The sequence below is a fragment of the Macrobrachium nipponense genome, chromosome 1 (assembly GCF_015104395.2).
Source record: "Macrobrachium nipponense isolate FS-2020 chromosome 1, ASM1510439v2, whole genome shotgun sequence".
NCBI lineage: Eukaryota > Metazoa > Arthropoda > Malacostraca > Decapoda > Palaemonidae > Macrobrachium > Macrobrachium nipponense.
This window is the reverse complement of record NC_087200.1, coordinates 189267886-189480385: the sequence shown is the minus strand read 5'-3', so window position 1 is coordinate 189480385 and position 212500 is coordinate 189267886. Positions and strand designations below refer to the sequence as shown.

Below are 212500 nucleotides of genomic sequence, written 5' to 3'. Positions count from 1 at the left end.
GTGTTTTTTTGTTATCATCAAATTAACGTGCAACAATATGAAGTTCCTCGAACCCAAGAGAAAATGAAAATGTACCCATTCTCGAAACTGTAACAAAATAAAATAATCTCATAAATTATGCTTTGACATACATACTTTTACACTGTGCGTGTATATATATATATAGTATATATATTATATATATATATATATATATATATATATATATATATACATACCTATATATATATATATATACTATATAATATATATATATATATTATATATATATATATATTATATGATATATATATAATATATATATACATATATATATATATTATATAATATATATATATCTCAATACACGCTACAAATGTCCTCTAATATCTAAATTCACTTTACCTCCCAAATGATATATTTTCATATATGTACCGAAGGGGAATTTTTTAATTGATAATAATTTCGTCCCCCCATGGGATCGAACCACCGTCCAAGTGGACGGGGACGAAATCAGGACAGTCAGTGACGCTATCCAATCAGCCAACAGAGACGCTATAAGTTCATATCGATTCTGACCTTACAAATCACCCTCGATCTGGATGCTTTCGTAATTAGAATCGATATGAAACCCCGTCTACCATGTTGGCCAATTCGAGCGTTTGACAGCACGTAGCCTTTTGTTATGAATAATTATCACATCGAACCGTGATCCATTTATATATCAATTCAAGCTACAAATGTCCTATCTAAATTCACTTTACCTCCCAAATGATATATTTTCATATATGTACTGAAGGGGAATTTTTTAATTGATAATAATTTCGTCCCCCCATGGGATCGAACCACCGTCCAAGTGGACGGGGACGAAATCAGGACAGTCAGTGACGCTATCCAATCAGCCAACAGAGACGCTATAAGTTCATATTGATTTCTGACCTTACAATCACCCCTCGATCTGGATGCTTCGTAATTAGAATCGATATGAAACCCCGTCTACCATGTTGGCCAATTCGAGCGTTTGACAGCACGTAGCCTTTTGTTATGAATAATTATCACATCGAACCCGTGATCCATTTTATTTATCAATTCAAGCTACAAATGTCCTTTAATATCTAAATTCACTTTACCTCCCAAATGATATATTTTCATATATGTACCGAAGGGGAATTTTTTAATTGATAATAATTTCGTCCCCCCATGGGATCGAACCACCATCCAAGTGGACGGGGACGAAATCAGGACAGTCAGTGACGCTATCCAATCAGCCAACAGAGACGCTATAAGTTCATATCGATTCTGACTTACAAATCACCCTCGATCTGGATGCTTTCGTAATTAGAATCGATATGAAACCCCGTCTACCATGTTGGCCAATTCGAGCGTTTGACAGCACGTAGCCTTTTGTTATGAATAATTATCACATCGAACCGTGATCCATTTTTATATATCAATTCAAGCTACAAATGTCCTTAATATCTAATTCACTTTACCTCCCAAATGATATATTTTCATATATGATACCGAAGGGGAATTTTTTAATTGATAATAATAATGGATCATGTTTCGAAAATGTGATAACCGAATGTTGATTAATTATTTTCATAACAAAAGGCTACGTGCTGTCAAACGCTCGAATTGGCCAACATGGTAGACGGGGTTTCATATCGATTCTAATTACGAAAGCATCCAGATCGAGGTGATTTGTAAGGTCAGAATCGATATGAACTTATAGCGTCTCTGTTGGCTGATTGGATAGCGTCACTGACTGTCCTGATTTCGTCCCCCCGTCCACTTGGACGGTGGTTCGATCCCATGGGGGGACGAAATTATTATCAATTAAAAAATTCCCCTCGGTACATATATGAAAAATATATCATTTGAGAGGTAAAGTGAATTTATTTGATATTAAAGGACATTTGTAGCTTGAATTGATATACAAAATGGATCACGGTTCAATGTGATAATTATTCATAACAAAAGGCTACGTGCTGTCAAACGCTCGAATTGGCCAACATAGTAGACGGGGTTTCATATCGATTCTAATTACGAAAGCATCCAGATCGAGGGTGATTTGCAAGGTCAGAATCGATATGAACTTATAGCGTCTCTGTTTGGCTGATTGGGATAGCGTCACTGACTGTCCTTGATTTCGTCCCCGGTCCCACTTGGACGGTGGTTTGTCTATCCCATGGGGGGACGGGAAATTATTTATCAATTAAAAAATTTCACCTTCGCGGTACATATATGAAAATATATCATTGGTTTTTATGTTAAAGTGAATTTAGATTTTAAAGACATTTGTAGCTTGAATTATATATAAAATGGATCACGGTTTCGATGTGATAATTATTCATAACAAAAGGCTACGTGCTGTCAAACGCTCGAATTGGCCAACAAAGCATCCAGATCGAGGGTGATTTGTAAGGTCAGAATCGATATGAACTTATAGCGTCATCTGTTGGCCTGGGCTGATTGGATAGCGTCACTGACTGTCCTGATTTCGTCCCCGTCCACTTGGACGGTGGTTTCGATCCCATGGGGAGCGAAATTATTATCAATTAAAAAATTCCCCTTCGGTACCATATATGAAAATATATCATTTGGGAGGTAAGTGAATTTAGATATTACAGGATTTGTAGCTTGAATTGATAAATAAAATGGATCACACGGTTCGATGTGATAATTATTCATAACAAAAGGCTACGTGCTGTCAAAACAGCTCGAATTGGCTAACATGGTAGACGGGGTTTCATATCGATTCTAATTACGAAAGCATCCAGATCGAGGGTGATTTGTAAGGTCAGAATCGATATGAACTTATAGCGTCTCTGTTGGCTGATTGGATAGCGTCACTGACTGTCCTGATTTCGTCCCGTCCACTTGGACGGTGGTTCGATCCCATGGGGGGACGAAATTATTATGAATTAAAAAATTCCCCTTCGGTACATATATGAAAATATATCATTTGGGAGGTAGTGAATTTAGATATTTAAAGGACATTTGTAGCTTGAATTGATATATAAAATGGATCACGGTTCGATGTGATAATTATTCATATATATATAATATATATATATATATATATATATATATATATATAATGAGAAACCTATCATGGTGAGGTGGCAATTGCATTGACAGCCAACTAACTACCGTATTCTACATAACAATTTACATAATGAAATTCTATGGAAGGTGCTTATATGTGTTCTGGCTTGTTTGGGAATGGAACACAGGACTTTCCCCGGTTCAAAAAAAAAAGCGAACGTCTTCAAGTACCCATATACCCGTATATATACATATAATGTACTATAGTAGATTCAGCATCAACCTTGCATCTGATGTCTAGGCCAGTCCCTTACGATGTTCGTGTTTGGCTGTTGAATAAGCCAATCACAGGGCTGAAAACTCTCAGTCTCTCTCTCGAGGTTCACATAGGCAGGATGTATGTTCGAATTTTCCTGAGGGATTATGTCAATCAGAGTGTCGTAAGTGACTGGCCTAGACATCAGATGCACAGATGATGTGAATCTACTATAGCCGGCGCACGACTGGCGTTGTCTGAACCGTTATATCATCTTTATTGTGAAAAGTTTCATCAGAATATTGCTCATACGGTTAAAACCATCCCCAATAAAAGATACCTATATGATATTCCGACTTTGGTTCAATTCGGACCGGTAGTTTCGCCATGTATACCGAACATACATCGCACATACATACACACTAACCTAGTCTGGCCGTCAGCTTTATATATATATATATATATATATATATATATATATATATATATATATATATATATATATATATCTTTTCCTTTGTTCAATGGTCAAAGTCATTTCTATCGTTATTTCTAAACCAGGTAAAGTATCGAATCCTGTTACTGGCGAAACACTTGATGTTTTTTTTTGTCCAGTGAATTAAACTTAAACTATTACTATATTTGTAGCTTAGCATCTGATGTTATATATTATATATATATATAATATATATATATATATATATATATATATATATATATATCACCTACATACACAAGTGTCTGTGCTGTGTGGTCCGCTCGCGTGTAGTGTTCCACTAATCGACTTGTTATGGATGGGTAATTCCTTAAAATTAAACATTTACGTATATAACGGGTATCTTGGCATTGTTATCGGCCGTACTTATTTGCATGAGCTAATCATTATAGTCAATATTTTCTAGTTCTTATCCCATTTCTCAATAGCTTAGTTATGCTGTGTAAGTAAAGTAGAGAGGAGTCCGGGTACTTATATTCCTTTGCGATTTATTAAAAGCGATAATGATAACAAACTGCACGATGAAAATCATTAGACAGGCAATACAAAACGAAAGAAATGCCTTAGTTCGTGCGAGCAAACACACGAGTTTTTCCTTATTCTAGAGTTTCTGCGCAGATTTTTCGAATAGTTTTCTCACCGTACCTTTCATTATTATAGTTTGCTAATAGTAAAAATAACATTATGATTGGGGCTGATTGATCACAGTTCTGGTGGTGTGCGTCAGTAGCGGACATCCATTTCCGTAGCGTCCGTGTCACTTCCTTTCCCGATACCACGTCATTATTAGGTAGTTCAATTTTATACAACCACAGGAAATTCTCAGTCTGGAGGTGGTCTCTTCCTGTGCTGGGGGATATTATGCTCAACACTACCCTCGGCTGCCAGTGCTAATTTCAGTTTGCGTACATTCCTTGCCTTTCTATTTGGTGAATATTTTATTTTTTATGTTAATTTTTGTTTTTCCCCTTTTTCCCCCGCCGTTTAGTTTTGGCATTTTTCTTCGAAGAGCACTAATGTGGCTATAATATTTGCGGGAATATTTGTCTCGAATTTAATTATTAACTCTGTGTTTAAAAGCGCGCCACATTGTGAATCATTTTAAAAGGACTTCATATAAATGACGAGGAACTAAAAGTGAACTTCATGAAATCATTCGATTTGCAATCACTATATCGAATCTTTCACTAAAGCCTATAATGGCAATAGTTTGCATTCCCACCTGCGCCATATTAAAGAGGGCCCATTCTTACCTAATTCCATAAAGAAGTTCCTTCTGCTTTTACGACTAAGAGTGCAGCTGTGCTGTTGTTCGCGATAATCAGTAATAAGATTCAGGAGCGGTGCCGCCGCACATACCACATGAGCCAAAACACAACTGCCACACAAGGACCGAGTCGCACTCGTCTCCCACCCAAGTCAATGTGTTGACTTTTCATTCGGTTTTCTCCCTCCCTCGTCAAACGTGCATTAGACCGTAACCTTTCTTTGCTCTTTTTTCATTTATGACATCACTTTGTCTTGTTAGGCATTATTTAGCTTGTTTAGTTGTAGCTGATCACTTCTTTATGTTTTTCGAGTTACATTTGTTGGTTATTTCGTATGGAAAAAATCGGAGGCAAAACGGTGACATCCGGACAGGTGAATAATTGCGAGGTGAGGGTTGGGTGTCACGCTGTTCGAGCAACCACGTGTTCGATTCGGTTTCCCGCGTTACTCTGCGCTCTCGCAATATTCCCTTCTCCATTCCTATTTTGCAGTGTGGTGCATCCTAAGTATAATTTCAGATTCCTTTTACTTTTGTAGAACAGTAGAAGCATCTAGGGTTATTCAAGGATACATATTATTATATACAATAAATGAGAGGAGGCGACTCTCCCTTTCTCTTTCCGCAATTTGAAGAAATTACTGTCTTACTGGCGACTTATCTCTCTCTCTCTCTCTCTCTCTCTCTGTCTCTCTCTCTCTCTCTCTCTCTCTCTCTCTCGTGTTGCGTACACACACACACACACACACACACACCTGTCCAATCCCACGGTTCCGCTGTGGAAAAAAAAAAAACCGTTATATAGCCAATTGTAGCCATCGGCGTTGCAAATGAAAATAAATAAAATTGAATAATCTTGCCTTTGCAATACATCCATGTATTATATGGTGTTCAGTAGTGTGTCGAATTGCCCATAAATATCAACCTGAAACAGGAATATCCTAATGATGTATGTAGTAGTGCCTACAAATCGCTATGAAGCAAGAGGCTCTGGAATTTTTTTAATATTATCGGTGATCAGAATGACATTTAACACAATGCTCGACAATGCTCAAAGTAAGTTCACTGTATTAACCAATATGAACCGCAGTAGTTTTCTGTCCATATTTTCCATGTTTTATGTAAAAACTTCACGTATACGAAATTATTGATAAGAAACGAGTCTTGCACCAAAACGTTTAAGTGTTTTGAAAGCCTGATGAAACCAGTGCTTATTGGCATAGAAAGTAATTTCTCAATCATTGTTGCTAAATTTACTTCAGTTGTTATGTAAATCTCATTGCAGTTAAACTTGAATATTGATGACGGTTAATGTCTTGGAACTTCGCATCATTGTCTTGGTCTGTTCGGCAATGCATAGAAAAGTTATAAAGTTACCTGGCACAAACTTTCTTGTAAGTGATACGTAATGCAAAAATCTGTCCCTTAAAAAATCAGTTTTTAGATTACCTGGGAATTCCGAATAATTTGTAATTCTGGACCCTTTTGGGTTCCGGTAACTCACCATCAAGTGTCAACGCTGGAGCACATTATTATTATTATTATTTATTAACAAACTATTACTCATGTTTTAATACCATATTTACATTTAGTTTGCACAAAACATTGGTTTTTAATCTATAACAATAACTCATTTTACCAATACGTTATAAAATATTTTGTCCATAAATAGGAAAATATTCTCATTCATAATATCTAGCTACTAATCAAATATACACAACATGCAAGCCCTCAAAAACACCTACTACACATCGGCGAATAAAGCCCGTGACCGTCGTAAAAGCCGAATTACGACCAAATCTTCACGTGCGCTCACACAGTCGCCGGGCTTTTGCACGCACGGTCTATACCTAGACCGTGGTTGCACGTAGATATCGCGGTCGAGCCACGACAACTGTCAAAAGTCTCCATGCCATGCCGACGTGCCCGAGAGCTCTTTCGATTAGTAGTACGTAATAGCTCTTTTGACTATGCGTAATGTCTTATACGGCAGACAGACGTAATTAGTAATTTCGACGTACTGTACGCTGTAACTGGCAACCTCTCAACCTGCGCGGAAGGGGTGCGCAGTAGCCACATTGTAACGCGTTTCCAGCTATAAAAAAAGTTCGTTCGGGGGCGAATTTAGTAGATAAACCTGCCTTTATTTACATGTTTTGAATAGCGTATTATTTGGGAGTCAAGATTTTCAGTATTTTTGTATACTCTTAGGGCCGAATCTCTCATATACATAACTATAAAACAACCTTAAATTGAAATATATATATTGTAACTATAAATATTTCCAACATTTATTCAGGACATTCACTGATTTATTATATATATATATATATATATATATATATATATATATATATATATATATATATATATATATATATATATATATATATCGAGCTACAATGTCCTTTAATATCTAATTCGCTCTACCTCGGAATTAATATATTTTCATATATGCTTAACCAAGAAGGGGAATTTTTTTCTCGATTATAGACTTGCCTGGACCAGGGCGCGAACCCATGGATCCTTTCAAATCCAGGAACGTCAGAGAAGCTTTAACCTACTACACCACCGCGAGAGGCTGGTGTAATAGGTTAAAGTTTCACTGACGTTCCTGGATTTGAAAGGATCCATGGGTTCGCTCCCTGGTCCAGGCAAGTCTATATCGAGCAAAAAAAATTCCCCTTCGGTTAAGCATATATGAAAATATTATCCCGAGGTAGAGCGAATTAGATATTAAAGGACATTGTAGCTCGATATATGTATATGAATCACGGAAATGTGATATGGCTTATATATATATATATATATATATATATATATATATATATATATATATATATATATATATATATATATAGTATATATATATATATATCAATTCAAGCTACAAATGTCCTTTAATATCTAAATTCACTTTACCTCCCAAATGATATATTTTTCATATATGTACCGAAGGGGAATTTTTTTAGTTGATAACAATTTCGTCCCCCCATGGGATCGAACCACCATCCAAGTGGACGGGGATGAAATCAGGACAGTCAGTTGCGCTATCCAATCAGCCAACAGAGACGCTATAAGTTCATATCGATTCTGACCTTACAAATCACCCTCGACCTCGTGCTTTCGTAATTAGAATCGATATGGAACCCCAGTCTACCATGTTAGCCAATTCGAGCGTTTGACAGCACGTAGCCTTTTGTTATGAATAATTATCACATCGAACCGTGATCCATTTATATATCAATTCAAGCTACAATGTCCTTTAATATCTAAATTCTTTACTTTACTCCCAAATGATATATTTTTCATATATGTACCGAATTTTGGGGAATTTTTTAGTTGATAACAATTTCGTCCCCCCATGGGATCGAACCACCAGCCAAGTGGACGGGGACGAAATAGGACAGTCAGTGACGCTATCCAAATCAGCCAACAGAGACGCTATAAGTTTCATATCGATTCTGACTTACAAATCACCCTCGACCTCGGTGCTTTCGTAATTAGAATCGATATGGAACCCCGTCTACCATGTTAGCCAATTCGAGCGTTTGACAGCACGTAGCCTTTGTTATGAATAATTATCACAGTCGAACCACGTGATCCATTTATATATCAATTCAAGCTACAAATGTCCTTTAATATCTAAATTCACTTTACCTCCCAAATGATATATTTTTCATATATGTACCGAAGGGGAAATTTTTTTAGTTGATAACAATTTCGTCCCCATCCAGGTGGATTTCGTCCCCGTCCACTTGGATGGTGGTTCGATCCCATGGGGGGACGAAATTGTTATCAACTAAAAAAATTCCCCTTCGGTTACTGGATCCTATATGAAAAAAAATATATCATTTGGGAGGTAAAGTGAATTTAGATATTAAAGGACATTTGTAGCTTGAATTGATATATAAAGGATCATGGTTCAATGTGATAATTATTCATAACAAAAGGCTACGTGCTGTCAAACGCTCGAATTGGCTAACATGGTAGACGGGGTTCCATATCGATTCTAATTACGAAAGCACCGAGGTCGAGGGTGATTTGTAAGGTCAGAATCGATATGAACTTATAGCGTCTCTGTTGGCTGATTGGATAGCGTCACTGACTGTCCTGATTTCGTCCCCGTCCACTTGGATGGGGTGGTTTCGATCCCATGGGGGGACGAAATTGTTATCAACTAAAAAAATTCCCCTTCGGTACATATATGAAAAATAATATATCATTTGGGAGGTTAAAGTGAATTTAGATATTAAAGGTACATTTGTAGCTTGAATTTCGTCCCCACGTCCACTTGGATGGTGGTTCGATCCCATGGGGGGACGAAATTGTTATCAACTAAAAAAAATTCCCCTTCGGTAACATATATGAAAAATATTATCATTTGGGAGGTAAAGTGAATTTAGATATTAAAGGACATTTGTAGCTTGAATTGATATATAAATGGATCACGGTTCGATGTGATAATTATTCATAACAAAAGGCTACGTGCTGTCAAACGCTCGAATTGGCTAACATGGTAGACGGGGTTCCATATCGATTCTAATTACGAAAGCACCGAGGTCGAGGGTGATTTGTAAGGTCAGAATCGATATGAACTTATAGTGTCTCTGTTGGCTGATTGGATAGCGTCACTGACTGTCCTGATTTCGTCCCCGTCCACTTGGATGGTGGTTCGATCCCATGGGGGGGACGAAATTGTTATCAACTAAAAAAATTCCCCTTCGGTACATATATGAAAAATATATCATTTGGGAGGTAAAGTGAATTTAGATATTAAAGGACATTTGTAGCTTGAATTGATATATAAATGGATCACGGTTCGATGTGATAATTATTCATAACAAAAGGCTACGTGTGTCAAACGCTCGAATTGGCCTAACATGGTAGACGGGGTTCCATACGATTCTAATTACGAAGCACCGAGGTCGAGGGTGATTTGTAAGGTCAGAATCGATATGAACTTATAGCGTCTCTGTTGGCTGATGTGGATAGCGTCATGACTGTCTGATTTCGTCCCCGTCCACGTTGGATGGTGGTTGGTTTCGATCCCATGGGGGACGAAATTGTTATCAACTAAAAAAATTCCCCTTCGGTACATATATGAAAATATATCATTTGGGAGGTAAAGTGAATTTAGATATTAAAGGACATTTGTAGCTTGAATTGATATATAAATGGATCACGGTTCGATGTGATAATTATTCATATATATATATATATATATATATATATATATATATATATATATATATATCATATATATATGTGTGTGTGTGTGTGTGTGTGTGTGTGTGTGTGTGTGTGTGGTGTGTGTGTGTTACTTAGCTGCAATCAATACAATTTATTAGAATGTTCTGAAGTATGATAAATAAAGTTTTTATCTTTTCTAAGTAAAACTTGCATTTTAGGTTTTCAGTGTTCTTGATTTACTTTGAGAATGTTATACATAGATGAATATGGATACAACTCGCAAACAAATATGCTGCCTCTCTCTCTTATGCTATATGCTCATAAAATATACCCTTGGGGTTATTGTTAGTTTTAGGGTTCTTATCTTTTATGATAATATGACGGTCATAATTGTAATTTTGCCAATAAAAGTGCATAGAAATTTTGGAATAGGCATCCATAGCTCCAAAAAAGCTACTGCATGCTCGATCTCAATAAATATACGTAAATATTTTACAACAAATATACTCAGAATTTGTTACTGATTTTAGTTCTTATCTGTTTTGATATTGTGTGAGCTGTAATTATAATTTTACAGAATAACATAAAATTATTTATTAGAAAAAAAAAAACACTTATAACTTGGTAAAATTTACGCAAGGGAATGTAAATAGTCATTTTCAACTTCTCGTGGAAGGTAGGGAGAAATCTTTGGAATTGTTTTTTTCTTACACCATAATGCAGTTTTATCTTCCTCTTTCCATTGATGTGTCCTTAATTGGCCGACCTCAAGGGTTGTTTTCATTATCAGATGTTATACGAAAGGTATTTCATGTTAAATACGTATTATTTCTGTAGAAAAGAAATGGTATACGAAAGGTGATTCATATTAATACGTTTTTAAACAAGCAGACTAAATAAAGACAGTTTAATCATCGTTAACATTAGATACCTGTTTGCTAGTATGACAAAGACTCTCCACTGTACGACTTGACCTACTCAGTCGGTAATTAAAGATGCGCTCATGTTCGTGCTGTCAGATTTCGTGCAGGGTACGGTTTCATTATAGGGCGAGACCCGCTCAACAATTTCATGGATAAACTCCTCTGTAATCCTGGTAGAGTTCCGGTACAGTCCTGGAGTTTAAATTGCCAATTCTTTCATCAAGTTGTCGTATTAACCTTTCTTCTTCGTATTAACCTTTCTTCTCTCTTCTTTGTAAGAAGCATCACATCCAGCGTCTCCTGCTTCGTTTCTTTTGTTTCTTGCGGTTTCGTTCCTGCCGTATTTTCATTACTCATAACATCAAGATGGAAAAATAATGATCTACCCTGGCCAGTGCAAGTTCAAGATCATCATTTAAAGTCTTATATCATGTCCAGATATTGCTCAGCCTTTACAACTTCCTGTTCGTCAATCTTGTGTCTCTGTCACTGGGCCAGCTTGTACCATGCCTCTGGCCCCCAGCTGCCTTGTGACTCCTGCCACTGCTGTTATTATTACCTAATCTCCATCCTGCAGAAGCCCTGTGGAGAAACATCATCCTCTACAGCCCTTCCCTTCTTTTTCTGAGGCTCAAGAAGGTCCCGGGAAACTGGATTACCCTTTGGCCAAAGAAGAGGAAGAGGAAGGCTGCCCCCCAATTCCTCCTGCAAGATTTCCAAGGGGCTGACTCCTCCTGAGGAGGCAATGGGATCTCTCGGCAGCTCTTCCCATTCTTCAGGCTCGGGGACCAATTTGCATGCCCATGGGTTTTGTGTTTTGGGAGCTGTGAGAGCCACAAACTTTGGTTTACATTCCCGTCACCAGTCTAGGAGTTTTGCCTCTAGATGGGTACTGTCAGGTGCTTGTTCATGAGTCGCTCTGAGTGCTCGTGTTTCTGAAGACCACTCTCGATGGTCATTTTCACCAGATTTAGGAGTCTCACCAAGTACTCGAATTCCTTGGAACTACAAGAGCTCACCGACGCTCGGATATTTTAGAATCATGAGCACTTGGCTGGTGTTATATCGACTACCTGAGATTTTACAGAATCTCAGGCATTTCTCAACCAGTACAGGGGAGTTTGCTCTCCAGTCCAGTTTATTTAGGAACACAGTGAGGAAGGGTTGAGACACTTAGGTGTTTTGACATTGCCTGCCACCACTTTTTAAGTGCTCAGTCAGGTTCCATCCTTTTGTCTTGGACCTTAGGATCCAAACACGTAGGATAGAAGAAACAATCACTCTTTGAACTTTCTTCTCGAGGGGCTTCAGCCTCAAAGGAGGCTAGTGCATATCGATGGAAGGTAATGGTTCTTACCAGATGAGTAACTGCTCATAGTTGCCTTATGTATGTGACCTACTCAGCTCATTCGGTTAAGCCGAATCGAGCACTCAGCCCTGGCCAGGAGAACTTTTGCTCTCCTTAGGTTGGTCCTTTGCTATGGCATTAACACCCTCCTTCTCCATGCTTCAGTCATCACAAGTTGATGATCGCCCACGATCTACCCTACCTACTGGTTCTTCTAACAGACAGGTAGGAATGCACTCTCTCCTTGCCCTGTCCTCTTGACCCCCTTGGTTGTTCCAAGAGGTGCAAGGCATACAGAGAGAATCCCAATGAGTTTGTCTCTTTTTCGAAATTTGGCTACAAAAGTTAGTATCTCGAGATTGATCCTCGGATCTTCCCATCATACACTCGAGTAGTCAAGGAAAGTTTCATTGGGCCCTATTGAATCTTCCTTAAAGAAAAGGAAATCTGGATTTTTGCACCTTGGGAACTTTCAAGGGTTTTCTTTAGATATAAACACCTTGATTTCATTCAGCAGAGATCTTTGCGCCAATCTCTGGTATAGGACAATGGACTTCCCGTGAATAATCTTTACTGCTCGAGGCCCTTGGCTTTTCCAGAGAGACAAGGTTTTTTTGTAGGGGCACCACATTCCTGCTTGTAGGGATGTTCTCGACTCTCAACTATTTGAACAAGTTTTCTTCAGACAAGAAGTTCATTCAGTTTCAGGATGCCCCAATCTAGCTCTCTTCCCTTATGCTACTGCGACAGGAGCGATTCTTCATTATCAATCTCGGGTCTCACCTTGTTTCTTGTTGTCACGAAGGGTATACCCTCTCTCAACAAGAGACCACAAGCCTTGAGGACATCACTGTGGTTTCCTTCCAGCAGTCCCCTATGAGATTTCATCCCTACCCAGCACCAGTCAGCAACATGTGGGTAATTCTGGTACTAAGAAAAGGGACATTGTCCTAATTCGGATCTCCAGGTTTGTAAGTCCCAAAGTCGTTTCGACCCTTAGGAGCCATTCTTCATTTGGTTCTTCCTCCTCTTATGGGAATGGAGGATACTGCAGCAGTTGAACATCCCATGGTGTCTGCCTTGTCATCCGGGCAAGGCCTAAAGCCTCAGGCTACAAAGGACAGTCATGAAACAGCCAGCCTTCTTTCTCGTCTGAGAGAGTGCACATACAGGCAGTCCCCGGTTATTGGTTGACTCTGTTACTGGCTATCCGGTTTTATGGCATTTGTGTAGCACCATATATTGCTGATTTTATGGCCCTAGAAAAACGCCATACCGGGCTGATTTTTCGGTTATCGGTGCCATAAGATGCCAATGAAAGAGTTACGGCGCCATAACATACCTAACAGAGGCACTATTAACCAAACTCATCACTGAGTTTTGGTTAATGGCGGTTTTTGCTTATCAGCACCCTGCGGAGAATGGAAACCCTGCTGAAATAACCATGGGAAGCCTTCTTCCTAATGGTGAAGAAGGCAGAAGGAAGGACATAGAAAGAACACTCATATGGGTATTCTTCTACTTCTGGTACTTGAAGAAAGAAAATTTGTCTGTCGAGTGCCTGGACTTAATACGACATAGCCAAGACCCTGTAGTAGGTATCCTTCACGAGAAGTACCTGGTTTATTCCGGATCTCGACCGTCTTCCATAGAACGCTGCCTCTCCTGTGTTCTCGTTTCAGGAACAACCAATGTGGCTAAGAGTTAAGTCCCCCATACACTGAACAATTGTCATTATCAACCCACACATACACACACACACACTATTCATACAGTATGAACAATCGCCATACCAATTTCAGTCTGAAAAAAGATTTTGTCTCAAGAAAACATGGCATCATCTCCAGAGGAGATGCGTGCGATAGTTATATCGGCAGACAAACCCATACATTGATCGATCTGTGTACAACAGACTTAAATTGCAAGCCAGCAACCTAGTGTGACAGATTTCCTTCGCTGAAATTGTTCAGATACAAAGCTCTGCCCACTTTGCCTTAAGACAAGCCCATACACAGTGTTTTTTGCAAACAAAACAGACAGTCGTTTCAGAAAATCGTTCAGTGTATGAGGGTCTTTAGTCATCTTCATTATCCTGTTTTTGCCATGGAAGCCTCCCTTTGGAACAGCTTCACCATCGCTCTCTTCACTAGAGAATGGAGGTCTGCTACCAGCCCTTATTCCATTTCCTCCTTAATCTTTTTTTCCCTCTCTCAATTAATGGGGAAGGAATCAGAGGATGGTGCTTGATCAACAGGAGCCTTTAAATATACTTGTGTATTCTCCCAACATGTGTGCCTTTTATCAGGTGCACCGACTGAGTAAAGGCATATACCCTGTAGGACCATTTTTTCTTCAAGTGTGTGACCAAGAAGATAAATACCTCCTGAACAATATGCTAAAACCAATTCAAGGCAGCCTTTTGGGCCTCCCAAGAGCTTCGGGATTTGATTTTGAGACACCCAGTGGTGTTTTTTTTTGAAGAGTGATACTGAAGAAGATCCATGCAAATTGTCTATCTTCTTTGCCAATGCTGGAGAGAGGTGATTATGTGGTCTTGAAAAACAAAACCATGTCTGATGATTCTCGCAAGGCCGTGTACACCCTAAATGAGAGTCAAATGCCGTCTAGAGACATAAGATCCTTGTGATAGCAAGACAGAGAAGTTTCTCAACAGCAGTTGAATCTCGACACAGGAGAAACAGTAACTACTTATGTGAAAGACTAGTGTGGAATGTGGACCTATGTCTTCATATCTGAATCAGTGAGAATTAATTCTTGCGATTCTGACCAGAAAAAAGTTGAGATAGGCTATGCTTGCAAGGAAAGCTGGATAGCCTTTCAGCCGTGAAGACACGGGGGATTGTACTGCCTAAGAAACCACTCTTGTGTCACTGGTACTGAAGGTTGGGTGGGTGGGAGAGAAACTCCTCTCACTGCCTTGGAGGCAGAGTTGGCAGGTCGGGTGACAGGAGATGTCTTCCATCATTTATTTCCAATTCGAGGTAAGCAATGTTGGTTGAACACATTACCAAATTAGAATAATGTAGACATAAGCCAGAAACTGTAGAGTTTGTCTGAAAAGGTTACTCCAAGTCATTGCTGTGGCCCATAGGTCCGGTGCGATGGAGCAAAAGACCTACAGACTTCTGTTGTACCGGGCAGTAAACAGAAAGATGATGAGGGGTCTACTGAGACATATCTCTGTCTGATGATTCTCGCAACTGTGTGTGTGAAGCACAAGACACAAACCATAAACAAGAGTCAGATGCCTCCCAGAGACCTAGGTCTCTATGATGACCAGACAGACAGGTTCCTCATTAGTAATTAACCTTTGACTGAGGAGAAACAATACTAAGACAGACAATTTCTCTGTGAGAAAAGCAGTACCCTGCCCCTCACTAGGCTCTGGAGGCCCGAGTTATTTGCTAGTACATTTCATCTTGAAATGTGTTTGGCTGATAGAGCTATCGAATGCACAACAGTAACCCTCAAGCACCTGCATGTTAACTGCAACAGGAGGGAAATGAAACACTCTTTGTCTGATGATAAATTGCCACTACTGTGGTGTTGTTGCTTAACGTTTAGTGGAAGACGTTTGAGTTTCTAATAAGTTTTTTTTTTTCTCCCATGTATACAAAGAATGTTTTTTTTATTTCATTCCCATTGTATTATGCTCATCGAGTTTGTATTTGATTTCTGAAAGTTGGTGATTTCTTTTGCCTCAGATGGATTCAATGTCGCCGCATATAATGCCAATTCTTTACTTTTTTTGACTGATACTTTCACATGACAGAATTGGAGAAAATAAGAGACAATTACGTGATTAATGTATCTTGGTGGGAGATGGTGTTTGCATTCGAGATACTTTTTTTGCTATGAGTGATTACACTTCATGTTTTGGGCTTTTCAATTTATTTTTTTTTTTCTTGTAAGTTTTTGGGGAAATAAAGGTTCTATTTTTATACCTTGGGATTTTGGTTTAGATTAAGTTAATGACTGAAAGATAACAGAGATGCCGGTTGCAGTTTTTTTTTTAAAGGTAATTGCCAGATATCTGTTTTGAGAGGGTTTCAGGGACGATACCAAGTTTTCTTTTTAGACAAGGCCATATATATATATATATATATATATATATATATATATATATATATATATATAGTATATATATATATATAGTATATATAAATATATTATATATATATACTATATATATATATATATATAATATAAATAAATAATATATGATATATATATACTATATATATATATATATATAATATATAATATATATATATATATATATATATATATATATATAATATGAAACTGGAACAAAATATCTTTTCCTGAAAGAAATTATATGAATAAAAAAACAAGATAAAACAGAGATTTGGTGAAATCTAAGACCAAATATAAAATTACATAATTTATATCACTCCTAATGTCAAATGAAACTCCTTACTACTAAAAAAAGAAAAAAACACCAATTACACACACACACACACACACACACACACACATATATATATATATATATATATATATATATATATATATATATATATATATATATATAATATATATATATATATATATATATATATATATATATATTATATATTGCTACTTTCAAAATGCATGTTTCCCCTCTTTGAAATGTCATGTAGATTGTGTAACATTTTTTCAGATTCCTAGATAGCTTAGAATAGGATGTTTTAAGATGTGTGTTCAGATTTCGCATTACGTGTTGTAAAAGAATATGTATATAACGTAAAAGAGAGAGATCTTTGTCTTTTGGAAGCTACGAATGTTTAACTTTTCTTTCAACGCGTGTGATAGCGAGCGAGCTCGAATCTGCGGTGTTATCAAAACATGCCAATCTTAATTGTCACTTAACCTCCGTTTCGATCGGGTACGTAACTGTTGAGCAGACTTGTCTTGTACGCGTATGTCTTTGTCAAGTCCCACGTGGGAATTGCACTTTTGTATGTGAGATTGCATCAGATTTCAGAACTTTCTGGAAGCTTTCGTACCAAGAACGTTTTTGACATCTGCCCTCTCCCGTTTCTGTAAAGGAAGAGATTTCATTCTATCTTAAGAACCTCGAGGCATTAACATCTTGCTCTTGCTCTCTCTCTCTCTCTCATTCGACATCATTGAGCTTATATTAACGTAACGTAAATTGGTCACTCGTAACTTAGAATTTCGTATTTGATATTTCTTAGAGTTTATTTAGTATTAAATAGTTGTCTTTTGTGGAATCTGAACAAACATTTTGTAACGGCGCCTGGTTTTTTTGTGAGTGTGAATCAAGACTGCAGCAAAAGAGAAAGAAAGGAATTGGTATACCAAGGTAAAGTGTTGTATATTTTATTAGTTGCAACTAATAACTAAAAGTTAATGGAAAAGTGTTTGGTTAGGTAACAACTAATAACTAATAATTGATAGGAACTGTGGTTAACTGATAACAGATGTTTACGAAGGTTTGTCAAAACTGTTGATTACAGTGTTTTTGAGTGAAAAAGATTTACACTTTTGCAACATTTGCTGATTTTTTTTTGTGTTTGTGATTGTTCCATTGTTTGTGTCTATTTCATTTTCTTATTGAAGTGTGTCTTTTATTTTATATTTTCATTTGCATTTACAATTTAATTGACTTAGTTATTTTCATTGCTTAAGTCATTGCACATTTAATTAAATTTAACACTTGTGAATTGATTTGCATTTACTTAGAATTCTTTTCAAGATTTATTTTTGTTTAGCACTTGTGAATTAATTTCAAATTTTCAATTATTGCCTAACACTTTTGAATTTTGATTGAATTAATTTTCTTGAATTTTGTGATAAATTAATTTTGATTTAATTTGACTTAATTTGATTCAAGAATTAATTAAACTTTACTTTGTTTTCAAGTAACAGTAATTTTCCCTGATATTGTGAATTTCACTTATAAATTTTGAATTTAATAATAAATTTTTGTGTATTTATTTTTATAAGTGTTTTTATTTTTGTTATCCCAGTATATTTATATATGATTATGATTATATTGATGATAGGTAGAAATATAGAGTGGTAATTGATTTGCTTTCCTTCAATTTTACTTGAAGTGAACTTAGAACCAGGGAAGTACTTAGACTTCTGAAAATCAGGGAAATACTTAGAGTTTGAAAGTTGTTGATGGAGTGATGCCCTTGATTAATTTAATTACTTACAAGATTACCTCACACCTGTTTTGATGTACTTAGTCCTGACTTTCTGCAATAACGGTAAGTTGTTAAGGGATCACTGTTGCCTTTAGAGTATTCAGGTCGTTTAAAACGTGTTATGAGGGTTCAGGTGTCTGGCTTTTTGTGAGGTAATGTTTGATGCATGGTAACCAGATACTTGGCACTTCGTAACAAAATATATATATATATATATATATATATATATATATATATATATATATATATATATATATTATATATATATATATATATATATATATACAATATACAATATATATATATATATATATATATATATATATATATATATATATATATAAAACACTGACTCAAGAAATATATACAAAAGCTGCGTCGTTTCAAAGGATGCCCATCCACATATTAAAAAAAATGAAGAGTTACTTGTTAGTGAATAACCACTGAGGTCAATAACCATCAAATGCCACGGGAAAACAAAACAAAAAATAAAGAACTGTCCTGTAGTAATTTTCCTTTTTCCCCCAAATAACGTCACATTCCACCAGCGAACCTCTTGGAGGGCGATTAATAAAACATATACTTACATATATAGATTCCCACTAACTACTCGTCATTTGATAGCTACGTGATAGGCGTAGTAATGTTAGCCACGCTACAAAAATTAAACACTGGCAGATGAGAGGTTAAATACGGAAACTCTTGCTATTAAATAAATAAACAGTATATAACTACGACAACAGAGCTTTACAGGTCGCTTGTCTGTAATGTCTCACAGTGAAGTCTGCATAAGACTCAGCTATTGAATTATATGAGTTGCCTTTCTTTCACGGTTAAAATGATTGAGCAAAGAGCCACTATTGAGCACGTAACAATCTGTTTTAGGAATATAGTTCATCACAGCCTCACTTGGTAAGTCCACAGCATGGTCTCGAATTGCCTGAGCAAGCTGAGGTTTGTCTGCTTTTCAAAGAATGTTCCTGGCCTTAAAGAGGGCTGGAGGGTAGGGACTTAGTTCATACGTCAAAACCTCTTCAAGGGAAAGATCTTCTGACGTTGACACCCACAAGAAACGCTTGAACAGAAGGGCAGGATCAATGGTACGATCAGAGCAATCTTCACAGCAGATATTCCCAAGGGTTTGGGTCTGTCTATCTGCTTGAATTTGCAAGTAAATGCCAACTTTCCGATTATATCTTCAATGATCTCGTTCCCAACCGATTCAAAGGCATGTACATCTGGCCCAGCCACTATCCCTTTGACAATGTTTCTCAGAGTAGAATCAGATGTGAAGGGTGAGCAGGCTGCAAGCTTTATCTGAATTTTCTTGAGATCAGATGCATCTCTTTTAATGCACGCCTCAGTTCAGTCTTTGTGTTGTGGACTTGTAGTATAGGTCAGGTCTGTGAAATCCTGCATCGCACTTGTACTCAGATGTTAGATGCAGATAAGGTCCAAAGGTTTCACACGTTCTCGGTCATCCCACTGCCATGAGTTAGACACAAGTGCTCCTTAGAGACCTCATCAACGTTTGTTCAATGACAGATCACTACTAAGCCCTGCCCAGCACTGATTGCTCCTACGAAAAAACGTGAAAAACCATCAAGGAACTTTCGATAAACGGTCTGAGCAGATCACAGGTAATTGAAGTGCCCAGCTGCAGCAAAGACAGTAGGCAATTGGACACTGCCTGCAAATGCATCAACCAAGACCCAGTATGATCTGCCTTGATCAACTTTCTGACATGCCAACTTTACGCTGATAATTCAGCCACAACTGCTGGTCTTTGAGGTCTGAGCAAGTTCAGATTTCTTCTTCTTCGTTACTGTCTCTAGTTGGATTAAAACTTCAGAACAAGCAGCATCTCCTAGCGTCATCTCTCCACTGAGAAGGGAGGAGTACAATTCCTTGGCTTGATCCAGTAGAGTCTGAATCTTGGGATCGTCTTTGCCATTTGTTGGAATATTCTAATTTTTTTACAGGATATTGGAGGATTTTTGTGTTACGTAATATATTTTTTATGATCTTAATGTGTTCTTTGCCCCTAAAAACCTTGGAATAGACACCAATATCCCCCAAATTTGAGTTGATAGTTGTTATAGTTATAATTATTAAGATTTGGTGGCCATCTGAAAAAGGAAAAAAAACACTTTTCTGGGGTCCTACTTTGGTAAACTTTTAGTATGTTATAAAGTACACTAAACCCTACCAAAATCAGTTGAGAAACCTTTTGTAGCAATTTTTTTGGGGGTTGAGGGGGTATTTTACCATATATCAACCTGACTAATATGTAAAACTGTAAAAGGCAATATTTTTAAGTGAACACATAAAGGGTAAAGGAAAGACATTCTTAGCACTCTTTTGAATCAACACAAGTGTTAACCCTGTCTAAACTGAAAACCTTAGATCTGTTTTCCTCCCCCCAAAATTATGGACAACCTTAAAAAATGTGATTTGGTGTATCCAAGAATAGAATCGCTTTTCATAATTTGAAGCAAATATAAAGCCATCAAGAAGGGCATTAGAAATTGCTGACAGTTTATATGATTTAATTACTTGATATTAGTGTATGGTGCTAATGTAAATTAATCCCATTGACTTTGGAGTAGTATTCACTAGGCAGCTTTGTATTCATCAGACTATATAAAAAATAGGTTACCAGTTAAGAAAATTATTAGACTTTATTTTATAGAAATATATCGTATAAGGAATGAACTTCAAGAACAGAATTAAATTTGCAGGAAGCCTTTACAATAAAAATTTTCATTAATAATAACTATTGATACAGTCACATCATATATACCATGAATAACTGGACGTAAGAAGCATAACATTAATTTTAAAATTCAAGTGTGATCCTGTCCTATTAAGGTTGGCAGTCCAGTCTTCAGTGCAAGAAAATATATGGAAATAAACATTAAAATTAATAGAACAATGACAGGACAAAACAGGTAAGACCAAAATCAACAAGCAAAATAATAGTAATAGTTTACAAAATTATTTTCTTTCTAACACTGGGATGTGTACCTTGACCAGAGTCATTTCTGCAGAAGACTTATAGACCAAAAATTGTTTCTTTTTCCTGATCAAGACAAACAACAACCGCTGGCAATATCCCAACCTCAGTCTCCCCCCCCCCCCCCCCCCCCCCTCCCCCCCCCCCCCCCAAAGGACTTAACATTATTATGGCGAGAATGCAACTCATGATTGCAATACGTAATCTGAGGATCATGATTAGGCTTACACATCAATGTACAAAAGAAAAAACAATGAAATTTTGAAATCCATACTTGACTACACTCATCTATACTACATAAAAACATCTGGTAGGTTCTCATTGCCTATTAGTTCAGTATTACTCCCTGTCATAGAATATATGAATCAGAATGTAGTATATATATATATATATATATATATATAATATATATATATATATATATATATATACATATATATATATATATATATATATATATATATATATATATATATATTTATATACTTATAAAATTTTAATGTATAAAGCACTGTATTCCTCTGTAATTGTATTATCACACAGATTACACTTAACAGCTATAGACATATATGTGTATACAGTATATGAATACACAAAGGTATACATACATATATATACACAGACTACAGATGAAGTGAATTATATATATAAACAATTAACCTCTACGTAATACTGCAGTGTAAAGATCTTCATAAGGGGAAAGGGACTGAAATAATGTAATATTTATTACAAATATTTGGGGGATTCCTCTTACAATTTCTTTATACAAATTTCTTGGCAGAGTACAAAAAAAATTGGTACAAACTGTATCCCTGACTGAGGCCTTTTTTAAAAAGAAAACAAAACTAGTTTAAGTAGGGTCTGGTTTTTTTCCATTTCAGAATGACCAGAAGAACTTTCATTTTAATGAACATAACAAACACAACGCATCCAGTGCTGTGTATTTTGTGTCTTAACATGGTGGCAAAGATAACGAAATATGTATATATAAATATATATTCATGATTTCCAGAAGAAATTTCAGAACGTCTGCATTGCTAAATCGTCATATATTGGCAAAATGAAATATATAAAAAGGAAATATTATCAGAAGGCAGCAATTGCATTGCAAAAAACAGTGCTGCTACGCTAAAATGTTTTTAGCAACATATGATCATGGTCACCCTAATTTGTATATATATATATATTATATATATATATATATATATATATATATATATATATATATATATATATATAAAGAAAAGCCAAGGTGGCCAGTATTGAAGACTGGCCGGCCAATTTAATCAAAATTGAGTATAGTCTATCTTACAATCTTAATACTTAGAATTTTTTCTTACATTCTATATTTACATATACAAAAATATTTATAAATACTGCTATTTTCACACTCTCCTTCAAGCACTTTAATATAGAAGTGTCCTTAGATATTTCTATAGATATATGTTTATAGTACGTACTATAATGTATATATTTTATTTTTTTACCAATATTCAAAAGGTTAATATAGAGCTTTGGTGTACAAAAATATTTTGTTTTCTCGTAGGGTACATAATTTCTTTTTCTATTCTAAATTGGAACCAGCTTTACATCAGTCACAAAAAGAAAGATTATGTAAAAACATTCTCGTGTGATATAAATATACAAATTGTATAAATATATCATTTAAAAAGATTATTTTCATTTTTCCAGTCAATCATCCAAAAAATTGTATAGGATTTTTTATAGTATTTATACACGTGAAACAAAAAAAATAATAAGAGAGTGACTGTCTACTCCAGAAAAATACTGAGGAATCTTAAATTACAGTCTATAACACTAAAGTAACAGTCAGTCAATCAATCAATCCCAGTCACACTGTCCATCGTCTCCACACTTTGTATAGACAGTGCAAAGAAGGGATTGGTTTTGTCAACTATGTGACCAGCCTAAAAATGTCACTGCCAAACAGAAGCATAAAACCACACTACTGGCTTTTTAATGTGCTGCGAAAAAATTCATATAATCAAAGTATCTTTTTATCTTGAGCTACTGAACACTTACTACCACGTGTACTATAACATACGACTTCTACTTAACACAGTTCTCCCTGTGATGAAACTTTTTCTCTTACTCTGAAACTTGATATTCTAAAAGACTGGGAAACCATCGAAAGAGTACATAATGAAACACAATAGTATAGTAATCCCTCTAACTCACAGGATGTGAAAGGTGAGTTTCATCTCCATGTAAGTTGGGCATTAAATATGGGGGGAGGGGGAAAAAAAAAAAAAAGGGTTGCTTTTAATGGATCCACAGTCAAATTAGTTCATATTAACAACAAAATATTGAATACATTGTACACACCATACAATCAAACGATGTTTTCCAAATGTGTTTTTTGTTTGATATAAGCTGACCGACTGAAGATGGTATCTGTCTTTCTAATTAATAACTTAATGAGTTCTGTAGCAAAGTACTGTCTCTTAATCCAAGTATTACAATTTTTGAAATGATGACCATCACAGACATTTTAAGGGAATCAGAACTGACTCGAGCCTACTAGTATTTTTACTTGCCATCATTAGGGCAATTATTTAATGGCAGGAAAAAGTTTATTTTCCCCCCACCCCCATCTTTATGTATCTTGCAGTTTCCTGGTTATTTTGTTAGTGAAATCTATTTTGTGATGGCTGTATAATCAAATTCATCATGACTTATCAGTTAATAATGTCTTCAGGAGAATATATTGCATCAGTTGCTCCTTTAAGATTTGCCCATCAAGTTTTTAAGAACTTACTAATTTATTTAGCCTTATATACTTTTAATTTATTTTGTATTAAAAACTACTAATTTGAACCTACAATATGAAGCCCCTGGTAGGGCAACTTGTCAAAAACCATATAACTTCATTCTATGCAGAAGCTCATAAAAATATGAGTATTTGCTGTAAGAAATTTCTCCAAATCAAACTTATCTACTTGACGTTTTCCAAAACCTAAGGTTCATACTTGAATATATTAAAGTAAACGTGAGGTTCTTAGCAATTGTAACATACAAAAAATATTGCACATTAAACTAACCTGTGTAAGAGATAGGTCGTCTTAGAGAAAATCTAGGTTTCCTGTTGAATATGAAGAGGGTTCTATTAATCTTCAGCGAGTATATACCTATTTATTTTATAAAAATAATAAAAATTTTTCCAAGTAATTTGTGTTTTTCCCAGGTACTATCAAACTGGTATTTATCATGTAGGAGTATTCTTCAGTGTGAGTTGGAAGCGTGTTGTTGAAACTTGATAAACAAGGTAGTTCACAGCTGGTAGGTGGCTGAGTAAGGGGGATATCCTCCATTAATATGCTGGCACCAACCACATTTTTCCTTCAGCATCAGGGATTAAGTGGGGCGGCAACTGAGGTGAGATCTAATGATAAAAGGCTCTGGTTTGTAATATCTACGTAATTGAAAACGAAAATGTAATACTTGTGATTTTGTTCCTACAGGAATACAAACCTTCACATTTTATGCAGGAGGGTCACTCCTGGGGTGTGAGAATGGTTTCGACTGAATGGCAAGTTGGATCTCTATCCTCAAATGCCCTTTGTCACAATCATGAGAGAGCAATTATATTAACAAAAACACACATATTTAGTCAGTCTTTTGATGTTTGAAGGTTACCACAATTCAGGACACTTACTAGGCTTTATGTAGCCCAACAATTGGTATCATGCATTTTGGGCTAGGCTAGTAAAACAAAGGGTTTTATCTAAGGTTTTTGAGAAGCTTATTTCCTAATAAGTAGTTTTGGTACTCTTTGTCAACATCTATTTTTCTTGCAGAGTGCTTTTGATGAGAATACAGAGCCTGCCGATGGTCAGTGTAGAATTTCTATGTAGCCTTTGACCATGTGAATCATGAACTACTTATCTACAAGCTAAGATTATTGGGAATTGGTGGCAATTTTTTTTTTAATACAATTGAGTTTTTTAATTAGGCAGACCCTGGTAGAACTTTTATTGTCTATATTGAATTTTTAATAGGTCAGAACCCATAGGATCTGTATCGATTGCCAGTATAGATGCTACAGCAATTGTCATTCAGGTGTTTCTTCAAGGTAGTGTTCTTAGGGTGTTCCTTGGGCCTTTGCTACCTATACTACGTACTGATATGTGGCAAGGTTGGGAGAACAAATTGCTTGCACCAGTAATGCTGTCTGTGGTTGCAGAAACCTTGACTAGAAAATGGCATGTATTCCTGTGAATGGATTAGGCATTTGGGCAGGGGGATGAGGCTTAACACTAAATGTCAGTGACTTCTAAGTGTAATAACTTTTGATAAAAAAATTTTACATTGACTTTGAGACTATATATGTAATATTGCTTCCTCTGCTTCTAAAACGTTTGCATGGTTACGGAAATGTTTTGGAAGATGTTTCTGGATGGAGCTTATTCTCTTTCTTATTTGGAGTACTGTTTTATTGTGTAATCTAATGGTGCTGACTGTCATCTGAAAACAGAGTTATGTTATCAGTCAAGTTTATTTTTGCCAACTCTTAAGGTGTGACTTGTGGCATAGACTCAAAGTGAGTCCGTAATGTTTGTTACATAAAATATAATATAATACAGGCAGGTCCCCGGGTTACAGTAAAAACGGGAAATAATTTCTGATAAATATGGTTGAAAAGCGTTTGCAACCTCGGAACGTCTTAAGGAAACAAACAAAACTTCCTCTGCACTCTTCTTTACCACCTGACCTAGCTGGTTTTGTTGCTTGCTTAAGGCATTGGCTGCTGCTGCAAACAGTTTCGGCTGCTGCAGTTTATGGAATAATCTTCTGATATCCAAATATAAATATTTATGCAAGGAGAGGAAAAGTTCCTTTTTTGATCTTCTGCTGACATCTGAATTTCAGGTAAGTATTGGGTTTATTTCTATCCTCTCATATTTATTTATATATCACAATTTATTTCCTATAATTTGTGTCTTTCTACTGGCTGATGTGCTTTTGGCACCCTCTTCGATTTATAGTCTGTAACCTCTGTCCAAGAGAGGGTTTTAGTGAAGATTTAAGGAATAAAGCTGGCTTCAGACTGACAGAAGGAAAGATAAAGATATCCAAAATGTCCTCAGGGCTGCTGAAAAGCATTATCCAAGCAAGCCCTTGGGTCTGAAATGGAAGAGCAAAGAAACACCAGGAGCTTCCTGTAATTGTGTGGTCAAACAGGTATTATTACTAGAGTTCACCAGAGCCTTGAAAAACCTTTCATTCACAAGAATGTTTGTTTGTAAGTCCTGTCCCAAATATGTGGCCTCTTAGTGCCAGAATGTACCTGGCTAACATCTCAGTGGTATGGCAAACTGCTCATTCGTGCATCTGCTTTCCGCCCAACTGACTGAGGCAAAAAAGAGAACTGTACAACCCTGTTTGTTTATGTATGCAATTGTAAGGCTAGCTAGCAGCATTGACTTGCATTTCCATGATGATGTGTACAAGTCCTTAGTCCACATAGCTGAGCCAGATGACCCATCAAGGGGTGTACCCTACCTATTTGATGTATCCAAGGGCAGATGAATTTCCAAAGGGGAAAGTTCAAGGGATTGTTTATGGATGGTTCTAGTCCATCCACCCACCCAGGGCAAAGTCGTCTCTCACTTCCCTGCTCAAGCCCTTGAGCTGGAAGGAAGGTTTGCTATTAGGCTAACCAAGTGCAGCTGAGGGAAGGCTGGAAGAATCTGGTGGACCAGGTCATAGTTTAATGATGGAATTGAGATCCCTCTTGACACAGGGCACAGAAGGGATGGCTGCAGTTCCTTTTATTGCTCCAGGGCACTTAAAATTCCTCTACCACCTTTTCTTCACTGCTGTTTTTTTTTCAGGAAGTATAAAAGAGGAACCCAAGGCTGATCTATTCACCAAGTGAGACTACTGTCCAGCTGAGCTAGTCAGAAGAGCACAGAAAATAAGTAGTCAATTGCTGCTTCTGTCATGGTAACAGTGGGAAAGGATCTTACTAAATCTTTTGTTCTGCAGATCAGACTGCTAACCTGAATCAAGACACCACAAGCAAGCAGCAACCACAGCAGTTGGAATTATTGCTTTTCTGTACTGAATTACCCCTAGTGTATGAAATGGGCTTTACAAAGCAGTAGTGATTGCTTGTGGCAAACCAAATTATCTCTGTTCTTACTCTACCTGAAGGGGTTCCTGAAATCAGAAACCACCTGGGCCAATAGGCAAAGTGGAGGAAGTGTTTACATCTGGGCAGGCAGCCCTAACTTGCCTGCAGATGGTAGTTACTGCAACTAACCACCTTGTTCAAGAATTTAACAGCCGATATTCAGCCTACGCTGAAAGGAATCCTTATGTAAAGGACCTCAGGTTTGTATAGTTAGGAAAAATGCATTTTACTTTCTTAAAAACTGATTTTTGATTTTTGACTTGGTTGAACAGATGAGCCACGCCAATAATTTCAAATTCCTTTTGAGTCGACAGAACATCCACTCAAATGATATCACCAATCACATCAAAGCAATCAGACGTTCACGATAAGATAAGTGGGTGAACTGCAGGGGCATGTGCAGTAGTGTGGAATGCAAATTAGGGGTTTTTTCCATTTTTTCGAACGTGATGTCCAATAGTAAAAAAAAGAAGCTATGTCCTATCAAAAGGTGTATGTCAAAATATCTGGTGCCTAAGTTAATATCTTGAGGTGCCCCAAAGATAATGAAGATTTTGAAACAGGCCAAAATATTGCTAATTTTTCTTTTTTTTATAATTAAGTTTTGTTGACCATTATGGAGAATACTTACAATTCTAATAAAGAAGTAGTAACTATATTCTTCCAATGACATGTTAAATGTATGTATAAAAAGTAAGAAATGAGAAATAGTTCTTCTTTTTTAAAATTTGTTTCAATGGTATATATCTTTTGTACAGCTCTTAAGTTTATTCTGGATTTAGGTAATGCTTAACAGAATAATCTAGAACCCACCATTAGGAGGTAGCTGTACTTCGAGTTCCACCCATGCCCAAACCCTACCACCCAACCATACAATTTTATTCAATGTCCAGTCTTTTAATTACTTAATTTCTAAAACCAAGTTTAGTTTTAAAGATATGCATCCATTTTCTAATTCAATTCTTGAACGAATAATGAATCCATCTCTTGATTGGGACCCACAAACTGACAATGAAGCTTCAGAAACTAACTTCACACGTCTTTCCACAGCCTGAGTATGACGAGGTAAATGTGCAAAGGCTATCATCTGCTTAGACTTTATCAAATCTTCTATGTTTTTTGTCTGTGAGCTTGTGGGTTAGTGGTGATTCTGTATCTTCCATATCTTACCAAGAAATCATTGTAGTATATTCAGTTGCTTCAAAATTTAAGGTAAGAATCTTGAAAATCCTTTGCGATTTTCCTTTGAATTGGTCTCTTGCCTTTTTAATGTGCCTCCAAGAAAGTTCCTGTATGTGGCTTTGTTCATCATTAATCATGCCCAATAAGACATTTTCAGGATGTGTATAAAAGGCATTGTGCTGAATAACAGGTTGAATAATCTTTTACCTTAGCATCAAATGATTTTGAAAGTTCAACGGTCTTAAACAGATTTTTGGGCTCCTTATTCTGATGAGGATTAACTTCAATTGTAAACACATTGGGGCATACACTTTCATTATATACTCAACAATTTACTTTTCATAGTCCCAGATGGATTTTTTGTGGCAACATACAAACTCAATACTATGCGATTTGCCACTGTAACAACAACGAGAATGGGATAACTTTCCTGGATTTCTTAGGGCTAATCTGTTGAACAGTTGTCTTTTAACACAGATTGGTGAATGTCATACAAATATTTTTTTTTTTATCTGTGTTTAACTCTTCTTTCCTCTGTTAACAAATGGTAAATCCGATGGAATTCTTTTCAATTCACTGATTCGTAGCTTTTCACATCCTTCAAGCCTTGTGCCCATTTCTCCAATAAAACCTCTTAGTCCTACTATTTTTTCATTAGAGTTTATCAATAGATGACGAAGAGAAGCTCATTGGCCTTGCAACCAACACGCAAACCAATGGCTTGTTTAGTTTCAGTTCTAAAAGTATTAACAGCGGTAGGTACCATCGTAACATAAAGCTATTATCATGTGTTTGAATTTGGTTAGTATTAAGAAAGAGTGTGATACCATCAGATATTGCTCTTGCAGAACTTGAGTGAACTGTTATATGCCCTAGGTATTTTGATCAGGTCGTTCTTTTAAGATATATGTTTTCTTGGTCCTCTTTCGGCAACTCTTAACCTCCTATCTTTTCTTGAGTTAAGGTGGTATCCTTTCTATCATCAAAAGAGATGCTGATCAATTACTTTTCCGAGCCAATTATCTTTGTAGAGAAACTCATTATCGTTGTCTTTACCTCCTATCTTTTCTTGAGTTAAAGTGGTATCCTTTCTATCATCAAAAGAGATGCTGATCAATTACTTTTCAGAGCCAAATTATCTTTGCAGAGAAACTCATTGTCTTTGTCTTACTCTTCAAACTATGGAGTGATCTATCTATTATAAAAAGAAGAACTTGCCTTGGAAGAACTTGCTATGCATGTAGCAGAACTAGAAATAATGGCAGCAGCACAGTCTGGTACGATCACAGGCTGAGCAGTGAAAGGCAGATGCTCTAGTTACTTTCCTTCTTTTTAGGGACTTAGGAGTAAAGAATTCGGGGTCTCTTTCATTTTTGTCTTACATTCTGGGGACGATGATGATTGTATGGTAAATTAGCTTAACTGTTTTCATTGCGTTCTGCTGTGCTGCATAAATGAGGTCTAGTCTGCTATTCTTCTCAGATGTGAGTGGTTTTGTTTTGAGACTACTTTATCAACTGCACTTATCACCATTCTCCTTTCAGTGTACTGGTCAGATAAAAATTTCAGTTCTCTTTGAGGCACCTTTTTTTTCTTTCACACGAGTCAAAAAAGGACTGGCATTTACAACAGGCAACATCAAACAAGGTGAAATGAATAGTAAAAAATGTAATAGCCCTTGGGGCTCCAGTATGACTTCTTCCAGTCACTCTATCACCAGTTAGGGTTGTTCGATACAACCCTAACTGGTGATAGTGACCTCTCTCTGTACCAGCGAGGGCATAGGGCAAGAGAAAGAGTCAAGACACGCAGGTACCTGTGCTCTCCCTGCCACTACCTCCACCAGTACTCACCGGGTGCCCAATCCAATGCCTGGTGTCTAACTGAACACCTGGAGAAGCAAAGAGGAGGTCCCCTTCTTAGCCTCCTTTAGCAGAGGCTTCGGCCTGAAAGAAGTCTGGGGGCACATCATGAGGAGAGTGCAAGTTTTTTGCCAGCCAGTCACTCACTTGACTCTGCCCAGCCCCCCACCATCGCATTCATGCAAGTGGTTAGATTTGACAGAGTTGAGTGCTCAGCTTGATACCTTGCCCAGCTTGTGTGAACCTCTCCACTCATCAGGACAACACTTCACTGAGGCGAAAAGCATTCTCTTAGACGTGTATTGCCATCATCATAGTGGGTTGGTGACCACACACGGCTCACCTCTCCTGTTGATTCTGCTGGCAGGACAGGTGAGAGTGTCTGATCCTCCTGGAGGCATGAGGCAGACAGGGGGAACTTCGATATGTGTTCTCCTACGTTCCTGACTCAGTTCTTGGTCCATCCCTGGTCATATGCCGGCAGTGCAGGAAGTGATCAGTAGGGGTCTGTCGAGGTTCTCCCTCCTGTAGGGAGAGTAGATCAGGAGGACTGAATCCTGGAAGGACTTGAGGGTCCTCTCCTCTAGGATGTGGACATTCCTGAGATACAAAGGACGTTTTCAGAAATCATTGCACTGGTTCGTCAGCACAATGATCTCGGGGAAGGGACCACTGCCTTGTCTGTGGATTGTCCATCGTGTCCTCAAATCCTTCTGGGGTCTGTGAAGAAGGAACCCAAGGTGTTGATAGGGTGTACTTGGCCAAGTGAAGGATCTTGTTTCAGGACAAGAGAATTCACTTTGATCAAACCACTTGGACAATATACTTCCTCCTCTGCCTCGTCAGAAGCGCTATTACATGCCTTGGAGAGGTCCTTGCTGACTAAACAGGTTGACCCGAACCTGATTCATTGAGCCTGGGTCTCTTGTTGGAGCAGCTTACTGTGTAAGGAGTCTACCTTTACATCCATGGCAGCTCTCCAAGCAGTCTCCTGGTTGGACCTGTGGTCATTCACATTACCCAAAGTGGCTGATTCCTCAAGGCTATCGTTCCTGAGGAGGATTCCACTTTCAAGAGACTGTGCCAGTCTGAGGTAGGGCTCTATCCTACCTGGCCCACCAAACAGCAAACCTCCGTGGACAAACCTGGTACTAAAGAGGAGGGATGCTGTCTTGAACTGACTAGGTTATTTGGTTCCAAATCAGCATTGACATTATGAAATAGACTGTCGCTGGGTTCCACCTCTCTCTTCCCTGGAGAATTGGTGGATGCTGCAGTGGAGACAAGGCCTGTTGTCGAGGATAATGACTGTCTTGTTCACCAGGCAGGGACCAAAACCTCTGGGTCTTTGCGTGGCACTGCGGCTTGACTTTCAGGTCAAGCTAGCTCTTTCTTGGCCCTTAAGAAGTGCCAGTCTTTGAGGGGTGCCTGTGGGAAAACCCAGGCTTCTTCCTCCTGCTCACACCCAGTCGCAACCCTCACAGTCCTCTTTCCTGTCAGGTAAAGGAGCCAAAGGAAGAAGAAGAAGAAGAGGATGCTTGGGTGGTGTTCCCCTTCCAGCTGCTGCCATTGGTGGGGATTGCCTGTCAAGCCATTGGGCAACGGGGCAGTGACATGGAGCTGAGGCCTAGGTAGTAACTGTCCTTCGGGTGGGGTGGTCTACTCCCTTCAAGTCTTAGCCACCCCCTCATCAACAACCCGGTCCATCTCCTAACTTCATTCCCTCCCGGTTCACCAAAAGACCTCGCTCAAAGAGAAAGTGCAAGCCATGCTGACGAAAGGCACTGTGGGAGTCGTGTCAGAACAATTCCCAGGTTTCTACAGCTGTGTCTTTTCTCGTAGAGAAAGCCTCAGGGTCTTTGGACACCAGGTCATAGACCTCTCTCCCTTGAAGCAATTTGTTTGCCAGACTCGGTTCACAATGGAGACTGCATGCTCGGTGCTTGCCTCCATCAGGGAGAATGACTTCATGCTTACTACAGTAGATCTGAAGGATGCATACTTTCAAATACCCATCCATCAGTCCTCCGGCAAGTACCTTCACTCTATCCTCAGGGAAACAGTACAGCCTTCCTCCGTATTGGTGGCGTTCTCAAAATTTGTGGCGGTCTCACCTAGTCACGATTTTTTTCTTTTGAGCCTATCCATAATTTATTTGTTAAATACTCAGCAATTCCCGGCCTTTTCCAACAATATATTCATTAATTAGTGTATTTTGATGTATTTTCTTAACTACATTTTTATGATACAAAAATGATGTGCTATACTAATCAAATATTAATACTATTGATCATTAATACTGTATTCAGTTTATAAGTTTAAATGATATTAAATAATAAAATAATATCCTAATTCTCTTCTCTCTCTCTCTCCCTGAGATTGAATGGTTTTTGTATGATGAATAAATGATTTAGTACCAATTTTTAAGTACGTATTAACATTAATGTAAACAGCAATATCAATTCATGAAAGAAAATACTGTATGAGTGAATTAGTAAGATTTTAGTTTATAAATAATAAATTATGTAGAAATAAGGGAAACCCCGATCTTTTTGCTAAGAAACTTGGAGAGAGGGGGGTGGGGGAAGATTGACCTGTAGCTTGGCAGTCAGAGAGTATACTGAAAAAACCTCTCTCTCTCTCTCTCTCTCTTTGTCAGCAAAAGATACGTACTGCTAATTGGAGTTTCTTTAACCAATTGGTATAACATAAATGCATACTGTGTGTGTGTGTGTGTGTGTTCATAGTGGTTTAGAAATGCTAGTAAAAGTAATACATCCTTGGAAGGCAAAAGACAAACATAAATTTTGTTGTTGTCAGTCGCTAGTGAAGAGAAATAGATTAACATTCCTGAGAGATTGAAGAGATAAACTCTCTCTCTCTCTCTCTCTCTCTCTCTCTCTCTCTCTCTCTCTCTCTGTTTTGGCTGGAAGGCTTAGAAGTATGTAGTATATATCTTTTAAGGGTACTAATGTTTAAGATGACTTTGAAATGATATCAATAATATATAATTTCAAAGATTAATATAGTAATAGGATAATAATTTAAGGTATATTTGATGAAGGATCTTATTTAAGGTATACATTTGGTATTTGAGCTTTCAAGATAGGCAGTTATAAGTATTTTTGAGAGGGGTTTCTAAGGATTCGGGGATTTTAACTATTTGCAGGGGAGTCAGTACACATCCCCTGCAAATATGGGAGGGGGTCCACTGTATATAAATTCAGGGCATTCTGTTTTGGGCTCTTGACTGCTCCTCAGTTGTTCACACGAGTGTTCACCTTTGTTTCAGCTTCATTCACAGGGATGTGTCTGTTAAGGTGTATCTCAACGATTGGCTAGTCCTGGCGAGCTGCCAAGAGCAGTTGCTTCAGGACAGGATTGACTCCTCGAGTTTTTGCCTTTTACACCCTCGGGATTGTGGTAAATTTCAAGAAGTCCGATCTTATCCCCAAGCAGAGAATGAAGTATCTGGGCATGCTAATAGATACTGTAGCAGCAAGAGTATTTCCCTCGTGCTCTCATATTGGCAAGTTCAGGAAAGTAGTGCAGTTTGTTGTCCTGTCTCGATGGGAGCAGCTGGCAGGGCAATGGCAAGTTGTCATTAGAGAAGCTAGTCTCTCACAGGCAGCTTCACCTTAATTTGCTCCAGTGGAGAATGAAGAAGTACTGGTCTCAGTTTCGAGATCCTTAATCCTTTCTCATTCCCCTGTCGAAGGAGGTGAGAGAGGATTTGGACTGGTGGTTGAATGACAGGAACCTCATAATAGGAATACTATCCCTGCAAACTCCCCCTCCCAACCTGCTTCTGTTCTCGGATGCATCAACCAAGGCACACACTTGGAGGAGTTGCTGACTTCAGGAGTGTGGAACTGACACAACAGGCACCTCCATATCAACATCTTGAAACTCAAGGTAGCCTTCTTGGCTCTCCAAGAGTATCAGGATTGAGTGATGGGGCACTCCGTGGTGTTGATGAGCAACATTGCATGGTAGTGGCACATGTCAGCAAGCAAGGGGGGTCTTGTATCTCCTGCGCTTCACCATTTGATAATGCAGGTTCACTGGAGCTTGTCGGCCAGATACATTCAGGCAAGAGGAACGTAGTGGTAGACAAGCTCAGCCGCCAAAATGAGGTGATAGGGTCAGAATGGTCCCCCCTTTACCCAGACTTCACAGTGAGGTTGTTCAACCTGTGGGTGCGTCCAGTCCCCCAGATCTGTTCGCCACCCGGCACAAAAAAGAAAACTTTAGGTCTTCTGTTCCATCGTGCCGGACCCATGGGCTGCTGCAGAAGACAAAATTCCAGCACCCATGGGACAACCTCAATATTTACACCTTCCCTCTCGGGATGATTCTGGTGGCTCCCATATCCTGACCATCTAACTCTGCTCTCCTAAGCACCGAGAGTGATTCCTCTCTGGCATAAACTTCTGTATCAACCACATGTAGAGCAGTACTATCAGGCAGTGCAGTCCCTGTCTTCTAGTCTGGAAGATTTCATCATTTCTTGCAAGCTAGAGGATTTTTGTGCTGCACAGCGACAGATGTCTGGATACCTCAGACAGTCCTCTGCAGTGGTATGCCAGGGAAAATGGGTCGCTTTCTGTAGTTGGTGTCGTAGAAATGGTATCTCTCCGGGCGGAGCTACTATTCAACAGGTAGCCAATTTCCTCATTTTCCTTCGCTGAGAGAAGCTTCTATCCGTTTCAGCAGTGAAGAGCTATTGAGCTGACGGCGGTTTAGTATCCTGGCTGAAAGGGTTAGATATCTCCTCCTCTCTGGAGATTTTTGCTTTAATGAGGAGCATCAAAGGTCTTGTCCACCCAGGGACCTCAGGCCCCCCTGTGTGGGACGTGACTCTCATTTTGAAAGGCCGGAGTTGTGCACCCTACGAGCCTATTTACCCTGGATAGGTTAGCAGAGTCGAGCACGACCCGAGGGGTGGTTTCAAAAACATGTTTTTTTCCCATAAATCATGTCTATCTCGAATCTGGGTGTGATTGATTTGCAAGAGGATAGCAGAACACACACTACATCTGTCAAAACTAGCATTTGCCTTGCCTTTGTCCTTCCCCCTCTTCTGAGTAATAGTTTGTTTTGAACATGTGTGGGATACAAAGGCAAAGTTATCATGTAGTGATTTCCTGTCTAACACTGTTTGACTCTGGGATAGTTTTTATATTGTTGGAAACTCTAGGTACATGGTGTACACATTATGCATGCCTTGGTCATGGCTGAAGAATTATATTGGCCAATTATTCCAATTTCTTTCGAATGCCAATTTCTCATTTTTTTTTTTTTTTTTTTTTTGCATTTCATTTTTCAACAACAATGGCCAGCAAGCAGTATTCTCTAGCAATGGATGTCATCAAATTACTTCTAATGGAATTATAAAGTGATTTTGATGATATATTTAGAGGTTGCTGACAACTTTATATAGCAAGAAGCCTAGTTTGTGGACCGAGAGTTCGACGCAAGGGGAATGAACTTAAGATATTACGACACAAGAGGGGAGAGAAGGGTGGGTCTCTGTCTTTTCTGGTGACAGATTACTGAGCTTTATGTCAATAAATCATGACACACTGGACGAGAGAGAGAGAGAGAGAGAGAGAGAGAGAGAGAGAGAGAGAGAGAGAGAGAGACAATAACATTTCTGTTATGAGAGTAAAGTACATCTAGTTGCAGATATTTTTACATAATTCCATTCTAGGATAATATGAGTTTATTCTATAAAACAATCAGCCTTTTCCTATTTAATTTGGTACCAAAATATTCGTGAAATTTTGACAATTATTTTGGCCAAAAAAAAAACATAACCTTTCTTTTATACTCTTTTTTTATTTTTGACCTCTATGGGTCCGACACCTTTTCTGGCAGTCACATATTATAAATAGTACTTTTAGGAAGGATTCCTCAATTTTTGTGTGTGGTATGGCGTATTTGTATTTTGTAAATATTTTCGTAAATTATTGTTTGAGACAGAGAGAGAGAGAGAGAGAGAGAGGAGAGAGAGAGAGAGAGAAATACATTTTTTTGCTATACAGTAAATTTACATCTTAGTGCAGATCTTTTTACATAATTCTGTTCTAGGATAATATGAGTTTATTCTATAAACAAACAAAAATTTGCCACTCCTATTTCATTTAGGTACCCAAAAAGTTTGGTTGAAATTTTGGCTTTTTTCGTTTGGCCAAAAAAAAAAAACACTTTTTTTTTTTCGTTTTAGATTTTGACCTCTATGCGTCCGACGGCCTTTTCTGGCAATCACATATTGTAAATAATAGTTATAGGAAGGATTCCCTCAGTTGTTTGTGTATATAGCGTGTTTTGTATATTTTGTAAATATTTTCGTAAATTATTTTTTATATACTTATTTTTTAAATATATTTGTAATAAATATTTAATTTGTAGATGGGTATGATTTTTCTTCTCAGTAGTGTTTGGCCAATGGTGAAAATTGATTTTAGAAATTAAAATGTGCAGCATAGCTGCAGTTTTTTGAATTTTCACAAATTTTTTAAATTTTTTCTGGGCACTTGGTCGAGCTCAACCCCACAAACATTTAAAGGGGCACCAAATAGCGATACCTGTCATGTTTCTCCCTCCCTACAGTGAGAATATAACACAATTTCTTACCTAGTAGCAAAATATTTTCTGTTAAGTATGATATTAAGCAAGTAGTGGTCGTAGGCAAACAAAAAAACTGTAGTTCTTTATTAAGGTACCAGCTTACAGACAATATTATTTTGTTTCCTTGCTGCCAATGGAGTTAAACAAAGGGTAAGTCAATGCTATTAGTGTTCCTTGTTTGTTTAATGTGTTTTTGGCACAATCAAATTAAAGACTGTTTTCAGCACTGTTAACCATACAAGGATGAAGGTGGCAATGAATAGTGTTAATCTTCATTTCCATTTCAGTGAAATAATTTAGATGGATTTTTATTATTCATTTTATATTCATCATTATTGAAGTCCTTTACTTTTACATTCTCTTTCAGCGTTGTTGCTATCATATTCCAACATTTCATTCTTGTGTCTTCTTAATAATTACCGTTACAATACAAACTATACTTTCATGCCCAGTGTACCCCCCTTTAATTATCAATCACATATACAAATATGAGAAAACAGAATGAAAAAAGGTTAAATTTATTAAGAGGCAGTTCAAAGAATTAAGTCGTCCGATGTACCCGAAACAAGGATATCAGGTATTAGTTGTAGTGTGCCAAGACTGGTCTCACTGGAACTGACGATCCACTGAGGCGAAGAACAAGAGAAGACAGTTGGCAGTGGAAATCCTAGCCTTCCTGAACCCGAGCAGAATGAACCTCAGGCGAACTTTCCCTGGATTTTTCATTTGAGCAATGATCTCTTCTATTTCATTCTAATAACTCCCTTTTCTTTCTTTGTCGTTTTCGTTTAACTTTCCTTTTTTTATTTACGGATGTGGGCTTCCATCCTAAATCACAACATAGTCGACTTTGGTGAGTAGCATCCACAGACTAAAAAGGGATGGTGTTTTGCAAACCCCATCCCAAAGGAATCTGCTGAAAAATCGGTTATGGCTAATGTCTGTCATCTGTAGCCATCCCTCCCGATAATTGAATTCACGTATGTAAGTATATGTATGTGTATATTACATATATTTATACATCTATTATATATAACTTAAAATCAACAGAAACTAAGTAAAGAATACGCGAAGTTCTTCGGCGCGATCAAGTTTTCTGTGCAGTGTATTAATGCTGTATGAAACTCTTAGCCACGGCCCATGAAACTATCAGCCACAGCCCAGAGGTAGCCTGTGTTGTTGGCACCAATAGTGGTTCCAGATGCACGATCATGGCTAACCATCACATTGAATAAAATACAAAACTACTGAGTCTAGAGGGTTGCAATTGGTATGCTTGATGATTGGAGGGTGGAAGATCAACGCACTAATTTGCAGCCCTCTAGTCTCAGTAGTTTTTATGATCTGAGGGCGGACAGAAAAAGCCATCGCATCGTTTGCGTTTACAGAAAACTAAAAAATAATGTCTTATTACTTTCGAAGCTCTCGCTAATAACTAATTTGTATATATCAATAAATTGTTAGCAAATGGTTATCAAGGGCTCGGTCAATTTTCATAGCGCATGCTGAACAGAATGTAGATGTTATCTTTAGCGCTGTCTCAATAACGACCAACGGTGTTAGATTTGAAGGAATGGTAAAAGGAGCTGCATTGTAATGGCGGTCTTCATCTTGTCACACCAATGGAATTTATCAGCTGTTTAAGAAGATGCCCCGCAAAAAAAAAAAAAAAAAAAGAAGGAAGTTTTACAAAGGCAACTGAAGTCTTTAACTCGATCTCGACTAATGGTGTTTTAAACATTTTTAGATTGGTTCACAATTATGAAACATACAAAGTGAGTGACATAAAATGAAGAAGCAGATAGGTTTGGCAAAGCAAGAAACAGCTGAATAAAATCCGAGAGAGCTTCTTGTTGAGAATAACCTTTACCTTGATATCAATCATCTGATTTGCAACGAGTGTCAGCAAGATGATGCCCTGTCGATTTTGTATAATGCATGCTCGTCTCACACTAGCACTTGATGACTGTGATACTGGCTATTGCGATGAATGTTTGGTCCTCCCTGACTGAGAGAGGCGCTTTCTGGGTGAATGTCCCGTCTTTGGGGATATTAGAAATCGATACCTCTCGAGGTTCGTGGTGACTGGGCAAGTACGTCCTCGTCAGGATTCTTGGAGAGGAAAACAGTTTGATGATACCAGATACCAGTGACATTTTTAGATTCGTTTCAGTAGCAGATGATCTGCAAAAGATTAATTTCACCTTATTTTTCAATTCATCGCTTTTATTATTATTATTATTATTCTAAATGGATAGTTATATTGATTTACTTCTCACAATAGATATTGGCGTCAGTGATCTTTGAAGTCGCGAATCCGAAGCGTTATGCTCTCGGGTTATTCGCGACTATAAATCAATCATTCACTAATAACTGCTTCCTTTTTATTCTTCAAGCCCGGACACTTGAGCTAACTATCTCAGGTAATAACCTTCATTCAAATGATATTAAAAAAACATTCCCCTTTTCAAAACCTATCATCTTCAGTTAATTTAATAATGCGGAAGCCTTTTCGCTATGTAGGTAGGTACCCACCAAAAAATCTTTTTTCGTGCGGTACCAAACTAACTCATTCGTTCCATTGCCCTAAAGCCGATGAAACTCCATTTTCCACTTCCAAGATTTGATATTTTTCTTACTGAGCTCGTCTCGTGGGCTTTTCCTTTATAGTGGTTGAGGTTTATTACGTTTTCTTGAAGTCTCCATTATTATTATTGTATTTTCAAAACAGCGATCTCCTATATCAAACATACTACTACATAACAGAATCTACTTCAATCTCTTGCTGTAGACTTCTTGTGTTTCCATGTGCAAAGCGGTTCAGTTTGCCATTTTACAGGTCTGTGGTGGTACGAGCGTTCCTATAATTATTATTTGAGTATGTGTATGATGACTTACTTGGCAAACGCCTTGATCTATTGAAGTACCCTCTGAGTAAGCAACTGTATATATCTATATATATCTATATATATATATATATATATATATATATATATATAGATATATATATTATAGTATGTATATATATATATTATATTTTTTTATATATATATATATATATATATATATATATATATAGATATATATAGAATAACTTGATCACGAAGTATATAAAACGTGATGCTATGTATAAACTAAAGGTTTTTTTTGCCACAAAGGAAAAATGAAAAGCGAGATAGCCAAGTAAAAGGTCCGAACAGGACCGAAAGTACTTGGCTATCTCGCTTTTTCATTTTTTCCTTAGTGGCAAAAAACCTTTATATATATAATATATATATATATATATATATATAGTATATATAATATTATATATCTAATATATAAAGTATTCATATATATAATATAAATATAATGTAAATAAAGGTTGTTGCCACGGAGAAAATATGAAAGGCGAGAGCCAAGAACTTTTCGGTCTAGCACGACCCTTTACTCATGCACAACTGATCATACAAGGAAAAACATAGTAAAAGTAGGCTTAATATCCAAATTGAACATTACAAGATTAGCAATAAGGTCGATTTCCCTCTACAGAAACGAGGAACGCCTGAGGGCAAGATTAGCGATTTTTAGGCAGCCACACCTTCGAGGAGCACACATGTGGTCAACAGATGATTCATCCAGAAAACAATGCATTTTGAAAAAACAAGAAGGCATATACGGCTTACTACCATGAAATTTACAAAAAATGTTCCCAAAAAATGAATGAAAAGACGAAAAATGGATATAAATATATCGAGCAAGAGTGAGAGAGAGAGAGAGAGAGAGAGAGAGAGAGAGAGAGAGAGAGAGAGAGAGAGAGAGAGAGAGGGAGATAATAACTACATACATGTGGGACTAATTAATTAGTAGTTCATTTATTTCAAGTCCTTCATAAACATTTACAAATATATGGGTCCAAATGGTACATTCCGACTAAGATTTAATTTGTTTTTATTAGTTATTTGTATAATTGCTTATTCCAGTAAATTTCTCGAAAAATAATCATCAGATCTCGCAATTACAGAGTTATCGCCCCAACTCAGATGGATAACCAGTGCATTTGAAGTCTGGGCTGTTCTAACTGAATACATATGCTGCTTAATACGTACACATAAATTTTACTTGACTGACCAACGTAAAAGATGGGCAATCCTTACAAGGAATTTTGTAAATGATGTTGTTATTTGTTACGTAACTATTCTTAATTAGCAAATCTTTAATGCTATTGTTATAAGAGAACACTACATTAACATTAAACGATTTAAATATTGATTTTATGGTTTCAAATACACGAAAGTAAGGCAAGCTAAGTACATTTTTATGGGTTTCTTTTTCATTACTAGAAACACTATAAAACTTTTTGTGAGCTTTATGATAACATAAATCAATTATATGAGGTGGGTAGCAGAGATCGTTTCCTATCTTTTTTATGTATTCTATTTCTTGGTCAAGATATTATGGCCTCATGATATGCAAAGCACGCAAGAACATAGAAGAAAAAATTGAGATTTTATATTAGGAATAATAAATGTACATATGTTAAATTATTAGTGGGTTTTCTATAAATGCTGAATTTTACATTGGAAAGATTCTTTATGTATTAATACATCTACGAAAGGGATGACATTGTTATTTTCAATTTCAACAGTGAATTTTATGGATGCACTAATTATCCAATTTAGACAGTAAATCATTTACATCGATACCAACAGGTAAGACTACTAAGATGTCATCTACATATCTGTACCATTTTAAGGGGACAAGTGTGATATTTGGGAGGTGTTGTCTTTCAAAAAATTCCATATATAAGTTTGAAAGGAAGGTGATAAGGGTTACCCATGGCCATACCAAATATTTGTTTGGTAATATTCTCCATTAAAAATAAATCTGTAATCACAATACACAACCTTAATCAATGAAATTATGTGACTAACGGACATAGGTAATTCATGCAATACAAGTTCATTACCTAAATATTCTAACACAGAGTCAATAAGGAATTTTGTAAACAAGGAACATACATCAAAACTGACAAAGATATCACTAGGGTTTAGTACAATGTTATTTAATTTTTTCACAATATATAGAGAATTCAGGATGTGTGAATTGGATACAGTTCCAAGTAGCGGGGATATCAATTTAGTAATATATTTAGATAGTTTATAAAGTAATTGATCCTACAGGATCAATTACTTACTCGATATATTTATATCCTTTTTTCGTCTTTTCACTCATTTTTGGGAAAATTTTTGTAATTTTTTTTTTATTGCACTGTTTCATTTATTTTCATCAGTGAGTCAGGGTTAGATATTGGGAGTTAGTATGATTTATTTAGGTGATTAGAAATAAATTATCTTCACCCTACCTTTTTATCAAAGCAGTTTACTAAATGATTTCAATTCTTCAGTATTTCAGTTAATTATACTTTTTCACGGTTAGATACCAGAACTTTGCATGGAAGGTGTGGCGGCGTGTTGCCACATCTACACAAGATCCAAACATAGGTCAAGGTTTTATGAATTAACTCTGGGAAAAGTGGCAGAGTCTAAAACGTACTACATGTCCATGGTCATTTTGGTTTGACTATGATAACGATACTGGCAAATACAGAAATTTGTGCGATAGCACCGTAGTTGATATTTAATGAATGATCGGCTGTTTTTTGTTTAATGCTCCCGTTACCTCCCACCCGCGATGAATTTGATGCGTTTTGGTATTAGGGTCTGGAATTATAATGAGTCCTTTTGCAAGATTCCAGTTCCTCTTTCCTTGATGATGCCAGTCGGAATTCCCTTGTCGACGTCAAATGTCAGGGGGAAAGTAAAATTCGTTTGCCTATACAAAAGGGAGATCAGTAAATCCGCCATTGCCCATGAAACAAGGAATTGGAATCAGTCAAAAGGACTATGGATAATCCGAGGCACCATTCTCGAACTAATTTTCTAGTGGTTCCACCCACCAAACTCGATGGCAGGTGGAGGAACGAAGAGATGACAACAAAAACAACAATGATCATTCCTTGGATATGACTCTCTCTCTCTCTCTCTCTTTATATATATATATACATATATCTATATATATATATATATATATATATATATATATATATACTATATATATATAATATATATATATAGTATATATATATATATCTTTATATATATATATGTATATATATGTAATATATATATATATATATATATATATATATATATATATATATATATATATGTATGTATGTATATATTATATATATATATATATATATATATATATATATATATATATAATATAACTATATATATATATATATATATATATATATCATACATATATATCCATATATATAACTGTATGTATACATATATACATACATATATATATATATTATATATATATATATAGATATATATATATATATATTATATATATATATATATATACTATCATATATATCTATATATATATCGTATATATATAATATATATATATCTATATTATATATATATATATCTATATATGTTGATATATATATATCTATATACATACTAAATATATATATACATACGTAAATATATATAGATAAATATAGATATATATGTATATGTATATATAATATATATATATATATATATATATATATACTATATATATATATATATATCACTAGAAATCTATCGGTAAGTTATTTATTTGTTTTTTCTATGCCCAAAATGGACATGCATCGTGGATGATGTAGAATTCATAACAAACCTAGCTTTAACATAAAGACTGGATGATACGGAACTACAAAATGCGAGATCTTTTCGAATCAACTTGTTATTACATACCATTATTATGGCTTGTCAAAGAAAAACCTGATGATTAGTATTAACAAAAATTCGAATGGCCAATTGTTGTATACTATCATTATAATTTCTAGAGCGTCAAAAGAAGAAAGGGTTTTATGTACAACGAATAAACTTCCTTAAGCTGGTATCACACTAGTCATTTCTTTGCTCGTGGTTTTGGCCAGCATCCAGCCAATGCTCGCGAGCAAAAGTGTTGCATCGTCACACTAGGACCTCATGGTTTCGAAGAGCAGTAGGAAAAAGTAAACAAAACAAAATGATCAACTGATATCATCATGGCACCCAGAAATTGTCGGACTGTTGCAAGATGTGCTGCAGTAATGTGTTTTCGGAATCTTACGTGAATGCAAGAGTAACAAAAACGTTTGTGGGTTCAAGAGTGGCTCAGGAGAAGAGAAGCCAAAGGTCTGAGACTACGTCCTATCACAGCAGCCATCTTGTTTGTTTACACTACGCAGTTGCTCGGTGGTTCGTGCTAGCTGCTTCTTGTCCAGTCGGGAAGCAAAAATCTCGAGCTGAAAGCTCCCGATTTTCCATTTTCGCAACGGGTTGCTGCTGAGAAGAAAAGGCCTAGTTTGAGGCCACTTTTACACAAACAACGCATGGTTGTCTGTCTAAGAGAAAGTTATTTTCCAATGGCGCCAAGCTGATAATCCTATAGCCAAGGATGATTATTATTATTATTTTTTTATTTTATTTTTTTTTTTTTTTTTTTTTGCTCTATCACAGTCCTCCAATTCGACTGGGTGGTATTTATAGTGTGGGGTTCCGGGTTGCATCCTGCCTCCTTAGGAGTCCATCACTTTTATTACTATGTGTGCCGTTTCTAGGATCACACTCTTCTGCATGAGTCCTGGAGCTACTTCAGCCTCTAGTTTTTCTAGATTTCCTTTTCAGGGATCTTGGGATCGTGCCTAGTGCTCCTATGATTATGGGTACAATTTCCACTGGCATATCCATATCCTTCTTATTTCTATTTTCAGATCTTGATACTTATCCATTATTATTATTATTATTATTATTATTATTATTATTATTATTATTATTATTATTATCATGGAGGCTGGAAAGAGCAGACATATAAATACGTGACAGTGGTTAAAGGGAACAGCCCTATGCATGTTACTGCACTTACATGAGTTAAAATATATGGAATAAGATACAGAAACTGAAAATAAGCTATGTAGCCCCCATGCACTCAAAGATAGCGCGCCCGGGAGGCAGTTGCCATGTTGTGTTTTTTACTTATTGCTGATAATAAGGGTAGCGTAAATTTTTGCTGCCCGCACTCTTAGCTGACAGCTGGGGGACCAAAGCTGCTTCCCATAGAAAACGGTTATTGGGTTAATACACATAAATGAGTCAGGACCACAGCATTTAAAATATTTATCATAAAAAATGCTATCGTTTGTAACTGGCAATACCTCGCAATTATAAAGAATATTATCTAGGATTTAAAACCTTCTGGGGAGAATTATATTCACATCAATTGTTATTATTATTCACATCAATAAGTGCAGTGAAGCCGTTTTTAGAAAATGTCCATTAAAAAAATTGAAAGACAAAATTAGAAAAAAATGCATCTTCAGAGTTTTAACATCAACCTTTGTCTAATCATTGGTGCTATAATAATAACATAAAGTATACATCATTATATATCATCAGAAAGGTAATTTAATCTACTTTAATTTCGTATATAATATTATTTTTGATAAAATGCATTTTAAGCATTTTTTTTTCTTATTCTTCTTTTTGGTAATACCAGGGAATTATGTGGTAAGAAATTTGATCCCGGTTCCGCTCTTTAATTTGGAACCCTTTTCGAACACCACCTTCATAAATTGAGTAAGATGTATGTTATTATACCCCATTATATAAAAAAAAATTTAATTCTATAGTGCAACGAAAATGTTTTTCAGATACCCATAAAAAAGCTAAAAGACAAAATTCGGAAAAAAACTTTATTTTCAAGGTTTTAACATCAACGTTTTTTTAATCATAGTACTATACATCATTATATATCATTAGAAATATAATTTACTCTACTTTAATTTCGTATATAATAATGTCCTCGATAAAATGCATAGTTTAGGAGTATAACGCGAGTCTAAAAACATCACGATTTCGGGGGTGTTTGCACCCTTAAAAATTTGCTAGTTCCCCAGTTTTTTTTTTCTTTCTTTTTTGCAAATAGTACTAAGGACCTATCAGAACCCTTGATGTAGGAATTATTTGGTTTATAAATTTTTTCCGGTGTTCGGCCAGTTTGATTTATATATGTAGTCTTAAAGTTCCTTGTTGATTTTAGATCATTTTGAAATGCTTTAATTTCTATTCTCGTTAATATATAGTAAACCCAAATGTTATTCTTCGCGTTCATTAAAATGAATTACATTGTAAAAAGCTTTAAAGACAAAGTAATCGATGGAAATACTCTCCCTAATTTTTGTCTTATCTTTTCTGCACTGAATAAAGGTATCAAATAGTTTTGTTCTAAACAAACACAAACATGGTTAGACGCATCACTCATGTTAAATATTCTTGAAGATGATAATACTCTAAACGTTTATAAATGAAAATTATAAATAATGATTGGATGTGAAAGCACTGCGTCGACATCTAAATGAAATTCGGCAACGAAAACTTAAACTTGGCCGCAGTTATTTAACAAGATTTTAATGCCATTTACACACAAAATCCAAGAAGTTAAATACATCAAATTGAAGCCGAGAATTTTACCTTTAAAAACGGTGCCTTGATATTAAAATTATCTTTAGAAATATGAAAGACATGAGGGTAATTCCGTGAGTTTCCGGGATCTCCGTGATAGAGTTCCGACTTCCAAGGGATGAACCTGGCAAAAAAAAAAAAAAAAAAAAAAAATGAGATGACATAGATAACAGAATCGCAGACATCCAAAGACCCAGCGTGATATTGCCACAACATTTCATCGAAAGGAAATCCCCAACCCCGACCCCATCAAAAATTCACACGCCCAAAGTAGCTGCTGTTTCAAATCTGAATCGGAATGTTTTGCATTTCTATGGAATAGTAGGCTACTCTCCTCTCAGTCTGCAAAATTTTCGATTTTCCTTCTTGGATCACACCGATGCAACAATGGATTTGAAGCCTAAAGAATCCATTTCTTCCATTTCGAATGAGAGAGAAAGGGAGGAAGGAATCTTCTCCATCCTCTTCCATTCTTCAGAATCCAGGAGGAATATTGAGAAAGTAACCATAAGACAACCGAAAGAGGGAGTTAGGTGGAGAGAGATTGAGTGCTTGTCTGTGTGTGTGTGTGTGTGAAAGAGAGAAAGAGTGAGCGCTCACTCGTTGTGAATGTAAGGGTAGATGGATGGAAGAGTATAAGGGAATGAATGTGCGAGTGCTAGAAGTCTCTCTCTCACCCTTTCAAATTAATCTTTTTCTTTTTCTTTGCAGATGCAGTAAACCGACCAAAGGAGATAAAGTCACAGGAAATAATACACTGACACAGAATAGGTACTACAATTGAGAACTAAAGACTAGACTCAGAAAATATGATCACTGGAGAACACTTGGAATGAGGATCCTAAAGAAGACAACGACAAGCATGTCTTGCATAACACTTAGCCCGATATACCATACGGACGCCAGGGGCCAACCAGTAGCCGGGGGACTACTGGCTGCTCCCTGCCCAGAAAGAACAACTCCGATAAAGACCTAAACAAGCCTGCCTTGAAGAACACTTGGAATAATGAACCAGACGGACGCCAAGGGGCAACCAGTAGCCGGGGGACTACTGGCTGCTCCCTGGCCCAGAAAACAACTCCGATAAGGACCTAAACAAAACTAAGCCTTGAGGAACACTTGGAATACTGGACTAGACGGACGCTGGTGGGCAACCAGTAGCCGGGGGACTACTGGTTGCTTGCTGGCCCTGAAAACAACTCCGATAAGAACCTAAACAAGCCTAAGCCTGGAAGAACACTTGGAATACTGGACTAGACGGTAACGCTGGTGGGCAACCAGTAGCCGGGGTGGACTACTGGTTGCTTGTTGCTGGCCCTGAAAACAACTCAAATAAGGACCTAAACAAGCCTAAGCCTGGAAGAACACTTGGAATACTGGACTAGACGGACGCTGGAGGGCAACCAGTAGCCGGGGGACTACTGGTTGCTTGCTGGCCCTTAAAACAACTCAAATAAGGACCTAAACAAGCCTAAGCCTGGGAAGAAACACTTGGAATACTGGACTAGACGGACGCTGGTGGCAACCATTAGCCGGGGGTACTACTGGTTGCTTGCTGGCCCTGAAAACACTCCGATAAGAACCTAAACAAGCCTAAGCCTGGAAGAACACTTGGAATATTGGACTAGACAGACGCTGGTGGGCAACAGTAGCCGGGGACTACTGGTTGCTTGCTGGCCCTGAAAACCACACCGATAAGGACCTAAACAAGCCTAGGCCTTGAAAAACACTTGGCCTAATTAACCAGACAGAATAGAACGCTGGTGGGCAACCAGTAGCCGGGGACTACTGGTTGTTTTGCTGGCCCTGAAAAACAACAATCAAATAAGACCTAAACAAGCCTAGGCCTTGATGAACACTTGGAATACTGGACTAGACGGACGCTGGTGGGCAACCATTGTAGCCGGGGGACTACTGGTTGCTTGCTGGCCCAGAAAAGAACTCCGATAGGACCTTAAAAAGCCTAGGCCTTGAAGAACACTTGGCCTAATAAACCAGACGGACCGCTGGTGGGCACCAGTAGCCGGGGGACTACTGGTTGCTTGCTGGCCCAGAAAAAAAAACTCTGATAAGGACCTAAAGAAGTCTAGGCCTTGAAAAACACTTGGTCTAATAAACCAGACAGATGCTGGTGGGCAACCAGTAGCCGGGGGACTACTGGTTGCTTGCTGGCCCAGAAAAGAACTCTGATAAGGACCTAAAGAAGTCTAGGCCTTGAAGAACACTTGGCCTAATAAACCAGACGGACGCTGGTGGGCAACCAGTAGCCGGGGGACTACTGGTTGCTTGCTGGCCCTGAAAAGAACTCCGATAAGGACCTAAAGAAGTCTAGGCCTTGAAGAACACTTGGCCTAATAAACCAGACGGACGCTGGTGGGCAACCAGTAGCCGGGGGACTACTGGTTGCTTGTGGCTTGCCCAGAAAAACTGATAAGGAACTAAAGAAGTCTAGGCCTTGAAGAACACTTGGCCTAATGAACCAGATGGACGCTGGTGGGCAACCAGTATGCCGGGGGACTACTGGTTGCTTGCTGGCCCAGAAAAGAACTCCGATAAGGACCTAAAGAAGTCTAGGCTTGAAGAACACTTGGCCTAATAAACCAGACGGACGCTGGTGGGCAACCAGTAACCGCCGGGGACCTACTGGTTGCTTGGTGGCCCTGAAAAGAACTCCGATAAGGACCTAAAGAAGTCTAGGCCTTGAAGAACACTTGGCCTAATAAACCAGACGGACGCTGGTGGGCAACCAGTAGCCGGGGACTACTGGTTGCTTGCTTGCCCACCGAAAAAAACTCTGATAAGGACCTAAAGAAGTCTAGGCCTTGAAGAACACTTGGCCTAATAAACCAGACGGACTGCTGGTGGGCAACCAGTAGCCGGGGGACTACTGGTTGCTTGCTGGCCCAGAAAAGAACTCTGATAAGGACCTAAAGAAGTCTAGGCCTTGAAGAACACTTGGCCTAATAAACCAGACGGACGCTGGTGGGCAACCAGTAGCCGGGGGACTACTGGTTGCTTGCTGGCCCTGAAAACAACTCCGATAAGGACCTAAACAAGTCTAGGCCTTGAAGAACACTTGGCCTAATAAACCAGACGGAACGCTGGTGGGCAATTTTCCAGATAGCCGGGGGTTTGGGACTACCTGGTTGCTTGCTGGCCCAGAAAAAAACTCTGAATAAGGACCTAAAGAAAGTCTAGGCCTTGAAGAACACTTGGCCTAATAAAAACCAGACGGACGCTGGTGGGCAACCAGTAGCCGTGGGACTACTGATTGCTTGCTGGCCCTGAAACAACTCCGATAAGGACCTAAACAAAGTCTAGGCCTTGAAGAACACTTGGCCTAATAAACCGACGGACGCTGGTGGGCAACCAGTAGCCGGGGGACTACTGGTTGCTTGCTGGCCCAGAAAAAACTCTGATAAGGACCTAAAGAAGTCTAGGCCTTGAAGAACACTTGGCCTAATAAACCAGACGGACGCTGGTGGGAAACCAGTAGCCGGGGGACTACTGGTTACTTGCTGGCCCAGAAAAGAACTCCGATAAGGACCTAAACAAGTCTAGGCCTTGAAGAACACTTGGCCTAATAAACCAGACAGACGCTGGTAGGCCAAGCAGTAGCCAGGGGCTACTGGTTGCTTGCTGGCCCTGAAAACAACTCCGATAAGGACCTAAAGAAGTCTAGGCCTTGAAGAACACTTGGCCTAATAAACCAGAACGGACGTTGGTGGGCACCAGTAGCCGTGGGACTACTGGTTGCTTGCTGGCCCAGAAAAAAACTCTGATAAGGACCTAAAGAAGTCTAGGCCTTGAAGAATACTTGGCCTAATAAACAGACGGACGCTGGTGGGCAACCAGTAGCCGGGGGTACCTACTGGTTTGCTTGCTGGCCCTGAAAAGAACTCCGATAAGGACCTAAACAAGTCTAGGCCTTGAAGAACACTTGGCCTAATAAACCAGACGGACGCTGGTGGGCAACCAGTAGCCGGGGGACTACTGGTTGCTTGCTGGCCCAGAAAAGAACTCGATAAGGAACCTAAAGAAGTTCTAGGCTTGAAGAACACTTGGCCTAATAAACCAGACGGATGCTGGTTGGGCAACCAGTAGCCGGGGGACTACTGGTTGCTTGCTGACCCAGAAAAGAAACCTCTGATAAGGACCTAAACAAGCCTAGGCGTTGAAGAACACTTGGCCTAATAAACCAGATGGACGCTGGTTGGGCAACCAGTAGCCGGGGTACTACTGGTTGCTTTTGCTGGCCCTGAAAACAACTCCGATAAGGACCTAAACAAGTCTAGGCCTTGAAGAAACACTTGGCCTAATAAAACCAGACGGACGCTGGTGGGCAACCAGAACCGCCGGGGGAACTACTGGTTGCTTGGTGGCCCTGAAAAGAACTCCGATAAGGACCTAAAGAAGTCTAGACCTTGAAGAACACTTGGCCTAATAAACCAGACGGACGCTGTGGGACACCAGTAGCCAGGGGACTACTGGTTACTTGCTGGCCCAGAAAAGAACTCTGATAAGGACATAAACAAGTCTAAGGCCTTTGAAGAACACTTGGCCTAATAAACCAGACAGACGCTGGTAGCACTAGTAGCCGGGGACTACTAGTTGCTTGCTGCCCAAAAAACAACCTCCGAGATAGGACCTAAAGAAGTCTAGGCCTTGAAGAACACTTGGCCTATAAACCAGATGGAACGCTGGTGGGCAACCGGTAGCCGGGGGACTACTGGTTGCTTGCTAGCCCAGAAAAGAACTCCGATAAGGACCTAAACAAGTCTAGGCCTTGAAGAACACTTGGCCTAATAAAACAGACGGGTGCTGGTAGGCAACCAGTAGCCGGGGGGACTACTGGTTGCTTCTTGCTGGCCCAGAAAAGAACTCCGATAAGGACCTAAAACAAGTTTAGGCCTTGAAGAACACTTGGCCTAATAACCATACGGACGGTGATGGGCAACCAGTAGCCGGGGGACTACTGGTGCTTGCTGGCCCAGAAAAGAACTCTGATAAGGACCTGAAACAAGTCTAGACCTTGAAGAACACTTGCCTAATAAACCAGACGGTCCGCTGGTGGGGCAACCAGTAGCCGGGGGACTACTGGTTGCTTGCTGGCCCAGAAATAACTCCGATAAGGACCTTAACAAGTCTAGGCCTTGAAGAACACTTGGCCTAATAAACCAGACGGACGCTGGTGGGCAACCAGTAGCCGGGGGACTACTGGTTGCTTGCTGGCCCTGAAAACAACTCCGATAAGGACCTAAACAAGTCTAGGCCTTGAAGAACACTTGGCCTAATAAACCAGACGGACGCTGGTGGGCAACCAGAAGCCGGGGGACTACTGGTTGCTTGGTGGCCCTGAAAAGAACTCCGATAAGGACCTAAAGAAGTCTAGACCTTGAAGAACACTTGGCCTAATAAACCGAGACGGACGCTGGTGGGACACCAGTAGCCAGGGACTACTGTTTACTTGCTGGCCCAGAAAAGAACTCCGATAAGGACCTAAACAAGTCTAGGCTTGAAGAACACTTGGCCTAATAAAACAGACAGGGTGCTGGTAGGCAACCAGTAGCCGGGGGACTACTGGTTGCTTGCTGGCCCAGAAAAAAACTCTGATAAGGACCTAAACAAGTTTAGGCCTTGAAGAATACTTGGCCTAATAAACCAGACGGACGGTGATGGGCAACCAGTAGCCGGGGGACTACTGGTTGCTTGCTGGCCCAGAAAAGAACTCCGATAAGGACCTAAACAAGTCTAGGCCTTGAAGAACACTTGGCCTAATAAACCAGACGGTCGCTGGTGGGCAACCAGTAGCCGGGGGACTACTGGTTGCTTGCTGGCCCAGAAATAACTCCGATAAGGACCTTAACAAGTCTAGGCCTTGAAGAACACTTGGCCTAATAAACCAGACGGACGCTGGTGGGCAACCAGTAGCCGGGGGACTACTGGTTGCTTGCTGGCCCTGAAAACAACTCCGATAAGGACCTAAACAAGTCTAGGCCTTGAAGAACACTTGGCCTAATAAACCAGACGGACGCTGGTGGGCAACCAGAAGCCGTGGGACTACTGGTTGCTTGCTGGCCCAGAAAAGAACTCCGATAAAAGACCTAAAGAAGTCTAGACCTTGAAGAACACTTGGCCTAATAAACCAGACGGGACGCTGGTGGGACACCAGTAGCCAGGGGACTACTGGTTACTGCTGGCCCAGAAAAGAACTCCGATAAGGACCTAAACAAGTCTAGGCCTTGAAGAACACTTGGCCTAATAAACCAGACAGACGCTGGTAGGCAACCAGTAGCCGGGGGACTACTAGTTGCTGCTGGCCTGAAAACAACTCCGATAAGGACCTAAAGAAGTCTAGGCCTGAAGAACACTTGGCCTAATAAACCAGATGGACGCTGTTGGCACCGGTAGCTGGGGGACTACTGGTTGCTTGCTGGCCAGAAAAGAACTCCGATAAGGACCTAAACAAGTCTAGGCCTTGAAGAACACTTGGCCTAATAAAACAGACGGGTGCTGGTAGGCAACCAGTAGCCGGGGGACTACTGGTTGCGTTCTGCTGGCCCAGAAAAGAACTCCGATAAGGACCTAAACAAGTTTATGGCCTTGAAGAAACACTTGGCCTAATAAACCAGACGGACGCTAGTGGGCAACCAGTAGCCGGGGGACTACTGGTTGCCCGCTGGCCCAGAAAATAACTCCGATAAGGACCTAAACAAGCCTAGGCCTTGAAGAACACTTGGCCTAAATAATACCAGACGGTCTCGCTGGTGGGCAACCAGTATCCAACGGGGGACTACTGGTGCTGCTGTGCCAGAAATAACTCTGATAAGGACCTAAACAAGTCTAGGCCTTGAAGAACACTTGCCTAATAAACCAGACGGACGCTGGTGGGCAACCAGTAGCCTGGGGGACTACTGGTTGCTCACTGACCCAAATAACAATTCTGATAAGGACCTAAAAACGCCTAGGCCTTGAAGAACACTGGGCCCACTATACCAGACGGACGCTGGTGGGCAACCAGTAGCCGGGGGACTACTGGTTGCTCGCTGGCCCAGAAAACAACTCCGATAAGGACCTAAACAAGCCTAGGCCTTGAAGAACACTAGGCCCACTATACCACACGGACGCTGGTAGGCAACCAGTAGCCGGGGGACTACTGGTTGCTCGCTGGCCCAAAAAATAACTGCGATAAGGACCTAAACAAGCCTAGGCCTTGAAGAACACTAGGCCCACTATACCAGACGGCCGCTGGTGGGCAACCAGTAGCCGGGGGACTACTGGTTGCTCGCTGGCCCAAAAAATAACTCCGATAAGGACCTAAAGAAGCCTAGGCCTTGAAGAATACTAGGCCCTCTATACCAGACTGACGCTGGTGGGCAACCAATAGCCGGGGGACTACTGGTTGCTCGCTGGCTCAAAAAAACAACTCCGATAAGGACCTAAACAAGCCTAGGCCTTGAAGAACACTAGGCCCACTATACCAGACGATCGCTGGTGGGCAACCAGTAGCCGGGGGACTACTGGTTTCCTGCTCGCTGGCCCAAAAACAACTCCGATAAGGACCTAAACAAGCCTAGGCCTTGAAGAACACTAGGCCCACTATACCAGATGGACGCTAGGGGGCAACCAGTAGCCGGGGGACTACTGGTTGCCCGCTGGCCCAGAAAACAACTCCAATAAGGACCTAAACAAGCCTAGGCCTTGAAGAACACTAGGCCCACTATACCAGATGGATGCTGGTGGGCAACTAGTAGTTTGGGGAATACTGGTTGCTCGCTGGCCCAAAAAATAACTCCGATAAGGACCTAAACAAGCCTAGGCCTTGAAGAACACTAGGCCCAATAGACCAGACGGACTTTGGTGGGCAACCAGCAGCCGGGGGACTACTGGTTGCTCACTGACCCAAAAAGCAATTCTGATAAGGACCTAAAAACGCCTAGGCCTTGAAGAATACTGGGCCCACTATACCAGACGGACGCTGGTGGGCAACTAGTAGCCGGGGGACTACTGGTTGCTCGCTGGCCCAAAAAATAACTCCGATAAGGATCTAAACAAGACTAGGCCTTGAAGAACACTATGCCCACTATACCACATGGACGCTGGTGGGCAACCAGTAGCCGGGGGAACTACTGGTTGCTCGCTGGCCCAAAAAATAACTCCGATAAGGACTTAAACAAGCCTAGACCTTGAAGAACACTAGGCCCACTATACCAGACAGCCGCTGGTGGGCAACCAGTAGCTGTGAGACTACTGGTTGCTCGCTGGCCCAAAAAATAACTGCGATAAGGACCTAAACAAGCCTAGGCCTTGAAGAACACTAGGCCCACTATACCAGACGGCCGCTGGTGGGCAACCAGTAGCCGGGGGACTACTGGTTGCTCGCTGGCCCAAAAAATAACTCTGATAAGGACCTAAAGAAGCCTTGGCCTTGAAGAATACTAGGCCCTCTATATCAGACGGACACTGGTGGGCAACCAATAGCCGGGGGACTACTGGTTGCTCGCTGGCTCAAAAAACAACTCCGATAAGGACCTAAACAAGCCTAGACCTTGAAGAACACTAGGCCCACTATACCAGACGGACGCTGGTGGGCAACCAGTAGCCGGGGGACTACTGGTTTCTCGTTGGCCCAAAAAACAACTCCGATAAGGACCTAAACAAGCCTAGACCTTGAAGAACACTAGGCCCACTATACCAGACGGACGCTGGTGGGCAACCAGTAGCCAGGGGACTACTGGTTGCTCGCTGGCCCAAAAAACAACTCTAACAAGGACCTAAAAAGGCTAGGCCTTGAAGAACACTATGGCCCACTATAAAAGGTGGACGCTGGTGGGCGAACTAGTAGTTTGGGGAATACTGGTTGCTCGCTGGCCCAAAAAATAACTCCGATAAGGACCTAAACAAGCCTAGGCCTTGATGAACACTAGGCCCACTATACCAGACGGACACTGGTGGGCAACCAGTAGCCGGGTACTACTGGTTACTCATGACGGTGGCCTAAAAAAACAACTCCGATAAGGACCTAAAACAAGCCTAGCCTATATGAACACTAGGCCCACTATACCAGACGGACGCTGGTGGGCAACCAGTAGCTGGGGGACTACTGGTTGCTCTCTGGCCCAAAAAACAACTCCAATAAGGACCTAAACAAGCCTAGGCCTTGAGGAACACTAGGCCCAATAGACCAGATGGATGCTGCTGGGCAACCAGTAGCCGGGGGACTACTGGTTGCTCGCTGGCCCAAAAAACAACTCCGATAAGGACCTAAACAAGCCTAGGCCTTGAAGAACACTAGGCCCACTATACCAGACAGACGCTGGTGGGCAACCAGTAGGCGGGGGACTACTGGTTGCTCGCTGGCCCAGAAAACAACTCTGATAAGGACCTAAACAAGCCTAGACCTTGAAGAACACTAGGCCCACTATACCAGATGGACGCTGTGATCAACCAGTAGCCGGGGGACTACTGGCTGCTCGCTGGCCCTCCAAAAAACAACTCCGATAGGACCTATAAACATCCTAGGCCTTGAAGAACAATCGGCCCACTATTCCAGACAGCCACTGGTGGGCAACCAGTAGAAAACTCTGAAAATGACCTAAACAAGCCTAGGCCATGACAAAAACTTGCCACTAGACCCAGACGGACATTGGGAAGGCAACCAGCAAACCTGGGGACTGCTGGTTGCTCTCTAGCCCAAAAATAGATCGAAAAATGACCTAAACAAGCCTAGGCCATGAAGAACACTTGACCACTAGACCAGACGTATGCTGGGGTGCAAGTAGCCGGGGGTCTGCTGGTTGCTTTCTGGCCCAGAAGAAGACTCTGAAAATGATCTAAACAAGCCTAGGCCATGAATAACACTTGGCCCACTAGACCGATGGACGTTGGGGTCAACCAGCAGCTGTGGGACTGCTGGTTGCTCTCTGACCCAAGAGAAGACTCTGAAAATGAAACTAAACAAGCCTGGGCCATGAAGAACAATTGGTCTACTAGACAGACAGATGCTGGGGTGCAACCAGCAGCTGGGGGACTGCTGGTTTCTCTCTGGCCCAAAAGAAGACTCCAAAAAGACCTAAAGAATCCTAGGCCATGAATGACACTTGGGCCCCACTGAACCTGACAGACATGACAGACAGGCTTTGGAGTTTAGAGGACAAACAGCAACATATCAACGTCTTGTAGGTGAAGGCAGCCTTTCTGGGTCTGAAGGAGTTTTGGGAGAAGGTAGAGAGTCATTCTGTTGTTCTCATGTCGGACAAAACCACGTTGGTTGCCTATGTGAACAAGCAGGGGTGCCTGATTTCTCCTCAACTTCACACCTTGACCGTCGAGGTTCACCAGTGGGCGGTCAGGTCAGCAATTTGCGGTAGAGCTCTCTTCCAGCCAGTATATCCCAGGAAAACGGAATGTGGTCGCAGACAAACTCGGGTCGTCGGGATAGAATCCTAGGCACAGAGTGGTCTCTTCATCAAGTTGGTACCAGACAAACTCTTCCAGGTTTGGGGTAGACCCATGCTGGACCTTTTTGCGACTCGGTTCAACAGGAAGCTGGAGATATTTCTGTTCATGGTTCCAGATCCTTTTAGCGCTAGCAGAGAATGCATTCCAACATCCCTGGGACAACCTGGAGGTGTATGCCTTCCCTCCGTTTCCTTTGATGTGTCAAGTTCTGAACAGGCTGATGAGTTCACAGGGTCTCAGGATGACTTTGGTAGCCCCTCTGTGCCCTCAGGCGGAATGGTTTCCAGACCTGCTCACGGGAAATTCCCCCTTGGCGGCATCTCCTGTGTCAGCCGCATGCGGAAAGGTTTCACCAGTCAGTAGAATCCCTTTCTCTTCATGGTTGGAGGCTATCAAGTATCTCCTCCAAGTGAGAGGCTTTCCTCTGAGAACAGCAGGGCATACATCCAGCAGTCTCAGAAAGTCAACCTCCGTGGTTTACTAAGGCAAATGGGCGATCTACTGTGATTGGTGTTGTAAACGGAGTTTCTCTCCACTTGCAACCTCTATTCAGCGAATAGCAGACTTTTTAACTTTCCTCAGAGACGAGAAACATTTGTCCGTTTCTGCCATTAGAGGATACAGGGCGGGCGGCCTTGATTTGGTGTTACGCCTTAAAGGTGTTGCATCTCCTCGTCCTGGGAACTTTCATTCGCTAGTTAAGAGGTTTGAGCAATTGAGTTCTCTTAGGGAGCTCAAATCTCTGACGTGGGATGTTTCTCTGGTTCTCAAGAGCTTCACTAAGGGGCCACATGAGCCTTTGTGTCGCTCATCTGACAGGAACGTGATGCTCAAGACAGTTTTCCTTCTGGCCTTGGCATCTTCGAAGAGGGTAGGAGAGCTCCACGGTCTGAGCTATGATGTGAAGCACACCAGGGGTTGGGTGTGGTCGGTGTCCTTCGAATTTGTCCTGGAATTCGGGAGCCATCACCAAGTTCCCTCTATGCACAATGATAGGTTTCACTTCGTTTTCCATTCCATCACTGAATGACTTTGTGGGTGGTGATACTTAAGAGCTTTTGTTGCGCCCTGTCCTGGGCCCCGTTGCTATCTTGGAAGGACTCGGCACCTTAGACCAGCCTGCCGCAGACTTTTTGTTAGCACAGGATGTAATAAGAAAGAGGTGTCTAAGAATACTATCTCTTTTTGGATAAGGGAAGCCATCAGACAGGCATACTTGGCTCTTGATGATTCCGCCACTACTTCTGTGCAGGCTAGAGCGCATGATGTAGGGGTAATTGGTCCCTCTCAGGCTTTCAAAAAGAACTTGGCTGTAAATAGAGTGCTGAGTGCTGATACCTGGTTACGCCAGTCCACGTTCACCTCTTTCTATCTTAAGGATGTTGCCCGCAGATCTACAGACATTTTTTCCCTGGGTCCTGTGGTGGCTGCCCAACAGGTTGTGTAACTCATAGTTGCCCTTAACAGGTCACTTTTGTATCTTACCTAAGATGATTGTGTGGATGAGAGAATGAGTGAGTTGGCTGGTATCCTTCTTTCTCTTGTACCTTTCCTTCTTCCTTCGGGCAGGTTAAGGAATAGATATGTCATTTGCTGGACTGGTCTGATACAGGTGAGTAAGGTAGTCATACTGATAGTATGGTTGCTTAATATATAAATATTAAACCCTCTATTCGGTAGCATATGCTCCACTCCTTAGCAAGGAGGAGTTGGGAGTGGTAACAAACCCTGGTGTATTGGTTTGCTATTGGACAGTCAAAGTTTCTCTTTGGTTCCCTTTACAATGATTCTCCCATATATCATTGTATGTCCTCAGGGTCTGAGTGGTTAGATATAAATTTATCTAGCTTCTCAACAGGTTTCAGTCCCTCTCCAGAAGTAATTTCTTCTGGAGGTAGACTGGTGGGTAGGCCCCCAGCCAGTTTAGGACGTCTTGTACCTCCCTCCAAGTATGAGTCTATCCTATTGTTAAGACCGAAGGTTTGTTCGCATAAGAACAAATGACAAATTTTCTAAAACAATTTGTATTTTTCATAACTACAAACCTGAGGTCTTAACATTATACAGTAGTGCCTCAGGATACAAAGTTAATCGTTCTGAAGCGGCCTTTGTAACCTGATTTTTTCGTATCTCGAACCACGTTTTACATGTAAATTGCCTAATTTGTTCCAAGACCTACAAAAACACCTACAATAAAGCTAAATTGACCAATAAACAATGAAATACAACAATTTGGACCATTCAATACCTAACATAACCTTTATTGTAGTACGTACCTGTAAATAAAGGGTATTAGTGTACATGGTACAAGGAATACTGTACGTACATGTACATACATATGTAGTAAAATGTGGAACCTTACCTTTCGAGTGAGGCGATCTCCGAAAGTGGCGACAGAGGAGGAGGACACTTGGCAGAAAACATGAACACTTAACTTTACAAAACACATTAAAAAAAATGCAGAAAACATTAACACTAAACTTTACGAAACACATTAACAAATGGCAGAAAACATTAACACTTAACTTTACAAAAAACTTAAAATTAAATTTCTGTTTTTTGTCTGTTTTTATTTTTACAATTTTTTAAAATATTTTTATACTTTACAAATTTTATTTATTTTTTTTTTTTACAAAATTTCAATTTCTTCACCACTTTCAACTTTCTATTTTTTCGTATCACTTGGATCTTCCTGTTTGCTTACTACTAAAGGCCTCTTTAAAAAATAACTATCCAAGGAAGATTGCTTCTGCGTGCTTTTCACAGTGTTCCTTAAACGACTTGGGCAAACGTATCGAACTGCACAATCATACAACCTGTGTAAGCCTTTTCAGGGTGTCTTTTCTACAAATGATTGCACTTTATGAAAGCAGCTAGAGCATCCCTTAATTTTTTGCCATTGTCATGGTCCTCCTCCTCCTCCTCGCCACTGCTAGAGAACTCTTTCTTGAACGACACTTATGTTGCATGGCCTCCAACTCCTTCAGGTCATCCATCGTAAGCTCCTCTTGGTGCTCCTTGAGAAAGTCATTGATGTCGTCCTCGTCGACGACCAGCCCCATGGACTTGCCGAGTGGAATGATCTCATAAGATCTGGTTGCGAAACAGTTTCTGGATCGTCAACTATTTATGAATCTGCATCAGCTCTGCCCACGTTGAATCCCTCGAAGTCTCTAGCGGTATACGCCATCAAGCCAGAGTTTCCTCCACGAAGAATTCAAGGTTCGCCTCAAAAACCTTCTGCCAAGCTTGATCGATGAGTCAGATGCATATCACGATATCAAAAAGCTCCTTCCAAAATTCACGCAAGGTGAGGTTTGTGGTATTGGTGATGTCGAGACATCTCTTGAAAAGATATTTCGTATACAGCTTCTTGAAGTTCGATATGATTTGCTGGTCCATTGGGTCTGGAGGAGACGGGTGGTTTTAGGCAGAAGATAAAGAACCTTGATAAAAGAATACTCAGCTAGGATATCTTCCTCGAGGCCAGGAGGGTGAGCAGGGACATTGTCCAACAACAGCAGACATTTCAGAGGGAGGCGCTTCTTTTCCAAGAATTTCTTCACTGTCGGGCCGTAACACTTTTAGACCCTTTACCCACTCGGTGAACAAAAGTCTCGTAACCCAGGCTTTTGCATTAGCTCTCCACATCACCGGAAGCTTCTCCTTTCGCACTTTCTGGGTCCTGAAGGCTCGAGGAGTCTCCAGATGTTACGCAAGTAGGGGCTTGACCTTACAATCCCCACTGGCTTTGGAACAAAGTGTGAGCGTAAGCCTGTCTTTCATAGGCTTATGCCCGGGTAGCTTCTTCTCTTCCTCCGTGATGTATGTCCGACAAGGCATTTTTTTCCAAAAAAGGGCACTCTCGACACAGGTGAAAACTTGCTGAGAACTGTAGCCTTTGTTGATCGTCATCTTGTCGAACGTCTTAATAAAGGCTTCGGCCACTTTTGTGTCCAAGCTGGCAGCCTCCCCGTGCTGCACCACCGAATGGATGCCATTCCATTTATGGAATTGATCAAACCACCCACGAGAAGCCTTGAAGTCTCGGGTTGGCATTGATGTCCCTTCTCCGTCGTCTTCGGCCTGGGCAATCAGATCACCTAAAATAGCGCTGGCCTTGTGGCAGATTGCCGTCTCAGTTATCGTATCGCTAGCGATTTCTTTGTCTTTAATCCATACAAGAAGCAGCCTCCCCATCTCATCATGCACGTGGCTCCTCTTGTTGGACAAAATAGTCATGCCCTTGGAAGGTGTAGCTGCTTTGATGGCTTCCTTCTGCTTAAGGATGGTGCCCATCGTCGACAGATTTCAGCCGTATTCCTTAGCGATCACACTCAACCACATGCCAGCTTCATACTTCTTAATTATCTCCATCTTAGTCTCCAAAGAAAGCATCCTCTTCTTTCCGTGAACTTCAGCAACATCCTTAGGACCCATGGCTAATTAAGTTAATTAAGTTCACACACAACACTATAAAGTATATGTACAAGTAGAAAGCGAAATCACTAACACTAATTTACGTTAACTAACGAAATACGTATATGTGAACGAACGAATTCTGCGTTGCGTCCGAGAACGCTGATTTGACAGTGGCTGAACGACGCCTTTACATAGAGGCATGATGGGATAGATGCTGACCAATAGGAGAGCAGGATCTTATGGTGGTGACTAGCATCAGGAACCAATGGGAGAGCAGGAGGATGGTGGCGAGTGTGCTGAGTTAGCGGCGTGCGAGTTTTAAGATTGTTCTCAGCGGTCCGGGCGAATCTCAAACTTTACAGTACACCCTTTCATAACCTGAATTATTTTTGTATGTAGAGGCAAAAAAATCTTCGTCTTTGCTTTCGTAACTGGATTTTTCGTAAGTACCCACGGACTTTCGTATGTCGAGGTTCCACTTACTGCCCACCTCTAGCCGCCCCTCTGTTTGTTAAGACATCCTGAGTTGGGAAAGACTGAAGCGGTGGCGTAGATGCATGGTCTTTGACCACTCTTCACCCGATATATGGACACATTGCCAGATCTCACAAGATTCCTTGCTTTCATCTGCATCCAGCTAAGTGCTAGAAATTATCCTATCACCAGAAAATGACAAATTTTCTAAGACAATTTGTATTTTTCATAGCTACAAACCTGAAGTCTTGACAATAGGATAATTTCTAGCACTTAGCTGGATGCAGATGAAAGCAAGGTAATCTTGTGAGATCTGGCTAACGTGTCCATATATCGGGGTGGAAGAGTGGTCAAAGACCATGCACTACGCCCACCGCTTCAGTCTTTCACTCTTGACGTGGTTAGGAAGTCATGTAAAGCTACTGGTCCTATTGCAGAATTAAACCACTGGTTCCAAGCAATGTAAAAAAACACTATACAAACAAACAAAACAAAACAATAAGGGAAATAATAGAATCTGGGGAAATAAAGGTGGAGTGGATAAAAGGAAAGGATCAAGTAGCTTATGTATTAACTAAGGCAGGAGTTTCAGGGGAAAATATTAAAAATTAAGTAGAGGGTAAAGAGTTGAGAGGGGACTAGGTTAGGAAGCAGTCGGAGGGGAGTGAGAAAGAGATAAGTGTGATTATATATCACTTTAGCCAGTTATTTCATTTTTATTGTTATTGTTATTTTCTGCAGTGTCAAATTGTGGTGGATGTTCAATGTATGGGAAATGTGGAGGATTTTACGAAATGTCTGGACGTATATATAAATTGTGTTGTGACGTCATAGAAGAGAAGTAGGAATTTGTGGGTTGTAAGTCTTATTGTGGTGTTGTTTCAAGTTTGAAGCTGAGTATATTGGGGACCGAAGAACGTGACAGATAGGAAGTTGCATATTTGAGTTAATACGGAAAAATTAGGCTCGGAAATTATATTCAAAATCAAACCCCCTAACATTTAAAGAAAAGTAACCATCAAGGTCAAGGTCGATACTGGATCCAACAGTAACATCTTACCTATAAGATGTCTCAGACAGATGTAGTACTCTAATGCCATTGGAAATGTCACAAGGATACTGAAGCCAACTTTGGGTAAACTAACAGCCGTGAATGATACAAAAACATTTGTGCATATGGAAGTATAGAAATACTATCAAGTTTGGATCAATCCCCAGTTGTTAATTTACTTCTTTGAAGCAGTGATACCAATGGACCAGCAATTCTGTCATGTGAAGCAAGAATATATCAAGCGTCAAGGAGGAGCATGAAACCTCAAGGCCTTTTCCTATACCCAATGTACAAGCAATGTGTAATTTGTATCCTAAATGTTTTGGAAAAATTGGCGAGATGAAAGGCAAATACCACATTGAGTTGAAACCCCAATCTTATCCTGTAGTCCTTCCACCTAGAAAGTACCCAGTTCAGTTAAGAGATGAGATAATTGCAAAAAATACAAGAGTTGGAAAATATGGGTACGTATTGTGAAGAAGTGCGCAGAAGATGATATGCATTAGCTTTTACGAGGAAGACTTATTGTGAATTGTGGGTATGTCTTTATCCCAACCACCTGAATGTTACACTGAAAAGGACTTATCATAAGATACCCACGTTAGATGAGTTAGCTCACAAAATGTCAGGAAGTGTCCTTTATTCAAAGCTTGATGAAGAGAGCAGTAAACTTTGCACTTTCCAGAGTCTAGCTGGGAAGTATCATTTCCTCCATCTGCCTTTTTGACTCACTATTTCATAAGATACTTTTTCAGTGTCAGATAGATAAGATTCCTGGAAAAGTAGGAGAGGGAGCAATTGGTATATAGCCGATGAAATCGTAGTTTATGGAAGAGACATATAGGAACATGATTATAATCTTCACAAACTGCTGAAGGTGGCCAGAGAAGAAGGCCTTGTTTTTCGGGCTGAGATATGCCATGTGCAACAACCAACCATAAATTTTTATGGTCTTGTATGGTCTAAGGATGGCATGCAACCAGACCCTTCGTGAGGGAACTACAAAGGTTCTTAGGACTAGTTCAGTACTATTCAAGTCCTTTTGTACCCCTAATGGCAGAGAAACTAAGGTTTAAAGGCAGTTTACTCAAGAAGGAAGTCCCATATGAGTGGACCATGACTATCAGAGAGTATTTGATGAACTCAAAAAAGCAGTTCATTCAGATATGACAACGTTATTTTGTAACAATAAGTCTTGTGGACTCTCGAAGTAAATGCCTCGCAGCATGGGCTGGGAGCTGCTCTGATGCAAGATAGGAGGCCAGTTGCTTTTGCCTCAAAGTCCCTTACACCACATTATGCTAATATTGAGAGAGAAATGCTTAGTGTTGTTTTTGCACTCGAATATTTTCATTGTTTTGTATGTATATGGTAAAGCTGTTTCTGTGATTAGTGACCACAAACCGATGGAAAGCATTCATCTCAAGCAACTTAGCCAGGCTCCCCCAAGGCTCCAAAGCATTTATTCCATTCCATTTAGTGATATGATGTCACCATATAGTACAAACCGGGAAAGTGCTTGATTTTTGCAGGTTATTTATCAAGAGTCCAGCCATCACTTGGAGCAGAAGTCCAGCTAGAACAAACTGTTCATCTCATACAGATCTTGCAAAGACAGTTAGAAAAAGTTAAAAAAGCTACAGACCAAGACTATGAGCTCTCCATACTCTGAGGGCAAGTGACAAGTGGTTGGCCTGAATCAGCCAAAAGTCTACCAAAGTGACTACTCATTATTTTTTCAGGGTATGATTTTCTTATCTGTTGAAGATGGTGTTATATTCTTTGGAGAACGTCTATTAGTCCCTCCGTCAATGAAGACTGAATATTAAAAGAGAATTCATGAAGGACATCTAGGAATCTGTAAAAGGCAGATCAGAGCAAAGGAATGCCTTTATTGGAATAGCATGTTTAAGAATATTGCTGAACACAGGTGATTGCTGGGAATGCCTGTTAAATGACAGAAAATACCAAAGTGAACCTATGCTGCCACATTCAACCCCCAGTCTCCCATGGTAGTTTATTTCCACAGATCTTTTTGAATGGGATAACCAGAATTTTATCATTGCAGCTGGCAATTTCAGTAAAATGCCTTTTATTAAGCAGCTAGGCCAAGATACCACATCATGAGCTGTCATAAATTTTCAGGAAGAACTTTTCAATATCCATGGCCCAAGCCACATCCTGTACTCTGACAATGAACCCCAAGATTCATCTACTGAATTCAAGAGATTTGTTGAAGGTATGCTCAATCGAATGGATTTATTGAGAGGATTGTAGGTGTAGTGAAAAATATATTGAGAAAAGCCAAAATGTCTGGCTGTAATACGTATCCACAAAGCCCTACTAGCATACAGCGCTGCCCTACTTTTTTGATGGAAATGTTTCTGCCAAACTCTTATTCAGGAGGAAGATATCGAATAGCTTCCTGTTAAAGTGGAGGCAATCCCTGATCTCATGGATCATCACTTCAAGCTACAGGAGACCAGCAACAATTCTATAAGCAATTATGATGTTCATACACATTCAGAGTTGAGTGAGTTATTACCTGGCATGAAGGTTCTTGTGTAAGATGGCAAGAATTGGTTTCTTGCTACAATAAAGTTGAAAACTCCTAAACCCAGGTCGCTTACCTTAATTACCCCAAATGATAGTGAAATAAGAAGAAACCAAAAGTTTTTGAGGGAACTTTCAAGGAATGCTGCCTAAAGCAATTTACATTCAGTGAGTTTCCAGCCAATGACGTTGAAAGTGATGCAACTGTGCAAGACAACAAAATTGCATGTCCTAAAGCTGTCAGTTTTGATGAGCATAAGAACATTATACATCACTTACCTGAAATAGAACAGGATGCCATCATCACCTGTTAGGTGTCCTATAGCCTCTGTCCCAAGTGAAAGACCCAAAAGAAACATAGTAAAGCCCATACATTACCAAAGAGACATTTGAGTTGAAATTGAAGTACTGTAATAAAAAGTTCCTGTATTACTATTTTCAGTGATGCAATATATTAAGTTGTGAATTATGTCATACAGTGTCAAGTTTGTTTCAGATTTTGAAACCCTGAGATGATGGTGTCTTCTTAGCATGTTTTCTCAAAATGAATCATTTGTGTTGCATAAGAAAAATGTACTGTAATTTCCTTTTTTATGAAAAGGGGAATGTTTCAGTATGATGACTTTTGTTTAGAAGTACGAATCCATTGTTTGGATTCCCAAGTGATATACATCACGGACTGACTCGTGCCTACCTCGTCAAGGGTGTTACTCAATAAAGCAATGGAATTTTATAGGGTGTATCATTAAGACACCCGTGCCTTATATCAATGCTGACACTTATGCCACCCCACCAATCCTGAAGGTCTCCCCCCACTTACTGGGACAGGTAGTTATGCCTAACCCCACCTTGTTCAAAAGATTTAACGGCAGTGTTTCCAGCTATGCTATAAGCCATATTCCTATTGTAAAGGACCTCAGTTTGTATAGTTAGGAAAAATACAATTTACCTTTAAAAATTGTGATTTTTATTTTACATATAGTACACATTGCCCTCGGCCATTTACCAATCTTTAAAGACTGCTGAGAAAATTGCTGTCAGTGCAGCATGATCATAATGTGTAGGCAGCTTTGTCTATCTGCAAAAATTTATGGCTTAATTGTAGAAGAAATATACCGGCAAAATTAAAATATTTTTATTTCTGCATGCATACAGAACATATTTTATTTAGTAAATGGTGCATAAATCATATGACAGTCTTGACAGACAGCCAAGAAAACGTGTTTTAAAGTGTAGTACAGTGGAACCTCAACATACGAAAGTCCCTATGTACGAAAAATCCAAGTTACGAAAGCAAAGACGAAGATTTTTTTGCTTCTGTATACGAAAATAATTCAGGTTGCGAAAGGGTATAGTCTGAGATTCACCCAGACCGCCGAGAACAATTTTAAAACTCGCACGCCGCCAACTCAGTAGACTCGCCACCATCCTCCCACTCTCCCATTGGTTCCTGATGCTAGTCCACTGCCGTAAGATCCTGCTCTCCTATTGGTCAGCATCTGTCCCATCATGCCTCTATGGTAAAGGCATTCCTCAACCATTTTTACGGTACCGTTATTGTAAACACTGAAATTCGTTTGTTCACATATATTTCATTTGTTAACGTAAATTCGTGTTTTGGTGATTTCGCTTTCGTTGCACTGTAAGTGACTTTATCATGTGTGTGAGCTTAATTACTTACGTTATTAGCCATGGGTCCCAAGAATGTTGCTGAAGGTTCACGAAAGAAGGGGATGCTTTCTATGGAGAACGAAGATGGAGAAAATCAAGAAGTGTTAATGTTTTCTGCCATTTATTAATGTGTTTCGTAAAGTTTAGTTTTAATGTTTTCTGCAATTTTTTAATGTGTTTCGTAAAGTTAAGTGTTCCTGTTTTCTGCCATTTGTCCTCCTCCTCTTTCGCCACTTTCAGAGATTGCCTCATTCGAAAGGTAAGGTTCCACATTTTACTACATATCTACATACATGTACGTACAGTATTCCTTGTACCATGTACACTAATACACTTTATTTACAGGTACGTACTACAATAAAGGTTATGTTAGGTATTGAATGGTAACCAATTGTTGTATTCATTGTTTATTGGTCAATATAGCTTTATTATTATAAAAATTTACTGTGGTGTTTTTGTAGGGCTTGAACAAATTAGGCAATTTACATGTAAAACGTAGTTCGAGATATGAAAAATGTGGTTACGGAAGGACCGCTTCAGAACGGATTAATTTCGTATCCTGAGGCACTACTGTACAGGGTTTCCCATTAGATTGTATGAGTTGCATCATTGTTTACACATACTACGTAATCAATACATGGCAGTAGCACCAGGCAGTGCATGTTTCACAAACTGTTTATGGCTATCGTAGGCTGTCCAATCTCTCCCTCAGTATCTATGGTTCCAACACCCATGGGACAGCCTCGACGTTTACATCCTTCCCTCCGTTTTGTCTGATTTGCACAGTGATCAACAGGGTATTGATCACCCTAAATTTCAGGACGATTCTGGTGGTTCCTCAGTGGCCACAAGCCGTTTGGTATCCCGACTTGCTAGCTCTACTTTCTGAGACACCAAGAGAGATTCCCCCTGGCTCAACCTTGTGTGTCAATCACATGCTGAATGGTTCCATCAAGCAGTGCAATCCCTATGTCTTCACAGCTGGAGAGTATTCAGCATATCTTGCAAGCGAAAGGCTTTTCTTGCCACGCAATGACAGAGATGGCAAGATACTTCAGACATTCCTCTACAGGGGCATGCCAGGGAAAATCAGGTGTCTTTTGTGGTTCATATCATAGATGTGGTCTCTTTGGTTAGAGCTACTACTCAGGAGTTTGCCTCATCTTTCTTTGCCAAGAGAAGCTTCTCTCCATTTCAGCTGTGAATAGATCTAGGGCCACTCTGGGCTTAGTCTTAGTCTTCAGGAGAGTAGGTACCTCCTTCTCACTGGAGATTTTGCTAATGATGAGAAGCTTCAAAAAGTCTTACCCTCCCAGGGGCCTCAGGCCCCCTCAGTGAAATGTGACTCATTTTAAGGGACCTGACTTGTGCACCATACGATCCTTTATGAGAGTTGTCAGACAGGGATCTGACCCCTAAAACCATCTTCCTGCTTGCCCTGGCATCAGTGAAGAGTTAAACACATGAGGGGATGGGGTTTTGTTACACTTTACTTCGTCTCAGAATTCGTAGCAAAGACTCAGAACCTGTCGGTCAGTCAGTGATGCCAGGTTGAGTCCTTCCCGATCCCCATTCCTAGAGGACTTTGTTGGTTGTGATCCACACGAAATGCTAATAGTATGTCCTGTTAGAGTGCTGTGGAACCATCTTAACTATCTTAAAGAGGACTCGACATCAGCCCAAGTATCGATGACTCTATTAGCACTGGCTCGTCCAAGAACACAGTCTCTTTCTGGCTTCATTAGACAATCAGGAGAGTGTACTCTGCAGCTGGTGAAGATGACACCACAACATTCTGCCCAACAGCTCACAAAGTCAGGGGCATTGGTCCATCCCTCACATTCCGGAAGAATTTGTTGGTTCCTCAGGTACTGAAGGCGAGGGAGTGGTCATATCAGACTACATTCACTTGTTTTATCTTTGGGACATTGCTCACAAGTCCTTGGACACCTATTAATTGGGACCTGTCGTGGCTGCTCAACGAGTTGTGTAACTTACCTGGCTCCTCTAAGATGACGACAACTAGCATCTCGCCTAAAGTGTGCACCTGTGGAAGTAAGGGAGCTTGTGTGACTGGTCTCTTCTCTTTCCTCCTTTCCATCCTTCATTCTCTTTCTTCGGGCACAGAGTAGGATTCGAGGCATCACGTGCTGGGTCTGCCGACCAGTGCACATCGAGCTCCCGTTCTGTTTTTCTTTTATTAGGCTTATAGAAGCAATCCCACCCTTCCTCTAGCAAGGGGAGGAAGGGGACCCTGACAATAAGAAAAACACAATGCTTGTATTTGCTTTATTGTCATCGACTCTTCGCTTTATCCTAGCCCCTTTTCGAATGTTATATTCTTCTCACTCATTCAAGAAAGCCCAGAAGTCTGACAGTGATCATGTAGTTCAGGAAGAGAAACCCAGGTGTGGCAACTCAAGTGAGTTCAGAGACTCGCTCAGATTCCTCCCTCCAATAAGTAAGTCTTTTTTTATGTAAAGGACCAATAGTTTGTATATATTGTGTAGGAAAAAATTTAAAATTTTAAAAATAATTTCTATTTTCATAACAATAAAAACATGAGATTCTTTTTAGTGTCCTGCCCACCTCATGCCACCCCTCAATCTGATAACATGGTCAAAAGGCAAATTGGAATGTTTACACCTAACCAGGTGGGACTCCTGCCTACCAGATGGTAGTTAACTGTCTAACCACCTTGTTCAAAAGTTCAATGGCTGTTCCAGCTTAGCTGAAAGTAATTCCTTATGTAAAGGACTTCAGGTTTGTATAGTTAGGAAAAATACTAATTACTTTAAAAATTTGTCATTTTTTAAAAATCAACTACATATAAGTATTTTGTCTTCTCTATGTATTCATTTGTTATCAACTTCCCCTCTGGTTTCTTAAAATTTTGTTAAGCAAATTTAATTCTTACCTCTTGCAGAATCTCAGTAATGCTTGTCCTTCCCATTCTCTGTGAAAAGTTATATCTTTACTCTTTCCCTCAGAGCCAACTGTTTGTTCTTACATGACCATTTAGGTCTCCTCCCATTATTATACCATCTGCTTGTGACACCTCTGACCCACCAGAACCTATGTTTCTCTACCTTTATATCTTTACTCTTTCCCTCAGAACCAACTGTTTGTTCTTACATAACCATTCAGACCTCCTTCCACTATATTATACCATCTCCTTGTGACAACCTCTGTCCCACCAGATCTATGTCTCTATACACCACCACCTTTTAGGTCTCTGATCTTTTGAATCTGATTCCGTTGGACACAATGTTCAATTGGTTTATGTTACATCTAAACAACATTGCCCCATTCTTTCTTAACACTGTTTTTCAAACATTTACTGTAGGGTACTCATTAATACGGAACTCGATTCATTTTTATTTTCATCCAGATTTTTTTCACCCAAGACCTACTTAAGGCCACTGGATACTAAGGCCATTTTGGTATGAAGGACTCCCTTACATTTCCCCCTCAAAAGGACTTTATAACACCCCCCCCCCCCCATTTTTTTTTTTACAAGCTACATAATCAAGCTCCTCTACCTACTCAGTCTGTATCTTGAATTCTTGCTTCATAATGCATACTTATTATCCCAAACATTTCCCATTGTTAACTTCCTCCACAGTTTATTACAATTTGTACTATTTTTTGGTGTAAAAACAAAAAGGTTCTTACTGATTTTGACCTCTGTTTTCCTTTCTCTTTGGAGGAGACAGCATAATAAAGTTCTTTACAAATTGGCAAATATACTCTTAATTAATTCTATTTCTTTTAATTAAGACAGCAAATAGAACAATTACCGAACTAATGAATGCACTGTGAATGTTTTAAAATGAGGCTTATTTTGACTTAGTCACATACCATATAAACTTGAACTGATATGAAAACCCTTAAGTTTACAGTCTGATGTTATATACTGAAATTTTGAGCAGGACTGGCTGTTATGTTCTTTCTTGGTGGATTTTCTTTTATTCTAGAGCTACCAGTTTTATCATTTAAATTATGTATACTGAAATATATCAAAATTTACATTTAAAAGTTATATGCCAGAGGTTATTGATAAATTCTCACTTATTGGTTGTACATCTTGTACAGAATGTACATACCTATGCATACCACAAAACTAGAATGTATAATTGACATGTGTTATTAAAAATGTGGGAAGATATCTTACAGAAGAAAAAACAAGAATAAAGCAGTGCTACATTTATTAGTCTTTATATTTATTATTGCCTCAAACAGTAACACAAGCAGAAAACAAAACAGCCAAAAGCATTGTGCATTTAATGCCGACCAAGGCTCATGTTTTACTTAGGAGGTTTTTACTGTTCACGTAAAAGACAGATACTAATACCCATGTAGATAAGACAGTATTCACATATATATACAATACATTAGCTTCTTCTTTTCCAGTGAAAGAGGAGCCATATATCAAAGGTACAAAAGACAGAAGTAAAAAGTGTAAAAGTGTAACACAATTCAAATAAATGTTATAAAATCTTTAATCAATAAGTCACTCTTCTACAGTTTTCATTATAGGCCTTGTTGAACTCAGGGCGTAAGAAAACACCTAATCTAAGCTACAAAATATATATAATGATCTCTGAGCTAGTCATATGATAGCCTAAACTTTAGTTTTAATATAAACTTATTTTCAATTGATTAATAACCTTCAAAAATTTAGTACAACAAATCATGTGATTTACAATTATCAGAATTTTCATGAAAAAACATTCACACATTTAGCTCAATACAGTGCTTTTTTTTTTTTTTTTTTTTCTTTTTTTTTTTTTTTTTTTTAGGGTACTACACTGTTCTTGCTATGAAATATCATGACTCATGAACAATGATAACATTTTCTATACTGTATATGTATGGATAAATGTACAGTATTTATTATGCACAGATGTTTGTACACAAGAATGACACAGTGCTTCATTTAAACAATCTCAAATCAGTACCAGCATAATCATACCTTTCTATCTTTATTTTTGGTTATATTTTCTATTTTAGCACAGAGTATAGAGTGCCAGTCTTCACCTTTCCTCATCCAGAGGAATTTTGTTGGAAGATCTTGCAAGTGCTCCACTCCATCCGTAATCGGAGGAATATCAGCCTTTTTTGTACTGCCTCTGGAATTTTGCTGGGATGCTGTTGCAATGAAACCCCTTATTGCATCTGAATTTCTGAAACATTACAAAATTTTTTGTAAAGTAATTTGCATTTTTCCTAACATACAAACCTGAAGGTCTTTACATGGGATTTAGCTTGTGGATGCAAGCTGGAGCTGGAACAGCTATTTAACTTTTAGGCAAGGCCTTTAACTACCGACGGTAGGGGGAAGCCCCACCCACCCATTCATCAATTTGAACTATGCATTGCCTTTTGGCCCAGGTATCAGAATGAAAGGGTGGCTGAGGTGGGCCGTAAATGTATGACCTTCAGGTTTGTATGAGGAAAAATACCAGTTACTTTTAAAAAATATGTATTTGTTCCTAGACAAATATAAACCTTTGGTCTTTACACAGGAGGCTTACCCATTTGAGGGAGAAGCCTGAGTAAATCTCTGAACTGACTGTTGGTTCTGACCACCCAGGAAATACCTTCCTCTTCTGGAAGAGCAGAGGAAGGAGTCCCACACCTCTAGCTTGTTGGACATAGGGATGTTGCAACTGCTAGACTTCTAGGCTTGAAGTAATGAGTTGTCATTATTTTTAAAAAAGGCTTGGAACAATCCAGTGTCAGAGACAACAAACTTAATAATAAGACTAATGGGTTTGTTTTTTTGTCTATCCCACTCTCCCCTTGTCTAGAGGGTGGAGGACATGTATCCAAACCATCTCCACAAGATGAAGGACACAATGCCCTCATCATGTAGTCACCTGCAAACACGTCCATCCGCATGTGACAGCTTGTTACCTTATTATTATCAAAATAGTTTAACCAGCTCTTTCAAAGGCTTAATGATAAGCGAAAATCGCCAATAACCGGAAATCGCTGATTTTTAGCGCTGATAACTGGTTAATGGCACCTCTGTTGGGTATGTATCAGCACCAATACTCTATTATCAGCCCCAATAACTAAAAATCTGCACATTTCAGCGCCAAATCGCCAAAACTAGACAAGCGCTATAAAACTGGAGTGCTGATATTGGGGACTGCATGTACCGTTCTAGGCTGTAGGCCAAGCACTGAGACCAATAGGTCATTCAGCATGGTGATGAACAAATAATATGAAATTTCAAAATTGCACAAAGGCATATGCTTTTACACGCGAATGCACATATGCAATAAATACATTTACATACACACAAAAAAGGAATACATATTAAAATTCAGAAAATGTTAAGATTTTTAAATGCTGTAAGTTTTGTATTTTCATTATTTACTTATCTTTATATTTTTATCTGTTAAATTACAGTTCTTCTTGAATATTAAAATTGGGATGACTGAAAATGTAGAAGATTCTGACAAAGTTTCCTTCGTCGATTTGTTTCCAGAAGTTGAATAGTATTTATCACTGCTGGTTATGTTTTGGACATTCACACAATATGTTTGACAGTTATCACAGCATTCTGTGCATACAGGAAGAGGGTTATGTGGACTGTATCACATGAGTATGGCCTATTCTGAGACATATCAGAATTACAGGATTTTAATATCTGCTTCAGTTTATTATGTATAGGTTCCTAATTCCTTATATTTTGCCATTTATTGGCAATAATTGTTTTTATTTATCTTGTCATAATCAGTAATAAGGTTGTTTATATTTGCTGTTGATATGTGGATGCTTCTTTAGCTGCTCTATCAGGCCTCTTCATTTATTGTGTAAGATATTTTCTTTATCATTTTTATGGCTAATGTGATTGCACACAGCTCTCCTGTGAATATTGAGGTATTGCTAGGTAGAGAATGAATACATTTTTTTTTGGGTTTTGGGATACTGCAGCACATCCCACTCTGTATTTTGATTTAGATCCTTCTGTGTATATTGTGTCATATGAACTTTTCGTTTTATATGATTTATAGTTTTTAGTCTGCTTATTCTGGGGTATATGTGCTACTTTTTTATAATTATTTCAAGTGAGTACAATTCTTCACTTCATTCATAATCCATTGTGGTAGTAATAGTATTACTGTTGAAGGTACATACTTGCATATTTATAATCAGTGACCAAAAAAATCTATAACTTTAATTGGGAAAGGTGGTGAATACATGCATAGTGGATCCCCAGTATTCACAAGGGATGTGTACCAGACACCCCGGTGAATAGTTAGAATCCGTGAATACTTAGGACCCCCTCTAAACCCCTATAACTGCCTATCTTGAAAGTTCAATGTATACTTAAAGTATTATGCTACATCAAATATACCTTTGAAATATTAAGAGAGACGAGAGAGGAGAGAGAGACGATAACAGAGAAGAGACGAGAGAGAGAGGACGAGACTGAGAGAGAGCGAGAGAGAGAGAGAGAGAGGAGAGACTCCCCATTGAATGGTAACATTTTTGACCATGAAGAGGGAAATGATCTATGAATTATTTAGTGAATACATAATATGAGAGAGAAAGAGAGAGATGATTAGGCATTGGCAACAATTTGCACCCATGGCCACACCACCAGGTAATGTGACATTTCTGACAGCTGTACAACCCCTCTACCCTTTTCACAAATTGGCAAAAGACTGGGAAAATTATGTTCTTTAATTTTAAAAATAACTTTTTGTATAGAAATGCATAAATATTGTAATAACATTGTATTATTTATTATTATTATTATTACATTTGCTCTATCACAGTTCTCCAATTCGACTGGGTGGTAATTATATTGTGGGGTTGTCGGGTTGCATCCTGCCTCCTTAGGCGTCCATTACTTTTCTAACTCTGTGCGCCGTTTCCAGGATCACACTCTTCTGCATGAGTCCTAGAGAACCAAATCATATTGATTTCCTCCGTCAGGAGAAGTTCTGCTTTCTCCAGATCTGAAATTCTTGGCAAAGAATGAAGACCTTCAGAACAGATGGTCTCCATGGAAGTTGTCCCTCTTCCACAGGACCCATCATTATGTCCAGTTATTACATTAAAATCTTATCTTGACAGAACTTTCTAATAGGTCTTCAGGTCCTCTTTTTATTAGAGAGAATGGTGGAACCACTTCCTTTAAGGCCAATCAGAAACAAACAAATTCTTTATTTTATTAAACAAGCTAATCCGGATTCAGTTCCTCAGGTCCATGATATCCGAGCAGTGGCTACCTCAGTTAATTATTTTCATCATATGAACTTCGATGATCTCAAAAAGTATACGGGTTGGAAATCTACAAACAGTATTTAAACGCCACTATCTAAAGTCTCTTGAGGCCCTTAAATATTCTGCAGTGGCTGCCGGGAACATTGTCTCCCCTGATACAGCCTAATTATGTATTTTGTAATGTTGTATATTATTAATTATCATTGATTTTGCTACTAATTACCTTTTGGTACTCCCTCTCACCTACTGCCTCGCTTGTATTCCTCCCTTTTTGCCTTTTTGTTACGACTGGATTGCTTATCAACCCACTCCTGTACTTGTACATAGTTCATTCATTTCCATGTGTTATTATATTCATTACTGTGTGATTTTCCTGGTAGATGGTATGAACTGGTCATATATATACTTTATTTATTTACTTCTTGTATTTTGTTATCCTTAACTTGGATCATTAAAACAATGATTGTAAGAAAATTTTATTTTTCCTTTTCATATAAAATTTTTTGTCTTACTCTCAATTTTACCAAGCTTGTATGGCCAATTCTCTGTTACTATTTCACTGGGCGACACAGGTCAATCCCAGAAAGGGATTTTGACAAAGGAAAAATCTATTTCTGGGTGAAGACCTGTGTTGCCCATTGAACCCATCCCTCTCTTTTTCTTTCCTCCCTACCCTTTAGCTTGGCCCAAGCTTGGGTGTGTATTTCAGGAATGAGGGTTCTTGGCAGAGGTAGTAGTGACGAGCGGAAGGTAGCCGTTGTAACCGGCACCTCTCTGGAGGGGATTTTGAGAGAGAGAGATCTAATTGGCAAAGTATCTGTGATAGTGGCTTCCACCCGCCCCTGATGCTATACCGCACGACCCCGTGAGGGTGATTTGATCCAGAGGTAGTACTCGGCATTCCATATTGCTTTTTTCTCTGGTATATTTAGCATTTATTTTATTTATACCTAGAAATGAGTGCTATAGAAACATTTCACTGGGCGACACAGGTCAATCCCAGAAATCGAATTAGCATGCCCAGAACATGGCTGCTCAAACGAAGTCTCACATCCTTCTTTGGCCCAAACAAGGCCCTCTTGTATGAGTCATAGAAGACAGTCTCAGTCCTCTCAGAAAGATTATTGAACTCATGAATGAGATCAATAACCTCCATGTAGGAAGAAAGAAACTCCTGACTCTCCCCATCCTCTGGATCCTGCATTGAAGTTCAAAGCATTGAAGTAGAAGGCCTAGAAAGATCTGTATCACTTCCTCTGGCCACTGGCGAGCTCCTCCTTGAAGGAAAAAACGTCATTCTCTTCCCCTTGAAGGACGTCTGTAAATGAAGGAACACGAATGTGCGTCCATCTCCGACCAAGAAGAATCATGTATGCAACTGTGGCAATGATGAACAATGTATGTAAGACCATCTGGGGAGGGAAGGAGAAGCTTGAAATTCTCTGCCTAGATGAGTCATGACCCTTGATTCGGAAGGCGAATCATGAATGTAGGATCTCCTAGGAGAGCGTGACAAGGAACACGTAGGTTCTTGGAAATTGGTGAAAGACATCTCTCACCATCATGAACAGATTGTAGAAGTAGTGCCTCTGTGATGAGAAAAACATGGCCGTCACTTGAAACATCATCCGTGGACGTGATCCTTATGATGAACTCAAAACAGGTCGAGAGACTTCCGAGGGGAATGAAAGGAACGATCATCTTCCACAGGCACATGAACACCTCCAATTGATTGGCAACCACCTGGGATGTGACATCATGGCACCAGGAGGAGTTTGACATCAAAGGAAACTGACAATGCTGGGAGTGATGTCACAGTGTGCATTGGACTCTTAGCCTGAGTTTTAGGCCTTGCTGATGGCGAGATAAAGGGTGACCAGGATGAGGCATAGTTAAAGATGGCACCTTGCAAGGTGGCAGCACACACGACCCCAAAGTAGTGGAGGCTGGGATGAGGGGATTGCTGGGGGAGCCGCAGCTGGATGGCGCGCAGCATGAAATGGGACACCAGGCCTTCCAAGAGGTGACCCCTCATAGGCCTAAGGAGGCCCACACAAATGCCATTTGTTTGAATTGGTCTCTGAAACAAAGGAACAAGATGGTGCTTCCTCCTCCCTCCCAAAAGGGACTTCTCTCCCTGCAAAAGAGATGGGGGTGGGCAGCATTAAACAAAATATCACCCTGAGTAAACTCCTGATGCTCCCAAAGACTAATCAATGAAAGAAAAGGAAGGAGAAAAGGCATCAATGGATGAGGATGCAGAAGGAAAAAGTCTCAAGGAAGAATAAGCAAAAGCAACCACTTGAGGAGGATTAATCCTTCCCAAGATGGACATGTAGCACATCCTACGATGCTCCCTCTTCTTGGTAAAGTTCTCCCACTGCATAACAGCCCAGGCATGGATTGTTACATTACAAAAATTAGCACAACACCTACTGCAATGTGTGTGGGGTCAGTTCAAGGTGGACGCTAGGAAGCATGAGCACAGGAACCCTCATAGGCTGGGACACATGCGTTTGATGTACCAGTGAGTTACTTGTTAGAACCAATGGAGGAATCCATATATCATGCAAATCACACACAGACACCCAAAAAACACCAAAAAGCAAGAAGGAATCACAGGCTATCTAAATAACCGGCTTTGGAGGGGAGGAGGAGCAAATGGGAACATCTGCTTTTCGAGCTGGTTGAAGAAATGGCAATTTGTCAAAAATTGCATTTTTCCTAACTATACAAACCTGAGGTCCTTTTACAACAGGAAGGTAACTAGTGGCAGCTGGAACAGTCGTAAGCTTCGAACAAGGGAGTTCGGTAGTTAACTGCTTGTCCGACAGTGCACGCGCAGCACGACTGGGAGGTGAAGAATCACTTTTGCTTTAGATAGGCCCAGGAAAAAATGCAGAGTGAGGGGTGGTTGGCATGAGGTGGGACTATATGTAAAGGACCTCAGGTTTGTATAGTTAGGAAAAATGCAATTTCGACAAATTGCTATTTGTTCTGGTACGTATACAAACCATCGGTCCTTTTACAATAGGAAGACTCACTTCTTGGTGGGAGGAATCTGAGTCTTAAGACAGACTGTGTTCACCCAACAATTGGATTGCCTCCCCGGTCGTAAAAGAGAGGGAGGTATCCTTGCCTCTGCCCAATTGATCGGGGTATGTACCGCAGGATCATGGTCAGTCCTCCGAACCCAAGTAATAAGAGGGAGGCCAAGCATACCTCTTAAAACTAGCAAGCAAGAACTTGTTCCTGTTGCAAGAGGCAACATAAAGTGGGTTTGTCTCTTGTTGGCTTCCACTTCCACCCCCTTGTTGGGGGAAGTGTTGGATATTCCACTCCTATCCCTAATGAAAGGGATAGGATGGGGCTCAGTCGAGTAGCTTACCTGCATCTTATCCTTTCCAGCAGGGTGAAGGCCGTGTCCCTCTGCCCACAGGTAGAGGGGAGAAAAAGATGGGGAAGAGGACCAGTCCACACTCTCATTCACTCATCCATTCTACAGTCACACCAGGGATTCGATGCTGTTCTGCCTGCTAGGGGCTGGGTTAGCTACACAACGTGTTGAGCAGCCACCACGGTCCCAAGGAAAAAGTATCCCAAGACCTGTGGGCAATATCCCGTAGAGGAGGTGAAGGTGGTCTGGTTTGGCCCAGACCCCTGCCTTCAGGACCTGCGGAACGAAAGGGAAGGACCAATGCTTCTGACTTCGTGGGCTCTCGGATGAAGCGTACGAATGTCGTCGCTACCATCAGCTTCGTACGCCCTCCTGATCACCTCACGCAGCCAGAAAGAAAGCATGTTCTTGGATACTTCTTTCTTGGTCACGGCCCCGGTGCTAACGAAGAGGCGTTGACACTCAGGCCTGAGGTGCCGAGTTCTCTTCAGATAGTGTCCATAGCGCCCTCACAGGACATAGCAGCATCTCATCCAAATCATGTTGGTGAAGTCCAATAGGGAGGGGATTGTGAAAGACTCAAACCTGTTGTCAGGGATCGACGGATTCTGAGTCTCAGCTACGAAGTTCGGGACGAAATCGAGCATCAACAGATCCCCGATCCCCTGGTTATGTTTAACGTTGATGGACAGACCATGAAGTTCTCCTACTCTCTTCGCCGATGCCAGGGCCAACAAAGGAAGAGAGTCTTGAGGGTCAGATCCCTGTCTGACGACTCCTCGGAGTGGCTCAAAGGACGAGAGTCACATCCCATCCCGGGGGCCTGAGTTCCCTGGGTGAGCAAGACCTATCAAAGATCCTCATTAGCAAGGAGATCTCGAATGAGTCCGAGATGTCCACTCCCCTCAGTTTCAGGACCAGGGCCAGGGCGGCTCTATATCCTTTGACTGTGGGGACAGAAAGGAGCTTTTCTCAGCGAGAAATACGAGGAAATCTGCTACCTGCTGAAGAGTGGCTCTGAGAGGAGACAGACCCTGTCTACGACACCAAACCACGAAGACGGCCCACTTTCCCTGGTACACAGCTGAAGAGGACTGTCTGACGTGTCCAGTCATTTCTGTTGCTGCACTGAGAGAAAACCTCTAGCTCGCAAGAGTATGGTGGATAACATCCAGCCGAGAAGATGTAGAGACTGGACTGCTCGGTGGTACCGTTCTACATGGTGGCTGGGCGGAAGGAAGGTTGTGCCAAGGGGGAATCTCTCTCGGTGCTTCTGCAAGCAGAGCCAGCAGGTTCTGGATACCAAACGGCCTGGGGTGGGGCCATTTGGGAGACCACCAGGATCATCTTGAGATTCGGGGTGGTCCAGCACTCCACTGATCACCCTTGGGAATCCACTACTGGATTCGCCCCCACAGGATGAAGAGCCTTTCCGTCACGTCCTGGTGTAGGGACCTATTTGGTCCCTATTCACCTGATCCCGACGGCTGAGCTTGTCTGCTACTACATTCCTCTTGCCTGGAATGTAGCGGCTGACAGCTCTACTGAGTGAGCCACGGCCCACTCGTGCACCAGCATTGTCAAACTGGTGCAACGGGAGGAACACTAGGCCCCCGCCCCTTTTGTTGACGTATGCCACTACTGTGGTGTTGATGGACTGGTATCTGGAAAATCCGTCGCCTTCAAATCCACTGAAAGCATGAAATCGTTCTCCTTAATGGACTCAGCACGGAACGTGCCGTTTCCATCGTGAACCAGAGTCTGGCGAACAAATCGGTTCAGAGGAGAGAGATCTATCACTGGGCGCCAGCCCCCCGAAGACTTCTCCATCAGGAAAAGGCAGCTGTAGAAGCCCAGTGATTGATCCCTGACGATCTCTACAGCTCCTTTTGCTCAGCATGGTCTTGGTCTCCTGTCAAAGAGCTAAGTCCTTTGATGTTCCAGGAACACAGGTTTGAAGATGGACCGGGTTGGAGGTGAGGTAGCCGAGATTCGAAGGGTAGTAGATATCCCTCCTGAGGACGTCTACTATCCAGGTTTTGGCACCGTAGCACTGCCATGTTGCCCAATGGCTCGCCAGGCACCCCCCACTTCTGGCAGCAGGTGAGGGGAACGCCGTCCCTAGCGTTTCCCGCTCTCTTCGACTTCTTCCCTGCCCCTCCTCGTGAAAAGGAGGGCTGGGAAGGGGGGCTGGTGACAACCTCCCCTGGGAGAAGTTGAAGGCAGAGTTTTTCCTCGGGGCTTAGACGGGACAACCTTCTTAGCAGTCCAGTTCGAGGCTGCCCAGAAGCCTTCGAAACTGCCTGGTGTACCAGGCGGTCACTGTCATCAGTGCGCCGCCTTTCCACCAGCAGCGTCCACCATCTCTCCTGGGTACTCGGGTAAGGACTGCATCCCTACGCTAAGTACCAGGTTGGCTCACAGGTTTACCATCTGGTGGGCGAGGTAGGAAATGGCCCTACCTCCAGACTGGCAAAGTCTCCTGAAAGCCGAGTCCCCTTCAGGAGTAATATTCTTGGAGGTGGCTTGCGACCTTAGACACTGTGAGGGACCACAGGTGGATTCCAGGCTAGTGCCTGCTTACTGGGAGAACCAGAGGTTCTCCGACAGGAGCTGCTGCAGAGACACTCCTGGAGTTTAGCCTGGCTAGCTCCGGGTTAACCTGTTTGGGCGGCATTGGATCTTCTGAGGCACGTAGAAACGCCGCTGTTGCAGTAGAGGAGAGGAAGTAGCTTCGACAACCTGCCAGACTTCAGCGAACCCTCCTGTCCCGAGACAAGCGAGTCAACTGGTCCAGCAATGAGTCGCCAGCTCATTTGCGGCAGACCCACCGTCGTCTGGGTTCCTTTTTAGGTCCCCAGAACACTCGAGCCGGGACTGTGGGCTCAGAAGGTGGGAGCAGCAATCCTTCCCCGAGGTCGTACCGTGCCTGGCACTTAGGGCGTCGTGGGAGGAAGTTGAAGGTACAGGAGAGGAAGACCATGACGCTCCCCCCCTCGCTCACCGGGCAGAACCAGTGGGTTTGGGGGGCTGCAGGCGATCGCCACGAACTGCAGGCGATCGCCACAAACTGCAGGCCTGGTCGCGCCGCTCACCTGTGGTGAGCGGCTGGACCGAGAACAACGGCCCCGGTCTCGTCGCATCAGAGGAGCTGCTGCTGGTCCCCCTATCCATCCGGTCCTGGTGGAGCGGCGGTCAGGGGACCTGCAGAGACCACTGTCGCATGAGACCGGTGTGTGTCCTGCGGCGCATCAAACCGCTGGGACCAGCCAAAGCTGGTTCCTGCGATCAGGGGGCCTCTTCCCAGCCTCAGCCCATGGCCGGTCTGAGACCATCACGTCAACCCTGGCTACTACGGTAGGCCGCTGCAAGAGGGGCTGCTGGCCTGGCGCGAGTCACCTGAGCGGCTCACGCCAGCCTTCCGCTCCGTGCTTGCTCCTGGCGCCGAGCGAGCTCAGACGTCTGGGCCTTGGCTGCATGGTTGCCCGTGGGCGACCGTACACTCGGTACCTTTCTCGCGAACGAGAGGCCGAGCCGGAACCCTGGTTTGTTAGTGGCAGCGGCCCTAGCACCAGGCTAGGAAGTACCGGTGTTAGCCGGTACTCCTCTGGTCCCCGTCTTCTTTCCTTGCGGAAGAAAAGACGGGCCCTGTTCCCGAAGGAGCAGGAGGACCGCGGAAGGACCCATGTTCCCACCGGAGTGGGATGGGCCCTTTAGAAGTTCCCGAGGAGCCTTTTTTAGGGGGGGGTAGGAGGCAGCCTTCTTCTTCCTCGGCTTGGAAGGCTTGGAAGTTGAAGGGGGAGAGGTGGCAGCAGGAGACAGAGACGACGACGACACCTTCCTCCTCTTCTTCTTCTTCATCAGCTCCCTCAGGACAGACGTCAAGTCCACCATCCAGGATGGAGCCGGGGCTGCTGTTGCCGAAGCAACAGAGCCCAGCTACACCTGTCGGATGGACCAGCATCTGGGGAGGCACAACAACACGGGCTGGGACGCGACGGCAGGTGCTGGGAACAGCAGGAACAGCAGGAACAGCAGCAGCGGCAGGTACGGCAGGCAGCGTAGGCACTCCAAGGAGGCGGGGGGGCAGGAGCCAGCGACATCCTGGGTACAGGCGGCAGTCCAGGGGCGAGCTCTTTGGGCAGCGGAAGTCCGGGGTTGCAGCACGAAGAAACCCAGGCAAGGCGTGGGCACGCCCCTCCTTGGTACGACAGCATCGGCCCCTGCACGGCGGCCGTAGGTGTCACCGACATCACGTGGGGGGTATAAACCAGGTGAGGCAGGGGGCGGTACCCTGGGGTCGAGATTCGTGGTGGTAGTGATGGTCAGCGCTCCATGAGTGACCAGCTTAGACTCCAGATGCTGGAGCAGCCCCTGGATACTTGGCACGCCCCGCCTGTAGTCCCAACGACATCCACACCTGACCAAGGTTGTCCCCCCGTATCCGAAGCACCTGAGGAAGCAACAGTCAGGTACACAGGTTAGGGGGTTCCCCCTTGCACAAAGAGGGGGGGGGGGGCGAAACCCCACCTCGAGCGCACGGAAGACCCCAATACAGTTGTACGTCGGGGTAAACTAAGCACCCTCCTCTTACGTCGACAGATCGGGCGAAGAGAAGACCTCCGAAACCCCCCCCCCAAGAAGGGAAAGGCGCTATACATGGGAGCTGAGCCGGGGGAAGGAAAGAAGACGAAGTATCGGTTTACCAAGGGAGTCGGTGGGAGAGCTTTCCGACATCTCCTTGGCAGGCCTTCGCTTCTTCCTGCCCTCGTACAGCACCCACTGCACCTCCAACAGTGTTGACAAATATTGCACAGTTCGGCCCAAGAGCACTCATGCCCTTGGCACAAGCACACCAGAATATGCGGATCAACCTCCAGGAAACTGAGCGAAAACGCCCCACACTTGCAGCCCTCCACTCCTGGGGCACACTCTTACGGATTGATGGGGGGGGCGAGGGGCGGGGCCGGGATAGCTCCATTGAGGGTTGATCCATAATTAAATCAATAATGAAAAAATGAAAAATAGTACTTACAATTTCACTTTCACTACAAACAAACCAAGTTGGAGAAAAATTCACACAAATGCAAAGCGTACGACGATGAAGCGGGCAGAGAGCGATGGTTGAACGACGTCCTCCACTCACACGGCCAAAGCAAAAGTGATTCTTCACCTCCCAGTCACGCTGCGCGTGCACTGTCAGACAAGCAGTTAACTACAGTACGTACTCCCTTGTTCGAAGCTTACGACCGTTCCAGCTGCCGCTAGTTACCTTCCTATTGTAAAAGGACCGATGGTTTGTATACATACCGAAACAAAGACTGAAAGCGTATTGGGGTTCAAGCAGGGTTTTTTGGTTGGGACCCCCCCCCCCACTCTCCACCTCTCTGTGCCTTAGATGCCACAGATTCCCTTGCCATATACAATATTTGGTTGTTATTTTTTACTGGTTACCAGCTAGCACAAGAAGATTTATCCTATTGCTATGACCGAAGGTTTGTTCCACATAAGAACAATTAACTGTTCAGTTTTATAAACTTAATGTCCCTGTTCTCTCTTCCATTAACACTAAATAACTCTCGTTGCTGGTCTGCTGTGGTGAAAGCAATCACCTTGAAAATAAGGGCGTGAATGCATTGTCAGGAAAGTAGGTTTGGCAAAGAATGTAGGAACTAAACAAGTGCACCTGCCTACTCCACCCAGATAAAGACACAAGACTGTTGTCTGACATTTGTGAGACTGCAGTTACAGCATCTTGGACTGCTTTGATTGAAACTTGGTGTGCAGTTCTGGTATAGCAGTGCTTGTGAAGAAAATTGAGTCATCCTTGTCAGATTATATTGGTGCAAGTGTTGACACTTAGTGAGGTGTAATGGATGGTCAGAATTTTATGGAGGTGCTTGTACTTCAGGTTTCATGGAATGAACTTAAGCTGTCGTTCACAAGTTCTGTCTGAATGAATACTGATGATAGCTTTATAAGCACATCCCCCAACAAAATTTAAAAGCAGATCGCTATGACCAAAATGCACTATGCATCCAAAATGAAAGCAATTTCATTTAAAGATTTATCTGTCATAAGACTGAAGTATTGTGGCTATTCTGAATTCAAGAAAATTGCCTTTAGGTTAGGGTAAACATGATGGCCATCATAAATTAAATATGTAGTAGCGGATTGACTGATTGATTGTAGGTAGGTTTTGGTTCAGTGAATTATTGTCTACAGGAATTCAAAGTTAACCTGTGCTGACTGGAAAATTTTGTTAGTAAAATTAGTATAAAATAAATCTGGATTAAGTAATGATTGCATGACTTAGTCCCCAAGGCTAATGAAATGAACCACTGCTCTTCCTCTACACCGCTCAGCTAACTTAACACTGTTCCTAAGAGGAAAGAAAACCACAACAATGCACATTTCTTCATCTTATTGCTAAAGCATTTCAAGGGTCTTGTTGATGGTTTCCTGAGTTTGACACCTGTTTCATATTGTCCTCTACTCAAGTTTGAGTTCCATAATCAAACTGCAAATAAGAAAGCATAGAATTTAAAGAAAAATGTAACAAGTTATAAAACTGACTGTAAGGTATCATACTCCATATAAAGCATTAAAAAGCCAGTTGCCACTCATGCTGTCTGCACATGACCCAAAGTACTCCCATTTGAATCAGAAAATTGTTGGAACTTTCTGATCATGGCTTACAAAGTACTTATAACAAAACAGAATTAAGAACACTTCAGTGATTGATTAAGATTACCATTCTACTCAACCAGGAGGTCTTAATGGTATTTAAAATATTTTCAACAGTAACCAATGACAAAGTTATGGGGAAAAAAACACTTGTAGGGTTCATTACTTTATCAGTGATCTGATTTTTGCTTGTTAAATGCTTACCCAATTAAAGGAGAGGCTAAATATAAGCACACCCCAAGATGGCAAACTTTAATTAAGGTTGGCTAATTTAAGAAAAAACAGATCAATGCAAAGAGGAAGATATACAAATGCACATGGTCTAAGAAAAAATTATAAGCATTTTTCTGTACTTTCCATGGGAAGTTGACAGTGAATATTTACAACCCTGTGTAGGGCCTCTTTTCCAAGACACTTGTAAAAATATGCTAATTTTGCTATGTTATAATTGTTTTTTCTAATACTTTATTTTATTTTATTAAATTATATTTACAACTCAAACAGTATCATAACAGATAAGAACCAAAATCAGTAATAAATTCTGGAGCACTATATATTTATTGTAAAGTAGTTTAAAAGATTTACTGAGATAGGAGATGCAATAACTTCTTGTTAGGTATACAGTGGACCCCCCTTATTCGCGTTCTCTGGATTCGTGGACTCACACATTCACCGATTTCTCTCGGGAACGCCTTTCCCCGCATTATTCACAGGAAAAAAAAAAAAAAAAAATTTGCATATTTGCGGTATTTTCTATGAGAAATAGCGACAAATGCCTGGTTTTTTTTTTTATCAATTTCATCATAAAATGCCCTTTTTGTGATAAAACTATTTAAAAAACCAAGTATAAACATTTTAAGTGAGTTTTTCTTGAGTTTTAACTAACAAGATAGGCCATTTTCAGCGTTTTTATAGGGGTTCCAACTATTTGGGGTTGGTTCTAACTATTCACGGGGGGGTCTGCCTATGCATCCCCTGCGAATATGGGAGGACCACTGTACCCATTTTTTTACAAAATACTACCATTATTTCTTGTACTGTACTTTTCTTTGCAAATTACAATAATAGCTGACATACTTTCATAAAATTTAAGAACTAAAACCAACAGACATTCCTGGTTGTATTTATGAGCAAATAAATAAGACATCATGGGATTCCAGAGGGGTGATACATTCCCAATCAAGTCACTAGGCACACTGATCCCTCCTCTGCCCTGTGCTGAGCTACTACAATTGCCATAATACAGTTTTTTGGACCATTGAAGTGATCTGAACATCTTTCCTGCTAAATTCATCCAAAACGTATGGCACATAATATTAAAACTCTATATATATCCCTTCCATCACTTAAAAACCTGTTACAGATCCTCACATGATCATGCCTGTCCATAAAGGGTTAATAAATCACATAACAACCTTTCTGATTGCATGAAGAGTGCTGAACTTTCAAAAGTAATATCAGATGCATTATTATAATACTAATAAAAATTTACCAAACCTTTGGTGGTGATAGTATACTGCTGTTGCTGTATGTGGACATAAGATATACTTGTTCTCTGCATACACTGTCTTCATCGTTGTGGTTATTGCTGTGTCACTAACAACCATAGAATCTGCAAGAAACAGGTATGTGTAGCTTAAAGAGTTAATGCCACCTCTTGCCTACAAATCCCTGTCACGCTCAGGTATTCGTTGTTTTGGAGTCGGCATCAATCCACCTCGACCTTGATAACTGTGTAGTGCTTTTGTCACACGTAGCCAGTTTATGAATCTTATCACATCACTGTGATTTATATATATGCATTAAGTTACAAATGGCCTTTAATATTCAATTCGCTCTACCTCATAATTAATATATTTTCATAAATGTTAACCGAAGGGGAATTTATTAGGTAATAATTTAGTCTCGGCTCACGGGCACAAACCTAGGAACCAAGAAATCAGGACGTACAGAGAAGCACTCTACCCACACAGCTATCACAGTAGGTACAAGTTAATGCCGCCTCTCACTTACAAATCCCTGTCGCACTCAGGTATTTGTTGTTTTGGAGTCAGCATCAAACCACCTCGACCTTGATAACTGTGTATAGTGCTTTTGTCACACACAGCCAATTTATGAGTCTTATCACATCAATGTGATTCATATTATACACAATAAGCCACAAATGTGCGTTAATATGTAATTTGCTCTACCAAGGAATTAATATATCTACATATATGTTAATAAAAGGGGAGTTTTTTAGTAGACAATAATTTCGTTGGCTCATGGGCGCAACCCTAGGAACCAAGAAGACAGGAAATACAGTGAAGCACTATATCCACACAGCTATCACGAGAGGTATAAGTTAACACCGCTTCTCACCTACAAATCCCTTTCGCGCTCAGGTATTTGTTTTGGAATCGGCATCAACCCACCTTAACCTTGATAACTGTAGTGCTTTTGTTGCCCATAGCGAATTTATAAGTCTTTTCACATCACCATGATTCATCTACAGTGGCCCCATGTATTCGCATTCTCCGGATTCGCGGACTCACACATTCGCAGATTTCTCTCTGGAATGTTTCCTCCCCGCATTATTTGCGGAAAATTCAGCTATTCGCGGTATTTTTTCTATGAGAAATATCCACAAATTCCTGGGGCTTTTTTTATCAATTTCCTCATAAAATGCACTTTTTGTGATAAAACTTTTAAAAACCATGTATAAAAATTTTTAGTGGGTTTTTCTTGTCTTTTAACTACCAAAATAGGAGGTTTTAAGCATTTTTTATAGGGGTTTCAACTATTCGTGGGTTCTAACTATTCACGGGGGGTCTGGTACGCATCCCCCGCGAATATGGGGAACCACTGTATACACATTAGGCTACAAATGTCCTTTACAGTAATATCTAATTCGCTCTACCTTAAAATTAATATATTTTCATATATGTTAACTGAAGGGGAATTTTTCAGATGATAATTTCGTCGGCTCACGATGCAAACCTAGGAACCAAGAAATCAAGACGTACAGTGAAGCACTCTACCCACGCAGCTATGACAAGAGGTATAAGTTAACATCACCTCTCACCTACAAATCCCTGTCGCCGCTCAGGTATTTGTTGTTTTGGAGTCATCAACCATCAACCCACCTCGACCTTGATAACTGTGTAGTGCTTTTGTTGCACGTAGCCAATTTATGAGTCTTATTACATCACCGTGATTCATATACTAGTACAGGCAGTCCTTGGTTATTGGTGACTCTGTTATCAGCAATCCAACAAGCGCCATAATACCGGCGATTTATGGCACCAAAACGAGCCGAGTCTGGTTATTGTGCCATAAGGGTACTTATTGTATCATAAGGGTGCTTATGGCAGTGATAACCGGTTATCGGCGCCATAAGTACCATTATAGCACCATAAATCGCTGAGTTTCAGTTATTGTTGGTTTCACTTAACAGCTTACCCAGGGAATGGAACCCCCGCCAATAACCGGGGACTACCTGTATATGCATTAAGCTACAAATGTCCTTTAATATCTAATTCGCTCTACCTCGGAATTAAGGGATTTTGACGAAGGAAAAATCTATTTCTGGGGAGAGACCTGTGTCGCCCGGTGAAAACGTCCTTCTTGCTACTTTTCTGATATAAATAGTCTCCAAATATACCAGAGAAAGTTTAAGTATTGGTATGCAGAGGTTACTACCCTCGCGCGAGCACCCCCAAGGGCGTCGTGTATAAAGAAAGGGCGTGTGAAAGCCACTAATCACAGGTCGTCTTCCATTTAGATTATTCCTTTTTTCAATATACACGTGGGGTATGCCGTAACAGCGGTTTCTACCGCACCAGTCTGGACCACCCCGCCACCGCCCGACGCTAGCGCCATCTGACATCCTTCTGTATTTGGATTTCAATATTGGCTTGGAAAGGAACGGGATGGGAAAAGACAGGGTAGGGTTTCACCGGGCGACACAGTCTCTCCCAGAAATAGATTTTTCCTTCGTTCAAAATCCCTTTTCTGGGTCGACCTGTGTTCGCCGGTGAAAAAATACAAGAGAATGCCTTCCAAGCCCATGAATCTCAATTCTAATACAAGGTATAATGAAAATGTCTTTAATACATATATAAGAATTTACTAAATTAATACTGGTATATAAACTTAACAACTAACTTAAGACTAGACTTATACTATGAATTAAATGTAAATATGCATAAGTATTTGCAGATGTAGTTTTATATACACTTAATAATTACAATATGTACATGTACGAATGAACACATTCCAAGGCTGATCGACATTCTCTATAGGAGAGCATGATACTTGGATGGCTGTATCCAATCCACCGAGGTGAGAGGCATCGTGGCGAGAGTGGCAGGTAGAAGGGAGAAAGAATTAAGAATGGGACGAAATAAAATTAAGAGGAAAAACTAATCCGGAGAGATTAGACTCCCCCCTGCCATAGTAGAAAATTTTAGGGCTTGAATGTTTCTTAGATAGTGGCGCTTAAAGACCATAGGAGATTTCCAACCCGTATACTTCTTCAGATCATCAAAATTCATGTTTTGGAAATAGTTAATTGAAGTGGATACTGCCCGAATATCATGAGCATGTGGAAAAGATTCCCGGTTAGCCTGTTTTATGAAGTAGAGTATTTGCTGTCTAATACCTTGAATGGATATAGTACCTCCTTGCTCTCTGGTAAATAAGGGACCGGAGGATCGTGAGGAGGACCTAGCTAAAAAGGCCATAAGAGTCACTACCGGACACAGAGAAGTATCCTGAGGTAGCGGAATAATCTTCCAAGGGGACCATCTATTTTGAGGTCTTCATTTTTAGCTAGGAAACTCCTATCCGGAGAGAGCAGTACTTCTCCTGACGGGAGGAAATCTAGGTTCTCAGGATTACGGGAGAGAGCTGCTAATTCTGATATTCTGGCACCTGAAGCCAATGGCTGTAAGAAACAAGGTTTTTCTTAGCAAAGAAATGTAAGAGCAGGATTCATTATTGGTGTCTGAAGCTAGTTTCAAAACACCATTTAAAAACCATGTGATCTTTTGTGGACGGATTGTAGGCCTAAGCCGTGCACAAGCTTATGAATAGACGAAAAATAAGAATCTGCTAAATTAATCTTAAATCTGACCTGAAAAATCTTTTTCAGGGCCGACTTAATTGTAGTAATAGTACTAGCAGCTAGGCCTTTTTCAAACAAAGTTCTAAAGAATGAAATGGCCAAATTTGGGGTCATCTGAAGAATGTCTGAATTCTTTATAAAGTCCGCTAATTTCTTAACAGCCGAATCATATTGCCTAATGTGAATCCTCTTGTCAGATTCTATGATAAGACATTTACTGGGATCAATATTTGCATCTTTATGGGCTGCAAATTTCATGAAGTCCACAAAAGTTAGGGTTTGAACTATTCTTGAGGAAGCTGACACAGTGTGTTTGGACTCTTGTGTCAACTTTGGATGTGGGATCCGTCTTGGATGGAGCTTCAGCTCTAATAGGAGCGGAAACCAGTTGCTTTTGGGCCAGTTGGGTGTTACCAAAAAAAGCTACTGTTCCTTTGAAGGAACGTAGTTTGTGTAGTACCTTCATCAGAAGATTCACTGGAGGGAACAGATAAATCTTTTGCCAGAGGTTCCAGTCTAGTGCTAATGCATCCATGGCATAGGCCTGAGGGTCCAGGTTGGGGGCTATGTAACAAAGGAAGTTTGTGATTGGAGCTTGTCGCAAACAGGTCTACCTGGAGATCTGGAACTAGTCTGGATATCCACCGAAACGAATTCATGTCTAGGGACCATTCCGATTCTAACGGTTTGGTCCTGGATAAAGTGTCCGCTATAACATTTCTCACTCCTGCCAGATGTTGCTGACAGGGACCAATTTCTTTTTGCTGCCAAGGTAAAAATTGCTACTAGAACATGATTCAGTTTGGGTGATTGGATCCCCCTCTGTTTATGCAGTGGACTACCATTGAGTTGTCTGAGACTATCTTCACATGACTTGTCTTGTGATGAGACAATGTTTCAAGGTTAGAAAACACTGCCATCGCTTCCAACACATTTATATGAAATTGTTTCATGCTGAGGGACCAGGTCCCCTGAAACATTTGGTGTTGGGAGTAACCCCCCACCAACCACTGAGTGACGCGTCTGTATGAATCGTCACTTGAGGAGGGGGAAATTGCATAGGAACTGCTTTGGCCAGGTTCTTGGACTTCGTCCATGGAAGCAATCTTCTTTTATTAGTACAGGGGAATTGTTGAGACTTTGTCTCTTAAATGTATCTTTGCTCTATTCCTCCAAACGCGATTGATATCTTTGAGTTTGGCTTTTAGTAGGACGTCTGTTACTGAGGCAAATTGGAGTAAGCCGAGGATTCTTTCTAAAGATCGCCTTGATATCTTTTTGTTCCTGATAAAATGTTTTGTCACTGATGCTATCTCCTTGACCTTCTTGGTTGGGAGGGATAGCTTGTGATCCAGTAAGTCCCAATGAATACCCAGCCATTCGAACTGACTTGCTGTTGTAGCCAGGATTTCTTGAGATTCAACTGAAAGCCTAGACTTTGCAGAAACCGAATTACTTTGGTTGTTGCTTTGTGACATTCTTCTACTGTATTCCCCAATGAGCCAATCGTCTAGGTAGGCTACTAGCATTATTCCTTGGTTCCTGAGTTGTTGCAATACTGTCTCTCCTAGTTTCGTAAATCCTGGGTGCAATGTTGAGGCCGAAGGGCATCACTTTGAATGGCATAGGATTTCCTGCTAGTCCGGAAGCCTAGGTAGGGAGAGAAGTTTCTTGCTATTGGAACATGATAATAGGCATCTGTAAGATCTATAGAGGTGGTGACGGCCCCACGGGGAAGTAAGGTCCGTACCTGAGAGACAGTCAGCATACGGAACTTGTCGCAAAGAATGTAAGAATTCAGTTTGGGACAAGTCCAGAATTACTCTCATTTTGGAAAAATTCTTCTTTGGAACAGTAAACAGACGTCCCTGGATTTCAGGTTCAGCTTTTTAATCTCTTTATAGCCTTTTTCTGTAGGAGATCCTTGGTGTATTCTTTGAGATCTGGTGTGGGTGTCTGAAAGAAGTTCACTGTTGGTAGGTGGAGACCCCTTTATCCACCTCCAACCCAGCCCTTTGTTGGAAATGATACTGTGTGCCCAAGGGCTGAAATTCCATTGATCTCGGAACCGGTATAGCCTCCCTCCTACCTGGTTTCTTCTCACTGATTGTGAGTGGCTTGTATCCTCTACCTCCTCTTGCGCCTCTGGCTCTAGGTCCCCACCGCGCTAGCGGAACTGGCCCTAGCTCTGCCACCACCGGTTGCCTAGCGTATCCTCGAAAGGCTCCGGTGGCTTTCGTAAGCCGGTCAAACGCTGGAGAGGTATCCACGTTGCCATGGTTGATGATTGTCCGCTTTGTGGAGCGGGAACAATCATAAATTGTTGTGGCGGAGGTGTTTTGGACGTCGATGGTTTCGACGCCTGGGCCAGAGGGATAGGTTGTTGCCGCTGCTGACCACGGGAAGCTTTGTAGAAGCATAGTATTTTTGCTTCTTTTTGGGTTCTGGTGCTTCGTTGTAGGGTCAAACTTCCTTTTGGAAGAGAGTCCCAAAGAACTCGAAGGCTCTGGTTTGCCCTGGCGGCCTCTTGTAGCACCTTGTCTACTTCCTCCTGAGGAAAAAGATTTTTTCCCCAGAAAGAAGCTTAATCAGCCTGTTAGGCTTCATGCCTAATAGCACGCCTCCGCCAATACATATTTCCTTGGGCAGTTCTTCCTGGCTGCAGTGAACTCATGGAGGTCCAGCTGGAAAGTCTGTAATAGACTCTTTGCTAGGACCTGAAGATTTGTTCTTCTTTATATATCGAAGCCACCAACTCCAGTGATGTCACTGCGTTGATGGATCTGGCCAACCTCGATCTTGCTTCAAATTCTATTTTGAGCAAGTTTTCAGGTAGTCTGGGCAGTTTGTCTGAAAACAAAGTAGAAGCGCAGTCCTGGGGTCTAATAATTTCCCGACCGTGAAGGTTGATGGAGCATCATGCCAGAATTCCCTAGTGGCTGGCATGAGGAGGGAGGTAGCATCCGTCTCTTTGAGGGTTGGCATTGGAAGATCCTCATATGCTGCTTAGAGCGTTAGCTCCGCAATCTTATCCGTTAAACGGAGAGGGATGTCTTGGGCGTCGTAAAGATAGTATACGACCCCCTGTGCGGTGTCAACTTGGTGTTCGCACAACCCCAGTCTGACAAAGTATGGGCCCAGACAGCTTGGGCTTGCTTGTTCCTTTGGAAAAATTACAGTTTCTTTGGAACTTTGTCCATTCTGACCAAAGCATTCTCCGTTAATCTTACAAAGCCATTGAAAGGGAACTGGAGACCTTCTGGATAAAACTCAAAGTCCGATAACGGCCGAGTTCCCAGTCCCTCAATGGTCAAAGTGCCGTCCAAATAAGGAGCATGGAGGGCAAACCGCCAAGGATTGTTCTTATCGAACGGCGGAAGCTTTGAGGCATCCGGAACTGCCGACGGAGCCGCTTGAGTTCCGGAGTGGAGCAGTCCTGCAATCATATCTTTGATTGGCTTTAACTGCTCCGCCACTATATCTGACACGGACTGCGTGCCTGTAGTAGAGGCCGAAGTAAGAGAGTACATTCTCTCATCCAGCCTTTCGTCCACTACATCTCTGACTCTGGACAAAAGCCTGTCCGCCAGAAGGTCAGTTTGCTTTTCAAGCTCCGTCCCGTCTTTGATTTAGCGGTTTTACCCCTCTGTCCTTTAGTAGGAGGAGGAACCTTGGCAGCTAGCAACGAATCAGACGAAGTCGATGGCCTAGAGACCAGAGACAACGCTGTCGCGCCGACGGAGTTAATTGATTTCGAAGCCTTCAACGATGCCTTTAAGGGCTTAACCTTGGGTCGGACTGACCTAACTCCTTACCCAAGGTGAAGGAAACAGGCTTGTCAAAGCCTAACGAAAAGAAGAAGAAGAAGAAAGGGTAGGAGAAATAAAAGATCTGCCGGAGCTTCTACACCACTTACCTGCTCATCCATCGGTTCAAGATGGATGTCAAGAGCAGCTACATCTCCCGTCAGTTGCTGGTCCTCTGGGGGTGGAGCCATTGCAGCTCGGATGGCTTCCATAATGGGGGCGGCTACTTCTTTCTCCACAGCCGCCGACAGAGAACCAGGGAACAAACGGGATGCCAGGTCGCCATCCAAAACATAAGGGCAACCTTGAGGAGCATTACGGCCGAAACCGGAGACCCACTGCCTAAGACTTTGCTTTGGCCGCCTTTAAACTATCCTCGTCCGCCTGCAAAAGGGGATAGGATTATAAAACTCATATTGACTAGATCCTAAAATAGCTCTATGTCCATGTAAACATCTAGAAACCGTGTATATGAACATGTGTTTTTCTGAATCTTACCTCATCATTCAACAAAATCGAAATCAGCTCGAAACACAGAGAGCATGATTCCGGGAACCAGACCATGTAAGGTGTCTGGTTTTCCTCTAGAGGCAAAGGAGATCGCACAATGGGCAATGCAACCGGCAGACGTTATGGCCCACCGGATCGCTGAAGGCTGCCGACAACCTTGGAAGGCGCAGCGGGCTTTCTGTAATATAATATTTTCAATAAGTACACCATCTCCTTTTTTGGAAATATTAATCTAAACTTAAATCAATGGGGCATGCAAAAGTATTCTTAGCCTGACATGCTGTGGAAGGCCTGCCGGAGCTAGTCACCACCATTATAGGAGAGAGTGTACTGTATGTCATATATGTTTACTTGTAAGATTGATAATTAGGATTCACTGTTTTACTCCGTTGCACCCCGGAGGTCCGGTGAGCGCTGGAGTAATTTGCAAACAAAACAAGCAGTAAGACGGTAGTTAAACATATTGTTTCCAATGAATCTATTCTTAGTACCATGAATCTCCGGTGGAGCTAGAACAACGGAGTAAGTCATAGCGGAGCCAAGGACGAGTACCATATCAAATAACCGGATAGCCTGTCGAGGGGAGGTGTCTCCCAGTCGTCATAGGCACCACCGGAGATGATGAACAACAAAACTTATAAGATATTAAAATTAGCAATAACGTGCCTACCCCAGACTCCCTACGCTGACGGAGTTTCCATCGGTGGAGCTCCGGCGATGGGGCTCCATATAGTAATTCCTATCGAATTACTCAACCTTCTGTCCTGTCCATATCTTCCCTGAGCCATAGCGGGGGAAGGAGGGGAGGGCTAAAGGGTAGGATGGGGGGAGGTATGAGAAACGCAAATGGCGGCCCGTTAAGGGCTGGCCATATAGGTGATCAGTATTGGCCCATTTCCTGATAACGAGAAATCGTAGACCAAAGGAAGGTACAAATTACCAACTAAAATTCGAAAATGGTATTAAAGACAGGGAATATAAATGCCAAATGGTTTCCTTGGACAACCTGGTCATTAACTGGTAAAATAAATACCCTGTAGGTCACTATTGACACCTTGTTAACGGTCTGGCTCTAGCACGAAACATTAATGAAAACTACCACCTTGAATAAAACAAATTGATAATGAGAGTACTATATCTAGTGTGTATGCGGAATGACCTTATAAAATGTAGCCAAGCTTATAAAAGTACTTGATAAGGCAAATGAAAAGAGGGGGAGTATTCCAGCCTCTCATCAAACATGGAAATTAGAAATTTCTTTTAAATTCCATGTAGCCTACGTACCTTAGGCAGGTTATAAAAGTACTTGACAAGGCATGTGAAAAGAGGGGGAAAACTCCAGCCTCTCTTCAGCAATGGTAATTTAGAGATTATTTCAAAACTCCAAGTAGGCTACTTATGAGGTGTCTGAAAAGAAGGGGGAGTATTCCAGCCTCTTTTCAACACTAGAAATATAGAATAATATTCCTGATTCCTATGTGAACGGAACACGTCACTCTCAGACAATCGTTAATATCTACAAGTAAACAGACAATAATATAGGATAGTCATTAATTAAAATTGAAATAAGCGAGGAAGGGAGAAACTATTAAGCCAGGACGGAAAGAGGAATATTAATTCCTTCTCAACGCCAAACGATGGCATTTACATGATCATATGAAACACACCGTACTGGCTAAGTAGTCTCTCTTCTTCGCTTAACAAAGACTATCCCAATAATACAAATGCGGGACTCGGTAGCGTCTAAGCATTGTTTACATCGCCAAATACGAACGTATCGCGTTAACTAACCTGAATCATAAAAGGCTCAGTTATTAAAAACTGCAAACTATATAATTCGAACCTAGCAATAAAAAAGGTATATGAAGAGCAACCTTGAATCGTACCTAAATAGGTAGATCAAAACACAACATGCTTTGTGTACGCTCTGGATGGCTGCACATGGCCGATACCTCGCGCTAACAAAAACACGCTAATACGCGGGTATACTATACCAAAATTCTTTAACTGTTTTTATTGAAAACAGAAATTAGGGTACTTAACATTGGTGCAGGAGAAAGTAGAGCCTCAGCCATCTCGAAAAAGGTCTAAAATTAGCGAAAATACACGAGCACAAAACAAAGAGTACGACGCTGTCGAGTCCAAAAAAGAAGGATGTCAGATGGCGCTAGCGTCGGGTGGTGGCGGGGTGGTCCAGACTGGTGCGGTAGAAACCACTGTTACGGCACACCCCACATGTGTATATGACGAAGGAATAATCTAAATGGAAGACGACCTGTGATTAGTGGCTTTCACACGCCCTTTCTTTATACACGACGCCCTTGGGGGTGCTCGCGCGAGGTAGTAACCTCTGCATACCAATGCTTAAACTTTCTCTGGTATATTTGGAGACTACTTATATCAGAGAAGTAGCAAGAAGGACCTTTTCACCGGCGAACACAGGTCGACCCAGAAAATATATTTTCATATTTAACTGAAGGGGAATTTATTAGTTGATAATGATTTTGTACGGGGCTCACGAGCGCAAACCTAGGAACCAAGAAATCAGGATGTACAGTGAAGCGCTCTATCAACACAGCTATCACGACAGGTATATGTGCACTACAGAAATCAGCACTGCTTGACCAATCTAGAGGAAATTTTGCACATGGCTATCATTTTGCCCAGTTAGGTAATAGGGTAGATTTCAAACCTGAACCTCCTGTGTAACTATAACATAAATACTGTATTTAATAATTAATTCATCGCAAAATGCCAAAATTAGGAATTTCCAGCATACTGCTGTTTTGGTAGACTGAGAAAAAGTGTGAACAGTACCCTAGCCTTGCCTAGTTTAAAACACTTCCTTGATTGTACTATTTATTTTTTCTAATAAATATTTCATCATGAGTCAGTTTAACATATTAGGGTTATATTAAATATTATTTGAGATTAGAACAACTTTTAAAGTATAATGCTAAGTCTAGTCTTTTTACTATTTTTTATCACCGCAAGGTTTCAACATATCTCACTTCCTATCATACCACTCCCATTTGCCCTTACCAGCAATAAGTTCCTGTAATCTATGCAGAATGTCATCAGGGATAGAAACCTATCCTTACTTTCAAATTCATCCATAATTTGTCTTGTCCTTTCCACATCTCCATCACAGCAAAGATAAATTAGTCTTTCCACATTGTACGGATTCTGAAAAAAGAATATTATTATTTTTAAATATGATTAGTCCTGTTTAATATTTTATTCTATTTTTAGCATGAGAACATCTTTCAATTATGCAATACATTAAATGGCATGGCACCTTATCACTAATCAACAATAACCCTTAATGGATGGATAGCTTCTCAGGAGTAGTCAAAACAGGTTTGGGGTGATGGACGGATTGATCCTGTATCGAAGCAATATTAAGCGCCATCGATTTAGAAAGAATCGGGTGGGTGGCAAAGAGATGCCAATACTTCTACAGCCCATAAATTCACTAATGGCAACTTTTAAACTGGCTAAATCAGGACTTCAGTTCTGCTTCTGACTTCAAGGGAGAATGTATTGCGTCTCTGTCATGCATGATGTCTTTTTGTAAGTTTGCTCATAAATATTCCAAGGGGTTGCTGTTGGTTTTTGTTCTTGTCTTTTACATTAGTATGTCAGTTGTAAATGTAATTTTGCCAGAAAAGTGCAAAAGAAATATTAGAAAAACATGTACAAATAAAATAAGTTACTGAATCTTCGTCCTCAGTAAATTTACATAAATATTTTGTTTTTAAGTTTACCTGGCCTAATGAACTGTATATATTGATTTTTTTACCCGTCCACTAAGGGTTAAGATTAAAATGTATTGAATTCACACCTGAATATCCATGGCAGAAGGACCCAGGGTTTGGGTTCACTGAACTATTCAGAGAGAAGTCTCCTTTATCAATTGCTCTTGAAATAATATCATTTTTGTTCACTGTAGCTACCAAGGTGATTGTAATCCCATCTTTTTTTGCAATGCATCCAGCTTAAAGAATGAATAAAAAGTGTCCGTTCCATTACTTGTATATAACAATTATGATAATTACACAGAATAATATATTTTGTATAAAATTAGGCCTTTGACATAAAACAGTCAATACAAGAGATTAAAGAAGCAACATATATAGTAATCAAAAGTAAATTACTGTGGTAATGAAATCCATTTTGTAGGTACATGAAATACCAAAGACCTTATTCAATTGTAGAAGAAAAAAACTGGCTGAGTGTGGTAAGATTTTTACAATAAAAGTAACTATTGTTATTATTATTATAATAATGTTGAATTGAATTGAATTGAGTATAGAATGGAATATAGAATTTGGCCAAACACTGGGACTATGAGGTCATTCAGTGGTGAAATGGAAATTGAGAATACGTAGTAAAAGGTTTGAAAGGTGTTAGGAGGGAAAAACCTTGTTAGTTCCTCTATGAATCAATTGTTAGGAGAGGGTGGAAAGTAAGATGGAAGAAATAGAATATGAAAGGAGGTATGGTAAAAGGAATGAAAGCGGTTGCAGCTAGGGGCCAAAGGATGTTGCAAAGAGCCTTAAGTAATGCCTACAGTGCACCGCATGAGGTGCACTGAAGCCGCCGCTCACAGTCATCTGCACATAGTATGTATTTTGCTGCTTCCATCTCTGTTGAGTTTGATTGAGACTTTTATGGCTGATTGTTTTCATTTGGTTCTTGCTGAGAAACAGTTTTGGGTCCAAACTTTGTGCCCTGATTGAATTTCCTAGTGCTGTTTTTCAATTCCTGTTTTCCCTACTACTGTTCCACTTCCTATTCACTTCATAAAATAAATGAAGCCTCCTTCCACCCCATCTTCCCAACTTGTTGCGTCTGTCAGGCTAAGTTTGTCAAGGAATTTGGGAGAATCTCCAAATCCATGTCCATATGGGCTCCAAGTATTTGTTATAATCAATTATAGAATTAAGGGTAATCAAATGAGCTGGTGTAAATCTCTCTTTCATCCCACCACACTGATACTTATTTGCTTATTTCTTTCTTAATTTTTCACAGACTTTGCATGGTAGTTCCTCTTCACAATTATCAATTCTTATTTGTTTATTGGTAAAGTTCCCATTTATTTCTACTCTTCATGACTGCTACTTGTTCATCTATATAATTTATTAATATTTCCATGTTTTCTTTTGCATCCCATATTTGTAATTACTGTATTCTATTACTCATTGACTCCGTATCTCTCCTTTGCTTACTTTTTAACTTTTAATTACACTTTCATTAAAACATAACTTCATTATCAACCCATTTTGACTTCTCTACTGGTTTTCCATGATACATTCTTTTGATTTCTCTGGAAGTATTTTCCTCCACAGTGCTTGATTCCTTTTATTTAGTATGTCCCCATAAAAAACAGGTTTTAACATAGGAAAAACCTATTTTTGGGTAGTCGCTGTTTCGTCCTCAAAGGAGTTACCCTCTATGGTGTATGTCAGCGCCCCATGGTGACTAGACTAATATCAAAGAAATAACTTTTAGCCTGGTCTTGTGCAGTAATGATAAACACTGACACATGATAAACTGCAGAAGTGACTACTGAGCATGCATGTCGGCAATCTTGATTTACGATCGGGCTGGTTAAAAGACCAAGAACCATTACTCTGTTGGTCAACGTGGGATGAACCTTTACCAAAAATCCTATGGCTTTTCGTCAGGTAAGTGGGAGGGTTTTGAGGACTCAATGGCAACTACCAAAAATAGGTTTTTCCTAAGTCAAAACCTATTTTTTTGATAGTGTAGTCACTGTTTTGCCCTCAAAGGAGCGTTACAAAGAAGTTGAACAGGTGATGAAAAGCTTAGGCTCCCAAAATTTCCACCCAAACAATCTCAAAAATTAAAACTAAATCATTTCTGCTCCAAGGTCAAGCCACAAGTTTTGGTAACAAAGAACAAGAAACTAAGCAATAACTTGTGTTTTTAGTGTGAAGTTCTATAGTGACTTACAAAAGTATGCTGGGTATGATTGCGGCCTTGCTGCACCTTACCCAGCGACAGTCAGCATACCCACCCATTAGGTTAGGTTTTTCCGCTGCAGCGCCTATGGGGTGGGGGTCAGGACTACCGTACCTCCTACTTATACACAGTGTAGTCGAATTTGTTTAGCTCATGGCAGTAGTGTTTTTAGATTTACTGACTCTGATGACCACCCAGTACATTCGGAGACCTCTTCGAAAGATACATTTCTGACGAAAACCAACGATGTTACTTTCCTAATATCATGCGACCTAGGAAAGGAGCGTGGGTTCACCTTTTTAATGAGGGACACCAAAATAATTCTTAGCCCTTGTAGACACTGGTTTATTTGTGCTAGGATGTAGGAAAATTGGACCTTCTGGACGTGCCCATGACCTTTCGGTAAACCTTAGTGCTAGAAATGGGCATAATGTTCTGTCTGCTAAATTGAGTTTTCTCTGTCTGCTAAATTGAGTTTTCTTAGAAGAAAATATGAGATTTCCTTCTTAAAGGATTCTCATTCTTGGCCTGGAATGATAGGCCAGGGGACAATAGTAATTGATTATCAGCAGTTTGTGTGATAGTATATCGTCCCCGTCTAAGAGAGCTCAATTCTCTATTACAGGCTCCTGATGTTAATGCAACCAGGAAGATTGCTTTTTGAAGCATTTGAGTTGTGGTTATGTTAGGTCTGCTGAATTGAGGGGTACATAAAAATCTAAGTACCTTCTTCAGGGACCAAGTAATTGGAAGTTTTATGGGAGCAGGTCTTTGAAAACCAATAGACTGCAGAAGGGAAGTGACAACTTCTATGTGGAGTCAATCCCGAATCCATAGAGCAAGGGTTCTGTTAACGCTGCCTTGTATGCCATAATTGTTGTCACTGCAAGATGCTTCTCTTCAAAGAGGTATAAAAGAAAATTTAAAAGTTTTCTATAGAAATCTCGACTGGGCTCTCAGTATGGATATAATCTCACAATATCTTCCATATAGACTGGTATTGCCGGATGGGTGATGTCAGTAGTTTTGCACTGGATACCTAGCAATGTTGGGTGTGTAGTTTTCATGGTAGACTATATTTAAAAAATCTACATGTGAAGGTCTTCTTAGAAAGGAGAAGTCTAAACGATTTACCCTTCTACTTTCTGGGATACGTAATACAGCAGACGGTAGTGGAAATGATCTCTTCGCCCATTGTTGAAGCAATAGGAACCAATGCCTGTTTGGCCAATTACATTGAGAGACCCTGTAAGGTGAATTGCAGACAGGTGCCACTTCTTTACCTGTGCCATCCAAAGGATGGCTAACATTAATATATTTAAGAGGAGATGAGTGTGATCCCAATTTCTTGATGCAGGACATTGCATTTGTGTTGTCTAGAACCAACAGAATATGTGTCTCTTCTGGGGGTTTGAGTTTCTTGAGAGACAAAAAGAGAGCCATCAGCTCCAGGAAGATGATATGACTATTCTTTAGAGTAGCTGACCACCTCCCTGCCATCTGACGATCCTCTCAGTGTCCTCCTTAACCTGTCAATGAGGCATCTGTGTGTATTGTAACTTTTAAAGATGGAGGAGTCAGGGTGACCTGTTTTGCCAGCAATTCCTTCCCGGTCCAAGGCCAAAGTATCCCACCAACTATATGAATAATTTTGGGATTTGTCTCACATTTTGTCTTGCCCGTGACAGGACAGCCAAAATTTGTTCACATTTTTCAATTGCAATCTTAGTATTGCAACTGTTACTGATACAGACTGCAGCAGACCCATTGTATGTTCTAACTGCCATCTAGAAACAATGGGCAGTAATAAATAACAGTTAGTTGTAAGAGTAATGTAGCATTGTCCCTGTCAAAGAGAGCCCAGTTTACTAATGTGAGCTCCTGATGTAAAAGTAGTCAAGAAGATCACCTTTTGCAGCATATATATTATAGTTGTACTGGGCCCAATGAACTGAGGGGTTGTTACAGAAACTTAAACACCTCATTCAGAGACCTGGGAATGGGAAGCCTTGCAGGAGTAAGTTATTGCAATACTCCCTTGTATGCCATGATTGTTAAAAACAGCAGCAAGGCACTTGTTTTCAAAAAGATATATAAGAATCATTCTTGGAGACACTAGAGAGACATGCTTGATGGCAAATATAGGGTCAACCCCCAATATTCGTGGGATATGGACCACAAACATCTGTGACTAGCTAAACTCTGCAAGTACTTGACGTCTCACTCTAAAAATCCTTAAAATTAGCTATTTAATAGTAGTTCATGCTCTGGCTGAATAACTTCTTATATCTTATATTTGATTCAGTGTCCAGGACTGACCCAAATTCCTGTTTGGAATCATGTCTAACATCTCTGATATTGACGCTTCATTAGCGAGGACATCCTTGATATACTGTTCATAATTTCCTTGCAGAAGTCAGCAAATGCATCAAGTTCATATCCTTATTAAGGGAGCTTCCAATGCCTGGCAACCAATGAACAAAAGTCTTGGATGACTCATCATACCCCTCAGAAGATATGGACACTTCAGACAGTGTTAGGGGGAGCCTATTAACATCTCTTCAGTAAATGATAGCTGCATCGGAAATAAATTTCCTTTTTGAGGTATATCTCTCATGTACAGCTGAAGGCTGTGTCCCTGATCCTTCTGGGTTCAGCAGGGCAGTTTTCAGCAGCAATATCCACTTCCTGTTCGGTAAAGGGACATTTCCCCAAATTAAGACTCCTCTTTTCCATCAGAGGGGTTGATCTGGTAGGTAATAGGAACCAATGCTTTTGGGCTTGGCCCAACATGGGTGCTGCTTGGAAATTGAGGGGAAATATACTCTTCCGGAGTTTTAGCGAAAAGATGTACATACTAGTCTCCTCCTTTTGTACCTTTACTGAAACCTGACCCAAAGAGACAGCTTAAAGCGAGCGGTTTCATTCTTAACACTTGTTGCCAGAGCGTGTTACAAATTTCACGCGTCTGGTTGACCATCCATAGTATTATTCCCCTTTCCTTTTTATTCCTACAAATTTCACGCGTCTGGTGACCATCCATAGTATTATTCCCCTTTTATTCCTACAAGATCTATGTTTATGGCAGGTAGTATTGGCTGTACTGCCAAAAAGTGGACTGAGAAATTGTTGCAGCACACGTAATTAGTGGGCCTTGTATAATAGCCATAGTGATATAAGGATAAAGTATTTATTGGAAGTTCCTTAGTACCAACCATCTATAAATACTGTATGGACAATATACTTAAGATATTACAGGCTAACTTGGTCACAAGTGTGTAATTATAGTATAATATTATAATAATGATTATCCTTAAATTCATGGATACTACCATTATCTACCATTATTTTGTTTGTTTCACAAATGCTAATGTGCTAATTACTTGTAATAACTAAGGCAGCACAACTAACATGAATAAGTTAGCTTGGGCAAAAGTACGAAATCATATTGCTGTACATACTCTGTTATCCGTGATATGGGTTTTTGTCATCTTAAGACAATTGTCATGTGTTAGATATAATAATTTACTACATAAATTTTTGTTTTGCTTTAAAATGAAATTCGTGGAATGTTTACGTCATCCATTAGGCCAAAGCTAACTATATATTGTAAGTTTAAATTGCAATTTTATGTTTGTTTGCCAGGCCTAGGCTACTCGCTAGTCACCGATAAATAACTTTGCCATAAAAGTAAATTATTGAATGTTACGCTATTCTATTAGGCTAAAACTTTTGAAAATTGATTATTGTTTTACTGGGCCTAGACTACTAAGCTGTGGGGAAAGATATAGGTTACAAAAGAAAATACTTCAATGAAAATAGTTTGCCAAGGGAAAAATTTTTTCAAATAAGCTAGGTGCTTATATAAACCCTTAAACCCTTAAACGCCGAAGCGTAAAAATCAAAAATCTCCCCCGAATTCCGGAGCCGGTTTTTGAGTGAGCGCGGAAGCGGAAATAATTTTTTCAAAAAATCACAGCGCGCTTAGTTTTGAAGATTAAGAGTTCATTTTTGGCTCCATTTTTGTCATTGCCTGAAGTTTACTATGCAATCATCAGAAAGGAAAATAATATCATTATCATATGTAAATAATGCGATATATGGTAGCGAAAAAAAAAAAAATCATACATAATTATATTAAAATCACGCTGTGCAAAAAATGGTAAAGCTAACGAGTTTCTTTTTTTTCGTTGTATTGTACACTAAATTGCAATCATTTTGATATATAATACATTGTAAAATAATAAAAGCAACACCGGGAAAATATTATCACAAAATTATGTACGAATTCGTAACGTGCGGACGTAAAAAATATTTTTTTCAAAAATTCACCGTAAATCTCAATAATTGTTCTAGAGACTTCCAATTTGTTTCAAAATGAATACAAATGATTGAATATTACGATACTGTAAGAATTTTAGCTTACAATTACGTTTTTCGACCATTTCGGTAGAGTCAAAGTTGACCTCCGAACGTGGTTTTTTTTCAATTTATCGTGATTTATATGCAATATTTCGAAAATGAGAAAAGCTACAACTTCAAATATTTTTCCTTTTTATTTTACATGAAATTGCGCACATTTTCATATATAAAACTCTATGAAATGCCTAATATGAAAACGGAGCAAATTTTCTGAGAATTCGATGTACGCAATTCGGAGATTTATGGCGGAGAATCCGCGCGCGGAGGGAAGGAAAGTTTTTCTCATAAATTCACCATAAATCGAATATTGTGCTAGAGACTTCCAATTTGTTGCAAAATGAAGGTAAATGATTGAATATTACTAAAATAATAAGAGTTTTAGCTTACAATTGCGTTTTTCGCCCATTTCGGTAGAGTCAGTTGAGCGAACGTGGTTTTTTTTTCTATTTATTGTGATTTATATACAAATATTTCGAAAATGAGAAAAGCTACAAACTTCAACTATTTTTCGTTGTATTCTACATGAAATTGACACCCATTTCCATTATATAAAACTTTGTACGTCAATGGCTATTTTAAAAATGGTGCAAACATTACCACAATCGCACGTATGATTTTTTTCGGAAGAGTTACGCGCGGACGTAAGGAAAATGTTATTTTTTTCATAAATTCACCATAAATCAAAATATTGTGCTAGAGACTTCCAATTTGTTAAAAAATGAAGTTAAATGATTGAATATTACTAAAAATATAAGAGTTTTAGCTTATAATTGCATTTTTCGATCATTTCGGTAGAGTCAAAATTGACCGAAGGTTGAAAATTTGTCACTTATCATTTTTTTATATATGAAAATATTTCACTGATAAAAGCTACAACCATGGGTGTTTTTTAGTTGTATTGTGCATGAAAATTGCGCACATTTCCATATATAAAACTTTATGTAACGGCTAATTTTAAAATGGTGCAAACATTACCACAATCGCCTGTATGATTTTTTTCGGAAGAGTTACCGCGCGGACGTAAGGAAAAAGTTTTTTCATAAATTCACCATAAATCGAAATATTGTACTAGAGACTTCCAATATGTTGCAAAATTAAGGTAAATAGTTGAATATTACTAAAATATGAGCGTTTTAGCTTACAATTGCGTTTTTCAACCATTTCGGTAGAGTCAAAGTTGACCAAAGGTTGAAATTTTGGCACTTATCGTTATTTATATGGAAATATTTCAAAACTAATAAAAGTTACAATCATGACTCTTTTTTTGTTGTATTTTAAATGAAATTGCGCACATTTTCATATATAATACTTCATGTAACGGATAATTTTAAACGATGCAAAAATTATGTCAAAGTGACGAAATAATTTTTGAGATGTGTCACTGATACTTTTTAGTGCTATAAGAAAGAAATTCGCGCTTGCGCGCCTGCGTAACGATTGTAAACAAAACAACGCCTTGATCCGTGAACTCCCAGCATCCCCCAAGGAGCGTGATTCAAAAGTTTTCGGCTGGTAGGCCTATAGGTATTTTTCCGCGAATTTTTAAAAAAAAAACTTTTTTGAGCCGACGTATGGTACGTCCATTCTCGGAATCGGGGGAGATTTTGACTCGACGTTTGATACGTCCATTCGGCGTTTAAGGGTTAAGTACAATTGTAAAAGTTTAGAAACGTTTTACTAAGTGATACTGCCAGTGGCGGAGCAATATACATACAGGCAGTCTCCAGGTTACAGCTGGGGTTCTGTTCCTGGAAGGGCACTGAAAGCCAAAAATCTTCTTAACCTGAATCATCATAAAATATAATGGGAATGAATAGTACTGTAAGTCTGGGTTACAGTGCCATAAAGCATATAACGGCGCCGTAAATCTACTTATGGCACTGAAAAATTGTGGTTAACAGCACCATGAGGCAAGCGCTGTAAGTCCAGACTGACATAACCCGAACCTGACGTAACCCAGGGACTGCCTGTACTTCACTTTGTTTCCTTTGTTTGGTTTTATGTACAACCCTCTACAGGGAAGATTCCCTCTATGGCAGGCCCTTGTAGGTTTTCAAAATAAGTTACTTTTTATATTTTATAATAATTGTCTTTTAGTGTTTTCTCGTCTATTCTGACACAAGTTCCCTGATATTAATGCTAAATAGGAAACATTATCTCGAAAAAACTATTCAGCTTGGTAATTAATTACTATAATTTACCAATTGGTTTTACTTAACACCAAGGTTTGGAAGCTGAACATGATCGAAAGTGTAGCTTAGCATAACTACTAAGTAGCTCAGGTGGACCCTAGTTGGGATCCCTAACTATTAAGGTAGAAGGTCATACGTATACCAAAGCTCTTTAAGGACAGCACTGTTTAAAAAGTATTACTTTAATGTAATAAAACATTGTTTGTCAGCTAGCAAATACAGTGGCTTAAAAGAAAACTTAATTCTGGTTCTGCAGGAGACATCGGCTCCTAAAGTCAGCGAAATACATTACTAATAAAAAATGTTTTAAAACTAAAAATGTTACTTTCATGATAAAATAAATTTTTGAACATACTCACCTGGTAGTTATATATATAGCTTACGTTCCCGACGTCACGGCAGAATTTCAAAACTCGCGGCAATCACCGATTGGGTAGTCAGGTGCACCACCTGTGCGCCCTCTACTCAGGTACGTAGAACCATTCCAACTATTCCTCAGATCCTCCATGCCCATAGTCTCTAGAGGGGAGGAGGGTGGGAATTTAATTATATATAACTAGCAGGTGAGTATGTTCAAAAAATTTATTTTATCATGAAAATAACATTTTCAAACATCTAACTCACTGGTAATTATATATAGCTGATTGACACCTTTGGTGGAGGGTCAGAGACAGCTATCATCGTTGGAACTGACATAAGAGTTAATCAAAACAAACTTAAGGGTTCGTACCTATTAAGGAAGCTGACTTCAATGATATCCTGATTCATTATGTCTGCTTTCCTTATGTGATCCAGCAATCCTCTCAGGGGGCTGAAGACCTCTTGGAGACTGTCAACCGGTCAAACCTCTATGTGACTAGACTCCCTACAATACCCTTGTTTCCGGGCGCTACCAAGGAACAAGTTGACCACCTGACTAAGGATCAATGATTGCGGAAGACTGCGTCCAGTCTCCACAAACAACCACAAAAAATTTCAATAGTCCCAAGGTAAGAACAGAGTATTGGTATATGTGGTTTTTTAAGGAGTAGTTCCTTCTCCTATTACTGAATGAGCTGCTACAAACGGACCCAGTGTGTAGCAGTCATCATACAAAGTCTGCACTTGAGTAAGATAGTGCGACGCAAATACCGACTTGCTCCTCCAGAAGGTTGCGTCCAGGATATTCTGAAGGGATCTATTTTGTTTTAAAAGCTACCGAGGTTGCTACAGCCCTAACCTCATGAGTTTTAACTTTTAGAAATTTGAGATCCGCTTCATTAATTGCTGAATGTGCTTCCCCAATTACTTGTCTTATAAAAAAGGATAACGCATTCTTTGACATTTGCAGAGAGGGCTTTTTGACAGAGCACCAAAGCCCCTCTGAATTGCCCTCGTAATTTTTCCGTTCTTTCCAGGTAATGCCTCAAGGCCCTTACGGACAAAGAACTCTTTCTGCTTCCTCACCTGTGAGATCCAACAGGTTTGGAATTTCGAACGATTTGGGCCAGGGCTGAGAAGGGCGTTCGTTTGTCCTAGCTGCAGAGAGCAGATAGCCTTGCCCTGTCTGAAACCTACAGTTTTGCCTAAAGGCCTGGATTTTCACTGACTCTTTTTGCTGTTGCTAGACTTATCAAGAAGAGAGTTTTCATGGTGAGGTCCGTTTAATGATGTTTCCTCCTAAAGGTTCGAACCTATCACTCATGAGAAACTTTAGAACTGCATCCAAATTCCAAGCTGGTGAAGATTGTAGTTTTTCTTTAGTGGTCTCGAAGGATCTAAGAAGGTCTTGTAGATCCTTATCATCCAATAAATTCAGGTTCCTATGCCTGAAGACCGCTGCTAGCATGCTTCTATAACCTTAATGGCAGAAGCTGAAAAATTACGCCTCTTCTTAAGGTATAGCAGAAAATCTACTATCTAAGTCACAGAGGTACTGGAAGAGGAAATGGAGTTGTCCCTGCACCATCCTCTAAAAGTCTCCCACTTGGATTGATATACCTTAATGGTGGAAGACCTTGCTCTTGCAATAGCTCTAGCTGCCTCCTTCAAAAATCCTCTAGCTCTTGTGAGTTTTTCGATAGTCTGAAGGCAGTTAGTTGAAGAGCTTGGAGGTTTTGGTGATACCTTTCCATGTGGGGCTGTTTGAGTAGATCTACTTCTTAACGGAAGGCTTCTGGGGGTGTCCACCATCCATTCCAGTACCTCTGTGAACCACTCTCTTGTCGGCCAGAAGGGAACTACTAGAGTCACCCTGGTGCCTTCGTGAGACACGAACTTTTGCATTAGTTTGTGTACCACTTTGAATGGCGGGAAGGCGTACACATCTAGATGATCCCAATTCATGAGGAAACGCGTCTATGTGGATTGCCTCGGGATCTGGGATTGGAGAGCAGTAAGTCCCCATCCTCTTCATTTGCGCTGTGGCGAAGAGGTCTATGCATGGGCGACCCCAGGTTCGCCATAGGTTCTTGCAGACTTCCTGATGGAGAGTCCACTCTGTCGCCAAGACTTGATGTTTCCTGCTCAGGATGTCTGCTCTTACATTCTTCTCCCCTTGAATGAAGCGCGTCAATAATGTCACGCTTTTCTGTTTCGTCCAGAGAAGAAGCTCTCTTGACGTCTTGTAATGGGACTCGGAGTAGGTTCCGCCTTGTTTGTTGATGTAGGCCAAACGCCGTCATATTGTTGGAGTTGACCTGCACCACTTTGTTGTGCACTTCCGAACTCCTTGAGAGCTAGAAAAACTGCAGTCAGTTCTTTCTGATTGATATGAAAGTTTTCTGTTCGTTGTTCCAGGAGCCCGAGACCTCCAGCTTCCCAGTGTTGCTCCCCATCCCGAGTCCGAGGCGTCGGAAAACAACACTAGGTCTGGGTTCCTCTGTTTTAGGGAAAGGCCTCCTGGAGCTTGACAGGGTCGTTCCACCACCGTAGACAGTCTTTCATGGAGTCCGAAACTGGAATACACTTTGCCTCTAGTGTCTTTCTTTTGTCCCCAATGCCGATTGAGGTGGAATTGAAGAGGACGCAGGTTCAGTCTTCCTAAGGAGATAAACTGTTCTAGCGAGGAAAGGGTCCCCAGCAAGACTCATCCATTCCCTCGCGGAGCACTTCTGTTTCTTTAGGAATTTTTGCAACTTTTCTAAGGCTTGTTTCGTTCTCAATTTGTCCTCTGGAGAGTTTGGAGGGAGAAAAGGGAGGGATGAGAGAGGCAGTAGTACTCGAAGTTAGTTGAAGCAAAAGAGAGGAAAATGGAAGATGGATATTAACTAATAACCGGAAGATAAAGTTAGGCGATAAATGAAAATGGGCCTCACAGGAAGAGATATGACGGAAAAGCCCGAAAAACCTGACTCTGAATCCTCATACCCAGATACAAGATTTCTTGGGATGGGATCAGTTGGGATTTTTGACGGTTTATCAGAAGGCCTAGGTCCTCCGATAACCGAATCGTCTTGTGAAGATTCTCCAGACAGCAGTTGTAGGAGTGGGCTCTGAGATGCCAGTCGTCCAGATACAGCGAGGCCCTGATACGATCTTTGTGTAGCATTCCTGCTACGTTGCTCATCAACCGCGTGAATATTTGAGGGGCGGTGTTTAAGCCGAAGCAAAGAGCTCGAAATTGGTACGTTTCTTCCTTGTAAACGAACCAAAGAAACTTCCTGGAGTTCGGGTGGATAGGGACGTGAAAGTAAGCATCCTGAAGATCCAACGAAACCATCCAATCGTTTTGCTGACTGCGGCTAGAATTGATTTCGTTGTTTCCATCGTGAATTTTGTTTTCTTCACGAAAACATTCAGGGCACTCATGTCCAGTATGGGTCTCCATCCCCCCCTAACATCTTGGGAACCAGGAATAAGCGGTTGTAAAACCCTGGAGATTCCAGATTCTGAACTCTTTCTATTGCCTCCTTCTGAAGCAACATAGAAACCTCTTGTTGTAATGCTTGGATCTTGGCTTCCTCTCTGTATCTCGCTGACAGATCGATTGGTCTTTCTGCTAAAGGGGGTTTTTTCAAGAGAGGGATTTTGTATCCCTCCTTGAGAAGCTGAATCGACCAGGGATTTGCTCCTCTTTCCTCCCATGCTTGCCAGAAGTTGGAAAGTCTGGCTCCTACTGCTGTCGGAAGAGGATTGTTGTCAGACTTTGTTTCGCCCTTGTCTGAAGCCTCTTTTCTTAGAACCCCTTGACACCGGTCTTGTGCTCCCTCTACTAAGGGATCTACCTCGAAAAGGCCGAGAAACTCGAGGTAGAGGTTTAGATTCTTTAAGTTTCTGAGCACTGAAACTTGATGGTAAGACCTTCCTTGCTGCTTTTGTCATAAGATCTTTCGTTGCCTTTTGAGTTAAGGCAGAAGAGACTTCCTTAACCAATTCTTGAGGGAAAAGATGAGTGGAAAGGGGGGCAAAGAGTAACTTGGCTTTCTGAATGGGTGTGACCCCATTCGAAGGAAAAGAACACAACTGAGCCCTTTTCTTCAAGATTCCCGCCGAGAAAAGAGCAGCAAGTTCGTTAGATCCGTCTCGAAGTGCTTTGTCTATACAAGATGAACTAGTTCTTCCGTGTCGGTAGATTTGGAGGCTTCTAATTTCTTTCCCAACGATCCCAGAGTCCAGTCTAGGAAATTAAACACCTCGAAGGCTCTAAAAATCCCTTTGAGGAGGTGGTCCATCTCGGAGGAAGACCAAAAAACCTTTGTCTTTCCCATGGCCGTCCGACGAGAAGCGTCGACAAGAGAAGTCCCATGAGAAGAAACAGAAACTCCCAGACCGAGAGCTTCTCCAGTATTGTACCAGATGCTAGATCTGGACGCTAATCTGGCCGGAGGAAATGAGAAAACTGCCTTTCCTTGGTCTCTCTTCGTGTCATCCATTCCTTCAAGATTTTCAATGCTCTCTTCGAAGAACGTGACAAACACCATCTTTGTGAAGTCGGACTTCCTAGATGTCTTTCCCAGAGTGAACTCTGAAGGTGGGGAACGAGGGGCAGCTGGAAAAAAAAGTGCTCCGGAAAAAAGTTCCGTGAAAACTTTCATTATTCTTTTCAAGTCCGACGAAGGCTGTAAGTCCATTTGGTTTTCATCGTTGAACAAGTCTTCTAATGACCAAAAGGAGAAGGGGGGGAGTCATCCCTCCCCTCTTCCGATCTACCCATAACCGACGTCGCTATGTCATGTTTCGTCGGTGTTTTCAAAGAAAATTCTTGTCGCCTGCAAGAGTCCTGGTGTCGAGAATCATGACGCTCGACCTCCTGGTGTCTAACTCTTGACCTTCGGCGTCATGTTTATCCAGTATTTGACGTTCAGCATCTTGGCTTGCAGCCTCTTGATGTTTTGAGTTTTGGCGTCCAGCATCTTGACGCCTGGCTTCCTGGCGTCCAGCCTCTCGACGCTCGGCGTCCAGCCTCTAGACATACGGAGTCCTGTCGTCCAGCAACTTAACGCCTGGTGTCCTGGCGTCCATAATCTTGACGCTTGGCATCCTGGTGTCGACTCTTTGCTTCCTGGCATCCAGGGCCTTGACGTTCTGCGTCATGTTGATGAGAGTATTGACGTCTGTCGTCTTCCTGGTGTCCAGTTTTAAGAAGCATGACGTCCTGGCGTCCAGCTTTTCGTCCAAGTTTATGATGAACGCTTTGCTTGGCATCCTCTTTGTTTGTGGTAGGCTGATAAGCATGCATAAAAGAAGAGAGCTCAGTAATTGCAGTAAGGAAAACTGCGGAGCTTCTTGCTGCTGGAGACAAACTGGGGAAGCCGCAAATTCAATCTCTCTCTCTTCATCATGTTCGGTGAAAGACGAACGTCCTGAGGAGAACGCCAATCCGCACGAGGAGCTGGAGCATGAACTGAAGGCATCCACTCGTCTGATACTTCCTGTCCTCCTACCAAAGGACGACGCCGCCTGTTCGACATCTTACGTCTTAGCTTGGTAGGGGAGCAAGCATCGGAGTCGAAATGGAAGCGATCAGGAGTTGCAGCACGCATCGAAAGCCTCTCTCCGTCCGATACTTCCTTTCCTCCCACTAAAGACGACGGCCGCCTGTGCGACATCTTGCGTCTCAGTTTGGTAGGAGAGCAAGCATCGGAGTCGAAAGGGAGATGTTCCGGAGTTGCTGCTGGCACCGAAGGCCTCCCCCACTCCGATATTTCCTTGCCTCCTACCAAAAGACGACGGCCGCCTGTGCGACATCTTGTGTCTTGGCTTGGTAGGAGAGCAAATATCGGAGCGGGAAGGGAAGCGCTCCGGGCTGCTCCAATGACTACATCCTGGCAGTTCTTGACGCTCGGCGTCCTGCTCTACTGGATGTTTGTCTTTTCAATGGGTCTCGATTTCAAAGTCCTGACGCCAGCCCCGTCTGGGTACTGCGTCTTCAGACGACGAAGAAAACACTTTAACCTCGCCTTTCCAATGGCGAGGTGAGCCTCCTGGGGTTCGTCTACAGGTACGCTGAGGGGACGTCCGCTCGGGAGCCAAAACCAAAACCTCTCGCCTCCCTTCGTCGGTCGACATTCCTTCTCACAGGGGTTGGTGAGCTTGGAAGAGGTCTAGGACTAGGAGCACGACAGGTCCGAGCGGGGCGCACCCTCCACTACACTTGCACTTTTTAAATGACTAGCCACTTTCAGATCTCTCACATCAGCCCACAATTTCTCCCTATCCTCTGCAAGGGATTCTACCCATTGTCCAAGGGCTTGAATGGCTATCATCATGTCCTTCAATGTTGGACTCTTACCTGCTCCTGTATTTGGATCTGGTACTGCTACTACATGCGAAGGATCAAAAGGTACGTTGATAGATAGAGAACTGTCTATCCCTCGATTATCCTTGGATGAGCGAGACATAGTAGTACTCTTCGCTCTCCTTATTCTATCCTTTTCTAATTTCCGCACATAGCGGTAATAATCAATCCATTCAGTTTCAGGCAAGTCCACACATTCATTACACCTATCACCCAACTCACAAACTTTACCTCTACATTTGGTACAAATAGAATGAGGATCTATAGAAGATTTAGCAAGCCGAGTCTTGCAACCTTTCACACACATTCTCACACTCGATGCAGAGTCAGTCATGTTGAGAATTATCAAAAGAGAGATAAAAAAAGCAAGTGTCAAAACCAACAATATCTGAATAAGTCAAGAAAAGTCCAAATCCAAAATCCAAATCAAGCGAAAGCCAAAGCCAAAGTGTACTTCACCAAAAACAACTGCAAAAAACACGTGGCTAATTAGAGAGCGAAGTTCCAACGATGTCACCGTAGCGGTGGCAGGAAGATCTGAGGAATAGTTGGAATGGTTCTATGTACCTGAGTAGAGGGCGCACAGGTGGTGCAACTGACTACCCAATCGGTGATTGCCGCGAGTTTTGAAATTCTGCCGTGACGTCAGGGACGTAAGCTATATATATAACTAACAGGTGAGTTAGATGTTTGAAAACTTACACTACAACTTAACCTCTTAACCTTTTGTACTTAGCTTGCTTCAGTTTGTTGCTCCCCATCAGGACCAAATATGTTCTGGAGCACTTACATACGTAAAAATTCTAGCTGTGTGCTAACAGTTGCTAACAAAGTATAATGCAAGGTGCTTTGTTGACACAATAATGAACACTGTGTGCAGCATGCTGTTGCCACATCTACAGGTTGATAATAGTGCGTCCCAATTGCAGTATCTGCAAAAGCAGTACGTAGTAAGGTAAGGGAAAATTTTGCAGATACTGCAGTCTCCATTTGAAAGAACCAACTAGAAAAGAATTCTTTGAAATTGGTCGGTCTTGTCTTATGGAGTCTCCTCTAGGGACTGTGGGATGTGGAATTTAGTGCAACAAACAAAAAAAGATTAATAATAGGAAAACACTTGTTTTTTAAAATTAAGCACAAACATTTTTAGCAAAGAAATAAATGTGGTTTAAAAGGAAAATAATCATATCACACCAGTATATTGCCCGCCGCTCCAGTGGGGACAACAATTTTCTTCTACAGGTGCCCCTACATTTTTGAACAGAGCTGGTAGTAACTGAAGAAGAAATGCGCCACTTGAACCATGATGCGTCCCATTAATTGAATTTATGGAGATCAGATTATGCTTGGATACTAATTTTTGTGGTCTCCAAAGCATTGTTTGATTGGCTCATCTAAGTCATCTGAAGTTCCTTCCACTGTTAATCACAGAAGAAAATTAATGTCCATAATTAGTACTTTGGATATGGTATATTTACCAAGTAATTTTCTAAAATTAAAGTGACTGATATTAAAAAATACCTGTTCAATAAACGGTAAAAAGAATAATTACATACTAAAGAGCAACTTACAAGAATGAAGGTCTCTCTTAGCAGATATCATCTAAAATAGCAGTCATGACATTATTTACATTATTCTTTCTGTATGATGTGAAGTCTAATTATGCTGTTATCCAGTAAAAACCAAAAAAATATCAGTCAGCAATCATGAGGGCAGTTTTAAAGGCATTCAAAGAAGTTTACAATCAAATGACCTTTATAAACGTGCACATTATCTTCTGTGACAGTCGTCATTTGTAGTTCCTGGATCATACTACAGCGTCCATCAGGCAATAAAAACAACTATGTCTATTCCTTTCCGACCTCTTACTCCTTCAATAGCTGCACTTCCAGTATCACCTGAAGTGCCTGAAACCAGTAGATTAACAATTGATGTAAAAGAAATTAGCTAAATTAATACTGACAGTATGCTGAGACAATTACATTTTTAAGAATAAGCTATATTTCAAGAGAATGTTACGGAATATTATAGGGATTTGGTTGAAACTTATTAATTTTCTTCCAAAGTCTCATATACTCACTGTTGATCCAATTTCAGTGTCTTTTTAAGTATATTTTCTTGAAAATGAAAGCATGGGCATCTTACCAATAAGAATAATTATGTGTTTGTTCCTTTTGCTTAAGTAGTGATCAATTAATCCACCAACACCAGACAGAGCTAAATCTTTTGAAAGCAAGCGTGGTGCCATGGAAGAGTTCTATGATATTGATTTCCTCCTTTCAGCTTTTCTATTCGAACCACTTCGGGAATCCGAAACCGTTTTAGGGAACTGATGATGATATCTGGCAAGAACACATTTATTCATTAGGGTAGATTTCTATATAATCTGTACACTATTTGTTATTATAATTACTTCATTACATAGTTGATACATTTTAAAGACTGACAACTTATACTCACATGATATCTTTACTGACAAGAACTTGCAAGGCTAAATGCAATCATAATTTCAGAACAATACATAGATACATAAATTCTTTCTTTATATGGCTACCTGTAATTTTGTACTCAGGAAATGCTCTATACTACACACAGATGTTATATGGCCCGGTTCTACAATGCAGCAAATGACAGATTATTAATAAACATCATAACCCTTTCAAACTGTTTTGCATTTTTTAATGCAAAAATAGGTTCGTGCTCTCTCTGCCCCCCCCCAAACCATCCTCAGAGGCATACGAGCCCGGTAAAGTACTAGGAATAAACAGATCGTATACCTGAGTGCTTGAACGATCCCCAGGCGGCTCTGAGGAGAGGGTATTCTGCCCAAGAATTCTAATATCCTGAGTTACAGATGCAGTTCCACCAAGTATTTGGCTGATTAGGCAGCACAATGACCTAGAAAAAAGAAACTGTGTGGCTGCATCCGCAAACTGCTTTATATCCTGGACCAGGTGAATTCTCTTGTTTCAGGACAAGAAATTCACCTTGGTCTAGCCAGTCTAATAAGGCTGGTTTCTCCACCTCTAACTCACTAGTGGAAAAAATATACTCCTTCTGCTGTCTGAAAGTAAGACAGTTACCCACCTAGCCCACGATGGTAAACCTTTGGTCCAATCTGGTCCTGAAGAGAATGGATGCAGTAATATCCCAACTCTCTCTAAGGAATCTGGCTGGAGTCAATAGATGCCACTCAGAAACTAACTGGTTCTGGGTGAACCTCTCTTTCCTTGGATTGAGGTAAGACTGTGGTGGACCTCCATAACCCCCTTGGACTGAACTAAAGGAGGATCAGCAGGATGGACAGGGCAGTCTGCCATTAAGATTCCAGAAAGATCCTTCTCCAAGGACACCAGCTAGCAGCTCTTAAACTTCTTGTGTTTCTTGTCAAATCTCTTCCATTGCAGGAGATCAGCCACATAAGCCTGGCTGGAGATCCTGGTTTTCAATTCGTTCCCCGTACAAAATAAAATGTGCGGGTCCAGTGAGGATAAATAGTAACAGAGTACAGTCGACCCCCGCTATTCGCGGATTTCTCTATAGACCGTATATGCCCATTATTCATGGGAAATTCTCTTACTCACAGTATTTTGCTTTGAGAAATATCCACAAACTATTTAATTTTCTTCTCAATTTCATGATTAAATGCACTTTTTCTGATAAAACTACATTAAAAAAAAAAAAAGTTATAAGTGTTTTTAGTGGGTTTTTCTTGAGTTTGAACTGCTGATAAGCAACAACTGCCATTAACTAAAACTCTTGCAATTTATGGTCCTTATGTCACTGAGTTTCGGTTAATGGCAGTACAGTAAACCACCCGTACTCGCGGACTCTGCATTCATGGACTCATGTACGTATTTGCGGATTCCTCTATGGGCCTTACTTTTGGGAAATTTGCCTATTTGCAGTATTGTTCTACTAAAAATATCCCACAAATTACTGTATTTTCATATCAATTTCAACATAAAAGGGACTTTTTGTGATAAACTATTAAAAAATCCTGGATAAAACATTTTTAGTGGGGTTTTTCTTGATTTTCAACTAACAAAATAGACAGTTTTAAGTGATTTTATAGGGGTTTCAAGTATCGCGGATTCTAGCTATTCGGGTGGGTGGGGGGGGGGGGGGGGTCTGGTACGCATCCTCCATGAATATGGAGGTCTGGTACGCATCCCCCACAAATATGTGGGGCCCACTGTAAATAAAATTGGAGGGAATAATGTATTTCAATCAAGACTACTGGTTATGAAAGAATGCATTTTACTGTTGTTTTAATGTGTATGGAAGATGGAGTGAAATGCTCCTCCATGGTTATCTTTAAATGGAAATTGATCCTTAAACAAAAATTCCCAAACGGTATCGTTGTCCATGTTCACAAAACCCTAAACAATGCAAATTGCGCATGATCACTATGTTTATATTATAATACGATAGTAATGTGAGAATACTGTACTAGCCTATACCTATTCTTAATGAATGTTTACTATACTATTTGAAAAAGCACCAGTCTGATTGGAAACGCCATAGTCAGCACCACCGTGACTCATGGACACCCTACAGCTTTAATACAGGTACTGTGCAATGCCTCATACCGTTTAAAACTGCACATGAAATTTCCTCCTCGTCAATGAATTTCCGAGCAAGAGCAAAAACTAGCTCTGGGTATGAATACTTAGACCACCGCTCCAATTCTTCATTCCTTATGCTAGGAAAAAATTCTGGCATGTAAAGTCCACCATCTTTGGCATACCCTGTAAATGAGAAAAACTTTATAGCAATACTTAACAGGTAAATGGCACTAGTACTAATATATATATATATTATTGAAAGACAACAATGTTCTAATATTTATTTCCATGGGGGGGGGGGGGGGGGGAAGGGGGCAGACACCTAACCAGGTGCTGCCCTTAAATCTGCCACTGGTTCCTAGGTGAATATTCTAAAACTTATAAATTTCATAATTTACTACAAATCAGTACTGTATTGGTAAGCACAAAATGACAGGTTACCCACTCTTTGTAGATGGCATAGCCATGTGACCAAAAGAATTATTTCAAAGTGCCTATTAACTCTGGCATATACATTTAGTTTATGTTGTTTATATACTACCTATGGTTGTATGGCTTAGAATACTTTTAATTCAAGTCCCATCAGTTACATGAGCTGTCTGCACCAATCAAAGAGAGGACAGTGTAAAATGAAGATGAGAAAAAAAAACAAAAAAAAAAACAGTTCCCTATTGGCCACACATCTGGGAATCCCAGTGCCAACACTAGTTTGTCATTCCCATGTGTGTATTCAGCTCTTCAGTCTAAGCACACCTGTTACTGCTACTCCCAGTTTCAGAGGAATTATAACTGATTTGCTCATTTCTTTTTCTCTCATTCTTTCATCTTCACATTGATTTGTAATGTGCTTTTCTGGTTTTTTCCTTGGAGAAGATTATACTAATGATAAGTAGCTTTTCTTTTACTAGAGTCTGTAAGCGTTCATGTTGACAACTACTTTACATAAAATTTTTCATGTAATAGCATTATCTAACAATTTATTACTATGAATGATATTTTTTTTTTGCAATGAATACTTAGATTTAAGTTAGCTTATTGGTTTGGTAGGGTTGTGCTGCCACAAGGAATAGGACTGTCTAATGTGAACATGAATGATATGTTAATAAAAGTAAACTGTATAAGCTTGAGTTTCTTTTTTTTTGTATCATTACAGACTACTGGTGGCTAAGACAATCCTATTGCTTACCATAGCCTCAGTGACAGCAAAATGCCCCTTTAAAAAGGTCCCAGAGAATCCTAAATCCCCAACATTCATTTGAAACATTGCAGTTCATTATTAACCTTAGTATGTATGTAGTTTATCTGTGTTGATTTAATAATTTTGGTCTAGTCTTGTCATTATTACAAGTTAAGTTTCTCCTTTTCTTATCAATTATTAGATCTCTGTATTCTGATACTCCATTAGGAACCATTTGATTACGTATTTTCTAAATGGGCTTGACATAACTGTTGCTCTAACTATACAGGCAGTCCCCGGGTTACTATGTTCGGCTTTACGACGTTCCGAGGTTAAAGCGCTTTTCAATTATATTCATAAGAAATTATTTCCATGGTTACGACGCATGTTTATCCAGGGTTACAACGCCTACAACACTGATCTGGCAGATGAAATATGACACCAAAAATGCAAAATAATCAATATTTGAAGTTTTTTTGATGAAAAATGCAATAAGAATGCAGTTTACATAGTTTTCAGTGCACCCAATGCATTAAAAGTAAGGTTTTCTTAGTATTTTTGATGATGTTCCGGCTTACGACGTGTCTCAAGAACGGAACCCCCATCGTAACCCACGGACTGCCTGTACTCGCTTTTTCTCCATCTGTCCACCCGCCTGTGGTGCTTGCGCATAGTAACACTGCGTCCCGCGCTTTAAATAGTTACGCTATGTGTAAGTTTTAGGTAAATTAAAGGATATCTGGGTGTACATTTGCAATTGAAAAGTGTTTTAATAATTTACTGTATGCAAATTACACTGTTAATATTCAAAATAGGATATTGTTATTATTGTTGAATGTAAGCTGCCTTTTCGGGGTGGTGAATGGAACAGCCAGACGCAGTGGCAGGAAAATTGCTTCTCTAGCTGTTCACTATGAAAGATGTCAACTTTATTGGACCACACCTACTCTGCTACTAAGCTACGTGTTACTTCATTACACGTAAGTATATCAGTATATACTTTTGATTTTTATAATGTGTGTTTTAACGCTTTTCCTGCCACTGCGTCTGGCTGTTCCATTCACCACCCTGAAAAGGCACCTTACATTCAACAATAATAACAATATCCTATTTCGAATATTAACAATGTAATTCGCATACAGTAAATTATTAAAACACTTTTCAGTTGCAAATGTACACCCAGATATCCTTTAATTTACCTAAAACTTACACATAGTGTAACTATTTAAAGCCCAGGACGCAGTGTTACCATGCGCAAGCACCACAGGCGGTGGACAGATGGAAAAAAAAAACGAGTATAGGTATATTTTTCCCTATCTTATTTTTGTACTATAGTAAGTAGTGTAAAAGTTTCATGGGCTCCTCAGAGAAGGGTCCATATTTTTCACCCAGAACTTGTGTAATGCAGCATATTAATACTAATGCATTGCTCAGTTCAATTTAGCTGATCTTTTAGGCCTTTCACAGGGGTATAGGTCTTTAGTTAGGCAGTGTTTTCTTTTGGCTTTCTGTAATATTCAGGACCAGGTTCTTAAGAATTTCTCTGAATTCTGTAATAATATGTAGTATTTAGATTTTCAAGGTGGTAAGGGTTCAATTTATTTTCTTTCCCTTAAAAGGATGGCTTCTAATCCTTCTATATCCCCGGGGTCTTCAATTTCTCTTTCCCCTTTTTTGGGGGGTTCTGTTTCAGTTTCAAAACATTCAGCAGCCCACCCCTCCTCAGTGGGGTTTCCTACCTTCTCCTTTGGGTTTCCCTCATGAGAGTACTTTTGCTTCTAACGCAGCTTTGTCACGTTCCGCAGCCTGTTTGGGTGAGGTGTTGATGTCTTCCCTGCTTCGCAGATTACTTCTATGGGTATTCCTTTGTTTTCTGCTCATTTCAGTGTTGCTGCAGCAGGTGCCTCAGTTACCTGTCCCACTTCTGCGATCACTGGACCAAGAGTAGTTCCCAGTGTATCTTCCTCTGTTTTCCTTTTTCCGTCCGTCCCTCCTAAGGTAGGAGATATTCCGTTGGATTTAGGTACTGGGGTTAATTCGGTGTCGGATTTGGTAGCAGGTCGTCCAGGTTTCCGGACTTTGTTGAGACCGATGGTTGCTCAGCAAGGACAGTTACGTCCGGATGTTTCGTGTTTAGCAGCGATGGACGTCGCGTGTGCATACATCACATGTTCTGGAAAAAATCTCCCTTGGATAGTATTAGTTCGAGTCAATCCAAGTGGTTGAATCAAGGTCGTGAAGCGCTAGGTCTGCAAAGCTCCAGATGTGTTTTGCTTCTGCAAAAACCTTGAGTTGGTCGGTAGTTTCTGCATCTCTTGGTAGAGGTGTTGATTTTGCGCAACCCTTTGAGATTGGCTCAAATCCGGGTTTGATGTCTCCCGATGCTCAGTCTTTAGGTGTAGGTCAGGGAAGGGTAGGTTCTCTATCTTGTCAGGGTGGTATTCCGGGAGTTGGTCTTGCCTCTGCGTCTCCTTCCACTCAGGTGTATTTGGAAAATGTAGAGATTTTTCTGTCAAGGACGTAGGTCCTCCTCCTCCTCCTCCGGTAACAGGCTGTCCAATTGTGGGAGACATTGATTATCGAAGATTGATAGACCTAATTCACCATCTGTTTCCTCAGTCGAAAGTTAATGAGGAACCTTTTAAACCTAGCCAAGCTATGTTTGAAGAACTTTTCTCTACCAAACCACTGGTTTCGCATCCATCATGCAAGTTGCGATGGTTTGGGTGTGTGGAACAAGCTCTGGGGGAGGCGGACTCTCGGTTAGCTGCTGTAGTGGGGGGCTGGTAGGCAGGACTCAGCTCTTATTCTCAGTCGTAAGCCCTGATATGGAGTAGCGGGTAACCCTACTTCAGGTTTCAGAGCACCTCTTAAGTATCAGTGGAGGCTCTCCTTGCCAAGGTCCCTGCAGGTAACAGATTTGTTGGTATTTCGGTGAGAGAAGTGGCCCTGCTGGAAGACACCTCTGGGAATCAGTCTGAAGCTCTGTCATACTATGTGGATGCTCTCGGGCCTCATGGGTTTCTTAAAATGGGATGGGTATACTCCTTCAGATCCTGTTTTATTCGATAACCTTATCACGTCAGTGTCAATAGGTTTAGCTCATCAAGTGAATGTCTCGGCTAGTTGTACTACCTTTGTCGGTAAGAAGATGAGGGACCTTTACCTGAGCCATCTCCCACCTCATTTCCCAGAGGAAGATGTATCATCTATGGTGAATTTTGTTTCCTCCACGTCTGTAGTTGTGTCTCGGCAAGCCATTATTCAGGTTGCTGCTCAGAGCACTAGGTCCCCTAAAGGTGTGCATGTATCCTCTCCAGGTAAGCACACCGGTTCATCTTCCCCGGCCAGGTCTCCTAAGAACTTCCCCGGTCAGGTCTCCCAAGAAAGTCAGGTTTTCATCCAAACCTTCTTCTGCTTCCTCTAAACCCTCTTCTGGCAAGAAGGGTTTTTGGAGATAGGAGACACTGCCCTCGTCGACGCCAGTAGGAGGTTGTTTGTCCCCCTTTGTAACAACCTGGGAGAAGTTGGGTGTGGAGAGTTAGGTGGTGGAGGTCTTGAGAGTAGGGTACAAGATCCCTTTCAATTCTGCCCCTCCACTATCCAAGTCCCTGTTAGTTCTTTCAAGCTATTCCCCGTCAACCATCAAGGGGAAGGCTTTGACAACGGAGATTCGTTCTTTGTGGGACAAGGGAGCGTTAGAACTAGCTCCCCCCCCTCCGGGCTTCTACAGCCGAATCTTAATAACCTCCAAGGCGGACGGTTCTTGGAGGCCCATCATAGATCTTTCAGGCCTGAGCCGTTTCATCGTTTCCACGAAGTTTTGCATGGAAACGACTCACTCGGTGCTGAGGTCAGTCCAAAAATACAACTGGATAGTGTCAGTGGACCTCAAGGATGCATATCTCCAAGTTCCAATACATCCAGAATCTCGGAGATTCCTTCGTTTCTTGGGTCCACTGGGAACCTTCCAGTTCAAAGTCCTCTGTTTTTTGGACGAACCACAGCACCTCAGGTGTTCACTGAGGGCGATGGCTCCTTTTTCTGCTATCATGCATCGTCAGGGCTTCCGCATGAGAGGTACCTGGATGATTGGTCTAATTCAAACTTCTTCCAGGGAGGAGGCTCCAAGAGCAAGGAACTTCCTTCTAAACCTCTGCGAGACATTAGGGATTCGTATCAACATGACGAAGAGTTCCCTGTCCCCTTCTCTGACTATTACCTATCTCGGCATGGAGATTCAGACGCCTCATTTGAAAGCTTTTAGATTGTGAGTCAAGTCAAGCTTTTCCTCTCAGACAAAGCACAACTTGCAAAAGAGTGAAGTCTTCTGGGAAGGATGTCATCTCTGTCCCTTCTAGTTCCATGCTCTCGTTGCCGGATGTGTTCTCTGCAGGTACATCTCAAGAATTGCTGGGACTTTCGGGAAGAGAACGCAGTGATAATTTGAGACAATTCCTGTCTCAAGGATCTTCGATGGAGGTCAGAAGAGGTTCATCTGACCACCAGTGTAAGTCTTGCCCTCCCAATTCCGGACATCCATCTGTATTCCGATGCCTCGAATCAGGGTTGGGGCGCAACCCTGGAAGAAGCTCAGGCTGAGGGCCTTTGAAGGGTTTTGGATCGGAATGAGTCAATAAATGTCCGAGAATTAAGAGCCATAGAGGAGGCCCTGTTAAGCTTCAAAGATTAAGTTCGGGGGAAAGTCGTAGCACTCTTTTCAGACAGCGCTACAGCACTAGCTTACCCTAAGAGAGAGGGAGGTATAAAATCGTCAACCTTCACCATCATCGTGCAGAGAATCATACTTTGGTGCGAAAGCCGCAAGGTCTTGCTACTTCCCCAGTTCATTGCAGGAAAGCTCAATGTCCTAGCAGATGCACTGAGCCGTTTGAAAGAAGTCCGAGGAAGCGAATGGACATTAGCGCAAGAGGTAGTCCAATCGCTGTTAAAGAGGTGGCCAGCCACGGTGGACCTGTTTGCCACAAGGTTAAACTATTGTCTCCTGGTATATCTCTCTGGGCGGACCCTACGCCTTGCAGGACGAACGCTATGCTTCATCTGTGGGACAATCTACACGTATATGCTTTCCCTCCGTTTGGCTTCATTCATCAGGTACTGACAAAGCTAAGAGGGTGCAAGAATAAGGAGATGACCCTAACTGCTCCATTTTGGCCTCAAGAGACCTGGGTTCCCAGATCTCTTGGAATTGCTGTCCGAACCTCCGATCCTCCTGCCACGAAGGAAGGATCTTGTCAAACAGCCTCATTTTCATCACTATCACAAGAACCTTCCGACGCTCAACCTAGCTGCGTGGAGACTGTGCAGTGAGTAGCCTGAGATGCCAGTCTTTCGAAAGGAGTGGTTCAACAACTTTCTATGTGCCTGAGGAAGTCGACAAGGAAGTTATAATAATAATAATTATAATATCCTTTATTTCAGCTCAGGTAAGGTGAGCGATGTACCGTACATGGTGCAGGGGACAAAGGCATAGTATTTCTCGCCCTACAATAGCAAAAGTCGCGGATTTCTTCTTTTCCTCAGAAAATCCAAGTCTCTCTCTTCCCCCCCCCCCCTTACTCTACTATCGCAGGCTACAGATCCATGTTAGCTAGCACCTTTAGATTTCATTTACCAGAGATTTCTAATAGTAGAGTTCTTCATGATTTTCTCAGATCTTTTAAGATCGAACGTCTGATTGTTCCGCTTTAGGCCCCTCCGTGGGATTTAGCGGAAGTTCTAAAATGTTAAGTTCGCAAGCTTTTGAACCTCTGGAGAATTTGTCCTTACGAGAACTTACTGAGAAAGTTTTGCTTTTGATATCACTGGCTACAGCTAAAGGAGTGGGGGAAATTTAGGCTGTCTCGAGATCAATTTCGTTTGCAGGGAAGGATTTGTATCTCTTGTATCTTCCGGAGTTTGTGGCTAGGTCAGAGTCAGAAACTAACCCCCTTCCAAGAGAGTTTAAGGTTTTGTCTCTAGGGGATTTCGTCAGAGGTGACATTGTTGAGATGCGTCTTTGTCCAGTGCGAGCACTTAAATATTACCTGTCGTGCACTTCCAAATTATTGCAGCGGCCGCGGTCTTTATTCATTTTGCCCAGGAATCGCTCAAGACCACTATAGAAAAATGCGATCAGTTTTTTCTTAAGGGAAGTAATTTCCCAATCCCTTTCCGGAGACAATTTCGGATAACAATATTCTGTGCCCTAGAGCGCATAGTATCAGGAGTATAGCAATGTCATCAGCCTTCCTGAGAATTTCTCAGTAAGCAGGATTTTAGAAGCGGCATCTTGGAAATCAGTATCAGTACTCACTTCTTTCTACTTAAGAGATGTACAGTTCGTTTCAGAGGGGGGTTACTCGCTAGGGCCATTCGTAGCAGTTAATTCAGTGTTGCAGTAGTTGGCAATTAGCTCGGGTTCGGTAGGGGAGGTAGTAGTTTTATTGATTTCTCGTTTTTTGTAGAATTAGTCTGCCTACTTTTCATGGGTTATGTCTGGTTTGGTGTACTATCCCTAGTAAGTATGTTGTTTTTCATTGCCTCAGCTCCTCATTGCAACTACTGGATTCACCTTCAGTGGATGTCAGGAGAGATCTGCCCTTGGAACTTATTCTCCATACATGGGAGGCTAACAGCCACATGGGAGATGTTCAGTTCCACTCCATACATGAGAGGTACATATATGATACCACATGGGAGGCTTCAGGAAGGATCTGCCCTTGGGACTTATCCTTTATACATGGGAGGCTTTACAGCCACATGCAAGGTGTTTAGTTCCCCTCCACACATGAGAAGTTTATGATACTTCATGGGAGGTTAGACGTGACCAAGACGAGACTTAGACTGATTAGACAAATGCTGAGGTACTCGTTCCTTCCGTTTCTTACCTGAGCATTGATTGAAGGTGAGTTAATGGTATTAATCCAAGGTAATAGTTTAATGAGTTTATACCAATGTACATTGGTTGGTTGGGCTGAAACAATGAGTGAGCCCACCTCCATTTAAATGTTGTAAATCGGCTAATTCAGGTGTTTCAGGTGGTGTATTGCATATGGATTTTCATATTAAAACTAATATGGGAATACCTACCTGAACACCTAAATGACAACCACCCTCCTCCCCTCATCAAACGATTAATGATGTAGTGATTGACGTAAGTAGTCATTGTCAGCCGGTTGCTGGTGGCAGCGTTGCCAACCGTGGACAGGTGACTCAGTAACAATGTTTACTTGCAGCATTGGTAATGTTGGCAGTTAAAATTTTACCTAAGTGTGGGTAATTTTGTGGGGTGTTGTTTGGGCTGGTCTGGTGACCAGGGCTAATTCAGGTGTTCAGGTAGGTATTACAATATTAGATTTAATACGAAAACTCCATTTCATCCAGGATGAGGTCCCCTCTCACCATGGAGGGCCAGCAAGGGGACGAGCAACAACGTCGCCTAAAGCAGCAACTACTCTGGGAATCTCACTTGAATATACACCCATACCTACAGTGCTTTATAAAGGTCGTTAGTTCGTCAGACCAGGTCAAGTACCTAGGGCATAGCTTGACATAAAATTTCTTTCTCCTTGGTTGACCATGTTGAATACTCTGGTTCTACAGGTGAGCAACATGTCCTCACACTCCACCTTCCTTCAAATTTACAAGCACAATGGTGCCCATAATTCAATGCCATGCAAAGGTCATCAATGAAAGAGGAAGAAGGGAAGGGGAGAATTAATAGGAGGATGAGTAAAAGAGTTACAGGTCCCAATGTTTGGTTGAATCCACAGCGGAGAGAGTAGGCGCTAAAGCACATACTCTCCCTACAGTGGATCCGTAAGCCACCACCTCGTCAAGGGGATGGCGTCAGGGGGTTCAATTTGTGTAGGAAAAAAATAGGAAAACATGCTAGCTAATTGCCTTTTGTATCAAGCTTTTAGTCTAAATTGTGATGGTTGTGTATTAGCATAATTAGTGTTTATGGTTATGTAGTATTGACAAGGAATGGGGGAGCAAGGGTATGGATTTGCTGTTTTATGTATTCCTATAGTTTTCATCAAGGGGTTACTGTAATAGATGGAACTAGTATGCCTCCAGCTTGTTGTCACTTACAAGAGCAGTTATGGTTTTCCAAAGCATTTCTACCCAAGTAAATCTTGCACTATAAGTTGCATTCTGCTAAGGGCGTTACTTCTCTCGCTAACTTATTTGACAGACCAGTAAGAGGTTAGGAGTCATGTAATCTGTAGCATGGCATTTCCATGGTGGCATTCAACTCTAGTTAGTTCATGGGAACTGACCTCCCACTGAAGGAATAAGTCTCCTATATAAACAGCAATGGCTTGTATTTCTGTAAGAACAAATAAATTCTGAATAACAATAGTACGTAGTTTTCCTAAGTACGTACAGGCAGTCCCCGGGTTACGACGGGGGTTCCGTTCTTGAGACGCGTTGTAGCCCGAAAATCGTTGTAAGCCGGAATATCGTCAAAAATCCCAAGAAAACCTTACTTTACATGTTTTGGGTGCATTTAAAACTATATAAACTGCATTATTATTGCATTTGTCATAAAAATAAACCTTCAAATATTGATTATTTTGCATTTTTGGTGTCATATTTCTTCTGCCAGATGAGCATTGTAGGCATCGTAACCCTGGAAATAATTTCTGATGAATATAATTGAGAAGCGCCTTAATCTCGGAACGTCGTAAGCTGAACCCGTCGTAACCCGGGGACTGCCTGTATACAAACCAAAGCCTTTATATCTAAACACACCTCTACTGCAACACTGTAGTAATAGGAAAAGTGAAGGCAAAAGTTGGTGAGTGAGGGATACCCCCACACTCACCACCCGGATAACTGACTTGTAACCAAGTTTTTGACCAAATGCAGCTTGCACTGAAAGATACTCCTATATTAAAGGCTCTGGGTTGTTTACCTAGAAAAAGTGCAAATTATTTGTCAAAATCTGTTACTATGTTTTTCTATACATTGGGCAACTGATAAAAACAAACATTCCAACATTTACGGTAATTATAACATATTGTGCGCCAAAATATATTAGTGATGGAAATTTTTTGGGGGAGTAGAGTGAATAAGAAAAAGCTATGTTGACCAAAAATGTAGCAAAGCATGGAAGCTGCTGAACTACAGAATTGTAAAATAATTAAATTCAACCCGTATTTGCTTTTACACTGGTATTGAAATTGATGAACACACAAACACATTACACAAACTAAATGCACTTTGAGCAATTTCATATGCTTAGGGGTTTAGGGATATGTACCCTTTAATACTGAAGCAGGTTTTACAGCAGTACCTGCAAGAAATCTTTTTGTTAAAAAAAAATGAAACATACTGAAGATTTAGTTACCAGAAAAAAGAACTTCTTCAAAGGTAAGATTCTTCTCCTGTCCTCTGGTGCTACAGTATTTCATTGTGCTTTATCCTGGAATGATATAACAATCCATGAACACTTTTTTTCAAAATATGCAAAATCATTTTACAGTATACTGTACAGTGGTCCCCCCGTATTTGCGGGGGATGCATACCAGAACCCCCCCGTGAATAGTTAGAACCCCTATAAAAACACTGAAAGCCTATTTTGTTAGTTAAAAATCAAGAAAAACCCACAAAAAAAATTTTATACTTGGTTTTTTTAATAGTTTTATCACAAAAAGTGCATTCTATGATGAAATTGATAAAAAAAAAACAGGAATTTGTGGACATTTCTCATAGAAAAATACTGTGAAAATGCCAATTTTCCGCGAATAATGCGGTGAAACATTTCTGAGAGAAATCCATGAATGTGCGAGTCTGCGAATCTGGAGATGCAAATACGGGGGTCCGCTGTACTGTTAATTTTAAGGCAAATATGAAAGTATCACTTTTTAGCTTCATCCTAACTTTAAAAAAAAGTTTACCTGTATTCTCTCCTTGACATTAAACTAACTAAGTATACTATATTATTATTATTACTAAATTATAAAAAATTTACTAATACTCATGAGGAGACTGACTAAAATACCACTGACTCAGACAACAAGCTTCAGCAAAAATGAAGGTCCTTGCAGTATGTATATCAAAATGTAAACAGATGATTAGTGAACAGTAAGTAACAAGGTTCTGTTCCGACAGCTTGATGATAAGCAAAAAACGCAGATAACTGAAAAGCGCCAATAACCAGAAATCAGTGATTATCAGAGTTAGACATGCAACATGAAACTGAATCGCCAATAACTGAGTCTGCCGATGACCGGGGACTGCCTGTATATGTGTACGCACATGTATACGTATATATATATATATATATAAAGATAATGTCACAGAATAAAATTGAAAAACAAGAACTGCTTTAGGCAAGACTGATCACAAAGAGAAAACACCATACAGGTAAGCATACTACACAAATGGACATTACAGGATTAACTAAAGGTCCAATTCACTTTAAATACAGGAAAAAAATGTCCATGGCCTAGATTAAAGCTAGAAAAGCAGCCACCCACACATGGTCAGAGGTAATTTAGTCAGAAAACAATACATTTTGAAAACAAAGAGGCAAATATGACCGGACAGTACAAATTTAGTAAAATCCCGAAGGCTAGATTAAGGATTTAAGAGCAGTGTGGTCAAACGCAATTCAATTAGAAAAAAGATTCACTTTGTATTATTAACATGAAAATGTACAAAAGTATTCAGACAATGAGCGAGAAACAAACATAAGATGTAATTACAGCGAGCAAGAGAGAAAAAAATTAATAACTAAAAACTAGTAGTTAATTAATTTATTTTAAGGCCCTTTATAAACATTTACAAATAGTATATGGGTCCAAATGGTACAGTTCCAGACTAAGATTTTGTTTTTTTTTATTAGTGATTTGTATAATTGCTGATTCCAATAAATTTCTTGAAACATGATCATTACACCTAGCAATTACAGAGCCATCACCCCAATGTATACAATGAGATTTTTTGCTCAGATGGATAAATAGTGCATTTGAAGTCTGGGCTGTTCTAACTGAATACATATGCTGCTTTATTTGTATATCTACTAAATCTGCTTGATTGACTGACATAAACGACGGGGCATCCTTACAAGGAATTTTGTAAATGAGTGTTGTGTGTTACCAGACTATTCATCATTAGCATACCTTTAATGGTATGGTGTATGTGTGTGTATGTATGTTTGGGAAGGGGGGAGGTTCCCTCCAGTCACTGACTTGGTAACCCACTGACTTACTACCTATCGGTTAACTGTACCTTGTTACCATGTTTCACCAACTGATTCAAGGGTGAAGTGAATGTAGAATTTAGGCTAAATGCCAAGCACTAGGACCAATGTAGTGCTGAAGTGGAAATTGCAAGTAAAAGTTTGAAAGGTCTACCTACTATAGCTACCTAGATACCTACCAAGAGGAAAACCTCACATCTGCACTGAATCGGTTGTTAGGAGTGATGAATGTAAGATGGGAGAAAGAGAATATGAAAGGAGATAGCCTATACTTAGATTACCCGAGTTAATAACGTGGGCTACTTGTTTTGTCAAGATCTAATAACATGGGCCAGGCCTTTAGCCTACCCTAAACTACCTAGGTAGGCTACTTTGTTCCATAAGACAACGTCCGAATACTTACTTAGATCGGCATACCACTCTTAATAATTGCAGTTCGTTTACTCTCCGATTACCTAAGCCTTATTAGTGGGTCTTATCACTGTTGTCTAATCTTCATTCGATGTCCAGAGTTCAATACCTAGCTAGGAATAGGCTAGTAGTTTTTTTTTGTTCCGAGCCTTGGGCTATCTGTCAAGGAACATTTTAAATACTATCACATTCCTAAGTGTATGAATGTATCGCATTCATCCTAATCTTCATAGATTTAATTTAACTCCAAATTATTTATAAAGTATCAAAGACATGTTTAGGTAGGTAGTCAATGAATGGCAGGTTCGAATATATAATACCGGTGTACGAGTCGGATGACGTTCGACGTCACCCGAATACGTTTATCAGCTGATCAGGTAAAGAGGTTGGCCGGCCACGTGTTGCTCTCTCTCTCTCTCTCTCTCTCCTCTCTCGCTCTCTCTCTCTCTCTCTCTCTCAATCAGTTTTTTCTGGCTGTGTCTAGGAGCGGTACTCGTAACACTAACGATACAGTCATCTCCCGTTTACTACAAGTACCCCTGCAAACTACATAACCTGCATAAAGTACGATATATAGTACTAGGTTGCTACCTATTAGGTAGTAGCCTAGTAAACAATGATATTGTTGGACCGAAGTAAGTTTACTTTAAGTTGAGTTGTGTTAACAATCAACGTATGTAAGGACCGAAGAAGTTAGGTTAGGTACCCATTTATACTGGCTACGCCTGCATCATGTAGAAATTTATGGTACTTGTACTACCTAGTATGTATTGCTTCATGGTAAATTGCGGAGGCTACCGTGAAGCTTATTGCCCTTAAGAATGCTGTTGATAAAATTGACAGACAGCACTCGGGTAGGCCTAGCTAGAGTTAAGTTAACCTGTACCAGTGTTTCAAAGTTAACTATGCATAGATTAGTTTGTTTAGGTATTGATCGGTTAGTTTAGCCTATTTCATGAGTAACATTTAGGCTATCCTAACTGTTTGGGAATGTTAGCTAGTATATACCCAAACTGTATTTGCTCTAGTTACCCCATTCATAGGTACTAGAGCTTAACTAGTACGTTTAGCCTAACCTGTGACACACTTTGTTCCTATTGAAGACAAACCATTGCGTGAAATGTAGGAGTAGGCTATATAGCTATCTTGGGGCTTGTTGTTAGTACTATCAGTTGCCCAAACTTGAGAACAAGGTGGTTAACTGGTGGTCGTCAAGCACTTTTTCTTTGGCTGCCATCTAGTAGAATAAATGTCCCGATCAATGCTCTCTGTCCTGGCTGAGTATTAAAACCATCATACGTTTCTGTTTATGTCATGTTTATACTTAAAACCATCATACTTTCTGTTTATGTCATGTTTATACTTAATGTTTTTCATGTATACTACCTAGGTAAATGTGGACAGAACACTAATACAAAGATGTTGCAAGTGCCTGGTGCCTCCTTAGAATGTTGACCCACACAGGTAATGTTCCCCTCCCCACTGAGGGAAGAGGTTGCTGAGTGGTTTTCTTTGCAATGGGAAAATTGAGGAGTGTTTAGGAAGAGCAGTGTTTGTTGATCTCCGTAGTAGCAGGTGGAGTTGGGAATGCTGCCTTGATGACAACTGAACCCTTATGGTTCTTTCCACACTGCCTTGCCTGTCTCTCTTTCTCTCTTTTTCCCGTAGGGGGTTAGTGCCGTCAGTGCACCTCATGCACTGCAATGTAGGTATTACTGAAGGTTCTTTGCAGCGTCCCTTCGGCCCCTAGTTACAACCACTTTCATTCCTGTTACTGTACCTCTTTTTATAATGTCTTTCTTCCGTCTTACTTTCCACTCTTTCCTAACAATTCATTCATAGTGCAACTGCAAGGGTTTCTTCCTGTTACACTTTTCAAACTTTTTCACTGTCAATTTCCGTTTCAGCGCTGAATGGCCTTGGTTGCCCCAGTGCCTGGCATTATGCCAAAAATCGTATAAAAATACTCTCTCTCTCTCTCTCTCTCTCCTCTCTCTCCTCTCTCTCGGTCTCTCTCTCTCTCTCTCTCTTGTGTAAAAATGTGTGCACCATTTTCTCTTGACTTGAATCTGCTGTGGTCTTGACCCTGAAGTCACGAAGAAGAAAGCAAGCGGCCAAATGCAATGTTTCTTTCTCATATGCATTGCCTTTGTGTGTTTTTTCAAGTCTGTCTTTGACAGAAGTTTTTTTTGTGGAAAACCCTGTTGCATATTTTGTTTTATCTTGTAATTTTGTTCCATAACTATTATGTTTACTGATCAATTGTTTGAATGAATGAAGTTGCCAAAAAATCTAACTGATCAACAGCCATGAAGGCTATAGTGTTCGTTTCAGGCAAGATGTTTTGCCTTTCCCTTCCTGACCATACTAGAGGTAAGATGCAATTTTTATTGCTCCCGGCTAAATCATTGCTACCATGTGTTGTAACTAATTGGATGGGGGGTTGAAGTTCATTATGTCAAGTTTACAAAAAGTGTCGTGATCAGAATTCACATGAGTGTAGTTCCCTGACTCGTGTTGATATTTTATTTGATGATATGTAGTTCATTAAGGTTTAACCGGACCACGGTCCCCCTAAGGACCACATGGCCATTGTTGAAGTGATGATTTTCTGATTAAGGCCTCATGTGTTCTGTATTCATATAGTTATTGTAAGGGTAGAATCATGAGAAAAATATTTACTTTTGCAATCAAATCTTGTTAGAATTTTGCTGATCATGTTCACTTGTCCCTCTTGAAGGGCTGACTACTGAGCCCTAGGCTAGACCATCTTGGCGATAAAATCTTGCACACCAGTAAATAACCCGTTGCGAGGTTCATTTTGCAACATTTGGCCCTTCAAACTGTATTGGTCTAAGTCGTCAGACTCTGATCACAGACAAGTGAGCTTCAAGACCTTAATAAACAGGTTGGTTTCATTTAGAGAGATGCGGTTTGCTTGTTTTCCTAGGGTTCTTAGCAAAGGACTTGAACCCTTTCAACCCTTGGCCTTGATCCTTCACCATCAAGAGTCTTACAGGAATCCTTGGTCCCTCAGAACAAGAGAGAGTGTTATGTCCAGTGAGGGCCTTAAAACACTGACTCAAAGAACCAAGAAGCTTAGAGGGTTTTTTTTTAACCTCTGGTGTTCAGTTAGAGATCCAAAGAGACCTCTCTCCAAGAATGCTATTTCTTTCTTCTTCTTGAGAGACACTAATGTTACTCTCATTCGAGTATCCAGGAAAAAATCTGGCCATTATTGAAGGTGAAAGCTCATGACATTTGGGCAGTAGCCACATCTTCAGCTTTTCAGCCTAATATCTCCCTGACTACAATCATCCATACTGGAAATGTCAATTAGTTTTTGGCAATTGGTACTTACACAGTGTAGAAACATTGTTTGAGACCTATAGTATGTTAGGTCCTTTTTCTGTGGCTTGTCATGGCCTCTAGGGAATGAGGGGAAAAAAGTACTTACTACTTCTTTTTGTTTCCTATATCTCCTCGCCTCTTATAAAGTTATCAAGTTCTGGGAAGCCTTGGGGTACTTGGTATTGGAGTACCCAGCAGTCATTTATTTTAATCAGATGGGTATTGTTTTTAACTTTGTGTACATGTAAGATTTTGTTAGTTACTGCCGTTCACACCCAGGCCAAGGGCATTGGTTTTGCTTTCGTGGTCACCGGAGTACTCCTTGACTGCAAAGCTCCCGCTAAAATAGGGACAACTCCTGATGCTATAACCATGTCCACTACTTTTCGAGATGAACAGTGATCGGAGGCAGTGTCTTCCTGCTCTATCTCTCTCAGGTAAGGTTACAACAAGCATTTCCAAAATGCTAGCTTTTTTATTTAATTGAAATTTATTTTCATTTATTTATAAATGCCTTGGAGTAGTACATATCCATGAGTCCCATCTCCTATCAATGTGGGATTCAGCTATGTAATTACTTAGTAAGTTACTTATATAAAAATGACATTTTTATAATAATGAAATATCTTATATATACTTATCAAGTACATAATCAGAGCCCTCCCTCCTCCGCACGCATAGTCATAGAGCATAAACAACTGAGCTCTTCAGCTATGTTGTACCTATTCTACCTCGAATTTTAAATCTAAAGCTGCTGTTAAAAGTAGAAACTACCATAGCTATTTAATTACTTGGTAAGTACGTATGCATATATATAAAATCTTATTTTGTTATAAAAATGTCATGTTTTTCAGATGCTGTGGAGTTCGAGTGCCTGGGAGTAAGGGTTCTCTGGTTGGCAATACTTAAAATAATGCCCTTTATGTTGCTGATTGCTTAATTTGATTCCTTTATGGGTATGAAGAAGCTGTTGGGTGGGTTCTCACGGAACCTGTCGATCGACTTGGTGAGAGAAAGAGAGAGATTCCAGAGTGTGTGTGCACTCATTCTTCCTCCTTATTCTTGCACAGGAATGGTGTAAGGGTCCTGGGACAGTGATGGTTCTGCAGTAGAATTTGAAGAAGAGAGTTGATTCGTACTGTCGTCTTCGCATTCATTTTCATGGTGCTCTCCCACAGGAGCACCAGGTGCGTGAGTCTGAGATATGACAAGTTGAAGAGGTAACATGTGTCACTTATACATACTTGTATTTTCAGGAGGTTTTTTTTCCCAGACTAGTTTGTACCTCTGCCCGTGTTTCTTCAGACACTCGGGTAGAGGGAGCAACTGATGGTCATCCATGACTCAGAAGCTCAAGTGCGAGAAATTCCTTGAAGAATTGTGTCAGTCCAAGTACTCGGGGTTCCTTGAAATCTCAAGTTATGTTTACCAGCATTGTGGACTTACCTCCACTGACATATATATCCTTCTTCTGTTTGAGTTTCCTCTGACACTCGAGTATAGGGAGCAACCAATGATCGGTTCACTTGTGACTTGGGAGCTCCAGGTGTGTGAGTCTCGAGCGGGACTCGTATCACCACCTTTACCAGTATTGCGGGTCAACACCACTAGCTGGTGTAGGCACCTCTGTCTCAGAAGAATCTCCACAACACTGATAAGAAGAGAGTGAATGCACAATATTGAAAGTGCTGCGTTCACCCCCCCTTTACTCTCCTGAGTACATGGCCAAGATCTCTTAATGGTATAGTTAATTTCAAGTCCATGTGCCTGGAGAAGCTATCAGTGAATTCCCCATACAATCTTCTTCATATGTAAGAGGCCAAGCCTCAAAGAAGACTGGGACGTATGTGAAGACACCCTGAGTTCACACCCAAGAATGTGTGATCACTCCCCCAGGTCAGCCCTCATCCGCCTTCATGCTTACAAGCTGCTCACATGAAGATAACATCCACACATGTTGGCATGATCAGCCTCATAGCTCCTTCCTGTATAGGAAAAGTGTCAGACTGGTAGTGGAATGTGAGAATTTGTCATCTTTTCCTTCATCTTGATTGTGTGCTGTCATCTCCTCCCCTTCATCCTAAGCTACCAAGTGTAGGAAGAAGAAGGTGCCTCTCCCAACCGTAGAAGTCCCAGAGTAGAAGGCTACAGGGTCAGGATCTCTCACTACCAGTATACTGTAACTCTCAATTGACTATATCTGGCATGGGAGCAACTGCTGCCCGAGGTTCCACAGACACCCAGTGCAACAGTGCTTAGTCTTGGGAACCTCCTTCCTGGTCTACAGACCCAAACCTTACCAAACAAAGAGAGAGAAAGTACAGAGTGTGGCTCTTAATCAACCCCCGTCTGCTCTCATACAGTTCTGTATGGGAACAGTGCAACAGTTCCAGATTGGTGACGTTGGCCTACCGGTCCACTCACCTAGGAAAGGCAAGATGGGATTCCCCATCCAGTCTTCTTCCCCTAAGGAGACCTATGCTTCTAGGAAGACTGTAGCATGTTTTCGGGATGCCCCTCATCCATGTTCACATGAATGAGAGTCCTCTTCCAAACCCATACTATCAACTTGGTTTGATGACCGCCCACGGCCTTGTTCGCCTGTCGGATCTTTGGCCTCCATCAGGTAGTGTAAGAATGCTAGGTATCTCACTGGTCCCATCTGTCTCTTCGGAATTTTCCGGGAACTGGGGCCAGGGCAACCGATGATTAGGACTGGGAACATTTGCTATTCCATTTCTTCCCTACCACAGACTTACGCTCCGGATTCGATCTGCAAATTGAACGGATATTTTCATACAATTGGAACTTACCTGTCAGATATATACATAGCTAAGACTTCCGTCGTCCCCGACAGAAATTCAAATTTTCGCGCACTCGCTACCGGTAGGTCAGGTGATCTACCTGCCTGCCCTGGGTGGCAGGACTAGGAACCATTCCCGTTTTCTATCATATTTTCACTGTCGCCGGTGGTATCAACATTGTTGTTACTACCTCCTGACTGGAATTCGCTTTTCAAGACTTTATTGATCATCTTTATTGGATTTCTTGGTGACGTACTGGATCGTTGTTTTGGCATTCGCTACTGTGGACTGGATTTGGACTTGCTTTTGATTTTTCTAATAGAATGTCTGATTCAAGTGTTTAGTGTGAGAGTGTGTGTAATGTAGGCTGCAAGGTGAGGATACCGAAGGCTTCGGTTGATCCTCACACTGTATGTCGTAATGTAGGGGGTTTGACTGTTTCTTTGGCTAACACCTGTATTGAGTGTGAAAAGTTGGATGCTAATGAATGGAAGACTCTAACTTCTTACTTGAAAGAAGTTAGAGAGGGATAGGATTAGACGGGCTGCACAAAAGAGTGTGAGTACAAGGCCTCTACCCTGCGGGTCTACCAATCGAAGTGGGAAGTTTTCCGTAGATGGTGTAGGTCGAAGAAGCTGTCCTCTTCCAATACCTCTGTACCGAAATCGCGGATTTTCTCCTCTTCTTAAGAGAAGAATCCAAATTGGCCGTATCAACTATCAAGGGATATAGGAGCATGCTCTCAGCTGTTTTTAGAAACAGAGGGCTGAATCTCGAGAATAATAAGGATCTTCCTGATCTCATCAGGTCTTTCGAGACTAAGAAATTGAGATCGTCGATTCCCCCGAGTTGGAACCTGGACGTTGTCCTAAAGTTCTTGATGTCGGACAGGTTTGAACCTATAGATAAAATCTCATTCAGAGATCTTACTAGCAAATGCATATTCCTGTTGGCTCTCGCAACTGCTAAGAGGATCAGTGAATTGCATGCTTTGGACTCTCGGGTGGGATTTAGAAAAGACTCGGCTGTCATTTCTTTCCAGGATCTTTTCCTAGCAAAGAATGAGAACCCTTCTAACCTTGGCCTAGAAGTTTCGAAGTCAAGGGACTCTCTTCTCTGGTAGGAAGGGAGTTGGATCGGTCCCTTTGCACCCAGTCAGGACCTTAAAATTTTATTTAGAAAAGAAGACAGCTTCAGGGATGTCGACAAGGTCTTTGGTGTTTGGTAAGAAACCCCAAAAAAGACCTATGTCAAGAACGCACTGGCATTCTTTGTCAGAAATGTAATTACCGAAGCTCATAGGAATTGCCAAGAGAACTCTTTAAAGCTGCTGAGAGTGAAGCTCACGAAGTCCGGGCTGTGGCAACTTCCCTTTCTTTAACGAAGAATATGTCCATGAGAAACATTTTAGCAGCAACTTATTGGAGGTGCAATTCAGTATTTGCATCCCACTATTTAAAGGATGTTAGAATAACATACGATAAATGTTTCGCTCTTGGACCTTATGTATCAGCGGATACTATGCTGGGAAATGGAGCAGATGCTGATCCTTAATTTGTTTTTTAATATTTTTAATAATTAGTTTTAATATTGTTGTTGAGTTGTGGGTTGCTTGAAAGGATGTTCGGGGATAGACTCCTTTAAATCTTAGTACTAACCCCAATGAGGATCAGGTGATCGGGATTAGTGTCGTGCTCTATGATCATGCCAATAGGCAAGGTGTTTTGTCATGTAGTGGATAGGACCCATTGACAAAGATCCTAAGGTTCTGAAGCGTAAGTGGGTAAGACCCCTGTAACAGACCATCAAGAACTTTTAGCATGAGGTCACTACCTCGCTGAGGCTCTTGAAGCGATACGGGCTCCTAGGCAGTAGCCATGAAGTCTTTCGCTAACACAGGTAGGAATCAAGGTTTTTAATTTTATTACCTACAACATATGTTGTTTCCTGTCTATTTCAGTAGATTAGCTGTCTCTTACCCTCCGCCAAAGGTGCCAATCAGCTAAGTATATCTGACAGGTAAGTTGAATGCATAAAATGTTATTGTCATGATACAATAAAGTTTTATGCATACTTAACTGGCAGATATAACGGTGTATGGTCCCACCCGACCTCCCTCAGGAGACAGGTGGAAGAGAAAATCTGTCTTAGAAAACGGGAATGATTCCTATTGCCCATTCCGCCACCAGTCGGCGGGGCGGTAGATCACCTGACCTACCTGTAGAGTGTGCCGCGAAATTCGAATTTCTATCGGGGACGACGGAGTCTATAGCTAAGTATATATCTGCCAGGTAAGTATGCATAAAACTTTATTGTATCATGACAATAACATTTTTTCGTCTTGGTCTGCTGCCGCCTCCTCACCTATTTTTTTGATTGCTAGCCAGTTGAAGAAGAAGGTTGCTTCTCAGCCTCAAAGAAGTCCCATCACAAGACTTTAAGGGACTGCCTTCCTCCATAGGGAAGGCAGAGGGGATCTCTCATTGGCTCACCTCAGTCCCCAGACTCAAGGGCCATATTACATACTTCGCTGAGGTATTGTGAATTGGGAGCATGAGTGCGCTAGTCTCCAAGATTTGCCTACTTGGATCCAGTTCTGGGTAGTCTTGCAAGGCTGGGTGCTGTGCCTAACTTCCCGGGGTTTCTTCGGTAGAGAAGGCTCCTGTGGATCATCCTGGACGTGATTCGGGAGCTTCCAAGTCGCTTTAGGTATCAGTTTTTTTTTTTTTCCAAAACCTCGAGTAACCCAAACCAGTACTGAAGAGTCTGCTCCCCAGTCTTGTTCAGGCACAGTACAAAAGAAGGTGTCAAAGCATTCAGGTGCTTCTTCTCTTCCTACCAGTACTTCATGTATTCAGCCAGGTTCCCGACCAACTGCTGCCAACTCAAGGGTTTGAGCACTTGGAGATGCAACAAGGTCATCTCCTCAGTCTTTTCTCAAGAAGGCTTTGGCCTCAAAGAAGACTGGAGCACAGCATAAGGTGCAGACATTGCTGAATACAGTACTCTCAGTAGTACTCATTAGAATACATATTTCCTAATACAGTATTACATATCAATCTTCTGGGAACAGGAGACGTCTTTTCTACTTGGCGGTACTTAGCATCTAGTTTAAGTTTGAAAAGCTCGACCTCACACTCGAGCAGAACACTCAGTGCCCTATCATGCTGGTGTTTCAGTCTCAGTCCCATACCAGCAGGTTCAGAGAAGATTTCAACTATTTCTATTACTAAGGAATAGACAGTTCAACAGTAACAAGTTGTCCTCATTCACCTGTCACTCTTGGGGAAACCAGGCCCCCAAGAATGGCTTCCCTTTTTTCCTTTCAGTGGAGAATGCTAGAATTCTTGTCTCCCATAAGGTTAGTGTCTCTGCATCCTCCTCTTGTCATGCCCCTGTTCTCAAGTACATCACATACCCATATTCGCAGGTGCATCAACGGAGGGAAGAGGAGCACACCTGGAAGACTTGCTTCTTCCAGGTGAGTGGAACTAGTATGGAAAACATCTCGACATCAATATTTGAAACTCAGGACAACTTTCATAGCTTTTCCAGAGGTTCAGGATCTTAGTAAGTTTCTCTGCACGGACGGATTAGTGTCAGTACCCCATTCATCGCAAGAGTAACTAATGTCAACCAAAATAAGAGGGGGGGAACAGGTTTCCCTCCAAATCTACACACAAGTTGATGATTCAAGTATACGAGTGGGCAGCTGCACACTTGGTAGAGCTGTTAGCCAGGTACATTCTGGGAAATTGGAACATAACAGCAATCAAGCTCATCATCAGTGTCAGGTGACAGGGATTTGGCCCTCATACCCAGACATTATGCAATATTTTTCACTCTTTGGAGCCTCCCAACAATAATAGTCAGCAGAAGCGGTCATTGTACTGTTCCATCGATCCACTTCCACGGTCATTCGTAGAAACATCTCCCAAAACCCATAGAACAATCGTCAAGCCTTGGAAGAGGCAAGGGATGTTTCAGTTTTCATTCCCTGTCTACAGACATGGGAACTGTGGTACAAGGCTCTTCCGAACCCTGCACCATGAGAGTAACAGAGGCACTGGTCTCCTTGGACACCCATGCCACCGACACTGGGCCATTGAAGAACCTTCCACCAACACATGGGTATGTATTGGTAGCAACTGCTGCACAGGGTTCCATGGAACCCCATGCCATAGGATTCACAGGCACATGGACTCTGTGGATACGAGCATCACCAGAAGTGCACTGTTCTCCTGGAAACCTGTGTTGCCAGAGGCTCCAATAAGATCCTTGTGTCATCAGTTTTAGCCTCGGGAATCTTTTCCCCGGGTAAGGTCCCCCGGTCTACGGACCTGGGCCTGACTTACAAAAGAGATTGAAGTCCAACGCTCAAATGCAACCTCATCCTGGCACATTATTGCATGAAACAGTGCCAGGGTCCCAGACAGGTGATGCAAACCCACTGGTAAGCGCACCTGAATGAGGTCTCCTGCTTAGTCTTCCTGTCTGTAGAGGCCTAGGCCTCCAACCAGACTGTGGCACTCGAGGTGATGAGTTTCTGTCACACTCAAGTTTGTCCCAGAACTCGTAGTAAGACTTTTGAGTTACATTCAGTCCCATCTCAAACTGGTTAGTATCACGCAATTGTACAAGATACTACTGTAGTATCCAGTTAGCGTCATTTGGTTCTATCTTCAAGAAGACTCGACATCTCAAGCCCGAGAGTCGATGAATTGAAAAACATGTTTTCTTTGTAGCCTTGTAAGGCTATTGAACAAGAGTATGTGATGTTCAACATGTTGCCAGGAGTTCGTTCCAATTACCTCAGGAGGATAGGGACATTGTCCGTCCTTTGCTCTCTGGAAGGACCTATCGGTTTTACAGGTAGTACAGGCAGTCCCCGGGTTACGACGGTTACGACGCGTGTTCCAGGGTTACGATGCCTACAACGCTCATCTGGCAGATGAAATATGACACCAAAATGCAAAATAATCAATATTTGAAGGTTTTTGATGAAAAAATGCCATAAGAATGCAGTTTACATAGTTTTCAATGCACCCAAAGCATTAAAAATGTAGGTTTTCTTAGGATTTTTGACGATGTTCCAGCTTACGACGCGTCTCAAGAACGGAACCCCGTCGTAACCCGGGGACTGCCTGTATTAAGACAGAAAGTGGCATAGGCTGTCCACTCTCATATCTTTCTACCTTCAGGACATTGCCCACAGGCCCTGGGACTCCTTTTCCCTCAACCTTATAGTGACTGCTCAAGAAGTTGTGTAGCTTGCCCAGATCCCTCCTTAGTGGACAGTTTTATATCTCACCTAACGTGTTTGGTGGTAAAGAGCAAGCTTATGTGGGGGACTGGCTCGCTCTCTCCTCTCTTTTATCTCTCCCGTCTTGCAGAGAGAGATGAGTTGCCATCCACGCATGCTTGTCAGGTGATGTCATATGGGTGAGCCTACGTAACTGTCTATGATCTTAGATAGTTTAATAGATACAAGTCCTATCTCTCTAGCAAGGGGAGAGAGGGGCTGACAATAAAACAAACCTATTCATTATCCCTAGTTTTATTGTCTGATGCCCTGGGCTCATGCAAGCCTATTTTGAAGCAATGTTACCACACATATGCACACACACAACAGTTGGCCATAGTAGTATAGTAGTAAACTCATTCACACTTCTGTTCAACACGTCAGAGGCTGGTGACCTTCCTTTGCTCTTATATGACTAGGAAGAAATCCCATGTTAGGCAAACTAGTCAGTTCAGAAACCTACTCAGAATCCTCCCTCCAAGGAGTAAGTTTTCCTATTGTAAAGGACTGACGGTTTGTATATGTGGAGGAACAAATGACAAATTTTTAAAGTAATTTGTATTTTTCCTAACTATGTAAACCTGAGGTCCTTTGCAAGTTATATGCCCACCTCACCCATCCCTCATTCTGCTTCCTGGGTCAAAAGGTGAAGTGGGTGTGCACCGACTGGGTGGATGGGACTCCCACCTGTAGTCCATCACCTTGTTTAAAGTTAAACAGCCATTTTCCAGCTGCGCTGAAAGCAATTCCTATTCAGACCCGAAGTCCTTTATGGTTTTAAGCTCATGTCATGCCACCCCTCAATCAGTTACCTGGGCTGAAAGGCAAATTGGAATGTTTACATCCGGGCAGGTGGGACTCCCACCAACCTGACGATAGTGAACTGCCTAACCACCTTGTTCAAAAGTTAAATGGCCATTCCAGCTTTGCAGAAAGTAATTCCTTATGTAAAGGACCTCAGGTTTGTATAGTAGTTAGGAAAAATACAAATTATACTTTAAAAATTTGTCATTTCTCACTGCTTGTATAGTTAACAAACAATGAAAATCTTGTTTCTTGCTGTCAGATCTGTAGCTGTAAGTTATTACAGGGAGTCTTTGGTTATCAACGGGGGTTCCGTTCGCGAAAACGCCATTAACCAAAACCTGGATATTTATGGCACTTATGGCGCTGAGTTTCGGTTAATGGTGCCATTGTTAGGTATGTTATGCCGCCATAACTATTATCGGCATCTTATGGTGCTGATAACAGATTTTATGGCGCTAGACAAGCCCCATAAAACTGGATCTCCATTAATCGAGTCCACCGATAACCGGGAACTGCCTGCAAACTTATACTGTCAAGAAAAAAATTTTCTCTACACTGTTGTACCTTTACATGCAAGTCTGAGTACCACCCATTGCTTTATTTATATCATGCCCCTTCAGTAGTATCAAGATTCGTGTTGTGTTTATTAACTATGCTATCCTAGATTGACTGATCTTCTGGAAATGAAACCTCCCTTTTGAATAGCTACTTATGCCAGTGTAATGTACGTAATGGGTTTTTGTGTTGTAACAAATCAAATTTTTTTAAATGGAATGTTTTCACATAGTACATTATACATAATTAAGTATAATAAAAATTTGCCATTTCCCAAACCCTGCCATGCAGCAGTTGGATCAAATTCTGCTGAAAACAACTGGATGACTTTGAGATAGCTTGAGGCGAACATATACCAGTACATAATGGGTTTGCATGTGAAAAAATTTATTTTTTGAAAAATTAGATTTTTCTGCTGTGACAGCACTACATGGTGTCTCAGATATATACATATTTGTCAGTACTGTACAAAATTGTTACTCGAAACCAGTGTTTCATAGATATGTAAATATATAGTTAGTTTTTTGTAGTTGAAGGCCCTCATCTTATGATAAATGTTTAATGCTTGTTTCAAATTTCTAGTTCCAGGAATAAACATGTTGCATAGAGGCCCAAGTATTTTCAAACTTTTAAAGCCATCAAGATTGGGATTTCATCTTGGCTGTCAAAAGTAAGTGATTGCTTTTTACATGGATGGAATAGATGAAAAAACATTTGGTTTTTATTAGTATCCATGCTAAATCTGTGTTTTTTCACAATCCCATTTTTTTGAAATTTATAAACTAAAATCTGACTAATTCACTATAGTATTTTCTTTAATGAATTGATATTATTTCTGTTTAAATTAATAATAATATTTGAAAATAGTTTAATCATTTATTTATCATACAAAATCATACTTCTCAGAGAGAGAAGAGAGAGAGGGGGGGGGGGAGAGAGAGAGAGAGAGAGAGAGAGAGAGAGTTATCCTTATTTAAATGAGTGAAATGGAAAGATTATTGTATTTCTTTAAAATACTATCACATATGAATTTTGTAATTACAGTTATTATTATTATTTTATATTGATTTTTTTTTTTATCACAGTCCTCCAATTCGACTGGGTGGTATTTATAGTGTGGGGTTCTGGGTTGCATCCTGCCTCCTTAGGAGTCCATCACTCTCCTTACTATGTGCGCCGATTTTAGGATCACACTCTTCTGCATGAGTCCTGGAGCTACTTCAGCTCTAGTTTTTGCAGATTCCTTTTCAGGGATCTTGGGATCGTGCCTAGTGCTCCTATGATTATGGGTACAATTTCCACTGGCACATCCATATCCTTCTTATTTCTATTTTTAGGTCTTGATACTTATCCATTTTTTCCCTTTCTGTCTCTTCAACTCTGGTGTCCCATGGTATTGCGACATCAAAGAGTGATACTTTCTTCTTGATTTTGTCAATCAACGTCACATCTGGTCTATTTGCCACATATCACCCTATCTGTTTCTGATACCATAGTCCCAGAGGATCTTTGCCTGATCGTTTTCTATCACTCCTTCAGGTTGGTGCTTATACCACTTATTACTGCAAGGTAGCTGGTGTTTCTTGCACAGGCTCCAGTGGAGGGCTTTTGCCACTGAATCATGCCTCTTTTTGTACAGGTTCTGTGAAAGTGCCAGACATTCGCTTGCTATGTGTTTATGGTCTCATTTTTCGTATTGCATTTCCCACATATGGGAGAGATGTTATTTCCATCTATCGTTCTTTGGATATATCTGGTTCTTAGGGCCTTATCTTGTGCTGCTGTTATCATTCCTTCAGTTTCCTTCTTGAGCTCTCCCCTCTGTGACCATTGCCATGTGTCATTGTTGGCCAGTTCTTTAGTCTGTCTCATGTATTGTCCGTGCATTGGTTTGTTGTGCCATTCCTCTGTTCTGTTTGTCATTTTCCTGTCTCTGTATATTTCTGGGTCTTCGTCTACTTTTATCAGTCCTTCTTCCCATGCACTCTTGAGCCACTCGTCTTCATTGGTTTTCAGATATTGCCCCAGTGCTCTGTTCTCGATATTGACGCAGTCCTCTATGCTTAGTAGTCCCTCTCCCTCCCTCCTTTCGTGTTATGTATAGTCTGTCAGTATTTGCTCTTGGGTGTAGTGCTTTGTGTATTGTCATATTTTTCTTAGTTTTCTGGTCTATGTTGCGGAGTTCTGCCTTCTTCCATTCCACTATTCCTGCACTGTATCTGATTACTGGCACTGCCCATGTGTTTATGGCTTTTATCATATTTCCGGCGTTGAGTTTTGACTTGAGTATCGCCTTGAGTCTCTGCATATATTCTTTCCTGATCGTGTCCTTCATCTCTTGGTGTTTTATATCCCCTCCTTCCATTATTCCCAGGTATTTGTATCCCGTCTCATCTATGTGTTGATGTTGCTCCCATCTGGTAGCTTATCCCTTCAGTCCTAGTTACTTTGCCCTTTTGTATGTTGACTAAGGCACATTTTTCTATTCCAAACTCCATCCTGATGTCCCCAGATACAATCCTTACAGTCTGGATTAGGGTATCTATTTTCTTGATGCTGTTACCTTACAGCTTGATGTCATCCATGACATCAGATGGTTAATTCTGTTGCCTCTTTTATTGAGTTGGTAAAGAGCATCCATCTTCTGCAGTACTTTTGTCATGGGAATCATGGCTACTATGAAGAGTAGTGGGGACAGTGAGTCACCCTGGAAGATCCCTCCCCTGATATTAACCTCTGCTAGTCTTATTCTAGAGTTTGTAAGTATTGTATTCCAGTTGTGCTTTGTATTTTTATTGTAGTGTCTTACCGAACAATTATAGAGCCGTGATTTCCACGAGCGGCAGGATACTAAATTCAAATTTAGCGCGTCGGCGGTCGCCAACACTGGTGGTGATGACGTCATCTCCCTCCACTCGCGGGAGAACCAGGTACAACTGCCCAGGTGAATCCAATTCTTTTCCTGCCGGTTCGTCCGGTGAACATCGGTGGTCGGTGCGGTTGGATGACTTTGCTTCGCTTTTTTTCTTGTGGAATTGATCTTCGGAATTGGTGAAGTACTCTTTTTTGGCGTTGTTGTTATTTTGCTTTTTATTTAGGCGTTGCCATGTCGGATTCTAGTCCGTCGGGAGTTAGGTTTTGCATCTCAGGATGTAAACTAGATTATCCAAGTTAGAATATGATTTCTCACACTAAATGTGTTAAGTTTTATGGGACAGGTTTGTTCAGCAGATCGAACATGTAACGAGTGTAGTGATTGGACTGATTCTCAATGGAAGTTTTTTAGTTCATACTCGGAGAAATTAGCTAAAGACAGAATTAGAAAAGCACGCTTAGGGAAAGTAGACTTAGCTCCGCTTCGTCTTGCGATGCTTCTGTTCCTTCTGTTTTCTCCTCAAATTGTTATGTCTCCTTTAACTACACCTCCTATTCCTCCTACTAATCCCGCTTCTCCGGCTTCCCGTGTAGTTTCTTCCGACACCATTGCCAGTCTGGAATCGAGGCTAGATCAGAAATTTTTCGGTACTAGCGAATACGGTTTTGCAACTTGGTAATTCAGTTAAGACGTTTTTTGGAGAAAGCGGCTTCAGGTAAGAGTGTAGTTGAGGGTGCGTCTGTCTGTCCTGACACGTCTCCTAGACAAAGGTCACTGTCCAGACTCCCCCGCACCGGGGAGAAGACATACCGGAAGTCCAAGGGAGTTCGATCGGGATTTGCCCACAGACAGGCGCCTCTCTTGTTGAGCCTGTTGCGCCTCAACAGGGCTCGGTTAAGCGTTGGAAAGGTGTTGCGGTCAGACGCCTTTCGAATGATTCAAGCGATTCGTCTCCGGTCGCGCGGCGCTCTTGGCGAGATTCGCGCCGTTTCGCGTCCCTTAAAGAGGCTTTCAGGCGCCGATTCTTCGCCTCCTCCAGTCAAGCGGTATAAGGAGCCTGAGAGTAGGGTTGCGCCGCGACCATTAGCGACTCGTTCGTCGCCTCAATCTGTGCCTTTTTCGGCTCCATCTACTAGTAGAGATTGTGGTTTTAGCGCTGTAGCTAGCAGTTCTAAGGGTGTTTCTTTAGGCGCTTTTTCGTCTGTTACGCCTGATGCGCCTGTTTCGCCTCGAATTTCAAACGGCGGCTCCGAGCGAGGCGCAAGTAGTTTTTCCGCCTCCTGCTGAACATTTAGGCTCTTCCAAGCCTACGTTAACTGTTTTTGATTCGTCTCTGGCGCCTTTGCGCAAGCAGTTAGAGATGTTAACCAACTGGATGAATGAGTCCAAGGGTGGTTCGAAACCTTCAGATCCGGTGTAGTTCCGTCTACTTCTTCGGCGGTATCGGAGAATGAAGAAGAAGTAGAGGAGGAGGATTCACATCACCTCTCGTGTTATTCACGTCTCCTTAGATTTCTTCTGGTATCTTATCCAGATTATTTTGAGAAAGCGGCCCCGCCCGCGCTCCCCAACTTCGACTTTTTTGATGAGGAGGAAAACTTCAGACCCTCTCCTCCCAAAACTTGTTCTATCTAAAGCGGTTAGACATTCGTTGAAAGAGACGGAGAAATGGATGTCTATGAAAAGAGACTTAGGGAAGGCTCTTTTTGCTTACCCTCCCTCTAAGTTGCTTCGTAAGAGGTATAGGTTTTATGTAACTGGGGAAGCTCCTTCTCTGGGAGTTTCTGCCTCCTCCCAGGGAGACTTCTCCAGTTTAATCGACTCCTCTAGAAGATCTGCTTTCGCCGCAGCGAAAGTTTTCTTTACAGCGCCTGAGTTGGACCACGTTGTAAAGAATCAATTTAAACTTTTGGAAGTCTTTAGCTTCCTTGATTGGACTATTGGCGCTTTAGCGGCCAAGATCGAAGACTTGTCCTTCTCTTTCTCAGGAGTTTAAGCGGAGGATTGGATTGGTGTTCTGTCCTGTGCGGACAAATCCATTAGGGATGGATTGTGATGAGTTAGCTTCGCTCATCGCCTTTGGTACCCTTAAGAAAAGGCAACTTTGGTGCTCCTTTGCTTCTAAAAGGGTTACGTCCCAACAGAAGTCTGCTCTCTTGTTTGCTCCTTTTGTGAAAGATAACCTCTTTCCAGACGATGTAGTGTTGTCAATTTCGTCTGCGCTAGATAAGAAATCTACTTCGGATTTACTGGCACAGTCTACTAAGAGACCTAAAGCTCCTGTGGAGACTGTTCCTTCGGTTTCTCCTCTGACCCAAGCTCCTTTTCGAGGGAGAAAACCCAAGCGCTTCTTTCCTGGCCGAAGTCGAATTTGCGACCTCAGTCTAAGGCCTCGGCCAAGGTTAACAAACCTTCCAAATGAAAGCTCGGTTCTTCATGCACCAGTGGGAGCCAGGCTGGCGCTGTTTTTGGGAGGAATGGGAAAACATAGAGGAGCAGAAGAGAACGCCTGGGTAGTGCAAGTACTCAAGTTCGGCTATCGTATTCCTCTCGTTTCAACTCCCTCGCTCTCACCTGTGCCAATTCCATTCCAGGCATACTCTCCGGCTCAGACAAATTTCTGGCGCTAGCCGCAGAAGTGGAAGCGCTTGTTCTCAAAGAAGCGATAGAACAGATAGAAGAGGATTTTCCTCCAGGCTTTTACAATCGCCTTTTTGTAGTTCCCAAGTCATCAGGGGGCTGGAGCCGGTTTTTGGATGTGAGCGCCCTGAACTTGCATGTCCAGAAAACAAAATTTCATATGGAGACCACTCGGTCGGTTCTGGAGTCCATCAGACAGGGGGATTGGATGTCTCTCTGGACATGCAAGACGCTTATTTTCACATTCCGATACATCGCGAATCTCGGAAGTACCTGAGGTTCATGTTCGAAGGCAAGGTGTTTCAGTTTCGGGCGCTTTGCTTCGGACTAGCAACCGCTCCTCAAGTTTTCACCAGGGTTCTATCCCCGATAGGAAATGAGCTGGCTCTGCACATATTAGGGAGTTAAGAATCTCCCTCTATCTGGACGATTGGCTTCTCCGGTCGGAATCAGAGAGTCGGTGCATGAAGGACCTTGGAACAACTCTGGATCTTGCCAGAAAGTTAGGAATTCTGGTCAACAAACAGAAGTCCCAGTTGGTTCCATCTCAGAGCATCCTTTATTTGGGGATGATTCTGAATGCTCAAGTTTTTCGGGCTTTTCTGTCCCCGAAGAGGGTTCAAGGCTGTCTGGAGACAGTTCAGGAGTTCTTGGACAAAAAGGTAAGTTCTGCCAATCAGTGGATGAGGCTCCTGGGCAAATTGACGTCAGTGGAGAAATTTGTGACGTTGGGAAGACTGCACATGAGACCTCTGCAGTTTTTCCTGAGAGCCTCTTGGTGCAGGAAGACACACCAGACTCGATTACCTTTCCCTTCCGTCACAGATCAAATAAAAGAGGACCTAAGGTGGTGGCTCCCTCCTCGAGCAAGGTTGGAAGAAGGTTAGATTTACGACCCATCCTCCCGAACCTACAGTTCTTTTCCGACGCATCGGACACAGGTTGGGGAGCCCTACTGGGAAATCAACGGACTTCAGGAGCTTGGTCAGAGAAGGAGAAGAAGTTCCACATAAATGCAAAGGAACTGTTAGCAATTTTTCTTGGGGCTCAGACAGTTTCGGAGCTTAGTAGAAGGTCGAGTAGTGGCAGTGCATTCCGACAACTCCACGGCTCTCTCGTACGTGCGGAAACAGGGGGGGACTCAGTCTTTCTCTCTGTACGAAGTAGCCAAGGATCTCCTCCTGTGGTCAAACGAAGCGAAGGTTCAGCTAGTCCCGAGATTTGTTCCGGAAAGATGAACGTCCTGGCGGACGAGTTAAGTCGTCAACAGCAAGTGTTTACCTCTGGAGTGGACTTTGGACAACAAGATTTGTCAGAAACTTTGGCGACTTTGGGGACGACCGTCAATAGACCTGTTCGCCCAGACATCAAGGAACAACCGTCTTCCTCTCTTTTGTTCGCCAGTCCCCAGATCCTCTAGCTTGGTCCGGTGGACGCAATGCTGTTGGATTGGTCGGGTCTGGAAGCTTATGCATTCCCTCCGTTCGGTCTAATAAGAGAGGTGCTGAACAAGTTCATGTCGCACAGCAATGTAACGCTAACGTTAATCGCTCCCTTTTGGCCCAGGAAAGAGTGGTTCCCGGACCTTCTCCAGTTGTTAGTAGACTTCCCCAGACTTCTTCCTCCAGAGAAGTGGCTTCTCAAACAACCTCACTTCAAGAGGTTCCACCAAAACTTGTCCGCTCTAGCTCTGACAGGGTTCAGACTGTCCGGAATCTTGTCAGAGCGAAAGGATTTTCAAGAAGAGCTGCAGAAGCTATCGCTCGTTGTAGGAGAGAGTCTTCTAACAAACTCTATCAAGGGAAGTGGAGAATCTTCAGAGAGTGGTGTAGAAGTGCTAAAGTCTCTACTTCTTGCGACCTCTTTAACAGAAATAGCAGATTTTCTTCTATTTCTTAGAACTCTAAGAAACTGGCTCCTTCGACGATCAGAGGATATAGAGCCATGCTCTCTTCGGTTTTTCGACATCGAGGTTTGGATATTTCCTCCAATTCAGATCTGTCGGACCTCATTAGGTCTTTCGAAACCACTAAGCTCCCGCAAGATACAGTGGCTTGGAACTTGGATGTGGTGGCTTAAGTTCCTCCATGGGGCCACCGTTTGAGCCTTTGAAGTCGGCTTCACTCAGGAACTTGACTAAGAAGGCACTCTTTCTTATTGCACTAGCTTCTGCTAAGCGTGTCAGCGAATTGCACGCTATAGACAAAAGAGTCGGTTTCTCTCAAGGCAATGCTGTATTTTCGGTATCTTTGACCTTTCTAGCCAAAAATGAGAATCCTTCTAATCCTTGGCCGAGGAGTTTTGTGGTAAGGAACTTATCTGATTTGGTTGGACATGAGGAGGAGGAAAGGCTCTTATGTCCAGTCAGGGCTTATTAAGCAGTATCTGTTTGCCACTAAGGGCATTAGAGGACAATCTTCTAAGCTCTGGACCTCGGTTCAAAATCCCTCTCGTCCTCTTTCTAAGAATGCTATATTCGTTCTTTATTAGAGAGCTTATCAGGGAAGCTCACTCGCAGTCCGAGAACGACAATCTTTCCGTTCTGAGAGTTTAAAGCTCACGAGGTTAGAGCAGTGGCAACTTCTTTAGCATTCAGAAAGAATTTATCTTTAGCTTCGATTCTTCAGAGCACGTTCTGGAGATCGAATTCGGTTTTTGCGAGTCATTATCTCAAAGAGATAGAAACGGTTTTCGAGAAATTGTAAAACGTTAGGTCCGGTGGCGGTTTTCTGGCATGGTGTTGGGAGAAACGGCACAGGGGTCGTCACCTCTATGCTAACTTTTCACCTTGAATAGGTTGTCGAGTTCAAGGGAAGCTGGGGGTACTGAGTACCTGGGATACTCACCAGTCTGTTAGGTCAGATTTTACAATGGTTGGTATATGTGTTTTTTAAATCTGGTGTTGGTGACAAATGTTTTGTATGATTGAATTTCTGGTCTTAGCCCAGGGCAAGGGCGGGGCAATCTTTGTTGTTACTATCCTCCGTCAGTCAGCCTTGACTCGCTTGAACTACGGAAGGATTCCACTCCTGTAGGCTAACTTTGGTCAAATTCCAATTCCTCTACATTAGTAAGAAGAGCACCGACCAGAGGCAGTAACAGTCTGCTGTAGCTCTCTTACAAGGTAAGGTACAACAGACACCTTGAGTGTTTTACTGGTATTTGCATAAATGTAACCATTTAAAAATACTAGTGGTCCACTGAATCCCACCTTCCCATAAATGTGTAATCAGCTCTATAATTGTTCGGTAAGACACTACAATAAAAATGAAATTTTCATTATTAAAATGAAGTTTTATTGTATACTTACCGAACAATTTATGATTATACCCACCCCTCCTCCCCTTAGGTGGACGGACGGGCAGAAAGAATTGGATTCACCTGGGCAGTTGTACCTGGTTCTCTCCCGCGAGTGGAGGGAGATGACGTCATCACCACCAGTGTTGGCGACGCCGACGCGCTAAATTTGAATTTAGTATCCTGCCGCTCGTGGAAATCACGGCTCTATAATTGTTCGGTAAGTATACAATAAAACTTCATTTTAATAATGAAAATTTCATTTTGAGGAAGCTGATGGTGTTTTCCTCTGCCCCATATATTTTCAGGCATTCTATTAGCCATGTGTGTGTATCATGTTGAAGGCTTTCTTATAGTCTATCCATGCCATGCTTAGGTTGGTTTTCCTTCTCTTACTGTTCTTCATTACCATTTTGTCTATCAGGAGCTGGTCTTTTGTGTCCCCTACACTTCCTTCTGCAGCCTTTCTGTTGGTGGGGGTATGGTGTTTGTATCCTCTAGGTAGTTGTATGGCCTTTCACTGATGATACTGTTAGTAACTTCCACATTATTGGTAGGCAGGTGATAGGCCTGTAGTTACTGGCTATATTTCCCTTACTCTTGTCCTTCTGGACTAAGGATGTTCTTCCTGTGGGGCATCCATTTGGGCGCATGGTGGTTTGTGATACAATGCTGGAGTTGTTCTGCTATTCTTGGATGTAGGGCCTTGAAGTTTTTGAGCCAGTATCCATGGACTTCATCGGACCTGGGCTTTCCAGTTTGGCTTTTTCTTTAGTTGGTGTCCCTGACTGTGTCTGTCGTGATGTCAGTGAATCTTTGTTTTATTCCTCCCCCCACCGTTTCGTTCTGCCTTGACTTCCTGGAGCCATGTTGCGTGTTTGTTGTGTGATACTGGGTTGCTCCATATGTTTTCCCAGAGTCTCTTACTTGGTTCGGCCTCTGGAATTTCTTGGTGGTTGTCTTCCCCTCTTAGTTGGGTGTATAGTCTTTTCTGGTTGGTTCCGAATAGTTTGTTCTGTTGGTATCCCTTATTCCTGTTCATGTACCATTGGATCTTATGTGCTTTGGCCTTAAGCCTCTGTTTTACATCATCTATTGTTGTTTGTTTTAGTCCCCTCTCCTGTACTTTGTATTTCTCGTTCAGTTCCTCCCTTGTTTTTTTGCTTCTTAGCCTTTTTTCTGCCATCTCTTTCAGTTTACTCAAGTCAGATCTCATCACCATGATTTGCTTTTCCAGGCGCCTTTTCCAAGACGGTTGCTGTTTTGGTTTCTGTTGGGTTGGTTGTGCTGGTGGTGTTGGTGTTCGTGTCCTCACCAGTCCTGCTACTAATCTTGCTCCTGCATATATCAAGTTTTTATTTTTTGTTTCTGTGATATTGGTGGTGTGTATTAGTCTCATTAATTCATTGACTTCACTTGTTTTCTCCCTTAATTTCTTGGTGTTGTAGGCTTTCATGGAGGGGATCTTTGTTCTCTCTGTGTCTGGCTTCATCCATTGTCTGATCTTTTCTACCCATTCCGTCCTGTTTGTTACTTCGACGGTGTCTCCTCGTGTGTCGTTGTTTGATACCTCATCCTCCCTGTCGTCTTCTGTGGCATTGTCTCTCAGTTCGTCTTCGTGTAATTCGTTGCCGTGTGTCATTTCCCTTTCGAGTTCCTCTCTTTCTGTTGGGGAGAGCCAGTTCTTTTTCTTTATGTTCCTTACTTGGTCTGCCAGCCTCTGCTCTTTTTGGGGGGTATTATTCCTCTCATTCCAGATGTTGACCAACCTTCATCTATATCCTCTCTCCGTTGGGTTGCTTCTGATGTAGCATCTCCATATTTTCCTTATTTTCCTCTCTTGTCCATTTCTTCCTCTGGTTTGCTTCTGTAGCTCCAGTCTCTGGTTGTTGGTTACTGTCGTTGTGGTGGTCAGTTGCTGGATGACGACCTCCAAGTACCTGACCGTCTTCCCCTTCAATTGGGCTGAATACCTGGCTGCCAGACGAAGCTCCTCTGCTGCCAGAGGTTCCATTTACGTCGTTGTTGTTTAATTCTTCATTTCTTTCCATCATTGCTGAGTTTTGCTATTTAATACCCATAGCATGCTGGACCCTACCCCCATCAGGAATAGGTACTCATTTACAGCTGAGTAGGCTGAGGAAATTATGGTAAAGATCCTTTCCCAAGGAATCAATGCCGAGGAGAGCGGTCACCCATCCAACGACTGGCCATCCCCAATGTTGCTTAACAAGTCAATTGACTACCTAACCCACTCTGCCACGGTGTCATTATTATTATTATTATTATTATTATTATTATTATTATTATTATTATTATTATTTGAAAATAGTAATAAAAATACACTAGTACATGTACCATAACATTCTTTCTCTCAGTAAAAGAGAGGGAGAGAGAGAGAAATTACATGAACATTTAGTGGCAGCACAACACAACAGCTCACTCCCCCTCCCCCTTGTTACATTAATTGATATATTTGACAGCTTTAGTACCTGAAATTAGAAAGAAAGATGGGTGAGGACTGGGATTTCCTTCATTCTTACATAATTTTTTAATTTATAAATAAAATCTTACTAATTCACTACTATTTTCCTTAATGAATTAATATTATTGCTGTTTACATTAATATTGATATTTGAAAATTAGTAAATTTATTTATCATACAAAAAATATGGATCTGTGTGTGAGAGAGAGAGAGAGAGAGAGAGAGAGAGAGAGAGAGAGAGAGAGAGAGAGAGAGAGAGAACACTGTAGTAGAGACATGTTGTGTGGAGACGTCTCTATATTCTCTGCCCAACTTGTTCGCTTTCAACATTTATGCTTTTCTTAAATGAAATATATTTTTGTTCTCTAGTGTTCAACATAATACCAACCCCTCATCACTACATCGGAGAGGAAGCGTAAGTTTTTTTTTTTAGGCACTGTCTGCAGAAGGACAGGCCATGTAATGGGGTTCTCCTCAGCATAAACAAACCCAAGTATCTCAAGGTGCCTGTCAAGAGGTCGAAGGTTGTGAGTGTGGACTTGGTGCGGCAGGAGTGTTTGCATGCCCCTCTCCCTGGTTCTTCCAGGAGTTCAACTCCAAGGGATTCTCATTCGTTCTCGAGTGTTTGAGATTCCTCCCCAGCTCACATTTGTTCATCTGCCACGCCCGGGTACGTCTGCCATACCTGTGCCCATTTGCGGCCATGTTAAGGAGTCATCTGTTGGTGGAGCGTAGTGATATTCATGGTGTTGTGGTTGGTTCGTCCCGGGAGTCGGCACTTGAGTCCAGCCCACATAGGTTAGTTGGTGTTTCGGGCTGTTTGGGCTGCTGGTTCTTCTGTTATTTTGAATGAGGAAAGGGTTTTAGATGGACTGCACACTCCTCTCGTTGTCGGTCTCCGTTACCGAAGCAGGAGGAGGGAGACATGCAAGAGTTTTTGTCTTCCGTTTTCAGAAGTCGTCGATCTCTTTCGTGGTTTCAACAATTTGGAGAACAGGACTCAGGGTCGGTCGTCTTACACCTCCTTTCTGCTTGGAAGCCTTGCTGGGAGCTATGCAGGATCCGAAGCCTTCGTTTCAACTTCCCTTGTCATGGCACGTCCAGTCGGTCTTGCATAAGGTTAATGTCTCTATTTCAAAACAGGCTCTCCCAAGCTATTACCTCTGCCTCTCATGAGGCATAAGAAGTACTACGCTATGATCTCTGCCTTTTTTTGATGTCGTGTCATCTTAACCCGATGTCAATTCGTCTAAAGCCGGGGATGGACTTTGGAGCAGGTGAAGTCGGTGCTCCATCGTTGTCTCCACAAGACAAGACACCTCAGCATTGGAATCTACGGCAGCTTCCATGTTGCAGACGGTTTTCTTGGCTCTGGTCTATGGTCGTTGCCAAGATAGCTTCTGACAGGTCCCGAGAAGGGTTGGTGACTGTGTCCTCTCTTGCCAGTTTGTTTGCAGTCCGGGGGCAAGACGTTTTCGTATATGGCTTACCTCAGTGTTAATTTATGGGCTAACCTTCTCCTGATTAGAAGAGACGCTGCTTTATCCTGGATGGAAAGATCAGTTGACCCTGAAACCTTGCTGGTGTTGAGAAATGGGGATCTGTTGGAGTTTTTAATTTTAATTTTGTTCCCTTGGACCGAGTTGGAGGATGCGATAGACCGGGTGGCGGGCCGACACCAAGAACTGTGTCTAAGTTGGAGTCTCATCCTCTGAGGTGTCTGGCTCCTCCTCGTTTCCCTGCCTGGCAGCAGTCACGAAGATCGTCGCCTGGAGGTAAGGGGGCCGTCAGCAGGTTGCTGCCTCTCCCTCTCCTGTGCCGGGGGGGGGGGGGGGGGGGGTTGGGGGGGGGGGGGGGGGGGGGGAGGAGGAGGCAGTGCTTTGCGGGCCATTTGTCCAAGTGGCTGAGTTGTGGGGCGTGAAGTGGGTGGTAGATGTCCTTCCAGTAGGGTACCTACTACCTGCCAATCGGCTTCCCTCCTTCTCTCTCAAACAAGCTGCAGCTCAAAGGGCATCTCCTCCAGATTCTCAGAAGTTCTTGGTTCTTCGGGAGAATGCAGAAGATGCTGGACAAGGATGCGATAGAGGAAGTGGTGCGTCTGTCTCTGGGGTTTTACAGTCCACATCTTTTTGGTGCCCAAGGAGTCGGGAGGTTGGAGACCTGTGATCGATTTATCCACCTTGAATCACTTCATCATGAGACACGGTTCAAGATGGAGACCCACGTTCAGGGTTGGCAGCTGTGAGGGAAATACGACTTCATACTGTCGATGACTTGAGGGAACATACTTCCAGATCCCTATCATCCGGTGTTCAGGGGAGTTCCTTTGCTTCTCTCTTGTTGGGACAAGGTCTTCGAGTTCAAAGTCCTGTGCTTCAGGCTGACCACAGCCCCTCAAGTGTTCGCAAGGGTCTTCTCTTTCGTATCAAGTTGGACCCATGCTCGGGATCCGTTTGCTGAGGTACCAAGATGATTGGTTGGTCTTGGCAGGTTCCAGGGAAAAGCTGCTGCAGGACAGAGATCGTCTGCTTCAGTTTTGTCTGGAACTTGGCATTGTAGTTAACCACGAAGAGTCAAACCTTGTACCCAGTCAAGTATTCTCTACCTGGGCATGGTCATCGATACGGCAGTTGCAAGAGTTTTCCCATCGATCAGAGATTAGAGAAGTTGTGAGTGATGGCACGCTACTTCCTGTTGGGACCACATCAGTGAGCTCATCAGTGGCAGGTTCTTCTAGGGGTTTTGTCTCCCCCTGGAGAAGATGGTCCCTCATGGGCATCTTTATCTTTGGTCTCTACAATGGAGACTGGGTGAATTCTGGTCTTCGGTGGGGACTCACACTGTTAGAGGTTCCTCTGTCTCTGGAAGTAAGAGAAGACCTTCATTGGTGGTTGGATGACCAAAATCTTTTGAAGGGTGTCCTGCGTTTCTCTACCAATGGACTTCCTTCTGTTTTCAGACGCCTCCCTCGCAGGTTAGGGGCTCATTTAGGCGACCTAATTGCCTCAGGCATTTGAGTTTGGAGGACAAACAGCAGCATATCAGTGTCTGGCAGTTGAAGGCAAGCCTTCCTGGGTCGAAGGAGTTTCGGGAGAAAGTTAAGAGTCATTCTGTTGTTATGTCGGGCAACACCACGTTGGTCACCTGTGTGAACAAGCAGGGAGGTCTGGTTTCACGTCAACTTCATGCCTTAACTGTCGAGGTTCACCAATGGGCTGTCTGCTATTCAGTATAGCTCTCAGCCAGATATATCCCAGGCAAACGGAATGTGGTCGCAGCCAAACACTCAGCCGATGGGATCAGATCCTAAGCACTGAGTGGTTCCTTCAAGTAGTAGCAGACAAGCTCTTCCTGGAATGGGGGAGACCCTTGCTGGATCTTTTTGTGACTCAATTCAACACAAAACTGGAGATATTCTGTCATTGGTTCCAGATCCTTTGGAGTTAGCGGAGAATATGTTACAACATCCCTGGGACACCCGGAGGGGTAAGCCTTCCCTCCATTTTGTTTGATCCATCAGGCTCTGAAATAGACTGATGAGTTCGTAGGGTCTCAGGATGACTTTGGCAGCCCCTCTGTGGCCTCAGATGGAATGGTTTCCAGATCTGCTGTAGTCGTTGTCGGAAGTTCCGAGGGAAATTAACCCTTGGTGGCATCTCCTGTGTCAGCCACATGCAGAATGGTTCCGCCACATGCAGAATGGTTCCACCAGTCAGTAGAATCCCTTTCCCGTCACGGTTGGAGGCTATCAAATATCTCCTCCGAGAGAGAGGCTTTTCTCAGAGAACAGTAGGCTTATGTCCAGCTGTCTCAGAAGGTCAACCTCTCTGGTTTACCAAGGCTATGGGCGATCTACTGTGATTGGTATCGTAAACAGGGTTTTTTCTCCACTTGCAACCTCTATTCAGCAAATAGCAGACTTTTTAACCTTCCTCAGAGATGAGAAACATTTCTCCATTTCTGCCATTAGTGGCTACGGAGCAGCCCTGAGTTAGTGTTACACCTTAAAGGTATTGACATCTCCTCATCCTGGGAACTTTCCTTGCTAGTTAAGGGTTTGAACAGTCGAGTTCTAGGAGCTCAAGCCTCTGACGTGGGATGTTTCCTTGGTTCTTGAGAGCTTCACTAAGGGTCCATATGAGCCTCTGTGTTGCTCTCTGACAGGATCTAGATGCTTAAGACAGTTTTCCTCCTGACCTTGGCATCTTCCAAGAGGGTAGGGCTCCTCAGTTTGAGCTATGATGTGAAGCACACCAGGGGTTTGGGGGTCGGTGTCCTTCGAATTTGTCCCAGAATTCGTGGCCAAGACCCAAAATCCCTCTGTGCACGATGATATGTTCACTTCATTTTCCATTCCATCACTTAATGACTTCGTGGGTGGTGATGCTCAAGAGCTTTTGTTGTGTCCTGTCCAGGCCCTGCGATGCTATCTTAGAGGGCACGGCACCTTAGACCAGGCTGCCGCAGACGTTTTGTTAGCACAGGATGTACAAAGAAAGAGGTATTGAAGAATACTATCTCTTTTTGGATACGGGAAGCCATCAGACAGGCATACTTGACTCTTGATGATTCCACCACCACGTCGTGCAGGCTAGAGTGCATGAACATTAGGGGTATTGGTCCCCCTTTGCCTTTCAAAAAAGAACTTGGCTGTACATAGAGTACTGAGCGCGGTGGCATACTTGGTTACGCCAGTCCATGTTCACCTCTTTCTATCGTAAGGATGTTGCCCACAGATCTACGGGTACATTTTTTCCCTGGTGGGTCCTGTGGTGGCTGCCCAACAGGTTGTGTAACTCTAGTTGTCCTTAACAGGGCACTTTTGTATCTTATTTAAGATGATTGTGTGGATGAGAGAATGAGTGAGTTGGCTGGCCTCTTTCTGTCTCTTTTACCTTTCCTTCTTCCTTTGAGTGGGTTAAGGAATAGACACGTCATTTGTTGGACCTGGTCTGATACAGTGAGTAAGATAGTCATACTGATAGTGCGGTCACTTGGTATACAAATATCAAATCCTCTATTCTGTAGCACACGCTCCACTCCTTGGCAAGGAGGAGTTTGGAGCGATAACAAACCCTGTGTTAGTTTGTCATTGGACAGTCAAAGTTTCAATTTGTTTCCCTATACAATGATTCTCCCATTCAGTGAGCCCCCTGTGTTCGCGTTCTCCGGATTCACGGACACACTGATTCGCGGATTTCTCTCTGGACCATATCTACCCATTATTTGTGGGGGATTGTCTATTCCGACGATAGATAATCACTAATTAGTGTATTTTGTTGTTATTTTCATGCTAAATACATTTTTATGATACAAAAATGATTTACTAATTTTAAAATATTAATATTAATCAATACTGTATTAGTCAGTTTAATAAGATTAAATGATATCACATAACAACAATAATAATTCTCTCTTCTCTCTTACAGAGATGTAAGTTTTTTGTATGATAAATAAATTATTTACAGATTTTCAAATATTAATATTGATGTAAAGAGCAATCAATTCATTAAAGAAAATAGTACAGTGAATTAGTAAGATTTTAGTTTATAGATTTTAAAAAATATGTAAGAACGAAGGAAATCCCAGTCTTCACGCATATTTCTTTCGAACTCCAGGTACCAAGTTGAGGTCCAACAGCTGTTAACTCTTAAACCCCGAAGCGGTAAAAAAAAAATGTCTCCCGTGTGCCGGAGGTGTTTTCAGAGTGAGCGCGGAAGCGGAAAAAATATATATTTTTTTTTAATCACAGCGCGCTTAGTTTTCAAGATTAAGAGTTCATTTTTGGCTCCTTTTTTTTGTCATTGGCTGAAGTTTAGTATGCAACCATCAGCAATGAAAAAAATTATCATTATCATATATAAATAATGCGATATATGATAGTGCAAAAACAAATTTTCATATATAATTGTATTCAAATCGCGCTGTGCGCAAAATGGTTAAAGGTAACAAGTTACTTTTTTTTCGTTGTAATGTACACTAAATTGCGATCATTTTGGTATACAACACATTGTAAAACGATAAAAGCAACACAGAAAATATTATCACAAATAATGCATGAATTCGTAACGAGCGGACGTAAACAAATATTTTTTTCAAAAATTCACCATAAATCTAAATATTGTCCTAGAGACTTCCAATTTCTTTCAAATGAAGACAAATGATTGAATATTACTATACTGTAAGAGTATTAGCTTACAAATGCAGTTTTCGACCATATCTGACGAGTTAAAGTTGACCGAATGTCGAATTTTTATATATATATTTTTTTATATGCAATTATTTCGGAAATAAGAAAAGCTACAACCTTCAAATATATTTTGTTTTATTTTACATAAAATTGCGCACATTTTCATATATAAAACTCTATGAAATGCGCCTAATATGAAACAGAGCAAATATTCCGAGAATGGGACGTACGCATTTCTGAGATTTGTGGCGGAGAATCCGCGCGCGGAGGGAAGGAAAGTTTTTCTTTTTAAATTCACCATAAATCTAAATATTGTTGCTAGAGACTTTGAATTTGTTTCAAGATGAAGATAAATGACTGAATATTACTAGATTGTAAGAGTTTTAGCTTACAATTGCGTTTTTCGACCATTTCGGTAGAGTCAAAGTTGACCAAACTTGGTTTTTTTCTATTTATCGTGATTTATATGCAAATATTTCAAAAATGAGAAAACTACAACCTTCAATTATTTATTGTTGTATTCTACATAAAATTGCGCACATTTTCATATATAAAACCTTTATGTGAACGGCTAATTTAAAATGGGTGGCAAACATTACCACAATCCCACGTATGATGTTTTTGGTTCGGAAAGAGTTACCGCGCGGATAACGTAAGAAAATGTTATTTTTTTTTCATAAATTCACCATAATGGAAATATTGTGCTAGAGACTTCCAATTTGTTGCAAAATGAAGGCAAATGCTTGAATATTACTAGAATATAAGCATTTTAGCTTACAATTGCGTTTTTCGACCATTTCGGTAGAGTCAAAGTTGACCGAAGTTGAAAATTTGTCACTTATCATTTTTTATATGAAAATATTTCAAAATCGATAAAAGCTACAACCATGGGTTATTTTTTAGTTGTATTGCGCATAAAATTGTGCACATTTTCATATATAAAACTTTATGTAACGGCTAGTTTAAAATGGTGCAAACATTACCACAATCGCATGTATGATTTTTTTCGGAAGAGTTACTGAGCGGAGGTAAGGAAAAAGTTTTTTCATAAATTCACCATAAATCGAAATATTTTGCTAGAGACTTCCAATTAGTTGCAAATTAAGGTAAATGATTGAATATTACTAAAACATAAAAGTTTTAGCTTACAATTGCGTTTTTCGACCATTTGCGGACGTAAGGAAAATGTTATTTTTTTCATAAATTCACCATAAATCAAAATATTGTGCTAGAGACTTCCAATTTGTTGCAAAATGAAGGTAAATGATTGAATATTACTAGAATATAAGAGTTTTAGCTTACAATTGCGTTTTTCGATCATTTCGGTAGAGTCAAAGTTGACCAAGGTTGAAATTTTGGCACTTATCGTTATTTATATGAAAATATCTCAAAACTGATAAAAGCTACAATCATGAGTATTTTGTTGTTGTATCCTACATAAAATGCACACATTTTTGTATATATAATACTCCATGTACGGCTAATTTAAAATGGTACAAATTATGTCAAAAGTGACAAAATAATTTCCGAGATGTGTCACAGATACTTTTTAGTGCGGCAAGAAAGAAATTCGCGTTTGCGCGCCTCCTGCGTAACGATTGTAAACAAAACAACACCTTGATCCGTGAACTTCCAGCATCCCCCAAGGCGCGTGATTCAAGAGTTTTCGGCTGGTAGGCCTAAAAGTATTTTTCCGCGAATTTTTAAAAAAAACTTTTGTATGTCGACTGTAAATACGTCCAGTCGGCACCCGAGAGACAAAAAATGTCGACGTAAAATACTTCCAGTCGGCGTTTAAGTGTTAAATTCTGTCAAGTAATGTGAGAGGGTAGAGTGTGTTTGTTTCTCTCTCTCTCTTCCTTACTGAGATGAGAGATTTTTATGATACATGTATGTATAATAAGTTTACTTTATTTTCAAATAATAATAATATAATAATAATAATAATATATAACTATAATTATAAAAATCATATGTGAAAGTCTTTTACAGAAATACTATGCTAGTCTCTCTCTCTCTCTCTCTCTCTCTCTCTCTCTCTCTCTCTCTCTCTCTCTGACAGAGATGTATGTTTTTTGTATGATTTACTAATTTTGAGATATCAATATTAATGTAAACAGCAATAATAATAAATTCATTAAGGTAAATGTTAAAGTGAATTAGCAAGATTTTAGTTTATGAATTAAAAAATCATGTAAGAATGAAAGAAAATCCTTTCTACCCGCATCCTTGTCTTTGAACTCAGTTAGCCAAGCTGTCAGATATATCAAGTAATGTTGACAGGAGGGGTGGAGTGTGCCCGCCCCTCACCATATCATGCAATTTCTCTCTCTCTCTCTCTATCTCTCTCTCTCGTCTTCTCTCTCTCTCATCTCTCTCTCTCTCTCTCGTCTCTCTCTCCTCTCTCTCTCTCTTTTCTACTGATGATAGAGAATTTCTATGGTACATGCGTATATGTTTGTTAATATTTTGCATAATATAATAATATAACTAATTTCAAATTCATATGTGATAGTATTTTAAAGAAATACAATAATCTATCCTTTTCACTCTTTTCTGTTTGGGCTGGAAGTGTATGTATGTTTATCTTTAAGGGCATTACTCATTTTATAGTAAAATAATAATATACAGTACTAGTTTTCAAATAATAGTAGGTTTAATGAGAATTAAACAATAACATAACATCTCTCTCTCTCTCTCTCTCTTACTTATGTATGTTTATTTGTTTTGTAGTATAAATATGATTTGCCTTATAATTAATTTTCAAATGTTATTAGATTGATAAAAAAAAAAGCTATCGATTCCCAGTCTTTTTATCCACTTGGAGGAAGGTGGACGGGGGAGTCTCTCTCTCTCTCTCTCTCTCTCTCACTGATATGAGAGAATTTCTATGGTACGTGCGTACCTATATGTTTATTTTCTGGGCTCAGTTCGTGTCGCTGCGCGAAATAATCCTTTAAATCATTATTTCTAGGGTAAACAATTATCTAACAAATACCAGAGAATAAACAAAATAAAGAAAAGGTCAGTATAACTGACTCGCTCACCCCACAGGAGGGCGTCGATATGAACACTAGGGCGAGTGAGACCACTACCACGAACTTCTTGTCAATTAGAAATTTCCTACAGCAAAATCCACAGGAAGAGAGCCGACCCACAGAACGTGGGCAGCAACTACTACTACTACAACCCACGCTTAGGTGACTGCCGCGCCCTCTGGTGCCATCCTTTAAAGTTAGAGGTCTACAAGACGCCCGCATTTTTTCTTGCTCTGTGTTTTGTGCTCTTTTTTGAGGATTTTTGTGCCACCATGGAACGATCAGCCATCGCATCAGCTAAGTTAAGTATTCCGAAAGGTTCCTATTTAGTTTTTTGTTTTTTTTTTCCCTCCTGGAGTCAGTATTTGCCGTTTTTTAGGTATAAATACGGATTCTCGGTCGGAAGCATAGGCGGCATTGTTCTGCCTCATGGCGGGTTCGTTCTCGGTCTCCCATACCTGGAACCTTCCCTTTATTTTATGCGTCTCTAGACCTTTTTATGATTATTATTAGCTAGGGATCTAGCCTGCATTGGTTTTATGTCATGCATGCATGTCCTTCTATACCTTGTGTAGCATTTTCCTCTTCCATCCAGACCCTAGCCATAGCTCTTAGTATCGGCCCAGGCTAGCTTTGAGTGGTAGACTTTCCTTCGGGTTAGTCGTACACTCCTGGATTTTTTCTCCTACTTATATTTATTTCCCCTACTTTAGTGTTATTTTATTTATTCTAATGGTTTTATTTGGTTTTGGTTAGCCTAGGGCGTTTGGTATGTTATCTTAGCCTAGGTTTATTATTTCATGGTCCCCATCAGTTTTGTTGCTTCCTTATTATCAGTTTTGCTGCATCTACAGTTGCATCTCGCTGATCAGTTTTGGTTGCATTAACCTAGGCTATAGATTTCGTTGTTTTTATTTTGTTTATCGTACCGTGGTCACCCCTGTGATCGCGGTACAGCCAGACTCCGCCCGTCCCAGTCACCCTGCCCTCCTCCCGCCTCTCCCATAGAGCTGGGGGGAGGGAGGTCCGTCCTTGCTCGCTCCATCCGGGCCTGTCTCCCTCTCTCCCTACGCGGAGGGAGAGGGGAGTCTGGACATCCGCTGGACTGGGTATGACCTTGTATCTCTGCTTCACGGTGCTCCGTTTGGGACGAAGTAGGGGGGTTTAGCCTCCCCCCTCCTTTGTTGCTCCGTTGCTCCGCTGTAGGCTCGAGTTCTGTTTCGCCCTCTCGCCCCTCCCCGTGTTGGCGGTGCTCTGTTTTCTTTCCGGAGCTCCGTCGATTGCGAGGGAGGGAGCTAGTATCCCGCCTATGGGCGGACCCCAGGCGTACAGTAAGTCTCCTTTGCCTTAACCAATCCCGTCTCTCCGGCGCAACCGGCGGAGACGGACACCACCGCGATTCGGAATCGTCTTCCAGAATTTTGTGCTATTTTATGCTTAAGCTAATCATAAGTTATTGATAAGTTTATCTTAAGCTGGGTCCTCCCTTGCCATCTGCTTTCTATTCCGGCTCACACCGGAGCATAATTATGCCTATTAAGACGGTAGGGGAGGGTTATGCCCAAAAATTTTTGCTCTCCCGCATGCAACGGAGTTCTAGAGTAGCTCTGTAAGTGTTATGTATACTCATGTATCCTTCCACTTACAGATACCAACTGTAAGCACCCAGGGTGCAACGCCGTGCTCCAGGACCCCTGTGGACACGAAGTCTGCAGGTCCCACGCTCCGTGCGCGACTCCTCACGGGAATCTGCAGGTCTGGTTCCACGAAACGTGTATGATCTGCTATGATCTTGTGAGTCAGTTTTTGGATGGGGTAAGTATTTCCAGCTGTGTATATAGCATGTAAATACTGTATTATATCTTAATTTTAAGTTCAGAATATCTTTTAAGCTTAAGTTCTCCATATTTTGTGAAATATATGGACTTGTAGGCTTAAGTTTCTTTTTTAGTCTAAGGTTGAACCTCAACTTTAAACTAAAAAAAAAAAAAAAAAATAATATAAATAAAAATAAAAAAAAAACTAATAACACCCTCTCTTACAGGCTGCCGCTGTTTAGAGAGCCCACCGCCCTTGCAACCCTGAAGGCTTGGGTCGGCGGCTTCGGCAAGAACGCCGCCAAGGGACAGCCCTACATCCTTGAGAAGAGGATGGCTGTCCTTCTGTTCCCGGCGGCAAGTTGACGGGGTACGTCGACCCAGCGGAGGCAGCCCCGACGATGACGGCTATCCAGCGGCAGGTCGCCGCTTGCATGAAGGAAACCAGGCCAGGATATCTCGGCGGAAGTCGCGACATTGGACCTGAACGTGGAACCTATGGTAGGTGTGGACGACCTGTTGTCGAGGTTGGTACTTTCGACACCCAAGGGCTTCCCTTGGGCGCTTCTGGATCTTCTTCTCCTGCTATATTGACTGCTTCCTTCCAAGGCTTTACCGGAACTGAGCTCCAGTACTCGTCGCCTAGCGCTTCTGTGAAACCCAAGGTGAAGGGACACGAGCGCAGAAAACCCTTACGAAGGCGTCGTCGTTGTCCAAAAAGACTTCGTCGACGTCATCGTCTCGTAAGTCTTCGCCTTTGAACCCCGGAGCAGAGAAGGGTAAATCGTCTGCTTCTCGGCTCTAGGTCCTCTAAGAGCAAGTCCTCAAAGGAGAGGCCCCGTACTCCGGCGGAGTCAACGGTCTCTCCTCCTCCTCCTGAGGTACCTCTGCCGAGTTACCTTCCACCTCTGCACCGCTCCGGCCTTTGATCCCAACGCCTTCTCCGTTGGATGATGCAGCAGATGGGGGACTTGGTAGGCTCTTTGAGGACCAGCATGGAGCAGATGTTCTCCCGAGTTATCCGAAAGATCACAACTCAGGAGACATTATATCTGGGTTCAACCAGGCCCCTCAAGCTACTCCTTCCGGCACCTGGTGTTGGTCTGATGCAGCTTCCTCCCCATGATTCTCTGCCTCCGTTCTCAATGAACAACCCCTGGAGAGTGGCTTCATACGCCCCTTTCCAGGGACGGACTCATCTCCATTCCAGAGTGCGGTACTCGAAGGATTGAAGACTTCGAGTTCTATCCGGAGAACCTTCAACCGCCGTTCATTGGCTACGCCAGGCTGACGGAGGCAGCCATGACTAGGGAAGATAAGGTCCCGAGGGAGACAGTGTTGTACTCCCGGGACCAGGCTCAAAGGGAGTGGCTTAGGTGTCTAGAGGAGATGGACTGCTCGAACACCAGGATTCAGCGTTCAAGAGTCCCTTACCATCTTTACGATGAAAGAAGAGGCTCCTCTCCCCTTCTTAACGAAGATCGCCACTGTAACCATCCCAGCTGGCCTAAAAGGGGAACCCTTACTCAGCTAAGGAAGCAGATCCCACTTCTCCGTTGCTCCCTTCGCTTGGAGACTTGTGGAGGATCTGCCTAACACCTTCTCGGCAGGTAAGCTCAAACCGGACTGCGCCATGGACCAGTTCGGCGAGAAGCTGCCTAGACTTCCTGATAGCCTCATTCAAGCTGAGTTTGAGGCCAAGTCCAGGCTTGCCAGGTCGATGAATACCATGGCAATGACAGAGGTAGCGGCTATTTCATATGCTTCAGAGCCGCTCTTCAAGTTGTTGACCAAGTCACAGACTTATACGGTCCAATCGGACCTGTATGAGTTTGTACTGCTAGGGTCAATTGCCGAAAGCATGTCCTCCGGAGCAAGCAACTATTCGTCATGAGCCTAATAAGTTGCTTTCCTCGACATCTGGGGCAGACCTCTTCCCAGGAGCTTGGTCAAGAGGTCCAAAATGAGGCGACAAGGCTCAATCAGAGCCTCAAAGATTGTTGGGGCCTCACTGCAAGAGGCTCCAAGATCAGGCTGCAGCAGGAAAGAAACTGAAAAAGGCAAAGCATTACCAGCCTTATCAGAAGAAGCCTCAAAGATTCAATCAAGCTGTGTCAGCTGTGCCGATTGTACAATCAGGCCAGCCTTCTACCTCGAAGACTCTGGCTCAGCCCATTTACATGATTCTCCTCAAGCTCAGCCTTCCACCTCCTACGCTGTCTCCCCCGCCTTTAACCAGGTGTTCGAAGGTCAAGCCTTCCAGCACTATGACCGGTTCAGCAGGGGAGGTAGAGCTAGGGGATCCTTTCGTCAGAGAGGATCAGGAAGGTCGCTCAACAGGGGAAAACACTTCCGTGGAGGCCGCGAGGTCACTCAACCCAGCAGCAGTGAGATCTCAGAGGTAGGAGGGAGGCAGTTTCTCTTCCGGCATCGGTGGGGATTCAGCAAATGGGCACAGAGCATTGTGTCGAAGGGCCTGGTTGGAGTTGGATTGGAGACCCTCCTCCACCCAGACCTTTCCTTCAACTTCCATCGAAAGAACTGATGGAGTATGCGGAGGAGCTCCTCCAGAAAGGAGCAATAGCGAGAGTCAACAGATTAAAGTTTCAGGTCGCTTATTCAGCGTACCAAAGAAAGGCTCATTAAAAAGAAGGGTAATGTTAGACTTGTCTCGCTTAAACTTGGCCATTCGCTGCGACAAGTTCAAAATGCTGACCATCTCGCAGGTGCGGACCTTACTTCCCCGTGGGGCCGTCACCACCTCTATCGATCTTACAGACGCATACTATCATATCCCTATTGCAAGACACTTTCGCCCTTACCTGGGCTTCAGACTAGGAGATCAGGCATTCTCCCTTCAAGGTGTTCCTTTCGGTCTGAATGTAGCACCCAGAGTGTTCACGAAATTAGCAGAAGTAGTCGTTCAACAACTGAGGTCTCTAAGGGATAATGGTAGTAGCGTACCTCGCGATTGGTTGATTTGGGCTCCAACAGTCGAGGAATGTCGCCAAGCCACAATGAAAGTAATTCAATTCCTGGAATATCTGGGTTCCAGATAAACAGGACAAAGTCAAGACTCACTCCGAGTCCAACTTTCAATGGTTGGGCATTCAATGGAATCTATCCTCCCATACTCTGTCGATTCCATCAGCCAAGAGGAAAGAAATAGCGAAGTCAGTGAAACAATTCCTAAAGTACAAATATGCTTCAAGGAGAACCAGGAAAGAATCCTGGGTTCCCTCCAATTTGCCTCAGTGACAAACATCTTGATGAAAGCCAAACTGAAAGACTTAACCAGGATCTGGCGCTCACGAGCAAATGTCAAGATCCAGGGACAAGGTATCATCAATACCACAGATTCTACGGAATCGTCTGCGCCCTTGGACAAAGTTAAAAAACCTGTCCATATCAGTACCCCTTCAGTTTCCTCCTCCGGGAATCACTATCCACACACGCTTCACTAAGCGGCTGGGGAGGATATTCTCAGTTCAAGAAAGCTCAGGGAACATGGTCACCTCAGTTTCCGCCAGCTTCACATAAATGTATTGGAAGCAATGGCAGTGTTCCTGACTCTGAAGAGGTTACGTCCGCCAAAGAACTCTCACATAAAGTTAGTTCTGGACAGCGCAGTGGTAGTCCATTGTATAAACAGGGGAGGCTCCAAGTCAAGACACCTGAATCATGTCATGGTAGCCATCTTTTTCCCTGGCGGACAAGTTCAGTTTGGCACCTCTCCTCCACCCATCTGGCCGGAGTGAGAAACGTCATAGCAGATGCTCTATCCCGTTCAGTTCCTCTGGAATCGGAATGTCACTGGACAACAGTTCGTTCCAATGGATTCTCCGGAAGGTACCAGGCCTGCAAATAGATCTGTTTGCATCTCAAACAACCACAAACTTCCCTGTTATGTGGCTCCCAACCTGGACCCTCTGGCCTATGCCACGCGCCCTGTCCATAGATTGGAACAACTGGGAGAAGATTTATGTCTTTCCTCCGGTGAATCTTCTCCTGAAAGTACCAAACAAACTCAGGACGTTCAAGGGTCAAGTAGCTCTAGTAGCCCCAGACTGGCCGAAGAGCAACTGGTACCCCTTGATTCTGGAATTGGGTCTTCGTCCTCTTCGAATTCCCAATCCCAGGCTCTCCCAGTCAGTACAAATAAGACTGTGTTCGCTTCCTCAGGAATTCTCAAAACCCTAACTTTATGCACTTCATGAAGTTTGCAGCCAAGAGAGATGCAAATATCGATCCACGAAATATTCTTTTCCTGGAATCGGATAAAAGAGATTCAACTTTAAGGCAGTATGATGCAGCAGTTAAAATGTTGGCATCCTTCCTGAGAAGCGGACATTAAAATCATGACAATCAATTCAGCTATATCCTTTTTCAGATCCTTATTTGGAAAAGGGTTAGCAGCTAGTACCATTACGACAAACAAGTCAGCCTTGAAGATTTTTCAACTGGGTTTTAACATAGACTTAACAGATTCTTACTTTTCGTCTTTTCCCAGGCTTTTGCTAGACTTAGACCTTCAGTAAGGCCTACGTCAGTGTCATGGTTTTTTAAATGATGTTTCTAAAACTGGCTTCAGATACAATAATACGACTGTTCATTTATAATGCTCTTAAGAAAAACATTATTTTTATTAAGCTTGCTTCAGGAGCTAGAATTTCAGAATGTCGGCGTTATCCAGAGATGCGAATCACATAGAATTTTCTTCCTTCAGGAGAAGTTCTGCTTTTCTCCGGACCGCAGCTTTTTAGCAAAGAATGAGGATCCTTTGTGGAGGTGGGAACCTTGAAGGTTATACCCCTTCCTCAAGATCTTTCTCTTTGTCCAGTAACGACCTTACGAGCCTTTCTGTCCTGGACATCCTCATCCTCTTCGGGTCCTCTCTTTAGAAGAGAAAAAGGTGGTACTTTATCAATTAAAGGTATAAGGCACAGATCCCTATACTTTATTAAGCAAGCTAACCCTGAATCCTTCCCCAAGGTTTCACGATGTCAGGGCAGTAGCCACCTCAATCAACTACTTTCACACATGATTTTTGATGATTTGTTTAAACTGATTTACTGGATTGGAAATCGCCGACAGTATTTAAGCGTCACTTCTTAAGTCTTTGGAATCTCTAAAATTTTTTCAGCAGTTGCAGCGGGTAACATAGTTTCCCCTGACTGCACAGTAGTTCAGTTGAAGATCCAATATCTCCTTTCTACCTATCTCAGCCAAGCACGTTTAGTCTAGCCTACCATGTTCATCCAACGTTTGTCCTTGAGTCTTAGCTGCTCTTGTGATGGTTTAGTGGGAGTCCCTTATTTTTTTTGCTAGGGTCACCCACAATTGATTGTACATACTGATCTTTAGGATTGTGGTCCCCTTATTTTTATGCTAGGGTGCCACATCCCATTAATAATGGTTATGGTATTGTTTATTAAGATTTATGAAACTTATTTGGTGTGTCTTTAGCTTAAGTTTGTTCACACACATCCTTTATTACAATTATTGCTAATGTTTTATTAATTAATTTTATGTGTTTTTGAACTATGATTGTAACACATATGTTTATTTCAATTCACATATAACTGATGTAAGCCTTTGTATATATATATTAACTATAAGTTACTCTTAAGTATTGTTCTTTATACAGATTGTACGAACAATTGTATATATATTTTCTTACATTATAGTATATAGTTGAATTTTTAAGTTTTATTGAGACCTTCTTTATTTCAATCTTGTGCTAATTCTCTGGTACAATTTTGCACAAGCGACACGAACTGAGCCCAGAAAAAGGATTTTGACGTAGAAAAATCTATTTCTGGGCGATTGGTTCGTGTCGCCCAGCGAAATCCCACCTCTTCCCAACCCTTCGCTCAAGATTGATTGCTAACTTCAGGATGGCCACCAGAGGCGCGGCAGTCACCTAAGCGTGGTTGTAGTAGTAGTAGTTGTAGTAGTAGTTGTAGTAGTCTGTGGGTCGGCTCTCTTCCTGTGGATTTTTGCTGTAGGAAATTTCTAATTGACAAGAAGTTCGTGGTAGTGGTCCTCACTCGCCCTAGTGTTCATACCGACACCCTCCTTGTGGGTGAGCGAGTCAGTTATACTGACCTTTTCTTTATTTTGTTTATTCTCTGGTATTTGTTAGATCATTTACCCTAGAAATAATGATTTAAGGATTATTTCGCTGGGCGACACGAACCCAATCGCCCAGAAATAGATTTTCCTATGTCAAAATCCTTTTAATATAAAATCGCATAATAATAATAATAATAATATAGGTAATTTCAAAATTCATATGTGATAGTATTTTAAAGAAAGACAATAATCATCCTTTTCACTCTTTTAGATAGGATAACTCTCTCTCTCTCTCTCTCTCTCTTCTCTCTCTCTCTCTCTCTCTCTCAGAAGTCTCTCTCTCTCTCTCTCTCTCTCTCTTTTGCCACACGAGATACATGTATATCATAGTGGTAACTCTTGCCCTCTGTTTGGGCTGGAAGTGTAGTATAAGTATATCTTTTAAGGGCATTACTACATTTTATGGTAAAATAATAATATACAGTACTGAGTTTCAATAATATTAGGTTTAATAAGATTAAACAATAACAATAACATTCTCTCTCTCTATCTCTCTCTTAACTTGTGTATGTTTTTATTTGTTTTGTAGTATAAATAATGATTTACCTTATACTAATTTTCAAATATTAATAAGATTGATAAAAAACTACCGATTCCCAGTCTTTTTATCCACTTGGAGGAAGGTGGGCAGGGGAGTAAATGGCAGTTTGATATACGAATTGGTGGAGAGGAAGGAGTCGAGTCTAGGAGTTACTCTCTCTCTCTCTCTCTCTCTCTCCCTCTCTCTCTCTCTCTCTCTCTCTCTCTCTCTCTCTCTCTCTCTCTCTCTCTCTCTCCATTGTTATTCTCTCTGTTTCAGAAATAATTCATAATTTCACTCTTGATGGTCGATATATGATGTTGCCATTCAATGATTCTCTCTCTCTCTCTCTCTCTCGTCTCTCTCTCTCTCTCTCTCTCTCTCTCTGTCTCTCTCTCTCTCTCTCTCTCTCTCTCTCTCTCTCTCTCTGTTATTGGCTGTAGGTATATATTTCTAAGGGTAAAATGTTTAAGATGACTTTGAAATGATATTAATGATATAACCTCAAAGATTAATACAGTAATAGGTTAGTAATTTTAGGTATATTTGAAGTAGGATATTATTTAAGGTATATATATGGTATCTGAACTTTCAAGATAGGCAGTTATAAGCATTTTTTGTGGTGGTTCTAACTATTCGTGGGTTGTGACTATTCATGGGGGTGTCTGGTACACATCCCCTGCGAATACAGGGGAAACACTGTATATCATTGTACGTCCACTCAGGTCTGAGTAGTTAGGTATCATTTATCTAGCTTCTCATGGGTTTCAGTCCCTCTCTGGAAGTTATTTCTTCTGGAGCTGGACTGGTGGGTAGGCCCCCAGCTGGTTTAGGATGTCATGTACCTCCCTCCAAGTATGAGTCTATCCTATCGTTAAGACTGAAGGTTTGTTCGCGTATGAACAAGTGACAAATTTTCTAAGACAATTTGTATTTTTCATAGCTACAAACCTGAGGTCTTAATATTATACTGCCCACCTCTAGCCGCCCCTCTGTCTGCTAAGACATCCTGAGTTGGGATTCTTCACAAAACATACGCAAGCATTACCAGTTCTCACAAGTTTCCTTGCTTTCATCTGCGTTTTAACCGGATCCAGCTAGGCGCTAGAAATTATCCTATCGTTAAGACCTCAGGTTTGTAGCTATGAAAAATACACAAATTTTCTTAGAAAATTTGTCTTTTCAGGACAATACTACATTTACAAGATTCCATAATGACAATACTAAAGCAAATGTCACAGTTCAGAAAAAATGAAAACGTATAAATTTACAAACCATGCTGGTCCTAAACTCCCTTGACCCCCTCCCCCCCAAGGGCAACAATGCTCCCCTTCACAAGGCTGGCCATTGTGTCCAACATAGTTAACATTGAGAGGTTTCCATGTCTGCAGTTTCAAACTTGTTCCACCAGAGGACTAATGGTTTATTCAACTTCCAAGTGCAAGTTTAAGCTTGTTGAAACTCCAAGGTTATAATCTCAAGCAACCACTGATATACCAAGAACATATGAAAAATCTTAGGCTTCACAGAAAAATTTTTTTTTTGCTTTACAAAGTGTTCCATTCATCCAACCATGCTTGTTAACAGCACCACATGTTTTGTAATTATATGCAAAGTGAAGGGAGCAGGAATTCAGGAATTTTTTCATATATGAAAATTGTGTATTATGTAGTTTGTTGTAATGTCATAAATTTTCTTTCAGATTTCAGCTCAGTTCATCAGGAATTGTAATTAACAAAGATGTCCAGGAAGCACTATCTTTTAATCAACCTGTTGTTGCTCTAGAATCCACTATAATCACTCATGGTATGCCATATCCTCTCAATATAGAAACAGCTTTAGCAGTTGAAAGTCTTATCAAGAAGGAGGTAAGAGTAGTGTTATTAATTCCATTTTAGATATGAATGCTGTAGTACTAAATATATGTTTTTAATTATACAACTTCCCCAGTAATTATATAGCTAAGAGTTTCACTCACCCTCTGTTAAAATCCCGAAATTTGTGAATCATGCTAATTTTTTATTTGTTTTGGTTAGGTAACAGTGCCCCACCCACTTTTGGGGCAAGAGTGCCAGCTGATGGGTATGATTGTCGGTTCCAGTTATTCCTGAAATTTTTTTGGTTTTTTGGATTTTCCTTTTGTAATCGCAATTGTGAAGTACTCTATTCTTGTATTAGCCGTCTTGGTGAATCATTTAGACAGTGTTAGGTTTCTTTGTTAAGAACTAGCTTCACACTTTATGTACTAATTGTAGAGGGCAAATATGTTAACTTGGTAATACATGTAATAAAGATGTTGATTGGTATGAAGGAAGTGGAAGAGTTTGGAATCTCATTTGGGCCAATTCAAAATCAACTAGCCAGGATTCCTCTGAATTGAATTATAATAATAATAGTATCCTTTTTTCAACTCAGGGCCATATACATGGAATATACAAAATACATACAGACAGATCTGAGTATTCCTGTAATATCTTTAGCTCCCGCTCCCACTTCTCTTGCTTCGCCACCTTCTCCATTTGCAGGCTCCCGCACTTCTGATTCCAACCCTATCACCTGTCTAGAAGAAAAGATTGATATGCGTTTTGCTCTGTTAGTACAGACTATGGAGCAGCTTGGTGCGTCTGTAAAGGTCTTAATGGACAAGGCGAAAAGTGATAGTGTTGTGGCAGTGGAGGAGGTGGCTGTTTTTTCACCAACACTCCTAGGCAGAGGTCACTGTCACACCCCCCAGTTCAGGGGAGGAGTCAAACTGGTAACCCAAGGGAGGTCGGTTGGGTCTGCCCATGAGCAGTTGCCTCCCTCAGTTCAACCTGTTGTTGCTTCCTGGGTTGCAACGGATTGCCGTTGAAAAGGTCTCGCCTTGGATGTACATAAATTGTCGAGTTCAGATGACTCCTCTCCACGATGCCAGTGGCGTTCAAGGAGCAAGTCTTGACCGTTGAAGAGAGTCGTTTCGGACGCAGCTCCAGTGGTTCCTACTAAGAAGCCTAGAGAACCAAGCCCTTCTTGCCGTCACTGGGACAGCCCAGAGCATTTTTCTTCCGACTGCCTCTTGGAAGTTGACACTCCTCCGGGGCCCAAGGCTCGTTGTTGCTCTTTGGCTCCTCTTCAAGCTCCTGTATGTGTCGTGCATGAGCGCCCATCGAACACAGTCAAGCGCCCATTGGCGCTCAAGCTCACTTCTGTTGTGCACCAGTCAGCACCTGCTTGCATCGCGCAGGAGTTCCCTTGGACTCCCTCGGCTCCTTCTGCTGTTGCTTCTGCTGTTGAGACAGTAGATCCCATTCAGGCAAAGCTCAACGGTATTCTGCTTTTACTGAATAAGCCTCTTTCTTCAGTTCAAGCTACATGACTCAGTTAGTGCCCTCGACGGTCTAACAGCACCCACTGCAGTTCAACTGATTGCCAGTAGTGGTCGAAGCTCCCTCTATATCGTTTCCTGGACGCCTCGAGACGCTACAGCGCCACAAACTCCGTAGAGGCTGTTTCAACACAGACACAGGTGATGCGACCACACCTCAAGCTCCTGCAGATGTGGATCTTTCCCCGATCGTGGGTTGTTTCGTGAAGAGAATGAAGTTACAGAGGATCAAGAGGCTCCCTCTTCAGCATATGTGGCTTTATTGAAGTTTTATTGCTGTCACATATCCGTCTTTTTTTCAAACTAACTTTTCCATCGTCTCCTGAATTGACTTTTGTTATGGATAGTATGCCTACCTCAAACCCCCCCCTCGAAGATGCCAAAGATGGTTTTGTCATCTTCAGCTAAGAAGTATTTTAAAGAGATAGATGCTTGGGTTGCTGATAGAGGGAACAGGCAAGACCTCTTTTTGTTTTTCCCACTTTCCCAAATCTCCAGGTGGAGATACTTGTCGTATACCACGAAGGAGACTCCTTCCTTGGGTGTTTGTGCCTCCGCACGGGGAGATTTTTCTGGTCTTTGTAGACGCAGCCAAACGCTCAGCTTTTTCTTTGGCGAATATTTTGTTTTCTGCCTCAGTGTTTGGCACATCTCCTGAAAGGTATTTGAAGTTTTCAACTTTCTCGATTGGTCTGTTGGCGCTCTAGCCTGCAATATTAGTCTTGCCCTTCACTTTCTGAGAACCTCCTGGCAGATTGGATGGGAGTTTCTCTCGTATAATGATAAGGGGATTAGGACAGTTCCCACGACTTGCTCTCTCTCTACACGATGGGAACACTCAAGAAGAGGGAGCTTTGGTGTTCATACATGTCTAAGGGCGTTACTTCCTCTGGATCTGGAGAAGAATTGTACTCTAGATCTCCTCGCTCAGTCTTCCAAAAGACCAAGAGATCCTCCAGCAATGGTAGCAAGCAACCTCTCCCCTCAAGAGGCCAGTACTTTTTGGGCCAGTCAGAGATTCCTCACAAAATCAAGAGGAAATAATAGGTTATTTTCTAAATCCATCAAGAAAACATGTTCGAGGGGGCTCCTCTAGCAAGTGAGGACGCTGTTCACCGCACAAGTGTAGGAGCCGACTTCTAATGTTTTGGGAAGTTTTGGCAGAGAAAAATGCAGAAACCCTGGATTGTCAAGGTTTTGAAGGAAGGCTACGTTATCCTCTTCCTCAGGAAGCCTCCCCTAGTCAGCATGCCAATCGTCTTAATGGCTTATTCCAAGAGGATCAGAGAGGTTTTCTGGGCTCAGCCTGTGTTGCTCCGTGAAATGTCCCTTTACATCTAAGGTATAAATATTGCTATGATACCAGAGAAAAAAGCTAATATGGAAATGCCAGAGTATTCTGGCTCGCTCACCTTTATTTAAGGTGTCGGTATGGTTTCTGGGGCGAGTGAAACCACTACCAGAGGTCCCTTTGCCATTTAGACTCATCCTTCTTCAATATCCCTCATTTACAGAGGATCCGATCTAAGGCCCACTACCCGCTACCGTTACGTCATTCCTTTTTCTTTGCTGTGTTGTGTTTCCTTTCATTGAGACGGCTTCAGTTGGCCTATAGGCCGCTTTCGATCGCCTGGCCTTTTTCACCACGTGGATGTTCACGCCGCCGAGAGAGTTCCAGGCAACCCTCGTACGAGCCACCCCGCTTTCCGACCCTTCCAGTCCCTCTTCCCCCACCTTGGGGGAGGGACGCTCGCTCGACGCTGTCTCGGCAGCCGATCCGAGCAAAAACCTCCCCCTCCCCCCCCTCAAGGGGACAGGGGACGTGGCTGGAGGGCTCTCGGTGAGCTGGCCCGCTACCCTGCCATTCTCCCCAGAGGAGTAGGGGGGAGCCCTGCTCGGCCGAGCCTCAGTTGGCCACCAGCTCGGTGGAGCTCGGTTCTCCTCGGCTCTCGGGTCGCGTTTCCCTATCATTAGTCACCATCCCCCACTACTCCGGCGGATGCAGGACCCCGGCGTAGTCAGGCCTGCTTTGGTATGGTTGATTATTGTGGAGGCTCCGGCCTCCCTTAAAGGGTACGCTATGTTGCATGCATGTTCTTTTACATATATGACATCCATCGCCTTTAGTTTAAGTTTTGGTTGGGCGGAGTCCTCCAACCCCGCTAGGGATCATCTCCCACCTTGTTCTAGTTTTAGTTACCCTACGGCGGAGATTTGTCAAACTCCTCCCGCCGTGTAACTTCCTTTCCTGGTCTCCCCCTTCCCCCTGCTCCACACCCGTGCTTGTTCGGACTACTCCATCCTCCGGCGTATGGAAAGGTGGTTATCCTGAATTCATGATTAAATTGATCTCCGGCATCGCCGGAAACACTGTTTCAAGCTCTGTCCTACCGATCCTACCAGATGCCTCACCACAGTACACGGCTAAAGAGGCAGGTCGAGACTGGACCATGTTACTTATTAACACCGGAGTACTCTGGCGTCATGGCATATCACAACCACGGACCTAGTCCGGAAGGTTAGTGGTGTTACTCATGTATCATTTCACTTACAGGTCACCCATTGTATGGAGGCTGGCTGCAACGCTTGTCCTCCAAGACCCCTGTGGGCCACGAGGTCTGCGGACCCACTCCACCTGGTGCGATCCGCCTTAACGAGTCCTAGGTATGGCACCATGAGAATTGCCCTCATAAGCTACGAGCTCGTAGACAATCTCCTCTGAGGTAGGTGGCGTTCCGGAGTTCACACAGTAATGCAATGAGGACCAATGAAATTTATGTCAATTTGATATGACCTTTAGAATAAGTTACGGTTTAACCTAGGTTAGTCTTAAGTATTAACGTTAACCCTCTTTTTCAGGGCGTCCAAGCGGTCCGGGAGACTGCTTTAGCCACCCTGAAGGCCTGGGTTTGGTGGGTTTTGGCTGTAACATTGCCAAGGGCCAACCCTACATCCTTTCCAAGGAGATGGCCACTCTCATCTTCCCCGGCGGGAAGAGCACGTCATCCGTGGACCCCGAAGTGGCAGCTCCTCTGATCGCTTCCATTCAAGAGGCAGTTGCTCAGCCCCTGGAGGAGGCGTCCACGCAGGAAGTCACGCAGGAAGTAGCTGCTCTGGATTTGGACCTCGAGCCCATGGCTATTGAAGGCATGGGTAACGGTAAGAATGTTTGTGAGGCAGGTACTGTAGGGCTCAAGGGCTTTACTTGAGCCCATCTAGAGCTTCTTCCCCTTCGACTTCAACCTCTTTCCAGGGATTCACGGGTGGGGGACTTCAGTCAGTCAGGCCAAAGTCCACCTTGGCGATCCCTAAAGTCAAAGGCAAGCGAGACTTTAAATCGCTTCAGAGTCCCTGTCTAAGAAGTCAGGTACCAGCCTTGTCCGTAAGCTTCCGGCTCACCATCCCGGGGTGCTGACAAGGCTAAACTGGCTTCCCATTCTAAAGGGGTCGAGGACCAAGACTTTTAAGGAGAGGCTCAGCCCCCTCCTCCCACTGACCCTGAGGCGTCCACCTCAAAAGGGGCCAGATCCAAGGTCCCTAAGGCTAAGGCCCCACCGAATCCTTCGCGGCGCATCGCGTGCGTCCAACACGGCTACGCGTTTTGTGCGTTCGATCAACTGTTATAGTTCAAACACGAGTGGCCCCACATGGCGCATGAGCGTGCGTGGTGTCAGGTGCGTTAACCGGACTAGACGCGCAAGGAACAAAACATTTTGTTTTTAGCCGCGCGTGGACGTTGCGTCTCCGAGCTGGGGGTCCGCATGAAGGAAGAAATTGTGGTAGACCTACAACACCTGCATTTGAACCACCGGGCCCAACTTTGAGTTATAATCAAATGTGATGATTTGTGGTTATGATAAAGGATTAAAGAATTTTTTTATTATATTCTAATGGATACATTTATGTAAATATCTTTGTTTCAGAAGTTCCTGTATCAAAGTGTTCAGTTCACACACAATTCTACGTATCTTAAATTTTTGTATTAAATAAAATAAAGTGCAACTTTAATTTCGAAATCAGTAATCCTTCCCTCAGAGTTACTACAAGTTTCTTACGTTGATACGGATCTTCTGTAATTGGTATCCAATTTTGATATTCGAGTATAATGCCCTCGTGAATTAAGTCAAAGGTTTTCGGCAGCATCCGACAATATTAAAAAAAAACTTGTCTGGACGCAATCGTAACTTATGAAAGAGTTTTGCATATTCTCCACTCTTTCTCATCTAAAGTTATGTCATAAGTCCAGATTTTCCTACTGTTCAACGCCTCTAATTTGGTTGACGCACCGAGTCAGAGGAAAACCTCGCGCTCTCCCTTCATAACGGCAAGTACTGGTGAAGTTTGAATTGTCCGTCTTATAACCGTCACTCGTTTTTCTGGTTGGGCCACACTCGCAGAAGACGGAGACCGCTTGTAGACGGATAGCCGTGTTGCACGCACCGCGACGCGCCGAGCGACGGATTCGGTGGGGCCTTAGCCTAATGAGAATGTAGAACCTTCCTCCTTTGACCCTGACGTGTCTATCCAAAGTGGCTGAGCTAAACCATGCAGGCAGCCGTGGAGGACAAACCAATGCCACAGCTCCGGGAAAACAGATTTGCCTTCCATTCTGCTCCCCGGAAGCACGGACTGTTGGGTAGACGCACCTGCCACTTTTTCTGCGGTAAGCTGGCGCGGGACTGTGGTAACACACTGTTCACATTGTTCAGCGAGTGGCTTCCTAGGCTTCCCGGACAACCTGATCAAGGCTGAGTAATGGACGACCAGAATTGGAGGCTGAGTAGGTCCCCTCAACTCCGCCCACCATGTCGGAAATATGACATCGCTCATCTACGAAGATGAGGTGTTTCAAAGTTTCTGACAAAGTCATTGCTTCACACAGTACAGTGTGACCTGTATGACTTTATCGTAGCAAGGCGGAACTGTAGGAAGCCCAAGTTCTGGCTGAAGCGTCCATTCGCATGAGCCGAATAAGCTAATTGGATCCTCCATCTGGGGAGCAAACCTCTTCCCTGACTCCGCCGTTAACGAGGTCTTGCGGAGGCAGTGGGGAGGGTGAGCCAGAGTCTGAAGATTCGTTGGGACTCATTCCCAAAAGGAATACCGATCTGCCTGGAAACGAATCCCAAAGGTAAGAAGTTGAGGAAGTTCCAACCCTTCCAATTTCTTCTCAACCACATATGATGGTCCAGGCGGTTCCGGTGGCTCAAATGAGTCAACCGTCAACATCAAAAGCACAACCGCAACAGCAGTTTGTGCTTCTGACTCAGCCAGCTCAACAACCCCAGGCGTCGACCTCCTTCTCTGTCTTTGCCCGCCTTACAATGCTACCTTTGAAACCCAAGCGTTTCAAGGGTACAACAGGTTTGCCAGACGCAGGTGTGCCAGAGGAGCCTTCCGACACAGAGGTGGCGGAAGAGCCTCCAACCGAGGCAAAGGCTTCCGGGGAGCCCGTGGTGGCATTCCATCCGCCAACCAGTGAGACTCCTCAGGTAGGAGGGAGGCTGTACCTCTTCCGACATCGGTGGGGGTTCAGCACCTGGGCCCAGAGTATTGTGACCAAAGGTCTGGGATGAGCTCGATACAAAGGTCCTCCCCCCAAACACCTTTTACCAAAGACCAACAGCGGAACGGATAGAGTATACCCGAAGAATTACTTAAAAAAAAACGGGTAGTGATCTCAAGTCTAAAACTTGAAAGATGTTTCAAGGGCGCTTGTTCAGCGTTCCAAAGAAAGACTCGAACAAACTAAGAATAATCCTAGACTTGTCCCATCTAAACTCATTCATTCATTGCGACAAGTTTCCGAATGCTGACCGTCTCGCAGGTGCGGACCTTACTTCCCCCGTGGGCCATCACCACCTCTATAGATCTTACAGACGCCTACTATCATATCCTGATAGCAAGACACTTCTGCCCCTTCCTAGGCTTTAGACTAGGAAAGAAGGCTTATTCCTTCAAAGTAATCCCATTCGGCTCAACATAGCGCCCAGAATATTTATGAAAATAGCGGAAACAGTAGTCCAGGAGTTAAGGACTCAAAGGGTAATGTTAGTAGCCTATCTGGACGATTGGCTCATTTGGGCCACAGACTCAAAGAATGCCGCAAGGCGACAGTCAAGTGATAAGTTCCTGGAACACCTAGGTTCCCAGGTAAACAGGAACAAGTCCTGTCTAACTCCACACCACGTTTTCAGTGACTAGGAATCCAATGGACCTAAACTCGCACACCCTATCAATTCTGCCGGTAAAACGGAGAGAAATAGCCAAGGCTACAAGACAATTTCTCAAAGGCATGCAGACGTCCGGAGAAACCAGGAAAGAATCCTATGGTTCACTCCAGTTTGCATCAGTTACGGATGTACTACTGAAAGCCAAGCTAAAAGATATAAATCGAGTTTGGCAATCGAGGGCGAACAGAAGATCCCGGGGCAAAGTATCACGTATCCCGGAGATCTTACGCAAGAGACTCTGCCCTGGACTGAAGTCAAGAGTCTGTCGAAATCAGTACCTCTACAGTTTCCTCCGCCGGCCCTAGTAGTCCATACGACGCTTCCTTGAGCGGCTGGGGCTGATACTCACAGTACAAGAAAGTAAACAGGGAACCTGGTCAGTGTCATTCTGCCAGCTACATATTAATGTACTGCAAGCTATGGCAGTTTCTAACACTGAAGAAACTCTTACCAGCAAAGAAATCCATATCAAGCTAGTATTGGACAGTGCAGTGGTAGTCCACTGCATAAACAGGGGAGGTTCCAAGTCAAGCCATGTAAACCACATAATAATAGCCATATTTGTTGCCCTAGCGGCCAGGAACAAATGGCACCTATCGGCCACTCAGGTCCACCTAGCGGGAGTAAGAAATGTAGTGGCAGACGCTCTGTCAAGGACTACTCCGCTGGAGTCGGAGTGGACCCTGGACGGAGGGTCATTCAAATGGATCTGCCAAACAGGTGCCCGGGCTTCAAGTGGACCTTTTTGCCACGGAATCAACCACAAACTACCATGCTATGTGGCTCCCAACCTGGACCCTCTGGCTTATACCACAGACGCTATGGCAATAGACTGAAATCTGGAAAAGGATTTATCTCTTCCCTCCGGGTTGAACCTACTAATTGAGGTCCTGAACAAACTCAGGACTTTCAAAGGTCAGATTGCACTAGTAGCTCCCAACTGGCCCAAGAGCAATTGGTTCCTTCTACTAGTGGAATTGGGACTCCGGCCACACGGATTCCCAATCCCAAACTGAAGCAGTTGGTACAGATGCGGACAAACTCCTCTGGAATTCAGAAAGCCCTAACTTTATGGACTTCATGAAGTTTTGCGGCACAGAAAGATGCCAACATTGATCCTCAAAACATCCGGTTCCTAGAATCAGATTAACGAGAATCAACACTACGTCAATATGATTCAGCAGTGAAGAGGCTAGCCACCTTTTGAAAGACACAGGAGCACAAACCATGACTACGAATCTGGCGACAACCTTCTTCAGAACCTTGTTCGAGAAAGGATTAGCAGCTAGTACTATTACTACACTAAATCGGTACTAAAGAAAATATTCCAATTTTGGATTTAATATTGATCTTACAGATTCGTATTTTTTCCTCTATTCTTAGGGCTTTGTGCCAGACTTAGACCAATAGATAGACCTTGAACGGTCTCCTGGTTCTTAATGATGTCCTTAAGCTAGCTTCAGACACTGTTAATGAGTCATGTACTTATATAACTCCTAAGGAAAACATTATTCCTAATAAGTCTGGCCTCAGGAGCTAGAATATCTGAACTGTCGGCCCTTTCTAGGGAACCAGACCATATTGAGTTCCTCCCATCAGGAGAATTATTACTTTTACCAGATCGTCAATATTGCAATACACCCCTGAACTGAATAAGCCCTGGTCACTTACCAGCCCGAACCATCATTTATTAAAAATTTACCAAATCTTTGGTTAAAATAAACGATCAGTGTTGCCAATCTCCTGGCAAACACCCTCGTTACCTAGTTACCAGCCCACCGCTGGTAGCCCTGCCTCACGGGCCGGTCACACCTGCCCTCTCACGTCAATCACTTATCGTTCGCAGGTGGAGTAACAGTGTATCCACAGCGAACTCCTTTTTGGTCTTGCCCGCCTTCATTTGCACCTTTGATTTGATTGATTTTGTGACGAATTACGCATCCCTTTGGATTACGGTTGGATTGCTCTTAATACCTTGTCATTAGACATTGATTCTGGAAAGGAAGAAAAACAACACAGGCTACGACAACGACTACTGCATTCTCAGCCACGACATCACAGAAAACGACGAGCAGAAGTTCAACAACGTATCGTCTTTGCCAACAATGCAAGAAAAGGATGTAATTTCTGTAGTAGTTTTATGGACCCACTTTGGTCATTATTTTCTGTAGTAGAGTTTTATGGACCCACTTTGGTCATTATTTTCAGTAGTAGAGTTTTATGGACCCAATTTAGTCATTTTCTGTAGTAGAGTTTTATGGACCCACTTTGGTCATTATTTTCTGTAGTAGAGTTTTATGGGCCCACTTTAGTCATTATTTTCTGTAGTATAGTTTTATGGACCCACTTTGGTCATTATTTTTAGCGCCAAAATGGGCCAATTTCTGGTTATTGACACCAATAATAGAGTACTATCAGCGCCATACACCCAACAGAGGCTCTATGAACCAGTTAATTATCAGTGCCAAAAATCACAGTTTTTTGCCAACAATCTCTGATTTTCAGTTAACAGTGATTTTTGCTTATCATCAGGCCATAGGAACGGAACCTCCTTTGATAACTGGGGATTGCTTGTATTTAAGGAAACTTGGGTTTGTCATTCAACCATACAATGTTAGAAATTGTTGTTTATAAGCAATTGCATGGGCCTTTCAGTCTCCTCCTTGGTTTCTTTCCTCATGGGGCAGTGTGTGAGAGCACAATGGACTTTTGTATTTTATAACTTTTAAGGTGTTTGTATTTGTGAAATATTTTTGTCGTCCAATAACTTTTTCAAAAGGTGAAATTTGTTTTATTAGATTTTGCTATGGATGTACTCGTGTGATGTTATATTGTCTAATTTCAGGGAGCTTTACCAGCTACAATTGGAATTATAGAGGGAAAAGTTTATGTTGGCCTTTCACAGGAACAGCTTCAAATTCTAGCTGAGAAGAAAATTCCATTGTATGAAAACATCACGCAGAGATTTCCCATATGTCATGGCGAAGGTAATTATTTGTGTAATGCATGGTTTTCTTGATGCTGTATGAGATATTTTTCTGTTATTAAATTTATTTCAATATAACTTTTTAAAATTTATTTATTTTGTAAAAGTGCCATTTTGTTCATTTCTTTTTATAATAGGGTATAAATGGTGGTACAACTGTCTCAGGAACAATGCTTGTTGCACAAAAGGCTGGAATTAATCTTTTTGTCACTGGAGGCATTGGAGGAGTTCATAGAGGAGCTGAAAGTTCATTTGACATCTCAGCAGATCTAACTGAACTTGGCAGGACACCAGTAACAGTTGTCTCAGCAGGAGTGAAAAGTATCTTGGATGTGGAAGAACTTTAGAGTATTTAGAAACACAAGGTTGGTGTGGTTGCAGGTAACAAGTTTTCAGAAAGCTTAGGGAGAAATATTTGCTTTTCAAAACTGGTACTGCCATCCCATAATATGCCATCAGCACTTTAGACAGATTTTAGTCTTGAGAAACATGAGTTGGTTTAATCCCTATTGCTTCTAAATTTATTTTAAACAAACTTTTATCTTGGAATCATCCAGTATATTGTAGCTTCTCTTATCATCTTGCCTAGGTACCGTCCATACACTTGATAAATTCTGACTAAATAATTTTTCCCATCCTTATCACATGCTTAAACCATCTCAATATGTTTTACAACTTTCTTATTTTTATTATCTACCCAGTGCAATCTAGATAAAAATCTCAAAATTTATTGTGTGCTTTCCATGATAAATGCCCATGCTCCACTGCATAGAGCAATACAGGCAGTCCCCGGTAAAGGGGGGTGGGATCTGTTCTCGGTAGGGTGCTGATAAGTGAAAGCCGCCATTAACTGAAACTTGGTGATTTATGGTACTTATGACACTAAGTTTCGGTTAATGGCGCCTATATCCGGTTAATAGCGCTTGTTAGGTATGTTTTGGCGCCTTAACTCTACTACCAAAACTTGGCCTGTTATGGCACCATAAATTGCCGATTTTATGGCACTAGACAAGCACCATAAAACTGGATCGCCATTAACCAAGTCCGCCGATAACTGGGGACTCCCTGTATAGGCCATATACACGTTACAGATTTTTGTGTGCAATTATGAGTTTTGTAACAAAAATAGTTTGTACATATTTGCTCAAACTCATCAGCTATGTAGGCCTACTTTTGGTCTTTGTATGTCTCCAGACTCCGGCAGTCTTTGTCTAGCAAATGGAAGTAATATGTGATGTCATGGCTTAATTGCCCCACCACCTGAACCTTCATGAACCCATCACTTACTTTCATTAGTTTTTGAGTAACCTTAAAGTAGCTGCTAGATTTTGTTGGTTGAGTGGAGGAAACGCTCCATAGTGATTATGAACCCATATGTAAAAACTTTTGTGTTTATAAGTACGTATAGTATAAATAAAACCTCATCAATTATATTCATGCCTGAATCAGTATAGGTTTGAGGCTGAATTGCTCAATATTAAAGATGTTTGCTTATGACTATAGGATGTAGGATAGTAATTTGGATTGGTATGAGTCGGGAACCATGGCTCTGATAACTCAGAATGTTGTTCATAGTTAGGATGATCCCAACAAATACAAATCCAACCACTTGAGCAGTGTCTTAAATAAAAACAAGAAAAGAGGATTGATACTATCAGATACCATTTAAAATAAAGGCCTTATCCATGTTTGTTTATAGTCTTCAAGGAAGGAGGGCTCTAATTTCATGGGTTGCCATTCATACACATTTTAAGCTCTTTGGATGACTTGCTATTGTCAAAACATTTCCTTTTTTTAACCTGGTTATTTTGTTTCCTTGTAAAATGGAGCATTCTGGAGTTGTTGGCTTTGCAATCCATTATTTCTCCCCAGGTAGTATCAAATAACCCTTGAAGGTTAAAGCTGAAGATCCTTCATGTTACTCATGACAATGTCCAATATCCTGCATATATGACTTTCCCAGGTAGCTCTGAATCCCACTACCCATCTCTGGAAGGTACTAACACCATTATAAAGGTCAGTTTCATTGTTAATGCTGCTGTGAATGCCTTGATTGTTGTAACAGCAACATGTTTGTCTTCAAAGAGGTATATAAGAAAATTTAAGTGTTTCCATGGAGATCTCAACTGGGCTCTCAGCATGGATTGGATATTATTTAACCATATCTTCCATACAGACTGATATTGTCAGATAGATAATGTCTGTAGTTTTTGCACTAGGAACCTAGCAATGATGGGTGAGTAATGTCCACGGAAGACAGTATTTAAAAATTCTACATGTTAAGGTCCCTGCTCAGAAATGAGGACACGTAGATGGCTTTCCCTCCTACTGTCTGGGGTAGAACAATGGACAATAGTGAAATCGATCTCTTCGCCTGTTGTTGAAGTAATAGGAACTAATGCCTGTTTGGCCAATCTTGGGCTATTACCCCTTTAGAGCCAGGTGAGAAAAGCATATGCGGCACCCCAGGCCGGGGAAACTTTGAGGTTGGCCAATTCAAGAAAATAACACATGAGTGGAAAGAGGAAGATATGGAAATGCACATGGTGTAAGAAAAAAATATTCTAAAAGATTTTACCTACCTTCTCTGAAAAGTTGAAAGAGGCTATTTACAACCCCTTGTGGGGCCTCTTTTACAAGAGAGTCGTAAATTTTACCAAGTTATGCATGATTTTATTTTATTTTATAAAGTTTTAATTACGGCTAATACAGTATCAAAATAGTTAAGAACTAGAATAAGTGACAAATTCTGAGTACAGTAATACCTCAATCTTAGGCGATTTGAGTTGTGCAAATTCACAATAGAATTAATTTTTCATTGGAATCTAATTGATTATCATACACGAGTATTTCACAGATGCGCAAATGCAAAAGTAACATTTTCGAATTCTGGAGAAACCCTGCAAAAGTGTTTGTTTATCTTTTTATGTAATATATATGTTGTCAAGCTTTTGTGTGTAAATTGAATAACAATAAATAATAAAGATAATTCTCTCTCTTTTTTAACTGAGATGAGAGAATTTTTGTTACATGTAGTATGTACAATGTTTATTAATATTTTAAAATAACAATAATAGTAATAATATTTCAGAAGGAGACCCTCTTGTAGACAGGTTTTGTTAAAAATGATTGCCTCAGCACTATTAATCTTGTAGAGAATCTTCTCTATTTTTCTGATGACGGCTTTCTCGTTGTTGCTTAGACTGGCGAGCAACGCACCAAAGCGCATGGTAAAATTCAGTTGAGTCATTTGGTTTATTATTGCTTATACAATTCTCTCTCTCTCTCTCTCTCCTCTCTCTCTCTCTATCTCTCCGTCACTCATCTCTCACCTCTCTCTCTCTCTCTCTCTCTCGTCCAGCGGCGACGTTTCTTCCTGATTTCCCCACAGGGACGTTATCAGCGATGACTGCTGAGGGACTGAATTCCAGTGGCGAGTCCTTCTTATATCGTGATGTTGCGGGTTCTCGAGTACGGTCTTGGGAACCTCTCCGGCAGGTCAAGTTTTCATTGGTTCCTGGGAAGGTGACTCCTATGGCGAGCGTTTACGAGTCTTGCAGACCTTCTCAGGCGGGGGATATCACTGGGAGCCTCTTGATTGGCTTCTACCTCAGCAGTCATCGCTTGATAATGTCCTGTGGATCAGGAAGAAATGTCGCGTTGAAGAGAGAGAGAGAGAGAATTGTATAAGCAATAATAAACCAAATGACTCAACTGAATTTTACCATGCCCTTTGGTGCATTGCTCGCCATCTAAGCAACAACGAGAAAGCCGTCATCAGAAAAATAGAGAAGACTCTCTACAAGATTAATAGTGCTGAAGCAGCAATCAATAATAAAAATAATAATAATAATAATAATAATAATAATAATAATAATAATGATAATAATAATAATAATAATAATAATAATAATAATAATAATAATAATAATAATAATAATAATAATAATAATAATAATAAGTATCACTCATTGATGTCGCAATACCATGGGACACCAGAGTTGAAGAGAAAGAGAGGGAAAAAATGGGGATAAGTATCAAGATCTGAAAATAGAAATAAGAAGGATATGGGATATGCCAGTGGAAATCGTACCCATAATCATAGGAGCACTAGGCACGATCCCAAGATCCCTGAAAAGGAATCTAGAAAAAACTAGAGGCTGAAGTAGCTCCAGGACTAATGCAGAAGAGTGTGATCCTAGAAACGGCACACATAGTAAGAAAAGTGATGGACTCCTAAGGAGGCAGGATGCAACCCGGAACCCCACACTATAAATACACCCAGTCGAATTGGAGGACTGTGATAGAACAAAAAAAACAAAAAAAACAAAAAAAAAAATAATAATATAACTATAATTACAAAATTTGTATGTGATAGTATTTTAACCCTCCTTACGCCGACTGGACGTATTTTACGTCGACATTTTTTGTCTCCCGTGTGCCGACTGGACGTATTTTACGTCGACTTACAAAAGTTTTTTTTAAAATTCGCGGAAAAATACTTATAGGCCTACCACCAGCCTAAAACTTTTGAATCATGCGCCTTGGGGGATGCTGGGGAGTTCATGATCAAGGTGTTGTTTTTGTTTACAATCGTTACGCAGGCGCGCAGCGCGAATTTCGTTCTTGCCGCACTAAAAAGTATCTGTGACATATATCTGAAATTATTTCGTCACTTTGACATAGTTTTTGTACCTTTGTAAATTAGCCGTTACATGAAGTATTATATATGAAAATGTTCGCATTTTTATGTAGAATACAACAATAAATTCCTCATGATTGTAGCTTTTATCAGTTTTGAGATATTTTCATATAGATAACGATAATTGCCAAATTTCAACCTTCGGTCAACTTTGACTCTACCGAAATGGTCGAAAAACGCAATTGTAAGCTAAAACTCTTATATTTTAGTAATATTCAATCATTTACTTTAATTTTGCAACTAATTGGAAGTCTCTAGCACAATATTTCGATTTATGGTGAATTTATGAAAAAACTTTTTCCTTACGTCCGCGCGGTAACTTTTTGTGCCAAGGGGAAAAAAATCATACATGTGATTGTGGTAATGTTTGCACCATTTTAAAATTAGCCGTTATATAAAGTTTTATATATGGAAATGTGCGCAATTTCATGCAAAATACAACCAAAAACAACCCATGGTTGTAGCTTTTATCAGTTTTGAGATATTTTCATATAAATAACAATAATTGCCAAAATTTCAACCTTCTGTCAACTTTGACTCTACCGAAATGGTCGAAAAACGCAATTGTAAGCTAAAACGCTTATATTCTAGTATATTCAAGCATTTACCTTCATTTTGCAACAAATATTTCGATTTATGGTGAATTTATGAAAAAAATAACATTTTCTTTATGTCCGTGCGGTAACTCTTCCGAAAAAATCATACGTGCGATTGTGGTAATGTTTGCATTATTTTAAATTAGCCGTTACATAAAGTTTTATATATGAAAATGTGCACAATTTCATGTACAATACAACAAAAATAATTGAAGGTTGTAGCTTTTCTCATTTTTGAAATATTTGCATATAAATCACGATAAATAGAAAAAAACCACGTTTGGTCAACTTTGACTCTACCGAAATGGTCGAAAACGCAATTGTAAGCTAAAACTTTTACAGTCTAGTAATATTCAGTCATTTATCTTCATCTGAAACAAATTCGAAATCTCTAGCAAAATATTTAGATATATGGTGAATTTAAAAAAAAGTCTTTCCTTCCCTCCGCGCGCGGTTAATTCTCCGCCACAAATCTCAGAAATGCGTACGTACCATTCTCGGAATATTTGCTCCATTTCATATTAGGCATTTCATAGAGTTTTACATATGAAAATGTGCGCAATTTCATGTCCGAATAAAACAAAAATATTTGAAGGTGGTAGCTTTTCTTATTTCCGAAATAATTGCATATAAAAAATTTATATATAAAAATTCGACATTTGGTCAACTTTAACTCGTCAGATATGGTTGAAAACTGCAATTGTAAGCCAATACTCTTACAGTATAGTAATATTCAATCATTTGTCTTCATTTTGAAAGAAATTGGAAGTCTCTAGGACAATATTTAGATTTATGGTGAATTTTTGAAAAAAATATTTGTTTACGTCCGCGCGTTACAAATTCATGCATTATTTTGTGATAATATTTTCTATGTGTTGCTTTTATCGTTTTACAATGTGTTATATACCAAAATGATTGCAATTTAGTGTAAATTACAACGAAAAAAAAAGTAACTTGTTACCTTTAACCGTTTTGCGCACAGTGCGATTTGAATACAATTATATATGAAATTTCGTTTTTGCGCTATCATATATTGCATTATTTATATATGATAATGATATTTTTTTTCATTTCTGATGGTTGCATACTAAACTTCAGCCAATGACAAAAAAAGGAGCCAAAAATGAACTCTTAATCTTGAAAACTAAGCGCACTGTGATTTTTTGAAAAAAATATTTTTTCCACTTCTGCGCTCACTCTGAAAACACCTCCGGCACACGGGAGACAATTTTGTTTTTTACCGCTTTGGCGTAAGAGGGTTAAAGAAATACCTTTCCAATTCACTTTTTAAGTAAGAACAACTCTTCTCTCCTCTCTCTCTCTCTCTCTCTCTCTCTCTCTCTCTCTCTCTCTCTCTCTCTCTCTCTCTCTCTCTCTCTCTCCAGAAGACGAGAGAATTTTTATGGTACATCCCACTATATTTCTATTAATATTTTTCAATAATAATAATAATAATGATAATAATAAGATATAATAATAATAACAACAATAATATAACTGTAATAGCAAAATACTGCAAATGAAGAATTCTTTTCCTCATCTTTCTTTTTAACTCCATCAGAAGCTCGAAGTCTGGAGCTGTCAAATATGTCAAGTAATTCCTCACAATCTGGTAGGACTCGAGAGAAGTGTCATTAGACACATCTGCATTGGGAGTCGCAGTGGAGAAAGAAATCAACATTCAATGAAGGGTGTCGATCCTCCATAAGTACAGCAAAACACCAGGACAAAGTAATGATTGATCTGGCTCAAGTAATACAAAAGTCCAAAACACAGTAGATCATGAAGGATTTGAACTCATCAATAGATGCCGAATGATTGTGTATCTGAGACGGAATCATGACATGACACCTGAATTTTTGAAGTGTGATGTTAAGACTGAACTATGGCAAAGAAATCATCTTATGCTCTTCGCCAATGCTTGAGAGAGCGAGATGCAGTCTTGGAAAACAAAACTGTTTGATGATTCTTGCTAGGTATGTTCATGCTAGATGAAAGTCAAATGCCTTCTAGAGACCAAGGTCCCTGTGTATGGCAAGGACAGAGAAGTTTCTCATCAGTAGTTGAATCTCACCATGGAGAAACAATACAACTTTGATGAATGACTAAGGCGAATGTGGACCTACGTCTTCACAGTTGAATCAGAAAGAAGCAAACTCTCAGATTCTGATCATAGAAAAAGTTCCACCTATGACACCAAGCCAGTGGAAGACAGCTCTAATCCCTGGCATGTTACGGAGGACTGAAGAAGTTATTCCGCTATTTCATTGCTGCACGGCAAGAAAGTCTGTGCTTGCAATGAAGGCTGGCAGTCTTAGTCAGGAAAGTTTTAGTTGTGAAAACATAGGGACTGTACTGCCTGAAGAACCACTTCTTGTGTGTTGGATCAGGGAGGAACTCTTCTATTTACCCTGGAAGCAGAGCTAGTTGGGTGGGGAACAGGCGAAGTCTTCCATTATTCCTGTTCAATTTGGGGTGAACAAAGAATAATTGAAGACCTTACGAATTAAAATGTATATATATTAGAAGACAAAACTCTAATTGTCTGAAGAAAATCATTCTGAGTCTTGCAGTGGCTAATGGGTCAGGTGCAATGGAATAGAAGACTACAGACTTCTGTTATACCGTGGGGTAAACAGAAGTTATCTGTCCATTAGGGGTTAAAACTTTAATTTTACCATTTTCATGTTTAATATTTTTCTTTCTTTCTTCATGGGCTTGCATTAGTCTATGTTCTCCCTTCTGTTTTGAGATTTAGTTCTCATTTCATCTACATCTTCCTTTCCATCTTTGCTGATGGCACTTTTTGCCTCTCTTCGTCTGTCGTCTGCCAGAGTTTAAAGACTCACCTCTTCCTTTCCATTTATTATTGAGTATCCATTTTGATTTTATGTTTTTCTCATATAATATACATACTTTAGATGTAATACCATACACTTCCAACAATTTGCCTTTCCACCTTTGCTCTTTGGTTCTAGATTTGCTGACATATTTTCTTTGTGCACAATTTCCACCCTTTGCTGTTTGGTTCTAGATTTGCTGACATATTTTCTTTGTGCTTCACGACTTCTCATGTTTATTTCATTTGCTTAATTTTACCTGAGTTTACAGTGTTTTTTTTTCTTTACATGGATTTGGAAGTTTTATTTTATGTTAGTCATACCTTACCTGGTGTAGCAGTGTAATCCTTTATTTTATGTCATCTATAGTTCTTACGCAACCATATTAGTACAAGTCCTTTGTAAAGAATGACTTTTAGAATACAAGAATGTTTAAAACTTTGTAGAAGAGTCAGTGCTAGATAAAGTAGGTGGATAAAAATCTATCATATTTTTCAGGTGTCTGTGTAACTGTTTTGGGACCGAATACAACTTTTCCTGATTTTTTCACTCGCGACAGTGGATATAAAGCCCCTTCTCATGTTGACACACCATTTTTAGCTGCACTAATGATGAAGAAATGGAGAGACCTTGACTTGAAATCAGGGATGCTGATTGCTGTACCTATTCCCCAAGAGCATGAAGCAGAAGGCCAAGTGGTCAATGATGCTATAGGTAATGGTTACTAGGATCAGTATTTTCCTTTTAATCGCTATAACTCAAATATGTTATTGTTGCCTTCCTCATCTCTATGGATTTTCAAAGTTTTCCTTCCTGTTTGGAATAACTTCATAAGACAGTCATCAGTGTAATACACTAATGACTGTAATACACTTTCATAAAATTTTATTTTGTTGAATGGAGCACAGTAATACCCCGAACTTAAGCATTCGGTTTGTGCTAATTCATGATGGCACATCATGAATTAGCACATCAATGCCGAAATATCGAGTTACATAAGTGCAAATTTAGCTATGGATGTGTCGATTCATAAATGTTCATGCTTTTGTTTAAAATGTGTATGAAAATGTATTACGTGAAAGGCATTTTTTATTTCTGTACAGAAATATGATACAAATGCAGCTTTTGAAACTGCCCTTCACGTTATCAAATACGATGTTTTTTCATGTTCTTTGTCTGTAAGCCGCCGCCTGTCGCCTCTTCCGAAAATAATCGATTTAAAAAAGTGCAAATTAGCAATCGATGTGTCGATTTATAAATGTTTATGCTTTTATGTTTAAAATGTGTATGAAAATGTATTACGAATTGGGGATTTATATTTCTGTGCAGAAATATGATAAAAAGGCAGCTTTGAAACTCCCCTTCAAGTTATTGACTACAATGTTTTTTTCAAGTTCATTCTTGTATGCCGCCGTCTGCCGCTCTTCCGAAAATATCGAGTTAAAAAGAGTGCAATTTAGCGATCGATGTGTCGATTTTTTCAAATGTTTATGCTTTTGTGTTTAAAATGTGTATGAAAATATATTACGTTAAAGGTTTTTATTTTTCATTTTTGTACAGAAATAAGATACAAATTAAGGCAGCCTTTGTAACTACGCTCCACGTTGTCAGGGGATGGTTTTTCAATGTTCGTTCTTGTCCGCCAGTTCTGAAAAATGCATTGTGTTATTTCATTAATTATGCATCTTTCCATAAATCCTTTAAAAAGTTATACATTATTTCACTGTATCCAAGAATATTGTATGTATTCTCATATTAGATGTATTTTAAAATACTACAGCAAACTTAAGCCCGTATTCCGCGGAGCGGCCAATGTTGTGGTTTGAAATCAGCTGATGAATACGAGTTTGTTTCACCATAACGCAATTCTGAGCGAATGCTCTTGCTTCTAGTTAGCATAAACGAATATCTATATACTTGACTTATATGAGACAAAGTTATTTTTCCTTATACAGCGTGTTTTTAGGTGGAAATATTTATTGAATATGTCTCGTTGTGAATGTGAACTACTATTTTTTTCGTTAACAGATTACGTTGGCGGCATGTTTATTGCGTAAAAAATTACGTGATTCCGTTCGCAATAATCCTTTATATAATCTTAATACGAACTTTACGTTATTTATCTTATATCGGTGTGAAACCAACAGTAAAATGTGTTCTTTCAAGCGCAGTAGTATTAAAATGATTTATCCCAATTTTATCTACAGTTGTGTGTGATGGCAGATGTTTACTGCAGTTTTATCCTTGTTGCCGATGTACGATAATAGTCATTAGCAGCTTGAACAGTTTTCTCAGCTTCAGTATAACTAGGTTTAAATTTAACGGTATATTTCCCAGATTGATCTTTAATCTGTATTGATCTCTGATCTATAGCGAATAAAGTTATTACATTAAGATATCTCAGTTCTATTCTATACTAACGCCATTTATAACAAATACGGCAATGTTGCACTGTAGTACGATGATCGAAATACAAGCCAAACAGATGTTATCCAGTTTGGTTGTACTTAGAAAAAAAAAAAAGTCGTTTCTTGTTCGGTTGTTCATGGCTGTACACGTTCACGCAACGAGTATAACGTTAAAACCATACTTTCATCATTCTCTTTTGCTGTTATTGAACTTATGTAACTAGAAGATGGATAAAGTTAGGCCATTGTAATTTGATCTCTCATAAAATCGAAATATCGTAAGACAATGATCGTAACCTGAACACTACAGCTACCTGTACACTGTATAAACTTTATTATATCTTTACATACTCTAGACACCCACATGTACTGTACAGTAAATTCTATAGTACTATACTGCATAAATATAATTTTACTTATTGCGCCGTTGTGGGATTACGGCGCCTTTGACTGGTCTAGAGTTTCGAAAGAAGGTGTGCGGCGGCCGTAGCTTTAAAATCGCTCAGCGTCGAAAACCGCTTGGCGTCGGTGGCCAGGAACGGAACCCTTGCCGCTAACCGAGAGGGCCGCCTGTATACAGTGGTCCCCTTGTATTTGCGGGGAATGCGTATGTTTAGAATCCGCGAATAGTTGGAACCCATATAAAACTGCTGAAAACGGCCTATTTTGGTAGGTAAAACTTAAGAAACAGTCAAAAAGGATATTTATACTTGGTTGTTTTAATAGTTTTATCACAAAAAGCACATTTTATGATGAAATTGATAAAAAAAACCATGAATTTCTGGATATTTCTCATAGAAAAATACCGAACAAATAGCCAAATTACCCGCGAATAATGGGTAGATATGGTCCAGAGACAAAAAAAAAAATCTGTGAATCCCCGAGTCCACGAATTGGAGAATGCGAATATGGGGGTCCGTTATACTACGATTAGTATAAGTTTTTGTGCTTTTAAGTGTAAAATCAGTATGGAGATTTTGTGTATGCTATCTATATTTTTGAAAATATATATACATAGGCAGTACGTATTCACAGGGTTTGTCACTAAAGACGTAGTGACCACACTGACAAACACGCGTCTTGAGATGCGTCGTAAGCCGAAAATCGTCATAAGCCAGACATCGTCAAAAATCCTAAGAAAACTTTACTTTTAATGCTTTGGGTGCATTGAAAACTATGTAAACTGCAGTCTTATGGCATTTTTCATAAAAAAAAAAACTTTCAAATATGATTATTTTTGCATTTTTGGTGTCATATTTCATCTGCCAGATGAGCGTTGTAGGCGTTGTAACCCTGGAACATGCGTCGTAACCCTGGAAGCAATGTCTGATGAATATAATTGACAAGCGTCGTAACCTCGGAACGTCGTAAGCCGAGACCGCCGTAACCCGGGGACCGCCTGTATATAAGATCTCTAGTTAAACATATCAGAGACGTAACTAAGAGTTGTATTAAGTGTCGTTCAGTAAAAATTTCACTTTGTTAATTTGAAAGAAAAATGCTGGTGCAATCTGTATTACTGATACAAAATACAGTAATAAATTGCACTAATATGAAACCCCAAATCACATTGTTGAAGTCTATCTAGCCATTGGCTAGAGGGAATAGAGGCAACCAATCACAGAGCAGAACAACAGCCTTTGTTGGATGCTGGGATGCTTGCTTCATCTCTGCGTCAGTTCAACCTGCTAGCATCGGAACCTATCCTGTTCACATGTTGAAAATTGTGTGCATTTGTTACGTTTTACATAATACGCACTTTAACCACCAAGATCCCTTAATGTCAAGCACCTTCTAAGGCTTTTAGCAGTCTTCCTAAGAAACAGAGGAAGGTGATGACAATACAATAAAAAGTTTAAAGTGCTAGATATGTTGAAATCTGGATAGACAGCTCAAGCATAAAACGGCAAGTTGGGGATGAATTAGAGCTCCTAACATTCTATCAAGAACAAAGAGGCAGAAATTCGAAAAATGGTCTCCAAGCAGGTTTGACGAAGAGAAACCCAACATAGTGAAGATGGAATCTGCCTTTGCAGTATGGATAGAAGACTGCCATAAAAAAATACATCCCCTTGCAGGGCATCTTGATTTGGGAGAAGGCTTTGCAGCTTTATTAGAAGATTGTGGAAGAGGGTACTACTACAGAAGAGCCACGCCAGGAACGTTGTCAACCAGACAGTTGAAGTTTTCAGGCCAGCAGGGGATAGTTTTGACAAGTTTTCCAAACTTTTTAACATCAGGAGTGTGGAAGCTGCATGAGAGGCTGCATCTGCTGATGTCGAAGCTGCAGAGAGGATCCTGAGACCTTCAAAGAAATCATCCAGGAGATGGGATACAGGCCTGAACAGGTCTTCAACATGGATGAAACTGGACTTTTCTGGAAGAGAATGCCACCAAGAACATACCTGATGAAGGAAGAGGCCAAAGCTCCTGGATTTAAGGCCCAAAAGGACAGGGTCACACTCATTTTGTGGGAATGCTGCTGGCCACATGCTAAAACCAGGCTTGATTTACAAGTCTGCAAACCCCATGGCCCTCAAAAACAAAATAAGAATACCTTGCCTGTCTACTGGATGCATAACTCAAAGGCCTGGATAACCAAAGTCTTAACATCCGACTGTTCCATGATGTTTCATCCCTGAAGTTAAAACTTACCTTTATGACTTAGACCTTGATTTTAAGGTGTTGCTAATCATGGACAGTGCCAGAGGGCACCCCACAGATGTCTCATGATGTTGTGCAGATTGAATTCCTCCCTCCCAGCACCACCTCCCTCATACAATCTATGGACCAAGGCGTGATAAGTGCATTCAAGGCCCTCTACAGTCCTTCTTTCCATGCACTCCTGAGCCATTCATCTTCACTGGTTTTCAAATACTATTGCCCCTGTGGTATGTTCTTGATGTTGACACAAAGCTGTCAAATATGTCAATTTGATATGACAGGAAGGTGGGGAGTGTTTATGACCAGCGGGTCAAAGGATTCTTAAGTAATCTCTCTCTCTCTCTCTCTCTCTCTCTCTCTCTCTCTCTCTCTCTCTCTCTCTCTCTCTCTCTCTCTCTCTGTTATTGAATTAATTTTATAGATTTGCTTTTGTTTGTCTTCACTATATGTTTTAATTTGTAAGTCCACGAATAGTGGGATTGTCTGTATACTTATCGAGAGAGGTTTAGGCAGCCATAAGCACTATTATTCATGTTTTTACAAACAATAGTCATGAGTTACACTGTATATGTCTCACGAACAGTCAGTGGTTTGTATCGAAATATGTATAAAAATAACTGATCGTCCAGGCATTTGTAATGTTTATGTTCTCAGAATCAGCTGATTGAAAAAAGGGATTTTGACGTAAGGAAAAATCTATTTCTGGGCGATTGGCTCGTGTCGCCAGCGAAATATCCTTTAATCTATTATTTCTAGGGTAAATGTACTAACACATAACCAGAGAATAAATAAAATAAAGAAAAAGGTCAGTATAACTGACTCGCTCACCCTCCAAGAGGGTGTCGGTATGAACACTAGGCGAGTGAGACCACTACCACGAGCCAAATACCAATAGAAATCTCCCCAACAAAAACAAACCCTCCATGAGGAGAGCCGACCCACGAGTGAGCAGCTCGTACTACTACTACTCCATCCCATGCTGCCGACTCTGCGCCTCTGGTGGCCATCCTGAAGTTAGCAGGACAATCTTGGGCGAAGGGATGGGTAGGGTGGGATTTCGCTGGCGACACGAGCCAATCACCCAGAAATAGATTTTCCTTACGTCAAAATCCCTTTTCTGGGCTCAGCTCGTGTCGCTGCGCGAAATCGTACCATAGAAATAGCACAAGATTGTAAACAAAAGTAATAAAACAATCAGAATAGGTCTCAAATAAAAAAATAAAGTAATATAAAAAAGAATATAATTGCTAAAAAGATACAAATACACAGTGATACAAAATAAAAATATGCTTAAATTACCCTTATTCTAAAACATGTTTCTTAACAAAGGTAATTTACATATGTACAGAGGTAAATTGGCTTACATGTAACAAAATGGTATCTGTGTAAAGGCATGTATCAAAATATAATAGCAATTAAAACAATCAAATAAACAAATTAATCAACAATGATAATATATAAGGAATGTATATGACTTAATATACAAAACCCGTAACCATTATAAATGAGATGTATCCCCTAGCATAAAAATAAGGGGGTAACATCCATGAGATCAATATCCATAATCATCTGTGAGTGTCCCTAGCAAAAAAAATAAGGGGCACCCACTACATCATCATAAAAGCAGCTAAGGCACAAGTGAATGTAAATGAACACGGTAGGAATAGACGAACTGTTGGGTGAAGCAGGTAGAAGGAGGACTGAATCTTCTACTACAAATTAACTAGAGTCAGGGGAAACTATGTTTCCGCTGCTACTGCTGAAAATTTCAGAGCTTCCAAGGACTTAAGGTAATGACGTTTGAACACTGTCGGCGATTTCCATCCGGTATACTTTTTCAACTCATCGAAGTTCATGTGTTGGAAATAATTAATTGAGGTGGCTACTGCTCTGACATCATGTGCTTTTGGGAAAGAGTCAGGATTGGCTTGTTTAATAAAGTACAGGATTTGTTGCCTGATGCCTTTAATGGATAAAGTTCCACCTTTTTCCCTCTTAAAGAGGGGCCCCCGATGAGGATGAGGAGGTCCTGGATAGAAAGGCACGTAAGGTTGAAACTGGACAAAGGGATACATCTTGTGGAAGAGGTAGTACTTTCCAAGGTTCCCACCTCATCAAAGGATCTTCATTCTTTGCCAAAAAGCTACGTTTCCGGAGAAAGTAGGACTTCCCCTGTGGGAAGGAATTGAATATGATCCGGATCTCTGGATAAAGCCGACAGTTCTGAAATTCTTGCTCCTGAAGCCAGGCTTAATAAAAATAGGGTTTTTCTTAGGAGCATCATAAACGAGCATGTGTCATTATCGGTTTCGGAAGCCAGTTTTTAGAACATCGTTTAAGAACCATGAAACTGACGTAGGCCTCACAGAAGGCCTAAGTCTAGCACATGCCTTAGGAATAGACGAGAAGTAGGTACGTCAAGTCTATGTTAAATCCAAATTGAAATATCTTTTTCAAGGCTGACTTGTTTGTCGTAATCGCTAGCTGCTAAACCTTTTTCAAATAAGGATCTGAAGAAGGATATAGCTGAATTAACTGCATGATTCTGATATCTGACTCTCTCAGGAAGGTTGCTAAACCTTTTTGACAGCAGCATCATACTGCCTCAAAGTTGAATCCCTTTTATCGGATTCCAAGAAGAGAATATTCTGAGGGTCAATATTCGCATCTCTTTTTGCCGCAAACTTCATGAAATCCATAAAGTTAGGGTTTTGAGAATCCCTGAGGAAGCGAACACAGTCTTCGTTTGTACTGACTGGGAGAGCTTGGGACTGGGGATCCGAAGAGGACGAAGGCCCAGTTCCAGAATTAGGGGATACCAACAATTTGCTCTTCGGCCAGTCCTGGGGCTACTAGAGCCACTTGGACCCTTGAATGTCCTGAGTTTGTTCAATACTTTTCATAAGGAGATTCACTGGAGGGAAGACGTAAACTCTTCGCCCAGTTGTTCCAGTCCGAGCCAGGGCGTCCGTGGCGTAAGCCAGAGGGTCCAGGTTGGGGGCTACATAACACGGTAGTTTTGTGGTTCGCTTGGGATGCGAAGAGATCCACCTGTAGCCCTGGGACTCTTTGAAGGATCCATTGGAACGAACTGTTTCTAGTGACCATTCCGACTCTAGGGGTACTGATCGGGATAGGGCGTCTGCTATGACGTTTCTCACTCCAGCTATGTGAGTGGAGGAAAGATGCCAACTGAACTTGTCTGCCAGGGAGAAGATGGCTACCATGACGTGATTAGATGACGTGACTTGAGCCTCCTCTGTTTATACATGTACTACCACTGCGCTGTCCAGGACTAGCTTTATGTGGGAGTACTTTGGTGGGTGTAACTTTTTTTAGAGTCAAGAACACTGCCATTGCCTCCAGTACGTTTATATGACTGACGGAACTGGAGTGAACCAAATCCCTTGAACCTTTTTGACCTGGGAATACCCTCCCCGCAGCCGCTTAAGGACGCGTCTGTGTGGATGGTGATCCCTGGTGGAGGGAACTGAAGGGGTACTGACATGATAGATTCTTGACTTTTGCCCACGGCCGAAGCCGATTCTTTAGAATCAGAGGCACTGAGGATAGCTTTGTCCCCTGGACCTGACATTTGCCTCGCGAGCGCCAGATCCTGGTTAGGTCTTTCAGTTTGGCTTTCATTAAGACGTTCGTTACTGATGCAAACTGAGAGAGCCGAGGATCCTTTCCTGAGCTCTCCTTGTGCTAGTTTGTGACTTAGAAATTGCTTGACTGACTTCGCTATTTCTTTCCTTTTGGTAGATGGAATCGACAGAGTGTGGAGGATAGTTCCATTGAATGCCTAGCCACTGAAAGTTTGACTCTGGAGTGAGTCTTGACTTGGACTTGTTTATCTTGAATCCTAGATATTCTAGAACTGGATCACTTTCAGTGTAGCCTTGTTGCATTCCTCGACTGATGGGGCCCAGATCAACCAATCGTCGAGATACGCCACTACCATAATCCCTTGCATCTGAGTTGTTTGCACTACCACTTCCGCTAGCTTCGTGAACACCCTGGTGCCACGTTTTTGAGTCCGAATGGAACTACCTTGAAGGAGAATGTCTGGTCTCCTATCTTGAATCCCAAGATACGGACGGAAGTGTCTTGCAATAGGGATATGATAGTAGGCGTCTGTAAGATCGATAGAGGTGGTGACGGCCCCACGGGGAAGTAAGGTCCGCACCTGTGAGATCGTGAGCATCTTGAACTTGTCGCAGCGGATGGCTAGTTTAAGCGGGACAGTCTAAGATTACCCTTCTTTTTTGTGAGCCTTTCTTTGGCACGCTGAACAAGCGACCTTGAAATTTTAATCTCTTGACTCTCGCTATAGCTCCTTTCTGAAGGAGGTCCTTTGCGTACTCTGTCAATTCTTTGGAAGGAAGTTGACGGAAAGGTCTGGCTGGAGGTGGGTTTCGTCAACCAGCTCCAACCCAGCCCTTTTGACACTATGCTCTGAGCCCACTGGCTGAAGTTCCACCGGTGGCGAAAGTGAAACAGCCTCCCTCCTACCTGAAGTTCTTCATTGGTTCTGGTAACCGCCTCGGCCTCCTCTGAAGTGCTTTCCCCTATTAAAGGGGCCTCCCGATCCTCTCCCACGAAAGGACCGCTTACCTCTGCCTCCCTTACCCTGAGCGGTCATACTTCTGAGAAGCTTGACTCTCGAAGGCTTGTGATTGTAAGCTGGAGAGATGGCGTATGAGGTAGAGGGTTGAGGCTGATGGGGGATCACATATAAATTGGCTGTGATTGACCCTTAGAAGTGGAAGGTTGGGCTGTCTGCACTAACGGCACTGCTGGAACTTGTTGAGGAAAGCGTGGTTGCTTCTTCTGGTAACGGTTGGAAACGCCTAGGTTTCCTCTGTCCCTTACCTTTAGGTGTCAGGTCTTGCCTCCTCCTAGCCGTAAGGCCCCAACGGTCCTTAAGGCTCTGGTTCAACCTCGTAGCCTCTGCCTGGACTTCCTTAACCATAGCCTCTGGGAAGAGATCTGCGCCCCAGATGTTAGAGGAGAGTAACCTATTCGGCTCATGTCGAATGGTTGCCTCTAGCAGGACATGCTTCCTACAATTCGTTCTAGCAGTGGCAAACTCGAACATATCTGACTGCACCGTTTGAGTCAGGGCTTTGGTCATAAGCTTAAAAATTGGTTCTGATCCATAGGCCATGGTGGGTGCTACCTCAGACATAGCCATAGTTGATTGATCTGGCTAGTCGTGATTTTGCGTCAAATTCAGCCTGAATAAGACTATCTGGGAGCCTGGGTAGCTTTTCACCAAACTGCTCCATAGCACAGTCCGGTTTGAGTTTGCCAGCTGAGAATGTATTCGGCAAGTCTTCCCACAATTCTCCAATTGAAGGGAGTAACTGGAGATGTGGGATCTGCTTCTTTCAACTGAGGCATGGTTTCCCCCTTCTGGGCCGCTGAGATGGTCGACCTTGCTATCTTGGTTAGGAACGGGAGCGGGGAGGTACTCTCATCCATTGTGAAAATGGTAAAGGGACTTTTAAATGGTTGTATCTTGGGGTTGTTAGAACAATCCATGTCCCTCTAAACATCTGAGGCCATTCTCTCTGAGCCTGGTCTCGTGAATAGAGGACTGTCTCCTTTGGTACCCTATCGTCCCGAACCATAGCCGAAGGCGTGAGCCTTGCGTAGCCTATGAAGGAGGCTGTAGGCCTTCCGGGTAGAACTCGAAGTCCTCTATTCTTCGAGTTCCAAACTCCGGTATGGAGATGAGACCGTCCTGGAAGGGGGCGTATGACGCTACTCTCCATGGGTTTGTTCATAGAGAAGCAGGAAGTGAGTCATACGGAGGAAGCTGAGTTTCCACTTGTGATTGGAAAGTGAGGGAGAGGCTAGAGGAGCTTCTCTTAGCCCGCTATAATTAGTATCTTGGGAGTGATCCTATCCGACAGGCGAGAGATCATTTGTGTTCCATACTACTCTTTAGGGACCCAACTAGGTCGCCCACCTGTTGCAACAGGCCAGCATTGGAGTCCAAAGCCTGGAGCTGCTGCGGAGGTGGAGGGAGGCTCTGAATTGGAACCAATGGTAGCGGAACTGGTGATTCTGCCGGAGTGCGAGATCTCTCCCTTGGATTTACTTTTGAGGACTTAGAGCCGGAGCTAGAAGCTTTAGACCTGTCTGGGCCGGGATTGCGAGCCGGAGACTTACGTGAGGAAGAAGACGAGGACGTCTTCTTAGACGACGATGACGTCTTAGTCAAGGTCATCACTTTAGCCTTGACCTTAGGTCTAACCGAAGCCTCAGGAGGAGTATATAATTCATCACCCGTAAAGCCTTGGAAGGATGGAGAGGTTGCAGGGGTAGAAGAAACAGTCACACCCAAGGGCGACCCTTGGGTGCCCACATTACTTACCTCGACCAACAGGTCGTCTATACCTACCATCGGTTCAACATTAATATCCAGGGTTGCGACATCCGTGGAGATATCCTGGTCTTGTTCAGTTAAGGAGGCCGCCACTGTTGTTGGATGAAGGCGATAGTCCGGGTCGCCTCTACTGGGTCGACGTAACCTGTCGCCTTGCCTCCGGGGAAGATTAATAGTGCTAACCGCTTCTCGAGGATGTAGGGCTGACCCTTGGCGGCGTTCTTTGCCAAAACCTCCGACCCAGGCCCGCAGGGTAGCCAGTGCGGTATCCCTTACTGCCGGAGCCTGTAAGAGAGTATTTTAGATTTAAGAATCACATTAAAACTAAAACTTAGAGTATAACTTAAACTAGATGCCTTAAGTTAAAGTAAATGATGAAAACTTAAGCACTAAAAAAGAAGCGGAGCAGCTACTGGAGATGGAATACTTACCCCTTCCAAAAGCTTGGCTCACCAGATCGTAACATATGGTACACGTCTCATGGTACCAGACCTGGATGTCCCCGTGCGGAGTCGCGCATGGAGCATGGGACCGGCAAACTTCGTGTCCCACAGGGTCCTGAAGTGTAGCGGAACATCCCGGATGCTCACAGTTGGTGGCCTGTAAGTGGGAAGACACATGAGTATCTTTAAAAGGCATCACTTACAGACTAAAGGACAAAAGAACTCCGTTACATGCCGGAGCTCGGAAAAAATTGGGCATAACCCCTCCCTGCATTGCCTGAATAGGCTATAATCCCGGAGAGATCCGGTAAGATATGAAAGGGAGGGGGGATGGTTTAAGGTACTTAAGATAAACTTATAGATAACTTAAACCTAAACACAAGCGAACCGGACTAGGTTCAGTGTGAAGCGGAGTGTAGTAACTCAGCAGTACGGTAAGGTTTAGTAGTGACCTACTGTATGTTCCGGTCCACTCTGCTGGGTGGACTAGCACCCTTCCGCTGGATACCAGGACTCCGATCATGGGAGGATCTCTAGTAAGGAGGGGTAAAGGGCGAGAGGACATACATGCTCGAGCTAGCCCGGAGCGAGAAGGTAGTAACAGAGGGGGGGGTGGGGGGAAGGCCAGGGTCCCCCACAACGTACCGGACCCGGCCGAAAAACGAGAGCCGGAGAGGTCGAGACCAGTTCTGGGGTCTGTCCCGACTCCCTAGCCCCTCCGCCTGAGGGGAGAGAGGGAGGCAGGCTCGGGTATGCGGAGCGAGCATGGGCAGACGACCACACCCCCGCCCGACTCTATGGAAGAGCGGGAGGGGGGAAGGGTGACTGGGCAGGCGTCTGGCTGTCCCGTGATCACGAAGTGACCACGAGGCGGTAAACTGAGACGATAACCAAACCTGAGGCCAACCAACTGATCAGAGAGCTATCGGGAAGCAACTTGAACTGAAAAGCGTAGCATACAGGCCCACAGGGCTAAAACCAACTGATCAGAGAGATGCTATAGGGAAGCAACTGAACTGATCAGCGGTAGTATAGGCTCTATGAGCCAGGACCTAGGCTAAGCCAGACGCCTAACTAACCTAACGATGACAAAATACATATAATAAAATCAAAATAAAAAAAAATGAAAGAGAGAAGTAATATAGCAGGAGAAAAAATCCAGGAGTGTACGACTAACCCGAAGGCAAGTCTACCACTCAAAGCTAGTCGAGGCCGATACTAAGAACCTGGACTAGGGTCTGGATAGAAAAAGCCTACATAAGGTGAAATACATGCATGCATGACAACCTGAGTAGACCTTAATCTAAACAAAGCGGATAAATCAAATAGATCGTACATAAATAAGGGATGTTCTAGGTATGGGAGACCAAGAACGAACCCCATCACGCGGCAGAACCATGCTGCCATGCTTCCGACCCCGAGAAACGTATTTATACCTAAAAACGGCAAATACTGTCCCAGGGTCGGAAAAAACCAACTAACCATAAACTACTGAGTACTTAACTTAGCTGCTGCGATAGCTGCACGCTCCATTATAGATAAATCCAACGAAAGGGCACAAAAAACACAGAGAGAAAAATAACACGTGTGACTCGTGTGCGCTAACTGAAAAGGATGGCCACCAGAGGCGCAGCAGTCGGCAGCATGGGATGGAGTAGTAGTAGTACGAGCTGCTCACTCTGTGGGTCGGCTCTCCTCATGGAGGGTTTTTGTTGGGGGAGATTTCTATTGGTATTTGGCTCGTGGTAGTGGTCTCACTCGCCTAGTGTTCATACCGACACCCTCTTGGAGGGTGAGCGAGTCGTTATACTGACCTTTTTCTTTATTTTATTTATTCTCTGGTATGTGTTAGTACATTTACCCTAGAAATAATAGATTAAAGGATATTTCGCGCAGCGACACCGAGGCTGAGCCCGAGAAAATATATTAATGGAATTATTATTTTTAATTTTGTACTTAAAAGTAAAATGGGTATGCAAAGGTAAACTAACATACTTTATGTTACAGTAAAATCCCTCAAAATCACAAAACAGCTGTTTCCTGGCCTTACTGATCTAAACATGCCTCAGTTCTCTCTCTCTCTCTCTCTCTCTCTCTCTCTCTCTCTCTCTCTCTCTCATTTGTAGTTAGCGCTTACACATATTTTACAATGTACGAGAGAGGTTTAGGCAGCCATAAGCACTATTATTCATGTTTTTACAACAATAGTCATGAGTTACACTGTATATGTCTCACGAACAGTCAATGGTTTGTATCTAACACAAAGTATTAAAGTCTTTTCTTTTTAATAATATTGTAGATTGATTTCTCAGATTCTGCTTCTCAGAGCATTGATTATATTTAATTTTTTGAAATTGTGTGGCTAAGGAAAAATTTAATTAGGTTGAAGTATTCATGTTTTGAATCATTAGTTTGTTGATTAAGCTGAGGCTTATTGATGCCGAGTTATTAATTGGAGGATGAAAACGAAATAACTCATGTAATTTAAACTTATTGCAGTAAATTATTTGTATATTGCAGAAATAGCTGTCAAGGAAGCAGCAGCGTCGTCAGTTACCGGAAGAGAAGTAACTCCTTTTGTTTTACAAAAAGTTCTTGAGATCACTCAAGGTGAAAGCCTCAAGTCAAGTATCCTTTTGTAAGCTGTAAAGTTCAAACATCACTTTTGTTAGTTTGGTAGTTTTGAAATGTAGTCTAGTCAGCTTACATAGCTCTTCTATAACTGCTTGTCTTAGGTATGTATAAGCATCCCTAAAACACATAACTACCTATTTTAGCAGTTTATCACCCAACTTAACAGTTCAAACATAAAATATACCTCAAACTATCATCTCAAAACACTCCAATATAATTTCTAAGTCATTTTACAACATTATGTACCCAAAACTGTTATTCTGTAAGTATATCCTGTATAACTCAAGACAGACTATTTCTTTTGGCTAATGTAACATGTGCATTGTCTGTTGTACTGCACATAATGTATGTGCATTTGATTATATTTTGCTGTGTTCTAGGATGATTTTGAAATTATATTTACTGTACAGTATTTATTTTAGGATAGTACTGCTGTATAGAGCATATCTAAAATATGTGGGTAGTTTAGTAGTAGTTTTGTCTATAAGTAAAAATACATTTGTGATAAAAAAAATTATTAGTAATGTAAGTTCTTGGTTTACATTGTTTTGTGGTTAGTCCTCACCATCTCACATAAATTTATTAAAAAATTCTTGTTCCCTGCCCACCCACCCCTCCATAACCCATTTTTCTGCAGTATTATACCTGTGACTAGTATTACCAATACTTATGTGGCCACACAGCATTGCAAGCTGTTCTCCTCCTGTCCTGCCTGCACTTCCCACCACCTCCCCTTCCAGAAAGTATTTATTGGCCCCCCACCCCCTGTAACTCTTCTTTGCCTGTTTATGCCTGAAAGCAGTGTTGACAATGCTTCTTTATGGTCATGGAACATTTGTCAATCATTGGAATGCTGTTTTGAAATTTTTATGAATTTTATATAAATTACACATAAACAATAATCCCTCAAGTATCTGGATTCGCATATCTAGAACCAATATTATGCAGATGCAACCAGACCCCAGGCACTAAAGATATATATATATATAAATTATATACAGTGGTACCCTCGACATACGAAAGGCTCAACTTACGAAAAACTCGAGATACGAAAGCAAATACGAAAAATTTTACAGCTCTACATACGAAAAGTTTCAAGATACGAAAGGTTGTTGCTGTAAAGTCCCGAGATTCGCCCGGACCACCAAGAACAATTTTAAAACTCCCGCGCCGCCAACTGAGTAACTCGCCACCATCCTCCCCCCGCTCCCTCCCATTGGTCCTGATGCTAGTCACCCCATAAGGTCCTGCTCTCCTATTGGTCAGCATCCACCCCTTGTGCTTTAAGTATTCTATTGGTAAAAGGATGCTGTAAATTTAAAAACTTTATTCATGCAATACATTTAATAAAAAAAAAACATTAGGTAAAGATAGATTAAATAGAAATGAATAGTTTTATTATACTGTTTGGTAGTTTCAGTAGTTGAAGAGAGATAATAAAAATTTATGGCTTACTGTGTAAAGTGATTGCTTGGCGATCGTTTGATACTCGTAAGTGCTGGATGTAACAGAAGTTTTGGAAGCTTGTTTTTGTTTGCTTATTATAGTTAATGGTTACTTACCCTTAAACGCCGAAGCGGTAAAAATCAAAAACTCTCCCCCGAATGCGGAGCCGGTTTTGAGTGAGCGCGGAAGCGAAAATTAATTTTTTCAAAAAATCACAGCGCGCTTAGTTTTGAAGATGAAGAGTTCATTTTTGGCTCCTTTTTTTTGCCATTGTCTGAGGTTTAGTATGCAATCATCAGAAATGAAAAATAATATCATTATCATAATTGTATTAAAATCACGCTGTGCAAAAAACTGTTAAAGCTAACGAGTTTCTTTTTTTTCGTTGTATTGTACACTAAATTGCAATAATTTTGATATATAATACATTGTAAAAAACAATAAAAATCAACACCAGAAAAATATTATCACAAAACGATGTACGCATTCGTAACGTGCGGACGTAAAAAAAGTGTTTTTTTTCAAAATTCACCGTAATCTAAATATTGTTTTCTAGAGACTTCCAATTTGTTTCAAAATGAATAAAATGATTGAATATTACGATACTGTAAGAGTTTTAGCTTACATTGCGTTTTTCGACCATTTCGGTAGAGTCAAAGTTGACCGAACGTGTTTTTTTTCTATTTATCGTGATTTATATGCAAATATTTCAAAAAATGAGAAAAGCTACAACCTTCAAATATTTTTCCTTTTATTTTACATGAAATTGCACACATTTTCATATATAAAACCCTATGAAATGCCTAATATGAAACGGAGTAAATTTTCTGAGAATTCGATGTATGCAATTCGGAGATTTATGGCGGAGAATCCGCGCGCGGCCAGGGAGGAAAGTTTTTTCATAAATTCACCATAAATCGAAATATTGTGCTAGAGACTTTCAATTTTGTTGTTGCAAAATGAAGGTAAATGATTGAATATTAACTAAAATATAAGAGTTTTAGCTTACAATTGCGTTTTCGACCATTTCGGTAGAGTCAAAGTTGACCAAAAGAAACGTGGTTTTTTTTCCATTTATCGTGATTTATATGCAAATATTTCGAAAATGAGAAAAGCTACAACCTTCAATTATTTTTCGTTGTATTCTACATGAAATTGCGCACATTTTCATATATAAAACTTTATGTAACGGCTAATTTAAATGGTGCAAACATTACCACAATCGCACGTATGATTTGTTCCGATACGTATACAAACCATCGGTCCTTTAACAATAGGAAGTAGCTAGCGGCAGCTGGAACGGTCGTAAGCTTCGAACAAGGGGAGAACGGTAGTTAACTGCTTGTCCGATCGTCGCGCGCCGCGCGACTGGGAGGTAAACAAATCACTTTTGCTTTCGGCCGTTTGTGTGGGAAGGACGTGTTCGCCATTGCTCTGCCCGCTTGTCGTTTGCTTCATCTTGAGTATTTGTTTTCTCTTTCTTGTATATCAGAGTGATTGTAAGTACTTTTTTCTCTATTCAATTGATTTGCAATGAGTGAATTAGAGGAGTTTGAGATTTCACGCGCCCTCCAGTCGCCCGTAGAGTGTGTCCCGGGCTGGAGGGACGTAAATGTGGGGGGTTCAGGTCTTTTGTTGAGGTGGACCCCCACGAGGTTTGTTCTCGTTGTCGAGGGCGAGAGTGCTCCCGCAACGAGCCATGTATGGTTTGTATGAATTGGTCCGAGGCGCAGTGGGTGCTGTACGAGGGCAGGAAGAGACTTAGGCC

At 41.3% G+C, this 212500-nt stretch overlaps 2 protein-coding genes and 1 pseudogene across 2 annotated transcripts in view; 1 reads left to right on the top strand and 2 right to left on the bottom strand.

Moving 5' to 3' along the window:
- The window catches only part of LOC135219940 (uncharacterized), a 113784-nt gene extending 108619 nt beyond the window's left edge, over positions 1-5165 (bottom strand). The window contains exon 1 of the mRNA XM_064257171.1: positions 5036-5165. The gene's annotated coding sequence lies outside the window, so the exon portion shown is untranslated. The remainder of the gene's footprint in view (positions 1-5035) is intronic.
- Positions 5166-72533: 67368 nt separating this feature from the next.
- LOC135219938 (threonine synthase-like 2) lies at positions 72534-132518 on the bottom strand (annotated as a pseudogene).
- Positions 132519-132667: 149 nt separating this feature from the next.
- Positions 132668-210246, top strand: LOC135220322 (pseudouridine-5'-phosphate glycosidase-like). Its single transcript, XM_064257560.1, is given in 9 exon segments — positions 132668-132767; positions 145605-145692; positions 175722-175887; positions 186462-186554; positions 186556-186603; positions 186740-186932; positions 186935-186967; positions 195239-195454; positions 209173-210246. Coding segments are annotated over 8 exon segments (945 nt in total). The 5' UTR covers positions 132668-132767; positions 145605-145618; the 3' UTR covers positions 209295-210246.
- The last annotated feature ends 2254 nt before the right edge of the window (positions 210247-212500 follow it).